This window comes from Lethenteron reissneri, chromosome 21 (assembly GCF_015708825.2).
Source record: "Lethenteron reissneri isolate LAM-NWPU_2019-01 chromosome 21, ASM1570882v1, whole genome shotgun sequence".
NCBI lineage: Eukaryota > Metazoa > Chordata > Hyperoartia > Petromyzontiformes > Petromyzontidae > Lethenteron > Lethenteron reissneri.
Window position 1 is genome coordinate 8,653,987 of NC_083799.1, and position 288,358 is coordinate 8,942,344.

Here is a 288,358-nt window from a genome sequence, read left to right on the forward strand (position 1 = left end):
ACCGCTCTCCAATGCTCTGGCAGCTCGCGGAATGGGGCGTTCGGAAACCCCAACCTCCTCAAACTCGGGGGGCGTGGCTAGGAGGGAGGGGCGTGGCTAGAAGGGAGGGGCGTGGCTAGAATGGAGGGGCGTGGTTAGAAGGGAGGGGCGTGGCTAGAAGGGAGGGGCGTGGCTAGAAGGGAGGGGCGTGGTTAGGAGGGAGGGGCAAACGCTAGGGTGCGTTCGGAAACTACAACCCATCCTACCCCACCCCCCCCCCGGGCAGTTTCAATCATCAGCTGATGGCTCTCCTCGCCCTGCCGCACTTCGGAGTCGTCACCTCGTCACCCACCACCACAGCTCGAGTGGCCGTGTTCTCCGCACTCCACGCAACGGGACGAACCCCCTCTCTCTGCTCGTGTCATCGAGCAGCAGCAACAACAGCAGCAGCAGCGACAGCATCGGCAAGCGACGAGGAGGTAGCAGCAGCAGCAGCAGCAGGCGCCGGGTCGCGGTTTCGGGCGAGCGCGAGTTGTTTTTTTCCTCCCCTTGCGAGGCTTTTTACATTTTATTTATTTTATTTTATTTCCACCTACGTGACTTTACCGAAAGAACCATAGACTATTAAACAAATGTTTACTCTTAATTAAACACGCGAAAAAATCCTCTTTTTCGTGCTACGAGTGCCGTTACACGAGACGAAAAATGTAACTCTCAGTGAAGCCCGTTTCGTGTTCAGAGGGCACCAACAGAGCCACTTCTGAGTTCCCGCGGTGAAGTTGTTCCTCTTTGTGGTCTTCACAGCTGTATTCAGACTGACAGGGCTGTCCTCTGGGGTACCTGTGTCGGCTGTCGTGGCGTTGCTTTTGTTCGGGAGTTGTGTGCATATCTCGCTTCCACGTTCACAACGCGGGCTTCACTGCTTCCAGGCGTGGACTTTGTGTGTACTTTGTGTGAACTTTGTGTACTTTGTGTGTACTCTGTGTAACTCCGTGCTCGTTTAAGGCTGAGTCGACCTGGGGGAGGATTCTAGAGAGAGCCTCGACTGTCGCTGCCTTCAGAGACCACCGCTATCCCAAAGACAAAGATGCCCCGGGTAGCCTCAACAGAGTGTTGGGGCAAGTGCTGTTAGCGAGCAGCAGCAGCACCACCTACGAAGGGCACACGGCTCACGGCTCACGAGGGGGTGGGGGGTGGCCAGTACCACGCCCGACCGCCTTTGTCTCCCCAGCTGCGATGTTTACTACACATCGCACCGGGTACTCATTTGAGGCCGAGTCGATCTAGGGGGTGGGGGGAGGGACCGGTTCAGATGATTCCGTGAGCGGTAATCGAACCCGTGCCTCTAACCCGCTACACCACTACCGCTCCCCACACAGACCACACGTGGCGCTAGGGAGTACCGAATTTTCATATAACCCGCGGGGTATACCACTTTTTACATACAGAACAAGACCCTGCGGGGTATATGGAGGTGCGGGCTATCTGAAATTTGTTTTACACAAAACGCTATTTTTGCGGGGTATATGCATCTGGGGGTTGTATGCGGGTTAAGTGCGAGAAAATTACGGTATTCGGGACTGCGGTGTTTTGGTCTGGGCCGTAAACTCCCTCCGTCTCTCCCTCCCCTCTTCTCCCACAGACCACAGACCCAGCCCTTCTCTCCGGACTCTCCTATTCCCCTCCCCTCTTACCCTCCTGGGCTGCTCCACAATCTGCGGGACGTACACCCGAGTGAATCTCCGCCGCGGACCCGGCGTTTCCCCGTGCGCGGGGCTTTGCGGTGGGTGGTGGATTTGTGGAGGGGGGAAAGACGAAGACGACGAGGAGGTGGAGGGAGGCGAAGGTCGAAGATGAACCGCCTCGGCATGCTGCTCGACGTGCAGACACGCATCCGCAAGGAGCCCTTCGCCAGCTTCTACACCGTGGTGGGCAACGAACTGGGCAGGTTGGTGTACTTGCAACGACGTGGGTGACGAGTGGTGGTGGTGGTGGTGGTGATGTTGATGATTCGTACGGTTGGCTACGTACGGCGCGAAAGAAGTTAAACGTATTTTATTGTCTGCGCTTGCCTACCACCACTGTCATCAACATAATTATCATTGTTGTTGTTAACGTTACGGCGACCACCACAACCGCTATCATCGTAATCGCTACTTTTACATGATCATAATCATCACTACCGCCACCACTTTATAATTACTACCATCATCATTTTCACTACCACCACTATTGTCATCACGATCATTAATTACTATGCTCATCAATAATCTCACCATCATCATAATGACTACCATTACTATACCACCATCATCATCACCACTATCCCCTCCGTCCTACTACTCATCTTCACTTTAGTCTGAACGTTCTATCAGTGTCCATGTGTTTGTACGCTATTGACAAGGTCGACACGCAGCTGCTTCGGATTTCCGTTACGTTATCCACTTTACTCGTTACCCAAAACATACTTGTTTGTTGAGTCTGCGGATGTGTGGGACTCAAATTATTGGGGTTGGTGGTTCAGCAACTCTCCAGGTGTTTGGTGTCACACCTGCAGTGGGATACAGCCACTCACTCCACGCCTCCCTGCGTGTGTTTCTGTCCGACCCACTGTGTTGTCTCGATTACATGTCAAAATAAACTCCCTGGAAAATAAACAGCCTGTCAGACACAGCTATCTATGTAATCGGGTGGCACGTAGCTACTACTGCCAACTTGGGAACTGTCTCTTCCTCACGTGTACCCTCACTTCAATGACTCGTATTTCTGAGTGGAAAATTGAGCAGTCGCTTATTGGCAGCAGTGAGTCAAAAAGTTGTTTATTGCTGTCAGGAGTTCACAAGCTGCTACTGTAACAAAGCTTTAAATGTGGATGCAGGCTCCCACTTTGTAATTTTCTTTTTGAGATCCAGTGGCAAACGTGCATCCCTGTTGCGGCTTGTATTTTTTGACTTCGACATTGCGCTTGAGTACTACTGCGAGTGTGCGTGTGCACACCCAAGCAACATTCTGCAAATCATTACAATCCAGTCACCGTGACACATTCCAACTTTGAATTGAGCTTAAACGTGATGCCTCACACAGCTAATGAAATCACTGTTTTAATGAGTTACCAATTACTAAAATTGAGACGTGCTCACGCATACATAGTAGTGAGTTGTTGCGAGGAAGCAGGAAAATTGTTTTGGTATCCATGCTGCGGGGACTCCCTTCCCCCTCCCTGTTCAAGTCTTCGCTCCGAGCCATTTCTCCTCTCTTCTGCCTCTGACTGACCGATGTAATGTCAAAATGTTAACTCGATCTAGATATCACTCTCCCCGTTTGCTCGTTGGCATTTGAGTGATCGTACGTATATTTACATACAACGGCGTTGCATTAATAATGTCCATATGTGTTTCTTCAGAGGCCCATTTCTAATTGTCATGAAACCTATTATAGTGCATCCCCTCAAGAGTGAACTTTCTTCCATGTCTGCGAGTGGTTTGTTATAACGTGGTATATCGAACGTTGATCGTATTATCCATGTGTTACAGACAGACTGGACACCACTCGCAGTGACTGTAGAGACAGTCGTGTTTGTAAATGACCATTATTAGTAATTAAAAGGGATATTTGTGATACTGTGTGCTACTGCAACTACAACGTTTTTTTTTACTTTACGATTTAATACAAAACTTTGTATCTTCAGTCACTATCCTTGGTGTCACTTGTATGGAAAGTGGTGGCCTCTCCATTTAGCAAGACCTGCTACCACAAGGAAACCGCCTGTGCCTGTAACCCCCACAATGTGGGAGGAACACTCGGATTAGGGCAAGGAAAGTTATTTTACCAGTTTACAACTTTTTACCAGTGAAAAGTGGCTGGGGACTGTTTGAGCAGGCCCCACTTGGGTCCCCTAAAAACCCATCCCCTATTACTTAGCCCATTTCACGAGTTCATAAGAAGGTACTGTGTTAAATGTATAGTTTGTGAGTGCCGTATGTACTGGTTGTATGGGTACATTTTCTACTGATTTTTTACTGCTTTTTGTGTTTAGTTGTCCTCACCCTGCACCTCCGATTAACACGGTTGGCTACATACGGTGTGAAAGAAGTTCAACATACAAATATTTCGCCTTACTCGTTGGAGAGTATCTGGATGAAATAAGAGAAATCGGCTAAAGAAGCGCAATGTCCTCCTTTCAGCGTGAGTAGTGGGTGGCACACATTTTGTTATTGAGGAAAGGGTGAGGTGACAGGCGAACCTGGTATTTTTGGGCCACAGCTCAGCTCCTGGAGCTGTCACGCTCGTGTGTAAAAATATGTGTTTCTTTATCTTCCTGGACAACATTTCTGGAAGCTAATGCACGTTCACTGACCCACAGGACTGCAGCGGAAAAGGTCATTGTTTAAAGAAAAAATAGGAATGGTAGGATTTGCTGAGATGGGGCAGTAGTGATGGCAATGCCATTTTCCGTGTGGTGAGTGTTTGTTGGGGAGCATTGGTGCAATAGTGAATGCACTGCACTACAAACCTATGACCTGAGTTGTTTCCCAACCATGACAAATATCGTGGGCATGTAGTATATGAATTGGTCCTGGGCCACCCTTAGGTCAACTCGGCCTTAAATGGGTACCTGGTGCAGTGCATAACAATCAAAATTGGAGAGACAAAGGTGGCCGGGTCTGGTCCTGACCACACCACTCCTTTCCGTGCCGGCCTTCATAGATATTCTCTAACAGCCTGTGCCCCAACGGCAAGTGAATATTGGCTGTTTGGATGGTTGCAGTTTACTCCTGCTCTTACCTCGGCGCCAGAAACCGGAACACGTGTGCTTCATCTCATGGCACTACCTTTACCGATGCCACACCGGACACAACTCAACATGATTCACGATCCGGGTTGTAAATTTACCTTTTGTGCAGACTGGTTCCTACCCAGTGAATTAATGGCACATGTCCCTCCCTGTATCTGATTTACAGGCTGTAGTGGGTGGCAAACGAAATTAAGTGGATATGGGCATGATTTAAGGCTGTTATGTCAAAAATGGTATGCTGATGCCATGCGATGAACTTGTCACGTAGCTTTCATTGTTTTTCTGGCCATTTTTCTTCAGTGGTTTTGTGTTCTCGTCAAATGAAACTTCTAACTCTTGCTAAGCGGAGATGAAAATAAGATAATTTACTGGCTCTAAAGCAACATAACGATTCATTAACCTTTGCTATTCCCCAGTAGGTGTCCTTGCCTCATTTACAATGTGCATCACAGATGTGGTGGATGTACTCGAGTTATAGAACATAAAGTTGGAGGCAACTTTAAGCAGTTCCATATGGCATCTCCCAGAGGACTATTAATCACCTCGTGACAGCAGCGCAGTTATGTTTGCACGGTGTACATTTATGCCGCAGGCACATAAACCCAGTAAATCTGCAGTTGAGAGTAATCATAGTAAATTTTACCCTTAATGTCAATATTCATCAAGTACAACTGGAGCTTAAAAAAGGCAGGAATTTAAATAAATATGGCATGTGCATGGCATGTGCTCATCTGCGCAATTATTCCTGCAAGTTTGAAAACAACCTAAAACAAAGGTGTTTTTAGAGGGTCTCGGAGACATGAGGTCCCAGGATATAACTCGGGTGTTCCTGCTTCCACCGTGCATCCTGACCCCGACTCACCCCCCTCATCAATCTGTCCCCTGTGACCACGAGCAGCGCAGACAGCCGTGCGGTGCAGCAGCAGTGCCTGTGGAAGTGACGAAAGGGGGGATGGGTGTGCAGTGCCTCTAAATGAGTGCCCCCGCTCGACATTCTGCTCACACCCTCCTGCTCACCCATATGCCCGTCTGGCCAGCTGGCCAGCCAGCCAGCCCGACAATTCCTGCGGCCCTTGAGCCCCCACAGCTCATGACAGGACGTTGAAAACAAAACTGCTCAAATTGGCGGCAGAGGAGGAGTGGTGGCGGCGGCGGCAGCGGTGAGATAATTGCAATAATTGTGCAGGCTCATTGGGCAAAGCAAATTAGAGAGATGCGTGCCTCTGCCCTCTGTGTTTGCGTGCCTCTGCCCTCTGTGTTTGCATGGATCCCGTTGGGGGTGGGGGGGGTTTAGAGTGGACAAGTGCGGGAGTGTGGATATTATTGTCGAGGCGTGTGGCAGCCTGGAAGAGGAGTTGCGGAGCTGGAGGTGCTTTTTTAGTTTCGATGGGGCATGCATACAGGCACAGTCAAGTCGAGGACCTAAGGGAAGTGGGAAAGTAATGAAGCACAGGGGCAATCGGTAACCTGTTGTGTGCAGATATCAAACCCAGGTTGCGTGACTGCATTTGTGGTGGTCCACCGTGTCACTCTGCTGATAAAAGTATCAATGGAGGCGATTGATGGTGCAAAGCCTGGCTCTGTTGACACTATGCGGGCTATGAACCTAGAGGGTAAATGTAGACTTTTCTAGTCCTTTAAAGTACATTCCAAGCTCGGGTCACTTAGAATACACACTTCAATGTACACTGCCAAAGGACAAATACAGTTAAGCTACAGTTAGATTTATGCTATGTAAACTGATGTTTTGAAAGGCTCCTGGTGAATTTTATACGGAAATATTGTGTGTAGAGAATGCTGGACATTTTTAACACAGTAGAAAATGTAGTCTTTATCGACCAAACACGTACGTTGGATTAGAATGTGCAAATTTGCAATCCTACACTGCTTTCTTATTGTGTTTAGGCAGTGAGTTGCTCTTTTTTGTGAAGTTACATCCAGATGCAAATTCGACGATCGCAAGTTTTCGAGGTGCATTATAAGTGTATCAGAAATTATTTTAGAACTGGTGGTGCTGCGGATTTCTGGAATGTCTGCTGCCCACGATACCCACACAAATATGCAGTTAGCGCCTGTAAATGGTGTAATTAGCCATGCTCCTCGGCTGGCCCTCTCCCTCCTATAATCGCTTAATGATGCCACTCATCACATGATGTCATCCTGACATTTGCATGGCTGGGAATGGATTGTTCGGATCTCAGGTGCACGCTGAAACATTGCCTCCTAGCGCAAGTAATAATGATGAATAATAACAATTTATAGCCCTTTGTCAGTAAACTGTTAGATGAAAGCTGCCTCATGTCTGTGTCAGTTGTGGGGGTTGCTTGACCACACGGAGCGGTTTGGTGAAGTGATGGTGGAGTGGGGGGGGGGAGTTGCAGAACCAGTCAAGATGTCACTCATTGACCGGGAATATATAGCACACCAGCGCACGACGCCTCGCATCAGTGGTTCCACGGAAATAAAACACGACAAATGACGCAACACGCCGATGGATGAGTGGCATGTGACGGACATGCAATGCATACTGCCACGGACACCGTGCGTACCATTCACTGTACTCGTATACGCACACCATGTATTGTATGTGTAATGACAGAGTGACACCTGCTGGCCAGGAAAGGAAATCACGGGTACGAGCACGGTTAAATCAACAACTAATCGTAAAAGGAGAGGTATCTGGGGCAAGGGTAACAGGTGGGGTTAGCCGAGATACTCCAGGAACTTGCTCGAAGGCTCTACGAGAAGGGCGTGGCTGGAGGCGGGGCCTAGCCACGGGACCGAGTCACGCCTGGGGGGATATAAGGGGGAGCGGACTCGGGGCTCGGGGTTCGTGTGTGGGTTCTTGGGTCCTGGCTGCGTCGCTGCTCGCCGACATCTCTCTGTCGTCCGGCCACGTGGAAGATCTCCTGCGGGGTTTCCATCGCCATCATTGTCACGTCGCGAGCCAGCGGCGTAGCCGAGTGAGGGCGGTGGGACCACGCCGAGTGATTGGCTGTGTGTAGCCAATAGAGACGTTAATATCTAATTGTTGTACTCAGAGTGAGAAGAATAAGTGTTGGCCTGTGTTGTGCCCAGTGTGGGAAATAAAAAGTAGTACCCTCTACACGACATGTCACGGAAGTCGGTCATTACATTATGCACACCGTGGATTGCTTTTTAGTCTGCTTGTCCTAGACAGGCTTCCTTCAGATTCATCCGCCAAGAGGCATTTAGCCCCAGCAAGCATGTACAGTGCAATAGAAACTGCCCGTTGTCTGAACACTTAACATATATTTGTCTGTGCACCATGAAAGTGTGGTTAAAACAGTTCCAGAACAACGTATTTGGGTGCTGCGGTGGCGAGATGTTTACTACCTCGCCTGGTATGCAAGGAAGTCGCGGGTTCAATCCTGACCCTAATGCCTGTAAATTTGGAGTTTACATGTTCTCCCTGTGGTCACTAGCAGAGCCAGTGGGGGGGGGGGGGGGGGGGTGGCACATGCCCCCCCAATGATCCGATCGAAATCCTTAATTTCGATCGGATCATTGGGGTTTATTATTAATAAATTGGCATTTTGCAACCCCCACTGCCACTGTGTAGCATATTATTACGTGCCAGGGACTCTATGAGATGATAGGACATAGTCTGAGTCCATAATTGGCAATAAGTAACAGCAAAGCAGTTATAAGTGACTCAGCATTGTGCCCAATTGCGTATACAGTGCACGATTTCCCTGAAGCGAGCGCGATGCCGATCACACACGGTTCGAATTCGACCCTCGATCGATGGCTGCGCCATCGCCGCACACACGTTGGATAAAAAAGCAAGGAACAAGTCCTTATTTACTAACAACTAACATTTTTCATTGCTGAAGGGGTTGCTCCCCCTACCTGAAAATCCTGGCTCCGCCATTGCCTGTGGTTGCGTGGATTTTTCTCCGGATCCTCCGGTTTTCCCCTCCACATTTAGAAACAAGCGTTTAGAGTATTTGGCTAATATTAATTTCCACATGATAAGCCACTTCGTTGAGCTATCATTTGTAACCAGATTGCTTCTGAAAAAACGATTTTGCTTAGTGAGCCTTACCTGGTAAAATAAAAGTGTAATTTAGTACTAACCCCTCTCCCCCTTCGACTTTTAGTGAAACTTGTGACTTTACGCCAATTGTAGGTGCACGTTCCATTGCACGGCTTGCCAAATGTTAAATTTTGTCAAATTTTTTTGGGTGAAAATGTTTCTGTCTCCATCGTAAATGGGACATTGCCTGGGTGAGGTATTTCGTCTGTTTTTACCAGATGGCGAATGCAGCTCCTAACATTATTTGATACACTAGATAAACATTGATTCCTGGGGGATACAGTTTAACAAGTTCTGTAAAACGTGCAGTTGGACTCCTTTCTCCGATGCGCGAGCAGCATGCAGCGTTTGGCCATTTACATTTCTAAATGGTCCCCAAAGCAGAGCTCTGCTACATTTAGAACTTATAAGTCCCAACACATTATTAATGTGTTGCACATGTGTGGACATTGCCACTTTTGAAAAGCTAACAATGAGATTTCGCCTGTTGGCAAATTGTCCGTCTTGGCTGACTCAGGATTTTTTTTTGTTGTTACCACGGCTTCCCTCTCCACCCCCAGCTGGGGGATAGGTCAATTGTGTCTCAGAAATTGTACTTGCGCATCGCCCTTCCTGTCTTAGTATGCGTAGGCTTCCTCTGAGCATTCGTGTTTCAAAACATAACAACAAAAAAGAGTCAATAAATGAATTGTCCAAACCTCACAAAGTACAACCCCCCTCAAGACGTCTCTTGAAGACTTGAGGCTTTTTCAGAAAAATTACGCTGATTATTTATTATTATTATTTCACAATACGTTTATTGCCCCCTAGGAGTTGAATTGGCAATCATTGAAAATGGATGCTATTTTAATTCAATGCATAATACATGTATTGAATAGTGTGTAACAATCAATAATAATTTATTTATGTCATGAATCCACTTCACCCTTGCAGCCATTAGAGGTGTACCATTCACCACGGTGTACAAATATGATGACCGAATCAAACCAAAACCATAAATTGCCACAATTCATCGAACCGCCAATAATTTGTTGCAGTTGTGAAGAAATCCCCCACTACTGCCCTGTGTGACCCCGGCATTGTGCGTGTGCGGTGTTTGCCCTTCTCCCCAGGGGCAAATTCGCGGTGGTGCGGCGCTGCGTCGAAGTGGCCACGGGAATCGAGTTTGCCGCCAAGTTCCTCCGCAAGCGGCGCAAGGGGCAGGACTGCCGGGCCGACGTGACCCATGAGATGGCGATACTGGAGGCGGCGCGCAGCTGCCCACACATCATCGACCTGCACGATGCCTTCGAGACCCCCACTGAGATCATCCTCGTCCTCGAGTAGTGAGTCGCTCATCCACTGACCGCCAGCTACCGGAGCCCGTGTCCAAGCGTGGGGGCATTTGCCCATATTTCAACAGGCGTCGGCCATGCCCGCTTTGCACAAGTCTTACGGGATGTCCCAACTCTTGGGAGATCTTGGCATAGGTTCTCACATTTTTGTGGGAAATTAAGAGGTGTTCTTTAGGAATACTTTGTACAGTATTTGTTTCCTTCAAATAAGTTACATTCTTTGGGAAACTCTTTGGGTCTTTCGGTAAAGTCATGTAGATAGAAAAATAATACAATTTTAAATAATCACGACGTTTCGATTGCAACACGAGCAATCGTCTTCAGGTGGAAAAATACAGCTGGCGGACTGCTGAGGGAGGAAGAAATATAGCGAGAGAGCTACTGCAGCCAAAGGTTATATAGGTTTAAGATGGGTACAATCCAAGGGTAAGTGAGCGGGGCTAGAGATGGAATTTGCAAGGAAATGTAAGATCGCAGAGCTAGGTATACCTCGGCCATTGTATTACTAGAGATTAGCATGTCAATCTGTTAATGTAACCCCACGGTTACGGTGCTGAAGAAGCCATTGTATTGCTCGAGATTAGAGATTAGCATGTCAATGTGAGACGGTTCCTGCAGCAGCGGCTGTGTTAATGAGACACATTCAGCCTATTATACAACGAGCGCCACCACCGCATCGAGGAAAAAGGAGCAGCAGCTTTGTTAGTGAGACATGTAGCCTGTTAATGTAAAGACATTTCACAAGGTAATGTAACTCAGAGAGTCGGAAATAACTGCTAATATAGGCAGGTAGGATGGAAGCATCACAGCCAGTTTTGACTTTACCTGGTTAATAACGTCCTTCCAATGATTGCTCCGTTTGTTTCCATCTTCTCAGTTGAAATTGTGTCTGTGTCTATATATCTGGATGGCTTCATGAACAAATATTTTTGTTGATAGCCAGTGGGTTTGCATAGTACCTTCGTCTTGGAGAAATCTATTTCATGTGTGCCCACAGCATTAAAACAATGATCAGCCACGGCAGAGGTGTTGGTCCTACCATGTTTCCGAACCGCCTTGTGTTCGCGAACACGGTCTGAGACATGTCTCTTAGTTTCCCCAATGTAGCTACTGCCGCAGACACAGCTTAGTTTGTAGACGTCGGGGTATTGCATGTCAGGGATCACATCCTTCACATACGGGATCAGATCACGAATTTTATGTACTGTTTTGAAACGGACCGGAATCTTGTGTTTGCTCATGATTTTGGAAATATTTTTGGTGACCCCTGCTATGTATGGCAAGGTGATGGTTTTGATTGGGTCCTCAGGTGGTTCTCTCCCAACGGTTGGGGTGACAGCTTTACGGATTGTGCAATCCGAATATCCATTCATCTTGAGGGCTTGGTGTACGTGCTCCAGTTCACTGGCTAGGTGGTGATAGTCAGAAATGCAACGAACCCTATGGTGTAGAGTTTTGTTGAGGGAATTTTTCTGGGCTGGATGGTGGTGGGAGTCATGTTTTAGATAGGCATCCGTGTGGGTGGCTTTCCTGTAGACAGTGTCCCAATGAGCCATCTGGTCTTTTTTCGATTAAAACATCCAAGAATACTTGCCATGCTTTTTCACCTCCATGGTGAATTTGATGGCTGGATGTATGGAATTGAAGTGGTTGAAGAATTGGTTCAGAGATGGCAGGCCATGTGGCCAGATGACGAACGTGTCATCTACGTTTCTCTTCCATAAGGAAGGACGTAGGATGGCATTTGTCTCAAATTTTCCCATGAAAACATTGGCTACCACTGGAGATAAGGGAGAACCCATTGGGGTACCTTCAACTTGTATTATTTTTCTATCTACGTGACTTTACTGAAAGACCCAAAGAGTATGAATTCCTGCAGTCACAAAAGCTTTAAGTCAGTATTCTTTGGTATTTTACAGGCTTTCCGCAGGCTCACTGCATGTGGCACAGGCATATTTGGTGTGTGGTTCCAACCACTTTTTCTGAACTACTTAACAGTCCAAGTTTCATAGGAAATAAAATGAAATGTGTTCCGTAATGAAATCTGGGTGAATTTTGTAGGCATTTAATTGGCGTCTTCCAGACCGCTCGCAAAGGCCGAGTTGGATTACACCATATGCTCGGCTCCTTAAGTATATTGTATTGAGCGGGTAAAATAGTGGCACACAGATGGCAAGTGCAGTTGGCAGGCTCGTGGCTGAAATGGTCTTAAGACGTGGAAGGATTTTTTCGTTGTCCTTTTATGATTTATCAAAGCCACGTGCTGAAAAGCGGCGTGCGCACTTCTGTTTCCTTGGCTTTGGGTCTGCTGCCTACTTCAAAAATGTTTTAAAATTAAACGAGCGCACATTATATATACGTACTGCCACGGCATAAAGTCGCAAAAACGTATTTTCCTCCAATTTGACCATAATTCAATGGCAACTGAGAAAACTCATTATATTGGCTCATGGGCACATTAAATCTCACTGGGCATGAATCAATCGAGATATTGTGGCCTCTGAGGGATTGATGGCTGTAAATGTGGTATATATTTTTATGTGCTCATCCATCTTCTGGGAAGAGGGAGTTATTATAGTGTACCTGTGCGGAACCTTCACACAGCTCATGTGGAAAATTTTGAAGTAATATAAAACGCAGCAACAAACACACAGGAGCTTCGAATGTCAGTTGGTGCTGTTGTTAGTGCTGTTTTTTCATTACTACTACCTTCTGGCGGAACGATGATTAGCCAATACACTGAGCTACGATCCTTGCAACCAACATTTTGGCCATTCATATCTGTAACAAATAGTATCTGATAATTTACACTTATAAAGCACCTTTCACCCAGAGGTTGCAAGGCGCTGCAGAGAGCTAAAAGCAAGTAAATAAATAACTCGCGCAATTCTAAAACCTAATAAAAGCACGCAGGCTCATGATTTAACCACAGATACAAATACCCCCCCTCTCCCACACTCCCGAAACACATAACCAAATTAATCAGGAGAAAGGGCCTTTAAGAAAAAAAAAATGTCTTAAGGCGAGATTTAAATAATCCGAGGGACTCAGTAGATCGAATATTCGATGGAAGTGAATTCCACATCTTGGGGGCAACATGGGAAAAGGCCCCCCGGGTCACCAATTGAACGGAGGTGCGACCTCGGCACACACGATAACCGAAACTCGGACGACCGAAGAACTTGCGTTGGAATAAAATGAATATCTGGGTGCAGAGTGTCACAATCAGCAATAAAGGTGGTTAGGGGCATGCATGTTACTGGTCACTAAAATGCCTTATATGGGGTCTGCTGACCTCAAAAGGTGCTCTCTAACAGCACTAGTTCCCGCCGGAATCTATTGGATTAAACGGATAATTTTGGTCATTATTCCGCACTCGTCCATCATCACCAAACATTTGCTGGCCAAAGTCCCAAAACGCTCGCATTCGAAAGCACGCAGCTTCGCCTATGTCTCTGCCAATCGTAACAATGGGTGTCGGCGGGAGCCGACGCTGTCTGCGTTGGCGGGGTCACCCTCTCTCTCGCTCGTGAGGCGAGGCTCGTAAAGCGATCGCTAACAGCAGCAGACCCCGGCGGTGGCCCTGCTCCAGGAAGGCTTCCACGGCTGCAGGACGACCTTTCGTTTTTCCTTATAACGCTGGCCTGTGTTGTTATCTTACTCGTCTTTATTGTGAATATTATTATTAACTTGGCAGCGGACAGACGTGGATAAACTTTTCTTTGTGCACTGTGCGTGGGTGGGCACGACGCACAAAGATAACTAACTGGCTGCCTTCAGGAAGAATGCTATTTTATACAGTCAAGTGGAAAGTGATTTGGTGCTAAAATGGGCATTGAGGTGCTGCTCATCTTCCATTTCAGCCATGAGCCAGTGGTGTAAATTCAATGTTCCCATGGCAGGGGGGATACGCTACAAAGGATAAACATTGTTACATTTCCCATAAAGTAGTACTCATATTGTCAACCCCAAAGGGATGATGAGCCGAGTCCATCACAATCAGGGTTTGAATTCACAGCCTTCCAATTGAGGCACCTGGCCATTTTACAGTACATATTTCTAATACACTATATACAGTGTATACGTGTGTATAACATGCACACATTGCAATATATTATGCTATTTTTGCAAGATTATTAAATTAAAATACTTGCACATGCCTTTCCTCTCTTTAGAATAATTTACATGCTATTTGACATTAAGAAAATAATGTATTTATGATAATCAAATAATCTATATTTGTATTTACTGCACGTGCACACAAGGATGTGTGCCACACAACTTAATGACTGCACACATTTAGAGTGCACGTACTATTTTGCTATGTCTATATACTTGAATTAATCACTTTTTTGGGGTCTTTATCAAGTGATCTAAATTTTGCTGTCAGAATCACGGCACGGGATGAAGAATCCATGTGGAAATCTCAGAGCAGCGGTGCCCCATTTGTCAAAGAACGGTGTATGGAACGATCCTTCAATTGTCCTTTTTACCCTTTACATACTCCGCACACCCACAAAACACAGGGTGTGCTTTGAGATGTGTTTGTTGCATGGCAGAGCTGACATTTTGCCAAAGAGAATGCAAAACTACAATTAATATTCTTGACATTTGTGCAGTCATTGGTCACATGGCTGAGACGATCAAACTGGCCACACTTAAAGCTCTGTTTAATCAGATTTGAACCCACAATGTCAGCGGTGGTGGCTCGGCACTCTGTCCTCTGGGGCGACCCTGGCCACCGCGTGTACCCATCTATTTAGAGAATGCACTGTGAGGCGCATGCCCTGCTGTACTACGTGAATGTGAATGAAGAGCAACACCCTTCATGCTCCAGGTTGTCCGTAGGATGCATTTCAGTATTCGCGTAGATTTTTGTTCCTGATGCCCCGTCGGGTCGTTCAAATAAACACGGGCAGGAGTGATAATCCTAAGTGCCGAATCACGCAATGGCAGGAATTCTGGTCATAGGCAAGTGTATATTGCGTGCCCTGTGCATTTATATATGTACGTTGAACTTCTTTCGCACTGTATGTAGCCAACCATGCTAATCGGAGGTGCATGAATGTTCTCCGTATGTTTTTCTTACTATTTCTGATTAATTCAATTTGCTCAAGAGTTTCCAAGTTCAGCAAACTGAGCTGCATGCCATAGTCCATAAATGTAGTAGTAATTTTTTATTCACTTAAGTCAAGGGCTATATATCTCGAGTTTCTTAGGTTTATCTAAAAATGGCAATGTCAGACTGAGCAGTACGAGTCAAAGACCCAAAGCAGTGCTCAGTATAACATCTGAATGTTTAACTTTTCATAAAATGACAAAAAAAAAACTATTTTTTTAAAAAATAAATTGAATAATTATTTAAATAATAAGGCTGTGACAATGGCGTTCAGAATTGTATAATGCAAATATAATTTCCAGCATGCTCAAGCGGTCACTGCTGAGATGATCAGGGCTTGGGTGCCTTGAGTGGCTCAGTCATTCTCCCAAGAGCCTCATGACCACTATGCTGAGAAGATGGTTTGCCTTTGCAAAATTTTTCCAGAGACTTGACAACGGGACACAAACAGTGAGTAGGGCCACAGGTAGGGCTGGGCTCACAAGTGGCGTCTGGACCACGGCAGCGACAATGGCAGGAAAAAATCCATTGAGTGCGAGAGAAAAGCTGGCGGCAGACTTCTGTCTGCTTTCTGTTCCAGTTTTTCATTTTTGTTTTCTTCTAGTCAGAGGCCACCTGCCCCCAGCTCAACTTGTTTTGCTTCCCTCTCCCACCTGCAGCGCCGTGTTTGTGCGATTGTCTTGGCTCTGTCTCCCTGTTTACCGAGTGCGTGCAACCCTCCTATTGCCAGTGAGGAATTTTGACTGACCTCTGTGTATTCCAGCTGGTTTTGTTTTGTGTTTCTTTGTTACTTTTAATCCATGATTATTTTATGTTGTACAATAGAGTTCTTGAATTGTGCCTATGCCATCCAAGGAGTGCTCCTACCAATTAATAAGAATGCAAAATGACAAAAATGTGGCAGTCTTACTGTTGGCGGTAGCCACGAGTCATTCTTGTGAAAGGATAAATGTTTTCGTGCTCTCTAAGCTCTAAATGAATAGCTGTAAATTTATGACAGACTTTTGAAGTTTAACTCATGGTAACATAATACAAAGCAGCACTTCAGGTCCCAGGCAAGGAAAACCATACAATATATCCTCAACGTTTGCAGCAACATAAAAAAACTACTCAAAAATATTTCCTCTTCCCACATTCTGTTTACAAGTTCTGCATTGTTCTTGTTGGAACTGAGGGTCTAGAGTAAATCCTCGCTAAGTGGTGTACATTTTTTTTATAATGGAATGCACAAAACAAAAACAATGTTCATCTGCAGATGAGGCTGCATTGTTCAGCGAAGGACCTTTAAGTGTACCCATGGGGACGTTTTATGTTCGTGGTAAATTTGGCCAAAATGTCAGCACATTCCTGCATAGCTCTGAGAATATTTTTTTACAAAAAGCACTACGCATATCCTGCTCTCTTTTACGATATTATTGATTTTGCAAATATGTCTGTAAAGTGCTCAGATTTGTTGTTGGGTTGTTACTACGTGTTGTTCAGAGCTAAGTCTGACATTTCACGCAAATTCTTGGAAAAGCTCCCAGCCCATGGAGCGAAACGTCGGCCATCGAGCCCAAGTACCCGCAGGGACAAACTGACGACAACCACGGCAGTCGGTGGGGCCGTACAGCACAACTACGAAAACATTTTTCCGAAGTAATATCGCCGTAAGATTCATGAAATCGGCAAAGTCCAATAAGACATCTGATCCGAGGAGTGAACTGCTCATTAGAATCCTACATATTTAAGACACCGCCTCATAGTCCATTGGGGGCGAGGGTCTCCGTGCCGAGCGTGATGTTTAAACAGCCTCCATGTGCGTGCTGTGCCTGCCACGGTTCCAGTGCGGTTGGGGGCGAGATCTTCAACCAGTGCGTGGCCGAGGGCGAGGACGCCTTCACGGAGGGCGACGTGCGGCGCCTCATGAGGCAGATCCTGGAGGGCGTAGCCTTCCTGCACCGCAACGACGTTGTACACCTCGATCTCAAGGTGCCCCCCCCGCCTCATCCGGCCCCCCGTCCTACTCAGCGGCGGGCCTGCCTTGTCCACAAAGAGACGCTTGTCAGTAGGGGAACGACAGCGTCGAGGTTCCGAACGATTTCCAAAATTTCACCCGGGCTGGAAATGTATGCATACAAAGAATATATAATGAAAGATTTCAACATCTCATATTCACGTCGTCTACCATGAGGACATAGTTGGAAATTAGTAGACGTGATGACACCTTTTTTTATTTGTAAAACTAGCCGGGCGGGACTGGCTCGAACGCACAGCTCATGATCTTAAGAGCAGGAGTTCAAATCTCTCTATTTACTATACTATAATGAGCCAAGAATGTCTGTGTGTCCCGCGCATGTCGTCACTCCACGTCGACCAGCCCCCCTCATTAATAATCATGAACAGGTTACGTCCTCCACATGGACCCCCCTCCATTAATAATAATTAGCGGGTGACGTCACTCCACATGGGGGGGCGAGGTGCCTCATCCCCCCTCCTCAGCGTCAACTTACAACCCTCACTACAAAGGCAGAACCCTCGCCTCACGCGATCTCCGTAACGCTATTGAGACATAGAAGTAAAAAGGACGTCATGATGAACAAGGGATTATAACCTTTAAACGAAATAAGTCTGTCACCGCGGCCTTACGAATGCAATACACCCGTCCTTGGACGGGCAAAAGGCTAGTTATCAAGAAAATGACAAGTCAACCGTGATTTTTCTGTAGAGTGGCTGGCATTCGCCATTGGTGATTTTTTTTTTTTACCACCGACTCAATTTCCACTAATAGAGACGAGCACCGCAGCATGCTCGTTAGTGGGATATACATTGGTAATTATTGTAATGATTATCTTCCCTTCCATTCAGTCGCACATTTTACTCGCACTCACCTCTGCATTTCCCCACCACGCCTCACTGATCGACATCTATGCCCAATGCCTCTCGTTGTCGCGACAGCCTCAGAATATCCTGCTGACCAGCGCATCCCCACTGGGCGACATCAAGATCGTGGACTTCGGGCTGTCGCGGCGCGTGAACTCCGCGGAGGAGCTGCGCGAGATCATGGGAACTCCAGAATATGTTGGTACGGGCACGTGGGATCTCCCCCGCTTGCGTGCAGCATGCATGATGCGAGGCTTTACCATGGTAGCTGACCAGATGTTCGTGACAGGATTGGAGATGAACGGGTGTTAACTTATTCTGTTTCTCTCTGTATTTCAGCTCCCGAAGTGCTGAACTACGAGCCCATCAGCAAGGCTACGGATATGTGGTGAGCAGTGCTGCTGGCTTATTACTGACATTTCCATAACTGCTTATTTCAAACTTCTGATGAATGACATAGCCATGACACAAGCACCTAGAAATGTGTGCAAGCACCAATCGAAATAGGTGCTTGCGAAGAGCCGGGTCTTCCGGTTCTCCAGTTTTTCCCTCCACATTGAGAATTGACATGTGTTTAGATTATTGTCATTATTTTGCTGCTATGAATTTTTATGTGCAGCATGGACGAGTACGGCAACACACCCTATAAAGAGACTCTCTCTCAAGGCTGCCTCTCGTGGAGTCCCCTTCTGTCAGCAGCGTGCGTGAGCAGGCCATTGCAGGGCTGCACATTCACGCGTCGTGCGTGGTCCGCTCGTTCACAGGAGTGTCGGCGTGCTGGCATACGTCATGCTGACGGGGGAGTCGCCCTTCCTGGGCGAGGACAAGCAGGAGACTTTCCTCAACGTCTCCCAGCTTAACGTGAGCTACGAGCCGGAGGTGTTTGAGGGCGTCTCCGTGCAGGCAGTCGCCTTCATCCAGCAGCTGCTTGTCAAGGCACCCCAGTGAGTGGCACGCATCATGGGGGGGGTGGTGGGCGGTGGAGTTGGGGGGCAGTGGAGGGGGGGGCAGAACTGGGGAGGAGCTGTCACCTGAAACACCCCCCTAGCCCCGAGGTGGCAACACTCACTTTCACCGCAAAGCTGGTGGTAGGAAAAGGAATGCGTCGGTGTGCGTTTAATTTACCAGATTTTTATTTATTAAACCAAATGCTATTTTAGGCCAGACGCTTGTTCCCCACAATTAAGTTCCGGTCGGTGGTCGACTCGGCCCGTCTTCCCTCTACGGTTATCAGAACAAGAACCGCTTTTGGAGAATATAAAAGTGGTTGCTTCTGATTAGACTGGCCCCCATAATTGGAATGTAGTGTTTCCAAACACGAATTCTGGGCTCCCAACTGGGATGAGCACTGCTTCAAGCTTGTTATAAGCATGAAGTCAATTTGAAATACATTTTTATTTAGATGATAAAAAATATAGATAGGCAATGTCTCCGTCATATATCTGTTTCTCAACATAAAGTATAGTATTTATTACACGAGCCATCAGCCCCAGGGCCTTCGAGGAGTGTACAATTGCAGTGTCTCACCAGGAGAGATATATATATGCAAAGACATTGTCTGCTTAACAATTTTTATATTTATATTCTCCACGACGACCCCAATGGTTATTTTGAATTATGAGATAGCATTTTTTTATCTGCGGTATATGTTTATGGGGTGGCGTGAAGAACCCGGTGAACCGAGTTAGATTCCCAGCCACAGCGAACATCCGTGGCAAGTGACAGCAGAACTGGTCTTGGCCCCCCACCCCCCTTTCACCAGGCTGACTGGCCTGGTGAAATATGCTCAAATAAACCCGACCACAGATACGGCGTGGGGGGGGGGGGCGGCCCTTCACCAACAGTGCATTGGCAAAGGGCAGTAAATAATTGTATTCATAACGTACAATTACGCTGCTGGAGACACTCTTGACATTTTTTACTTTGGCGCTCACAGTCGACGAGCCACGGCGGATCACTGCCTGAGACACCCGTGGCTGAGTGCGCCGGCGCCGGTGGGGACCTGCCTCGACGGAACCCCGTCGCGGCCCCGCGAGGACGACTCGTCCTACCTCCTCGCTGAGCCCAAGGCCGACGAGGTGGAGGACAGCGCCATCGGCTTTGATGCCGACGAGGCCATCGGCAGCGGTGTGAGCGGCGGCAGCACACCGGAGCCTCACGAGGTGCGCGTCGCCCACCACCACGACAACGACCACCGCGACCCCGGTGTTGTCCCGTGCTGCGCCTCCCCCTCGGAGCAGGAGCAGGACTCTGCGTGCGACACGGCCGCGTCCGACGCGGAAGATGACTCGGAGCTGCCGTGCGCACACGGGGTCTTGCCCGGCTGGATGGAAAATCTGGTGGATGGCGCCGGGCGAATGGAGGAGCTTGAGCAAGCGCGGGAGCAGCGGGGACACGGGCGGGACTTGGCCTGCGTTGCGGCATCCTGGGATCTGGCGTTGTCGCCACGGCCGACGTCGCCGTCAGCCGCTGGAGAGTGCAGCGTGCTCGTGCCGCCGTTCCCGTTGGGCCAGTGCCGGCAGGTGGACGTGGAGTTTGCTAAAAAGGCGACAGATGCTGTGGCCGCCACGAACTGCTTTCAAGCCGAGGAGGCATACGCCATCATCCCGGAGATGCAGAAGAAGCTGGTGTGCTGATGGTGGCCCCGTGACATTTGGTCTGTAATTCAAACTGCAGGATCGTTTGGTAGATTCTCGCGTCCCAGCTGTGTTCCAGGTGTATGCGTTTCTGAGGCAATGACAGCAGTGCTTTAGGTTTTTATTTTACATTTGTTTTTGGCTTTGGAGGCCCAAGACAAAGGAAATGTAAACACCCCAATAGACAGACGGGAATTTACCAGCAGCTTTTCCTCCTTGCATGCAATGCTTTTGTGTTTTTTTCCACTCCATTGTGTTCCCAGACATCTGGGAGCCGGCATAAAGTTGAGGCATGCAACACAGACAGGGCTTTGCCTGCACAATCAGCCCTCAGATTCCACGGTTTTTGGCACCTCTATACGAGGTGGGGGCTTGTCCAAATTGAGACCCCGACACAGCGCTTAGCATTGAGCATTCGGTGGAGGAGTGCAGTGTGGAAAGTCGCAACGCCAGTGCTCACTCGATCGCCACCGAGATGTTAACACTGGCTTCGACAAGTGAAGCGCAGGAATGTGCACCGTATGAGGTTATAGGAATAATGGATGTTATTGAGGCTGCCCAGGGTGGGGGGTCGACGTTATAGCATTACAAAACCCCCTTCGTGTAAAATGGAACATTCTGCATCCAATTTACTACTTATGTATAAATCTACTTTTGAGTATTCTATTTTAATCGTAGAGGTGTTTTGTATTAATCCCCTGCCTCTCCTCCCACCTTGGATGTAGTCCTGTGAAATGTTAACATCCGTTGGCTTATGGCGCATACATTTGTATTTTGTGTGTTTTCGCGTGTGGGTGCTGGAGCTTGTGTGTGTGTGCGTGCGTGCGTGTGCATAAATAGAATGGTGTAAACTTTATTCCCAGAGATTGCTTATAGATGGTCAACTTTGTATATAGTTACATATGCACTATATAAACCAATGTTTTTATCCTGTGTTGTGTAATCACACTTATTTAAACACTGATGGTAAGGCTTCATTGTGTGCGCGTGTGTGTGTGCGTGCAGGTGAGTGTAAATGATGTCTTGCTGCTGATTAGTTGCGATGTATAAAGCTGGACTGAGGTCTGTTTCCATTTTTAGGCCATTATTGACATGCCGGTATAATCTCAGTGAAAGAGACTTTCAAACCAGGCTCTTTGTCAATAGAAACACATGGGTCGAGATGGGCAGGCCAGGTGTGTTATTTAATTTAGAGTAGGCAAATTTCAAATGATCAGTGGATTTAAAAACAACGATACCTCTTTGAAATAACTCCTCCAAAATCAGAATAACTTATATTTAAAAAATGCTTTTTATAATTTTACTATGACTTGTATCGTCTTGAATAAAACCTGTTAACAGTCACATTTATATTTTCCCCAAAGAGAGCTGATGTTTAGTGAACTCGTACATTTATTTCGTGCAATGTTAGAGCATTTGATGCATAAAGACAGCATTCATTTTTTTATATTCTGTGCCTTCGAATACAAATACAGTAATTTATTCCTTATAACAAATTCGTGGTTTATGAAGTGATTGCTCTGTAAAAACATGTCAATTTGAAAATCAGACAAATACTGACAAACTATTTTTGGTGCCTTATATTTAAAAAAGTGTATGAATGTACTTGGCTGAACACCTTCCCAATCACATAAGAATCTGATTGTCGCGTGTGATGAAGCTTTTGTATTCTGAGATTGGCTGTTACAGAGGTGGCTGCAATGATTCAGCGGACCTGCGTTTTATCAATCCGTTATGACGTAACAGCCACATTTCACATCGCGAGCTCCAATGACCCCAAGGGTTTGAGAAAACCTGCCGCGAGTCACGGACCCAAATTCCACTGAGCTGTCCACTTCATTTATCAAGATTTTACGTTTATTTTGCTACGTCAGGATTATTTGTGTCGTTTCATGTTACTAATAAAAGCTTAAACTTCTCTTTTATGATATTCATCCCCTTGGATCCTGAATTTATTGTGAGCTTGATGATAATGTTGATGGCAAACAAGACTTCAGATGGGTTGCAATTATTTTATACCATATGGGGCATGTACTATTTACTGTAAAAATGAATTGTCAGAACATAAAATAAATCATCAGCTTACCGGTTTATATTATGCAGTAAGTTTGTATGTTAAACTTTTTTTCGCACCGTACGTAGCCAACCGTGCTAATCTGAGGTGCGGGAGAAGGAAAGAGTACATGCCTTGTTAGATGGACAATAATTTTTATTGGATCACTGGTTCAGTACAGTATTTAAATGCCTAAAGCATTTAGCCATGGTTTGGGGTGGGGGGTCTTCATCCACTAGTGGATTGATAATGGCTGATGATGATTTTGAAAAATGTAAGCTAAAGATGAATTGTCCTGATGGGAAAAACAATTAAGACCCAGACTCTCAAATGTAATTTAATTTCAATGGATAAGTTATTGGGGTCATTTCTTGCCATTGCAAGTACCGTAGATGAATTGCTGTTCGTGGTGACATTGACGAGTAGAATGGCAGCAATCCAGCATTCTTTACATTATAGCTCTTTTAATTCCAGTAATTATTGTCCAGGTCATCTGTATGGGATGGGAGCCAGTATGCACAAACCTGGCTGACATAGTGGAAATATTTTTAGAGTAATGTTCTGGAAACTGGCTCCCAACTGATAATCCCCCTGCAGAACAAACAACAGGTGAACACTCACAAAGTCACATGGAGCTCTCGATGAAACAATTCAGGATGAATTACATCTGCAAGTGAGAATCAAGCCATATCGTGAACCAAGGTTATTGACATAGATGGAGAACAGCAAGGGACCAATGGCAAAAATATCCTCGAGGAACCCCCTTTAGTAACACGAGTGAAAGGGGAGATGTTGCCGCTGTGTCACGATGTCTGTGTTCTATTAATACGATTTGAACCTTGGAATGTTGTGAGGAGAGAGATATTTAAGAGTTATAGTGTGATCCACAGTTGACTGCTTGGGAAAGGTCCAGGAAAACGGTCCCACAAAGCATATTTTTAATTCAAGAGCTGAGTTGAAGTAATCGATTGGTGTTAGTAATGGCAGCATCATGACCTAAACCACGATTGGTTGTAGTTCAAAATGTTATCGGCATCGATGAAGGAGAGTCGTTGATTTTTACCAACTTTTTTTGTACTCTACAGTATTCTTGAAAGAAGAAGGGGGTTTTGGAGGATATAGGTCTGAGGTCAGTGGGATCGTAGGTGAACTAATTATCATGACAAATAAAATATAACTATTTCTATTGGCTGCGTTTCGTCACCCAACACGCGGCGACGACGACGGAGCGTGACCTTTGGCCAGACAATGACCTTCGGACACCGACCCCCGTCGCCGTCGGGAACACGCGAAACACGCACGCCGCTAATCACCCAGCGCTGCCATAAAGATCTCTCAATCTCTCTCGAGAAATGGGGTATAAAAGCCGGTGGCGTTGAGCTTCACGACGCGACGCCCTCCCCCGTGGCGGTCGAGTCCCTTCCTTGCAGCGTTAAACAAGGAGTCGCGTGGAAGAGTAGACCAAATACAACTTAGAGCAGCTATCTAGAAGCCTTCCCCACCCGTGGAGGCACGCCGGTGATGTCTTCTGGGCAATCCCACCGCGCACTCTTCATCCTCCTCCTCGTGACCGCTGCGCTCTTCGCCTTGGGACGAGGAGCTGCTCCAGACGGAGCGGCAGGTCGAGGAGGAGACGATGTAGGAGGAGATGATGTAGGAGGAGACGATGTAGGAGGAGACGATGTCGGAGGGCCCCGAGGTGCCCGTGGGTCGTGGTTTCGCGCGGCCGTGTCGGAATTCGTGAGCGTGGCCAGCCCCTCTCCCACGGAGCCACGGAGTCGCCGGGAGGCCCTCGTCCACATGGGGATGAACGTGGCCGCGATGGGCCGGCAGGCGAAACTCGCACGGGACAAGGTGACGGTGCCCGGGGCACGGAAGGTGGTGGTGGGGGTGGTGGTGGTGGGAGACAAGCTAAAACCGCTTCGCGAACCGACCACTTTTGTGTGCTTTGAAGAAACTCAGAATCGGTGGACAATGACAAGCACCGGCGGTGGCTCGTTCGCCACTCGTTGTTGCAGAGGTTCGGGGTTCGATTCGGACAGGCCGCTCGGTTTATTACTTCGGGCGTATTAACCGTAACGAAAGAGAAGATTCAGGCCATTGTGTTCCGGTGTCATCGTGCAACGATGCTTAATTGTGAAGCACGGCAATTTGTCGCCCTCTATTGAGAAAACTTGGCAGGACGCGCCTGCAAAATAGTTGAGAACACTGCAGTAAAAAAAAACATTTTGTTCATGGGTAGTAAGTGTTATTTCCTAATTGCTTACGCCTCAGAAGTACAGAAAATGGCTATTGTTCCACACAAACTTTGCTTTTGTAACCAAGACAGTCATATTTTGAAAATTTCCTATTTTTTTTATGAGAAAACGTGTGCATTTGTATCTTTCGTTCACATAAAGTCCTGGTCACAAAAGCAAAGTTTGTGGGGAATAATAGCCATTGTCTATACTTTTTAGGCATAAGCATTTAAAAAAATAACACTTAATACCCAGGAACAAAAATTGTGTTTCATAGTGGAATCAGCCAGGCTTTCGTTAATCTAGCATAGTAATAATAAATTGTGTTTTTAACCTTGTGAAAATAATTCAATAGATACTAATCGTCTTTTGCGCATTTTGTATTAGTATGGAGCTGTGGTTAGAGCGCTTGGCGAACAATCATAATACAGTAAAAAAAAGTCACAATATTGGGTGAGATATAACAGCCCATCATAACCATCATCTTCCAGAATTATTAAAATGAGTACTATTTTGTGAAAAGCCAACAGCGGGTCACCCTGCAGATGGAGTGGCCCACACCATGGGAATGTGACATTTCCACCATGTGTTTGGCTACCAGCGGAGATGTCCTTGACCCATTTGCTTGTCTGAACAATGAGGAAACGTTGACGTGAGCCTACATTCCATATTTTCTATTTCATTACGATAAAAACAAAACATGTTACAAAAGAATATAACAAGATGCAATTCCTATTTTGTGGATATTTTTTTAAACTCAACATCATCGAATAGCGCTAGACTTAGCCGTTAGGTTGACCCAAAGTAAGAGTTGGGGGTAGGTTCATATTTTCTTCATTATGAAATACAATTATCATATTATGAAGCATTTTTCCTGTGTTGAGTTTTCAGCAAATTATGATTAAATAGTTTTTTTTTTCCCTTCTGGATACATTGAACATTCTTTAGATATAAACTCTCAAAAATGCTAAAATGTGTTCAATTTCGTATTTTAAATGTTTGAGGGGAATGTAACTGATTTAAAACATTTCATTTAGAATGCAAAAAAACGTAATACAACTTTCAAAACATTTTATCCAAAAGTAACATAAATCTGTTTATCAGCAACACCAGTTAAATTGAAATTATTTTTAAAAATGTGCAGTATGTTTGAGCTTTTGCACTTGTCAAACTTTGTAAAATGTCATAGCGTGGTTGAGATGAGCTCTGGTGCAAGGAACGAAATTTGGCCTCCTGTCCAATGCACCCTCCTCTTTGTAGCCTGGAGCCTTGGCCCCTCCGGCTCTTGGGCCCCGGATTCTATTGCACCGCCTGCACCCCTCGACAGCTACGCCACCGCCTCTGTGGCAGCCCAACCACCCGGCAGGAGTTGTCTGTCTGACATTCACTGCTCTCGACAGGGAGCCCAAATCATCGTCTTCCCAGAATATGGACTCTTCGGGTTTGGCTTCACGAGGGATTCCATCCTGCCTTACCTGGAGCACGTGCCGGACCCCGCTGCCATAATCTGGAACCCCTGCCTCGAACCGGACCGATTCCCCAACACCGAGGTGATCTTATTAACATCGTACATTGCTATTACTATTTGGATATATAGAGAATCAACATGTTGCCCCTGCTCTCAAAATGCTGTACAGAAAGAGTGGGCCATATTTATTTTTAAGAAAGAGGCAATCATAGGTAGAGAGAAAGATTAAAAAAAGAATATCTTGAACCTGGATTCAACAGAGAAAGGGAGTCGACAGCACTGACAGCTGAGAGAAGGGAGTTCCAGACGACTGGGGCAGCAAAGGAGATGAGAGGGGCAAGTCAATGGAGGATCTTGAAGATGTTGAGTGTGTGAAATTGATCTGGGACTGGAGTATTGGGGTGGTGTGGTGTCATTTATGGGTGTGGACGAGATGCATTTCTGCTTTGGCCACTTTTACCTTACAAGACCGAGCGTGCATGTAAATAGGAGCGTCTCGTGGCTCCAGGTTTGTTGGGTCACAAAATGCCAAACTCACGCGGATGGTTTGAGTTCATCATTGTCATCTGCTGGCAGTGACCTCATGAATTAATATGCTAGACCAGGGGTCGGCAACCTACGGCTCCGGAGCCGCATGCGGCTCTTTACGGGCTGCTTCTTGACGATATGTACGTATGTACAGTATGTACTCAGATGCATTGCGGCTCTTGAAATACTGAATTTTGTACGAATTGGAAAGAAATGGCTCTTCTTGTTATTTTGGTTGCCGACCCGTGCTAGACGGACACATGAAATGTATTCGGCAGCTCACGGGAACCTGAGTTTGCGCGTGGTTCAGCAATGGCTCATGCTGTTCTCGTTCTCATTACATGCATTTTCATTAACCTGCATGTGCCATCTGCAGGTGAAAACCCAGAGACGGTTAACTTTATCATCAGCGATTGTTTTTCCATTGCTGGATGATGGCTCACCACGTCGTTGCTATCCCTCATGGTCCCATGCAGCTGCATCAATCTCACTCCTGCACATTAAATGATCTCATTACTCCATCTCCACGGTTGTTGTCCTGTTCTTGGGTCTTTCTGTAAAGTCACATAGATAGGTTCAAAGAAAATAACAAAAAACTACGACGTTTCAATTACAACACAAGCCATCGTCAAGGTTGTTCTCCTGTTGGATGCGTTTTCCCTAGCTGCATTTTTGCACCTCCATCATCCTGTCCCAGTGTTATGTCCTTCCAAATCCCATTTACTTGTCTCAGTTCTCAAAACGACCTTCTCTACTGTGCGTGCATTTTTTAAAAAGGTGTCATACAAATGGTCTTCGCTACGACAATTCCACGTAGAAAAATGCGCTGTCACACCTCTGTTGCGGTCTGGCGGTGCCGATGCACGTGCGGTGTGGCCAGGTCCTTCGCAACCTGAGCTGCATCGCTCGGGATGAGGGCCTCTACGTGGTGGCCAACATGGGCGACGTGCTGCCCTGCTCGCTGGACCACAACACGGGGTGCCCGCCGGACGGTCGCTTCCAGTTCAACACCAACGTGGCGTTCAGCAGCGAAGGCACCCTGGTGGCGCGATATCGCAAGAACAATCTGTACTTCGAGCAAGCCTTCGATTTCCCACCCACGGTCAGCGGGGCTGGGAGAGGGAGTGGTACAATCAGTAAGAATGCTGCTGTCGCTTGGTTTAGAGATTATTTATAAGAGCGTACGCATTGCGTATAGCAGTTGTTTATAGAGGGTATGCGTGTAGCATCGGTGTAAGGCACTACCACTAGAATATAAGGTACGCCTATCCATAATACAACATTTTTGTACCCTATATTCCGATAGTCCTCTGAACAGGTCTATAACAATAATGTAACCAAAAAAGCTGAGATGGATGTGATGTGCCAAAATAAATCTTCTAGCCATTTGTCGATGAAAGCTATAAACATTGTTTCATTTTAGCCAGAACAGTCCAGTCCTGTGTTCAATCGCAACACTGCATGTCAAAACACTTCTCTTTGTGATTATTTCTTACTGCTGCTCAACTTTGCTCAATTGAAGAAACAAACTAACTCTTATCCATTACATCAGTAGCACTGTTGTCAGATTAACACGTAGGCTTTCGCGACCGATGTTATCCATGAATTTTTTTGGGTTAGATTGCGTAAATTTGTCGCTAAACCCACCACAGCCGATTAGGAAGGTTTGTCACGTAAGAAAAACGTGCAAATGAGAAATGAGTTACTAGTTCAGCACACTGGTGTGTTGGAGAGTAAGCCCACAACATTTACAATTCGAGTACGACGTTTTGCCAGTATTTACAACCAGCCTCATTAGGCAACAGCCAGAATTGTGGAGAAATCCTCCTGTTTCGGTCTTAAATAGAGGGATAATAAATTTGATGTCGTCCCTTGTGAGCCAACAAGGTGCAAAGCCTAGAGGGAGGGGGGTCAATGGAGTCATATAAATTACAATGGATCTCTATTATTAGTTGGGTTATTACAGTTAATCCACATACATAATGTACTTTATGTATGTACATTACCGACTTTGTTGCTTACCCGCTTTGCACTTTTGGCCTCTCAGGGTGTGCACAACAGTTGTGATTTAAAAAACAACAACCCCATCACCGTTTGCTAGTTCCTTCTCGCCACACAGAAAGCGTGGGTGCCCATCGCTCGACTTTGATGCCACCCCCATCCAGGTCGAGTACTCGATCTTCGACACGCCCTTCGCCGGGCGCATCGGCCTCATCACCTGCTTCGACATCCTCTTCTACGAGCCGGCCGTGGCGCTGGTGGAAAAGCATGGCGTCCGGCACATCGCCTTCCCCACGGCGTGGATCGACCAGCTGCCCCTGCTCACGTCCGTGCAGATACAGAGGGCCTTCGCTTATGGCCTCAACGTCACCCTAATGGCCTCCAACCAGCACCATCCAGAGAAGGGCATGGTGGGCAGCGGTGTGTATGGCCCCGACGTGACGGTGTACAGCTACGACGCAGAGAGCAATGAGGGCCGTCTGCTCGTGGCCGACTTGCCCGTGCTCTCCAACGTCCTGACCGATGCCCAATCAGGAAAAGACGACAGTTTGGCGATGCGCGGTGGAGCTTTGCAAGGAAGCAAGGCGGATGAAGTTGCGTGCGAGATGAAGAATTCTGCATCAAGAAACGTCGTGGGTGAAAGACCGGACACGCTTAACGGCAAGCCCCCACAGGGTCGACAAAAAAAAGACCGGGCCTGTGATGATGAGAGCACACCAGTGCCACTCGTGGGAGCTGACAACCACGGGGCGTTCGTAAAGAAGGAAGGGCAGTCTGGTGGCAGCCGCATGGCCGACGAGTTTTACGCGAGCATGATGTACGACAACTACACGTTCAAGGCACTGCAGGGGCCGGCAGGCGAGGTGCAGGTTTGCCACGGTGAACTCTGCTGCTGGCTGACTTTTCGCTGCTCGGGCGATGCCCGGGAGCTGTACGCGCTCGGCGCCTTCGACGGCTTGCACACCGTCAACGGCCGGTACTACACGCAGGTGTGCGCACTGGTGAGGTGCTCGGGCGAGGAGCGGGCGAGCTGTGGCCAGCCCGTGACGCAGGCCAGCACGCTGGTGGACTTCACACTGCGCGGAAACTTCAGGTATGTTCTGGGGCCTCTTTAAAAATTGGTGCCCCAAATACCAGTGCTTAATTTCCCACTTCATAGTTTCTGGGAAATTTTTTTTACTGGAGTCGGCACCTGATTAAATCCAGATGAAATTAAACCTTGCCTAATGTCCAAAAGAAGACTGGGAGTGAATACAAATCTCACGTTATGGTAGGGTACAAAAAATATCAAATTATTTGGTGCATGATTCAAATTAAGGGTGTTTTTGTAATCACTAAATTAAATAGCATTGCTACGTGCGTTCAGGCTTGCATTATAAAATATACAGCAATATAGGCTATCAAAAGGTCACGTATAATGCACAATCTCAAACTTAAATGAGTACCTATGGTTTAATAAACATCAGCGTTGGGAACATGGTAATGGCCACACAACCCCACTATAGCCCTAACAGGTGCTCACAAGTGCACTTGCCCCGACAGTCTGTTAAAGTGTACACAGGGAATGTGTGTGTGCGCCTCGTGTGCTGTTCTGGCCTTAATAGGTGCTCGCTAACAGAACTTGCCCCAAGTCTGTTAAGGCTATACAGGGGATCTTTGTCTTGTCAGCACGCAGCACGTATACCCCTGCATTCTGGGGAGCGGAATGCGGCTCGAGGCGCCGGACTCGTTCAGACGGGACGCTGGAGGAGAACGATTCCTGACGGCGACAGCCACAGAGCACGGACTCATCACGGCTGAGATGTACGGACGCGACTACGAGCGTGACTCAACGAGTGCGGAGCCTCACTGACGCACCAGAGCCGCCTCCAACAAGCACGCACGCATACACGCTCGCTCGCTCGCATGCACGTCAATTACGGTTGCCATCTCATTATATCCCATTATATCAGAAGAGGGAGATCCACATTTAAATGCATTGTTTTGATCTTGTATTATTAAACTGACAAAAACCTGGACTTTTATTGTCCTCGGAACAACAGGTGGCAACTCTATGCACAGGTCTAAAACATAAAACTTATATTTTTTAAAATCTCAGTTGTGTCTGGTGTAATTAATCATATTTGCACAAATTCAACCCTTAAATAATTTTCCAATCACTTCAACCACAGAACGTACGTCGCGTACATTACTTGCGCGCCTTTCACATCTGCGTAATCCAATCCAAAATGCAAAGTAACATTTTACAAAATATTTTAATGAATGTGTGTGTTCATACAAACGTGTCACACGTACTTGATTTTACGCACGAATTTTTTTACGTCTGCAAATAATTAAAATCAACTTATATCATCGGCATCCTCTTTCTCTCTTCTTCAGCAATCGTTTTTTTGCACTCGACCAAAACACCCATGGCACGAGTCACGCCGGTGTTCAATGCTCAAGGGCAATCGCGCAGAAAACAGGACCGGCGCACACCTTTCATTGCACATAACAATCGCGCGCACGCACAGCATTTGGTAAACATGCAAACAGTGCTAGGACCACGGAAATGCTGAGCACTGGGACTATGACCAAAGATGCAGTCACGAACTACGCAAACAGAGATCGTCACGATGACATTCAATTACCATCAATAAAAGGAATACAGTGCAAAATAAAAAAAAACATTTCAGTAACATTAATTTATGTGGCTTAAATCTCTTGTTTGTTCTTGGGGCGAGATTCCACCGTGGTTCCTTCCGACTTATGTATATATATACACACAGCATTGAGGTGGAGCTCATCTCTTGGTTACAGTCCTGAGCCAGTGGTTTAAATTTCCACGTTCCTATGGTGGGGATGAGTATCCATAGGACAACCACTGTTGATGGGCTGAGTCAACCCCACCAATTGGGATATGATCTCGCAACCTTCTGATTGCAAGCTGTTCACTCTACCTCTAAATGCTACCTGGATGTCTAAGTGTACCATTACACATCCAAATACTGAAACTGAAAAAAATGGACACACACATGTAGCTGCCTCCACACAGATAACTGTACAGAACATGAATGTGCAGCCTGAGCTCGTCAATTGAGTTGGCCCAGTGCTAAATACAAAATAATAATTGAAGAACGAACTTTTTGTGCTTTGCCAGCAGTGTCAAAGTCCACTGCCTATAACAACTGTTGACAATCAGCCATCTACAGTATGTGTGTAACAATGCATCGATTGTGATACAATAAAACATACTAATTTAACGCAATAGCATAACATTTTGTACTTTACAAAATACAGTTGTGCGTTGTGATTTTTTTAAATTTGTATATATCGTATGCAATTGGTTTGTGTAAACCCTTACAGCTAGTAAATAACTCACTCTGGAATAAAATTATGGCACTGCATCTCAACACTTAAGATGCTTGGAGGGATGGACAGATATCGTTCGTTTGCTGTTTTGAAGTGAGGCCTCTACTGCTGTACGAAATTAAATCGCAGGCTCTGCGACTTGAAGTCATGGGCCATAGGTTCCCCACCCCTGACATACACACGCACGCACGTACACCTACACGTGGGTACACGACGCTGCCTGTGTCAGTAGAAGGAGCAGGCGGCAGTGAGGAGGAGCGATGCGGCGATAAAGCCTGGTAGGCGGTGCATGTGCGCCATAGCAAACGCTGCAGCACCGATCGCCAGGGGGTGATGCAGTCGTGCCACCACCCGCAGCATCTTGCTGAAATGACAAAGATAAATACCCCCCCGTGTAGCTTACACATTGTTGGGGCAAGTATTGTTGGTGAACACCTATTAAGGCCGACGCGGCACACGTAGGCTGGAGTGGCTAGCACCATGGCTCCCGCTTTTGTCTCCAAAGTGCCAGCTACTAATATGATGCTGAGTGGACCTAGGGGAGGCCCAGCACCGTCCAGATATCACTCACCACTGATGTTAGTCTTTGTGGAATCAAACGAGATTTATAGGACACAATAGTTCATTCTTAATTCCAGGTAAATCGATGAAGGCTCAAATGACAGGAGGTGGTGGTGCTAGAGCAGGGTCGGGAATCTTTTCTTTCCTTACAGCTATATAGGACTTTTAATATCTTTGGTGGGCAACCACACGGTACACACCTCAGTCACTTCTGTCACCGCAGCAGGCCCCTGCAGTGACTCAAATGACCGAGCAAGATAAAATCTGAAACCTTTTCTAATTTTCTAAAATTAGCAAATTGCAAAGTCTAAAATATTCCCCATTCACTAACTGATGTGTGCAGCTAAGACGTTCGCAGTGACGGATGTTGTGGGCTATATCTGGCCCGCAGGCTGTGGGTTCCCCCCGACTTGTGTGCTATGGGTTTGCAGTTCGTTAATTTCCCCACCTCTCTCGGAATGCCGTTGCCCGGGATTCCATGAGCAGCACGAGCACAAGGCTGATGACGGCGGAAACGGCTCGGAATGGATCCGGCTGCAGCTTCCTGTCGACGCTGTTGGCACCAAAGAGGTCATCTCAGTCAATGGCATTGGTGCCACCTCCGATGAGCACGGTTGGTTACGTACGGCGCGATAGAAGATTAATATAGATAAACCCCATCTCGTCGTCACGTTTCTTCACGCTTTCCAACTACGGTTGGTTATTTTATTTGTACACTTGTTTGCAATTGTATTTTTTTTTTGCTTAATTAGACCTGCTTTTATTATCCAGATCTCCCTTGAAAAAGACTCGCAGTCTCAATAGGCTGACCTGGTTATAAAGATGATTAATTTAGCATTTCACAGTATCGGCTTTGACAAATGGCTATGCGTTTCATGTAAACAACCGTAGAACCAGGTAATAAGCAAAAACAAAAAATTCTGCGTATTAATACACTGGAAAATGTTACGGTAATCAGTCCCTTTCTTGAGACAGCAAGTGGGCAAAGTGGTGGATGCTGACTCACCGTAACTGCTTCAACCAAAAGACGAGGGAGGGTGCGGTGAGCGCTAGCGCGCACACTACCAAGGACAGCGCTGTCATCTGCAGGTGGAGCCGGTCAGAAGCCACGCGCACCAGTCTCTCCGCCAGGGAGCTCCCCCTCGATAGCCCGTCCTCATTCCCGGCTTCACCCGCATCGGCTGCGTTATCCTTACTCCTGGGGCGCTCACGACCGCCGGGGGAAGAAGCCTCGGCTTTGCTCTCGGCGCGATCTCCCGCCGACCCGGCACCCGGCCTTTTCCGCGGTCCATCGGCCGAGTTGCCAAAAGGCTTTTCTTCTTTCTCGCTCGATTCTGCACCCTGGTCCTGCTGATCGTCCTTGCTGGGGCGGGTCTCTCCGGCACATGACGCAGGCGTCTGAGGGTGGAAAATTGCACAGCAGCGGCCGTGATGGGAAAGACTCGCTCATGGGCGAGGTTTCAAAACAAACTATTTGTGTTGATGAGTTCGATCAAGGATTCATTTCAGCTAGACCTATCAGGGCTGGTGAGCAGGAAAATATATCCGACACGACATCCTCTCGTTATCACTATGGGTACCAGTCACGTTTCTCCGCCAGTCTACCAGCAACCCAGACAATATTCAGTGGGAATTTAAGCCCCGAGTTCTAGCAAATAATATGATTGTTAAATGAATCAATATCGTTGGGAAATTTATACGCAATCAGCAATTGTTAAATTTAACAAACATTTGTAAACTCAATGCGAGCACATGTCAAGACACTGCATACATGGGGGCATGCACAGAAATGCGGTGCAATTTGAATACGAGGAATTTATGGTTGCTGCATTTGCCCGCTTATAATGGGACATGTCGGGAATCCAAGCCTTGTTCAAGACAAAATGTATCCCATAGTGAAACAGGATTTCAGCATTTATGCTACCGATTCAGTGACAGCAATGTATCACAAGTGATACATTGTAGAAAAAAAGGGTACACGTACACACACACACACAGGTACGGTATTCTTACCAGGTTGAGGGCAGAGCGCATGGCTGCCACTTTTGCGTGCAGTCTGATGACCTGCGAGAGGCCAACGCAACGCACACCAATGATTCACGAGTTTCAAAATGCATATGTATATATAAGACTGTCAAATGATTACGAGTTATCAGCAGCAATTAAATGTGCCCTGCAAGTAAACGTGTTCCCCAATTGCAACCAGCAAACTCTGAAATGCACGGTGGAATTGCAGTGCCTTTACCACCTGCACTGGTAGGCAGTGCAGGTGGTAAAGGCACTGAGCAGTGGGGTGCAAACTTCTTTGAGCGTGCGGCCAATTTGGGCATCTCCGAACTTCCCATGGGGCTGAGAGGGTCAAGTGGACATTTTGCCACTGTGACGTTTGCGTACTTGTAGATGACGTCACGGTGGCCTGTTCGCGGCCAACAGCCCGTCAAGTTGTTTTAGATGTGCTTCTGCGGCTGTCTGGAACACTCTTTCTTCTGATATTAGGAAGTCACCGGGAGCCATGCATTTTTAAATCGAGATTGAAAACTCATTTCTTTAGAACTGCTTTTTGTGTTTGGTTTGCCGTCCTTCCCCCCGCACCTTCGATGAACATGGTTGGCTACGTACGGTGCAAAAGAAGTTCAACATACATACATACACTGCACAGCACCCCTCAGACCCAGGGTTCCGGGTTCCCACAGACAATTGCAACGACATCGCCGCACGTCTCCACAGGTGAGCAAGCCCACCTTGGCCAAGCACAGGAGGACGGTAACAGAAAGGGCGAGAGCTCCGCAGAACAACCACGCCACCCCGAGCACCATGGCCATCACGGGCACGCAGCGCGATGACAGCAGCCCCCCCGGAATCACGTCCGCGTTTGGCCTGCAGCAACAATAACCGTGATTACGGGGTGAGGAAGGTTGAGGGTGGAGCTTGAGCGAGCAGGGTGCGTGGGAGGGGCAAGAGGTCACGCATACCACAAAATGTTATGCATCCCATCTGCGTGGTACATTACAGTTGCAAATCTCAGAGTGGCGACATTGGTAGAAGCACAACCCAGATATTGTATTTTTCCTGCTACTGCTGGTAGGACCTCCATTAGAGGGAGCTCTACGAAGTCCTTCTAGAGGGTATTTTTGGCCTACGCTTCCACACTGGCCAGATATCGTAGAAAGAGAGTACCCAAACTTTACCCCACCACATACGACCGGCCGATGGACTGTGGCATGCCCATTTACAACTGTTGGGTGGACATTGAAGATGGCGATGCGAAGCGTCGTCACCGTTACTCTTAAAGCAGCCCATACCGCTTCACCCTGACGAGCGCGGCGGCAGAGAGTCGCACGACGCAGGAGCCCAGGAGGGCGGCGGCGCGCACAGCCGCGCCGGCGAGCAGGAACATGAAGAGCGGTAGGAGGTTGTGCCACACGGCACGGCGCTCCAGGAGCACGGCGTCCGGCTCGGGGAGAAGCAGGGCGGCCCACGCGGCATGGAACCACTCCCAGCTGCACCGCACGTCGCCAACCACGCGGCACACGCCAGGACAATTTTATTTTAAACATTTTAAATAAATAAATGGAATCTTTATTTAGACTGGAGGAATCCGATGAGCTATGAAGGTCTTTTTAAAAGATATCCAATAGGGGCAGGTCAACACCACCAACACGACAACACAACAGCAGCGATAAAAATACCGGATTCTTTGCTGGGAACATCCGTCGTGTTTACCATGCAGTTTAATTCGCACTGGTTTGCTTTACATGTATGGCACCTGTTTTATGGCGACATGTAAATAAGTATGGCGAAGTGGTGGTGCAGTGGTTTGTATACTGTCCTCTTAACCCAGTAACCCAAAGTTTGATTCCTGGTCATGGCTATCATCAAGGATAGATGCTCTCAAAATGCTGCATTGAGTGGTGTGTGTGAAGATAGATTATTGCCGATTTGTGCAAATTATATGGAAACATGGTAATGTGACATTTAGGCTGTGGGGAACAACTTTATGAATGCGACTTTATAAAGTAAAAAGTTACACGATACAAAAATGAATCACTAATCATGAAAATGCATCAAATTACTGAGGAAGGTGAATCATGACAAGCCTATAAATGACTAATATGTGACAGAGTGCGACAGATTGGAGAGACCTTCATCCAGCAGTGTCTAGATCATGGCACATGAGGACTAAGAAAGCATGATAATATATTAACTCTAAAACAGTGAAAACCAAAAGATGTTCATTTACCCCATAAACAACTTTAAGAGGTTGACGAAGGGCTGTATGTGGAAAGGCTTGGCGGCCACTTCAATGGCAGCTTGGAATGGGGGGCACGGCTCTGAGAAGACAAAGGGGGCACAGGGGTTGAGGCTTGCGCAACATGGGCAGGCTGAGGGGTCACGGCAGGTCACGAGGAGAGCAGCTCAGAGCCCTCTGTTGTAAACCACATAGATTGAAACAAACAATTTATCACCAAATATGTCACATAGCGGCAAGTGCCAAGATCGAAAGATTCTAAAAACACTTGGCATAGAAAGCGCAACATTGCAACCTTTCATATGAACCTTATGGCGGGACCCCGGGGTCCCAAATAAACGGAAGTCAAAATCGTAATAAATGTATTTATTATTGGCGACTCCGTCGCACCGCGCACATAAACGCCGCGACCCACCAGAAATCAATCCTCTCGTTCTTGACCAAGCACCTGTCGTTGTCAAAATCGCCGTAGTCATAAACAAAACTTGGAAACTTTGATTAGAGCATCGTGTAGAGCTCGTCGAGAGGAATAGATTGGCGTATCGTTCGCCTTCAACAAGACATAAAATGACGTCGTAACGTAGTTCGTGCGAGAGCCGGGGGCTTTTGGGACCCCGGGTTCCTGCCATAAGGTTCATTTATCCTTTATGTGACTTCATGAAACAAAGCTCTCAGCTCAGATCGGCTCCTCTAAAATAGACATTAGCCTGAAATACCGATTATCTTAATAACTAGCTTGATGTAAATTAACGTTTTATTGCGTGATTGTTAATTTTATGAGGAAATGTAGCACATAAAGATATTTTTCTTAATTTATTAAATGAAATTAAGGACTTTGGAAGATTTCTCAGTATACGATATCTTGTGTGAATCTCTTATCACTGTTCAAAATGTTTCCCTGCAGTTGGCTATCCTTGATGAACACTTTGATCCGCTGAGGATATTTAGATCTAGACAGAGCCACGGACAACTGGCCATGGGAAAAAAACGGGTTCATTGAGATAAATACCCAAATTTTCTAAAGTCTGACCCTGCAACTTGTTGATTGTCATCGCATACGCAGGAATTATCGGAATTTGTCATCGTTTCAGTACGAAAGGAAGAGTGACGTCACTTGTAGCTAAGTCGATTCTCGTGATGAAGACGATTTCGCCTCGGTTGCATTCTGATACAATCTCTGCGGTGATTAAGTTATTTTGTAATGATTTGACCATCAACATGCGTTCCATTGCAAAGGCCATTCTTCGGGTTAAGATGTCGCAGAAGCATGATGATAACGCCTGTCTTCAGTGCCAATGTGTATGGCGGCATTCCTGAAGGCGTTTGATCGTGCAAGAAATTCTGGAGGGTGATTCAATGTGTCCGCAGGTTCTTACGACACGATCGAGACAGAGCTGTAATAATTTTGGATATCTCCGGACAGCTTTGTGATGATGTCGGTGGCTCTGGCGAGCTCTCCATCTCTGCTGTCTTTCTCTTTGCAAACAGCGTTTCTTAGCTGCAGTATCTTCGTCCTCTTTGTTTGACGTATTTAGATCTTACGACACGTAACGTGCTCCAGCAGCTGGAACACTGCGAAAAAGGTTGCCTCACACTTTTTAGACACTGTATAGGAGCGGGGTGATCTGCAGAGGGGCCAAATCTAGCTAGTTTCGAGGCAAAAAGCATTCAAATTGGTTAATTTTTTGACCAGGGATTCTTCGGTATCTTACACAATAGGCAAAGGCAATCACTGTGGCTGTATAATTTAAAAACGCCTAACTTCACTTTAGCACTGTTTTCAAATCACCTGAAGCTGTTAACTGACAAATGTATTTTCACCGATGGACGCTTGATAGCGAAAAGTGAAGAAAGTAGAGTGCTGATACTGTCTGAAGTAACTTAGCAAATAACGAAGACCAAAGGGGAGAAGCATTAGAGTTATGAATAAATTGATCAAAGTATAATTGTATCTTGTCTAAATGTAATAGCAGGGAATATTGAAAAAAAGAATGTAATCAAACACTTCACTGCATTTCACCGTAGCACTGTAATAATGGCAGTGAATGTTGCATGCAAACTATGTCATAAAACACCTGATGTAATGTCACAGTAGCACTGTATTTAACGGACGTTCAATTACTTGCAATTCACTGCTCTGCTACTTACTTATCTTCCGCTTTCGCTCGCTGGGGTTGGAAACAATTGGAATTCGATACAATGTCTGCAAAGTAGCAGAGAAATGTTTATTGTAGCATAATTTGGAAGCGTAAAGTAGACTTACCTTTCGTTGGACGTGCCGAAGAAATTAATAAAGGCACCAAATGCACTGTGATGCGACGTATAATTATTTATTGCCTTCACTTTCTATAAAGATACGTAAAATCGAAAGCGAATTTGCGTAATTTTTTTTATCATAGCCGCTCGACCTTCTGCGTTAGTCAAAAAATCCAGGCACACATTAATAATAAGGGGGGGGGGGGGTGCATGTGGAGTGACGTCACGCGCGGGACACACACTGCCTTGTATGGCTCGTTATATTAGTTGCTGCGTTGATTTATTAGCTTTGAATTCCATAAAGAAAGGTCAAAATGAAAGCTATTTTGCGTAAACAAATTTTCGTTTCTACTCCACCGTCTTCATGCGGAGTGACGTCACCCGTTCATGATTATTAATGACGGGGGTCCATGTGGAGGACCCTTCCTGTTCATGATTATTAAAGAGGGGACGGGTCCATGTGCAGCACGTAACATGTTCATGATTATTAATGAGGGGGGCTGGTTGACGTGGAGTGACGTCACGCGCGTTACACACTGACATTCTTGGGTAAATATAGGTGTCAATAATGCTGCAGCCAAAAAGTAGCTACATGCCTATCCCTAACCCCAACCCTTACCCTATCTGTACTCTTTTGCCATTCATGGTTTTGTTTTATCCATTAACACGTCCATTATCGATCTCCAAACCCAATTCTGCAGAAATATTATTCGTAGCAGCAGTTATTTTATTCCTTCAGTTCCCTCATCTCTTCTGAGATTTTGGGCCCCAATTTATGACCCATTGAACTATGACTACAGCCATTCGACCAGGAATTATGTTACGTGTTGCCCCCACCACCTTTCATTTACACCTCACCTTTGCTCTGCTTGATCTAAGAGCTGCTTGCCAAACACGAGCAGGATGTTCGCCACAAAGTACGCGGGGAAGCACTCGGCGTGGAAACGCACGAACTGCGGGCAAATTCACGAGGTGGAAACACACGAGGTGGAAACATGTGATAAAAATGTACCTTTAAAAGCTTGTCAACACGGTTACAAACTGTGTTTATAGGCATCGATGGAAATGTAAAGTTAAGATGTATTTCCTGAATGTAGTTTTTAATTTAATTATGGAGCCTCACCTGTCCCATCACTTCTAAAAACGACGTCTTGATGGTGACCTATAAAAGCAGGATAAAGTAAATCACTCGAATGCTCCGTTGCATTTTCATAACTGCATTAACATTTTTCTAAGTGCATATTTCTGTTGCTTCTCAATTGGTTGAAGAATTTTGCCTTTTTCCCCAAATAATTTTCCAATCGTGCGATATCGCCATCATTTCACGAGACGACACATTTCATTTACAACTCTCGCAATTAGGAACGCACCACAAACTCGTACTGAAATCACTTAAATCGGCATTTCATTCCTTACACCAGGGCCCCACGCCAACCACACTACACAACTACGGTTCGTCCTCATGCCCGCGGCGCGTGTGCCGTAATGCGATGCACAGGGCACGCGCCTCGTAACGGCAATCAGCGTGGCCGTGCAGCTGGAGGCTGGGCATCGCCTCGTTTCCCAGTGGCCGGCCCGTGTGCAGCTTCACAGACAGCGCTGTCACATCCGAGGCACTATAACGGACACACGTGTACGCACGCACGCACACACACACACACCAGGCAACGGCACGAACGTAATTGGTGGAGGAGTTTGAGGATCAGACAATATGCCTCTGTGCTCGGTGGGATCTTCAGAGTGCTTTTATAAATGACAGCCCGTTTTGAATCCACTGCTGGATAAAGGTCTCCCAATGCAGTGTCAGTCATAGTCGTTGTTTGACCATGCTGGTCAGTTTGGGTTGCTGAAGAGGAGGGGATGACCTAAGCTGTCGATTCTTCTAACTTCACTTGCATTAGCATTTCACAGGTATCCTTACATATGAGGACAAGTCGCCTTATATCTGTTTAACGTTTCTTTGACTTGCGACTTCCTATTAGCATGGCTGGCTATGTACGGTACAAAAGACGTTCAGCATAGGTACAACTTAATTTATTATTGTGCTGTGATCAGTCAAGAAAATCTGACCAAACCGACTTATGGTATGATAAATGTATTATGCTCAGATTTCATTTCTGTACGTGACTTTACTTGTTTTTTGTCATTTCGGTGACCCAGGTCACACTTCTAAAGGAGACTCGACCCCTGGTCTTTTGCATACTCATCCTGGTTAAACAAAATACACTCTCAACTGTGCTATCTTGGACGCGAAGCCCTCTACAACCGGTGCCAGTGGACAAATAACGTAGGAGTGCAAGCGGAACAAGAAATAAGTTTCAACCACCACGATGAGCCATAGCATTTGCAAAATGCATTTGAACAAAACACTCACTTCACAGTGGTAAAGGAGTCTTCCTTGAACCAGGGCACAGTCAACCGTACCAGATGGGATGCTGCGGAAACAAGAGACATGGTCACGTGACTGGTGACGCTCCGGTGTGGCCAGAGTTTACAAATCTGTCTATTGTCTCGGATAACTAGCACTAACTGCATCGATCAACTCTTACCTGATGTGATCTCACAGGTGGGCTTGATATAAACAGTGAATGCCTGGTACACCTGCAAAGACAACAGCATGTATTAGGTGAGAATGTATTGCTTCAAATGTTAGTAGCAAGGCAATTAACACCGTGAGGTGTAAATCCAAACAATTTATACTTTTACAAATGTGGTTATGTTTCTGCAGATATTCAGCTGAAAAGTAGTTTAACCAATACATGACTTGGGCCCAAAGTTATATCTGACTGTATATTAAGCATATCCTTTGCAATAGTGGGACAGTGTTTTGAGCAAATTACTCATTTGGGATTGCAGCCACATCGCCCCCTGCCTGTGACAACTTAAGAGGAAGATCCCAAAAAAAGCCTTAAGAGGCTTTCTTGCAAAACAAAACAAACTTCATTACGAAAAAAAATTGCCTGTTTTAAGATTTCGGAATAATATTTCCACTTGCCTGTACGAAATCTGTGAGGTTAACAATATGCAGAAGTCCAGCAGAAGGTATGGACAGTGAATTGGAGGTCAGTCCTTTTGAACAAAATGTAAAAACACAAAACATTACAACGACATTACAGCATAGTTATTCCTATCATTTCTAATCTATAAATGTAATTACTATCATTGTCAAACAATATTATAATTATAAAGGAATGTTGCATTTCCACCACTGGATACAGGCGTTGAGGACTGCCTGAATGCTCATTTAAACAGGAAATCACAATGACAATTTTTATAATAATCACTATAATTTACTTTAAACAAGTTATGCAAACTCACACTTGAACTTTAAGCTAGAGCAATGACGTGCAATCATCTTCCAGCGCAGGTCGCGTTCAAAATCTCAAGGCTGGCTCTCTCTGTGGGCCACGTGGTAACTTGGTGAACTTGAGGTGACATTAGCGATAGTGACGCCCGTTAGCAAGAATGGTATCATGTAGCCTGTTCACAGCAAACAGTCCCCCCCCCCCCCCGAGTTGTTTGCCCAGTGTTTGGCGTACCGCAGCGGTCGGCAACCTGCGGCTCCAGAGCTTCACGCGGCTCTTTAAGGTCTATTTCATGACGTTATTTATTAAGGACCGCTGTCTTGTATTCATGTGAATTGCGGGTATTCAAATATTACGGGGTTTTTTTACCAAAAAAACCCCAAAAATAGCTCTTATTGTTATTTTGGTTGCCGATCCCTGGCGTACCGGGCCAGTCAAAACTATGCCACAGGCCATTTCCAGCCTCTTGGACCTTAACTTGCAAACAACTGTCATAAAAAATGCCATTTTTTGGTTCTCTATAACTGCATGAAGTACTCATGACTGAGCGCTGTGTTGGTGTGTACCTAGTGAGAGAGCGTTGGTTACAGGCAATGCGCTGCTCCGATTGTTCCAGGCGATGAGCTCACACGCCAGGCTGCCCTGTCAACAGAACAAGGCCAGCGCAGGCTCGAAACGAGCACACACATGGACGATGCAGGAGTAGTGCAGCGGCTAGCATGCTGCGCTGTGAGCCCGGTGACCCGAGTTCGACTCCCGCTCATGGCCACCACTAGGTCGACTCAACCTCAAATGAGTACCTGGTGTAGTGTGTAAACATTGCCGCTGGGGAGACAAAGGCGGTTGGGCATGGTGTTGGCCACCCAACCCCTCGTGTACCGTGCTGGCCTTCATAGGCACTGCTCACTAACAGCACTTGTTCCAAAAGTTTGTTAAGGCTACAAGGGGGATCTTTATTGTTGTGCGTGTGTACTTACATCCAGAGCAGTGCTGCGTGCAAGGATGGCCACATGCGTCAGTGCTGGAAGATCCTCCAGCTTCAGCAAAACAGTCTGCAGGTGAAACAAAGTGTTGTTGCCAGGTTCAAAATTTTCCCCTTTCTAGATCCCAATTAATGCAGCTTCAATGCCCGCAGTAATCGATAAATATCGGGCTAAATTTCGATGTAAAGCTTTCGTGACTGCAGGGATTCATATTCTTGGTTCTTTCGGTAAAGTAACGTGACTTTACCGAAAGAATCCAGAATATAAATATCGTGCTGTTTCAAAGGAGTAGGCCTCATGTGGCCGTGGGGCGGTATTAAAGTAGCGTCCTATATCCCAGCCCACGGGTGTGAGGTTCCTCACCCTTGCTTTGGGGTTTCTGCAAACATGCAAACGAGACAAAAATGTTTCCTGTGAAAAAATGTTTCTTGCCTTAAGCGAGGGCAGCAGCTCTGCCTCCCAGGACAGGTCCACACCCTCCGTGCTGCAAACACAATGACACTGACGATAAGTCCTGGCCAGCACGGCCTCACACCACCAGTGCCCCAAACCCCAGCAGTATCCCCTGTACGCGATGTTCGTCAGTGTTGCCAACTCCTTAAATTGGAAAGTCCCCCACAAACGAACCTCACCAAGGCACTGGACATCACTACATAGACCTTCTGAAGTAATCCATTATGTCACGAGACAATGCATAAAGTATTACGCATTGTAAACAATACAGGATTGCGAATAGAGACCTGGAATCACTTCTAAGTCTTCATATTTAATTGCGAGGAAAACCCAGCGATAAAACCGCGACGTTGGCGACACAGATGTTCAAAATTTGGGAAATTACTTTTTTAAATATGTGGATCAGTGGTTTTGCTCTATTCGCAAAAACTGTATGTAATAACAATATATATACTTAGCCATTGTCTATCACCATCATTCATTTATCCACGGAAGCATCAATGATTCTCAAAACTTTTTCAAAAGGGTCCTGTGCTTTGGGACGTTTGGCCAATTCCTTTTGATAGGAGTTTATCGCAAGTGGGAGGAAACCGGGGTAAGAACATCCAGGCGTAAGAGGAGATAGCATTCAATATTCTTTAGAGATGCTTTCAAGAACCCACTTGCTGCGCTGCCATCGCTTGGCCATCTCACAGCTCGGCAGGTCTGGCTCAACAGCCCTCGCGTTCAAAGTAATGGATCACTTGTGTGCCACAATCTGTTCAGATTTCACTCCTTTCACCGATGTCTTACCAGGACGTCTCGTTGTGCACTGTGCATCCGAATAGCCAGCTGGTAGAGTCCTGCAGAAGGAAAAAAAACATCGTTCTTTGTATTATTCCATGTAGCTAAGCATCTCCATCGGCCAAAGTCTATTCACTGCTGGATAAAGGCCTCCCCACGCCATCACCATTCGCTCGCAGTCCTGCGACGGTCCAATTCATCTCACTCCTGCACGTGAACCGATCTCATCGCCCCACTTCACTCATACTCGTATCAGTGAAAGAAGTTCAACGTACATTTTTCCGTAAATGTTGTTCATAACAAAACCACAATACTTACCAAGTTGTGACTTCGACAGTAAAGATGGCTGTAAACATCTGACAGCCTGGGGAAAGCGAAATATGTTGTTTTATAGCCCTAAGAGGATGGAACACAGAGCGCATTAGCACAGACAAATGTGATCGACAAAACAACATACAGCACTACTCTAGCCATATATTCAAGCAACATTATTTATGCATTATATACATTTTTGCCTTAAAGCCCATCGGTTAACAATAAAATGTGCTGTTTTATGCAGGTAAATGTGTCGTTTAAAAGAAGCCTCATTAATGACTTACAGTGTCAGAGCACCTACTTGTGGAGCTAAGCTTTTAAAAGCCGACATGGCAAGCATCTTTGGCAGTGACAAAGGATGAGCTGTATATGTTTTACAATTTGCAACATGATTCATTTCTGACTGCCCCTTGCATTACCTTGGTTTTTTGTAAAGTCCAGTGTGGCTCCTGCACAAAAACCCATGAGGCCCTGGCTGAAAGGAAATAAAAACACATATACAATTATATAAACGACGATCAATCATGCATATGCATGGATCCTGTGATGCTTTCCAACGTGCGTTTGTCCAATATGGAAGTCAATGGGGTAGCTGTTTGGGCCAATGCATTTGCATATTTGCTAATAGTTATGTTTGCATGCTTTATATTCAACTTTTGGGAAACCCTTTGATAAATGTTTCTTATTTTCAAGTCCCTAATAGCACCACAACCTTACAGTAAAGTTTAATTCATGTTCGATCAATGTCACGAGTGGATTACGTGGACTAAGTGAGTGAATTATTATATTAATTGTGCAGCCATGCAATTGTATGTATGTTGAACTTCTTTTGCACCGTACGTAGCCAACCTTGCTAATCGGAGGTGCGGGGAAAGGACAAATTATTAGGTGTGGGGAAGGTCAATTAAAACTTACCGACGTGGATTAAATTATCAAACATTTCAATCTCACCAGGATAGGTTACTTCAAATAAATAAAAACGTGGATTTTCGAGTTCTTTCAGGACACCCTCCCCACCCAAATGTCAATCGTAAGCCGCCCACGCACCTTGAAAAGATGCCGCGGGCCGTCGCTCGTGGGAGAAGCCGAGTCCGGGGTGCTGCACAAAGTGATGCCTCAGTATGGCCAACCTCTTCTCAGCATCATCTGTAATCTGGAGAAGGTTGTCACGGCAATGAGTGAGAACAACAACAAGGAGCACAACCGGTCCATTGGGTAAAAGCGCAGCTCGTGAATTCAGTGGCAGACGCAGAATTCAGGAGTCAACACACAAAGAATAAGCTGCTGCGAAGAAACATTCGGATAAGGTTCTGCGCTTAAGATAGAAAAAAGGAGTTTAACCAAGAATATGGTGCTCCACCAAAGTTATCTTACTAATATACGTAAACATTAATTCAAATGTACGTTTTTTGTTATTTTATAACATGCAAAAGGAATGTCAACCGATTGGACGACAACACTTCTTGCCCATTGTTCTCTGCTTATGAGATGATAGCGAGTTTAACCAGGGATTACATTTGCAGGATAAATATCTGACTCATTTATGCATGCATTCAGCAAATTATATATGTATTTACTCACTGTATAACAAGCACAGGCAGTGTCAACCAAGCAGACCACAATGTGTCTTCCATTGTACGTGAGTCCACGTTTGACCAAAGGTACTTACTTGCCTGGTTTTGGAATCCACCATGTCAAAAAGAGCCCGTACTGTGGCCAGAACCAGCTCCTTACACCTGCGAAGACATTACTTTTACCTAGAGCACTGGAAAGGTGTACCCCAAGTGTGCATAAAGAGGCTTATTTTAGCCACTTTAAATGTACGTCTGTGACGTCATCTTCTGGGGCCGTTCTTCCAGAAACTGCAGAGTTCCAAATAAATGTTTCTGTCTCATTACAGGATGCCAATAGAACAGATGGAATATAAACAGGGTGTAAAAAAAAGCTATAGTGAAGGTCTTTTAATCGACCAATATTGCCATTTATATTTTGCAAGTTTCCAAAAAAGCAAATAACAGAAAAAAATCAGTTGCAATGTGGTCCCAAGGACAACTCAGATAACTCTGTGCCCACCACAAGTTGAATAATCCTGCAAACAGTAACCCCTGTTAATTATTGATGTGGCCAAAACCATACTTACCAAACGATGGCTTGGTGATCTGTGCTAATCCATGTCTTTGGTACCGCCATGGCCTAGGGGTACATGGGTGTAATTCAAATGCAGAACATGTTTATGAAAAACAAGCTCTTTAGATTTTAATAATAATCATAATTTGCAGCCCTTTGTCAATCAGCTAGTGAATGAATGCCTTCCCATGTCGTGTTGGTTATGGCAATTTTTTTTGTGTGGGTTGAAGAGAGGGCCCAGGAAAGGTTCAAATATCACTCAGGTAGCCAGGTTCACAGTGCAGTGCATGAACCACATCACCACAGCTCCACCCCTTTGATCTACTTATCGCTTTAGAAAACCAACAAAACCTCAAATAACAAAACTTATCTCTTTGCACATGGTAGAAAATGTGGTGACATGGCCCAGCAGTCGGCTTGCGGTTTAAATCCGACAGGCTACTCTGGTTATTACCGCAGGTGTATTAACCATAAATGATGTACCGTCCTCTTCAAGCGCACACTAAAGATCCCGTGACATTATTAGAAATGAGTGTGCCTGCATCATGGTCCACAATTGGAAAATTTGAAAAATTACCTGCAAATTACTCAATTAGGATAAGACATTGCTCCATCGCCCCCTACTCTGAAACTACTACAGACTAGGTATGTGAAACTGCACCTTCGTAATATTTTTTATGCAATAATAATGGCACCAAAAACAAATGTAGTAAATTATTATTTTCATCGGTGCATTCATTTGTCGAATTAATAGCGATTTCTGCGCTCAAACATACAAGCGTCGAATTGTGTATGTGAACATCAATTATTTACAATGTATGCAACTTATATTAAGTTTGGTAACAGGCATACAGCTAATCTTTAATTTGGATGGAGTGAAAAACTTTGTATTGAGACAATATTTTTAAGAAAATAATGAGATAAGTAAAATCGACTCAAATTGAATCATGATCCCAAACTATGATCATTCATCGCATTGCTCGCGTACCGTGACGGAGATGGTGTTGTGTTCGTCGGCCAGGCCGCTCAGGGAGGTGAGGCCGGCGCGGACCTGGGGGTCTCGGTGGGCACCCCCCACCGACAGCACCGCCACGTGGCCAAGGTCGTGGGCCCGCTCCGCCCAGCGTGTGTTCACCTGCTTGTGGAAGTCTGCGGGAAAGTGTGGCGATGGATCAAACAAAGATTGTGTCGGCTGAGCACGGGGAACATGTTGCGTGGAAGGTTTGTGATGACCATATGCCAAATCTCTTCATACACGAAACTCACAGGATAAAGCCCACAACTACAGCTCTCCAGTGTATTTGGACAATATCACTTGTTGTCTGACGGTCAGGGAGCTTTTCACAATCTTCAGTTCCAGTTACCAGACAGCAGGGATGGGGAACCTTTTCCTTGCTAAGGACTGAATAGGATTTTAAAATATTTTTTCCAGGCCACCAATTAGTTAACACTTGACACTAATCTCTGATCACACTAGATTTGTATGGATTATTTGCATGATCAGAACTACTTAAAAAAAACAGGTGACGTGCATACAACCATGCTAATCGCACCTCCGAATAGCATGGTTGGCTACGTACGGTGCAAAATAAGTTCAACATAAATACAGAAGTGACCAATTTGATTTGTAGAGTCGTTAAAAGTGGTAAGTCTCATGTGGCTAGAATTAAATGAAGACGCAGGCTGTAACCGGCCCGTAGGTATAGAGAGACCTTGCCTTTTTATTATGATAGGCAGGGTGTTAATTGGTGTATGTGGGCACGTAGTAGCCGCGGCACCTGTGAGCAACGGGTCCAGCGAGAGCACAGGGGCGACGTGCGGCGTGGCCTGCGTAATGAGCACCGTCACGAGCGACGCATCGAACGCCGGGTCGGCCAGCACGGCGCGAGCCACCACACCGCCCATCGAGTGGCCCACCAGCACCACACTGCGTGGCCGGCCCTCCCCCTGGTGCTGGGGGCACGGCGCAGCGGTATAAGAATGAGCGTTTATGGCTTCGGTGCTAAAAACGGGCATCCCTCGTTGTACGGAACAGATACGTTCCTGAAAAGTTGTCCATGAAGCAAAATTCTGTATTTCAAACCCAACTTTCCCAATGACTTCTATTATATAAAATTGGATGTGTGCTCCTACATGAAAAAAATTGTCTCAAGATGTAATAAATTACACTAAAGAATGCAGCAAACATTTTTAAAGCACATATTTAATGAAAAATCGAAAATTTTACAATTACATATTATTAACAATGCTCAAAATAAGTCACAAGATAAATGCGTATAGAACCAGAAACTGTGGTGAAATGTACGCAAGCGACAAATGACAGACCATCCATTGTTCTATTTTACCCGTCAAAAACCACAAGATCAGAGCGAGAGATCACAAGATCAAGGCGATGACTCGTGGCTCACCTTGTAGAGGGAGAGAACGGCGTGGACGCAGCGCGTGGCAAAGTGCACCTGCCGCTCCAGTACGCCTCCGTACAGCGCCGCCAGCTCCTCGTTGTAGCTCACCGAGTACACGTCCAGGTGGAAGCGCACGCCGCGCAGATCCTCCGCCTTCCGCAGCGCCACCGACGCCAGCGACCGCACTGCAAACAAAGCACAGCGTAAGTGCTCCAAAAAAAAAAAATCGCCGAATGGAATTCACCTGTTTGGCGAAATATCCTTGTTGGAAATATCTTGGGCAAAAATGTGCTGATGTCTACATGACCATCGCTCGCTTTCAGATGCGCTTCTGCGGCCATCTGGAAATTTCTGATATTAGGAAGCCACTGGACCTATGCACTTTGAAATCTAAGTTGAAAACTAATTTCTTTAGAAATGCTTTTTATGTTTAGTGTGTTGCCCTTCCCACGCTCCGCCGCTTAGCACAGTTGGCTACGTACGGTGCAAAAGAAGTTCAACGTACATACCAGCGACGATGGGTTTCAGCAGTTTTGTCAAGATACAAATCTGGCCCGATAGGTTTACAAGAGTGGAACAAGAGGCACAGGGCACATCTCCTACATTTGTAATGTGAGCAAGGATTGAGGGGGGGCGGAGTCTGGGTCACGTGGGGAGAGGGAGGAGTCAGGATCACGTGGGAGAGAGGATTTAGGGAGAGAACCGGAAGGGGAACAGGGAGTGGAGACGGAGTGAAACGGGAGGAGGCCACGCTGGGCAGTACGGGGAGAGTGGCGCGGTTGCCACGCGGTGAGAGACGTCGACATCGTCAGCCATCGGTGTCAGACGCAGAGAGCTAGCGGGCTGTGGGAGGCTAGCTGTGTACGGGGCAGCAGTGAAGCTGGAGAGCGGAGCAGCGGTGTGGCTGCAAGGCGGAGCAGCAGGGAGACTGCATATCGGAGCAGCAGGGAGACTGCATATCGGAGCAGCAGAGTGGCTGTGGAGTGATCGTCGGGAGAGACGCGGCCCTGAGCGAGGACGCCGTGGTAACGAGATTCTACGAACCCAATAAAGGACAACGGAGATCGACATATGAGAAAGAGTCTTTTATTACACATTGGAAAAAATACAGGCGGCCTCAAGGGCCTCCTCGTCAAAAAAGTACTGCATAATGCTCTGGGCTATATTTGAATTAGGTTCAAAACATGGCAGAGCTGTTCCCAAAATGAAAAAGCAGTTAAATGTATCTCAGCTCAAGCAACCATTGAGCAGTCCTCATTTCCACTATGGACCCTGAAGTAGTCATGAAAATTTCATACAACTATGGTGATGGCCAGTCTCTCCCTAGGTTATTAAAATTGTTCCCCATATAATACAAATGGCCAAGTTGACCCCTGGCTGGGAATTTAACCTGAAATCTTCTTATTGGGAGTTGAGTGCTCTGACCACAGCACCACCCAGCAGTATTCCCAATGACAGCCCCGAAATGTAATAGCCTGGAAGAATAACCACACTCATTGGAAAGTTACTTCAACATCATAGTTCAAACCTTCAACAGCCAGGGCCAAAGCATGTTCCATATGAAACAGCAGCCACCACATGTTCAACAGAAGACAGTTACCCACACTGTCATCACATATAGGAGCACCACCGCTGTCCGACAGCGCTTGTAGAGGTGACGAGGGGATGAATGTGCAGCACCCACCCTGGCGATGGCTGCCAGCGTTGCCGGGGAGGAAGAGCACGGGAATGCCATCGGGCCGCAGGCTCTGAAGGGCTTCAGCATACGGGCCCTCTCCGTACACAAAGAGATCGTACCCAGAGCGCCTGTGCGGCAGTGGAGGCCGCACAGCTGGCTTCTATACAAGGTGGATACAGCACACATCATGGCACAGCGCACAACACTATCGTCTGTACTTATTTTCCATTTTTTATAAATTTAATTTTAATGCGAATGTACTATCGGTGTTAAATAATCAAAGTATCCATTGAGATTTCTTTCATAGGAGTGCAACACTTTGTGTTAAAGAACAGCCCACGGAAGCAGATATCAAAGAGCTACCTCTGAGATCACTTCAAGTGAACTTCTATTCCACAAAATAGGGGGGCAGCACTTTCCCAACCAACTCTGCCACCGAGTAATATTTGTCTCATAATTGGACTTTAGCCACATTGAATAATACGGTAATCGCATTTAACGTGGTATATATTTTGGTGACATTACCGTCACCAGTCTCCCCGAAAGAATGACTACGATTGACTTCAGTGCCCATCTTTTCGACCCCGAACGGATGATGAATCCGCAAAATTTCCGAAGCAGTACCTAATGGCCGGAGAGCGCAGGGACACAATGATCAAAACAACAATGAATGTGAACATGCGTACAATAGCGTACGTAAAAAGACTATTTTTTTTTGGAAACGGGACACTTACATAAATTAATTGGACATTTAGAGGTTGCAATTCCTACACGGCTTGTACATCATATATGATCGTGTTGTGCTGCTGCCTTTGTCAATTCACCGCTTGACAAAGGACCTCCCAACGACTTGCAGGCCCTGGAGGTTATTTGACCACACTTCACCACGCTGGTGAGTTTAAAACGCTGAAGTACAGAAGAGATTTTTCCTTCACTGCTCTCTACTGCCCACAACGTAGCCTCGCGGCAGCCTATGGCACCTGCTATGCACGGTCATGATGGCGACACGATGTCTGGGCTCTGTTTTTTTTCCAGTTTCATTTATTTGGTGTAGCCCTGTGAGCCATTCGGCTCTTGAATCGGGTGCAACCGCAACAAAAAACATGAACAAGAAAACATCTTGAAGTGACTACGCGCAAACAGAAAAATCCAGGAAAAACTCAAAATCTGCTTCTCGCTTTCGGGATCCGTCCCATTCCGGGTGATTCTGATCAAATGCGTACAGGACAGCAATAGAATCACTTGAATTCCTGCGAGAGAAGACACACGAGACAAACAAGGAGAGGAGAGATCCATGTGTCACTCACCACGTCAATATACTCCGGGTACTGGAACATGTAGGTCATTGTGCATTCGTTCTCCTGGAATCCGAGCAGCACATCCCAAATGCCCAGAGCCAGCAGCAGCAGGAAGCTCGCCTGCAGTAGCACGGGACCCCACGACATCCCAACACAACAACACACCGTTAATATCTCAAATAACAACAACAACACCACCTGCCTACACGATCGTGTTACCGCCGCTGTTAAGGCGTCCAACTCGTGCGACGTTTTCCCCCAACGGTTTTCCGGGTGCGAATCGATTCGGCGATTCTTGCACGTGGTGTTGTATATTGCGCTAATCGATAATCGATTCCTGCAAAGTCACTCAGGTTAACAGGAGGGGCAGTGGGCTGGGTGGCAGCGAAATTCGAAGGCCCTCATGTGGCCGAAACGTTGGACTGTGTGGTGGGCGGTAAAGCCATGTTTTGGCCCTGCACTATGGTTCTTTATTACACTATGTAACACGATTTTTGTTCCTGGGTAGTAAGTGTTCTTTTCTTATTGCTTATGCTTCAAAAGTATATAACATGGCTATTATTCCCCACAAGCTTTGCTTTTGTGACCAGGACTTTGCGTGAAGGAATGACACAAATGCACCGGTTTTCTCATTGAAATTAGGTAAATTTCTAAATATCACTGTCCTGATCACAAAGGCAAAGTTTGTGGGGAATAATGGTAATTGTATGTACTTTTGAGGCATAAGCAATTGGAAAATAACACTTACTACCCAGGAACATTTTTTTTAAATAACACAGTGTTATCATTGCATCTGTGAAAAAGAGCTGTGTAACTTCATCGGATTCCTCCGGTATAAATATACCTATTGTGATGTTGTTAAACTCCAGGAAAACATCATTGAGTCTCATGACACTTTTGTCAGGAGGGTCCTGCCAAGTGTTCGTAGTGGGACTGTCATCCCATTTGAGTGATGTGCAGGTAATGTGTCAGCCACAGTACAGGTTTTTGGGGGTTAGATCGCGTATATTCATGCAATATTCTGATTAATATTACGCCATCAAACCCTAAAAACCGATATTCTGGATGATATTGGTCGCGAAAGCCTACGTGTTCAACTAATGTGGCAACATTGGCAAATTTGACCGATATCAGTGACACGTTATTTCATTCTTAGTTCTGGAGGAAACCTGAGAACACGTATAAAAGCCTTTCTCGAATAGGGGGAGAACAAAGCTTTCGTGACTGCAGGGATTCATCTTCTTGGTTCTTTCGGTAAAGTCACGTAGAAGAATTAAACATAATAAAATTATTCTCACGACGTTTCGGCCACAACGCAAGCAGCCGTCCTCAGGTCGCCTCGACAGACCTGGTCTTCACCTGAGGACGGCTGCTTGCGTTGTGGCCGAAACGTCGTGAGAATCATTTTATTATGTTTAATTTTTATTATTGTATTACTTCCCTTCTACGTGACTTTACCGACAGAACCAAGAAGAGGGGGAGAACATACAGTACAAACTCGACACGTATATCGACACTCACTCTGCAGGACAGGGGGGGGAGGGCATTTAAACTTCTCAGAGAAAGGAGACACACGAGTCAGGAGTCGAACCCAGGAGTTTCTTGCTGTGAGTTGCAAGTGCCAACACTGCGCCACAATGTCACCAACATTTAAATTGAATTGAATGCAAAAATACAAACAATTGGTTGTTATTATTATCTATACCCAGAAATGCCTCAATGATTCTCGTTGCTTTTTCAGAATGATTCCGCAAAGCTTTTTGCAGTAGGGGCGATGATTAATATGTAAACTATAGCTTATTATTTAAAATTGGCGGCCAATTTTCAAATTTGGACCATGACAATATCCTATATCTACACGGGAAAGGATTACAAGAGGCTTATACATTTGAGTGTTGAGCAATTCCATAAATGCGTTTTTGGCTCTCAAATGTAAAAAAACTCAAACTACTGTGAAAAGAACTACAAAGACCGTGAGTGGAGACTGCAAATGGAAGTAGATGGTGATTAAATGTGAATCTGCTTTGAGATTAGAGTACAAATGGAATATGCTGTGGGGTGGGGGACACCGCATACGCAACGAAAACCTAGAGGTTATTACCTATTATAAGTAAATGTATTTCTCCTCTGATCTGGCACCGCTATCTATAACCACGCCCACAAAACGCGTCACCGCTGCCTATATAAACGCCGCGTCGCCTTCCCACAATCCCTTTCGTTTGGTCGCTGTCGTCGCCAGGTTCGTGGAAACGCTGTGGAGCGGCTACGCAATCCGCATCCATCCATCCTTAAATCCTTGTGCGAATGTCGCGAAAGTTTTAAATCCTGCTTCACAAACACTAATTCTCTCCTCGTTTGCGTTCGCAGGACCAACTTGGCAAGATGCGGGCCAAGGTAAACGTGGAACGCATTCGTGCGTCGCTCGTCTTAGACGGCGCCTACCCAGCAAGGCCACAGTGTGCCGACAGTCTTATTTTTTATTGTTGCAATCTAGAACATTGTATTTGTGTGGGTAAATTGTGCCGTATCGTTGTGGACAACTTTTAAACGTATTGGTAGCGGCGGTCGTATTTTTAATTGCGCATAAATCCTGCTCGCGTCTACGACGCAGTGGAAGGTTAACGCTGGGCCTTAAAATAACGATTGCTGATTGGCTCTGGAACAGACCACGTGTGCGGAGCGGACCAATTGGCAGCCGTGTCTGGTCAACACGCTTGTCTGGGCAGGGAGGGCTTCATTGTTAACACGGACTTTTACGTCTTTTAATGGGATTGTCTTCAATTGTGTTTTTGTGTGTACGGGAGCCTCCCAAAGTTGTGTTGTGGCCGGTAACGTTTGAAGCGCCCAGACTAAAGGAATACAATACCTCTTAGACATGCGCGAGTTACAGTAGCAGAATAGGAGGATGGTACGCTGGGTAATGATTGTTACATGATAGGCTTTTAATGTGCGTAATGTTCGTTCAATAGTTGTGCGGATGCGTGTTGCATATGTATCGCTGTGTACGCCAGTCGCAAGTTAATTGTATGTACTGTATATCCCAATTGCAAACGCAAAGTCCAATGTTGACGTTAACAATGCTGTCCCGGTAATGGCTGTTGACATGGGGCATTCACAAGCTTAATGACCGGTATACAAAACATATTTATCCGTGTTAACAATATTTTCTCTTTGCAGTGGCGAAAGAAGCGCATGCGCAGGTGAGAATGTTTTTCAAACTCCGCATTGCGTTGTAGACGAGTGGCTTTGGCCACGCTCGATATTTCACCGACCCAAAAATACAAAATTTAACCAGCTTGGATCCATAAATTATGACGTGAACGTTGAAAGAAATTACTGAATAAAATGAAAGTGTGAGATTGAGCATTTGTGAAAAATGCTGTTCGTGATTTGTGTTATGGAAGATTTGCCCTCAGAAGTGGTAACGCAGTTTGCATACGTTACAGTAACGTTTCCTGTGATCGAGAAAAACGAAAATTATATTGAGAGCGTGAATTAAACTGCTATGCTGTTGACACATTTTGGTCCTCGTCTCCTGGTGACAACAGGCTGAAGCGTAAAAGGAGGAAGATGAGGCAGAGGTCCAAGTAACCTGCCAATTCTTCGCCACACGCTGTCCGACCACGGAGCCCAAGGCTTGGGGCGGCGCTGGGCGTGATGAGCCGAGGATGAGCCAAGCTGCCCGAGGTCTTCCCACTGCCAAGGGCTGCCCAAGCGCTCGCCGTGTGGGGCTCTGTCCATCGTCCTCTGAGCATCAGTGGAGGACGTCCACCATTCTGCTTGATGTTTCAGAGCAACAATCCCAACACTCCCGGGCAACACCCCACCCTCCCTTTGCCTTGGACTATCCATGTTATGACTCCTGTGTGATATATAGTTGCCAATAAAAGCTGGTCAACTGTTTTTCTGGATTAACTTTATCTTGTGATGGAAGCATTACACGAACAATGCACTGCAATTCCACAATTTAGTCGGTTACGGTTGGATAAGCTTTACAAACGTTTTCAAAAGCATAAAAAATGGATTTAACGTTTAGATTGTACAACCCACTCTCGACTGCATGATGTGAAGACCAGTGTACCTGTTTTCAAGGATGTCTCAATGATTTTTTGGAATGTTTTTTACTGCAGTGACGAACCTAGATATTCCACTTTGGTCTTCAATAGTAAGGTTATTGCAGTCACGTGGTGCAACGTGTCGCCTGCATATTTCAACTGATGGACCTTTAAATGGTTTTTATAGGCTGATGCATGTGTTAAAGTGCTTTCAGTACGTTTGCAAGGGCATTTAAAGATGGGCTAAGAAATCTGCATTTGGGTATAAAATATTGATGAAAAACACCAAAAACCGTTATTCATTTTTGAAACCGACTTTTTCCAAACCAATTTTAAACTGCAAATGCTTCGTTTCAAACGACATGCATAGTTTGACATGGAGGCTGTTGTCCATAAGCAGATTGAGGAAGGGTTGATGAAAAAGTTTTTTTTAAATGTTACAAATTCAGGAGTTGCATTGGAGATTAGGGTAATTGAAAGTTATGCAGTTCTAATGGGGTACACTGGGCTATAATAATGGAGGGTAATATCCAGAGTTAGTGCATTGGCGTTTCGACCTTTGAATGTTAAGGTCCGTTCACTTGGACTAATGCCAAAAAGCCACTATAAAAAACAGGACATCCCTTCTGCCCCATCTCATCTGCTATTGGTGCTTACAACTCCCTGTCTAGTCCGATGCCAGCCAAATACACGTTGCACTTTTGCACAGTGTCTTTAAATGCGCCTGCATTTAGATTATATAAATCAAATCTTGGATTGCACCCAACGTGGGCATTGGTGGGATCAGTTACTCTTCAAATATTTAAACGTGAAGGCCAAACCATACCGTACTTGTACATCTTCTGGGCAAGTGTGGCTACAGCCCAAGTTAAAAATCATTCCATCAGCAATTAACCGCCACCATCAGTGCCAACATCACGACCAATACTGCAGCAGAGGCACGTCATTGATTGTATGAGCCCAATGACGACAGTGCCCAACACGATCCTCATGCCATTTGAATTGCCAATGGTAGGAATACTCTACTAGTATTAAAATATAAACTCATCAATGGAAAATGATAGATCCACTTGATTATACACATACAGACTCAACAATTGTAATAAACTGTTATCGATTAATCCTTGCAACCCAAACCCAGCAATCACATAGTATGCGGACATTGTATGTACGGTATTATACAGGGACTCATCTACTTACGAACCAAACCGAAAGTTGTAATTTCAACCACCGCGCAATAGAAGGCGGTGGTGGCATCTACATCTGCAAAACGTGAACAGCCAGTGGCAGCTACATGAGACTATAACTTTTAAGTCGTCGCCCGTCTTTAGTGTACATGCCGTACCAATGCGTTTGGAATCGACAGGAGTAAAGTTGAACTTACGAACAAATCGACTTACGAACAGACCTCTGGAACCGAACTCGTTCGTAAGTAGGGGAGTCTTGCATGACCATCAGGGGGCGGGGTTTGTGCGGGTTACCAGGAGGAGACCCCGCCTACCAGGGGGGAGGGGGCGGGGTTTGTGCGGTGTACCAGGAGGAGACCCCGCCTACCACGGGGGGAGGGGGCGGGGTTTGTGCGGGTTACCTGGAGGAGACCCCGCCTACCAGGGGGGAGGGGGCGGGGTTTGTGCGGGTTACCAGGAGGAGGCCCCGCCTACCATGGGGGGAGGGGCGGGGTTTGTGCGGGGTACCAGGAGGAGGCCCCGCCTACCACGGGGGGAGGGGGCGGGGTTTGTGCGGGGTACCAGGAGGAGGCCCCGCCTACCACGGGGGGAGGGGGCGGGGCTCGTGACATCACCGTCGCCTCGGTCACGTGATCGCCACTTCCGCTACTCCCTCGTTGCGCATCGTGTTCGTCCCTCGAGGTGGGTCCCCGTTCCGCTCTCGTGTGCGGAGTGCACCTCAATCCACTTCCATCCGCCGCTATTAACGCGATTTAAAACCGTGAATTGTATACTACCGACGTCTAATCCGTTCTCTCTTGTCGGCCGCGTGTTTTTTTTGTGCGTGCGCAGGAGCGGCTTGACGGCATGAGGGCCAAGGTACCGTGTGGTGTCTGCGAGCGTTCGTGTATCGTGGGTGCCATGCCCCTCGTGTCGCAGCGACACCGCCGCTGTTTCTCTTTTCACGTTATGGTTTTGTTAAACATATGCTTATGCAACTATATCCACGCGAAGTGGGTTAATTCACGAATGCTCCGGTAATGCTCTCTTAAAAAAAAAAGGATTATTTGGGGTGTGTCCGGATAACAAAGTGATGAGCTACACAATTTTAATGATTGTACATGGGATTTAATAGCAATAGTTATGCACCGTCTTGAGTGGCTGGTTTACATTTCGCTTTAGTAGGTGGCTTGCATTTTATTGGGTGGATTATGTGAACGGGCGACGTTTTTTAAATAAAGTATTTTATATTTGTATTATTTTATTATTTCCCTTCTACGTGACTTTACCGAAAGAACCAAGAAGATGAATCCCTGCAGTCACGAAAGCTTTAAATCGAAAGCTAAGCAGGTTTATATTTTTTGGAGCCTGGATTGTGTTGGCATGGATGGGCGACCATTGCGTGAAACTCGTGTTTTGTAGCCTTCTGCAAAGCCACGTTATGATGGGCAGCAGAGGGCATTGTCTAGCATGTGCCCACGGGAGGGGTTCGTTGACCATCCAGTATCCAGGATTAGCATGGCGTGGGGAGATGATCATCATCCAGCAGTGGATTTGTAACGGGGCTGTACGTGTTTACATTACGTGTGGGATATCACGTTTTATCCAGGGCACAATTTTTTGCACGTTTTGAACCAACCCATGAGTCTAATCGATTGTTGTTTTTCCAGCAGAAGTTACTTGTGCGTACCCTGTTGAGCGAATGCGACTTTGCTTGCCTGTTATAGGGACTATATACTCTTAGGTTTTTTCGGTAAAGTCACGGAGGTAAAAAAAATAATAGAAATAAAAGAATTATTAGTTTGTTATTATTAGTTTGTGTGGTATGGCTTATGGTGCAGGGTAAATTATTTTATTTCTATTTTTATTATTTATTTCTTTACCTACGTGACTTTACCGAAAAAACCTAAGCGTATGAATCCTTGCAGTCACGAAAGTTTCAAATCTAGAATGTTATGGGGACTGTTGTGTGCTTATGTTAACTCGGGCTGGTTTGGGGAGGGAAGATGGCTTTTACAGCTTTAAAGTTGAAAATAAACTTGATGTTTAAATGTCTGCCCAATCGTTAATCACGTGGCGTGTTGTCTCCCCAACAGTGGCGTAAGAAGCGTATGCGCAGGTGAGACCGTGACTGCATTGCACTTGCTACCATCACCCTATTGTGAACAACATGCAGTCTGCTAAACAACTCGTTTGTACAAATTAGTATATTATGCACACATGTAATATGTATATGAAAACAATAACTTATACGTGTGTATGATGCTTTTGGAATATGCCCTTTAAGAATAATTAACACATGCCTGGGTTGGCTATGCTGTACAGTATTTTACATTGAAATGCTGTGCAGTTGTATGTTCATGAGAGCGTTTGAGGTGTTGCAGTGTTTGTGTGGGGTATGGCTTATGTTGCTGGGTTAAATGTGCCTGTTATTCATCCATGGTCTGGCCCCACACGCTTGGTTTAGGCTGAAGCGAAAGAGGAGGAAGATGCGTCAGAGGTCCAAGTGAGCGGGCCTCTGCTGTCCGTGAGACGGGGCCATCTCCTGTCCCCTGCGGACGTCGCTCATCTCAGCCCTGCCGCACGTTCTGCCACCAGGACACCAACCAGAAGCGGCCACTACACTCGACATCGTCTTTGGAGCCGTGCTATCCACATTTCGTTGTTTTTACCTTCTGTGTTAATAAATGCTGATCCTAAAACACAATGATGACTGAATTGTGATTTTTCAAGTTTGGGTTTTGGAAATTAAACGAACACCAATTGTACTATAGGTACTAAAACGTTACATAGCTGCGCAAAGCCATCCATTACATATCTATCTTGGTACCCAGTTGGTCAGTTAATTGCATGTTCAAATTTTGAACATGCTCTTTGATGCTCAAATGTCCAATGGTGAAAAATGGACGAGCAGTAACCAAAGGTGAAAACTGGATAAACAAGCCACAGCATCTTAACTCCAATTAATGTACAGTTTAACCTGACATTCTGCAAACATCCCTTTGTGGTGTCCACATTTTCTGGTAGAATAAATGCTTTTGTAAAAATGTTCTATCGTTGACCACACGCTCAGCTTGTAATACTGGGATTTTAGAGAACCTTATTTAACCCAGATTGCCTTGCCAACCATTTGGTACAATCTAGTAAAGTCGGATCACTATAAAGTCAATGTTTATTCAAATGTGAACTACAAGTATTGATGGGTAAATGAGTGTTAAAGGAATACAGTATAGAGAATGTTGCTCCAAATATATTTCATGCTAGTCACATTCATAAACGTGTAGAATAACATTTTAACACATTATTTGCATTTAATGCATAAATCATTTGCATAATGTTGACTCTACCCAAAAAGTTACTTAATGATATAAAAACAATGTTAGCTCCCTTTAGGTATAGTAATATATGTATAGAATACTGTAAAGAATGCATAAACAAGTCGAATGTTCGACTATATCCCGCAGCTTTAACTTCAAACAATGTTACATTGCTGTATTAAAAAGCGGGTGAAATCCAGTACAGTATGGTAAATTTTAATTCCCAAAGGGTTGTAAATTAAAACTAAATTGTGGAGTAGAACGTGGTATCAAATTGTTATTGCTCCGGTAGCAATGTTCTTAAATTAAAACCCTGGGTAACGTTTACGTTCTCGCCAGTGAACCAATGACCTACCCAATCCAAAGTCTTGACATTGTTATTGCACTTGTAAAACCAATAGGTTCACAATCACCACTGGGTGGCGCTAAGCACAAGCAAACAAAAAAGGTATAACCCCAAAAAGCTCAAGGGGACCCACAATTCATGAAAAATTATGGGTGAACCGAATGTCGACGAGTTATATCCTTGTATTTTATCTCGTATTGCGCCATATTTGTCTCGTAATCATTTATCCAGGAGAGCCTGAGTCCTAAGATTTATCAGATGTCCTGCATTAGCTTTTTATTTTAAGATATCGTCACCCAATTCGTGAGTGTTTTTACGTGTGGGGGGAAACCGAAGCACCCGAATAAAAACCAAGCACGCGAGTGGGCAACACCGATCTCCTTACAGATGTAGTGACTCAGCGCTGACTGTTGTACAGCAGCTGCAACTGCAGGTTGTCAGCTCACACGCCGTTGAGCATACACACGTGGTGTGTGTCGGCAGGGCGGAGGAACTGGGTCAAGGGTCACGGTAGACCTCGTGGGGAGGCCCCTGGAACCCTCTGGTGGGTTCGAGAAGGGAGGCGTGGCTAGGGCGGAGCCAAGCCGCGCCGAGGGGAATAAAAGCAGCGGAGAGTGAGAGCCCTGGGCTGTTGGTTCTGGAAGTGGACTCGTCTCTTCGTTGCTGTCGTCACCGCCTTCGCACGATGATTGCGTGACCGGACAGTCGTTGGATGTCTCGGTCAACGCCGTCGGTGCAACGCGGACAGGGTCATCTCTGGGCCGGGTTGTATGGCAGCGTGGTCGTGAGAGAGGGGGCCGAAGTTGGTGGCGTAAACACAATAAAAGGGAAGGACGGTGCCTCCTGTGACTACCTCGTCTCCGACTGAGTGTGTGCGCGATACACGCCACACACACACAAGCCTCTAGAAGAAGAGACCTACGACACTACACAGATGGAGGTTAGACCACTTGTTGTACGGCCTTCTGCTGGCAAGCCAGGGTTTTGGCACCTCAACGCCTATGGGGAGTTTCACAACATTTGTGTGTGATCCATCAACCTTTGCCTCCACTGCGGGATTACAATCCTGTAGAGCCACCACCACCTGGCGTTTGGACATATCTCATTTCACTGCATTGGTCTCATCTATTTTTCTTCTGAGACGTATTTTTGTCCACAATTATCTAATTTCACTACATCTATAACTCCTGTCTATATCTCTTATGTCATCCCACGAACTTTATAAATCTAAAGTGGGGGAGGGGAAACGTTCTGATTTCGGCCCCCAATGGATCAGCACCACCATTGCACAGCACTATACCCTTGTGGGCAATGCAGATTTAGCGTACGTTTTTAACTCCACTTGATAAGTCACAGAAGTTTGGTAATGCCCAGCATGAACCTGGTACTGGTGTTTGCAAACTGCCAGTGTCAAGTCCTACCATTAGTCTATTTTCACATGTCCATGTTGGTACAAATGCATTTTGTCCGAAAAAATGTTTTAAGCTGTGGTTAACAAAGACTTGATCTGTGTAATTAAGAACTTCACTGTTAATAAAAAAAATATGTTCTGCTAGAATGGTATTATTTTAATGTTAATGTTTTCCAACCACTTTTTTTCTAAAGGCATCTGTGAGGAATTTCCTGTTGTACAGATAATTGTATTTATGCTTTTTATGTCAAGACGAAATGCGTCAACCCTTTGGAAACCGTAAATGATGATCCTGTATCAACATCCGGGTTTGTGAAGGGGTTACGTGTATTCTAAGGGCTGGGCCAACAAGACAAACTGAACTCGTCCATCCAGATTCACCCACAGTGTTGGCCAAATGAGCTTCGAGGCGGTACGAGCCGCCAAGCAACAACACCCCACAGAAATCGCGAGCTATATAGCATTCTTACTAAACATTCTGACAGCGCATACCAGACGAGTCTTACAATGATAATGTATAAGTACAGCGTTCCACGTACAAAGCAGAACAGATAATGCTTCGTCTTCATACGCAACAGGCCTTCCTCGTGTTCTCCCCCTCTGGAGGGTGGTCGATGCAAATGGTCTCGGCTCGCGCTTCCACTGGCCGTCCCCTCGCTGTTCTCCGCCAGCTTCTTGGCTACGGGAGAAAATAAAGAATGCGAGCTCACAAGACACCAAGCGTGTCAATAAAGTGAGTTGCTCTCACACTGCTGCTCATCCTCACTCAAAATACAGACACTCCTCTTATTGTCAAATCCAATGTCTCAGATTCACATCTTCACAAGCATTGCACTGCTGTCAACAGGTAAATTACACGGGTACATTGAGAGTTGGTCCAGCTGGGACCGAGACGACAATTGGCACCAACAATTGTGTTTGGTTGCAAGCCAGCCGAATGGCGGGTAGCTGCAAGACCGACATCCTCCACAGAATCACCCTGTCTGCATCCATCACGTAGTCTTTACACAACACATGGCCTCAACATCGTCTCAGCAGATCTACCGATTTCACAGACATTGAATGAAACAAACACAAACTAATACCATGAAGCCATAGCCAGTTTGTGGCACGTCAGCTCCAAGTACTCACCTAAAGTAAGGAAGACCTCCTCTACGTTGTTTCCTGTCTTGGCTGACGTCTCAAAAAACATGAGTCTGTTCTCTTTCGCGTAAGTCTTGGCGTCCTGAGAGGGGCGACACGACGGGCAATGGATGAGGCAGCCAGGCGACCAGCAGAACAATAGGCAAAGAGAGCTCATCAGTTTACTCCAGTCTAAAGATTCTGAATCTGCTATTGTGCCTCCACACTTGGCAAGACGAGAAGTTAGGGAAGGGGGCAATGCGCGTGATTCCACACCCCATCTCCATTATAAAGGAGGATGAAGCACATTGACTTACTCCTTGGTTTTATTCGGTAAAGTCACGTAGGTAAAAATCTAAATGAAAAAACAACTAAATTAAATCACGACGTTTCGGGCGCAACACAAGCGTCCGTCATCAGGTGGGGACAAACACAGCGAATTCTAGATTTGAAGCTTTCGTGACTGCAAGGATTCATACTCTTAGGTTTTTTTACGTGACTTTACCGAAAAACCTAAGAGTCTGAATCCTTGCAGTCACGAAAGCTTCAAATCTAGAATTCGCTGTGTTTGTCCCCACCTGATAAACACAGCGAAGACTGTTGCTGAAATAAAAACCAAGGAGTATGGATTCTTGCAGTCACGAAAACTTCAAATCTAGAATACATTGACTTAATTTAAACAATAAAAATATACATTATTAAAATTACATCTATTGTTAAAGCATACGCCATAATACGGTACATGAAAAGTGTACTATCGATACAAAAAAGCCCAGTGTTTGTCCATTCACTGCCGGATGAAGGCCTCCCCACAACGTGTCAGTCAATGGGGGCTGTTTGACCATACTTCACCACGCTGGTTAGTGTGGGTTGGTGAAGGGCGGGCCCAAGACTGATTCAGGTATAACTCATCATAACACATGAAATAATGTACTATAGTTTACGTAGGTTGAAAACAGTGTTACTAAAAAAAACACTTGTGATACGAACCAAGGAATTGAGCCCACGCCCTTAACACGTCAACAGAGCTGCATTGTGTCCTTTCCCTTCGACTTTGGTTCATCCACATCGTGGGTACGGTGCTTATTTTCCCTATAAAATGTGCAGTGTCAACTTTGCCTCATTCCTGGCTATACCCCCACATTTATCCCCCACCCGCCCCCCATAAAGCTCCCTTTCCCCCGGTCATCTGTGCTGTTCACTACCTGCCCCTGTTCAAGTGTAGACTCAAGACTTTCCTTTGTTGCTCTGGCTATGACTGACTATATTACTTTGTAACTGTATAAGAAGTAAACATGCCCACTGTTTTGTGTACAGTGACTTTATTTGCGGTTGCATTTCGTCACTATGTAAATCCGCATTGCATTGCATATCCCCATCCTTTTCCTACCATGCTTCCCCTCCCCCCCCCAATTATGTTGGAGAGTCAGTCAGCCCACGGCACCACCGCCTTCCACACAAATAGAACCCACCTCACACGGCACTCGCCTCTGCAGATGCAGGTCGGTCTTGTTCCCGGTCAGAGCAATCACCACCGCCGTGTTCACCTGCTTCTTGAGCTCCGTCACCCACACCTTGGCCCTCGAGAAAGATTCCTGCAGCATCGGCAACATGCGCGGAGCCATACTTCCACCGACCCTGCCCCTCCCCCCCGAATCCACTACTAGATGAGGGCTCCCTACGCTATGCTGGTCGTCAGAGGTTATTTGAACATACTTCACCACACTGGTCAGTGATGGCCGGTAAAGATAGGGAGCATAGATGTGGGAGCATCAAAGTACGGTGCAACAATGGATGTTGCTACATAGGCCTGCAAGCTATATTTACAAACTATGTATGGTGGTTACTCATTCAGGCACTATCCAGGCTCGACTTGGTCAAGTCCAAAGTATTCGCGAGCTGCGAGCATACATTTTCATAAAAATAAGCGTTTTTCATTCCAATACATAAACACAGCATGAGCCAAGAAGTCGAAGCATCATTATTGGTGCAGCAGTACGATGCCCATTGAAGAGGAGAGTTGGTTCAGAGAAGTGAGGCGTTGGGATGATACACGGTGGGGTATAAGGGAGGAGAGAGGGTGGAGTGAGAGGTGCAAGGAGGGGGAGGATGATAAAGTGATACGTGAGTTTGATAGTTCAAGTATGGATATTAAAATGGGTACAATAGAAGTCTACCTTGACATTTATCCTCATCAAAATGGTAGCATCTTTGAAGAACCACCTACCGGATGTATTGGAGAACTCATTTTACACATTTCTCAGTGGCGTAATTGATCTTGGTGTAGTAATTGACCCCGGGGTAAGGAATAACGTTTTCCCATACCTCTGATTATCACGGTTGGCGATGCACGGTGCTAAAGAAGTTCAACAAACATACATACAAGTGGGGCCTCCTCGTCCAATTTCCCCTTTCGTCGTAGCCCCGTGCATGGGCCTCTCTGGCCCACCCGTGGGCTTCGGTGCAGTTGTACTGCCTGTACGCTCAATAACTACACCATTGGGCACTCTACCATCTGAATAATCCAAATTATTAATGATTAAAAACACATTTTGTCAGTTCCACTCCTTTTTTTATCTCCTCCATAACTCATGAAAATGTAACTTTAACATTCCCCTTTCACATTAGTCTTTTAATGAGCACGATCTGATATCGCTGGTCCATGACGTTCACCAGTTTGCGTCAGCCTGCCACGTGCTCTCCTGCTGGTGACCTTGTGCTGTCTCACCAAGTCTGGCCTCCAGAGGTTTTGCAGTATTGGCTGTGTTTGAATGCAACAATATTAATAGATTCGATGGGGTTAAGCCCTGTTGTCACTGGCCACCCGTCGCCCATAATTATAATTAAACAGAATGGGTATCGATCTGATCTGCTATTGTCTTATTATGTATTCTGCTCTGTCCCTCGCCTCCTCTGTACATGAGGAAAGGCTGAAGAAAAAAAAACTACTGCTGGTGTTCAACATTGCACCGAAATTGTCTTTGACTTCGAATTTAGACGGGAGAATTGAGCCTTGAAGCAGGGGCGGCTGACCCCTCCGCCCACCCAGGCAGGCTGTGACAACCATCACACAAGCGCCCGGCATCACCACGATGATAGCTATGCCCCCCAGAGGCGGACACTCACCTCGTCCGTGATGTCGTAGACAATGATGGCTGCCTGCGCACCGCGGTAGTACATGGGCGTCAGGCAAGTGGTACTTCTCCTGCCCGGCGGTGTCCCAGATCTCGAACTTCACGAGGGCTGAGTCCAGACACACCGTCTGGCTCTGGAAGGCAGGCTGCCATGCCGCGTACGAGAGGACACAACCACTGACAACGTTTGTATTTTTCTATTTATAAACATAAAACAATTAATGGCATTTATAATTTGTTGTGCCACGACCGCAGAGCAACTCCGCAAGCGCTGCGACTCCCTCTCGGCCCCCGCACTTAACACATACCCGCACGCAGCGCACCCACGTAGTGTCCTGGCGGGGGTTGCCTGGCACATCAGGTTTTAATCCGAAGGGTCCCTAGGGGGAGAGTCCCACGGTTTCCCGGTGCCAGGAGATTTGCCGACCCCCACAGGACAGGTTACATTGCGGTGCCCCTAAATTGGCTTAAAATTGTACGGGCGCAAAAAGAAAAGGTTCCCTGGGCCAAACGCAATGAGTTACGCACAGCATTGGGGGGAGGATGGAGGGTGGAATATTAGGCATCAAGAGCAGACCCTAAGACGCGAACTACTGGGCACGGGAGAACAATGTGTGGGAGGCAAAGAGAGCGGACCCGAAGGCTAGAAATAAAGAGCAAGACCGAAAGCTAGGATGACTGGGCACGGGAAAACAACGGGTGGGCGGAGCGGCCGAGAGAGTATAAAGGTCGGAGCCCCGGGACGATTGGGGCAGTTGTCTAAAACCTCCGGGCCGTCACGACTTACTCCTTGCCTGCCATCCTGCCTCTTCAAGCCGCTCACAGCATCCATGTGATTCCAGCGAGTGCTCCTGCGAGACAGTGATTGGGCAAGTCTTCTCTCTCCGACTCTCTCAGCGTCCGTGGGACGCCGCAAGTCTAGCTTCAAGGTACGTGGTAGGACGTTTGAGTAGCTGGGTTCATGGGCAGAGTGACGCGAGGCTCTCCTCGCGAAATATTCCTCCTCCGGGTAATGCGTATTGGCGCCATTAATAAACTCTAGTACAGAATATCGGTGTAGCGTGATTTCTGTGTGTGTGGGGCAGAACCTCGGCGTAGCGTCTGTGATCTGTGTGTGGCGCGTCTGAGTGAAGAGACGGTGTGCCCGGCGTGAGCGTGAGCGCAGGGCTGCAGCGTGGGGTGGTGTGACTGATTTGAGCGTGCGCGTGTCACCTCTTGTCTCCCCAACTGATGTTTAAGCACTGAATCAGTCACTTATCAAAGGCTAACTCAGCCTTGGGGAATCCCCAGGACCAGTTCAGATAATCACAACTGATCTTAGCCTTGGGAGTCTGGTTTGGCTGGCACCTTCAAGTCCTGCTTAACATCATTCAGCTTTCAGGAAGCCACTTCTCCCCCTCACCCCCATTGTCATTGATGTAAAACACCTTCATATTTTATGATGAAAATCTCTACTATACATGCTGTTATTCTTCTTCCTCTCCTTGTCATTGGCCGGAAACAAATTCGGGTTGCTGAATTCATCATGCAGTGCAATAACTGTTATGGTATTGCTCAACATAAAATGTGGATTCGGTGGGATACAAAGACAAATATCCCCCATATAGGCTTGACAGACTGTTGAGGCAAGTGGGGTTAGCAAGCACCTATGAAGGCTGGCATTGCACATGAGGGGTGGGTACCCAGCACCACACCCAACTGCCTTTGTCTCTACAGTGGCAATGTTTACACATTGCACCAGGTACTCATTTGAGGCCCAGTGGATTTAGATGAGGCCCAGGACCGATTCAGATAATCGCCATAAGCGGGAATATAACTTGGGTTGCCGGTTTCCTAGCGCAATGCGCTAATCATTACACTACCGCTCCCACAACACAACAACAACCGCCATTCGCCACTAAGTGGCGGTGACATCACCAAGATGCTTGTGCCAGGCTATGTGCACCTTGAGGCCATGTGAAGTGTCGAACGCCCGCTGGCAGGAGGTCACGGGGCAGACCCAGATGGTGCCACTTGTCGACTGACTGAGATGACTGGCTGATGCACCACCTGTGCCCCTACTGTGCCAACTTGCTGTGCGTTAGCCACCCGGCGTTCTGCTCAGTTGTTGTGGGCGTCGCTTCACTGTCCCTCCATTGTTGTTGGAGGGCGACTGCCTCCAACTGCCCAGTAGCGTCCTTCACGAGCCTCCTCCACAGAGGCCTATCTTGACACCGCTGGTACCAGTCATCGGCAAGTCCACTCAGCTCCACATCCTCCTGTACCACATCACTCCATCTCTTCTCTAGCTCGTACCGTGCCCGTTTAGCCCCCTCGATCCGGCCAAACAAAAGCTGTTTAGGCATGCGGTGACTTGGCATGCGGGCTACATGGCCCAGCTAACGCAGCCTTGCCTGCCGGAGGTGCTCACTGATGGGACTTTGTCCAGATCTTTCAAGAATTTGTGAGCTCCTCACACAATCCAGCCTGGTTAAACCCAGGATGGATTGTAGGCAGGCCAGCCTAAATGTTTCTAACCAGCGAAGATGTACCATTAGGGAGGTCCACGTTTCGCAAGCGTAGAGAAGGGAGGGAATGACTGTGGTCGAGAAGACCTGAAGCTTTGTGCGGAGCGACATACCAGGTAGCTTCCACACAGCGTTAGGCAACCGATGAAAAGATAATGCCGCTCGAATGATTCAGAGTGAGACCTCTGCTGTTAAACCGGAGCCGGTCATAAGCACATTGCCCAGATATGGGCAACTCTAAACTCTCTCCACAACTGCGCCATCACCAATTGGGAGTTGTGGGGGTGGAGTGTCCGATGGTACAAAATACCCTGGCAGGTGTTTAGTTTTGGTGGGGCTGATGGTAAGGCCCCACCTCTTAGTGGTAAGCTCCAGGTTTAGCAGCAGCGCCTCCAATACATAACATGGTTGAGCAATAGGGAGCCATCCCTTGATCGCACTCAGGCATCGCTCAGCCTCCCATTATATCTGTACCAGATGGAAATTCCTCCGGTACAGCTATTGAATGTCTCACAAACTACGTGGTCAAAATAGATGTTAAATAATGTGGTAACCAGAGGATATCCCTGTCGCACCCCAAGCTGTACAGCGAATAGCTCCGACTCCCGGCCACGTAGTTTTACCTGGGCCCGCTCACCATCATGAAGGTCCTTAATGATTATGAGCAGAGGGTCAAGGACTCCGAAAGCATGAAGAACAACCCAGAGCCCAGGCCTACTGATGGTGTCATAGACCTTGACCAGGTCAATAGAACAGAGATGTAGGTCTAGTTGGAATTCCTTATACCTCTGCTGTAGCAGACGGACAGAAAATATGGCATCCGTGCAGGACCGCCCTTTCCTGAAACCACATTGAGGCTCCGCAAGCCTCTCCTCAGCGTGCCTAGCATGGCGATGTTGAATAATTCTTGCCAGGACCTTTCCCAGCACACTGAGGAGTGAGATGCCCCTGTAGTTGTTACAGTATGTGCGGTCCCCCTTCTTAAAGAGGGGGACCACCAGGGCATCCTTCCAGTCCTACGGAACTCGTCCAGACTGTTGTTATGATGTCATGTAGGGCAGTCTGTGCACAAACGACACCCTCCCTCAGTATTTCGCTTGGGAGATCATCTCTGCCTGGTGCCTTTCTTGGTCTCAGACTCTGGATCGCCTTCAGTACTTCCTCAACAGATGGCACCTCAACCAGTCACTCACAGGGGGTGACTTCTTCAAATATTTGGGGCACCGCAGCCTCCGCAGGATCATCCCCACTTTGTCCCACGATGTTTCCCATGTCGAGGGATTTCCCCTCCCCCAGGACTTCACAGAAATACTCAGCAAATCTGCAAACCTGTTCCTGGGGGTCGGAGATTGGATCACCGTTTTTTACCCTAATGATGGTAATAGGTGTGGTGCTGCAGGTTACTTTTTTGATGGAGTTAAATAGGGATTTGTGATCGCGGGCCATTGAGGCAGACTCCATCTCCACAGCAACCTCACACGGCCGGCACTCACCACCGATGGTGCTCTGGAGATTGTCGGTGAACTGATCCAGGACGTAGCGCACCACCAGGCTCGACTTGCCCACCTGCTCGCGCCCCAGCAGAACCAGCTTGAACTGCAGGGCCCTTCTGGTCGAGGCTGGTTGGGGGGTCAGCTGGCGACCCCGAAGGCTCGAGGACATCTGGTGCCTCAACGAGACGTTGGTCCTCTTCTGGCCCATGGCTTCAGCGAGTGGGAGCTTCTACCTGCAACAAACGCGTTAAAGTCTCCTTACATAATTAGCCAAGAATGAGCAAGAGAGGGTTAATGCTGAATTTAATTATTAAAGCGATAGCTGAAATAGAGAAATAACTACGTGTTTGTGACCTAGTTCACAGTGTAGCTGGCCATATACAGCATTTAAATTGTGAAATAAAATAAATCTGGCGAAGAGTGGCATTACAATACATAATATAGGTTTTTTGGGTTAGATCGCATCAATAAAAATGTGTCGTTAAACCCGCCACCACCTGACACACCCAATTAGTAAGGGTTGTCACGTAAACAGAATATGCCAATTCCTTATTAGTACAGCACAACGGTATGTTGGATAGCAAATCCACAACGTTTACAATCTGAGTACGACTTTTCGCCAGTAATAACAACCGAAGTGGGAGGAGGGGAGGGAGTAATAAATGCATGAACATGACTATGGGTTATCCATTGCCGTTTTGGCTTATGGAAATGGTAATAAACGTACATTATGCATGCACATTGTTCTTGCACCCCTTGTCATTTACCTGCACTAAAATCACAGCGCCTGTTATTGTCTGTTCACAGGTAATCCCCATTGACGTATAGGCATTCATTTAAACAATACTGTGAAACGTCGTACTCGTAAACGTTGTGGATTCGCTCTCCAACACACCGGTGTGCTGTACTAGTACCGAATTGGCATGTTCTGTTTACGTGACAAATCCCTTGATAATTGGCTGTGTCGGGTGGTGGCGTGTTTAACGACATATTTATATTTACGCGATCTAACCCAAAAAAAAATCTGTATTTTGGATGATATTTGTCGCGAAAGCCTTCGTGTTAAACTGACATTATAATAGTGGGGTAATTCCACACAAGGATTCCATCAAACAGACTTTTGATAGCTCTGTGATGAATTTGAACCGTGTGTTCGGTAGGGAGTCCGATGTTTTCACTTCACGTGTTGGGAGATTGTTCATTTCTTAAAGAAGCTCCCAGCATGTGTCGCGAAACATCGGACATCATTTTTAACATCGCACGGTACAACAAGAGAGAGCTGCGATGCAGCACAACGGCGAAATCCTATGCAGTTGACATTTAACAGACTTTCACCAAAAGCAATGACGATAGTTAAAGGCTACAAATGCAAAGGATGCCTACTGAAAATGTGTGGACTGAATATGGATTTAAGGTTGCTAGACTGAAGATTTTTGAGTAAATTGGAAAGAAAATACTGCAACGAACGCAATACCAACTTCTCGTACGGGACAGCATTAGACGGAGGTTGTGGCCAATGGACCAAGCGGCCTCCGTTCACAGCTGCAAGGGAGAAGAGAAAAAGAGAATTGCACACTTTTCAACATTTCTCTGGAAACGCAAATGTTCCCCAATTACACAGAAACACAACGTGTACATGACATGACCGCACGCTAAGTCAAACTGTCAATATAAAATTCCCAAACATTGGCACACCTTAAAATAGTCCAAAGCAGTTTGTACAGCAGGTCGCGTACAGTCACAACACCATTACACAATTCACTTGGCCCTGGACACCATCCATGGCCAATTAATTACTTGAGCAGAAATTAAACGCCCAAACAATTACATGGAGACGATGTCTTTTTTGACGCACGAAAGTTGCTGGTTAGTCGAAACGAAGTTACTTAAATACGTTGTTTCAAAACTTATATTTAAAACAGACAGGAACTGAGAACTTCCTTGTTTGAGTGCCTGCCCAGCGCAGCCCTGCACGGCATTAATAACCCGGTGCCACGGCACGGCAGAGGGTGACTCGCACGCTCCAGCGCACACGAGCAGCTGGGTGAAGAAAGGGCACCGGCTCCTGCCCAGCCAACACGGGGGTCCACGGCGAGCAAAAGAGACAGGCACAAAACACAGCTCACGTGGGAAGGGTCTCCAAGAAGGGTTGATCGAGAAGAGAAACACGAGCGGAAAATAATAAAACACGAGCATGCACCACATATACACCGCTGGCTCTGTTGGGCTGGTCCCTGCGTGGTTTCCGAGAATGGCTTCCTTATACCGAATAGCGAGCGGCGTTGCACTTTGAACGGTGAGGTCACAGTGTATTGTAAAAGCACAAATAGGACTTTTGCACATTGCGCATCACAGGCACACCCACGCCAGACGGCTTGACGTGGGCAAGACCGACGGTTACACAACAGCGAGAGCACAGTCCTTTTAATGTTTCAAGCAATTTATTTATTTTTTTTACTCGCCACGGTCAACGCAACAATTGATGCCCGCACACGTAAGCCACATACACACTGTACAACGTCGCTCACAAAAAACTTTACAGATTCATACGCGTTGCATTGCAGATGCTCTGCTAAAATTGTTTCGAAAAGCAATATTTATCAAAACATTTTTTTAAAATGTAATGTTGATTTAGAAAATCCACAGTCCGTCAATTGTAATGTTGGCCATACTTAAATTTGTTTTTAAAAAAATGTGCACGTTTGTGTTGTTTGATGCTCTCTACGTGAATTAGAGTCAACAGCAAGGACTACTCTCTGGCTCGGCTGCCGATTCCACCGTTTGCTCTAAACGGATAGCGTTGTTCGACTGGAGTCTCTGCGAGTCTTCTTGAGAGCTCCTGGGCAGTTTGCTGGCTGTGGGTGCGAGAGGAAGAAAACACCATCAAATGTACAGGGTGGTGCAGATGTCTTGTGACCCCTAATTAATTATCTAAAACTTCATAAAAAAAATAAAGTACAGTTTATTCAAAACAGAAATGAATATGCCAAGGAAAATAATGTTAGGGTCAATTAATTGGGGGGTCACACAACATCTGGATCACCCTCTGCACGTACCTATGTCACTTTGTTTTAAATTACATAGTCCATGGGCCAGAGAAGACTTTGGTATCATCTATTAGCACAATATTATCGGGACATAATTAATGAGATGGCAAATGTGAGCGAATTAGTTGATAACCCACTTATTTCAAATGGTTATCACGCAAATCACTTTTATTGGCCACATAAAGACATTGGGACTGCTAAAATGAAGACAGTTGGGGAGGTACCGACAAATGAAATATCTCGTCTGGGCTCATGGACTAACATGCTTGAAGGAAAGAAGAATGAAGAAAATAAAGAAGAAATAAAAAACAAGTTTTTAAAAAGTCTAAATTGTAGTTATGAGATGAATAATATAAAAAGCTAAAGGTGCAACCCTCCAATTCTTTGCTCTTGTCATTACTCGTAGAAAGGCCTCCACAAATCAATCATTGCCCCCGACTGGCAGTCTTATGCCCCATACTGGCAAACATGCATGGATCTTGTATTGGTTATGAAAACCCCCGTTTAACGTTCGATTCCATGTCCTTTTTCAAGCTAAGGTGCTAAGTCATCTATTGCCCAGATCAACAGCCGCCCCTGGGGGTGGTCTACCCCTGCATTCTCCTGGATGAGCAGAGGCAGGGGAATTTATGAAACTTTCTCAATCTTTGAATGGATAAGGCAACATGCGGATTGCATGTCTAGCATGCTGACCATTAAGCCGTGGTAGCATCAAAATGAGTTCAATATTTTTTATTTTGTTAGTTCTAATGTAAAACAGGGCTTGCTCTTCAAATTACAATATCATACTCTTATATAAGCGCACACAACTTTATCTGTGATGAACGCTGCACTTTCCGTCGTTTTCATGCAGGGGGCGCTGCAAACCTACGCGCCCATATAATTGTATGATGTCAGGTCATGCACAGCCCCAAACCCAGCACGAACTCTCTCCAGAAGTCGTGGCTAGCAGACCTTGACATTATCATTAAAGCTCATGAACATATCGCCTTTGCGCAAGAGATAGAATGTACAACCGATTGTCAGTCCACTGCTGGATAAGCCCCACCCCCCCCCCATGTTACGTTGGTCGTGGGGACAGTTTAAGTCTCCTCACCCATGCTTGTCAGTGTGGGTTGGAGAAAGGGTGGGGGGGGGGGGGAAGTGAGGGAGGGGGGGTAAGGACCGGTTCACGTAATTTATAGTTTCCATATATGGAAGCACCAGAAAGTTCTGAATGGGAAATTCATCTTGTTGACGTCAATCTGTTAGCACAATTCGAATATATATAGAAGCAACAGAAATAAAACACAAGGGAAATCAACCGGTGTAGAGAATGACGTGTGAAATGGGTTAATAACTCTACCCTGCTCTCTTCATACAGTTTATCTCTTCGTCAATAGCTGTCCGAGGTATGCATTACAGTGTGACAAAAGATAATCCGTTTACATTACACTCTGTTATTTACACGTGGACCAGAAACAAGGACACTAACAAAGGAAGAGGAACAAAACTTTTTCTTTCAAGTCAAAGAAACACGAGAGATTATTGTAATTATGCTGAGAAACATTGGGAGGGACACATGGGTTAGAACATGTATGCAAGTTAATGACATAATACTAACTATATTCTTTGGGTCTTTCGGTAAAGACACGTAGATATATAAAAAAATAACAATATCACGATGTTTCGATCGCAACACAAGCAATTGTCACCTGATGAGAGGAATCTATTTTGGCGATGGACCGATGAAATCAGCTCATGTGCAGGCGCTAGATGGATTGTTACATCATAAAACCGTGAGAGAAAGTGATGTATTGGGGAAGAATTAATGCAGCAGTGGATAAATCGCGGCCACTGCTATTGCTGCTTCGGATGATGATGATGATGATGAATAGGCAGTGGCAGCACTGACCCAGGGCATGGAAAACATCCTGCACGTTCATGGCAGTGAGGGCCGAAGTCTCCATGAAGAGGAGTCCCAGGTCCTCTGCATACTGCTTGCCAGCCTGCATTGCGCACGTACGCAGAAGCATTGGGTACAATTTGGTGCGGGACGTCTGGTCACTTTGAGCTTTAATGTACACAGCCCTTTGTCCATCCACTGCTGGAAGGCCTCCTTATTGCCTTGTGCCGGCAGTCAAATGCCGTGTCGGCAGTCAACTGCACCTGTAAATGTGCGCGTCATATTGCAATGGGGGATGTCAAATCTTAGAACAAGCTCATGTAATAGGTCATACAGTGTGTACCACCCTCACGTATATATATCATAATAATAACTTACATTCCTTTGTCAAGTCACTGCTGGATGAAAAGTCTCCCTGCGTCATGAGTCATGGGGGTTGTGTGACCATAATTTACCACGCTGGTAAACGTGGGTAGATGAAAGAGGGTCCCAGAACTGGTTTAGACATCACTTGCCACTGACGTCAGTGGTGGCTGGGAATCAAATGTATGTAGCCTCACCACTCTGCCACCGTTCCACCCTGGAGTTTTAATCTTGTTCACATATATCTTCGATTCATGGGGACACATACACAATGCTGGAGAGGAGGATGACGTGTGGAGACACTTGTGCAGTACCGAAGCAATCGAGGGAAATGGAGTGTGCAGGCGGTGCAACTGCACCATGACTCACGAGCCAGAGGGGCCCAGGCGTCAGGCTACGAAGAGGTGGGGGGGAGGGGTATTGGAAAGGGGGCCCCATGTCGTTCCTTGCCCCACAGCCGATGCCAACAACGCTACGCCACTGTGCATCGGCTCGATTAAAACAGTGTATTACTGGTAGGAACCTCTTGGTTACACCAACCCACAGGGGATTATTCTGTCCATCTCTCCGTCGTGCATCCAAAAATGGGAGGAGTGGGGCTGGGTGGAGAAGGGAGGGTGGGGAGGGGCTGGGTGGGAAGGGTGGGGAGGGGCTGGGTGGGGAGGGTGGGGCTGGGTGGGGGGTGAGAGGGGTGGGGCTGGGTGGGGAGGAGCTGGTCACCCCGTGGTGCCCTTGTCAACGTTTAACCTACTCAGGCCGGCTTGTGCCCGCCCTCACAGTCGGCCATATTTGCGGATTACACCACGCCGCCGTTGACCCTGGCCATTGACCGAGCAACCCAACGTTCCTACCAGCTCCCTCCGCAGGAATGTGTTAAGAGCTGTGCCAGGTGTGGTTATGACAGTATAATATTACATTTATTATTGACGAGGATATCTGACAGCAAATGCCCTCTTTTTTACGTCCGTAAATAATTTGGGGGATGTGTGGCAAACACATTTTTTTCTTTTCAAATGACATAATTTGCAATCCTTTAGATTCTATATGTATGAAACCTGGCCAAACCAATAGAAGGGGTGTCAAAAACATGGAAGCACAAATATGAAAATGAACGTTGCCCTGATAACTACCCATCAGATTCCGTACTGCTACTAAAATATTTCCAGGGACAAACACATTTTCCAAAGCTTTATATAATCCATGTTCATGCATGGTTTGTCTTCCTTGATTTGCAACCTTTCTGAGTTCAATATCCCTCGACAAGTCCGCAGGCTACCGCACCGTGCTGAAGCCGCTTTCATCTCACCTCGGTTTCCAGGTCCCTCTTAGCTTCCAGGTCTGCCTTGTTACCAGCGAGCGCAATTACGATGCGTGGAGGACCCCTCCTCTGCAGCTCTTTCACCCACTCCTGAGCTCTTACAAACGTATCCTGCATACCCAGATAAACGGTGGAGCGGCGGCAGAGTGGTTGGCACACTTCACCGGCGTCTTGTCAATTTCTGGCTAACGACTAACATCAGTAGGCAGGCCCGGACTGCCCTATGGCCAGTCCGGGCAAATGCCCGATGAGCCGGTCCATTCCAAGGGCCAGTGGGCTGGTCTGTGTTGGGAAAATTGCAAATATGCTCAGAGTAAAACAAATGCATAATATGTTTTTGTTAAAATATTTTATAACCTCTAATGTGTACACTTCATTGCTTATGTATTGCTCGCAGTGCACATTAAGTCCCATATTCGGCAGCCCCAAAGATTCTTCCTAAAGGGGTCCCATTTGTTTTGTGGACCCAGCCAAAATGGGCCAATGAGATCGCACCGCGAAATAACACGAATATGTCACATCACAAATCTAGCTCCTATGCACATTGTCGCACAGCCCATAAATTAAAAAAATATATTGCCCATAGCAAGAATTTGGGCAGGTGTGTTTACAAATGCCTGGGATGATTTTTTTTTATCTGAGCTCATTTTGCCTCTGAACCCCTTGAGCAACCCACACTCGCCAGCGTGGTGAAGTATGGTTCAAATAACCTTCACTCCTGACATTGAAAAACAGCTGCAAGTTAAGTGTTCTAATAACACTGCAAAAAAAACAGACACCCATCATAATTGTTATAATCATCGTCATCATTGTCATCTCATATAGGACAGTTCCATTAGGTTACCAGCAACTCATTTGAAATGAGTTAACGTATTATACAGCTTTGGAAAAATGGTCAATTTGATCAACATCGTTATGACACTGGTACAAAGTATCTTATTCTTACAAATACGACCATGGCATTGCTCAGCAGATTGGGCACACTTCACAAGAATATCTTGCTTGCATCTTAACAATAATACCCAAACACATGCCAACTAGGGATAAAAAGGGCGCTTAAACCCTCCACTTAAAGAACAACACCTGTAGCTATTTAAACTTCAGCTCTTTTTAACAAAGAAGGAAAGGTGTGCCTTATGAGCAATGCATTAGCTGTTGCACTTGAAAATAATTGAGGCAGTGGAGGTGAAATGTCATGAATTCAAAAACGATGGGATTATATAATGGAAGGCAGCGATAGCTAGGTGTGGTGGCACTCAACGGCGCTCGTCCTGACAACGTATTGACCTTGAACTTGTTCAGACGTGCACCACACTGGTCGGGTTTGATCCACCGTCAAGCAACCAGAAGTGGCTCTTTGTCAACGGAACTCTCTTGGAAATCTATCCTCACGGGGGCATCCCATCGTCACTTCATTTTCTACATAATTTTACCCTAACTTTACCCTCATTTTACTATAGGGCATCATGCCATGAGATGAAGCATACATTTCCATCCCTCACAGGGCAGTGCAACTTATCTGTGTGAAGAGAATAGTCGACGGAAGCAGACATCTGAGATCCATTCCATTTCAATGTTGAATGTTAATGTGCAATTTTATTGCGGGACTCTGTTGTCTTGGGTGTGGTTTGGGACTGTACTTGCTGTTGTTTTGCTACCTTGCCCAAGCTTAGGAATTGGTGTACAGTACTTATGTATTGTGAACTTGTATACTTAATCTATCTTATGTAATTATGTTTGGTGATTTGTTTTCCTTTTCTACACTTTGCACTCCGCTCGTTTTTGTTGTTGTAACTTTCTGACCCCATGCCCCTATTGGACATCTGTGAAAAAAAGCTTCATTAGCTTTTCGGATTTCTCCAGATTGTGATTCTGACCTCTGGTTCACACAGTTAGGGGGTGGGGGGGGGGGCCCTTTCCAACTCTCTTCCAGGGACAGTAATGTTTGTCACGTGACAGCGAAGCTGATCGTTTTCTCAGAGGTCTAACTCCTGAGCCACGCAGCCACCTCGCCTTCCTACAGCCAATCAGCAGCAGCAGCAGCAGCAGTTCTTGCTCACCTTCCTGGTGATGTCGTAGACGACAATGGCAGCCTGTGCCCCGCGGTAGTACATGGGCGCCAGGCTGTGGTAGCGCTCCTGCCCGGCAGTGTCCCATATCTCAAACTTCACCGCCGTGTCGTCCAAGTGCACCACATGGCTTGTGTAGGCCGCTAGACCGGTCAACAGACAGAAGTTTATCATTATCATCATCGATCATCATCGCTGAATGTTGATACAGCACCTCCCACGCGGTACATCTCAAGTTGTCCTGCGGCAGGGGACCCCTAGCGACAGCTGTCCCATGCATTGAGGCAGAAGTTGAATGTAGCACCGGCCAGAATGTGGGCATTGGAGTGCTGGTAGGAGGTGATGTGTGCTATGTGTTATCCAAATTACGTCATTTTAAAGTACAGTAATGTAAAACATTCGGAAAATGTTGGACCATTTTGGAGGCACACACGGCATACATTTTAATTATTTAACGTAATGGGATTGTTTAAGTCCACCGTGAAGTGAACGGTGCATAATGTTGCGGTTAATACGCCAATAGTATTAACATGGGTGGCTGCTGGGAACAAACCACAAATCTCTGCAGCAAGGGGCAATTGTGCTCCGACTGGGCTATGATCATTATCACTATCAGTCCCTTAGCTGTTGAGATCATGAGGGCGTCAGTGATTAGTTGACAATAAGCCGTCTCTACATCATGTGGTCTTTTGCGAGCTTCACAACGTTTGTCCCTTGATCTCGCAGAAGTTAGATGTCGGAGTAGAGGGTGCGCAGGTAGGGTCGCCACCTCTAAGGGACAGAAAACGGGACACATCATGGGAGGAAGAATATCTCACCGTAATAGGGGAGTACTACAACTGACAAAAATCAGGAATCTTAAAATAGGATGTCCTGGGAAAATCAGAAAAGGTAGCAACCATCTGCACACGTCATACTACGTGACTCAATTTTTATTCTTTAAATGGTGTCAGTTTTGTTGCCAGATAAAAGGGTAAAAGAGCAATTATCATATTTTGCTATTGGCAAAGGAGGTTACAATGGTGTCACAATGATATGTAAAGTGAACAATGCAGAACAATGATGAACGGGATGGTAATGTATTGTATCGTGTATACAATCATTACCTGTTAGTCTGGTTTGCTTTGCCAACCTTCTCATATATTGGGCAATGAACTATGGTGTCTACGCAGAATTTCAAATCAACAGCTAAATAACAATTTTCTCCTTACATGAGCTACAATTATTTTTGAAAGAAAAATAAGTCGCTATGTAAAATGGTGGTTTAAAAACGGAGTAGGATAAATATTTGTACAGCCACTGGCCTTGCTGTACTACCGTTTATATGACATGGATCAACAACGTCGACATTGACCAAGACAATGGAACAGTAAAACTGGCAGATGGAAAGAGGGACACGTGGTTCAGAGAACACATGCAAGGTAGATGCATTGTATCAACTGTTAAGAAACGTAGGTGAGCTGTGACAGGGGATGATGACCGGTGGTCGATAAAAATGGCATTTTCAGCCATTTAGGGAACGCATCCGAGATGACGTCCATTGCGGAGATGGAGGGACGACGTTACATCGTGTGCAGGAACTAGATGAATCGTCGCATCGCGAGACTGTGAGAGATGGTGACGGCACAGGGAGGCCTTCAGGGGCGCCACAGTGGCGAGATATTAACTCCCTCGCCTGATATGCAGGAGGTGATGGGTTTGATCCCGACCCTGACGCCTGTATATTTTGAGTTTGCATGTTCTCCCTGTGGTCGTGTGGATTTCTTTTTCCGGGTCCTCGCATTTTTAGAAACATGCGTTTAGAGCATTTGACTGTTATGAAATGTCTACGTGATAAGCCACATCGTTGAGCTAGCATTTGTGGCCAGGTCGCTTCTGAAAAAGAACTACAAAGCTCAGTGGGCCTTACCTGGTGAAATAAAAAATAGTTATCCAGCAATGGATAGGTAATAGCCGAGGACGACAACGATGGACTTCTATCCTGAGGCCCACATTTGACATGTGCTTGCCTCCCACAGTGGGCTCCTCGAACGGCTGGAAGGTGTTGGTGGCGAGACGGTGCAGCAGGCTGGTCTTCCCCACGTTCTGCTCTCCCAGCAGCACGAGCTTGGCGTGCTCCATCGCTCCCCTCCTCGCCCGCCCTCCTCTTCGTTGTCCCTTCTCCCGTCTGCGTGCTGACCTTCAAGAGGCATTCACTCATGTCATCAGTATTTGGCTGCTACACATTTCCACGTGAGAATCCACTTTGTAGATAACTTACATTAGGCTTCACATCCCTCCAGTCAGACAAGTCATGGTATCGATTGGCGGGCACCTCCGATTGGCACGGTTGGCTACGTACGGTGTGAAAGAAGTTTAACATACTGTACATACATGCTTCATAACCAGGTGAGAGCCAAATTGAGACCGGCTACCATTCAATAGGCAACACAGCAAACATTACGTGGGTGGAACGATGCGTCGCTTAATGTCGATTATTAAGCTGGCAATGTACACCGTGTGGGTCACGCGTCGTGGTGGGTAATATGACCATACTTCACCAAGTTGGTCAGTGTGGGTTTGAAGGTGGGGAGTGTAAAAGTTGACCCCTACAGCAAAACATTGGATGTTGATGCACTGTCCTCTGTTGCCCACCACGTCCCCCCGGAAGCAGCCGAAATCAACCGGTTTGTGTCGTGTCGGTGGTTACCCATTTTTCTTCTTTCACCAGGTAAGGCCCACTTAGCTATATAGCTCTAGTCCAGAAGTGGCCTAGCCACAAACGATAGCTCAACAAAGTGGCCTATCACGTGGAAATTTACGGCAGTCAAATACTCTAAACGCATTTTTGAAATGTCGAGGGAAAAACCTGGAGGAAAATCCACGCGACTACGGCGAGAGAGAGACATGCAACCTTCAAATATACAGCAGGCGTCAGTCGGGATTGAACCCTCGATCTCCTGTATACCAGGCGAGGTAGTTAACATCTCGTCACCAGAGCGCGGTGATGATGATGGTAGGTGGTCGAATCTAATGACGGAATGTCAGCAAGTCTGTGAACACCGTGCGTTAATTAGAAAGGGTGAGGTGGGAGGACTCCAGTACTGTAGTTTAATGACAGGTAAAGCAAGTTCAATGTTCAGGCAGCTTAAAAGCAGCTTCCCACATTTATGACCCACGATGCTCGGTATATGTAGTTTGCATGACGGTAAATCGCTTACGATGAACATGTGGGGGAATTCAGCATGCCTCCATGCCAGCTCCGGCACCACACGCCAACTCGAATTATAAAGTATGAACCAACACTCACGAACATAACATAGAGGTCGTGCGCCCCAATTCCTTACTACACTCAAAAGCACGTTCAAATAAGTATTTAATTTAAAAGTAAACACACGAGTCATTGTATTCGCATGCAGTATTTGGGAACTGTATTTTTCGCTTACGCAAATATATACACCGTTACAAAATCCCTCTGCAAACCACTACCTTATAATGGACAGGTAATTTTTTTTGAAGAACGTGACCTTTATTGGGAAACTGGGTTCTTCAGTTAAGAACAAAGTACAGTAGCACAACTACATGTGGCATAGAGCATCGCATCAGTTCCCTTTGAATGTTAACATCCGCAAGTGCTATAGCAAGGACGACGGCGTCACGTAGGTATAAAATAAAACAGTCTGCCTCAACAGCAGATCATGCTTTCCCACCTGATGACGGACGCTTGTGTTGCGCCCAAAACGTCGTGATCTATTTAATTTTATACCTACGTGACTTTACCGAATAAACCAAAGAGTATGGATTCCTGCAGTGACGAAAGCTTCAAATCAGGATTGTCACTAAATTGTTTTACAATGAGAAGACTTCCAACAGCCCCGTATCATACCGTGTCAACTCATACGGGTTAGTGGTTACCCTGTATTCCTGTAGATGAAAATTTAATCGGCAGGTCCATACGGCGTACAACCGTTTCAATACGGTTAACAAAAATGCGCGTCCATTTGTTTGCGTTTCTCCCTTGTGATGGGACTTTGTCGGACGAACGTCGAGACTTATATGGGCACGAGGTGACCAATAAGGTCTGAATTGGTCTGTAATAAGATAGAGCACTGACAAGGGGTTGACAGGTGTGTCGTATGATAACACCACCACGCCAGGCGCAATGGAGATGTTGTTACCAATTCGGAGGGCAGCATTATAATCACACACACTCGTGACACCTACAATCTGCCTGCGTTCACATTCCTGTAGGGTACAGTGTGGGTGACAACTCAGCCGCGCGGCCAGAGCCAGTGCCTGGAGGCGTTTAGAAAACAAAAGTCAACACGAGCGTCCGAAACAAGCACAAAAAACAAGTCCTGCTTTGACACACATCGCTTCACTCGTCACGACCGCCACCTGGTCTACGACTATACGACATACACGCGCAGTTAAAAAAAAAGTTTGATCTGAACAAAGACATTCAATTGTATTCGTTGTAAAATTGTTCGACGCGAGATTTTAAAAAAGAGACGACCTCCCAAATCGACTACAAGCTTGACCAGAAGACTCACCGCCGCGTGTTAGTTCTCCATCGGTAAGCGTCGCTGCGTGACACCTGGCAGATCCCACGCAGTGGCCGCCCTCTCCCCTCTGCCCCGGTGGCGGTGACAGCTCCACCCAGCACCTCCTCCCAGCCACCCGCCGCAACCAACCGAGCAGCGCACGTCTCACCTGGCCACCAAATCTGATCTCTCTCTCCCCCCCACCACACAAACCCTCTGTGAAACCACCGATCTTGCGGTAAACACGACCGACAAAAAAAACTCGCTTCACGTGCATCTCGGTGTTTTTTTTCTTTTTTCTCTACAACAAAGTTACCGGACAGCACAAATGTGCATGGGTGGGAGTGGTGGAGAAGTGGTTAGCATACTGCGATGTGAAACCCGGCATTGAGTTGTTGGATTCCTGGGCGTGAATAATTATGTCTATCCATTGTCGATCCACTGCTGGAAGAATGCCCTCCCTCCCCACCGCCCATCCCTCTTCGTTCAGTGCCGCTACCGTCCATCTCGCTCCTACACATGAACTGATCCCATCGCCCCTACTCCCGAGGTGGTCGTCCTCATTACGTTCACACATTTGGCTGCCATTCCGTTATCAGTCTCGGCCCTCGACCATTATCCCGTCTAGATATATGTCCGGCCAAAACCCAAATCATTTTTTTGTTACTATAGATGTCTCAGACTTGTGTTTGTTCCAGATTCGTGTTCCCCTTTTTCTCAGCGTAAATCCAAGCATGCATCTCATTCTTCTTTGTACACTTGGACGTGGTTAACATTGTGCGATATTCATCAGTCATGCATCCCACCACTTCCTTCAACCTGTGCTGACCAAAGTGGTGACATCAAATCCCATGACCAACACGGTTGAGGCCTTCGATCAACACTAAATTGAGAAAGGGACGTTAATAATTACCACCAAACCACAGCCACACTCGTTCCTCAAAACCAACCCCGAACGCGCGTTTCACAGCCCCCTTTAAACCCTCCATCTCCGCCCTCCTTCCGAATCCACGTGTCTCGCGTGCCGCGTGCATGTGACGTCAGTGCCCTTTAATCCCTTGACCCCCCGTCTTGTGTATTCCCGTGCGTGCATGTGACGTCAGTGCCCTTTAATCCCTTGACCCCCCGTCTCGTGTATTCCCGTGCGATACTCTTAGGTTTTTTCGGTAAAGTCACGTAGGTAAAAAATTTCAATTAATAAAAGTAAAATAAAACAAATTAAAAAATTCACGTTTCGAAAGCAACACAAGCTTCCGTCTTCAGGTGGAACCGTCACAGCCACGACAGCTGTATCAAGTTAATTTGTTTTATTTACTTTTATTAATTAAAATGTTTTACCTACGTGACTTTACCGAAAAAACCTAAGAGTATGAATCCTTGCAGTCACGAAAGCTTCAAGTCTAGAATTCCCGTGGGATGTTGAGTGCAGGGAGATTGTGTCTGTGTGGTGCGAGTGTGTGAGGGTGGCTGGGACATCCCCTCCACCACGGTGCATGCATTTAATGCTCAAACATATATATGGGCAAATGTTACATGCAAGGTTGTTTTGAAATTGAGTGTTTGGTAAAGCTTTCCTGGATAAACCGTAGCCTATGAGATGTAACCCACGGTGTTCGCATTGATTTTGGTGCTCCCGTGATGGTTGTAATATTTGCACTCAACCATCTAAATGCATGGTTGCTGCGAATAGGAAAATGCCCTGAAATTTGGAAGGCAAGATGTTTGTATTAGTTTAATTATAGTTTCTATGTACACAGCCAACATGTTAGTCGCAGCCTATATGAACAATAATTACTATATGATCGATCCACGATTGAAGGCTCCTCTAAGAATCAACCATGTCGAACTTGAGACAGAATTGACATTAACAATGCACAAATGACACAAGCAAATCTACTTAAAAGATATTGACTTTTGTAGCTTTCCCTTCATGTATACCGTCGGAAATGCACATCGTATACGGTTTGTATATATATACTTACCTGCAGTTGCGGGCACAGGCCCATAGGGGGTGCCACCCTGAGCTGGGGAAAGTCAGAGAGAGAGCTGGACCATTGAGGGGCCGGGTTCTCCTCCCCAGACCCCAGGTGAGGGGTTGGGGGGTTCTTCCAGAGCCCCCTGGAAGGTTCCAGAAAAGGGGCGGTACCGGGGGCAGGGAGTCCCCGAGAGGAGTATACGAGGGGCACCTCTGTGACAGCTCGGGGCAGTGTTCCGAAGACGAAGAGGAGACCAGCCTAGCTAGGACCCTGGGACCCGACGTCCTTGTCAGGGCCAGGGCCAGGCCGAGCTCGGGACCAGTGGTCAGGACCCGTACCTTGGCTGGGTCGGGTCAGTTAGCCTCCCCTAGGGCACAGTTAGCCGGAGGGCTGAGAGCCAGGGTTACTAAGTGTGAGGGCACGCTAGTCCGGAGGCTGTACCTCCCGAGATAGGAGTTAAGGGGAGTTCTATTATAGTTATAAATAAACCGTGTTGCCTCTAAAGATAACGTCTCCAGTCTCCGTGGAACCCACTACACATGTACATATATAAGTGTTGTAGTAAATGCAATCAAAATCGATGTATTCAGTAATCTTTATTACTATTTTTGTTGTATAATACAGTAACCGAATTTGACAAGGCAGAAGTGAAAAGTATGACAATGAAATCACCGAATATCCCCTTACTATACCCCATTAAGTTGTGATCTGCAGCAATTATTAGTCAGCTCTGTTTAAACATCTAAATGATCGTTTTGTAGTACTGCACACCAACACGTGGAAATTTTATTGGCAATACAGCACTTTTTTGGAAGCGTTTGGAAACCACCATCCTTACCAAAGTTCCTCCATATACGAAAATGCACAAGTGTTGGTTATTTTGTAATCAAATGAAAACAAGGACGCAAATATGCTTTACGTACACGACAAACTCCCCCTACTGGGAAAAATGTCATTGCACTCGGAATATGTTGCTGCTGGGTTTGTGAAATGTCATAATTATGGCTGCATATGCTGTTGATTTCAAGGGTTTGCAGCTGATTTTTAAGAATGCTGCAAGATCTGCAAAACAGTATCTCAAATTAAGCCAAAGCTGCCCTGCAAACGGTATCTTTAAAACATACAAAACATTGCTTTATTCCTTAATTTTTTGTTCAGTTGTAACCAGCTCTTAATGATCACAATTAATTGATCACATTTAAGGTGTCCTGCCAGATGCGAGGTGACCTGGATACATAAACCTTCTCGGATAGCAATCAACCCTAGACATCTACCGAATCCAGGCTTGTAGCAGATTACAACTTTCGCAAAGAAAAAATACCCACAAGTATTAAATAAGCATTTTCTCAGATCACTTAATCAGTTATCCACTGAATACAATTCTCTGCACACTCATTCAGGACCGGGATTCTTCAAACCCAGGATAAACAGCATGTAATGTGCAAGGTTAGATCCCAAAGGCAACTAAGATATTATGCAGAATCATAGTTTGAACAATAGGGATAAAACATTTTAAATGCTATAAATATTTGTCATTTAAAATGCACCAATTTCCAATCACAGGGATTTCAATAAAAATTTTGGACATAAGAGCTCATGCATATATGCGAGATGCCACAATTAGTTCACTGAACACATCAAAATATCCTCGGTGAACACATTTTCATAAAACCTCAAACCAAATGTAGTAAACTAAAGCCTATGTATTCAGTAATAAAGCAGGAAAAAAAACATGAATGCTAAAAAACACTCTCAGCTCTACAGCCCATCTGGGAACAATAAGAATAGAGGCAAAACTGTGTTGATGAAAATTAACAAATGACAACCTTGCAGTATGGGATTCCAAAGAATGTCAGTTGTCTTTTTAATGACGTACATAATTTGAGCCAAGTAACATTTCTCAACATAAAGTGTCAAAAGCGCAAAATGTTAACAGCACATCGTCATTTCCATAAAATGAAAAATGTACACATGTATAATAAACGCGGCAGCTGATCTGTTTTTACCCCCAAGTGTATATTGCCTTATCAAAAGCATCACAAATTTCTCAACATTTGGGTCCTGTTCTTCACCACAAGCACAGGTGTGCACATTACCCTGCAGGCCTTAATCACACAACCATGTCATACTATCCTATTTACACATTACCCAAGACTTCCACGAGAAAAAGAGACTTGTGAATGCAAACAGAAAATAAGGGAAACAAACCTCACCATTAAATGTTATACCAAAATCAAAAGAAAATACATCTGTCAATGACAACAGCCCTGTTCAATATTTTATGTGCTTGATCTGCTTAAAAGAAATACGTAGCAAAAATATAAATGGTTAATAATGGTTAGTGTGCGCATGCATTCTTATCAGGGTTAGAATGAGTGGGCTGGCATGGGTTCCAATGGGCTAGCCTATGTTAAAGCATCACATAAACAGGTGTGATCTGATGTCAAACCTGGCATGCAGTTTCGTTTATCAACGCCAATGGAGGAGTATACAAGGTTAGCACTGACAGCTAAAGCAATGTGTATATCACAATGCAAGAAAGTTAGCAAGACGAGTGATAATACAGATTATACAGTGATGTTATAACAGAAAAAAGCTATTTAACACCAAGCACTTCTCGATCCATGTAATGTGGTGAAATGTTTCATAGTAAGGTTCTTAGTGCCTTTAAAACTATGCTAATTAGCAGCATACACATATAGGTCTATTTGGGCAAATTAAAACTGTTGTTAAAATTAACATTTGCATATTTTGCAGCTACAGATCATGCTGCATTTGGCCTTCAACAAAGTATGCAGATATTTCCCTATGTTGGACATACACCATCAGCACACAAAAACATCATAAAGCGAATTACATCTTCACTGCTGTCAATAAAAAAAACACTTGACAATATTTATGGACCAAGAAAAGATATTATTGTCAAGTTGATTAATACCATAACTTTCAATGCTTTAAACCCAAGAAGGCCGGCTATGATTCTAATGTGAACTAAGTGCCATATTTAAACAGGAGTTTCATTAAGAGCCAGGCCGGCCTAAAACCGTTTTGAATATAACACTACATTTTCTGTCACGCGTTCCCAAATATAATCCACAGAAAGAATACAACAGAAAACAAACGTTACCACACTGGAGAGGGGCTTGCGAAAAACAGTGTGTGCAAAATGTTATGGAAGTGTTTACAACCGAAGGAACAGCCAGCCATAAATGTACAGCAAATACAAATCCAGGAGAGACCCATCAGTTAGTTGCAGCAGCTACTGCTTGTTTGAGGTGTGGGTTCGATAGATATAGTGTTCCTGCCGGCTGGATTCTGCTGCTCATTCTTTGGAAGCTTCTTGGCTAAAATGCATGAAAAGGGGAAAACAGCAACCAGAAGAAACATTTTACAAGGCAATTAGATTATTAGTGACAGGAGATAATTCTAGATAGAAACAAACAGTATAGGTTGTGGCTAGCATTTTTAAAATGGGGAAGACTACGAGATAATTAAAATGGTGAGAGAGCAGCAAATCATTCCTATGAACAAACAGGAGGGGTGGTGGTGCTCACCGATAGCAAGGAACACTTCATTCACATTCATGGCCGTCTTGGCTGATGTCTCCATGAACAACAGTCCATTTTCCTCTGCATAGCCCTGGGCCTCCTGCAAACAGAAATGAACATCCATTCATACAAAATAGTTAAAGTATTTCTGATGAAATGCCACAAATGTAACTGAACCAGTGGCATCAAGTCCAAGCTTTTCCATTGCAGCCCTCACCTCCCCAGACCCACATCTACTGAGGTTCTTCACTCCATATTGGTGAATTGTTTAGTACCATTACTTCTTACTGCAGTGTCGCAAGTGGAGATGTGTTTTGTTAACTTCTTCGATTTCAATATATGTAAGGTACATTTACAACATGTGGTGTCCTGCTTGTGTCAGATGCATCACTTCACCTCAAACTCCACGATCCTTTGGCTGGCAAGGTCAGCTTTGTTTCCTGAAAGAGCGATCACAATGGTGGGGTTCGCCTGTCGCTGCAGCTCCTTTACCCAGGTCTTGGCTCTGGCGAATGAGTCCTACAAATCCATAGTCATTGGGACAGCGGCTTGATAAGAACTTTGTTGAGAAAGCAACAATTAAGTAACGTCCTTCCTTAACTAGGTAAAGTCATAACTGGCTGCGATGCTTCCATCCTACCTGCCTATGTTAGCAGTTATTTCCGACTCTATGAGTTACATTACCTTGTCAAATGTCTTTACATTAACAAGCTACATGTCTCTCTAACAAAGCTGCCGCTCCCTTTTCCTCGATGCGGCGGTGGTGCTCGTTGTATAATAGGCTGAATATCTCTCATTAACACAGCCGCTGCTGCAGGAGCCGTCTCACATTGACATGCTAATCTCTAATCTCGAGCAATACAATGGCTTCTTCAGCACCGTAACCGTGGGGTTACATTAACAGATTAATATGCTAATCTCTAGCAACACAATGGCCGAGGTATACCTAGCTCTGCGATCTTACATTTCCTTGCAAATTCCATCTCTAGCCCCGCCCACTTACCCTTGGGTTATACCCATCTTAAACCTATATAACCTTTGGCTGCAGAAGCTCTACGCTTTCGTTCTTTCGGTAAAGTCACGTAGGTAGAAATAAAATAAATCACGACGTTTCGATCGGAACACAAGCAATCTTCATCAGGTGGAACAACCACAGCAAGAAAATACTGAAGTAGGCGAGATAGCTGCCGTGACAAGAGGTTATATAGGTAAGAAAGGGGGGAGGCAATGGGGGAGAGAGAGAGGGGGGGGCTGCTTGAGCACTAGGGGAAGAGGATGTGAGGCTGGGGGGGGAAGTGGGGGGGCTGCAAGTGGGAAGCTGAGTGTGGGACACGGGGGGGGGGAATAAAAATGTACTAGTAAACGGCAGGTAGGATGGAAACAACCACAACCAGTTAAGGCATTACCCTGGTTAATAACACCCTTCCAATGATTGTTCAATTTGTATCCATCTTCTTGGTTGAAGTTATGTCTATGTTTATATATGTCTGGATGGCTTCATGAACAAACCTTTGATAGTAGCCCGAAGGTTTGCAGAGTTCCTTGGTCTCGGAAAAAAGACAATATCATGCGAGCCCACAGCGTTATAACAATGGTCAGCTACGGCAGAGGTATTGGTTCTGCCGTGTTTCAGATCTGCCTTGTGTTCGTGTGCAGTAGCTCTCTCGCGATATTTCTGCCTGCCTCAGCAGTCTGCCTGCTGTATTTTTCACCTGAAGACGATTGCTTGTACTGCCACCAAAACGTTGTGATTTTCAAATTATTTTATTATTTTTCTATCTACGTGACTTTACCGAAAGACCCAAGACCCAAAGAGTATTAAGTGGATAGTTTAGCATTTAAGGGTATTTCCTAACGAGAAAGATCAGTTTAAGTGCACAATTTGAGTCCAGCACCTATTTTTTTTTTACCATGAGAACTATATTTACAGCAGGGCTAGTGGTAATTAGGTTCCTCAGCGGTTGAAGCTTTGAGTTGGCACGACCGAGATCCTAAGTCCGAATCTGGGTAGCCACGTACGATTAAAATGGGTTCTCAAATCTAGTATGGTTTCTACCGGGTCACAATAACGGCACCAAAAAACCAGTCGTTAAATTTGTTTATCTTTTTCCACTAAACGTGGTAAAATTTGAGCTTTGAAAATGAAGACAAATGGTTTGATGGACAATCAATGTAGGTATCTCTGTAGAAGGGCACATGAGAATATGTAGTGCTCTCTCAAGCGGATAAAAAGGTAATATAAAAGGATCGCAAAAGTACATCCGTAATATCTTCTTCCACAAGCTATTCTCTAACACAGGGTGATGTGCTGCTTTGCAAGTTTGCTATTAACTCTTTTGTCTCATGACATGACAAGAGCACAACTGGAATAAAACTGGGGGAGAGGTGAATTCCTGATGTGCATACAGCAGAAGCAGCAATTGAGTGTACGTAGGACCTGGTTGGTGATGTCGTAGACAACGATTGCGGCCTGTGCCCCACGGTAGTACATGGGCGCCAGGCTGTGGTAGCGCTCCTGCCCGGCCGTGTCCCAGATCTCAAACTTCACAGTCGTATCATCGAGGGACACAGTCTGCGTCAGGAATGCCGCTGCGGTCAAAGAGAGAATGGAGTCTTACCAGCAGCTAAACATTTTATGGCCATCATGCAAAACCAAAACAAAGCTCAAGCATCACCAGTGTAAATACTACAATCACTTAAAACATATTTTTTTGTAAATATTAATTATGTTTGTAAATATTTATGGAAACCTTACATAATCATTATCATCAGACGAGGTCTATGTACTTTGGATGGACTCCGCAGGCAATTGCTATCTCAGTCTTGTGATACAACAACATAATGTTGTTCTAAGACACAAGCAATTTAATTGCTCCATCTGCCCAGTGCCACCTACCCGGGTGTGTTCCCACCTGCCATCATTACAACCCTACCTCTAACCCTAGAAGTGTGTCCTGTCAAAGACCACTTAACTCTTCTTTGTGTACTTTTCAGCTTGGAATCCTGGAGTGCTTTTGGAATTTTTTTTATTGGAAAGAAACATATCAATGTGGCTATAGAATAGTTTTAATCACTATATATGCATCACATACGTGGAAATGCATTAATAAAATGCTAAAAAGTAGAAAATGCACAAAACCTCATATTTCGCAATCATTTCAAACACCACCTTTGCTGTTGAAAAAGTACAGGTTTGTCAATTAAATGGTTTACATTGGTGCACGTGTAGAGGTGTTATTCTGCACTCCCCATATTGTCAGCGGGTAGCATCACTATTGGGGCAACAGGGGGCGGAAGAGTGACTACGCCAATGTTAAAGGACTATGGCAAAAGGGGCCAACGGCAGAGGTCGCAAACGGGTTTTGATTCCTTACCCGTACCCATACCCGGCCGCACCAGGGTCGCAAACGGGTACCCGTACCCGGCCATACCCATACCCTACCCGTACCCGGCAGGGTAGGGTACGGGTATCGGGTACCTGATTGCGACCTCTGGGATGAAGCCATGTTGCAGGCGCGGGTGGGTTGATTCTAGGAACTTGAATTGTGAGAAGAGACAAGACGTTGGGAAATGAGTGACAAACAGTTACTCATCAGTGACTCACGGTCTACCCGTACCCGGCCGCACCAGGGTCGCAAACGGGTACCCGTACCCAGTCGGGTACGGGTAGCCGGGTATCAGGTAGGGTACGGGTATCGGGTACCCGGTTGCGACCTCTGGCCAATGGTGATCCTTGGGATAACGGATCCTGGGACACAATCCCCAAACCCCAGGAGGGGGGACTGGGGGATGATGTCACCCTTCCAGGACCTGGTGGAAGGTTCTGGAAGGAAGGCGTGGCCGGGGCGGAGCAAGCCCTGGACCTGTATATAAGTCGGACCTCTGAACGATCGAGTCAGTCACTTCCAAGCTGAAGACTGAAGACCTGGGCTGAGGATAGGACCCTGGACCCCAAGCTCCGCCGTCCTTCTAAGGGCTGGAGCTGAGTGAGGCCAGTGGTCAGGACCCGAAGACCCTGGCACGGTCGAGTCAGCGTAGCCTCCCCTAGGGTCCCTAGCCGTAGGGCTGGGAATTAGCGTGGTCCCAGTATTATGGCCCGTGTAGTCCAGAGGCTATACCTCCCCAGGTATCGGGTGAAAGAAAGGGGCCACTACCCCTTTGTGTTAGGGACCCTGTAAGAAGTATAGTGTTAAATAAACTAAACTGTTGCCTAAACTGGTGTCTCCTCTAGTTTCTGACCCACTACACACACACCACAAGAGGGTATAGCAATCAATGTATGTACTGTATGTATGTAGAACTTCTTTTACACCGAATGTAGCCAAACATGCTAATCGGAAGTACGAGGGAAGGGCAAAAAAATAAACACAAAAAGCAGTTTGAAAGAAATTCGTTTTCAATCTAGATTTAAAAGTGTATAGCTCCATTTGCTTCCTAATATCGGAAGAGCATTCCAGACAGCCGCAGAAGCGCATCTGAATGCGCGTGATGCAGTGACCGTCTTTGTTCAATGGTTGGAAAGAAGCCACTGTGAGGAAGAATGGAGTTCGCGAGATGGTTAATGCTCCTTGACGAGATCAGCAATTTCGTGGTTCATTTGCGATTAAGCACTTTGTGTGTCACGAGTTCAAACTTCTTTCGCATCGTATGTAGCCAGTCATGCTAATCGGAGGTGATAAATACAGGAAATTAAAGGGAAAGTACTGAAGATGACAATAAAACAGACATATCATATTTATAAAATTGTTACATTGTATGCCTCAGTGACATATGGCTTTGACGTCAATTGATAGGTTAATTACTGTTTAATTCAACAATTATTTCATACATTTAAATTGGCGACATATATTTGGTCATGATAAAATTAAAAGGTATTGTACTTGTGCCTTGCATTAATTTATCATCACAGAATTTTCCACATTACAACTGAAGACTGAATTGTAAGCCAGGGACACTAAATCAAACCATAAATAGCCTGATGCTAATTAATGCACACCTTTACATGTGTAATGCGCGATTTCCGCAACACGTCGTGTAGAGGGTACTTCTTTTATTACTCACACTGAGCACAACACAGGCCAACACTTATTATTCTTCCTCACACTGAGTACAACACTCGATATTAACGTCTCTACTGGCTACACACAGCCGATCACTCGGCGTGGTACCCTCGCCCTTACTCGGCCACGCCGCTGTCTGGCGGCGTGACGATGACGGCGATGGAAACCAGGCAGATCTTCCATGTGGCCGGATGACGGAGAGAGATGTCGGTGAACAGCGACACAGCCAGGACCCAGGACCCTTGCCCACGAGCCCCAAACTCCGGGTCCGCTCCCCCTTATATGCACCCAGCCATGGCTAGGCCCCACCCTCTCGTGGAACCTTCGAGCAGGTTCCCAGAGTATCTCGGCTAACCCCACCTGTTACCTTTACCCCAGATACACCTTCTTCCCCGATTGGTTGTTACTTCTGTGCCCGTACCCGTGAATCCCTTCCCAGGCCAGCAGGTGTCACCCCCACCTCATTAAAAAAATGGCCGTCCCAGCTAATACTAACGAAATTACAGGTAAGAACACCCCTGTACAACACTAAAGTACAGTTTCTTGGCGTTCTCTGGTCTGACACTGGTGAGACTAGGCCCTAAAGAAGGCTATATCTGGTGTAGGCCAATCAGTTTCAAATACATTGCAAATAATATTATCAGAGCATGTTTGTTTGCATGTTCACCACAAGTCCGTGTGGTTAATGCAGACTTGATTCCTTGCAAAAGGTTGCTATTCGGTCTTAGTTTTTCATACTTTGATACTGGCAGAAAGGTCCCATTTTGATCATTATTTCATTATAGTGATGGAATTTTTATTTTGGAAATTATATTGACCAATAAACCAGATACACATATCTGTATTTAGAATAAAATTATGTTTCTTTAGGTCATCCAAGTGCCAGCTGTGCACATTATTAGATGTGAACGGCAGGCAAGCGTTATACAATAATAACCCTCATCCAGTGAACAGAAATGTGGTGCACGCATGTCTCACCACCGATGGTGCTCTCCTGGAACTCGTGGAACTGTCCCTTGACAAAGCGCAACACCAGGCTGGACTTCCCCACGGCAGACTCGCCTAGCAGCACCAGCTTGAACTGGCACATCTTGTTGGTGGCCGACTGGCAATTGGGCCGGCTGGCCGACCCACGGTTTGCCATGGTGTTGCTGCTACTGTGTGGCACTGCAGGGAGGGTGCGCCCAGATTTATCCGAGGCCTCGGTGGCAGAGATGGTATGGGAAGGGGTTGATTCAATACTGCACACGGACAAAGCAAACATAAGTAATAAGAATCGACTGTCATCTTAAACCAGTGTACCAGAGATGCAACTTCTCATCAACATAACTTTTTTTCCATCACAGCAATAGGAAGTACATTTCAAGGACTAGAAAACAGGAACCAAAACGAATTATTTAAAAGTAAGCACATGTAAAACCCCAGGAGAAGCAAAAACGAATTCGATAATGCTGTACAGGAGGGTACTGTCTCAAGCCACACTGTTAAACATTACTTAATCAGTAGCGTTAATCTGCTCACGACACATTGGAAAATTAAACGACCTAAATTGTTTCAACACTGAAGCACAAGTAGTGTTGAAGCAAATACCATTATATGTAATAATCTATGGGTGGCATTTAACTTGTACAAAAGCAGTAACTTACCAAGATGAATTACTGGTAGTTTTTACGTAAAAATGTAATTGATGATGTCACCATGATAATGTTACATCGTACTTTGTTCAGGACGACTTTTTTGCAAAGTATATAAGGATTCAAGCCACCTCTTGTAATCCTGACTCGTTTCCATTACAGCTTACAATTATACTCTGAAAATAATGACCACATCTGGCACTGCGTCCACAGCGTAGTGTTCATTTAACAATTAGAAGTATTTTTCATTCGTAAAGGGCGGCACCGTATAACCGGGTGACATCATCATTATCATCATCCGGCTCCAATTGACTGTGTGCACAGACCTCAACATTAACAAACAGTAACAAGGACAGGAACACAACCAAGGAGAAAAGCTGACACCCACGAGGCACTTGTAAACAGCAGTACATTACATATGTATCAAGCAACATTGTCGCTACTGAAGGAGGGGAACAGGCGCCAGCCACCACCTTCCCGACTTCTAGATCTCAGACACGGGAGACAGGATAAACGCGTGAGAGGGTTCGTCGTGTCGCCTGAGATTGACGAGTGCCGGCGTGAAATCACGAGGAGGAGGAGGAGGCTAATGGGACACGACATGCTTCTCTGTTGTGCGCCTAAATGGTGGCAGCGTTTGCACGAGAGAGCCGTCGACTTCTCACGCCGACGACAGCAGCAGCAGCAGCGAGGTCACCTTCTGGCCGCGTCGTCCACCGCGTTGATGTGAACGAGCAGGCCGACGAGGTCAACTACGACCCACGCCGACCACCCCGTGGGGTCCAAGGCCTCCTGCCAAGTGACGTCACCCGGGAATGCGCAGCTCGGGCTGAAGCAGCCCAGGCCGCAGCCACAACAAAGCAGACAGGGGACAGCTACCCCCCAACATCGCGACCACCCCCCCCCCTATCGATAACACAAAGTTGTTAAAATCGTAACCAACCCAATCGCAACCAACCCAAAGCAGGGCCACACAATGCCAGCCCCACCGCGCCGCCATCTTCTTGGTTCCCCAACTGCCGCCGCCGCCTCAGCCTCGGACTCTCTCGCGCCGCGTACCAGCAGGTGTCAGGCTCGGGGTGGGGGTTCACTTGGAGATGCACCGCTGCTGTTGTTGTTGAGCTGTTGTTGTAGCTGCTGTTGTTGTTGTAGCTGCTGTTGTTGTTGTTGTTCTCGGATACGCGGCTGATCGCGTCTCTCGCCGCCGATGAGGTGAGGTCGGGCTTTGGGAACCGGATCCGGGGCGAGGCAACGCAGAACCGGTTCTCCGTAAGGATCCGGTTCGGGTGGCGGTTGCCACGGGGAACGCAAAAACCACGGGAGCCCCGGGGTCCATCCCCTTGGTAACAGGCCCCGCCCCCTACCAACGGTTGCCGTGGCAACCAGATCAGAGCCGGGGGAGAAGTGGATGCTGGTTAAATTGTGACGTAAAATTTTGACTGCAGGAATTCGTATTCTCTGGTTCTTTCGGTAAAGTCACGTAGATAGAAAAATAATAATAAATAAAGTGAATACAAACAAATGCGAAAAACAAAAAAGCAAAAGAAAACCCATTAATGTAGACTGTAGCCTGGTTCTTAAGCCGGTGAGTGTATTGGCAGTCTAATGTAGACTGTAGCAATAGTTCCGATTTAAAGCTTCCGTGACTACAGGGATTCATCTTCTTGGTTCTTACGGTAAAGTGACGTAGAAGGAAAATAATAAAATAATAAAACATAATAAAATAACCAATAAGATGTAGCAATAGTTATTAAACCGAGTGAACGCACTGGCAGTTTATAATGTCGACTGTAGCCTGGTTCTTAAACAAACGTAATAACCAGGCTACAGTCTATATTATAGATTGCCAGTGCACTCACTCCGATTAAGAACCAGGATACAGTCTACATTAGTGTTTTTATACTAAAAACATATTTTTTTTATTCACATTTTTTGTTTACGTGACTTTACCAAAAGAACCAAGGAATATGGATGCTGGTTACCAAGGAAACCAGGGTCCAAACACTGAACCGGATCTGAGAATTATAAAATCCTCGATTAACTTAACATGCCCGGTTATTTTGGAAAATAATTATATTGACCAATAAACCAGATACACATCTGTCTTTAAAATAAAATAGTTGTATTTAGGTCATACAAGTGCCAGCTGTGCACATTATTAAATGTGAACGGCAGGCGTTAAACAATAACCCTCACCCAGTAAACAGCAATGTAGTGCCCACGTGTTTCACAATGGTACCCCCTCCTGGAACGGTCACCCCCCCCCCCCCCCCATAGTATAGGAACAGGGCCTCTGGTTACTTTGGGGGAAAATATCGATGGAGGGGGATTCTCAATCACAGTCATCGCCTAAAAGGTAACGTCGTGAAATAAGGTGGATTGCCGGGTGAGGCTCGGGACGACTGTTGCCCCCCCCCCCCTCTTCCACAGACTAAAATCGGGACATTTCTCAGTCTTGGTCCATCAAGACCATGCTAAATACAGGACTGTAATACAGTTCAAACACCAGCGGTACCAGATCTCGCTACAAATAAATTCCTGGCACCCGAACACCGATGCCAATTGTCGTTAAAGTTGCCACCTACCCGAAAACAAGGGAGGTGGCAGCTCTGTCCATGAAGCAATTAGTGTAAGTCTAGGCAACACTGGTTAGATGGGGTCGAGACGCTCCAGACCAGTCTCTTTATGGATATACTAGCGGGAAGTACCCGGCGTTGCTCGGATCTTATTTTTTTTTCAAAACTATTCTTAAAAATCTAACAGCAGTGCATCCTGACTGTGGTGGTACCTGCTATGATTACAGCAGTGCATCCTGTGGTGGTACCTGCTATGATTACAGCAGTGCATCCCGACTGTGGTGGTACCTGCTATGATTACATCAGTGCATACCTACTGGTGGTACCTGCTATCACTCCAGTAGTACATGCTGACCATATCAGTATTTAGCGACTATCGCAAAGTACTCAGCTGACAGTGGCGTACTGAGGCCTAGTCTCGTGCAAAGCCTCCGGCATCGCCTAGATTGTCTACCCGGCCGAGGTGGCACCTTAACAGGCTGGGGCGCTACCCCCGACCCCCACCCCCCCAGCCACGATCTCCCCGGCCGCTCTGCAATAATATCTATGGCCCATCTCGTGACTGTATAATAATAACTACAAACATCGGGGTGGGGGTGGGACATCGGTGAAGAATTCACGTCAGCGTTGGGTTTTTTAATAGCATTAACGTGAAAATGTCCCCCTCACTCCCACAGAAGGCGTGCGACTTAGCATGGGCAGTCGCCCCCCCCCCCCCACCAAAGGCGCGTGAGTTGGTATGGTCGTGCACGCGTCATAAATAAATAAGCGCACAGAAATCGCACAAAATCGCTAATTAAACGAATTTAAAGTTGACTGATGTGAAAAAGGAATAGTGCTTGCTCACGGCGTGGTACCTGGATATATATATATTTTAAAACGGAAACGCCACCCGTTGGAGAGGCAAATCGTTCGCAAGCGCGCAAACACACAAACCCAGACCATTGACTTTTTTTTATATATATAAAGATAAGATATAGAAGAAAGATTTTACAGACCTAGATACCAGTTTTTGGTTAGATCTTCTGACAAACCAACAAACTGGACTTTGAAATGTTGGCAATAAGCTGGCACTCATTTTGGGTCTTTTGGCAACACTTAAAACCAATTCTAGATTTGAAGCTTTCGTGACTGCAAGGATTCACTCTTTGGTTTTCGGTAAAGTCACGTAGGAAAAAAAAAGAAATCAATTAAATCACGACGTTTCGGAGGCAACACAAGCTTCCATCTTCAGGTGGAACCATTACAGCCAGTCACTTACTACACTTAAGTGACTTTGGCTTTAACGGTTCCACCTGAAGACGCAAGCTTTTGTTGCCTCCGAAACGTGGTGATTTAATAGTTGTTTTCAATTTATACCTACGTGACTTTACCGAAAAAAACAAAGAGTAACACTGAAAACTGTTCGTCTTTACACAACTCAGATCAGTCTCTAATCTGGTCTTCAGATACCAGTTTCTGATAGTAACTATACAAAGTAATCCATCAATGGTCTCCGAAGGGCTCGTTAAGCAATAAACCAATGGGATTTTTAGATAATTAATTAACAAACTAGTGATGGAGGCCCTCTAGACAAACTGACAATTAGTCTCGAATTTAACAAACGGCTAAGTAATTGGTCTCAAACAAAAACATGCCGACTTGCCCTCTGTGAAAGTGCACAGCAACTTTTTAAATGCGCAAATAAGTAGATGCATCTCCTCTGCTCAAGTAAGCAATGGGGAGGTGCTCACCTGTTGGCTGCCGCGAATGAAGTGTTGGCCATTGTACTTTTTAAAATCTTAAAAGTGGCAAAACAGTGCTGATAGTGTAATGAATGTGTTTAATAATTTAAATGAAATCCGAGTCAATCCGCTCTACTGTCACTCCACATTAAATCATAATCAATTGATGCAGATTTGTATTTATTGGATTGACGTGTACCAGTTTATTAGTAATTATGAGTGTGCAACTGTTATCCTGAGACATGTATGCTGCTTTCACAACAAAAATTATCAATGCATTACAGATGTACAAATAGATAAAGCCTGCGAGCAATGGTCGTTTGTTTTCATATTTGTTTAACGTGTACAGATGCATGGATAATTTTCCAACAATACCATTTATGGAAATTATAAAAACGAATATGCCCATGTGCCTTAAGTTACAGCATGGGAAAGCAAAAATAAGTTAAATTAAATAATGCACCGACCTGCAAAATAGCACTGAAGTGGAAATATCCAGACATCTGCTGCCGTCTATAGCATAGGTCTGGATAAAACACAATGCTCTGTAACCGTTAACGTTAAAAGTGACCTTGGTGGTATAGGAATAAATTGATTAAGTTTACTTTTGCTACTCTAAGAATATTCCAGGATACCACATTACCATGCATAAACATCACATGTACCCGTTTACCATAAACTATGCCATTGGCTGAAATGACTGTCAGTAAGTCGGTTGTCCCCCCAAAATCGTTTTTTAGTAAATGAGTACTATGGAATCCACGGTCCTTCTGTTACCACGGCTTTATAAGAATAACAGTTAAAAGCAGTCGCAAGATTGGCATTTAGCAGTGTTGATTATCCAAGTGGACAGAGTAATGACAAAGTCATTAACCATCGTACGTCTGCACAGCTTTACAAAATGCAAAACAATTTGCTTAGGTAAAATTGATTTTTTTTTACAAATGAAACTGTAATGAATAAAGACAATGTTTATTGCAAAGGCTTTGGATATTTCAGTGTTCTATTGTAAGACTAATACAGAGGTGCCTGCATAAAGTTAAGGCATAACTGTGTAAATTATACACCGTTAAGTTGCATACATAACATTAGTCACGTGGGGTTTCACTGTTTTAATAATAATGCAGCATGTTAGATAAAATCGCACATTTTAGGACAAGCCCAGAGAAACATTTAGGTAAAAGTAAAAAAGGTACATTACACTTCATTGGAATACTTACTGAATATATGAAAACAATATGCAGTGCGATAAAAAAATTGCAGCATGCTCATCTCTTCAGGTCAAGTGCTGTTAATATCTGGGTCTTTGGTCATTATAAACACCGAGGGAAAGCATTGGTAAATCACACTTCTTAAACCCCCCTCCCCCCCCGCAAGATAAAAACACGAACTAAAAAAAATGACCAAAAACGGCCAGCCATAGATCTGTAAAGTCAATGTGAAATCACAGTTTTCAATATTCAATACACCTATAAGTGCTGTTGTATTATGCAAGGATAATTTAAAATCTCACGGACTGTACCGTATTTATATTCAAAGCATTTTAAGTCACTTGCTAAAAAAATGAAGACAGTATATAAAAGGAAAAAAAGCTACTGCCAACATTAAAATTTCAATTTTAATTAATCGTGCTCAATTATACCAACATAATTTAAGGGTTATCGCAAAGTACTGGTCCACAGGCAAAATATTAAATGCACACAAAGCACAATTTGCAGCAGTGTTAAAGTGTCTCAATGAAAGTGTAATTTAAAATAGAAGCACAAAATAAAACACCTGTTAATGCCACAAAAGAGCTAGCCAAAGTAACAGTAATAACACAGTTCAGTAATCAATACCTAAACCTAGTCCTGTCCAGTGGTCAGGGACCTTGAGAAAGTACTTGTCCATGGCTTCACAGAAACGGGCTCGGTATAGCTCGGGTGACACCACCGTTGGCATTTTGCCTGCAGGGGGGGGGGGGGGGGAAGACAATGCAAATACAAATAAGTATAACCCGTAAAAACAAAGTTTTTCACTCTAAATCCTTTATATGCGTGACGGCTAGAGTCCTCTCGTCCTCTGGCTTGAGATGGCTGCCACCTATGGGTCAGATGATTGTCTGCCAGTATTAAACAATTGAATTTTTTTTCACGAACATTAATTGCCTCGCACAACGAGTCTGTGCAAAATGTCAGCTCGATTGGATCACGGGGAGTGGGTTAAAAGACGACCAAAAGATTTGCACGGTCGTAAGCAAGCAAGCAAGCGAACTTAATATAAAGGATTTAAAAAAAAAGCATGACCAGACAAACCCCTTAGGTGATGCCATGGGAATGAATGTCATGTGGACTAGGTCAAGGGTGACTAAGTGTCATTGCTATTATGTACCAGGATGCAAGGGCAGGAGAAGCCCATGTATAATTTGACATTGTATGGAGCCAACCATCCTAAAATCACCAGGTGTGGGGGGACAATATGCTACACCACTCGTGACTGTGCAGAAAGGGAAGGTGCAGTAAGGAGGGACTAGTAACCTTTTTTTTCCATCGAGAACCACTTCGGAATATTTGACAATGCAAAAAAGTGCTTAAACGTTAACATCCATGTACCTTGGCCACCAAGGATGCCTGCAGATTTTACCACCATCTCAAGTTTCTTGTCCCAGGTGAAGGTTCGTATGTAATCTAGGAGACCATAAAAACGGATTTAATCATGGATTTATTGACGTGCAAGTATATACACACACATCCATGACCTATAAGAGATTGGGTGCAGCAGCAGAAGTGTAAAAGTATTCGTTAAAGCCAAATACCATTAAACCATAAGCAAGAAAAACTTGATTTGGAGCTTTCGTGACTGCAGGAATTACTTTTTGGTTCTTTCGATAAAGTCATGTAGAAAGAAAATAAATTAAATATTATTTAAAGCTCAAATCAAGTTGACCTCTATGGGGAGGATTTAAGTTTGTTTTCTCTCTTTCTGTGTTGGTGTGTTGTCTCTCTGCTTGTGTGTATGTCTGTGTCTCCGTGTCTGTGTTTCGTCTCTCTCAAATTTAGCAATCTTCGGAAGAACGTAATCAACCAGGTAGGGTGTTGACTGTTAGTCGACTGTTGTATTGCATTATATTTCTAAGTTTACGAGGTTTGTTTTCTCATTCATTAGTACCCGATGGTTGCTTGTTGCAATCGAAACATCGTATTCTATTATTTAATTTATTTTCTTTCTACGTGACTTTACCAAAAGAACCAAAGAGCATAAGCAAGAAATTTGTTTCACAGGAGAAATTTAAACCAATTCAGGAACATTAGTTTACCATACAGGGCAATTCTAAACATGCAATGACAAAGCAAAACTACAAATCTACGAATAAAACATATTACATTAAATAAAAAAGCGACACAAAAGTGTTTATATTGTAGTGCTGCCTGACAAGTTCGAACCTTTGAAAATGTGAAAAAGACTGGTCAGGTGATCCGTCAAAGCACACCAGTGACAAACGTACTGGTTTTGTAGTACAATGTTAGTGACATCACTGACTGCAAACCTCAGAGTATTTTTTCTCAACGAACGTTTAAATTCACGTCAGAAAGTTGAAGGCATACATCACAAGAAATTTAATTCATGACCTCTGAAGAGTGAATTGGTAATGGTAGCAGACTCACACCAGCAGGTAATAAGTCAATCGTAAGCCATGAGATAACAGGGTTTGGGATCTTCGATTTAGCAATGGGTTCTCAAAATTACCATTTTTCCAGAGGTTAAGTCACCAATTGCACTCAGATTTACACAAAAATTTGGCTCAATTGGATAATTTATGATTTTCCATGCCCCACCTGTTATAAACAGAACACACATATTTTCAGCCTAAATTGCAAAGCACTACAAAGGGCAGGACTGACCTATAATGCCGAGTACAAGTTGCCCCGTTCCTTCTTCCCAGCCAACAAGGAGAGAGTAGTCAATGATGAGGTGGCTGGAGAGGAAGTGGGCATCCCTGAGGATGGCGGCAGTGAGCGCCGCCTTGCAATGCGGGCGCACGTAGAGTGGGTCGTCTCGCACCACCCGCAGCAGGTTCTCATCCAGCAGCACGAGCTCGCATGGCCCCTCCTTGCTCACCTCTGCCTTCACGTTGCGGTTCCTCAGCGAGCCCTTCAGGTCAAACACCTGCTCGTATCCCCAGGCAAGAGCTCCGATTAGCACGGGTGGCTACGTACGGTGCAAAAAGAGGTTCAATGTACATGCAACACAAGAGAAGAGCGGTACATGGACGACACCTGCCAGAACCCGGAAATCTTCGTCTGGTCACTTGAGTTTGATGCCCACGGGCTGGTACCAGTCTTAACATACTCTTAGTTTTGTCGGTAAAGTCACGTAGGTAAAAAAATGAAATTAAAATTAATAAAAATAAAATAATAAAAATCACTTACCTACATGACTTTACCGAAAAAACTAAGAGTATGAATCCTTGCAGTCACGAAAGCTTCAAATCTAGAACCAGTCTTAACCTTCCTCCCCTCAAGCACATCTAACCTGAAGCCCAAGTCACCTTGTAAATCTTACATTTCACACTAACATTCTTAAACCATAGCTAGGGAAGGACTGCACACCACATCCACGAAAGAAATGCAGAAATTAAATCAGCTCATTTGGGGGAGCGAGATGGATTGTTGAATTTCAAACCGTAGGAAATGGCTTAGCAGGCACCTTCATTTCAGCAGTGGATATGTAATGCGAGCAAGGAAAGAGGGGGTGGAGTCTGGGTCACGTGAGAGAGAGGATTTAGGGGGAGAACCGGAAGCAATCTGGGAGTTGGGAAGGAGTGGAAACAGGGGGAGGCCACGCTGGGCAGTGGCGAGAGGGTGGCGCCATTTGCCACGTGGTGGGAGGCCACGGCACCGTCGGCCAGCGGTGCACGTGGGGCACAGCAGAGCTAGTGGAATAGTGTTAGTGGAGTCGAGCTAGTGGAGGAGAGCTAGTGGAGTGTGGGAAGCTAGCCGGGTGTGAAGAGCTCGCAGAGTGTGCGGGGCACACGGAGCAGCAGTGTGGCTGCAGAGCAGAGCAGTGGTGTGGCTGCAGAGCAGTGGTGTGGCTGCGGAGTGCACGGTGGAGGAGGTGCGGGTCTGAGTGAGGACACCGCAGAGGTGAGAGAGACAAGAACCCGAATAAAGGACAACGGAGACCTACACCGTCTGAAGAGTCCTTTATTACAGATATGGCTGATGATAAACTAGCGAGGGAATAGTTAGGGAGGTTTGTTGGTACCTGTGTTTTTCAGACGATACCATCGCCAATGCAGTGGACATCATACCCAGGACATTCATGAATTAAGACCTCGCCCTCACCGTGCCAGCATGGTGGATGTTTTAACCATACATCACACTCATCAGTCCAGGCTGGTGGGGGGGATACCCAGGGCTGGTTCGAATATAATTATCCACTGATGTTAGCTGTGGCTAGGAATAAAGCTCAAATTGCTGATTTCAAAGCATGGTGGGACAGGTAATACACATTTTCCATCTCCCTGCCCCTTAACTGCAGATGCATGAGGCTTGAGTCTACTACTTGGAGTTGAATACAGCGAGACATTTACTTCTAATGATGTTACTGTTGAATCTTAATTTGAGCTTTCGTGACTGCAGGAATTATTCTTTGGTTCTTTCGGTAAAGTCACGTATAAAGATAAAATAATAAATTAAATAATAGCATACTACGACATTTCGATTGCAACACAAGTAATCATCATCAGGTATAAAATAGCAACAAAAATCTAACCAGAAAACTATAGACAGACATAAGCCGATACGTGTTCTCTCTCTGTGTATCTTTATGATGTCTGTCTGCTTGCTTATATGCCTGTCTATAGTTTTCTGGTTAGATTTTTGTTGCCATTTCTTTTATACCTGATGATGATTGCTTGTGTTGCAATCGAAACGTCGTAGTATGCTATTATTTAATTTATTATTTTATCTTTATACGTGACTTTACCGAAAGAACCAAAGAATGTTACAGTTGCTTTCAACTTGAATTCAAGCTCAATTCTATTACCAATAATTCCAATGGTTTGCACAACTGCCAATGAGGCTTCAAGGGCTCAAGTTTGTCTGATTGAAATCAAGTATATTTAAATGAAAACCTTAGATCAATAACAGTTTGACAGCTCATGGGGCCAAACTCAATTGTGGCACAGGAGAATTTACACTTGGCTAATCATTTCCCCATAACCACAAAAGTTAATGTAGCATTTGTAACGTGATAAAAATGAACAGCATTCAGAGGGCATGAACTCCCAGATCCTATGTCAGCTGTCTGCACTGTATACATCCTGGCTCGAAGATTGCAGTGTCACGTTATCGCAGCACCAAATACCATTTTGTCAAGGCAACTGGCAGGGACATCCTCATTGAAGTTGTCATTTAAGACAAAGATTAAATAATGGAATGAGACACCACATGGTATGGGGCAGATGATATCTGAACACATTTGCTTTTGTATTTCACACATTGTGGTTTGTTGGACCATATTTCAAACTGGTCGGTGTGGATTGAAGAAGGTGCGAGATGCATAGATGTGGAAACAGAATAGTACAAGGGATGTTTGTGCACCATCTTCTATTGAACACTATTTTAGCAGAACCCATAGCAGTGCATTGACAAAGGTTTGTACATTTAAACAATTTCACACAATGTTGGTGTGAAGTAACTGCCGGGCATCGAACACCTTGCGAGCCAGCACTAAACCATTACAGCCAAAGTGTAGACTGTAAACGGAAACTTGCCTGGGTCATTTTCCTGCCATAGAAGAGGTTCTCCATTACCAGGAGATCTTGTTTCTTCTCCGTGTTGGTTTGCGAGTTTTTAAATCCGATTCTGTACACACCAAGGATCTTGGCGAGAGCCGTTGGACGCTGATAAAGGATCAACACCAGCAGCAGCATCATCAGTACAAGCATTAGCAACAGCACCACACCACTGTTTTACTTTCTTCTGGATAGGTTTTCATCTAATGTTGTACACTTTTAAACCAACTAATGCATGCACAATCCTATTGCTCCACCATGACCTTAACCGCAGTTTCATCGGTAAACATTCATCAGTTGCTGCCTAAAGCAACAAGGTCTGCCAAGTAAACTAGTTGCCAACAGACTGCTATTTTTAAATTCAATAATTTATATTTACCTTTCACATTTTAGCTGCAATGAACATATGATACGACCAGTAGACAAGTTCAATGACACTGAAACACAATTCAATATTTGTAACAAATTTAAATGATTGGTTGAACAAGGCTGGCTACAAATACCAAACACCATCCATGGGTATGAAATGTAAGTCTATTGGGCTCACCACATTGGCAGAAATGGACCTCACAGAAGTTAATTACAGTAGTGATGAATTACACACTTTATTACCAGTGATATCACTGCAATTGAGGTTGAGCAGAGAGAATGTAGCCATTGTCAGCTATGAACAAAAACAGCCCTCAATCACCATCTCTCTCATGGTTCAGTGATGCAATTATCCATTTTGCTCCTCCACAGGAGCTAATTGCATTCATCCCATTACCTTGCCAGTCTTCCTCTTCGGTATGATACCTTCTTTGGCTGCCATACCATCACTATTCTTGACCATTGGCCATAATCCCTTTATAAAATGGCGTTCTACCCACTTTTCTTCAAGTGAAAGTGATGTCTCTAACTTGCATGTGTTCTCTTTTCCACAATTTACTTATATTTTGTGACTATCCATGCTACCAATCTATATCACAATAGGTAAAATGACCAAGTGAAATTTTATTCTTTAGGTATATTAGCACGTTGATTTTCAGTATCAAAATTACAAAAGATGATGCGGTACTTAATAATATTGGAAGGACAGTACGGGGCCTAGTGGCCATAAATAATTATTGCAGCGATGACAGGCAAGGTCGAGTGATGTAACTGGGTGAGGAGTCAACGCGGGGGTAGAGATGGAACCCCCCGGGGTGTTATAGTGAGGCAAAGGAGAGAGTTTGGGGGAAAGGGGCGTGGCAGAGCCGAGGGGAAATAAAAGGCAGCGCAGGGCGGGGCTTCTGTGGGGATTAGGGGGTCCAGACTGTCGCTGTCATCAGGGTGGATCGCCCACATCGTCTTGGAAATAAGTTAGACATCTTTATCGCAGATACTGCATCAACGGCTCCTATATAGTCAGTCAGCTATTTCGTGAACGTCACGTAGCAGATACATAGAGTCACCCCCAGTTGTTTCTAGTCAACCTGATATCATGTCAGTCGGGTGGACTGTAATATAATAAATATATATAACTTAAGCAAGACAGCATCTCCGAGTGCTACATTACAATATTGTTATGAACATAATTGCAACTCAAGACCATTTTATGTCGATGAGAGGACAAAAGCCAAGTGGATCTTACCTTTTGTGTCACAGCGTTGGTGATGTAGTGGAAGTAGTGTGGCGCAAACTCCAAGAAGGACTGCACCTCCAGACGAGACATTTGCTTCAGAATGAAGCGCTCATCTGCAGCAGTGAGACGGCAGAAGAGCTATTGCATTAGGTTAGCAGAAAAGCCAGAGCAGGGAATTTGCACTCCCACAGTTCATTACTGAACCACTTTACTCAAACATGTTTTATTTACCACAGAAATCCAACTAGATTAACCGTGTGCAGATTGTCCAGATTGCATATAAATTAACTCTACCGCGTGACAAAGAGGGTTGGGAAATTGGTATTTCACTTAATTTGTGCGCTTTACTCGGGTAAATGGTTGTATTAGCTTTTCACGCTTGACCATTCAACGTCTGCACCCTATTCTGTTGATAAACAACGCTTTTAGATCTTCTCCTAAGCGATCTTTGTCCACGTTTTGTTGGCCAGGCCACACTGTCTGTCCCAGAAAGCCTCACCCTGCGTCTCATAGAAAGCGGAGCCAGATTTTCCTCCGCGAGCTTGCCACGGCATGCAGTGGGAGAGCGAGTGGATGAAGTCTTCCTCACTGCTGCTCAAGATCACCTCACGCAGCTTGCGGAACTCCTCCCCGTAGTACACGCGACAGTAAAACCGGCAACTCGAGTCGGAGAACTCTGCTCGGTCAGCAAAAACAGACAGCAAAAAGCTGGGTCGGCTGGGTTTTTCTGACAAAAACGTCCTAAAATATATGCGGTATTATTATTAGGGTGGCCACCCCATCCTGGTTTTCCCAGGATCGTCCACTTTTTGCAATAGCAGACCTGGGAAACCTGCAAGTATTTCCAGAACATTAAAAGTCCAATTTTTTTTTTCACTTATGCAATAACACAATTCAAGACAACGCGTTTCCATGTAGTTGTCTCCTATTCCGGTATTGTGTAGTGGCGCAAGAGCAAAAATAAACACCAAAGCATTTGGCAATAAGACGTTTGAGGATGGCCCTTCTTCAAAGCACAAATCACTCGTGCAACGAAGGGCCCACTGCCCAAAACCTTCCCTATTTATATATGTGCTTTCTAAAAAGGTCGTGTTAGCTACGTATTATACAGTTTACAATTTTCAACTACAAATGTATGTTTGGGTCTGCTTTTCCAAACTTTGCAATACAGGCCTGAATCTGGGTTCTCCATTAATCTTGTTCACAAATAAGACGACAAACATACCGTTAACCTTTCTATTGCCAAAGAGGATTACCTAGGCAGTATTTAATGCACTCCAAATATGTGTCTGTGGATTTTTTGAATTTCTCCAACTCACGGATTTCAATGTGGGGGTGTACGGATTGCTTCTTTTGTTTGTCAGAGCCATCAGGTTCATCTGTAGGAAACATTAAAATGTCAACAAAACTGAGGGGAGTTGTGAAGCCATCCTCACACAAATAGTGGTTTGGAAGGTCACAAAAGATAATACAAATCTAAGGAAGTTTTTTGTGAAGCCCCTTATTTATGTATTCAAGAAAATAAAACGCAATGTTGGAAGCAGATCTATTGAAAAGCATAAGAGTAATTGCATCTACTGTATATCCTGTTCTTAAAAACATTTTAATTGTATTAACAATTGAAGGACAATGGCTATAATATATGTAAAAAAATACTGTACAGAAATTAGATCACCACACATGTAGACACTTGCCAAAAAACAATGGCTTCGGTTAAGTCATTAAATTTTGTTAAGCTTCCATCCAATGATGCACAAATCTATTTTAAATAATGCCACCAACCAAACAGGTATTGCTAGCCAAACAGGTTAAACCGGATAAAAAATAGAACAGGGTGCGTGCCGTTTGTGTTGGCCATAACCACGCAACTTGATTTGGATGCTAATGACAAATGGAGACAAAGTAGGAGCAGAAAACTATACGTTGACAAAGATGACAAATCTGTGGAATATGCCTCAACTGCTTTAGATTACGAGGTCATCATAGCTATTGTGGTTGCCACAACTTTCCATTGCAGTTGTTGCAGTCGACACCTGACCTCCAAAGCCTGCTTTTAGTGTCCTGCCATCTGGCTGTGGGGGTCTTCTTCCCCTTGTTTAGGACCTCGGGATGCCAACTTTAGCAAAAGTTTATTTTGTGGGTCGGCAATGAGGCTCTCTTTTCAAATCAAAGTTAGCTAAATTAAAATAATGGTAAGCCAACAGCTGGACATTGCAAAAGCATGCAAATTGTTTGAATTTTTTCATATATACAGCATATACGTCAAATGCTATCAATTTACATAAATGATTGTGACCGCTGTTAAATGTAAATGCCGAAAACAGCCAATGCAGTCATTACTTTCTTCTTAAAATAACAATTGAATACAGAAGTGTACAAGGGGCATCATTGGTTGACCACAGTACCATGCAGTTTTGTCAAAATATAAAAGAGGGACGCGCAGAGTACATCCCCCACAAAACTGTAACACGAAGCCCCACATGCATGGGTGGTAGGCACGTAACGATTTGCCCACTCGTGATCAATTGTCATAATTGAGGGTCTCAATTCATCACAATAAATCGCCTGTGGGGAACGTAGCACCTCCTAGTGGCTTACAGCAGTCACGTGCACAGATTCAGACAGGACATAAGCATAGCAAAGTCAATTGTTACCACAAACTATTCAATGGTACGCAATCGTCAGCATAAAAATGGTAAACATTTATATAGCGATTCTTATGGTAAGTACACATTTGATAAGCAGTCTGCAAAAGAGTGTGGTCTGAAAGTAGCTTTGCAGCTGTGTAACAGGAAAAAAAAACAAAAAACAAACCCTGGCCCTGGGCATCAGGTACATCCTTGGACCCCTGCCCAACTGTGCACTGGACTGATTCCGCTCCCCGCAGGGTCTCGGCCTTCTTCCTCTCTCCAGCCTCGACAGGCGGCTTGGTCACCGTGCCCCGGAAAAAGGAGAGCATCCCTCCGCCTGAGATCTTCCTCCCTGTGCCACACATGGTCACAAAACAAAGTCCCCCTCCATCCATATTTAAACTGATAAGGCAAGGGGCTGTCAGAGTGCACCTGTAAAGACGACTTGACACTTTTCTTGAGATGCCTCCTTTATTGAAGACACGTTCATTTCACACAGGCTGCAACAGCGCCAAGTCTCCTGCACATCTCCCTTGCATACGGACCGAGGTCATGCCCCCCTTGCCGAACCTTCTCGCCGACGACTCTGGACGCTCGCTCAACCAGCAGATTCTACAGTCCTCTTCCGTCACCTGACCGCACGCTCCTTTCGATTATTCCCGTAGCCACTAGTCCCTTTGCACTCACAGCTAACGCCTGTTAATTACGTCCCGTGGCCACTTGTCCCTTCACGCCGCATGTAGACTCCACTATCATTACACACCTATGAAGCCCACTGTAGTGCACATCAGGGTGGGTGTAAAGCTAAGTATTCATTCAAAATTGTACAGATTCAACCTCATACAATTTCATGCAACCTCTCTGGTCTATGTGCTGTCAAGGCCATTGTCCAAAACATCACCTATGTTTTTAAGGCAGTGCTATTGATGAATTTATTGGTTTTGTTATTTGTGCACCACTGCCAGTGCAGCATCACCAAATAATGAATACAATTAAAAAGGAACTACAAAACTGCAATTAGATAGAATCCCAGGTTTAGGCCACGATATACAACTAATGCCACCTTAGTGCAAGGCAAACTGCTTTGAATTATAAAAATCATCTGGTAATTATGCCGTTGCAATTCAAATCGAGTTTCACAATTTACATTAAGAGCCCACCTCGTGAATAATTATAAATGATGGAACTTTTTTAACCCAGGAAAGCCTCAGTCTCATGACTGCTACATCCTCCATTGGGATGTTTAAAAATAATTAATTTAAACGAATGTCCTACCTGTAGAAAAAAGTACCTGGAAAACACTCCAGGGTCTGCACAGATAATGGCTAACTTTCTTATATCCATCTGCCAACCCAGCAATATAAACAGGGTACACCAGTCACAGTAGGCAGTGTGGGTAAAGTGTGGGTACTCCCACCCCCCCCCCCACCTCTTCCAAGACATTTGGTCAGGGAAGAGGAGGCCACCCCTTTTAGGAGGGGCTCTCTTTAGAGCTCTTCATGGAGGTCCTTCTGCAGCAGTGTAGCTGAGCATGGAATTTCAGGTAAAAACTTTTACAACACCCAGGGGGCCAAAATCATGCGAGTGTGAGATAGCCCTAGCTTGCATGCATAGGTAATTGCAGTCAAACACCACTCAAACCATTAGTTTTGTACCAGTCTCTGGCTCAGAGGAGCGACCGCCGGACGACAAGATGGTCTCGGGACTCTTGCCCGGGCTGACGACGTTCTCCTTTTTCTCCACACCACTGTGACGAGAGAGTTAATGGTCAGATGCATACTGTCCACGAGGGAGCCACACAGATCACCCCCCCCCCCCCTCTAACATGTCAAGAGTAATTGCTGTCAGCAAGCACAAATTGAGGTACGTGTTAAGATGGGTGGTGTGGTTAGAACCACTCCCAGATATTCTGTTACACTGGGTATTAATCGAAGGCTGAGCCAAATCTAACAGAGGTCCAGGATCAGTTCGGCTATGGTTCACCACCTATATTAAGCTGTGGCCGAGAATCACTCAAGTTTTGCAGCAGAGCATGCTGACCAGTGCCAAAGACAAATATTCCCTGTGTAGCCTTTGACTGTTGGGGCACGTGCAGATCACGAGCATCTGATGAAGGCAGGTATGGCAGACAAGGGTATGGTTGGCCAGGACAAAGCCCGGCCACCTTTGTCTCCCTAGTGGTGATGTTTACACATCACATCAGGTATTAATTTGAGGCAAAGTCGACCAAAGAATGGTTCGGATAATCTCTACCTAGTAATGGCTGCGAGTGGGAAGCGGTTTAGTAGCGTAGTGCACTCACCACTATACTGCAGCTTACTCACACCACCCACACCCCAATTGTATCAACCACACATCCGCAGGTGGTGGTAAAACAGGATACAAATCTATGCTCATTATCATATTGTCCAGGCCAACGGTTAGTATATGCTCAGATTTGAAAACTTGAGATGAAGGAATTTCTGAAAAAGGATTTTGGGAAAGAGGCCTACAGCTAAAAAAAGACACTGCTTGACAACTTGATCGAGGGGCGGTAAAGTGGTACGAGGAGACATCTCAAGAGGATAGGATGGAGGGTGTTTGAGCCAAGGACCTGCCATTGGGCAGAGGAATAAATCAAAGTATTGGTGTTAACGGTTTGTCACAAGTATTGGTATGCTGGAAAGTACCCCACGCTGCCTGTAGACTTTTCACTTCCCGTTCTTCCCAGGACTCGAACAATTTCCTCCAGTGCAGCCTTGTGCTCTTTGCAGCTGGTAATCAAAACATACATATTGCCAGTCAAACCTCAAAACTAGAAATAGTTTGGAGTACCTTAACAAAATTAAATCTAAAAAACAATACAACTCTCAAGTAACAGATAATGTGAATTGGTGTGGTGTGATTTACATTAAGAATTTTGAGCAGAAGGGGACAGTAACAAGATTAAAAGAAACATCAAATCAAGTTTTATTTTTGTCACCATCTTTAAAGCCTTTTCATCTTTGATATATTTTTATTCATTGATAGGCACCTAAATACAAAAGTTTAAATACATATGTAAATTACACATTTGACCCTTTACTTTAATAAGTTACTGCTATCTTCTTGGTTCTTTCGGTAGTCACGTAGAAGGGAAATAATAAAATAATAAAATACAATAAAATACAATTCTCAGAAAGACAGCATCAGACGCTGTCTTTCCGACAGACCTGTTCTTCACCCGAGGACGGCTGCTTGCGTTCTGGCCAAAACGTCGTGAGAATTGTATTTTATTATGTGTTATTTTTATTATTTTATTATGTCCCTTCTACGCGAGTTTACCGAAAGAACCAAGAATATGAATCCCTGCAGTCATGAAAGCTTTAAATCGAAAAGTTACTGCTATTATACAAAGCATATAAAATAACAACATTCGTTTATATTTCAAAATAAATTGGTTTCAGGGTGAACAGCACGGTAGCAGTTAACACACTGCACTATATAAACTTGGCGACCCGAGTTCCATTGGCAGTCACAGCTGATAGTGGCAAGTGCCATCTAAACAGAGCCCTTGGGCCCATCCCATTGGCAATCTGCACGGACCAGCAGCATTAGTGAAGTTTGGTCAAACAACCCAGATGACTGAAATGGCATGGGGGAGGCTAAAACCAGCAATAGACTAAATGGGCTTGCACATGATTATTATAATTATACAAATTGGATGAAGATAAACATTAACGTAGGAAGAACAATATTAAAGGGCTCGCATAATGCGTGTTGGCTCATTAATCCCCCCCCCCCCCCCCCCCACTTTGCACAAGGAGCGCAGAAGTGTGGTCACCACATCTACGCCTCTATAAAGGAACGAAACAGGTGGACTTCTCCACAAATCTGGCTGTCGCCTGATGAAGCTAGTTGTAATTACTGGTGAAATGTCATACTCAGTTTGTAAATATGGGATGGTATACCTGAGTGCAAACGCAATGATTGTGCTGGGTTCCTTCTCACACACCACAATGGGCACTCGCTCGAACTCAAATACGTAATGATCGTCCGGCTCACTGCAGCACAGCATCAAGAAAAGAAAGCAAAAACCACCTTTGAAATGTAACAATGCTGAAACGCATGTCACTAATGCATCATCGGTAAGCATTTCATATATTATTTCATCAACAAGTACAAAGTAACATTATTTCAGGTGTGTCACGGAAATTAATTGCTGGAGGACTCTGCATATACCACAATCTGGTGCAGTAACAAGGTCAATAAAATACTTTCTATACCCTCTGTCACCAAGTTTTCACTGCATTAAAAAGGAGTTCAATGGTTGTCTATACTATGGACTCCTATAACTAGGCATTTGGTAATTGACCATCCTTTCAGCGCATTTGTAGTGGGTTCAACTTGAACAAGCGACAAAGATGGTGTAGTCGAGGCACACTATTTATTATAACTCACAGGGTAACAATGGAAGGGGTAATGACTCCGTCACCCGTACTGGACTGGGATACACCCCTAGGCTGCCTAACTGTTATGCTCCCAGGTCCTCCGCTAAGGGCGCTAGGAGAGGCTATCTGACCTGGCCCTGGTCAAGGCACAGGTCACAACACCCAGCCAGACAGACCCGGCTCTTAGAAGAACATCGGCTCTGGGGCCACGCCACTGGCTTGCTCTGCCCGGTTCCTGAAAAGGAAAGCGGGTCAGAGAAGTTCCAGGGCCTATTTTCCCAGTCTTCACTGGCTCTTTCGCTCCCCAACACTCCTCTCGAGCTCTCTGGCCCCGCCTTTAATACCAACTTGCCACCGAGGGGTGGGGCTGTGTGGGATCACAGCATCCTCCCACAGCCCCCCAGGGTGGTAACAGTTTGCGGACGTGGATGTGGACACCCCTGTGTACCCGTCCGTTTCCCTCCCGTAACACCCCTACACATTCATTGAGGTCGAGAGTAAATCCCAAGAAAGGATTCGACATATGTAAACAGAACACATTGTGTATTTACGAATCAAAATGGGTCCTTAACGTTAGCGACCACAAGTGAATTCAAAAGAGGCAATGTTAAAAACGCACAACCCACAACTTTCAAAGTGCCACAATAGGTCTGTAATAGGAAGAGCTTACAAAGGCAGAGGAATGGGGTTGTAGCTGATGCCAGGCAGGAGTGTGGCTATGATGGCTTTCATTGTTGACTTCTCCTTAAACTGGGCCTCCTGGGAGGTGCCAAAGAATCCATCCACCACATCTGAAAAATATTTAGGGCAGATGAATCCGTAAGGCAGTCAAACACAATAGATTAGTTTTACACGTCGGCACAAAACTGTCTGTCGCCTGATGAAGCAAGTTGTAATTACTGGCAAAACGTCGTACTGTTTGTAAATGTTGTGGCTTGGCTCTCCAACACACCGGTGTGCTGTACTAGTGACGAATTGGCATGTTCTGTTTCCGTGGCAACCCTTACTAGTTGGCTGTGTCAGGTGGTAATGGGTTTTAACGACACATTTACACGATCCAACCCAAAAACCTCTATTATGGACGATAGATTAAACTGACCAGGCATAATGTGATACAGCATCCGTGCATTAAAAAAACATGAGTAAAACTATTCTATTCGTACTTAAGATTTTATCAAAAATTTAAATGTAAATGTTAAAACAAACACAAGGTTGCACCATAAGCAGTGAGATCAAGAATTATGTGCAGGAGGATGGTAAGGCGTTTGAGTAAATTCAATTATTTCCCAATTATGGTTCATGCCACTGGAAATAATTGTTTTGGCTTGCGCACACCACGTGGCGACCCAAGGTGTAGGCGAGTGGGAACACACCCAAAAGTATTACTGGACATCTGTAAAAAAAGAGCTTCATAACCTCAGGTCAATTCCTCCAGTCTAGATAAAGATTTGTATTCTGACACAAACTGTCGAATTGGTGTCATGAAATCGGCTTGTGCCAAGTGGATTGCAGAACCAAGTGAGATAGCGATGGCTTGGAGAGGGCTTTATCCAGCAGTGGATTGCTCATGGATGACGATGGCGTTTCAGTGGGTTGAGGGCTCTGGGTGCCTGGCGAGTGGGGTTGGAGCGTGCCCCACAGCTTACCCTCCTGCGATTGCTCAGGCTCTGTGTTGTAGGTGGGTGCCTCATAGGGCGACGGTGGCTGCAGGTGTGTGGCACTGGTGCCCGGAGGACCCAGCGAGCTGCCTTGTTCCTCTGTACCACCAACCCACCAGACATTACAACAGCAGTTTGGCGATGCAATTAACTAAAATAAAAAAAACATCTTACGACAGTTATTCATTTGAATCATGGGTGGGGAAAACATCTGGCTGGAAACTTCATTTCATACAGCTCGTGGTCACGGGGCCTACCACTTTGAGATGGCCTGCGAACAACATTTACATGTCACTGTAAGCATCTTATCTGCAATAAAATCGGGTATTAAAAGTAAAAATTGACCTGGCAACCCTAATTTTGCATGCTCACACACCTGTCCAGCCAAGGACCTCTTTCTTGCCTTATAAAAGTCAGACACGTGTATATTTTAAAATCCTATTCAGTCATTAGTAACATAAGGTCCCCTTGCCCATGATTTAGGCAATCACACAATAATACTGCAACGTCTAATAAATTATATTTTTCTTTTTGTGTATTTAAAGCAGTGTACTTTGGGGAAGCATACCCTTATCGTTGCTGGTTGACACCACCCTTGGAGAGGTATCGTGGGCACTGCTCTGTAACCAAATGACGCACAAACAGGGAAAATTATATGGTGCGCAATGAGCAGTTGTTTGCCCATAACAATCAGCCAGGCATTCTATACTGGTGCATTGGTAAATTGTGGACGTGGGCCCCACCCTGTCATCAGAATGCCGGTGGCGTCCAGGGCTCGGTGGCACCGTCTGTCGCTTCTTCCCCTTCTCCTGATGAAACATGTCCTGAAGCCTGCCAAATGCACATGCCATGAGCACACAGGCAGAGATTTTCCAATGGGCACACAGGCAGAGATTCTCCAATAGTTACTCAAGGTCACATACACCAGGTCCTTCAAATAAAAGCCCAATTCAGGGGTGCGATGCCCTGGTTTATACATTCTATTTACAAAGCCTGGTTATTTTCACAGACCAAATTTAGCCCACTTGAAACTTATAATTGTATTTATTTAGCTTTCTATGTTATACAAATGATAAAAGATGTAAAAGTAAAAAACATCCGAAAACACCGAAAATGACAGGCACAAACAAATGCTACAATAGTTACTGCAGTTCTGAACCAGGACTCTGGTGCGCGACATTTCTGCGCTGCATGAAAATGCAGCACACAGCATTGCTTTGCACATTGTTTATTCTTTTGAGCGTTGCGAGTACAGTGTGACATGGTCCAGCAGTAGCAGTCCCTGCCTGTTGGAGGTTCAGTTCCAATCCAGTGGCCGCCCTAATTATTATTGCAGGTGGAATAATATGTGCAATCTACTTCACATTCGAAGATGAAAGATCCACCTCATGTCACTCAAGACTAGGCCCATTTGATTGTTGCAGTCAGGGTCCAAATTTGCTAAATTCTAAAATTACCTGCAAAATTACTCAAAAAGGAGTTACACCTGAATAATCACTCCCCTACAGGCAGCCATATGCCTGTTTGCAGGCCAGGTGCCATGTGACCTTGTGTCCACGGGGACTGCAGCCACAAGGGGTGCCCTTTTCAATGGTTGGAGATGATGAAACGAGACACCCAAGCATGTAAGGCACTATGCAAAATACATCATGATCATTAGTGATTTTCAAAAGTCTCAATTACTATCGATGTTTAAAAAGTTCCTCCAAATTACCACATTATATGTAAGACTTAGTATATGCACTTAGGGTACTCTGAGGACACTATAAATGATACAATCTAACAAGGAATAAATAATTCTAAAAACGGCACCTCGCAGTGCGACTTACCGGTTGTTCCAGACGTGGACCATCTCGCATAGCTTCTGCTTCTGTCCAATCAGCACATCGGAGAACAGACGAGGCTGGTGGGAGGCATCCCCTGCGCTGGTCAACAAGCGAGCCTGTATCTTCTCCAGCCATTCTTTGAATTCACTCTCCTCCATCTGTTCGCAAAGACAATGCACATTAGCGGGAGCCATGTAAGCAACACCCTATGGCCACAGTACCCAGAATTGGTCCGATCGTCAGGTCTCGGAAGCAATGCAGGTTTTGTCCTGGACAGTGCTTGGATGTGTGGCCTCTATGCATAAAGCACGGGTTTGTAGGTTGCTGCAGGACTATGTCTTCAGGAGGGCAGTGCAGTAAAAATCCATTGTTGTATAGTACTATGCTCCGATATCTATGCTTCTCACCTTCAACCCACACACTGATCAGTGATGATGTATGATCAAAACAACCCCCACAATCGACATGGTGTGGGAATGCCCTCATCCAACAGTGAATTAACAAAATGGCTGTACAAGTGAGAAATAAATGTAGATTGACTACAAGAATGTATCATTCCATCCAACTAGTTTCACGATGGGGGGGGGGGGGGGGGGTGTGCCACCCACTGTCAGTCAAGGCAACTGCTACGCAATACGATACCGCACCTCTTTCTGAGCAAACATGTCTTCCACCTTCTCCTCCCGGCTTTTGTTGAAGGTCTCCGTTTTGAGGGAGCTCAGCCTTTCATCGACAGCCTGGTAAACCTGCTGCACACTGGATCCAAAGGGGCAAAACAGCTGTGCACCTTTGTAGAACAAGGCAACGTGCACAAACGCAGTTCACCTAAAAGTTTACAGACCGCCACGTTGCAACTGTGACAACGTGCTACGTACTGTGTGGTGAAGTCTTTAAGGTCAGCAAGCCGGGTGGCCAGGGGCAGGTGGTGTGGCCGAATGCACACCACCAAGGGAGGCAGGCAGATCAGGCGCAGGCGGATGGAAGAGTGGCTGTGGAAATACAAGACAGTGACAGCAAAGGTTCATAACTCTCTCCACCACGACAGACACTGCATTCCACTGGGGAGGTAAAACAGTTAGTTTAAAAGACGATTCTGTAAATTCGCATCGCATTTGTTACACATTCTGAAATTGATAAAGGTAGAGATAAATTCGAACTGCAGAAAGGCACATACATTAAAACATGACACTCAAATGCCCATAAAGATCATTACACTCAAAAAGGGAGAAAATAAATCTCCCTAGGTCAGTGGCATGGCCAGCACAATGCCCAGGCGCCTTTGCTTCCCCAGTACTGCCAGATTCGTAGCACTGAACAACCATCCCTAGCCCACCCCCAGAGGAACACTTGTGTTTAGCAGCAATAATCACCTGAAAGACGCAACCATCTGGTTATGGGAGAAGTACTGGTGGTAGTCCTGGTGGATGGAATGGCCACAAGGCTCGGCGCTGGCTCTCCGCGTATACCGCTGCCCGTAGAAGCGAAGCTCCAGATACTTGGCAAACGACATGGCCCACGAGTCGGCCGAGAGAGGCACCACTGGTGTCGCCTGTTCCCAGGAAGCACAGGGAAAGTATACCAGGGACTGTTCTAGTTACGAACATTCGACTTCCAAACTTTCAGGAGATACAAACAAACAAACCTGTCCATATGTCCAGTTGCCTGTTTGGACTAAGTCGCAAGTTCAACCACCACACAATAGATGGCGGTGGAGAGATGAGGTCACTGAGGAAGAACAGGAGGTTGAGCAACCCAAAGAGGTTCAACACCAAGCAGCTGGCTGAAGGTGTCGGCACAATTAATAAGGAATTGGATTGTTTTGAGTTTCAGGACCCAAACACTGAAAGATTTGCCAAGGTGTTTGGAACTGTTCACGATGCAAATCGTCTGTTACACGTTGATTTATGAAGAGAGCAACTGTGCAGACATCTCGGTCCTTGTGTTTCCTCTCTACTCTTAAAAAACTGACCAAGGGAATTAGCATCCACATCTGCAGAACAAAGAACCAGTGGCATCTACATCTGCAGAACACAAAGAACCAGTGGCATCTACATCTACAGGAGCTAATACAACATTTAAAGCCATTCTCCACGTTTAGTGTACATGTTGTACAACATGTTTGGAAGCGACAGGAGCAAAGTTGGACTTGAGAACAAATTTCTGGAACCCAACTCGTTAGTTAGTAGTCCTTGTATTCATGAGCACACTTCAATATTAGCATGCACGTTATGTAAACTCAAATTTTTATGTCCAGATGCACACATCTTCAGCAAATGGCCAAAACACAACTATGGCAATTTGAGCTGTTGGGAGGCGTTGGCAAGATTCCCTAAAAATTAGACAATGGGGAACACTTAGCAACGACAGTCTAGCTCCTGAACAAACTAAAAAAACCGGGTGACAAACTACGACCAGAAATAAATTACAATTTCACATTCTATAAACCCTAGATGAGACTTAACACCACAAACATGCCGAGCAAATCACGGATCTGTGTGTGCAAACACACCTGCTGGCAAAGGCAGCACCAGGACCAGGTGAGGATGCTGTGCTGGTATCCGGGCACGGGCGACTGCAGCTCCTTAAGCAGGATTTGCACGCAGCCATTTCCGTGCACAAACCGGCGGGCATGCTGCACCATGGGGGTATCGCAGTACATGCTCGGACAGTTGTACGACGGCCTGCACACAAATGGCAAGCGATGCCGTCATTCGCTGGGTTGCTGTGTCCATGCTGGTCAGTGGTGTAGCTATTATAGGTCCATGAGTGCAGATGCCTTCCGAGAGTGTCCAGCATGCATTGGTGTCTCAAGCACAAATTCCGCATTGAGTGTGTTGTGTCTCCAGTATATGCCCCACGTGTGCATCTCCAGTTCACCATTGTTATTGTTTAGGCAGTTCAGCTCGGATAAGACGGACTCCCCGCCCCCCCCCCCCTCGCCACGAATTTAATTCCTTGTACCAGAGCCCATGCCATTCTATAAGACCTCTGGTCACATTTCCTCAGGCGAGCTCTTTCTCACAACTGAATACCGTTTGGTCCGCCAGCAGTGTTTATGTTCAGGTAGTCATGTTTGTTCATACACCGCTGGGCAAAGGCGCTCATGCCGCACTGTTTGACCGTAGTTTACTACTGGTCAGCTTGGGTTGGTAAGTAGGACGTACCACGCATTGGAGTAAACAGGTACAGCAAATATTGTTGCTCTGCTTTCTGCTGACAGACCCACAGCATCAACCTACACCACTTGTTTTGTGAAGGTCAGCGCTACATGCACTACTCAAGCTCAACCCTGCTTGGTATCCGAGATTTGACAGGATTGGGTGCACTTTGCAAGTGATTGGGTCAGAGGCTGTGTTTTTATGTTCACAGCACAATTGTGCAATATTGCTCAGCAAAATCTGAACGTGGAAAAACATGGGGAATAAGTGTGTCTACGAACAGGATAGTCCATGTGGAAGCTTGGTCATGGAGGAACCCATGTCAATGTATTGTATGAGTGCCAGCGTGGTTGTTAAGTAGATTAAATGACGTACCTGAAACAGTACCGCTCCAGAAAAAGCCCAAGTGTGATATCGTTTTTTCCGTAAAACTCCATTGTCACCAACCTGTATGCCCAAACTCAGCCATTAATATTAAATAACGTTGGGTACTATATTATCAGCATGACTTAGCATTATATTGTTATTAATGTGTTCATCCTTATGGATAGATTAGTGTAATCACAGAATTTGTAATGAAGTGGAAGTTCTACACGTGTGCAGGATAAACATTTTAAATTGACTCATAAAATTAAAAGTGTTACATGTGTGCATACTGTGCAGAGTCAAACAACTCACCACGGGCTTACACAAGGGTTGGGAGCATTGCTTGAATACAGGGAGAAGCTGCTGAACAGCACGCAGAGCTTCTGATGGTGCAGGGGGTTCAAGCTGTCAATCTGACCAAAACAAAGCGGTCGCAGCTCACCTTCACTTTATAAAATCACAACCACACACCGTTAGCAAATGTGCAAACCAAAGGTTATTTCAGTTCTTAGAAAAGGAGAGCTAATGATACACATTTTCTTTATTACACTGCAGAGAAATGGAACTGGCCAACTACTCTGATGCATTAAGCTCCTGAAAAGAGCATCGATTGCCCAGTGAGGCTCTCATAAAAACAATATTTTACAATTATTTTTAATGGAATTATATTTTATTATGGGTATAATTCAGCATGAATTTAAAGTCACAGCAATAATTGTCAATTAAAAATACTCCAAAAAGGGAATTACACGAGATGCATTTTAAATGTGAAAAAACTGGAGTACGCAAAGAAAACCGATGTATACGACAGCACAATTCAAACGTCTGCAGAGATGGGTTCTCAAGCACACTTGCTGTCCCGTACTCTCCTTGAATGGAAACCTTTAAACCCAACAAGTTTGGGAGTTACACAAACATGCGACCCAGTAACCCTCCAATTCCAAAGTGCTGGATTACAAGAATGCACCACCACAAGGTCGGAATGTATGCGCGAGTTTTTTCAGAATACTGCCCAACTACCTTTCTTTGCCAAGGGTCTTGCTGCTTCGATTCCTCGGCACAGTCCAAGGATGCCCAGGAAGACTCTCTTTCACGGCAAACTTGCTCTGGATCGTGGTCCTGGTCATTCCAATCCGTGCCAGGTCTCAAGATGTGCCGGCTTTGTAGCCGCAGGCTGCCCCCCTGCGCCCGGTAGTCAGCCAGGAGTCGGGCGAGCTCCATGTTCTTGGCCAAGGGCTCCGTGAGTTTGGCTGAAAGCAGCTTGTGGTTGGGCATCTCGACGACAACGCTTGATGGGAAAACGGGAAATGAAACTTGCATTAAAAAGCAGCCAACAATATTCCAAGTTACGGTTTAACTTTACTTAATAGTTATCGCTACTCTTAACAAAATCGTTGGGTTTTAATCCGTCTAAGGGCACAGGACACGAATGTAGTAAGGACAACTGCACGTAACAACGTTTGAGCCTTACAAGGGTCTGTGAGAAGAGACAGCGCCGTTGGGGACAAGATGCGCGGTGGTCATATCCCGTAGCAGCTGCTTCTTGCGACGGTCTTCCATGTCCTTGGCTTCCTTGTGGCACAGTGCCGACCAGAAAATCTCATCGGAAAAGTAGCAGCGGCAAGGGCTGCGTGAACCAGCATCGGTTAGTACAAATGGCTCCGGAAACGTCATGTACGGAGACACCGAAAGGATGACGTCCCTCATCTCAGTCACGAACGTGCGGGTGATTTTTCTCAGCCGCTCCTCGTGGCTCTCCTCCTCAGAGCATGCAGAGTGTCCCATGTCGTATCGCAGTGGGTCGTGGAACTGAGACTCATCATCCATCCTCGTCTTGACAGCTGCTTCACACCTGGCACGTAGGGGGTCGGAGTGGTCTGGAAATGGCTGAGCGTATGTTGTTTTAGTCAAACGGCTAATGCTGCTTCCATCTGCCATATCTGCTGCCCCTTTACTTAGAGTAGGTTTAGATGCATCTTCATTTTCAAGGGACAATGATTTCATTGTGTCTCTGCTGCCATAATAAATACCTGATGCTTTAGTAATAGCATGATCCTCCTTGCTATGGACAGCAAGCATCGCTGGAACATGTACTTCAATGTCAGTCTTAACTTTTTGACCTTCATGAATGGCAGTCTCCAACGCATTAACCATATCCAGCCCAAATGGGGAATCGTTAAGAGTCAGAGACTCAGAGCCATCATTCTTGACATTAGTGATTGAATGCTCGCCAACCAAAACCTTTGTACAATCTAGACAGTCTGGTCTAAAGTGACCAGTTGGATCATCTTCAATCACTCCATCTGCACTTAAATTGGAATTCAGGTCTCCACTCGTTAACGTGCCAACACTCAGATTGTCCGCTTCATGGGCATCGTCCAAAGAGTCGTGTGCTTGGTCTGTGATGCTGCTCCGAAGACCATCGCTACTCTTGGAAGCAGGGTCTTCCATGTGTGCGATGGCCCTCATTTTATTGCCAACCTCAGAGCCGATGCTGTGCAGGGATTCAGCTCTGGAGAGCGAGGGTGGCCAGGCAAACTCATCCATGAGAAAGGAAATCTCCAGCCGAGAGTGGTACACCATGTAGACCATGAACAGGATGATCTCCTTAACGCGGGCCAGCTCATACGCCCCGCTTCCCCGCAGTAGCACCGTGCAGCCCAGATGCTGTGCACAGCCCTCAAAGAACATCAGCGTCTTGGACTTCCCTAAACAAAACAAACAGCACAGCCCACACAGATGAGATGACAATAGTACAAAAAGGCCATGGAGTATTTGATTTGTTTTATTACCAACATAAATATATAGGTAGTGTTTCTTTAGAGCCAAGCCACAGTACATTTACAAGCAGATGGTACTACTATGTTAGCAGTGCATGTGCAATTCATGCTATTGTTTAACATTTTTAAAATGCAAATTCCAAAGTAGGACACTGGAAATGCTGTGTCACTCCCAAAAACGTATAATAATGCCAATTAAAATCTAGGAATGCTTTACCCAGTGTCAATACCCTTATTCAGGAAGGTCCTGCATCGAGATGTTTGGCCAATTCCATTACATTTATTCCATGTGGGAGGAAATCAGAATACTAAGAAACCCACATTGAGGGGGCGACACTCAGCACTGCAAATTGCCTGGGTATGTGTTTCGGTCCTATAACTACACGTTGTAACAAGTCACCTGCTTACAATTTATGCACCTATTCTTGCACCAGTTGTATGCACACCTATAACTAACTGTACGGCCACGTATACTCAACTTCTCCCCGTTCCTATCTATTCTGCATCTTGCTTATCCTGCACTCAGCAGCTTCGCATCTCCACCGCTGCCCTCACCTATGCTCCCTCAGACACGCTCACCCGTCTGTCCCGGGCGGGGGGATCAGCCAACACCCCGCCCGGCGACGTGCGAATGTTGAGGTCCCGATGACGGCTGGAGCGGCAGCGGCGAGATGTTGTCCCTGGCAACAGCTCTCGTCTCTCACACCCTCTCCCGCTTATAACCCCCTGGCTCATAACAAGCCCTCACCATTCCTCTGCCAGTTGCCCCATTAATCTCTTATCACCACCCGTCATCTCCTGTCTCCTAGGCGCCAACCGCTGGTCACAGCTTAGCACCTGTTCCATCTCGGTTGCACCCGCTTCGCAACTAAATTATTGGCGGTTTGTCTGTGCAAACATGTTGCAACACGCACTTCTGTTCGACCCCAGTTGCACCGCTTAACTGTACGCACCGCGCATTTCTCCTCTCTTACACATCTGACAGGCCATGGTAAGCCACCCAAGTAAACAATAATCAGTGCTCAGCCCTGCACAGCTTCTGAATAATGATGAGATGCAGGCATACGAAAATTAATTTCGTCATAGTAAAAATATCAGAAATGCTTAAATCAAATAGTGGGTGCAAAATCCACCAACATTACTACTATGAGCCAAGAATGTCTGTGTAATGCGCATTATGTCACTCCACATGCTGCACACCCCCCCCCCATCATTAATATTCATGAGCAGGTGGATGTTTATACTCACGCAAAAGGTCGAGCAGAAATACATTTTTATTGCAAATTCACTTTTAGTTTGACGTTTCTTTAAAGTGAATCTAATAAATAATTATACGCAGCAACAAAGTGGATTAGGCGTTTATTTCTTCAGCACTTGAAAAGGCAAGTCTAATTTAAAGCTTCTACATAAATGGTAAAATACATTTCTCGGTGATTTTACAGATATTGTATCGAATTCCAATTTAATTCAACCCCAACGACTGAAAGCAGAAGAGACTAAAGTATCAGAGCAGTGAATTTGAAATTGAAGGTCAGTTATATACAGTGCTAGTGACATGGAGGGAGGTGTTTTGACAGTTTTGTGCCAGATTCACTGCCATTAATACAGTGCCACAGTGAACTGTTTGACATACTTAAGTGCAAGATTCACTGCCATTAAAATTTACACAAGATACAATTATATGCCGCTCAATTTTTTCGGAAATATTACAGCTTCCATCCTAGGATGGGCAAACAAGATGGTTACATATGACATTCTTACCATTAGGTAGCTGAAACGCCTTAACGTAGAACTTGTGGCAGGAGCCAAGCCGGGGTTTGGTCACCAACTGGTCTATGGAATGTACCAGGTCGCCTTGAGTCATGCGGCTCACCATCTCCATCACTTTCTGCATTAGTGTAAACATTAAAAGTAAATTATTACACATTCTAAAATCAAACCCGATTGCATGGTCTTGCAACGCATATTTCTCAAAAGAAAAATATACAATGTATTAAAGTACAGTGCAAAGTTGGATAAAGGACATGAGTGATGATTTACTTAAATTCAGAAGCTATACAAGGTAGCCAAATTGCTCAAGCACACTAATTCGAGAAGGGAGAACACCAAGGGTATGTATGCAGAGATCCCCCATTTAGCAAAGTGCTGTTAACAAATACCTATTAAAGCTGGCACAGAGGCAATTTTAGTCAGTGCCAAGCCAAGCCACCTTTGTCTCCCCAGCACCAATTCTTCACACTCCAAATATACGTTTAATGTCCAGTCGACCGAGGACAAGTTGTAATACCACTTTCCACAGCTTCAAATTAACTCGGGCTGCTGGGTTCACAAGTAGTGTGTCAACTACTGCACGAGCACTCTTTTGCCATAACTGTGTATTCACAAATACAAAGATCCCCCATATAGCATGAACAGACTGTTGGGGCAAGTGCTGTTTGCGAGCACCTATGAAGGTCGGCACGGCACACGAGGGGGTGGGTGGCCAGCACTATGCCCGGCCGCCTTCGTCTCCCTAGTTTCAATGTTCACACATCACACCAGGTACTCATTTTAGGCAGAGTCGACCTAAGGGAGGCCCAGGACCAGTTCAGAAAAGTCACTGGTGTTCACAGTAAGCAGGAATCGAACTCTGGTTGCCTGGTTCGTAACATAGCGCGCTAACCACTACACTACTGCTCCCCCAGGTATTTCACAAGTGTGCACACCCACCCGTTTGACGTTGGTGACCAGTGCAATGCCATTCTCCAGAAGCATGTCTTGAGCAATCCGAGATACTGTTTTTTCCACCAGCATCAGGTGTGGCTTCATGTCCACAATGCGAGCAATGAAATTCTTCAGAAATTCCCGCTCCTTCACAAACAATTAACATTCATAACCAATAGAGACAACATTCTTGTATAGTTCAAGGAATGATGAGAGTAATCCGTCCTTAAATGCAGACCTAAAAGCCAAGCTCGCAAAATCATTCATGGGAGTAACAACCGCTAAAAGTAATTTGCACAATTACAAAATATACCACTGCAAACCATTCACAGCATCTACTACAAATGTTATGTAAGAAAAGCTCGCAGTGATGGCACAAGAAGTGAGCTTTGGCGACACTGGGTTGGCAGATTTATCACTGACAAGAGAATGGACTAAATATGCAGAAAATGGGTTTAGAGACAAGCCAAGAAAATGCATGTAAAATAGCATTTAGAATGACTATATGCACATTGAGAGATGAAGTCCTCGACAGTCAGTAATGTGTAATTGGATGAAAGGGCAATGCTGAAAAATGGAATGTGGCAATGACCTGCAGGACGATTGGACAAATGGAGGAAAACTTGGTCTCTTCTCTGTACAGGTATTCAATGGAGCAGGTGAGAAGCAGAATCTTGGGATTTCTGATGCAGCTGTTCATCTGGAAAACCACCAAAAAGAGAGGAGCTGCAGATTCTTTTACAATATTACGATGCGCCAATGTAACATTTTAAAGTGGACTTTGTGTGCAAAGATTTTAAATTTGATCATACACAATCCTCCATAAAAACACATACCTTTTTGTGTACCACATTCTTGCTGAAGACATATCCATTCAAGACTACAGAGTCAAATTTCTTCCCACCTGGAATCTATGAAATAAAGTGAGCATAACAAGTTAAAGCACACAATGCATGGTAAATAAACTTGACTTTTGGCTTTGAAAGTAAACCAGGGATAAATAAGGTACCTCGCGTGCTTTTTTAGATCAACCTTTAACCCAGCACCAGTTGGCCTATGACCGAATAACCGGGAATGCACCCAATCTCAGTTCTGAAGCGACGCAGGTTTCGATTTGGATTGTACTTGGATAAGTGACCGCCATGCTCTAACAGGTCAGAGCTGCAGGGTTACAAGGTGGGCAAAGTACAGCAAAATCCGTTGAAGTATTGTACTTATATGCTCCCAGTATTCACCAACCCAGTAACAAGCACTTGGAAGTACCAATTTGTCACGATCCGCATGGCACGAGGCCCTCATCCAGCATTGGTTTAGACAAAGGCTTTTAAAATGTACGCATATTAATCAATTGTTCTATTACAGCTTAGGCACCATTCCCAAGGAGATATGAGAACCCGGTATTGGATACAGAATCCATGGCGCTGCATCACTGCCCACGCACACGTTGCGGGCGCACCTTTTTGATGTGCACATACTGGCGGATGTCCATGTCGTCGTCGTCATTCTTGACGTCTGGCCGGACACAGCGCACGGCCTGGTCCACGATAGGCAGCACCCCATCGCACCAAGCCAGCGGGAGGCACTGCATGCACAGCAGTTGCTGCAGCAAGGCCGTGGCGTGGGTGTGGCTCGCTGACCTGTGGTGGACAACCGGAAGCAACGCAGCTCACGATGTAAATTTTTTTTCACGCTTCAAGGCTGAAAATGTATGCATTAGCTCTGTCTGTCTCACAAATGGGAGGGGGCACAATAACTCCTATAAACATGATATAAGGAATGAAAATGTGATATTAAGTTATCACTATAAAGGGGCTTACCCGAAATAAAAATTGGCCAAATTCAGTCTCCCAAAAATGTGGAGAAACAAGAGCAAAGGGACTGCTTGCAAATGTGTAGTGACTGAATCGGAGACACGAAGATTTGGAGGCACCGTTTATTAACGCGCACCCAGGTCAGGACAGTTGGTAAAGCTGCCTGACAGGCGACACCGAGATTGTGAAGACGGAGACGACAGTGAAGACTCCAGCAGCATGACGGGGATTCAACTCCAAACGACAGGCCCTCTCTTGGGGCCCCCTCTTATACTGTCAGTGTGGCCTGGCTCCGCTCCTGGCCATGCCCCCTTTCTAGAACCTACCCGTGGGGCTCTTGGTGTGTCCCTTCCATGACCTTTCCCCAAGATCCCCCTCTGGTGTATCATCTAGCCTGCTGTTGTCTCAGGGCTGCTGGAAGCTGCAGATCCCCTTCCCCACTGGCGCTATGCTACTGCATAGCTAATTCTATGTCCCTACATATGCAAACGCATTTTGCACAGAACTGTCTTTGAACTGCTAATTAAACACTTGAGGACAAAACCCATGTTCGAAAGACTTACTTAATCCACGAGCATACATTAACTCCCCCCCCCCCCCCCCCCCGACTTGTTTTGAATACGAAATATGTCACAAGGGGGCTTCCCCCCCCAAATAGTGTGCCACGCTTACAGTAACATTTCCATGGCCGGTCTCTCGCCGTTCTCCTCGCGAAGGTTCTCCAGGGCGCTGTGGTGCCAGCCCAGCGGGGTGAGCAGCAGGTCCTTGTTTGGCTTCTCAACACCACGGGTGTACAATGACTCTGCCAGAAAGGCAACATTAATTAAACAAGTTTTTTTCTTCATGTTAATCCATTGTAAATGTACAGGACTACATGAACGTCCCCCCACCCTGGTCGTCACACTTCATAGGCTCAGTGATGACATCACCGAGAAGGTTAACGACACTTACATGCGATCAAACCCAAAAAATACCCCTTTATTATGGATATTGGTCGCGAAAGTTTATTGATGTTCAATATGTAGGCCAATTGTAAGGTTACAAGTTGCTTTTAATTTAATCATAAATTCCATTATTTTCAGTTAAGCAATTATGTACACAAAACCAAAAGGCAATTACTTTATCTTTTCTGAAATTATCATAAGAATTTAGTGGAACATAGCATACCTCTAATAAAGTCGTCACTTATATGGATGCTTTGATGTTCATCCTGGGACTGCTGTCCTGCCAGAACATGAGCTGCGTAAACATTCATGAACAAAAACACATTAGATGCAAAACAACCGCATTTAAAATATTGCAAATGTAATTCTAAATTTACATAAATACTTTATGGACAGCCGTACAAGTCCATAAAGATTGTGTGTTTACACAGTCAAGGATAACGAAGGAGTTAGAATGGTACTGTTAAATTCTGAACAAATTCCAAATGGCATCCATTTATGTGCACGTTTCCTCACTGTGGGTACACGAAGGTCATGCAAGCTATGTAGACAGCCATACGGACACGGCAAAAGCAGACCTCTCTGTTCGGTGTAGTACGGAGGCACATGTGGCTGGCTCGAATGCCTCTTGACGTGGAAGTTGACATTGTCCAGATCGCTGCTGAGGCTGACGGAAGCAGCTGAATCTGTGCTTGCCACAGAATGGAAGCTGCTCACCGACGCCCGCTTCTCTGGGCTGCTTCGTCCTAAAGCACCCAGGAGACAAGCGTCATTAAAAAAAACCGCATGCCCTTCACCGAAGAGCAACCTGTACAAAACAATCACTTTTGAAAAGCGGTAATGAAGCCCGATGGCATTCCAAGTTACTTTTCCTCACACACGTGTAAAATTACACAAGTTTTCCAGAGTACACCAGTCTTCGGTTGCGTGCGCATATCACACCACTGCGTAAACAGCTTCCAAGTTAGCGCTATTCACTGCGTTCCAAGAGATGAAAGTATTTGGTGTGGTGCTAACATTGTGGTGCCTCAGCTGAAGTGTCCACTCCAAAGTAGACTGGCCTGCTAATATTTGTTTGCAAAAAGTAATTGAAATTAAAATTTGCTTTTGCCCACAAAGCATGATGGAAAAAAGGTGGTATGGTGAATGCAAGTGCTATCTCTCAGTAAAAATGGGGTTACATAATAAATAGAATCCCTCGGTGTTCGACAAAGGAATAATCACGGAAGTGTTTGCTGTCAGTCTTAAAATATGCAAAAACCTTGTTAAAAACGTCTATGTAGGAGGCAGTAGATGTACAAGCCAATACCTTTTAGAAGGCTGTTTATACGCTCATTCCCTGGCGATCCCTCCGAGTCGCTGTCTTCGTACTTAATGTCCTTGAACCACGTGGGCTCTGATGGGCCCTCCACAGAGTCCAGTGAAGCCGTGTCAGGGGAAGCTGGCTCCGACGACACCATTTTCTAGCGAACAGGATGGACGATTAAATGGACTTTTCAATAAGCACCGCAAAATGCTGCTGTGGTGTCAAGGTTATCCACACACTGGGCATGCAATTTATAGGTTTCCATTTTTATCTCCTAGTATTTGTAGTTGAGATAGAGTTTCCAAAATTCCACCTCAGTCCACTCCGCAGCATAGAGTACACACACCAGTTCATGGATCCACAAACGTTACATGCGGTGGGATAAAGTGTGGGTACTCCCCCCCCCCCCCCCCCCCTTTCCAAACACTCTAGAAACTCTAGTGCTCCATCTAGTGGAAGCCCGTCTGCCAGCAGTGGCACAAACAAGAAATTACAGGAATGCACCTTTCACTTTTAGTGCACAATCCTGCAATTTGTTTGGCAAGGGCATGGCATTCATCTACAAAGTTAACATGAAGGTCTGTTAAAAAAGGCATTAATTTCTTCATACATTTGCCACATCTGTTATTTTCAATTGGGAATATTAAGAGCTACACCTAAAGTGTAATTTACCTTCAGAGGTCGATACAGTGCATATTCGTCTCGGAATATTTGATCGAGGTGGGTGACACAATCCAGCCAGTGACCATCAACCAATGCTTGCCCTATCCCAAGACCCTGCTCCCTGAAAATGCACCATTCACAATACACAGTAAACAGTTAGTTAAATACTAAAATCTGTTGAAAAACTGGTGTATGGGAATGGCATGAATTCCTTTGTAGTAGATAAATTTATTACACATACCATATTTGGCAGGTGCGATTTAATAAAATTGAAATCCACAATCTAAGCATTGTACTTTCCCGCACACCTTGCTACAGAGAAATGTTTATCCTATGATGAACTAACATTTTCCATTCGAGGAAAACAATATGAAGAGCTGTAGCTTATACAAATTAAGTCACAACACATTTTACTCAAAGGGGTTTTTTTACACAGAAATTGGTAAGGGTAACACCATCACTAGACTATTTAAATTATGAGTGGCTGCCCAATAATAGAATCCAGCCCAGTGCTTTTGGACCCAGGAGCAAACATGGCCATACAACAATAAAAATAAAATATTGAAATTATCAACTTTGCTATTTAAAAAATGCACGCTTAAAAAGCTATTTGCTCAATTCCCAACAAATGACCAATGGTGGTTGTGACTGGGCAGCAAGTCACCTGGTAGACACGTGCCCATTTAAAGTGAGCCAGTCTACGAGCTCCTTGCCCACTATGGTGTTGGGGTGGTTGCGCAGGCGGTAACGGTGGTCGCGGAACTCCATGCCAGTGCTCGAATGGCAGACCCTCCGCCACAGCTCCTTCAGCTGCACCGAGTCCTGGCATAACAAAAGGTATCCTGAACATGCGCATTTCGAATTGCAACCCAAGAAGGCTGGTAACAATGCTTCCAATGTAGCATTTAATTCTGGCTCGTCACAGCTAGGTAGTCTGTTAAATCCACAACAGGCAAGTACATAGGCACTGGGGTGATTCAGCCAGATGAACTTGCAACATGACAAGTAACGTATACATTTTAACAAGCAATAACAAAACATAACTACAAGATCAGACATGTCTGCTTATGCAACACCTGCGAAATAAATGCAGCTATTCCCAGTATCAACCGATACCGGTTTACCCGTATTCTTAGGCAGGGAAATTGAGTTCAGGTCCATACGGCGTACAGCCGTTTAAATGCGGGCAATTTTTTGGTCCGTTTCCCCCTTGTGGTGGGACTTGATGAATGTTGAGATTCATAAGGGGCACGCGGTGACTAATAAGGCCTGAATTGGTCTGTAATAAGGTAGGCACTGATAAGGGTTTGACAGGTATGTAACGTTCTCCCACTACTCTTGAAAGGTTGATTTAGTTTGTGGGAGAACTTAAAAAGCAATAAAATAAGTTAAAAATAAAATCAAATCACGACGTTTCGATTGCAACAAGCAATCATCAGGTGGGAAAACCACAGCAAGAATTTTTTTTTTTGCTGAAGTGGGAGAATTTTTTTTCTCTTGCTGTGGTTTTCCCACCCGATGATTGCTTCTTGCCATCGAAACGTCGCGATTTAATTTATTTTATACCTACGTGACTTTACCTAAAGAACCAAAGAGTATGGATCCCTGCAGTCACAAAAACTTCAAATCTAGATTCAATAAAATAACATTAGGTTTTACCTTGACAATGAAACAGGTGTTAAGATATTCAAACACCAAATGGATACATTTTTCAAGGCATCAAGTGTGCATTAACCACACGTACTTGTGGAAAAACATGTTTGAACATCTTAACACCTGTTTTATTGCCAGACAGGGTAAAACCCATCCTTATTTTCTCATCATTTTCATACTGGCAAAAAAGGTCCCATAGTTAAAAAGCAAGCTTACCAATAATAACTTTCGCTCTTCATCGGTCATATCCAACTTGTAACTCCGGCCAACTTGGGGACTTGCAGCACTGAAACCGAGCAGAAACAGAGCTCAGCAAGAAATAAAAATGAACACCGTGCGTCGCATGATTCAAACAGTTTACTGATGAGACCGAAAGCTTTTTAAATGGAATCCAAATTTGAAAATTAATACATTTAAATATTGCCATTAAGATAGAGAACAAAGGATGCATTTGGCCACCTCTTATGAGATGGCGAGAGAGTGATTTCCTCCGGCACAGAGCTCAGGCGGGAGAGAGTGGCTCGAGCACTGCTTTGCGGCTCCTGCACCAGTCGGCTACAAAAACACCACCCACCACGAGGTTCATAAGTCAAGTCCGCTCATGGCTGTAAACACAAGAATTCATCAACCAAAACTTAATGACGTTAAGTTGCAATTGTAACAGTTTAAAGAGTTTTATACATCATGGTCAGCTAAGATTGCTATAATAGGTCACGAGTGGGGGGAAAAAAAACGTCGGAAGGTCATGAACATGGAAGCACCAGGGCAGATATTGAGGTAGGCCAAGACAGACGGTGGTATGAAGTGGTGAACCAGGATGGTGTGGATGTAGACACAGCTGATAAGAATGTGGAGAAATGGGACCAGAAAGAGACCTCCACAAATAAGCATGGGGGGAAAAAAATGCCAGAAGACAACATTCACAATTGTATTCATAACCCAAAATAGCGAGACACCGACACACCCTACATGAAGGTGACCGAGACAAACCGCACCTGCCCCAAGTGACTTGTTCCTCCAAGAAACCAACGCGGCTGGGTTTCCGCGACCCGATCGGTGTGCGAGGTTCGCTGTGGCTTTGTTCTAGGGCAGCCGTGATACTCCCACCGGCAGCCCCAGTACCATTCCCACCACACGCCTGGTCGGCCAGCACGGAAAGGTCCTCTCCCAGGGAGCCTCCATCTGCCGAGGCCGTGTAGCTCATAGCCACCTTATTACAGTAGTTGCACACCCGTAGATCTCCTGGAACAGAAAAAGAATATTGCTTCATGTACCAAATATATATAATAACTAAATACTTTTGACAATGATCATATTACCCAACATGTGGTCGATTCTCAGAAGATAAATACGGTTCAGCCTATTGCTTGGATGGGTGACCACGATGCACGCCGGGTTATTGGAATGATACATAGTGGGCATCAGAGATCGGTACAGGAAACCCAATACAGGTAGTCCCCCGGGTCCATGCTTTCAATACAATGTGTTCCTGGAAAAAGTCGTAAATCATACAGAAACAGTAGAAACATCCCTTGCCAATTTGTTTCCTTTTAGCAGCCATATTTCAGGGTTTCATAGGTGAAAACCCACAAACACTTGAAGATGACATGAGCTCCACACCAAGTAGAGTCAGAAACCAGGCTGAATGTTCAAACGTGCTCGAAGCCATGTCAGAATGTGTCACAAATAAAGTTTGTGCATCACAAAATCGATGCATGGTGGCATTACATAAATGTTGTAAAATGCCTATCACCGTAAATCTGACTGTTGTAAACTGGAAACCGCCTGTATTATACGGTACTCTCTCTTACATATGCTCCCCACTTTCACACATTAGATTTGTCAAATCCCGCAATGATCTGCACACCATGGGGAGGGGCCCTCATCCAAGTGGAGTAACAAAATAGCTTCACGTACACGTATTGCATATCACAGCCTGCACAGGCAACATGTGCAAATCATTAAAAACCACTGAGTGAGCAGCTGGATTACATACACTTTAGACACATACCTGTGTATCCCATAAACTTTCCAGAGATCTCCTGGTTGCAGCAACGGCTGCAGAAGATTTGGCCACAAAGCCTGCAGTGGTGGCGGCGGCGGAAGGTGGTGAACTTTTCCCCACAATCATAGCACTCCTTGCACTGACTGTCTGGCATCCAATACTGTTTGAGGTCCGTGTCCTGGGATGCAAGTGATAACATGATTATTTACCACTTTCTATTTCCATAACCGATATACAGAAATCAGTGGACACCTCAAAAATTTGGTTTTGTTTGGGCAATTGGCAATACATGTTTTGTAATTTTAACTCACCTGACTTTTGCCATCCATGATTTCCTTCAACCTCTTCACCACTGTACCCAGACTTCTGAGCTGCACTGCTGAGCGTGGGTCTATTGGCCCTTCTTCCTTCCTTTGTGATGGATCTGGAAAATCCAGTCTTTTTTTTAAAATCGGGAAAACATACCATTTTATATGTCTAAGAATTCATGGCCATAACTGAGTAAACCACCAGACATGTGACCCTCTTCCTCCAATTTAGGAATTACACCTTGTATGTCGTTCCTTTTGTGAAAGTGTGTTTGCTAATGATGACTATGAGAAGCGATGCAAGTCAATTCCTGTAGCATTACTGCAAAAGCACTGCCTTATTTATCCTAAAAATAAAACATTGTCTCTACCATAATTTACTCTGCTGCCCCCGTAGCCTCGAATTCACTTCTCCCAGCCATCGATGCCGTCAACTCCCTGTCCAAGTCTATGCTTAAGACCTTTCTATTGTCAGACTTTCTTAAAAAAATAAGTCCGTTTTCCTCAGGATGCCCATATCCCAATATTTAGTGCAATGTCTTAAGATGTAGTTGCATTTAGGTACTGTATAAATCCCAACTGTATTGCATTTTAAAACCATTCGCTATAACAAATACACCACCTTCGCGTAGAGGTGATCTCCTTTTAACGAGTTTTGTATCCCCAGAAGTGTTGTTTTATAGAAAACAAACATTAATAAGTATAATATTAGTTAAGTGTGTTTAAGATGACCCTATCCCTTTTCACTGTTAACGTTGGAGGCTTCACTTGGGCCAGAGTCCATGGGTATCATCTCCCACGTACCCTGGAGGGGCTGCCCAGATGAGCGCACAGTGCGGCTTCTGTGCTCACGGGTGCCCTGTCTGGTGTCGGAGCTGGATTCCTGGCGAGGGTCATGCCACGAATCCGTCTGAGACTCCCTCCGTGGCGTGAAATGGGAATCCATGCTCCCTTCAACTTGTACCTGCGGCTCACCCTTGTGCACGACTGGATCACTCCCTGAAATACAGAATTAAGGTACAATAATCATGCTTCATACATCTACAATGGACTAAGATGCTCCCTTCTTTTACTTTTATCACCATATAGTCACCTTGTATTACATGTTTTGGAACATTGGTTGCATTGCAACCAATGTTGAAAGTGTCAATTGCATTAGCTGTTTGTACATTCAATCATAATGGGGAGTACTCTAATTTTAATAAAGAGGATTCATAGGAACAAAACTTTGTATAATGGTGTTACTGTAAGGACTTAATCAATTGATTAAACGTTTCTCCAATTTTTTAAGACAAAACACGATCAAAGAGCAATGTTTTAAAATAAGCACACAGGTACCTGTCTGCTAACAAACTGCTAATACTCCCAACAAAAACGTTATATGACATTAATTTATCCATGGGTATGCATGCATGATTTGTCACTACTTAATGCATTCATTAACTAAATTAAAAGACAAACTTGGGCTCAAAAATATTAACCGAAACAAAACGCTAAAAGGAATAAAAAGAGCAGGACAACCAAAAGCAAGTCTTTTTTTTATGGGACAGTGCACCTTTGAAGCGAAAGAGGTTGATGATGGAGCTATAGGCAGAGCGGAGAGGTGGCAGGTCCTCCTCATGCGGGGACAGCGGTTTGAAGCTGGTGAGATGTGGCACGGTGCTTCTCACAGGTTCAGGATCCAGCACTTCGTAACGGTTGGGGCTCCCCTCCGACGCCATGCCACGCCTCCACAAAGCAAGGAGGGAAGAGATTCGCAAAAAAGTGAGCAAGCAATCACTGGGCAAAGCAAGACGCAACAGCAGCAGTTTCATGACATTCATGTTCCACTGCACATGCACTGGATGTGTACATGCAGTCAGTGTGCACACACGTCATTTTTGAAAATGGCAACTTGTACTGCAATGGCACTTTTGCCAGTTTCAACCCTTACCTCATAGGATATGTCATCATACAATGCAAAGAGTTTATTTCACACTTGTAATCAGCATAAAGTGATTTTGGTTACACGTTTGATTTGTAAACGCACACAAATGTGTTTAACGCGGCTATGGAATGTGTATGCTCTTGCATGGCTTTTGTCTTAATCCCACCAACAATTACAGTAGCAACAACAGTCAATTGATTGTTCAATTTCACAAAACCCGACTTAACAAGTGCATTCACCCATGCAAGTACAAGGTGAAGGTAATGATTGATAGTGCCCGGTGCAACTTCAATCAATGCATGAGCCAGTTTGAACGTGGTGACTGGGAGCTGTGAAGGACGACTGGCTCCAGAGGTAGATAATGCCTTTTAAATTATAGTTCAGGGATCTCTGCTTTTGATATTTTACCGACAAGGTCAAAGTTATGTTGTTAATCTATAGCCAGCTACGCTTACGAGCAATGCAATTTTGGATTACTTTCCCAGATAATGTAACATGTAAAAAACACTTACATTTGTTTTATACTGCCCAAAAATAAAGTATATATTCGGAAGTTTAACATTGTGGCCTATTCCTGCACCTTAGACCATAAATATGCTATAGAAATAGAAAGATTACCAAAAATTGGGAAGAAAGCATTACCTACTAGTTTCAGTCATGTTAATATTTGCCGATTCATATTTTGTGAAGGGCTACCAACCGAATGCCGATCACTTTCAATGTAGTCCCTTATTTGCTCGGTTTCGATGTTGGAGACTTCCTCAAATGTGCCGACACCTCGAGTCGCCTTGTTGTTGCCGGTTGCATCCATGTAGCAAACCAAACCCTGAACGTCGTATGTATAACCAATTTCAAATGGAATTAACACTCGCTTTTTCTACTTAAACCACAGCTATTTTACACTTACAGCGTTTTGTGCAACGGACCGGAGGTCAATTAAACAAGCGAACTTAAGCACGTCAGCCCATCAAGAGTTCCACAGGGTCAAGAAAATCATCCTTACTTTTTGCAGTTAGCGGTTGTTCTTCTACACCGTTTCCTCATTGGGGCCCAATTCGATTTCAAATAGCTTTTGTGGGCCACACACCTCAAGTCACTTCTGCCACTGCAAGTGACATGTGACTTGAGTGCACTACAATATAACACGGCTATATTATTGAGTCTTTCGGTAAAGTCACGTGGATAGGTTCAAAGAAAATAATTAAAATAACAGAAAACTACGACGTTTCGATCGCAACGCAAGTAATGCTTTCTTCCCAACATCGTAGTTCTGTTATTTTTGATTATTTTCTTTGAACCCATCTACGCGACTTTACGGAAAGACCCACGAATATGAATTCCTGCGGTTGTCAAGTTAAAAACATCCCCCTCTAGTTCCACATTTGTACGGCTAAAATACTTGGAGTGACAAATAAACATCGTTTACGTAGCCGCTCATTCATAATTCATAACATAAATCATGGGTCACTGCCAGCGGTCTGCAAGTTTTCCAAAACCCTGTTCTAAATGGTGAGACTGGACTCGTATTAATGAACGTGGAATTTCCACCACTGCTGCCAGCAAACACACGAGCAATGCATCGCGCTCATTTGAACTACACTTATTCCACTCACCAGCCATGGACTTTAATCGGACAACGCGATGCAAAATCAATTATTTCTCATCGGTCCTACATACTTACGCTGTGCAACCAGGATGTCCGGCATGTAATCGAACCGTCCTTAAGGAGGGAAAAGTGAACTATGAATGCCAAGGCCTAACGCGCCAACATACCGTTAGGACACCACTCGAATGGCAATTTAAAATGCAAACCACATCACTAGATTGCTGTAATTACGGAATTTGGAAGAGAGACCGTAACTTCTAAGCATTGCTTTTCCCATAAACCAAGCTCCAACCCCGTGTGGAAAAATGCCTCGCCTCAACCCGAAAAAACGTATCTACCCAATTGCTGCACCTACCTTTCACACCTAACAGTTTAACGAAATCACATACGCGCACATGTAATTGAACCAGCTTCGAGACGAGGCAGCGTATCCCAGACCTCACCCGCAGAGCCGGCCGCGCCCCTCGCGGGCAGCCCGACCTAGGCAAAGCCTAAGGCCCCGTAGAGGACTAGGCCTCAAACCGGGTTGAGGAGGGAGCGGCGGGGGGGCAATGGGAATTCCGCTCTCTGTGCCAGGCGGTCACAATGTCGAGGCTGGGCTCCTTTTACCTTGCACAACCAGCCACCGATCGGCTGCGGTTGTCGTCGTGCGACGTGGTCGGAGCGCGGCTGAATTCCTCGCTACGATCCCAGGCACCCGGTCTCGCTGCGATGTTGAATCTTCGGCGCGGTCACGTGACGCGGGTCATGTGAGCGCGAGAGCACGCGCGGATCACGTGACGCGCGGCGTCATGGGGGGTGTGGGGTGATTCGGCGCACGTGGTGGATTATTTCATTGAATCCGTTCATGGGAATGCTGAGCAGGTTATGTTAGGCCTGCCTAGGTAATGTGATTGGATAATGCTTTGGACGAGCACAGGCAGATTTGTCATAAACGTCTGCGTGGCTGTTGCTATACTTGGTTGGGCAGCAAGAGGGTAGTATAGCCAAAGCAATGAATCCTGTGCTAGAAACGTGAATCTGCTTAGTACAACAGTCTCACATGATCTGCACTGTGCTGCTAATGTGGCTGACGATGTGTCATATAAGCTTGGCTTTATTTTCTGTATAAAGCCTTCTTTGACGCCAAAGTACTGTTAAACAATGCACACATTCGGCCTGGATCGTAACTCCAGAGTAAAACAGGCTGGATGATGGTCCAGCACTCACCGATTAACTCAAGTCACCGGCGAACAGTCGCCTCGTTACCACTCTCTATCGCTACCACCATGGTGATTATTGTTGACATGAATTTCACTCATGGATTCATCCAGCCATGTTGAGAACTCTGGTCAACGAAATAGTTTCTTATCCCTACCATTTTCAACTAGCACACTTGCAGGTCACAATACGAACTCTTTCTGCCTCTTAGCTCACTCACACTGCTCCACTTTGGAAATCCCCACCCCATCGTCTCTTTTCAAAAATTCGTCTAATAACCTTGCTCAATTGAAGAAACGCATATTACACTTTAAATAGTGCTGTTTGTTGCTGGCTCCTTGGCGTTTGGGGGCATTTGCGCCTGTGCTCAGCAATCACGATTTTCAAAATTGTTTTACCGTACTTCGTGGCTCCTGCGGCTATAATCCCCACCTTCAACCGTTGTATCATGCAGAGGTGGGACAAAGTCATTGTTATGCAAGTCCAAGTCGAGTCTGAAGTCATCAAATTCATGACTCGAGTCTGACTCGAGTCCAAGTCACATGACTCGAGTCCACACCTCAGAGGTGGGACAAAGTCATTGTTATGCAAGTCCAAGTCGAGTCTGAAGTCATCAAATTCATGACTCGAGTCTGACTCGAGTCCAAGTCACATGACTCGAGTCCACACCTCTGGTATCATGAACCATGCTTGACTATTTAAGTACAAGCTACGGATCCCATTCCATAGAAGACAATAATACCTTCATTTAAAAAAAATATATACTGCGTGGGCAGTAGTGCAACAAGCATAAATAACACATTTGTCACTAACACTGCCTCAGAGAGGAAATGTGGACGGTACTAAAAGTATTCGGTGATGACACTGGTGCACAAGCACAATTAACAAAACAACTCAACACATTCATCAATAACACTGTAGCCTTAAAAGGAAGTGTATGTCATAGGCGACGTTTCGGGCAATGGACCTTTATAGCATATACTGTAGAGTGGATAATCCACGATATCTCTCTCTGACCTGTGATCTAAAAGTTCCGATTGCTCAGCAATTACGTATTTATTATAAACGCAGCACAGTACATGAGGTAAGTGGCGAGAGGGCACATGCTCCACATTAATTGAACATTGAACGGACATACTGAGCGCTCTGCATATTTGCATTACAAACACTTAATTGCAGGGATTCACACGTTTTTTAAATTTAGGGATGACATCAGCATCCCTGACTTGCTGCGGCAGCTAAATTGGGCGATGAGTTGCCGGTGCAAATATATCACAATTCACCACACCCTTTCCTATATACCCCACTGCACGACACGTTTTGCTATGCTGGGGCAATATTTATTTTAACATTTGATTACATGTTTCCCACAGCTCTTGGTTTGACAAAAAAAAACACGCATGATATAGAAAATAGGGTGGGGGTGGCATACATCTCAAAGCACAGTGGTCAGGATTAGGGCATGTTGATTGGCTTGGTTCACATATATATCTGAGTCGGCTATTCATGATTTGTTTCTGTGAATAAGTAAATAGTGCATTCCAATGTACTACGCTTGTCTGCTGTACAGGTATTGCCCAGCCCTTTCGTCAATTCACTGCTGGATGAGGGGCCTATATCTTAGCCTCGCAGTGCGGGTCTTCGTCGTTATTTAACCACACGTAATACTTAATCACGCTGGTGAAGCTGGTAAAGGTTGGGGAAATCGTTAAGCGTACAATGGAACAATGGATTGTGCTTCACTGCCACCCCGCTGAGCGCAGGCAATTATTTGTACTGTAAAATAGTACATTAAGTATTGAGCTCAAAATGACTGCGCTTGTCCGCTTGTAAGAGGATACTTTCCGTAAAAAAATACTGTACCCTGTAGAGTTATGTTAAACGTTCTCATATCCTATACAGGACCTGTTTCATACACCGCTGTGTTGATGTCATTTGTTTTGTATGCGGGTGTCTCATTACTTTTCACATTGCATAACAGATTATTTTAAAAAAACCCATACATATCTCACACCCAAGAGGCACATACTGGCGTAGTGTGGCTGACATTAGTCCTAGTGCAAGTAATGAAATGGGCACCCCCTCTTGTATGTACAGTATGTTGAACCTCTTTCGCATCGTACGTAACGAACCGTGCTAATCGGAGGTGCAATTTCAGCCCTATTCGAAGCCAGGTACCCGGGCCTCTCCAGCCAGTGGATGGGGCCCGTGTGCAATCAAACCCATGCACACTTGATAGCTACGTCACACACGTACAACATAGGACATATGCGTGCTTTACATTGTGGGCAGCAGAGGGCAGTGGTTCAAAATCAATCGTACGGCACCTCTACGCTGCCCATTTTCACCAAACCGTACTGACCAGCGTGGCGAATTCTGGTCAATAATCATCAAGACCTGCAAGATGTGGGGAGGCCCTATCTCGCAGTGCATTGAGTTAATGTGAACACACATGTCCATGCTGGAATAGGCGCACGTACATGAGAAACCTGTGTTGGAGACGCATGTTTGGAGCGATGACATCAGCTTCTATTCAGGTGCTCGGCGTATATTTAACTACATCCCTGGATGTAGTTAAATATACGCGGCTTAAGGAGGCCTTCATCCAGAGGTGGATTAACTGCGGTTGATGATGACGATGACGGTGTAGGCTTAATATCGGGTAGAAATGATCAATTCAATTCACAATAACTTGAAGTGAGTATTGAGTGTCGCGCGTGCTCACGAGATATGGCGCAGGGCTGTAGGGTGGTGGCAGTGTGTGAGATCGGATTGTGTTTACCCGTTGTCGCTTGTGAAGCTTGTAACGAGATGATGGGAAATCATTGACAGGATGTGGCATTTCCACAAGCGATGCTACGGCTAAATGTTCAGCATTTGTGGTGACATTGTCATTGTTGTTCGCTTTTATGATATTCCGACACCTATAATAATAATAAAGTTTACTGTACTCGGTTGAGTGTGTACAGTCATTTTATGTCGACAACTGATCCTTCATTGTTGAACCAAGTGAGAACAACGAGACTACGGAGTCTTTGTTTCAAGAGACTGAACACAGGAGCCAACATTGGACGAAACTTGTACATGGGAATGGAGTGGTGGTTACATTGTGTAACACGTTTTTTTTGTTTTGTTCCTGGGTAGTAAGTGTTATTTCCTAATTGCTTATGCCTCAAAAGTACAAAACATGGCTATTATTCCCCTTAAACTTAGCTTTTGTGACCAGGACAGTGATATTTAGAAATTTATCTATTTTCCAGAACATTACAGATAGATTCAGTGCTGAGTAAACTTGGAGTAACTTCTAGAACATTCTTGAACTTTCCAGTAATATATAAATAGTAGTTTAAATACAGGGGCCTTAAGCCCACCAGTTCAGTTTAGTTCCAGCTGCCTAAGTGGATACATATCTGCATTTTTCTGAGATGGCATCAAGAGGCTGCAAGCATCCGGCAGACGCATTTTGCTATGTCTGCGGCCAATTTATCAAGACAAGAGCGAAAAAATACTCTGTGGAAGCATCTGCTAAGATGTGTGAGGTCTACAAGGCATATTTTGGCATGCCTGTCGGGGATCAAGACAAACCCTGGGCACCTCATTTCACCTGCGAGCAATGCAAAACAACTCTGGAAGGTAGGTAAGATGGACATAAAATGTGTTAACATTTTTAAAATTGTAAAAGTTTTAAAATATAAAATGTGTTACAATTTTCAATGTTATTGAAAAAATATATCACGTATGAAAATGTTGCGAGAATCTCTTACACATTAGTCATGGGTGAAATAAATGTATTTTTGTAGGATGGTACAGAGGGGAAAAGAGAGCCATGAAGTTCGCTATCCCAATAATTTGGCGGGAACCCACTGACCACTCAAGCAACCGCTTCTTCTACATGGTGGACCCTTCCAAACATCAGACTGGCAAGAATACACCTGCTATCACGTATCCGGACTTTCCTTCATCCATCGCCCCGGTGCCACACTGCCATGAGCTCCCCGTACCCACTCCTCCAGAGAGAGAACAACCCTCTTTAGAAGAGAGCAGCAAATCAGAGAGCGAGGAAGACATTGTAGATCAAGATGACAATTTCAGAGGTGGAGCTGAGGAGAGAAACCATACTACCCCAACCAAAAAGACCTCACCAACTTGATCAGAGATCTTGGTCTCACCAATTTCAATGCCGAACTTTTGACGTCTCGGCTCAAGCAGTGGAACTTGTTGGATGAAAGTGTGCAAGTCGCAGATCAGAGGAAGCTTCACCAACATTTTTGCAGCTTTTTCACCCGTCAAGATGGGCTCTGCTTCTGCCACAATGTGACCAGTCTGTTCGAGGCAATCGGAATCGCCTGTAAACCAAAATGAGTTGTGCCTCTTCATTGACAGCTCATACAGGAGCCTCAAAGCCGTGCTGCTCCATAATGGTAACAAGTACCCGTCTCTTCCCCTGGCTCACACAGTGCACCTCAAAGATGATTACAACAGCATCAAGTCCTTTCCAGACGCCTTGAAGTATGATGAGTACGGCTGGGAAGTCATCAGAGACTTCAAAATAGTGGCATTCCTGATGGGTCTCCAGGGCAGTTTTACCAAATTTCCCTGCTATCTTTGCCTTTGGGATAGCAGGGACACCAAGGCGCACTACCACAGGTGGGACTGGCCACAGCGGACCGAGTTCTCTGTGGGGAGGAAAAACGTCAAGTGGGAGCCACTGGTGGATCCACGGAAGGTGCTGATGCCACCACTGCACATAAAATTGGGCCTTATGAAACAATTTGTCAGAGCTGTAGATAAGGAGTCGGCAGCCTTCAAGTACCTTCAAAACTTATTCCCTAAGCTGTCTGAGGCAAAGGTCAAAGCTGGTGTCTTCGTCGGACCACAGATAAAGAAGATCCTGCAGTGCAATTAATACCCCAATAAGCTCACTAGTAAGGAGAAAGCGGCTTGGAACAGCTTTGTCGCAGTGGTTCGTGGTTTCCTGGGCAATCACAAAGTCGAAAATTATGTGGAGCTGGTTGAGACTTTGGTGAAGAACTACGGCACAATGGGCTGTTGGATGTCCCTCAAAGTCCATATTCTTGATGCTCATCTTGATAAATTTAAGGAGAACATGGGAGCGTACTCAGAAGAGCAAGGCGAGCGCTTCCACCAGGATATACTGGACTTTGAACGCCGCTATCAGGACAGTATAACGAGAACATGATGGGAGACTACATTTGGGGGCTGATTTGTGAAGGTGATTTACACTATAATCGTAAATCTCGAAAAACTACTCACTTCTAAATCTTTTGTAGTCATTTTTGTCTTGCTTTAGTATAAATACAAGTTAATTTTGATTCATATGTTGTTTTTTCTGATTTTATGTGAACGAAAAGACACAAATTCGCCCGTTTTCTTATTGAAAATAGGTAAATTTCTAAATATCACTGTCCTAGTCACAAAAGAAAAGTTTGTGGGGAATAGCCATTTTCTATACTTTCTAGGCATAAGCAATTACGAAATAACACTTACTACCCTGGAACAAAAATTGTGTTACATAGTGTTATCAACAATGCGATATGAACCCGACGACCTGAGTTCGATCCCAGCCAAGGCTAACATCAGTGGCGGGCGATATCTAAACCGGTCTTGGGCGATGAAGTATGGCAAATGAAGGAGGCCTTCATTTTTCAGTGGCTTGAAAAATGGCCGTGAATTATCAATACAGTGCAGTATAATTGTACTCATAAGATGTACAATACAGTTCAATTGGGATCATATAGAGACGATGCCAACGCAATTCATGACAATCTTCTTGCCACAGAATTTCAAATTATCACATAAGTTATTGTTGCTGTCGAGATGATGCATCAAATGATGTAGGAGTGGTTTCTTCTCTTTAACGCTTGACCTCATCAGCTGACAATATAATCTCTACATTAAGAGTTATTTATGAATCGGCTGTGTTGGCTATAATGAGGACATTGGGCAGCACTAATTATTGTGGTCAGCAGCGGAACTTCCACATGTCCATGGCGAGTACTATTGTATATTTGAGAAACATTATTGGCTCCCCAAAACATGGTACACATTTAATCGACCTCGGAGAGTCCAACCCGACTGTTACGGAAGTCACATTACGTCAATGTATTTTGCATCTTGAACACCGCCCTTGACTTAAAGGCAGTAAAATATATATAGCGCAGGGTGTCACAATTCATATTTGCGGAAGTTACTACGTCAATCCGACATCACCAACGTCGAATAGCAGAGCTCAGCATGGTTTTGAAAATGACCTTTCAACATTGACAATGTACTTTCAATAGGTCATATTTTTTTACTGAAGTTCGTTCATCGCATGCGGCTGACGCGCGGCGTTTGATTCGAGCGACCCTGGGGCTTCAAATGGGAGTTTTGATTTCTTCAGTCGTGGGTGTGGCTGGCACCTCTTTTGTGAAAAAGATTTAAGCAAACTGGACTTGGACACATGTCTTAAAATGTCCCACCTCCTCTGTGCACCCAGCATGTGTATTGTACGTGTAGTGACATTGGGGATGTCACTGTATGGTGCCGGCCCGAAAGGGCCGTGCCATTCGATGTTCCTACATCGTAGACAGCACCGTGTGGGTGGCTGTGGGTAATACCAGACCTAGCGGGGCTTGGTGAGCACTGGGATAGTGCGGGCACCAGGCACAGTGTGTGGTGGGGGCTCCCACGAGGGGGAGTGGGTGAGCGTCAGCCCAGGGGCAGGGTTGCGCTGGGCAATGGCACTCTGGTTGACCCCGTAGACACGTGATCCGGAGAGTCCATATGTTGTGTAGTGAAGATGGACGCGAAGACAGAACTTCATGTAGGGGCTTACGCCAATTTATTATGACAGGGGAAAGTACACTTATAACAGAGGTAGGTGTCTGCTACACTGGGTCCTTCGTGTGAACCCCAGGCTCCACTCTATCCCCTTGGGTTCTCTCACTCGAGTCGGGACGGGGGTTCAGCCAACACCGCCCGACCGAGGAGAGCAACCCCCCTAACTCTTAGCCGGCTCTCACAGATTCTTAGAGCCCTGCCCTCGGCTATCTCTTCGGCTCTCCCACTCGTCGAACCCGGATGGAGGTTCAGCCAACACTGTCCGGTCACGAGCGGGAGAGACCTCCTTTAGCCGCTCTCGGTCCTGGGCCCCCACAATGACCCCGCTTTCGTCACGGGGTCCCCCTTAAGTATCCCGCATGACATGACGTCCTCGCGCCTCACAGCGCTCATGACATCACGTCCTCACACTACTCCTCTACACATACAAGGGGCCTCAGGTGGGGGGGGCTAGTGGGTAATCACGTGTCCGGGGAGAGCTCTTGAGAAGGATCGAGAGAGAATGAGAATGTTCGAGAAGGCGGGCGGGGCCGAGGGCAGAACAGCCCCGGCCATAGGGGGATATAAGACGGGTCCCTGAGAGGGACCGGGGTCGCTGCATTCGACAAGCTGGAAGCTCAACATCTGGAAGCGGAAAGCTCTACGTCTCAAGCTGAAGCTCTTCGTCTTACGAGGCAACCACGTGGTCGGAGACCCGAGTGAGTGTCCGACCCTTGGTAGCAGTAACTCCTCTGTATAGGGTAGTTAGCTGGGTGGCCACCACCCTAAGATGTATCTGGTAAAGGGGCAGTTACCCCTTTGTGTTTCGGTGTTACAATAAAAGTGTTGCCTCTAAAAGGAACAATGTCTGCGACTCAGTTGGACTCACTACATACGTATAAATGGGTACACAACAGTTAGTTGGTCGATTGGCAGATCGCGTCTGGTGGGGTGAAGTGTAGGTACCCCACCTCTTCCAAGATGTCTGGCTGGTGGAACTGTTTGTTGATAATTTGGTGTTTAGTTTGTTGTCCTTCCACCGCACCTCCGATTATCACGGTTGGCTACGTACGGTGGCAAAGAAGTTCAACATACACATAGTATTGAAGAGTAGACCAAACACCTTCTATAGGTTCTCTCTAGAGATCCTAGCGATTGAAGGCCCTTTCGCGAAGCAGCAATGCAGGTTTGAGGCGCTGCTCGAGCGGATCAGAGACCCAATGCCGATGTTGTCTCCTGCACACACACGACAATTTACTTATAAATAATGCAAAGTGGTCGCTTTGAAACTCATAACGAAAACCATATAGTTATTAAAGCTTGCTCGTCTTTTGGTTACATCATTCATTTATTGTATCAGGTTACTATGTTGAATAAAACAACTCGATATATTCGTCAATAACATTGTTGTTGCCTTAAAAGGAAATAAAATAGGCTACGTTTCAGGCAATGGCCCATCTTTACCAACTGCCAACGTAGTAACATTATCACCACCACATAATGTTATGTTTAATACAGTACAGTGCTTTATCATTTGTGGAGTGGATTTTTAGACTTCCCTTGCCGAATTTACAATGTAACGAGTTTTTTTTTCTACACGCTCGGTGACTTGTTTGTCGCAGCATGCTTGATGCGAGGAATCGGATAGCATCACAAACAGCGCACTTAAAATCGTGGTCCAGATGTCAAGTGACCCCCCCCCCCCCAATTAATTGACCCCTCGTATGTTTTTCCCCGTTTCATAATAATTTATCTTTTTTATGTTAAGGTTTAGAGAATTAAATGGGGGTCACAAGACATCTGGACCACCCTATACACACCATATACTGTATACAAACACATATTATGTGGCAATGCTGCGTTGGCAGTGGTGCACAAGCACAGTTAACACATAACTCAACACATTTGTCAATAACACTGTGGTCTTATGGGAAAAATACATAATATGCGACTTGTCGGGCTATGGCCTCTTGTTCGTAGCACATCAATTATATTGTGTAAAGTATATAATATTTGGACTTTGTGGACAGTGTGTAAAGTATAAGGCGAATGACGCCACCGCGATAAACCCTAACCCAACTTTAACCCTGCTGGTGGTGGCATGATGAAACCCGCGACTTGAAGTTCGATTCCCCACCACGGCTAAAATCAGTGGCTGGTAATATCCAAACCGTTTCGCTCAGACTTTACAGCATGGCGAAGTATGGTCAAACAACCCCCATGATCAACCACGCCATGGTCAGGTCTACATTCAGCAGTGGATTTATTATTATTGACCGTGACTGATGAAGATGCGCGGAAACATTGTTCCGGACGGCTGATAGGCCGATGGACTCAAGCTCTCTGTTGTTTTAGATCAGTGGTTCTTAACCTGGGGTGCACCCACCCCCGGAGGTGCGAGATGCCCTTTTTAGGGGTGCGAGACATGGCCAGATTTTTTTCTAGAAGCTAAATAATCCAAACACAAATGAAGCACAGGCAACGTAAGTACAACTACTTTGTTTCATAAAACCTCTATATTTACTAACATGAAAAAGATCGAGAACCAAAGGGATGCAAGGCTGCAGTAAAGGTTTAAGATCCACTGTTTTTTTTAGATCAACGTAAAGAGAGTGTCTTCGTTCGTTGACTGATGGTGCTCGAGTAAGCACCACGTGTATAATCTGTGTTTTGATTTAGTGCGCTGATCTTAAAGGTGCATTTAAAAATGTTGATACTCTGACTGATGCTCCTACTGTTGTGGAGTGACTCATGCAGCCAGCTATGGCTGCAGAGTTTGGTAGTAGATGTTGTTTGCGTCGTTTATTGTGAAAATTCGGTCACAGTTCCTATGACCACTGTTTCATTGCTTTTATGGCTTTATTTTGGTGATTTTCGAAAAGTTTTTTGGTTTGGCCATGTTTGTTTGTTGTAGTACAGAGTTAGACTGATGGCCTTAATCTAAGTTGTCTTGTGGTTTGTGTTGTTGTTTGACTTGCAACCCACTGGGATATTTGCACAGGCTTGGTGTACGGTGATTTTTTCTGCAATATTTTGCTGTCTTTTCTTGGATTTTCTGTTTGCACATAGTCACTTTAAGATGTTTTCTTGTTCATGTTTTTGTTTTTGTTTGTTGCGGTTGCACCCGATTCAAGAGCCGAATGGCTCACAGGGCTATACCTAATAAATTAACTTTGAACTTTTTAACTTTGAACGTGCCCGGGGTGGTCTGTTCAAATCAACGTTGCCGTCACCCACCGTGCACTGGGGGAGGGAGGGGTCTTGGTGCACTGCTGTGACGTCACCGCCATAGAGGAAACAATAACTAAACATCCCCCCCCACCCACCAACCAACCCCACCCCCACACCAACCCCCTCCCCCACCATTGAGCGCCCTACTGTGGGCGGGGCCTGCGCTGTGTGAATGAGTGCGCGCTGCAGGCAAAGCCACTCGCCTCTTCGTCCACGGCGGTCGAATATTGTCCGCAGTAGCAGCGACTGCCGGCTTCTGCGTAGCCCGTCGATCCACCCGTCCATGATTTCATAAAATCATTCGGCCATCCGTCAAATTGGGCGATCCCATTCATCCATTCATTAACCCACACACCCACCGACCCCCCTATCAATCCATTCAGCCATCATTTTACTTACTCATCACTCCCGTCAATTCGTCCGGTCCACCCAGCGATAGGAACTACCTCTTACCCAGCGGTGGGACCGACGGACACGGCGAGGATATAGTCGGCGGCGGTGGTGGTGGTGGCGACGGTGAATGAGGATCGTCGTCTTCCCAACAAGTCTCTGCGGACACGCAGCGAGTCGAGAACTTGAACACCCGCGACTCCTCCCGAGTAAGTGGCCCCGTCAATGGCTCGCACACATTACACGAGACAAAGATGCCCTGTCTATTATAGCCTGAATACACTTTGGGGTGTAAGTGCTATTAGCGAGCACCTATGGCACACGACGGGGTGGGTAGCCAGCTCCTCAATAAGGCATGTTTACTACACACCGCACCAGGTACTCATTTGAGGCTGAGTCGACCTAGGGGAGGCCCAGGACCGGTTCAGATAATCGCCACTGATTTTGGCCGTGAATCGAACTCGGATCGCCAGGTTCGTAGCGCTAAGCGCTCCACCACCGCTCCCCACAAACACACAGCACACTCATAACCCACACGCTCATTAAACTGAAGAAGGTCGTGTTTGTTTAAGCCTATGAGCCATAGGCGGGCTTGTTTATACGTTTTTTTGTGTGTGTGCCAGGCAACCATCTGTGTACATGTGCGTTGTAGCAGCCAAGCCGTGGGGGGGGGGGGGGGGTACCTACGACTATTTAAACGAGCATTGCCTTACGTGACCGGCGAGGTCTCCACGTGTTGTTTGTTGGTGTCCGCTACGCCGAGACGCGGCGTTTTCGCTTCCCCCCTCGTCACGCGAAGTCTGCCACTTCAAAACGGCCCGCAGAACTTTATATTATAAAGTCCGTCGCTTATCAACCATTGTAGCCGCCCCCCGTGTCTTCGGGTCCTCTCGAGCGGGGCGATATTTACGAGCTTGCCCAACACTTTATCCTAACGTTTAGGAGGATAAAGTGTCGTGGTAGATTATATAAAGGTAGTGTTTGAAAAGCATTGACAGCCAATGGCGGAGAGGTATCCGTTAAGTGAAGCGAAGAAAAACCATCCCGTGGTGCAGATGCTCTGTGGATTGTTGCATCGCAGGACCGTGAGAGATGCGACCGCCAGCGGCGAGGTCTTCATCCAATTGTGGATTGGGCATGGCTGATGATTAATCGAAGTGTGTAGGTTTTGGTGGTTGTGCCGAAACAGCTCTCCGATGTGTTATCGCGTTGTACCTACCGTGTGTTGGTTGGCATGATGTCCGACGTTTCGCTCCACGTACTGTGTAAGCGTCTTCCGGAACAAACGATTCGGTCTTGGGTAAGGGAAATATTCTCCACCCCTCTGCTCTATAAACACGGTTGCCCATGAGCCAATGGCGTGATTGTTACCACCGGGGTGGCAACATGCATCGACAGTAGCAGCTAATATATCTACATCAAGGTCGTAGTAGCCTTAGAGTGAACATTAGGGGGAACCAAATCTTCCAGGGAGTCTAGGGGTCCCCCCCCCAGAAAAAAAATCTAAATTTGAAAACTAATTTCCTGCCTAAAATATTGAAAAAGTCACTAAAACATGGGATGGACTTTTTAGTTATTTTTTTACAATAATGTCTAATAGTGTATTGTATTACATTGCTCTGTTTTTACTTTTTAACCTTTTCTTGTTTCATTGTATGTAATGGCGGATATTATGGATTAATAAAGTACAACCAAAACCACAATCATGTAAACAGAAATCTATGCATTGTTATATGAAGACAAGTCCAGATATTGTGGCCAAGGTTTAGCAAATCGTTGTTTTAATTTACATATTTACAAGTAAACTTGGATGGGCAGCATGGGGCGTTTGCTCTGCTCTCCTCTCTTTTCCTCTCCAGCCCTCTCTCCTCATCTCCTATGGTCCTATATTCTTCTTCGGTCATCTCTTTTCCTTTCCCCTTCTCTGCAGTAATTTCTGCTCCTTTCCTCTGCTCTTCTCTCCTATCCTCTCATCTCCTTTCCAGGCAATGACAAGTGTTTTGACTTGCCATTCTTCATGTGACTTTACCGAAAGAACCAAAGAGTAATTCCTGCAGTTACGAACGCTTCAAATCAAGTTTGGACATCTGAGCTGGTTTGAGATGTGTAATTGGCCTCAAACATGGCCAGTTGCACCTGCAGTAGTCTTGAATTCAATTCAGGATACTCATCTACCACCTTGTCCATGTCTTCGCGTAGCAGCACATTCTCCAGCTTCTGCAGCTTGTGGAATCCAGCTTGATCAAACCTCTCTATGAATTGAGTATTCACTGTGTCCAAGGCGTTGTAGAATTGGGCTCTGTACAACGACTGGGCATCCGGATGGATATGGGCTGCAGCCTGACTGGCGTAACGCTTTGTAGGTTTGCAGATATGAGGCATCTGAATAGGTTGTAGGTCCAACTTTGTTGCCATAGCAGTTGCTTTTGTGAACAAGACATTGCAGTGCTCCTCCGTTTGCTTGTCCTGCATGCTTGTTTTGACTTTGTCCACAGCCTCCACCCCGCCTGAAACAGTCTGTTTCCTAAGCTGCAGGGAGGTGTTCAGGCACTCCAAATCCCCCATCAGGTCTTCAACCATTACAAGGCCGAGCACAGTGTTCCCTTTTAGAAATGTTCCTTGAAGACCATTAGCCTTAGTTGAAGTGTCAGATGAGTTGCATGATGCCATTTCTTCAAGGGCTGTCAGCACTGACTCATACTGGCTGAGAACTGAGCGGATGGCAAGGGTGCGAACAGTTCACCTGGTGGGACAGAGAGGTTTCAACGAGGTGAAACCATGCTCTGATTTTGCAGTTTCCTGGAAAATCACCTTTAACTTGCTAGATTAATTAAAGAAGCCCCCCCAATTCATGCACCATACCCATTGATTCTCTTACTAGTGGAGAGGCTACACAGGCAGGCTGCGTAACTAAGTTCACGCAGTGTGGACCACAGTGACAATAAATAACCAGCGGTTATTTCCTTAAAATGGCTTGCACTCCCTGCAATCGTCCAGCCATATTTGCGGCACTGTCATAGGTTTGTCCTCGAAGTTTGGACAGAGGAAGTCCTAGATGCATCATCACATCACATGCCATCTTGGCTATGTTTTGCCCTGTCGTTGATGACACTTCATAGAGTCCCAGGAATGATTCCTTTGGTTGTAGATCTGCATCTACAAAGCGCAAACACATTAACTCCTGCTCAACTCCTGAAATATCCTGGGTGCCATCAATGATAAGTGTGAACTGGACCACTGGCATTGATATTATTTCCGACACAATTTAACGATTGTATTGCACACCAGCTTCAAAATTTCGTTTTGCATTTGGGGACTGGTAAAATCGGTGGCCTTTCAGCCAGGTGGTTAGCTCTGATTTGCCCTCTGCCTTGTACTTTAGTAGCAGGCTGAAATTCCCACTATCAATGCCTCGAAAAACCAGACCTTGCCGTGCCAAGTACTTCACACCCCCAACAATCTTCATAATATTTCTCCTCCCTTGTTGCTGCTGTCTTTCAAGCTCATGTGAAAGTTGTACATTAACAGGTTTTGGCTCCTAAATCCGAGTCATCGCAGCTAATTTGTGACACAGGCTGTGTCTTTATGCCTTCTTCCAATTTTGAAAGCCAGTCTTGACAAAAGCTGAATATGCTTTTGATGCAAACTTAGACTTTTGTGTTGCAAAGTATTTAGCACAATAGAAACCGAGGATCCGCTTTAAGAGGGTCTGTAATGGAGTCAAGTATATTCTTTAAACCATTTCTCCTGAAAGTAGAATGTCCTAATTGATAGGGGTTGACTAGGTAAGACATTAACATTTGGCTGATTTGGGCGAGGTCTAAGCTCCTCCCCTCCCTCTCGTGCACCTTAATCTTCGTTTGCCTGTCTGCTCTCTCTCTGTCATTGTCTCAAACTCACTGCTTGATTGTATTATCTAAAATACACATGAGAAGCCATACTTAGAGGAATATCTCAGCTTAAATTAACATTAGGATTAGACTGTTGTGATGTCATTATTCGGTCTTAACCATCAATATTTGCTCCTTTTCTCACTCATCTCCATGCCACCTGCTCTCCTTGCCCTGTCGGCATCCTCATGGCCTCTCTCTCCCTCTCTCGCTTTACTCTGAATTCACCAGGGTGAACATGAAAGAAATATTATCAGTAAACAAGTGGTGTTCTTTCCATGATGTTCAGGGATGGATTAATAACCATTTCTGATCTGAATGTCAATTATTATATCGAGAAACATTGAGTCATCTCTTGTACTACTGTATACGTCTATCATCTGACTGGTGCTCATTTTCTCACTGCTCTCAACTTTTCTTTTCTGAGGCTGCCCAAAAAACGGAATGTCACTGCCACCCTTCCTCTTGCTCATGACACTCACTGAATGAAAGCTGACTGTAATAAAACTACTTGCACTTTAATCAAAGAAACACTAATAATGCTATTTATCATAAGCAAGTACAACTATACACTATACTATAGGAATATGCACTAAATGAAAGCCACAACTGTCTACACATTACACATGCAGTGCAACATAAATGATTGACACTTTACTCAGACTTCACGTGGGCTTTCTGACAAATATCACGTAATAAAGACATTAGCGTTCGTTGAATACGCCCGTGAGCCCCATTGTTGGTCGCTGGGTGAATGTGTGGCTAATTAACTTTCAAAGTAACTTACTTAGTCTTGATTTGAAGCTTTCGTGACTGCAGGAATCCATACTCTTTGGTTATTTCGGTAAAGTCACGTAGTATAAAAAATAATAGATCACGACGTTTCGATCGCAGCACTAGCATCCGTCATCAGGTGTGAAACAAACACAGCAGGGGGGAGGATTGCTGACGTAGGAGAAAGAGCTGCGGCAACAAGAGTTTATATAGGATTTTGGTGGGCCCAACCTAAGGGTAAGTGGGCGGAGCTAGAGAAGGAATTTGTACGTAAATCTTGATTTGAAGCTGTAAATGTGAGAGATTGGCATATCAATGTGAGACGGCCTAGCCACCGGAGGCGTGCCAATGAGAAGATTGGCATGTCAATGTCAGAGAGCCGGGCAACAGGAACAAAAAAACCCTAAGAGAAAGAGGTACACATAATGAGAGGGAGACACAGAGAGAGACACACAGAGAGTCCTTCTTCTGTCGGCGTGGCTGGGTGTGGGGGTGGAATGTAAAAAAGGAACAGATGGAACCGCTCACCAAAGGCTCTTTCGTAATTGCCAGGTATCACCTGCGCGCAGATTGGCATGCCGCCAGAGGAGTTCTGTTGATTGAGGTTAAACAAGGGGGTTAAATGAACCAACAAATGTTTTGGGACGGAAGTTTACCGTTTGTGTAACTGCTCCACAAACAAAAGCTCACCACATGAGTCATTAGCAATGCCGTACAATATAACGAAATAGAAATGTACGGAAATATAATCCTAATGAACAGCTATTATCTATCCACTGCTGGAAGAAGCCCTACCCCCACCTGAGCCCTTGTCATCTCTCAACGTCTTGCAGTGTCCGAACCCATCTCGTTCGTGCACACGAGTTTATTTAATCGCTCCATCTCCGAGGTGGACGTAATCATGTGGCATGTTCCCTTCTTTGGCACAAATTGGTTTGTTTAACACGTAGGCTTTCGCGACCAATATTATTCATAATAAAGGTTTTTGGGTTAGACCGCATAAGTGTAAATGTGTTGAAACCCTCCACCACCCTACACAGCCAGTCAGTAAGGGATTTGTCACGTAAACAAAACGCCAAATATTTACTACTTCAGCCCACCGGTTTTTGGGTTAGATCGCGTAAGTAAATTTACAATCTGTGGATTCACTTTCCAACACACCGGCGGGCTGAAGTATTAACTATTTGGCTGTTTACCTGACACATACCTTACTGATTGGCTGTGGGGGGGGGGGGGAGAGTTTCGACACATACGCGATCTAACCCAAAAACCTTTATGGACAAATTGCTTTCTTGGTTGGCTGCTAGGGTTTTAAGTTCAGGATAACTGCCTGTTGATACGTTGAGTGAAGTCGCAATTTATTCTTGAACAATGGAACGGTAATGTGAATTTTTACGAAAATAATCTGCATATCCTTAATGTCCTGTTGTCAATTCGAAATTGTGCAAGCTACCACTCTGAGGTGTGTTGTGGAACGATAAACCAATCTGTCTGCCCTACTATATAATGTACAAAAATGTGCATGCAGTGCTCAACTGAAAAGAAAAATCTTTTCACTGTGACCATCATACAATCTTCTACAGCTGCTAGGATTATTTGAGTTCATGATGTAAATAGTGCTAATTAGTGGGCAGGTGATGTCCTCTGCTTTGCCGATATATGGCCGTTTTTTTTCCAATCAATGACACGGAGAAAGCCCATATCCTAATTATGCGTTCTTTATAATATCCTTTCGGGAAACAAATAATTACATTATTTATAACAAACATTTCAGCGGGTGGCATTTGCACAATGTGCGGCTCAGGTATTTTCAAGATAGTATATTTAGCGCACACATCGTATCTGAATGTTGTGCATTCCATAATCGTTTAGATTTTGGGTTGGTTCCAGAGCTGTTCTCCAAGCAACGATCAACTTACAGAATGAATAATGGAGACTCGTGAACATGCAGGGTGGAGCGGCGGTGGCGTAGTGGTCAGACCACAGTCCTGTGAACTTGGAAACCTGACTTCGATTCCCAGCCATGGCTAACGTCGGTAGCGAGTGATTTCTGAACGGGAACGGAGCCATCCCCTCCACCGACCCCCCCCCCCCCCTTATTGTGAACATGCATATAGCATTGGGGCACACTGTGTGACCCATTATGAACAGGCTCTCGGACTTGACGCTCCGCCATTACGGCAACAACAAAACCTTTACATATGCTATGCACCTAGCCTTAACATGTGTGCATCTACATGTACGCCGTGGTGTCGAGATGTTATCTCTCTCACCTGGTATGCAAGGAGGTCGTGGGTTCGATCGTTACCCTGACACCTGTATATTTGGAGCTTGCATGTTCTCTCTCGCCGTTGTTTCATTCGGCTTTTTTCTTCAAGTCTTCCAAGTTTTCCCTCCACATTTACATTATTTAGCTACTGTAAATTCCCACGTGAAGATAAGCCACTTCGATGAGCTCAGTTGGCTTTACCTGGTAAATACAATGTTTTACTTTTAGTTTTGTAAAATCGCTGCTGGATGAGGATACCTCCCTGCGCCGTGTGGATCATGGAGGTAATTTGACCATACCTCACCCTGGCCGGTGCAGGTTATTGAATGTTGGCATCGCATAGTAGACATGGGGCATAAAAGTACAGTAGGATATGTATTTTATACTCTACTGCACAGAAAAAACATGTACCCTTATATCAAATAAAAGTTGCACTTTGATCCAACACACCACAGCAGCCGTACGTCCTAAAACTTTTGCGGGTTCTTTTTAAAGTGAACCCTTGGGCTACAATAAAACACCACAAGCAGCCGGCGACTCTTATAACAGTCGAGGGAGAGCGTGGGTCGCTCAATTCCGTTCCCGAATAAGCTCCCAGAAGGTGGAGCGAAAAGTCAGACATCACGCCGAACAATGCACGGTACAAACCGAAAATCCACATCGGAGAGTTGGAGGCATCTGTTGGGCGTGGGAAAAGGGGCATCGATCACACTTCAGCACGAAGGCGAAAGTCGAGAGTCTGTTGATATCTCCGAGCTAACGAGCTCACAAGCACATTGCGCGATCCTTTGGGCATGGACCCATTAAACGAACGACCGTACACAGCAGTGGATTGTGGAATTTCAGGTCCGGCAAAAGGAGGGCAGAGGAATGCAAAAGCCTGTCGTGCAAGAGCGCGCGTCGACCGCCCATGAGAAGGTGTCACATTTCTATGCCCCCCCCCCCCCAGGGTCAGTTTGCACAACCGACCTCGAAGCAAATCCCGCTTCTCAGCTGTGCACATGCAGAGCAATGATAACAACAATAATATATATATAAACAAACGTAATATACAGCCCCGGTTGTCCATACAGTGCTGGATGAAGGACCTCATGGCGGTTGATTGACCATACTTCACCATGCTGGTCAATGCAGTTTGAGCCCAGGACTGTTTCGGATATCACTCAACCGCTGATGTTAGCCATGGCTGGAATTTTAACTCTGGTTGTCAGGTTCACAGGGTAGTACACAAACGACTGACGCCACATCTTTGCACAGGCAATTATTATATTAATAATAATGCCCTTTCATTTCCCGAGTAAGCCTCTCAAATTCTCTACTCTAAACCAGAAGGGTACTACGTTGGGATGTTTGGCCAATTTCCATTTATGAATGATTAACATTTGGGAAGTAACTAGAGTATGTGGAGAAACAGATATATGACCGAGGCGGATAACATTCAAAGCTCCAGACAGATGGATTCAATCCACAGGTATATCTAATACATTGAATCATTTAGGGACTGACCCCATTGCTTTGTTTCCATCTCCTGGCCACCTCGCAGTCAGTCCCACGACTACCATCTCCTGGCGGTCACCTATCCAAATACAAACCAGCCTCAAACCTGTTTAGTGCATTCGGGGTCATTCGGTTTGCAAGCAGGGACTGCTTTGAGTCGGTCAAGTACAAATTTACTTTGCGTCACACCTGACTATATGCAAAAGGCAAAGCAATATGTTTAGTGGCCAAAATTGCATCGCCTGAACTTTGAATCCATCGGTTATCTTCATGCGGCAGGTTCTGGAATTTCAGAAATTTATGAAATGTACATGTGTTTTTCTTAGCTGTGACGAATGCAGTCTGCTATACTTTTAAAAGAAAGCAGGTGTCTGGTGCCAGGCATGCTTGACTGCGTATCTTTAGAACTGTTCCACATCCTCGATCATGCTCGGAGATGTTTTGTTGAACGTCCATTTTCGGCTACATTAATCATTGTGCACGAGGCGGTTGCACTGTTCCACAATGAGCGATTTTAGGGCACAGTTTACCGCGGACTGTGCAGTTACCGAGCGGCATAAGAGCACCAGATTCACGTTCTGGGTTACGTAAAATTTGGCTCTCCAGTGTGTTTTTAGATAGTGCCGCATGTTGTTTTGACACAATGTGTGGGAGCTTTTTCAGGAACCCTTTTCAGTTTCTGAAAAAGCTCTCGGTACGTCGAGCGAAACGTCGGGACGCTGTGCCAAACGACACGCGGTACAACGCGAAAATGCAACGCAGCGCTAGCTATACTGTACAACTGTGACAGTGACAAACCTAGGCAGTAGCACCATCACAGCGAAGCTCAGCAGTTGCGCCCATTTGCTTTAGGCTGGTGTCAGATGGAAATTCAAGTTGAATAACATTGCCAAATGTTGCCACAAGCATTGTTGGTGGGCGTTAAGCCTGCTGTTGCACACATACGTCATCTTGATCCCGGCTCTGTGAAGGTATTTGACTGACCTGGCCGATTGCCCAACATTATATAGAACATGGAGGCCTCGCATGGAGTATAAGGCCATTTGTATTTGTTTAAAATGTAATCGCAAGTATCTCATGGATGGTGGAGGAGTAGCACACGTTGTTATTACAATGCACTATGATCTCGGCGCAGTGAGTTAACGTTATAGGGGAGTGATTATATGAACCAGAAGCAGAATATTTATTTATACTGGAGGAATTTGACGAGTTATAAAGTTATTTTTCACAGATATCCAGTCGGTGCGGGTCAGAACGTTACAACAACAAACAATATGAAAACCGGATAGTGCAAAGTATAGGAAAGGTAAACAAATTACTTCAAAAAATACAAATAAAACTCGACTATTTAAATGTTTACTTATTTGTCAGAAGTGACCTGGCCAAAAATAATATCTCAACAAAGTGGCTTATGTGGAAATTTACAGCAGCATGGTGTTGGGAGGAACGTCATCCACCAGTAGATTGATCAGCAATCTGTAAGTTGTAATTAATATCATTGTTTAATTAGTCTAGAAGACCAACTGAGAGCGATCTGTCACAAAATGTAAAAGAGACACAAATTTGTTCCAGATTTCTTATCTGGAAAAATGGTGTGCATCTTTATCTCACAGATCAGACTGCTGACAAAGTGACCTTGACTATAGAAGAGACCGGGCGCACATCTGACATCAAAATGCTCTTTCCTGACTTTTTCAGACACAGTGCTGGAGAAAATTCCACCTGCACGCCCACCATCACCACTCCACCAACTCTCGGCATTTTAAATCCCCGCAAAGGAAACAAAAGCGAGTAGTGGAGGCGAGCGCATGCACGCGCGAGATGGGCGGGTCGCACTCCAGCCGTAACTCCCCGCTGGCCAAGCTGGCGACGCTGCGCTCGCTGCACATCGTCATGCTGGGCCTGGACTCGGCCGGCAAGACAACGGTGCTCTACCGCCTCAAGTTCAACGAGTTCGTCAACACGGTGCCCACCATCGGCTTCAACATGGAGAAGGTGCGGCCCGGGGCGGGCGGCGCCCGCGGCGTCAGCTTCCAGTTCTGGGACGTGGGCGGCCAGGAGCGCCTGCGCCCGTTGTGGCGCTCGTACACGCGCCGCACCGACGGCGTGGTGTTCGTCGTGGACTCGGTGGATGCCGAGCGCCTGGAGGAGGCGCGGACGGAGCTGCACCGCGTGGCGCGCACCCCCGAGTGCCAGGGCGTGCCCGTGCTCGTCGTGGCCAACAAGCAGGACCTGCCGGCGGCGTTGGCGCCCGCCGAGGTGGAGCGGCTGCTGGCGCTCGCCGAGCTGGGGCCCGCGGCGCTGTGGCACCTGCAGCCGGCGTGCGCCATCATCGGCGAGGGCCTCTCCGAGGGGCTGGACAAGCTGTACGAGATGATTTTGCGCAGGCGCAAGATGCTCAAGCAGCAGAAGAAGAAGAGATGAGCGCCCGAGTGGGGCTGCTCCGTCGGTTGATTGCTTTGTTCGTTTGTTCGTGTGGACTTGTGCCGGACAAACTCGGGGTGGTATCTGTAAAACCACGAAGGACTTGAGGAAGTACCGTTGTTGGTCGTCACTTTCTCAGCGTGTTTACATGGACGTGCTTTAACACGCGTACCGAAGCGACCTTAGAAGTGTTACTGTTTGTTGCATACACTGGATTGCGGCATCACGTATCGTCACTGAAGTGCTGGTTATAAGAAATATCATGTATGTGGACACTGGATTTATACAATACTTCTGCTGATCAGGTTTACAAGGCTGTGGCTTCTTTTGACTGCATCCAGATGCTTGAGCAATTGAATAAAAAATATCGTCGCTATATTGGTAAGTAGAAACTTGTAAAATAAGTTACCATACAATTGAAGGATTATTTCCTGCAACAAAGGTCAACACTGTAAATATATCGGTGCAATGAAGTTACAAAGTCCAACGGTTGTATTGTGTTGCCCGAGTGCCAATGAAAGTTAGTATAAACTATGGGCTGTTTGTCTTATACAGGGAGCGAGAAAAATGCTCGCTTGAACAAAATGCCTATCCAGCACAGCGCCACGTAAACCAATGAAATCAACATAATATAAGCCAGCTTATTTAAGAATGTGTTAATGAACGACGACTGCTGGATGAAGTTTTTCTCATACACCTTTCAGACTGTGATGGCTATTTGACCATACTTCACCACGCTAGTCAATGTGGGTTGGTGAAGATGGGGAGGGGGGGGGGATACACGATGTATTTTGCTGCACTACCCACAACGACTGCTACACCTGTTTTTTGTTGTTGCTCATGGTATGGTCACCCATCCAAGCAACATCGAGGGCTTAAGCTTTGTTTCTTGACGCCTGACGGGATCGGGCGCAATTCCAGGTGACTTGCTGAATGGTTTAGTTGTATATTTGGAAGCTTATACTTTGAATGAGTGCGAACACTTCCCTCCCTGCCACCGCACCTAACGATAAAGGACATGTTTTGCTGAAGGATTTTAAATATTATGACGTGGGAAAAACGGTCGGGCTTCGGACCAAGAGAATGCTTTGAGTGCAAGTCTGCCTTTTGTGTGGTGTGTAACGAGAGGTCGTCTTGAGCTGAGGTATGCCAGTGTCATCTTGCACGGGCTCGTTTTGGGGCGATCTTTCCACCCGCTATGGTGGATTTAAAGTTTTTTTTTTGGTAGTGCGGCATCGTTCGTTCAGGGTTGGGGCCCCTCGGCGCTAATGAGGCGCCGTGCCTGACAGGCCAGAGTCTGTGAAAGTTTTGAAGGCGCGCACCGCTGAATGACACGGCCGGGCGGGATTTCGGAGGGCATGCAATCCGAGAGGGAGACGACGGGAGGAGGAGGGGCACAGAGCACTTTGTTGAGGCGCCCCCTTTGCTTTCATTCTGATGCACGGTGCCTGGGCTTAGTGCCCACTTAGCTCTGACGGACTCCACACAAGAGGAAAGTTGTGGGCGGTAGCATAGTGGTCGGTGCACACTGCACTCTGAACCTGGTGGACATTTGAATCCCGGCCACTGCTAACATCGGTGGTGATTATCTGAACCGGTCTTGGGCCTCCCCGAGGCTGACTCTGCCTTAAATGCGTACCTGGTGTGGAAACATCAGTGCTGGGGAGACAAAGGCAGCCAGGCGTGGTGCTGGCCACCCCCTCGTGCACCGTGCTGGTCATCATAGGTGCTCGCTCACAGCACTTGCCCCAACAGCCAGTTATAGGCCTTGTGGGGTGGAGGGAGCTTGTGCGAGTGATTATAATATTTTTGTTTATCTTGTACCTTACCAGTCTAATGAAGGTGTGAAGGGGTTTTGCATCGGACGGTGATACCTCCATCGAGTATATGGTACAATAAGGATTCAGCATTAGAGGAGATGAAAGATTAACTGAGATATTTGGAACGATCTTTGTTTTTAAGAACCGCCACTCGATAGTGTTAACTTGCGAGGCCAGAGTTTCCCTATTGTAATATCGCTTCCATCCTTGGTACTTTAAAAGAGTGGACGCGAGAATGGCGGTCTGACCAAAAGTTACATTTATATTCACGTAAGGGATTTGTTTGTGGAGTATGCTGAGTGTGTCAAAGAGTTTACATTAAACTGTGTGCACTGATACACGTGAGGTGGGGGGGGGGTTGACATTGTTGTGCGAGACCAATGAAGCTTCTGGATGTTTGTATAGGACACCTGTAATTAAAGACGATTTTTGCTCAGTGTAACCCCTATGCAAAAATTCAAAATAATAAAAACGTGTTTGACTTTGGTGCAATTTCAGCAGCTGTGTATATTATTCTACAGAGATGAAGCAAACTTAATAGGCTTTGGTTTTAAACCTTACACTGCTAAACCCCAATTACATTCAGGCAGATTATCCGCTGTGCTGTTGATGGCTCTGTCGTGAAATGTATTTCGTAACTTTGGAAATCCCAGTGTGAATGGAGCTGTGGGCTCCCTTTGGAAGACAAGTGGCTGTGGGCCATTGCCACCGAAACTAGCTGGGTAACTGGCTAAACGGGATTTTCCGTGTAATGAATAAACATTGAATTGAAACGGCGGAAGAAGCTCCTTAAGGCATAGTAGTTAACGACACCAAAGAGGTGGGAGTAGTGGATCCAAAAGACCGATATGGTTCATTTTAAAATTGCTTTAACTTTTCAATTTGCGATCCAATTTGTGTAATTATTTTGGCATAATATTCGTATTAAAAAAACACTGCATATTTTCTTGGCATTTTAGTCGGTTAAAACGCAGATGACTTTTTCGTGCCCTCTGAGTGCTGGACTGTGAAAGGAGAAGAGAACTCGTTAGTCTGCAACAATTATTTACAGCCCTTCGTCAATTTCTGGATGGAAGGCCTTGCTATTAGGTAGCGGTCATGGATGTTGCTCGACTTAATCAGCCCAGACGGGGCCTAGAACTGGTTCGAATATTACTCCCCACTAATATCAGCTGTGGCTCGAGATTGTATTCAGGTCCACTGGGTTCACAGCCGCAAAGTGCTAACCCCCCCACTGCCCCAGTCAAATCCTAAAACACATTAATTTCCTCTGGAATAAATGGGAATTAATGGTAATTTGGCTTAAATAGCATTGTTAAACAGATAAATACAACCCAACAAACAACGGGCGCAACGAGAAATATTTAGTGTTTGCAAAACACGCTGCAGCGTGTTGCCTCCAAAAAAGTGTGAAATGTAAGAAACTAAATCTTTGATATTTTAAAATGTCACCGCAGGCCTCATTTGCAAGCAACGAACGATGGCATGTTTAAAAGGAAATATTTTTTTTTAATATTTCTCTATGATATCAGTGCCTTTTTTGTAAATGGCATGGCGTACGATTGTAAAGCGTGAAACTGGATCTCCCAATGGGATCGAAGCCTGCATCACTTTCGGAATTATTTCATAATGATACAAAGCGAATGGTGCAACCCTGCAATTGCATGTTCATGCTGCTGCCAACGAAGTGAGGGCTCTATACATCCCCCTTTATACCTATAGAGTAATGATAATACATTTTTATACAGCGTCATTCATGATAATTGCATCCCACAACGCTGTACATTAATAATTATGAGGGCTAACACCTATATATTGTATATAGCTACTACCAAGCAAGTTAAAACCCCCAAACACAAATAGATCAACAAAGACATTGCACCAAAAAAAAAAGCACAAGCAACCAAAAAGTTGTCACAAAGAAGACATTGGAGTACCCACACTTTACCCCACTATAGGTAACGTGCCGATCAACTAAATCCTAACTGTATCCATTCTAAACTAAACTCAAGCTAAACGACTGAGTGGTATTGCTATTTTTTAAGAAGTGATTTGGCCACAAATGATAGCTCAACGAAGTGGCTTATGTCGAAATTTATCGCATCCAAATACTCTATGCGCATGTTGATTCTAAATTGTGAAATAAAAACCGGGAGGACCCAGATAATATTCCACGTGACCACGGGGATAGAGACGTGTAAACTCCACATATATGGGGTGTCAGGGTCGGGATTGAACTCACGGCCTCCTGTATACCAGGCGAGGGAATCAACATCTCTCCAACGCGGGGTGGAAAGAGGTGGGGGAGATTTAGTTCAAGTTAATTTATTTGGTATAACCCTGTGAACCATTCGGCTCTTGAACCGGATGCAACCGCAACAAACAAAAACATGAACAAGAAACCATCTTAAAGTAACTGCAAACAGAAAATTCAAAAAAAGACAGCAAAATATTGCAGAAAAGGCACCGTACACCAACGCTGTGTGCAAAAAACCCAGTGGTATGCAAGTCAAACAACAACAACCACAAGACAACTTAGATTAAGGCCATCAGTCTAACTCCGTACTACAACAAACAAACATGGCCAAACCAAAAAACTTTTCGAAATCACCAAAGTAAAGCCATAAAAGCAATGAAACAGTGATCATAGGAACTGTGACCGAATTTTCACAATAAACGACATAACAACATGTACTACCAAACCCTGCAGCCATAGCTGGCTGCATGAGTCACTCCACAACATCAGGAGCATTAGTCAGAGTATCAAATTTTCAATGCACCTTTAAGATCAGCACACTAAATCAAAACACAGATCATACTTTGCAGCGATCATGATGTCCTGTTTTTTTGTAACCCCGCAGTGGCAACTCTATTCAAGTCCTCACTGCCTCCTTGCTACACTCCCTCCTTGTTACACTCCCTCCCCAATGCCTCCCACAGCTGCAATCACACCCATGAGTACCTTTGGACTGGACACGTGCGTTTGTGTGTGGAATTGTCATTTATGCCTCTGATATTCTGGACTAAAGGTTGAGCGCCTCTCAAATCATGCACACAGCCGATGGGAAGAGCAGTGCTTCTCAGCGTCGATCCACGCCTTCCCACAATTGTCCAGTCAATTAAAGTAATTTTGTGCTATAAAAAAACATGTTTCGTGAATAGTGACCTCTGCGTAATGGCCTCAATCACAGTCATGAAAGGAAGAACGAGTTAAAGCTTGTAATTTGATATAACAAAAAATGTAGGCATCAACCAAATTAAATTTCTCACAGTGCAAAATTAGCACCTAGATGTTGATTGTCCGCCTAATGCCACCGATTTGTGGCTACTCCAAGTGTAGCTGTGAATATGCGTGTTCAAACATGTCCATTGTGAATCGTAAATATTATTTAATTTCTTTCAACGCGTACACTTTCGGAGGAGCAGTAATATCACATGAGCGAACACGCTTGCTCCCACGTCCTGCCACCGCAGTCATGGGTTTCCAAAAGTGGGCACGTGCCACGGCCCGGGTCTCTAAGCCATCGCGAGCTCATCCACAGTGCACGGCTCCTTCCAGGTGGCAACGGAGCGATGCGTGCTCCATGGTCAGCGTTTCACTCGTTGTAGGTGTTCAGCAAGATTCATGAACTCAGCAAGAAACTGAAAGGGAGCAACGAGGGCGAACGCCCCTGCTTTGGCCCCCACTGCGCCATGAACCTGATGACCTGAATTCAATTACCCGCCACAGCTGACATCACTGACAGGTGGTATCCGAATCAATATTGGGTTCTCACCTTCGGCTTCACTCTTGCTAGGGTCGGTCCTGCACAGTGCTTCCTTTGCCATGAAATATTATCGTCCTTGTTTCTTTTTTTACCCAATTATATTCCACTTGTCGTATCGGTGTCATGACGAGATAAATACATTTACGTCTGGAACTCCATCAATGCATCACTGCATATAAGAGAATGACCCAGATGATGGCATTACAGAACTACTTGCTTCTGAAATTACTACAATAGGTATCTGAATCCATACTAGATTAACACAATTTACATACCCCGCAAAGAATGTTCAGCGTGTGTCCAATCTAAATGTTTGATTCTTACAGCTGAAGTAAGCTAAAATTAGTATTTAACAAAAATCCAATTTCACATGACTGGGTTTTTTGTGAAGCCAATTGTGAGTGGATTGATATCATTAACTGGATACACTGGAGAACCCGCTTTCATCACAACTTTACCCATGTTGACTGTATTCGGTCTCTATCCCAGTATATGGGTCTCTCTGCGAGCGATTTGTAAACTGGGCTGAGAACAGAAACTCGCTGCACCTGAAATCCCGGTAAAATCACAGGTGGCGAAAACCCGGTGGCGGCTCACAGCTGACACGTCTATTATGAACCTCCTCATGAGCCACCTGGCTCTCTGTGAATGGGAGCCTTATAATTATCGACAACAAAGCAGCCGTCATCCTTCCGGCTGGAAGGATCCTTAATATCAACCTCTTCCCCACACGTCGCACCAAAACCATCTGTCTCCACGCGCAGCAACGAATTCCTGCACTCTGTGCGTGAACGCGAAGTGCTTTTTACAAGCCCCTGAAATATGTTTCGTTTTCAATTGCGGACTCGCATTCTGCATGATAAGAGAACGAGCACACGGATGTGCATTTTGCATGGCGCGCTGATAAAAAAACAACAACAACAACAACCAAGACGGTAGCCACAGTGGTGTGGTTGGGATGGGCCCTGGTGTAAGAAATGAAATGGAGTCCCCTATCTGTCTGCCTTCATGCATTCTTCATCGCCCTGGTGCCCCCGCCCCCCATAGCTCGTGAGCCCTGGTGCATTGCCTGCACTTTCGATAAGCTACGCCCCTGCGCTGCCACGAATGTACGCTCATTTTGGCAATTGATGGAGAAGCTGGTACTATTGTTGCGTCATTGCCTTAAAAATACCACTGCGGGACATTTATGGCTTTTGGGTGGAGTCGGTGACGCAGCTACAGAAACGCAAATTACCAACCGTATTTTTGGTCCCAGCCTTGCAGCAAAAGTTACCTATTAACCTGCCCCAAGGTCGCGTGTGTGTGCTGGGTACTAATGTCGTCCGTAAAGTGTAACGAAGATGTTTTGAGCAATTAGGTAATATAACTCGGCAGGTGCACGGAGATTAATGATTGACTTCAGTTCGCTACGACGGAAGTGTGAATTCCAGAAATGTAAGTTTAGTGGGTGATGTTTATTTCATCTACGATCGCTTGAGATAAGAGATGTATTTGTGTTGAGCATCATCCACCTGTGGGCACAACATAGAGGTGATTGTCCGGTGCAAGGCGCTCGATCATACCATCGGTTTGCGGATGGTAGGGGGAGGTTCGCACCTTCTGCGTACCCAGAAGGTCGCAGACCTCCCGCAGAAGGGTTGATGAGAAGTTCTTTCCCTGGTCGGTCAGCAGTCGTTCCAGGGCGCCCTTATCCAGGACATAGCCCTGGAGAAATGCCTCCGCAACGGCTGCTGCCGACTGGTTGGGGAGGGGCCAGGCCATGGGCCAGTGGGTAAAATACTCGACCCCAACCAGTAGGTACTTATTACCCTGGACGGTGACCGGGAAGGGACCCAGAATGTCCAGAGCCACCAGCTTGTTGACGCGGGACACCTGAATTGACTGAAGGGGTGGCCAGGCCGGCCTAGCCGGGTGCTTCCGCCGCGCACACTGTGTGCAGCTGTTTAACAAATCGGCGACATCGCGCTGCCATCCCTGGCCAAAAGAAATCGAATTGCAGCGTGGCGAGCGTTTTATGAATACCCAAGTGCAAGAGTCGTTCGTGCGCGGCCCACATGGCCCTGCCTCGCAGAGTGGTAGGAGCGACGATTTTGTAATGGCGAGAGCTGGCATCCCAGGACATGAGGAGACCATCACGCATAACGATAGCCCCAATACTCTCCCGGCAATCGCCAGCTCAAGCAGCGAGTCACGAGCGATCAAATCATGCTAGTCGGCAGTGGAGACAGGCGCTGCGTCGGCAACCCCTGCCGCCGCCGCAATGGGAGAAGTAGGTGCAGCCACAGTGGGCGACTTGCACCTCCCAGAGCCCGTAAAGCATGCACAGCCCTCCCCCAGGGGAAGGCGCGATAGGCCATCAGCGTTTGAATGCCGCGTGCCCTTCCGGTAGATAACCGTGAACGCATAGTCCTGTAGGACTTCTAGCCATCGTGACAACTGGCCAGATGGCTGGTCTATTTTTAGCGCGTACTGCAGTGCCGCATGATCGGAGCGAACTGTAAAATGCCTGTCGTACAGGTACGGTCGATACTGTTGTACAAAGAACACAATAGCGAGCAGTTCAGCGGCAGGTAACGCAATAGCGCTGTTCTGCTGGCGACAGCACCCTACTGCCGTAGGCGACGACGCATTCGACGCCATCAACTGACTTACGAGAGCACTGCGCCAATGTCTGTATTACTGGCATCAGTGTCTCAGGATGAAGGGCAAGGTGAAGTCAGGGTAGCACAAGAGAGGGGCGCCGACAAGGGCGTCGTGAAGCGCCTTGAATGCCCCGTCCTCGGCATCCCTCCAGTGGAATTTAGCACCTTTAGCCATTAAAGCATGAAGAGGCTTCGCTATCGACGCAAAGCCCTCAACGAACCGGTGGTAATAGGACGCGAACTCTATGAAGCTGCAGGACCTCACCGACAGACGTAGGCGTCGGCCATGTCCTCACACAATCAGTCTTTGCGGGGTTGGTGGCGATGCCCGTATGGCTGACAATGTGCCCAAGATACCGCACCGATTCCCGTAAGAGGAAACACTTTGGGGCTTGAATTTAAGGTTAGTGGTCCGCATCCTGACAAACACAGCCCACGTTCGAGGAACGTGCGACTGAAAACAATTACATCATCTAGATAGATAAGACACGAGTCCCACTGCAGCCCAGCAAGGACCAGCTCCATTAGCCGCTAGAACATCGCTGGGGCTGAGTGCAGACCCATGGGCAACCGATTGAATTCAAAAAGGCCCTGCGGCGTGCGAAACACGGTCTTCGGTTTAGATGCCTCGTCCAAGGGCAGTTGCCAAAATCTAGACAAAAGGTCCAAGGTGGAAAAGTACCGCGCCCCCGCCAAGGCATCCAGTGACTCTCCATGCGAGGAAGCGGATACGCGTCTGCCAGCTAAATTTTGTTGAGTTTCCGAAAATCCACGCAAAATCGCAAACTGTCATCATGTTTCTTGACGAGTACAATCGGTGCACCCCATGGGCTGGTGGATGGAGCCATGATGTCCGCGGTCAGCATATCATTTACAGCCAACCGGACATGTTCTTTCTCTGCCGGGCTCAGCCGAAACGGATTCTGCTGAATGGGAGCGAAATTGCCCATATCAATGTGATGGTTCAATAGATTAGTGCACCCGATATCAAATTTGTGCTTGCTAAAAACATCGGCGAATTCACGAAGTAACCGATTGAACAGAGGGAATCCAACCAACCGTCGTCGGGGTCAGAATGTGCTTCGGACCGAGGCGTACCATCTACATGGTGTGGAGTGGCAGTGATGCGTGAGCAATCACTGCCCCCTGGGGCACGACCTTTGTCGGCAACCCCGCATTCAGCACTTGAATGAAAGGTTGGCCCTCACCAGGCATAAGCGTCTGTGCCCCCATCAGCTCTAATCCCCGTACGGCCGTGTTGGATGGAGCCAGCAAAATACCCGATGCCGTCCCTGACCCGAGCGGTTTCCGCAACCGAAGCGGAATCAACATTTGCGCGCCCGGCGGAATCCGAACTGTCTGGGACGCCATCGCTTGAACGGTTGCGCAAGCCGTGCGTAGCCAGGTGGGTGAGGGCAGGAACGATAGACGGCGGCCCGAAGGGAGCTCAATGCAGCCTTTGTCGATCATGATTTTAATGGGCTTTTTGCCGAGGAAATCCGTACCCTGCAAACAGGGGACGACAAGGGTCTCGGAAACCAAAATGGGACCCGTTAATTTAATATCGCCAATACAAATCTGGGCCTTTATTTGGCCAATTATTCCCAGGGAACCTCCATTTGCTGCGAAGCAAGGGACCAAAACCGGGGTGAGCGACTGACACCTTTGGGGCAGCACGTTGTAAATGAGGCCCGAAATGATGGTTGCCGAAGCGCCCGTATCGACCAGTAGCCGAAATTCAACCCCTTCAATGGTGCCGATGATATCGGAGGACCGCTGAACTGGTCGGAGTGGCTGCCGAAAATCAACCCTATCCCAGCCCTGACCCCTCGACACAACGCGACGGAGCGGCACATCGGAATGAGGAGTGTGAGATGAGGGCAGGGGCCGAATGCTGTGAGGTGTCGTGACTTGCCTGCGGCTCCTGTGAAGCAGCAGGCGTGCGGAGAGACGACAGCGGGCGACCCAGAGCGCGGCAGTCGATCAGCTGGGCAGCCCGACGACAGATGTCCTTATTGCCCGCAGTTGTAGCACGTGACGCGGGCCCATGCCAGCGGGGAACTGTGTCTCCCCCGCCGAGGCTCGCCCTGGCGAGGCCAGTCAGTCGTCCTCCAGCTCGCGGCGTGATGTGATGCGAAGGCCTGGTTATCCAGGGCCTCGTTCTCTGAATGCGGCAACGTGCAGTGGCACACGTCGCCACCTGCCCGTCGCGCTAGAGTAGCAGCTCCATGTGCAGGTAGTGTGCAGTGCTCAGTGAGGAGAGATTTGCCTCATCCTTGACGTGAATGGCGATGCGCAACTCACGAGCCAGCAGCAACATTATCTCAAGCACGACGGTGTCGATGCCCACGTCGTCCATACGAGGGTAGTCCGCTTGGGCCAATGCCATCAGTGCACTTCGGTAGGCGAGGGGGGTCTCGTCAGCCTCCCTCTTCCGGCTTCTGAAGCGATGCCTGGTTTCTGACGGGGGCCCATACACCAAAGCCATCTGGCCGAGTGCTTCATTGCAGCGATCCTTCCGCGGAATGATGAGGAATGTAGCTAGGGCAGTGTCGTCCAGCGCGGAAGGCAAAGCCCGAAGAGCAACTGTCCGCAGTCCACCCCGCCGTCTCAGAGTTTTCCACGAATTGACGGGCAATAGCTGCCCAGTCTCCGCCTCTAGCCGTGAAGACTTTAAGAGACGGCAAGCGCTGTTGCAGGGCAGGAATGTAGTTCCCCGCCGAGTCAAGACGCGTACCAGGTGTGGCGTTTGCAGGGCCGTCGGACGCAAGAATGTCCACCAGAAGCGGCGGTCACATATCCGATGACGCGGCAGCGTCGGGTTGGAGGGCGTCGAGGGCGGAAGTGACGCACGCCCCCTGGCGCACGTGACTTCCGGGGCGGATGACGCCATTTCCGGAGGAAGTGACGAAACCCCCGGCGGAAGTGACGTCATACCCGATAGTGTTTTCAAAATTTAGCACGGGAATCCCTCGCGTAATGGCGGGAATGGCACCCGCCCGCCGGCCTGGCTCCCCAACCCTCAGCAGTCGACCCACCGAGCGTGAGCTCATCGAGGATGGCGGCGGCGGCATGTAGAAGATCGGCCAGATGAGTGTGCGCCGACTGGATCGCCCATCCCGACGGTGGCGAGTTCCCTGACAGGGCCCGGAGGTTGCGGACTTCTCTAGCCCTCCGGCTGGCTAGACCTAGGGGAGGCTGACCCACCGCTGGTCCTGGTGGGACCCTGACCACTGGCCTGTCCGGACCTGGCCCTTAGAAGGACATCAGGCCGAGGGAACCTCAGGGTCCTAGCCTCTCGACCACTGGCACCGCACTGAGCCCCGGCCCTTAAAAGGACGTCGGTGGCTTGGGGTCCAGGGTCTTCTCTTCAGGCGGGCTTCTGGCTCCGGCTTGAGGCGAACTGCCCAGCGCTCTCCAGAACCCGCTTTATATACTGTTTCCCTCTGAGGGGCGGGGCTCTGTGGGATCGTAGCATCCCCCAGCCCCCTCCCCTCAGAGGGGTTCTAACCACCGTTGGCCCAACCGGTCCGGACTGGTTTCTACCCCTCCCCACCGAGGGGCAGGGGGTTCTGTGGGATCGCAGACACTGCCCATAGCCCCTTCCCCCCGGCAGGGTCCTGGCCAGGAGTACACAACATCCCCATTCCGGTAAGCACCCTGGTTCTGGCGCGCGTGTGTGTCAACATGACCATCACATATGTATGTTGAACTTCTTTCATACCGTACGTAGCCAACCTTACTAATCCCACTCACCTACCCACTCAGAGACAAAGTTCCCCCAGTATAGCCTGGACACAGTGTTGGGGCAAGTGTTGTTAGCGAGCACCTATCAAGGCCAGGCACGGCACACAAGAGGGTGAGTGGCCAGCACCACGCCCGGCCGCCTTTGTCTCCCCAGTGGCGATATTTTTACACACCGCAACAAGCACTCATTTGAGGCTGAGTCGACCTAGGAGAGGCCCATGACCGGTTAAGATAATCGTCATCAAGTGAATGGGAATCGAACCCGGGTCGCCGGGTTCATAGCGCAGCGCGCTAACCGCTAAACTACCGCTCCCCAACCTACAAACTCACCCACTTACGTGTGTAGTGACATACGACGTCACTACTGTGTCAGGACTGTACGAGCGTAGGGAAATATGACGTCACTACTGTGTTGGCTCGGTATGGGGGCTGTAGGCGGGTGTCACGGGGGTCGTGTCAGGCCGTGACACTCTGCTTGAACCCAACAGCACACGTGACCCGATAAAGGGGGGCTAGGGGCCCCAGGGGGAAGCTTGGGGGTCACGTGGTTTGGGGACCCGGACTTTCTTGAAGGATCGAGAAGGGGGGCGTGGCCTGGGGCGGATCCGGCCACGCCACGGGAGTGACAAGCGGGGTGTGAACAGAGAGCTGGGCTGTTCAACCTTGGGATGACGACGCCATCAGCGGTCCTCGAGTCTCCGATCGTCGTTCGTGACCAGGCAGCCCGTCACCTGCCCTGGTCACGCTGTGTAGTACTCCCCAAGTGTTAGTGAGATTAGGAACGGTGGTCACCACCCTGTATATAATGTTCACGTTGGTTGTTATGCGTTAATAAATCGTGTCGCCTCCAAGTTGAGTGTGCGCCTCAATTGAGCCCACTACACCTGCAATACAGTGTCTATCCACAAAAAAAAATACTTTTTACCCAACCCCACGACCTTCTAAGAGTATATCATTTATATTATGCTGATATATTGCATATCTTTGTTGTTATATATATGGTATTACCACTGTCCAGAATGCAGCCTTTTGTTGAATTAGTCGGTGGATTAAGTAAAAAAAAGCTGTTCATTAAGTCAATTGCCTCAATTGTGAGGCCATCTGCGGGGAGACAATACAACCATTCAGCAATCAAGTGAAGCGAGCATGAGTAACCATTACAATGTTGGCGTGGCTTATCAACTTTGTCCAGTATAGCCCTCGTTTTTTTGTATAAGGCAATGGCAATGAATAACGTGGGGATTTATTTATTTAGTGAGTTAGTTTAGGCTATAAACATTACTCACTCGCGGTGTGTGTCGCAATACTTTCCGAATATGTAAACACGCTCCTTACATGTGGTGGGTGCTGTGATCGGGGGGCAGTGGTGGTGGTGGTGTTGGGGGCAGGGTAGGGTAGGGCTGGAGTCGGTGAGCTAACCTGAAACTTCAGAGCCGCTGATAATTGATCCCCGATGCAAATCCATGAGCTCCCGCGTAACTGGTTGGATAAAATCCGATTTCTTACTTTCCGGTAATTATGTCAGAGGCCAGATCTTGGCTAACGCAGCAGCACTCACAACCCTCATTGAATCGCAAAGTTGTGCTGCGTTCGCGCCGACGGAGCCAGATTTTCTACGCACTGCGTGATTTCGATCCACGCGACGAAATGCGCTACGAGTTAGTAGTGGATTGACGTCATTGGGGTTGGGGCACGTAACAAGGATGGAGGCCACTACGTTACCAACAATGGCCCTGTACTGTCACGTGGAAGGAGTATGGGGGGGGGGTAGAAAAGAGACCGAGCGTAAAAAAAGATGGATAGACAACGTAGCAAGGGAAACTCAAGCAGACAAAATCGATACTTGCAGGAAGTGATTGCCGTGTCCGTCGAACGGAAATGAGAGGAGATGTTCAATCCAGACATATTGTCGGCCGCCCGTTTGACGGCTGACGCAAGAGAGAAAATACGGAGCCATAGAGTGGGGGAAGAGCGGTGGTGCAATGATTGGCTGACGCACCGCTCTATGAACCGGGCAACGTGATGAGTTCGAGTGCCGGCCACAGTTCACGTCAGCAGCGAGCAGTGGCGCAGCTACGGTGGGTGACCGCATATGCACGAGAGAAACCACAATCATTTGAACAAAAAAATATATATATTTTTGAGGTCAGTATATTTCTCCCTTCAACAAAGACGACATGAATGCCCAATTGTGCTGATGACGGAACCTATACAGACAGGCACACATACAGCAGCAAAAAAGTCTGAGAGCTCAGTTACCTAGTCAGAAGGACGATTTCTCCAGGGTAAATGCACATTATTGGTTCTTTCGGTAAAGTCACGTAGAAGGGAAATAATAAAATAATAAAAATAAAACAATAAAATAAAATTCTCACGACGTTTCGGCCACAACGCAAGCAGCCGTCCTCAGGTTACTTTACCGAAAGAACCAAGAATATGAATCCCTGCAGTCACGAAAGCTTTAAATCTAAATTTAAATGCGCATTGTGATTCTGCGTAGTTACGTAGTAGATTCAGTTGTTCTCAAACTTTGCTATCGCGTACCACTCCAATGCCGGTGACGCGCGGCGTGTTCTTTGAACGGTGGGAGGAGGCGATGTCGAGCCCTCTGCACCAGTGAAAACGTAATTCTGCATTTCCAATTTACAACGAGCTTATTCGTCGAGCTTCGCTTGCGTAACGATGTGCTGTGTGTGTTGCGCGTGGCGCGTGTAGCGCCACGTGCCCGCGGGTTGTGTTTTTTTGTGTGACGTGATGCTGTGTATTCGATGTGATTTGTATCGAAATCGGCACCAGTGCTTTTGCTGCTGGCAGCAATAAAAGTGGTTTAAAAGTCAAAGTCTCTGTTCATACTTCTGCTTGCGCTCAATACGCGCTTTCGCTCTTTTTATACGCTTTTATTTAACTCATTCGGTCTGTTGTCGTATCCTCAAATCTTGTAACTCAAATTCAACCGTCTTCCCAATGTCGCATCGACTGCAAACTTGGTATAGGTATGTGATACTGATGACAATACTATATTCTATCATTGAAAATAAATTAATTTTTATTTTTAAACGATCTTTTTCACGGCTCTAATTGTCCACGGTCAACTGACGTTGGCTGTAATTGACCACGGCCCCTTACGTTATGGCAAGCCTCGGGGCCACTTCCTGGAGTCGTTGAGTTCTGCCATTACGAGTCCATTTCATTAAAGCGTATTTTAAAACAAGTTTTTTTAAAAATATTACTTATTCTCTTCTTGCTCCCATGCACTGGAACAATCTTCCCCCTCCACATTAAACAGTCACCTTCGTTCACTAGTTCCCGCTCCTCACTCAAAACTCACTTCTTGTTACCCTAGCTCAACCCACGACTCCTTAACCCCCCCCCCCTCATAACCGCCACCGTTACCTTTCCCTCTTCACATTCTCATTACATGGCTTCCAATCATTACCCATTAATTCAATCCATTCATCATTTACTGTCATCAATTCTGCTTTCACAAAAATTCACGTAGCACAGATTTGCCACCCATTGCTTCATCTCATCTATTTCATTCATCTCATCTCCACCATTACAATCATATGTACCATTGTTAATACTGTGTAAAGCGTCTTAGATAAGGCTCTTTACATGAAGCTCTATATAAATTATTTGAATATAAGATAATTTCCCAACGGCAGAACAGCTCTCCTCCATCACGACAGGGATAGGTGGAGGGGGAAAACTTTGCGTATCCGCATGTAACAAAAATAGTTTTAACCCTTTCTGGAAATAAAACAGGTGTTAAGATCATCTTCTTGGTTCTTTCGGTAAAGTCATGTAGAAGGGAAATAATAAATAATAATAAAAACATAATAAAATACAATTCTCACGACGTTTCGGCCACAACACAAGCAGTCGTCCTCAAGTGAAAGCAGAGCTGTCTGAAAGACAGCGCTCCAATGATCACTGCTAAGCTTGGCAGCATATTTTAAGCTGGGTAGGAGGAGAAGAGCGCCTTGACAAAGGAGTTTACATATCAAGTGTTAACATGTCCAAACACTAAATAGATACACTTTGGAAGGAATCAAGTCTGCATTAACCACATGTACTTGTGGTGAACATGCAAACATGTTCTGATAATAATATATGCCATTGTTATTATTGGTTTTTCGGTAAAGTCACGTAGAAGGGAAATAATAAAATGAAAAATATATGTAATGTTTTATTTTTATTATTTAATTCTTTCACTTCTACGTGCCTTTACCGAAAGAACCAAGAATATGAATCCCTGCAGTCAGGAAAGCTTTAAATCGAAAAATATGCCATTGCCTTTGAAACTGATTGGTCCACAGCAGAGACAACCTCATTTAGGGCCCAGTCTCACCACCAGTGTCAGACCAGAGAACGCCAATAGGAGAACAGTATAAAGACAACGCATTTATAGCTCGGGTTGAGCAGTTATATCTATGGAACCTTTTTGCCAGTACAGTATGAAAATCTAAAAAACAAGAATAGGTTTTACCCTTTCTGCCAATAAAATAGGTATTAAGATGTTTCTGATCTGTAATTTAACCAAGGAGCCGTCCATAAATGACGTCACGCGATTTTGGACGATGTTTTACCTCCCCCCCCCCCCATCGTCAGACGGCGTCACGAAAAGTCTGACCCCCTCAAATATGACGTCACAAAACATGCTTAAAATCGCTTTAAACTATTGTCATTGTAGTGCGTATTTAATGTGCCGCTGCACTCTGATGTTGTAGGAGAAACATGTATTAAAAAGTCTATTTAACGTGTTGTCTATATTTAAAGTTGCACATTTTGATGTGACGTCTGACCCCCTCCCCCCCCCTAGGTGCGTGACGTCATTTATGGACGGTCCCCAAAATCCATCGGGAACCATGCTCTAATAGGAGACACCCCCCGCTCCCGGAATTGAACTTACCGTTTCATCCTCCAACTTGGAGGCGGCCGTTCCAAAACAATGGCCGGGCCGCGTGAATTCGCTTTTGTAACTCGACATAGGCCGCCGTATTCACTCGGTAAGGTCGGCAGGTATCGTACACTGATCGTGAAGTCTCTCTCTCGCTCGCTGTCGTTGGCTCGACTCCACCGTGAAGTCGGGGCGCCACGGTGGCGAGATGTTAACTACCTCGCCTGGTATACAGGAGGTCGTGGCTTCGATCCCGACGACTCTGACGCTTGGTGTATATTTGGAGTTTGCGTGTCTCCCTCCCCGTGGTCGCGTGCTTTTCCCACCGGGGGTTTCCCTCCACATTTAGAATCAACATGCGTTTAGAGTATTTGGCTGCTGTAAATCGACGCATGATACACCACTTCTTTGAGATTTTATTTATGGCCAGGTCGCTTCTGAAAAAGTGCTGTGTAGCTAAGTGGGCCTTACCTGGTAAAATAAAAAATAGTTTTATAGTTTAAGTCCGCATTTCACTACAGCACAGCAGTTGGCACGATCATGAGAAAAATGACATCTGTTAAGTACATTAAGTCATGTTGTTTTACTTTTGTTTACTTAACATTGCTTTTCACTAATGTCCGTTGCATTTTCCAAGTCTGGATTTAGTTTTCAATCTTTTTCAATAACTTTCTTAATAGTTGTATCTGTGTATACATCACTCATTGCTTTTTCAATAGTTGTTTTCTCATTGTTGCTTTCATTAACATAATCATGAGAATAGGTTTTCCCCTTTTTTATGGCGACATTCTGACCACAAGTATCGTGGTTAATGCAGACATGATTCCTTGTAAAAGGTTTCAGTTTGGTGTTTTAACATTTTAACACCTATTTTGTTGCCAGAAAAAAGGGGAAAACCTATTCTCATATTTTGGTACTGGCAATGGAGGTCCCATGATGTAACATAATCATGACTATAATCATGGTTATTTAATAACTCTCCACTTGCGTCTTTTGATTTAGGATCGTTCATCCTCATACGTTTCCTCATGATCGGCCATGATCTATCCACTGCTAAATGAAGGCCTCCCCGAGCAGGCGCCATCTTTCACGATTTTGCGATGTAATAGTCCACCGAGCGTCTGCCCCATGAGCTGATTCATTGCTCCATCTCCTCGGTGAACGTAATTATTCTTGACCGTCGGTCATCATCCCGTATGCAGACGTATCCTGTCTGTCCTTAACCTTAGCGTGCTCTTTAAGCCACGTATTCCTCTTTATGTTTCTGAATGTAACTCAAAATATGCATCTCTCTATTAACACATTCTGCGGAGGCAGCTGGTAGGAACGTTGGGTTGCTCAGTCAATGGCCAGGGTCAACGGCGGCGTGGTGTATTCCGCAAATATGCCCGACTGTGAGGGCGGGCACAAGCCGGCGTGAGTAGGTTAAACGTTGAGTTTTATAAGGGCACCACGGGGTGACCAGCCCCTCCCCACCCAGCCCCACCCCTCCCACCCCCCACCCAGCCCCACCCTCCCCACCCAGCCCCTCCCCACCCAGCCCCTCCCCACCCAGCCCCCCCCTCTCCACCCAGCCCCACCCCTCCCATTTTTGGATGCACGACGGACGGACGGATACAATAATCCCCTGTGGGCTGGTGTAACCAGGAGGTTCCTACCAGTACAGTATTAGTATTGTAGTGGTGTTAACTACTCGCTGTTCGCAAACTGTGAGAGAGCGGATCGTAAACAAGGGTTTCCCGCTCAATCAAACGGTCAGGGTCAAATGGGGTGAGGTAGGATCCAAACGCCAGATTGGGAAGGACCAATCAGAGGGTCCCACAAGGTGGCCGGGGATTGGACAACCCGGCCACGAACAGGTATAAAAGCCAGAGCGCTGAGAGCTTTGGAGGAGTTCTGCTACACGAAGACCCAAGTCGGCCGAAGACATCTAGGACCCTGGACCAAGCCCTCCAGCCCTTATCAGGGCTAGGGCTCAGAGTAACCAGTGGTCGGGGAGAGATCCCCTAGGTCCAGCCAGAGGACGCTGGGAGAGCGGGTGAGGGGACCATATACCCCTTAGTGTGATAGCGACTGTATATTAAGATAATAAACAGTGTGTGCCATAAAGAAGTTTAGAAGTCCGTCCTTTACAACACTACAGTATTATGCATCACTTCACGTATGAAAAAATTAACCCGTAAAAACAAAGTTTTTCACTATAAATCCTTTATATGCGTGGCGGCTAGAGTCCTGTCGTCCTCTGGCTTGAGATGGCTGCCACCTATGGGTCAGATGATTGCCTGCCACCATTAAGCAATTGGTAATTAAATATAATTTATTTTTTCCTAAAAAGTGTAAAATTTAGGAATTTTTTTTCACGAAAATAAATTGTCACGCACAACGAGTCTGTGTGCAAAATGTCAGCTCGATTGGATCACGGGAAGTGGGTTAAAAAACGACCGAAAGATTTACACGGTCGTAAGCGCGCAAGCAAGCAAGTAAACTTAATATAAAGGATTTAATAAAAATTAACCCGTAAAAACAAAGTTTTTCACTATAAATCCTTTATATGCGTGGCATCGGTTTTATTTTATTATTCATTTCTGTTTTTCTTGAGTAAGAGTTTCATTTTTATCACATTGGTATTTTAAATTAAATATAAGGAAAGTCGTATATAAGGACATTGGTCTTTGAAACGGGCGGCTAGAGTCCTCTCGTCCTCTGGCTTGAGATGGACTGCCACCTATGGGTCAGATGATTGCCTGCCACCATTAAGCAATTGGTAATTAAATATAAAAAAAAATTCCTAAAAAGTGTAAAATTTTGGAATGTTTTTTCTCTCACGAAAATCAATTGTCACGCACAACGAGTCTGTGTGCAAAATGTCAGTTCGATTGGATCACGGGAAGTAGGTTAAAAAACGACCGAAAATTTTGCACGGTCGTAAGCGCGCAAGCAAGTGAACTTAATATAAAGGATTTAAAAATGGCTTAATCTTTGCAGTGGACGCCTTCTTGACGGGTGTTTTTCTTTCATTTGGCTGCCACTCCTGAGTTAGCCTTGACCACCAGCCATCGCTCTTTCTCAGTTTGGTAATAACATAGAATATAGATTTTTAAATGTAACCAACTGCAAATATTTCCTCATTGTTGCCCAAATGTACCTGTGTAGCACCTGGTGTATCACTGTGGGCATTGTGTGCAGAGCTCTCTTGTTTTTGGTTACCAAGTAAATTGAAAAAGCACTTTTGTGGGTAAATGAACACCTCTTTTTGAGGATGTGCACTGAGTCGTGAAGTCACGTGGCTCTGTTTTTTTTGTGGGGATAACAGAAAGGGGCTCTTTGTTGGGAGGTTGTTTTGGATGAGGACGATTTGGTCGGCACTGTTCTTGCGAGCTGATGTTACTCTTATCACAGTCCCGGACTGTGTATACACCGCCCGCATTTTCCTACGTTATTCTCAAACTCAAATAACACGAACAGGAAAAATAAAACATCGTAAATGTTAACAATAGAAATTTACAACATTGTGTCAGTCCCAAGACTGGATGAAAGCCTCCCCAAGCCATTCCCGGTAATGGACCTTTGTCTTGACCATACTTCACCACGTTGGTCAGTGTGCGTTGCTAAAAAGATTGGGTTGCGCCAGGACCGGTTCAGTCAGAGATAAGTCGCCACTGATGTTATCCGTGGCAGGGAATCTAACTCTGGTAGACTGAGGACGAGCAATGCTCTCACTTGACTAACTTTACTCGTTCACTGACCGTCAAACCGATTCAACAGCTGAATCGGCAGGATTGCCCATCCGCGTTGTGCAGAAGAAAGCGACGTCGCTGAGAGAGGGGACGAGCGGTGGTGGGCATAGGAGGAGGTTGGCCCAAGCGGTCGCTTGCATGTACATGCAGTGCCGGGTTAAGCTAGTGCATGCGGGACCTGTAGCATATGCTATAAAGGGGCCCTAAATATAAAAACACAAATATTAAAACACAATTTTTTGACTTGCATAGTAAAGTAATTGTATTTTTTCATTTGCTATACAGCCAGATAATACGACAAATCGCTAACCTTAAACATCCAGTCGTTCATAAAAGTCGAAGGCGGTACAGTACTATAGTAATAGAGCAAGTGCAGAATCACTGAACCGGAATCGAAAGCGTTAAAGTATTTCGCGCGGGGCCCTTGAAAGTGCGGGGCCCGCAGCATATGTAGCTACTTTTGCTACTCAGATAATCCGGCGCTGTGCACATGTACGTTGAACTTCTTTCGCACCGCACGTAGCCAGCCGTGCTAACGGGAGGTGCGGGGGAAGGGCAGCAGACGAAATGCAGATGAGAGCGGGCGGTGTTCAGAGTGGGAGGAGCCACACAGGAGGCACGTGGTTTACGGGAGGCCGTCAGCTGGCTCCCAGAGGCGTTTCAGGTACTCGTTGCTGTGCTCACGCCCCACGGATCTCCCTTGTAAAAAATAAATACATTTAATAGCCGGGCAACTGGTTAAACGGGATGAACCGTGGTTAAACGGGATGAACAAGATATCAACTTGTATAAAGGTGTCAATTTTGTACCAGTTTAAAGGGTAAACCCCTACTACTATATTTTGCCACTGGTAAAGGAGGTCTCATAGTGTAAATGCTTACCCCGAGCTCTCAATACTCTGATCGTGCGCTGTCTTTGAGTTGTACGCCTTTTGGCGTCATCTGGTCCAACACCAATGGAGACTAGGCTCTAAGGAAAGCTGTCTCGGGTGTGGACCAATCAACTTCAAGGACAGTGCATATCATTACCATTATCTTTGAGTACAATCAACTTAAAATAAACGTAAGTTTTATCGCACGGAGTGTTAGTTTGACAGCATAATCAGGGACAGCTCGTGGTCTACGCGACTTGGGGTTTAATTTTTTTACAATTCTCCATTTCAAATGGGCAACGGACGAACGCGACTTTAGCCTTCACGGCCCCATACTTCGTACCGCTGGTCTGTGTGTGTGTGTTGGTAAAGGCGGGGTAGCGTAGACGTTACAGGATAATAGAGTACAAGGATGTATTTTACGGTACCCCCCTCTGCTGTCCACAACGTATCCCCGCAGTAGCATATAGCACCTGTTAAACATTGTGGTCGTCCATCGAAGCACAATCCAGGCTCCACTCTGCTTAGCTTCCGAGATCTGACGAGATCAGCCACATTTTGGGTGATTTAAAAAAAAATCATAGGCTGTAAGGGTGCTTAGGGGCCGTCCATAAATGACGTCACGCACCTAGGGGGGGTCAGACATTTGTGACGATGTGTGATGATGGGGGGGTGAGAAATGTGACGTCACATCATAATGCGCAACTTTAAATAAATATAGACAACACGTTCTACTGAATTAAATAGACTTTTTAATAAATGTTTTCTCCTACAACATCAGAGTGCAGCGGTACATTAAATACGCACTACGATGAATATAATTTGAAGCGATTTGAAGCATGTTCAATTTTATTGGAGGGGGGGGGGCTTTGTGACGTCATATTTGAGGAGGGGGGGTCTGACTTTTTGTGAAGCCGTGTGACGATGGGGGGGGGGGGGGGGTACAAAATCGTCCAAAATCGCGTGACGTCATTTATGGCCGGCTCCTCGATACAGAGCAGAGGTCACTTCTACGTGAAGGTGACAGGGAAGTCTATGAACCTGGACTTGAACAGGGGGAGGCGAGGTGCGGAGGGTGGGATCAAGAGTAAACGACACGTGACCCCCACTTCACACTCCTAGAGGAAGTTTAATTAAACCTACATTTAGTTTACGAACAGAAATTAAACGACCGAGAAATGACCGTGTTCGATGCACCGGTTGCAGATCAATAACGCAAGGACACACACACAACACAACATTTGTACCAAAAACTACATCGGGGAAAATAAAAATCAATAGCTACAACAAATCGAATTATTCACCCGCAGTGCCACATCCCTGGCTCTTTGACGAGCAAAGAGCCTCGGGCAAGCCCGTCCCGCGCGTTCGGTTTGAACAAAATAATAATAATAATCCTAAACGTGCACCGACTCGTTTTCAATCAGACTGACGCATCCTTGGAAGAGAATGGCAATTCTTCTTACCGGTGTCTTGGGATTTTTGTGTCGATGAGAAAGTGAGAAAAAAATAAACCCACTATGTGCCAGTCGAAACACAATCGCCTAATAATAGCCGTACATGTACACACCGGTTCAATGCCATTTACAAAGCGTGGTAATGTATTCTGAAAAGAGTGCGGCTTATCCCATGCACCGTTGATCGTCTGGTTCATGAGGCGCGTCCATACACTGGGTCTGTCCGCCGCCCCACCCCTTCCTAACAATGGGGGGGGGGTGGGGGGGCATTCCTGTAGATTCCTGCAGAGCGCCATTTGAATGATAAAGAAGGGGGGGGGGGGCAGGAGTGTGCTAAGTCGGCCGCAGATGGTTTCAGACAAACCCCCTTTTCAGAGAATCGATTTAAATTCAAATGTGTTGCCAGATGCCCGAGGATGGAACGGCATTGCAGTGGGCATGAGTGGTAATCCACCCGTCGGTCCCTCTCTTTATAACGCGTCGCTTTGCCAACAAATCCATACAATCACGTTTAGTATTACGCGCACCGTCTCCACCGCTCGGAAATTCCTTTCTACCATTTTTATGAACAACGCTGGCCGGAGCGGTAAGCGCAGTGGTTAGGACGCTGCACTCTGAATCTGGTGACCTAAGCTCGATTCCAGACCACGGCTAATATCAGTGGCGAATGATATCTGAAAGGATTCTAATATATGGTCTAACCCCTCCCCCCCACCTCCCACCCTCCCTCCCCACCTCCCACCCTTCACCCCACCCCCTTCGCCGACCCGTACTGGTCGACGTGGTGAAGTATGGTCTACCGACTCGCATGGCCGACATGTCACAGGGAGGCCTTCCTTTTGCAGTGGAAGAAGAAGAAGCAGTGGATGGACAAAGGGGATGTAGACGAATAATAATAATACATGGTGAATTATCTCGATAATTATCTCCATAATTCACACGGATTGAGTTTAAAAACACCCATAACATTTACCATTAAAGCAAATATTACCAAATAAAATCTTGACTTAAAGCTTTTGTGACTGCTGGAATTCATATTCTTTGGGTCTTTCGGTAAAATCACGTAGTAGATAGGTTCAAAGAAAATAGTAGTGTTTTGTTATTTGTTGTTATTTTCGTTGAACCTATCTACGTGACTTTACCGAAAGACCCAAAGAATATGACAAATTCACTTTTATTTTCTCAAAGTTGAAGTACAGTCCACATTGGTCGAGAGGAAGAAAAAAAACAATAATTCCAAATTATAGATTGCAATCTAAAGCGTTCATTCAGCTCGTTTCTTTGAAAATAATACAAATCCCTTATTTTATGGTGAAACTCAACGTTCGCGTCTCTTCCAGACAGTGAATATTTAGCGTTTGAAAAAAAAACCATCCGAAAAAGCTCCATTGTTTCGTAGGCTGCTGGAAAGTCGGATATTCTTCCTCACATGCAAATTAGGCCTGGCCTCTTTTTACTTATGTGTGTCCAGACGAAGTACAATTGCTGCACCCGTTTTTGTGTGTGTGTGTGTGTGTACAAAACCTCATTACAAAAGATTTATGTCACAGGAAACTTGCGGTGCAAACTCGGATTCTGCATTAAATAGGTTGACGTCGAGCAATCCTTCACGGTTTCTTTTTGGGTTTGTTACGATTACCCATGGCGTTATACGGTATGCATTTCCCCCTTCAGTGTACAGCTTCCATATATCAACATCTATGCTCGCCTCCTTCACCAACCCGCAGTGACCAGAGTGGTGAAGTATGGTCCAAACCTCCCCCAAATTCAAACGTCATGGGGAGGACCTCATCGTCAACTAATGACAAAGCGCTGTACATACACAGTCCGTGTGTAATGTTTATGAGCAGGTAAGTACCTGGCGTTGCCCGTGCGAAAAAGGCAGACACACACATGAACTTACACACAGACATCGACCCACACATAGAAACACATGGACTTACACGCACACACACACACACATATGGACTCACACACACAGACATCGACTTCAGACACACACAAGTAGTTACACACACAAGTAGTTACACGCACAAATCGACTCACACACATAAATCGACTGACACACACATATCGATTCACACATACATAGACTTAACAACAACAACCGCCATGAGCAATGTTAAGTTTATCTGATATTTGATGAACCCCGCTTTGTGTTTCTTGAATCTAGGACTCCTTGAGCACCTTTGGATTCTTAGCATTTGCTTAATTCCCCTATGCTGAGCGCTACCACAGTCCCGTTCTACCACCACATCTCAACATGAGTGGGCCGTCCAGTGCTCACCGAGTTGTATTGGCTTCTGTTTGCCGAACGAATTCGTTTTAAGGTCACACTCATTACACACAAAGTGCTTGCCACAAATGAACCGCAATACCTTGCTGATCTCGTCAAGGAGTATAACTCATCATGCGAACTCCGGTCATCATCATCATCATCGCAGTAGAGGCTTTTAGCTAACCATCGAACAAAAGACGGTCACTGCATCGTGCACTTTCAGATGCGCTTCTGAAGCCGTCTGGAATGCTCTTCCTTCCGACATTTGGACGCTGCTGGAGCTATGTCATTTTAAATATTCTATATTGAAACCTAATTTCTTTAAAACTGCTTTTTGTGTTTAGTTTGTTGTCCTTCCCCCACACCTCCGATTAGCACAGTGGGTTATGTACGGTACGAAAGAAGTTAAACATATAACAGCCACTCTGATCCAGCCACGAGGTTTTTGGCCGACCTCTTGGGCCTCCTCTTCCACCCACATCACACACTCGCATTACAGGTATACTCCATTGCTTTGGAATTCTCGATGAATGCTGTGCGACAGCTGGCATGTCCTTAGCTGTCCTGCAGAAATCGCGTCATTTAAGGTTAATACATTATCTAGTTCTAGGACACACTGTTTGGATCTAAGCCGTAAATGGATAGGCAGGGCCAAGCGTGTTTGTGCACGCATGCCAATTTCAAGGGCTTTCGCATCTGCACCTTGTCAGCTTAACCTGGCCTCTCGGAAAGGCCCCCAGCTGTTCAGAGTGGCCACCCAGGACTCGCAGTCTGAAGTCCAATGCCTCGTTTCCAGTGGCGGCTCCTGCAAAATCTCTCAGGGGGGGCAAATGTCTAGATGATTGATAAGGATAAGGTCCACCCATGCAATGAATAAATTAACAGCTTAAGCATGTAAAGGCAACTTCACTTCTTTAATATTAATGAAAAATAAAGTGACTCTTACAATACATCTTGTTTGTTGATATACTCACTATTAAAACAAACCACTCAAGTTTATTTTATTAAAGATTCCACTAGGTGGCGATAAATTATATTGTTGGATGAAACGTGCTTACGTATGATGACGTTAGCACGTATGATGACGTAAGCACGTTAGGGCTTGCCCTCCCGGAAGCCATAGAGAATGCATTGGAGCGCCCCCGTTCGAAAAAAAACATCTTTGAATGTAAGTCTATGGGGCCACTCGGGGCGATTCTCAGCCGTAGTGAAATCGCCCCAAAAGAGGCGGTACTCCACAGAACGTGACATGACGCTGATTGGACTATATCCAGAGGCTGACAGTGACGGCTAGCGTGACTGTGGTTGAATGACATTGGTGGTGCATCGCCCAATCGCCCTAATGAAGAAACCACCCCTGCTCGTTTCCCTAAGCAAGAGAGAGTGGGCTCTGTCAGGCCAGGAACGACCCAGCTCTGGGCCCTCGCCCACTGCACCCTGCGACCACAAGTGAGGCTCGGGAGGCACCCTTTAGAAAGCTATACTCAAGCAAGATTTACCGTGGAGATGGAGCGATAAAATCACTTTTGTGCAAGAGCTAGGTGGATGTTGCATTGTGCGATTGGAGAGGTTTGGCGGTGGCTTGGGGAGGCATTCATCCTACAGTGGAGAGATCACGGCTGATCTTGACGAAGTTGATGACAGAGTTCTCACAAATAAAACCTCGCGCTCCGAGTCCTCGCTTTAGTTGGCAGGGAATCAGAGCCAGTGGATGATACATAGACATGACAGAATACAAAAAATGTAAAGGGGAACTCAAATTTTCGTGAAATTAAATCGAGGAATTGCTGACATTCACTGCGACATATCAGACTCCTGCATGTTTACATGGGCAATGTGACTCCACCGACATTATTGAGAGCATAATAATGACATAAAGTAGTTCAAGTTAGAGCTTTCAATCTCACATTGATGAGATTCCATTCCTTATTGTGCAGGAGCAGTTAATTTAAACTGTCCCGCAGTCTGTCGTGTTATAGCTATTAATTCGGTAAAAAAACAGGGCCTTTTATGAATGACGATGACAAATAGGACTTGGAAGACTTTCAGCATGCATATTGACTGTTTGCCATAAATATTTACCTCATGGTTGTAACCAGAAACAAAACCCCCCAACAACGTGTTGGCTATTTAGTTAGAGTTAGTGGTAGGGTATTGCTTGTGGGTGGATGGCTAATAGTTTACGGTTAGGGGTAGGGTTAGTAGTTGATTAGTAGCTAGAGCTAGGTGGAGTTAGTAACTACGTGCCCCTTATTAGTAATTAAACACACGCAAAAGATAATTTAAGGATTGCAGCAGCAGCAAGATCATTACTCCCATCATGCATTGCGTGTCACGTAACATCACCACACTGCGTGTGTAGTAAGTTGCAAGAGGCTTGGACGACGGGGTCGGCGGCACACGTATTTATTAACACCAACTTGTGCACAGTAACGGGTACACACAGCACTTAAAGGGGTATCGTCCCCTTCACTCGTCTAACAGGGAGACACAACGTCTAACCCCGCTAACCTACGCCCGAGTCCTCCACTACGGAGCTAGGGGAGGCTACCTATCCCAGCCCTGGTCAAGCTGGGATCCCGGCACCCTGAGTCTCCAGACCGGCTCTTATAAGAACGTCAGTCTGGGCTCTCGGGGCCATGCCACCGGCTTGCCCTGGTCGGCCCTGACAAGGACAGCGAGCCAGGGGAGCTCCGGGGCCTATTCTAGCTGGTCTTCACTCTTCGCTGGTTAAAGCTAATACTCGACCTCGAGCCCTCCGGCTCACCACCTTTTATAGCACTCGGCCCCCGGGAGGGGCCCGTGGGGGATGCAGGTGCGGACGTCGGTGTGAGTACCTCCTCTGTGTACGGCCCTAACCACGCCCCTTGTGTTTGTTAGCCATCCGTGCCCATACACAATTACACCTCTACACGTGTATGACGCATGCCTTCTGCTAGGCCATGAACTCGAAAGAACCAAAACTGACCATATCATTTTCGACAACAGTGGGACAACGCGTGGACCTTTGAGTACGTTATTCGGCAATCTTAATTGCTCCATAAGAGTTTTTTTGGGTTAGATCGCGTAAATTTATAAATGTGTCGTTAAAACCCGCCACAACCCGACACAGCCAACTAGTAAGGGTTATCACGTAAACAAAACATGCCAATTCGTCACTAGTACAGCACACCAGTGTGTTGGAGAGCCAAGCCACAACATTTACAAACTGAGTATGACGTTTCGCCAGTAATTACAACTAGCTTCATGAAGCCGGTTGTAGCCAATATTTTCATGGAAAAATTTGAGACGGACGCCATCCAGGCATCCACTCTATGCCCGTCCTTCTGGAAGAGATGCGTGGATGACACATTTGTCATCTGGCCACATGGCCGACCGGCACTGAACCAATTCCTCAATCACAGCAATTCTTTCTTGGATGTCCTAATCAAAGAAAGAGACCTGATGGCTCAATGAGCCATTCTGTCTATAGGAAAGTAACCCATATTGACGCCGACCTAAAACCCTGATTCCCACCACCACCCATCCCTTATCAAAACGTTACACCATAGAGCTCAATGTATCTCCGACCAGTTACACCTAACCAGTGAACTCAAATGCGTACACCAAGCTCTCAAGGCAAATGGATACTCTGACTACACGATCCGCAAAGCCATCACCTCAACCGTGATAAAGGAGCCATCTGAGGATCCATTCAAAACCATCACCTTGCCATACATAGCAGGGGTAACCAAAAATATTTTTAAAATCATGAACAAACATAAGATCCAGGTCTCATTTAACACGGTACATAAAATTCGTGATCTGATCCCTATCTGTGAAGGACAAGATTCCTGACATGCAATATCCCGGCGTCTACAAACTAAGCTGTATCTGCGGCAGCAGCTACATTGGGGAAACTAAGCGACATGTCTCGGACTGTGTTCTTGAGCATAAGGCAGATTTGAAAGACTGTAGGACCAATACTTCTTCCGTGGCTGATCATTATTTTAATGCAGCTGGCTGACACGAAATTGATTTCTCTAAGACGAATGGTACTTTGCAAGCCTACTGACTATCAACAAAGATGCAGTTCATGAAGCCATCCATATTTAAAGAGAGGACACAATTTCAACCGAGAGGATGGTTATAAGCTCAGCAATCATTTTAAAGATGTCATCAGCCACTTTGGGTCATGACTTGATTTGTGTTTTCTTGTCAACCTCCACCGTCAGCAGTGTGGGTGTGTGGAGCGAGGTGCAATGCTTTAATTGGTGTAGACCTAATGCCGGGGTCGGAGCCCTCTCCTACATTAACATTAGCTGCCCCGCCTATCTCTAAACCTTTATAAGCAGCTTGCCCTCAGAGGCTAACCTCCATGTTCCTGATGACGACCGCTTGTGTTGTGATCGAAACGTCGTGATATTTGTAATCACTTAATTTATATTTTTATTATAATTTTTCTATCTAGGTGACTTTATCGAAATAACCATAGAATACAGAGGACTGTGCCTTATTGCCTTTTTAAGTGAGTCACTGCAATAATTATTTAAAATATTTAAAATAAATGTGTTTTATTCGACAATGATATCCCCATCGTGCTCTCAGCATCATGTCGTGAGACAAAGATTCAGTGAAGGCACTCTCACGGAGTACTGTATATCGGGAAACACCCTGTGTTGGAGAACAGTCCGTGGAAGTAGAGATCACAGAACTACTACGGAATATCTTGGAGTTGCGTCATATCCACACTTAGTTACAGAGACATTGACAAATAAAGTGACACATAACATGGAACTCGCGCTGAAAAGGAGATGCAAATTCGAGATCACAATGAGAGATCGAAAGAGGGACACGTGAATGAGAGAACATACACGCGCTACATACACCATTGCAGGGTACGCCACTTGCAGGGACGACGGCCGGTGGTCGAGACTAAGGACGGAGTGACAGCCAAAGGTGTGAAACACGCCCGAGAGGACGTTCGGCAGAATTGGAGCGACGAAATCAGCTGGTGAGCAGGTGCTAGTCGACGGATGGACGACTTTGGTGGGGGGAGGAGAGGGCTTTGATCCAGCAATGTATGGGTCATGACTGATCTCGGCGAGTCAGAGTTTATTGCATCATGACAGTAGCCTCCCACTCCACTCACAACTCACTCTCGCCTGCTTCCCTTGCCGTCCACCCCCCTCCCACGCACTCCCTCCTCGTGCTCGCAGTCAGAAAACGGCGGCAAGTCAAGAAAAAATGTGGCCATTTGCCATCTTCGACTGCGGCGTGCTCACGGCCACTGGGAAATGAGCCGAAGCCAGAGCCGCGTTCCGTGGGCGCGTGGTTCTTGCAAAGCTCAAGGCTGGGTTATTTTACAAAAAAACAATGACATTATCTCAATGGCCTCTCTCACCTAATTTAGATAACGGTTTGTCTCTCGTAAGGTTGATTTGCCAATTTGTGGTGAGTGATACTGTGATATGCTTCGCATGTGTGGGGAGCGGTGGCGCAGTAGTCAGCACGCTGCGTTACAAACCCGGCGACCCAAGTTCGATTCCCGCTCACGGGAATACCCAATAACATTGGCGAATATTTGAATCGGTCCTGGGCCTCACCTAGGTCTACTCAGCCTCAAATGAGTAGCTGGTGCAGTGCGTAAACATTACAACGAGTGAGACAAAGGCGACCGGGCGTGGTGCTGGCCACACACCCCCTCGTGTACCGTGAGGCCTTTACAGGTGCTTACTAACACCACTTGCCCAAACAGTCTGTTAAAACTATACGGGGAATATTTGTCTTTGTTTGCATTGCTCCAACAGTCTGTTATGGCTGTACTTGAGGTGTTTGTCTCATGCGCATGCATCTGTGTGGGGGGGGGGGGGGGGGGGGGGGGTGCGCTCCTGCCTGTGTCCTTGATTCCATCAGCCTTCACCGGGGTAACGGGACTCTTGAGGAGGAGGAGGATGTGTGGACTTGTTCAATTTCTACAAACAAAGCCCACAGAGAGTTAGTGCAGAGAATGCAAAACAAAACTATTTTAATTCAACTGGGACTACAGGATGTACATCTGCGACACTGCAACCTAACACTCAGTTGTATGTATGTAGAACTTATTTCGCACCAACCATGCTAATCGGAGGTGCCGGCGAAGGACAACAAACTAAACACACAAAAGCAGTTCTAAAGAAATTAATTTTCAATTTAAATTTAGAAATGCATAGATTTACACGTCTGGAAGATATGGATGACGCCGCCGAAAAGAGAAGAGGCCACTTACAGCAGCGGTTCCCAAACTATGGGGGGAGGTGGGGGGGTGGGTAGTGACCCACACCTCGAATTAGCACGTTAGGTTACGTGCGGTGCGAAAGAAGTTCAACATACATAAACATGTAGCCACAGCTGCAGTGTTTAAGTTATTTAACGCAAATTCCGAAACTCAAAGTCGGTAAATTGCAGACGGCAAAGTGATGTTCATGAGGAACGCTTCTCCACGCGCTCGGTCTCGGCAGCAGGAAACATCTGGGAAGCGTGGCTCCAACCCAGCCGCGCATTACGCGCGACGCAGGCACGGACGCACGGACGCACGAACTCTTCCTGCGCGAGTAACAACGACCGCGAGCGCGCGCGGGTCGACAACAACCGCCCCGAGGAAGAGCGCCGTGCCCGGGGGCTGCTGGCTCCCACTTGGGAGACAGACACGTGCGGGGCAACAGCACGCCCACGTCACACGGCCACTAAACCAGAGCCATTCGGATCATCGATTCTGCCAGTCACTGCAAGGGCACTCCTTTTGACCTTTACAGCCAACTTTAAGTGAATGCACAATGGGGCGCTGTGGATTGAAGGCAGGGATTGCACATCGCGCTCGCAGCTAAATGGCAAATATGCCTCTTTGGGTGAGGCCAACTCGATAACTAAACAAAAAGTACGGGAGTTGTCAATAACTCTCGTGGCCAGGAAAAGAGCCAGGAAACGGCGCGGTCGATCTCCTTTGCGGTACAGACCCGAGAGCGCGCATTACAAAACACGCCACCTGAATATGAAATAAACGTGGCGCTCTGGAAACTCGAATGCAAGCTGATATACCGCCGGTGGGGGAACCATACAGCCCACGACTTAATTCGTATCAGAGGACCCGCGGCACGCATGAGACCTACCACTAGGTACAAAAAAAGACTCGGATGTATCGTGGGAAGAAGAGCATCTTGCCATACCGGAAGAGGGGGGAACTACATGGACATGCGTTGTCTTGAGGAGTAGAGTATCACTGCAAACGGACAGACACTGGGATATTGTCATGTCCCTCGAAGTCTTAGACATTTCCCAGAAGAGCTGCCTCAAAAAGAGGGCAATCCTGGAGAAACCGGGACACGTGGCAACCTTATTCATTGCAAGCACCTTAGCCGCACTAATCGGGCACTCGAGAGGGAACAGCTGTTTTTAACTTCAGCGCGCCCAGCCACGTCTGCCGCAGCAAGCGCCTCTTGCAGTGACGGATGAGGCTGCGGTGAGTTGAGGTTAGCTACGCTGCGCTACGAACCCGGTGACCCGAGTTCGATTCCGCTCACGGTCAACACCGGTGACGGTTGTTTGAACCGGTCATGGGCCTCCCCTAAGGCAACTCAGCCTCAAATGAGGACCTGGTGCGGTGTGTAAATATCGCCAGGAGGGAGACAAAGGCGGCTGGGCATGGTGCAAGCCACCCGCCCCCTAGTATGTGCCGTTCTGGCCTTCAGTAAGTGCTCGCCAACATTACTTGCTCACAACAGTCTGTTGAGGCTATACGGGGGGCTCAAAGAATGCGTGTGACCCCGCCAAATGTACGGTATTTGACGTGTTCTTTGAAGCCCTCGGTAAGGCTCCCCTCCTCCCCTGTACGAAAAAACTCCGCACAACGGACCGGACGCACAACCGTTGCCGTCCTTACGCACGGCGGAGGGGGGGGGGGATGAAACTGTGTTTAATGTATAACCTGTGGGAAGCTGTTGGCCGTGACCAGCAGCAGCAGCCGTTATCTGATCGGACGCGACTGGGCGACGAGACACAACATCCGACCAGGAATGCGGTCGGTGCGGTCGCCTCATATTTTTCGGCAGGTGTCCGTGCGTGAGATTCCGAGCGGTAGTGCAGCATTGAGCGCGCTGCTCGACGAGCCGCCAACACCATCGACGATGATCTGAACCGGTCCTGGACCTCCTCTACGTCGACTCAGCCTCAAATTAGTACCTGGTGCAATGTCTATAAAACACCAGCGCTGGGTAGACGAAGGCGGCCGGGCGTGGTGGAGGCCACACCACCCCCCCGAATGTGCCGTGTCGGCCTTCATAGGTTCTCGGTAAGGGGATGTCCATAAATGACGTCACGCGATTTTGGACGCTTTTTGACCCCCCCCCCTCGTCACACGGCGTCACAAAAAGTCAGAGCCCCCCCTCAAATATGACGTCACAAAGCTCTGCCCCCCCCCAAAACCATATTTCCATTTTGAAAATATAACATGCTTCAAATCGCTTTAAACTATTGTGATTGTAGTATGTATGTAATGTGGCGCTACACTCTGATGTTGTAGGAGGAAACATGTATTAAAAAAGTATATTAAATTAAGCAGAACGTGTTGTTTATATTTATTTAAAGTTGCACATTTTGATGTGACGTCACATTTCTCACCCCCCCCCCCCACTCTCTCGTCACACATCGTCACAAATGTCTGACCCACCCCCCCTAGGTGCGTGACGTCATTTATGGACGGCCTCTAACAGCACCTTCCCCAATAATCTGTCAAGGCTATACGGGGGATCTTTGTCTTCGTAGTGGTTAGCGCACTGCCGTGATTGTGAAACCGGCGAAAAATGAGTTTGCTTCCCACTCATCAACCGGTTCTGGGCCTCCCCCACGGTTGACTGATGAGAGTGCGAGATGTAGTGCCAGAGGTGGGACAAAGTCATTGTTATGCAAGTCCAAGTCGAGTCTGAAGTCATCAAATTCATGACTCGAGTCTGACTCGAGTCCAAGTCACATGACTCGAGTCCACACCTCAGAGGTGGAACAAAGTCATTGTTATGCAAGTCCAAGTCGAGTCTGAAGTCATCAAATTCATGACTCGAGTCTGACTCGAGTCCAAGTCACATGACTCGAGTCCACACCTCAGAGGTGGGACAAAGTCATTGTTATGCAAGTCCAAGTCGAGTCTGAAGTCATCAAATTCATGACTCGAGTCCACACCTCTGTGTAGTGCTGCCCCCCCCCACCCGCCTCTTGTGTCGTGCTGTCATTCACGAAGTGTTCGCGAACAGCACGCGCCCAAAACAGTCTGTTTAAGGCTATAGCTTTGGAGATCTGTTGTGTCTGTGTGCGTGCGGCGACGTGTTTTGTTTTGTGTGTTTGCAAGCATCTGGGAAGGACCGTGCCCCCCCCATGCGAGTCTTTTTTTTTCGTGCAGCGAAAACAAAAAAAACGTGCAGTGTGTGTGTGTGCTCTCCGCGCCGAACGTGTTCCTTGTTCGTTGTTATTGCAAAGCGTGCGCGCACGGCTGTCCTGTTTGTGTGATTCTTTGGCCGGGGTCCAGGTTGTTGCCTGCGTTGCGGAAAAACACTCAGCAGAACCTCAAATACCCTCAAGTAGCATTGGGGGGTGCTTCTTTTGTTAAGATCCACAGATCACAGTGGACAAAAATATGCTTTCTTCATTAATTTACCACTTGTTTTTTTATTGGCTTAAAGCATTGAACTCTATCAGCCTGCTGATAGAGACAAACCCACCTCACACATTTAATGTACTTTTTTTGTCGTTAGAAGAAAGACGAAACTAAATGTATCTAAAAGTGATTGTTTTAACACATTTAACATATACGTATTGTTTCAGTGACACATTTAATATTGTTGCCTCAACAGATGTTGCTGTGAGTTAATAAACAAAATATCATATTTTTTTTATAATGGTGTAGAGGAGTAGTAGGGGGACGTGACGTCATACGCGCTGTATGGTGCGATTACGTCATGTCCCCTCAGGGGTACTTAAGGGGGGCCCGTAACGAAAGCCGGGGTCGTTGTGGGAGCCGGGGATGGAGAGCGGTTGAAGAGACAGTCAGGAGTAGAGCTCTGGGAGTCTGGAGAGAAGCCGGCGGTAGTTGTGGAAGGTGCTGCTCTCCTCGGTCGGTCGGTGCTTGGCTGAACCCCCGATCCGACTCGAGAGAGAGAGCCCAAGAGATAGCCGAGCTCGGGACAGGCAGAGCCGAGGGTCCACGTGAAGGACCCAGTGTAGGGCACCTACCTCTGGTGAAAGCTGTCACAACCCTTGTTAATAAACCGGCGAAAGCCCTTACATGAAGACCTGCCCCCACGTCGTCATTAAGCACACAACAATGGTATAAAGCACCTGAAAAAAAAAACAAGTTGGGATTTAAAACACAGCCCCCCGTATTTTTAACCTACATTGCACACTTCCGCGATGTAATCCTCCAAATAATAACCGATCATTACAGCCCTCTGTTAATTCACTGCTGGATGAAGGTCTCCGCACGCTACCGTGCCAGTCAGAAGGCAGAGCCAGTTCAGATATCGCTTTCCCATTGATGTTAATCATGGCTTGGATTCAAACCGTGGCCACTGGATTGACAGTGCAGTGGGGTGCTAACTGTTGCACCACTGCCTCCACACGCTACCAAACACATCTGCCGGATCAAATAGAATCGATGAACTCAGTATTCTTCTGAATGCAAACCTTTACACAAGGATAAATTATGCATGTTTTCCTCGCTTTCTGCGGTAGTAGATGCGTTCCGAAAAAAGGTCTCACAAAGCGAAAGCGCTCGAGACAGCTGCCTGCCGAGTGGCGCACACAATACATACACAGTACACAAACAGTACGCACACACACACAGTGTACACACACACAGTACACACACACAGTACACACACAGCACACACACACAGCACACACACACACAGCACGTACACATTACACACAGTACACACACAGTACACACACGCAGTGTTGGCCCACGTCCGACCGCATAGCCAAATTTTGAGCGAATTCAAACCGCATATCGGGAATTTTGGGTAGAAATTGGTTAGCCGCGTAAAAGAAAAATCGCACAAACGGAACCCGAATAAAGCGAGGGAAACCTCTATGAGCAAGCCACAAATTACAAACACGAGAAAAAAACCTGTTCGGTACGAAAGAGTTTAATTTAAATAAATGCTACGTGACACGAACTCCAAACGGTTTAAATGTAAAGTCAATGTCATGGGTTTTAGTGTCGGTTGGATAGGGCACGCGAGTAAATTTTATCACCTTTCTAAATACATGAGTGACTTTGAATGCATAGTTCCATTATTGCGGTGCAGTGTTTCACTTCTGTGTAAGCATCTAGTGAACAAGTCCGCTGAGCACGTTCCGATAGTTAAATTTGTCACGTTTCGGTCATGACGTCGACAGTGGTAGCATCTGGCCCTGGGGGGTGGGGGGGGTCACCCTTTCTCATACCGCAGAGGTTATAGTTGACTCCTTCAACTGTGACATACTGGAGCTTCCTCCTCTTCTCATCTGAGAGTCGGTATGATTCCTGAGCTATATGCATTTTTTCCTTCACTGTAGAGATCCGTATGAAATTCCTTCAGAGAGGTTTAGGGGCCATCCATTTAGTACGTACGCATGGAGGAAGAGAGGGGTTAATCCAAATGCGTACTCCTGCATATGGGGGGTCTACTGACAATGTACGTACGCATAGGAAATGGGGGGGGGGGGGGGTGAGGCCTCGATAATGATAATGCAGCCGGCGGTGGACTATCTGTTTTCTTAAACACGTTAATATTATTAATCCTAAGCGTACGTACGCAGGTGGGGGGGGGGGGGTGTAAAAAGTACGCGTGCGTACAGGGAGGGAGGGAGAGGTCAAATTTTGACATATTTTTTATCGTACGTACTAAATGGATGGCCCCTTAAATGACGACGACGATGTGCGTGGTGATGTATTCGTTAACCGCTAACGATAACTGCCAGAGCAGACGAAGGCTCATTAAAGTAACACGCATCTACATATATAGTTGGGATGAGTTTCAGATAACAAAAAAAACAACATTATTTCTTATTGTTCCGGACATTTTCAGATCCTTTTCAGATTTCAAACAATTGTCATTATCTACTCATGTGAACTCTAATGTATCTAACAATAGCGACATCACCTGATACCACCACATACATGGCATCCCTTTTGATGGGACAATAATAATGATGAACAATTAAAAACTCGTGCATATTTCGCGATTCGGACGCATTGTTCTATTGAAAACATGGAGGCACAGACCTCAAGCTCAAAGTTCCTCGTACGCCAGCACGAACAGATGAGGCGCCTTGAGCTGCTGCAGTGAATGTGTGGTGGGAGAGAGAGAGAGAGAGTTCCAGACGGCTGCTGGTGCTGGGTACGATTGATTCCAGTCGTATTTATGCCTGATATTTGGATTTCTCATATTTATCTGAATATTGAAATTACACCCGTAATTTCCACCTTTTGCAAGGGAGTCCTTGGGAACTCTAGTAATAGTGTTCGAGACAAGATGCACAATGCATGCGCGTAAAAAAACTCCACTTGTAAATTCAGCAGTCATGCGTCTCCACTGTAAAGTCCCGCAGTCCAGATGGGCCGTGAACGCAATGCATTTGCATCTCAGGGGAAAATATATCAGCTGTAACGAATTCACGTTCACGCAGCTCACTCTTCTGTTCAATGTAAACCGTGACAGGCATGGAGGGGGGGGGGGGGGGCTCCATCGGTCACGTCTGTCTTTTTTTTCAGAATTCATGAGCCCTTATCAGCAACGTAGAGCTTCATGCCTATAAAGTAACTCAATAGAACAACTAATATAACAAGCAGTCGTCGGTCCTACGCGTAGCCAGGCAATCAGTCGAAGGGGCTTATTTTTGGAGCGAGTAAACGATCCAGCGATTTCCCAATGACAAATCAGCGCCATTTGACACAGCACAGGGCCAATGAAAGCAAGTGATCTGAAGAAAACCGTTATTATCGTGAGGATTTTTGTTGTTTTTTGAGTTAAACCTACAATGTGATTTTGCCATCGCTCGTCGAGACAATGGTGTTTATATGCGGAACTCTAGCAGGGAGCAGTGCACCCACCTGCGACACAGACCAGCCCTACTGGATGGAGTAAAACATACTTCTGAGCTCCCGTTTCTTGGTGGTGCACCTTTGTGGTTTACAGGGTATTTCAAAAAGATGGACCCAATTTCAAAGCAGTACTCTTTGGGTCTGCTTTGAAATCGGTTCCATCTTTTTAAAACACACTGTATATATATTTTTAACGCAGCCAATAGTTAGCGAGCTCGTGCCATTAAACTCGGTAAGCGTGATAAACCATTCTAAAACACACGTGGCTGATATTTAGATTCAAACTCAGGAACTCTGCGATCGGCATTAGCCGTGACGAGCCCAGTGAGCCGTTAAGAACTTTACTTTTTGCCAGAACTGTCGTCACACAACGACTGTTGCCAAGGCGACATTGTGTTGACCGTCTAATCCTGATAAGAGTGTGTGTCCTATGAAAGTGTGAATTTTAGAGGACAACAATTCAAGCGCGATTCCATAGCACCAACACCACTCCGCTGGAAGTCTTCACAAGTAATTCAGGAACTGGCAAAGATACATTTGTACCAATTTCATCGCGTAATTCAGTGGCTCTTTAGTTTGAGTATGTGGAGGCTCGTGGGTAAATATATTGGTGGGGCACGGAAGCCCGCGGGGGTCTGAGGGGTGAGTGAGGAGGGGGCATGCGGTTACAATCTCCAAGTACTGTGTTGTAAGAGGGGGTGGGGGGGGTCACTGGTGGAGCCGGGTCGCACCGGCCCCTAACGACGACGTCGGCTACTGCTGAAGGGCTCCGATGCACGCACCGAGTTTCGCCCTGAGCGACTCGGCTCTTCAGAGTTCGCTCACCCCCCCCCTCTCCAGCTCACACCCCCCCCTCTCCAGCTCACACCCCCCCTCTCCAGCTCACACCCCCTCCCTCTCCAGCTCACACCACCTCCCCCCCTCTCCAGCTCACACCCCCCCCTCTCCAGCTCACACCCCCTCCCTCTCCAGCTCACACCCGCTCACACACCCCCCTCTCCAGCTCACACCCCCCCCCTCTCCAGCAACCCTCCCTCCAGCTCACACCCGCTCACACACCCCCCCCTCTCCAGCTCACACCCCCCCCCTCTCCAGCTCACACCCGCTCACACACCCCCCCCCTCCAGCTCACACCCCCCCCTCTCCAGCTCACACCCCCCCCCTCTCCAGCTCACACCCCCCCCTCTCCAGCTCACACCCCCCCCCTCTCCAGCTCACACCCGCTCACACACCCCCCCCCTCCAGCTCACACCCCCCCCTCTCCAGCTCACACCCCCCCCCTCTCCAGCTCACACCCGCTCACACACCCCCCCCCTCCAGCTCACACCCCCCCCTCTCCAGCTCACACCCCCCCCCTCTCCAGCTCACACCACCTCCCCCCCTCTCCAGCTCACACCCGCTCACACACCCCCCCCCTCCAGCTCACACCCCCCCCTCTCCAGCTCACACCCCCCCCCTCTCCAGCTCACACCACCTCCCCCCCTCTCCAGCTCACACCCGCTCACACACCCCCCCCCTCCAGCTCACACCCCCCCCCCCTCCAGCTCACATCCACCTCCCCCCCTCTCCAGCTCACACCACCTCCCCCCCTCTCCAGCTCACACCCCCCCCCTCCAGCTCACATCCACCCCGCTCTCCACCTCCCCCCCCTCTCCAGCTCACACCCCCCCCTCTCCAGCTCACACCACCTCCCCCCCTCTCCAGCTCACACCCCCCCCCGCTCCAGCTCACACCCCCCCCCCCGCTCTATACCTCCCCCCCCTCCAGCTCACACCCCCCCCCAGCTCGCACCCCCCCCCGCTCCAGCTCACACCCCCCCCCTCTCCAGCTCACACCTCCCCCCCCTCTCCAGCTCACACCACCTCCCCCCCTCTCCAGCTCACACCCGCTCACACACCCCCCCCTCCAGCTCACACCCCCCCCCTCCAGCTCACATCCACCCCGCTCTCCACCTCCCCCCCCTCTCCAGCTCACACCCCCCCCTCTCCAGCTCACACCACCTCCCCCCCTCTCCAGCTCACACCCCCCCCCCCCTCCAGCTCACATCCCCCATCTCTGGCTCACACCTTCCCGACCCCCCCCCTCTCTCCGGAACGAGTGTCTGCAGCAACAGGAAAAAAAGAAAAACTCGGTCCCTAGTTGGTGCAACCGGGGCGAGCGCGTGGCCCGGTCGCTTTCCTCCGGAAACCTCGCACTTTATCAGGCGGCGGCAGCTTGCAATCGCGTGGGGCGGCGACTCGAGGGAAAACGGAGGCGCTGCCGCTTTGAGCGCCTCGACACGGCCGAGTCAAAGACCACGGCGGGTTCGGCTCGGACGTGGAACCGTGGAGTCTGAGACGGAGAGGGCGAAGTGGTCAGGGTGGTTCAGAGGTCAGAGCGGTCGGCACAGCAGAGATCCTAGGTTCAAGTCGAGGCAGCTGCCTGTGTGATTGAACCGCGTTCTCAACTGTCGCGAATTTCAGGGATGAGCCCAGTCACTGTACAAAAGGAACACTTGATTTTGCTAATGTCCAGCTCCGAGAATGAACATATCGGTTTGACTGTCATGCGACGGACATTACTCTGATATGACAGCGCGCATGGTAAAGCGTGGACTAGTTTACTTGAAGGGTGATCTCAGGAGGTAGCTCTTTGACATCTGCTTCTGTAGACCATTGTCTGACTCGATAGACTTTACTTCCTCTGTGCGTAATTTGAATCGATATTTTGTCTCGTGACGTGACGCTGATGGCACAATGAAGATAACCTTAACAGGGGGTGCAGAAGGGACCTGATTACATTCTACCCGTCACCGTTCTCAGCAGCTGAGCAGCATATGTTATACACAGAAGGCAACAGGCAGTGAAAATAATTGAGGTTGGTAAAATGCACGGAATGTTAATTGAATATATCCAGTGACATATGTTTCTTAATTACCTATGACACACACATTGTTCTGAATATTACAGTGATAAATATATCCTCTTGGAAAAAGAGTTGTAGTTTCATCGACTCATTGTTCACACTTGGGCCAAGAATGAAATGCAAAGCATTTCCCTGCTCAAGCGAGTAATGGGGAGGCCCTCATCTTCATTGAGGTCCCTTGAGCCAACGGTGGACATTCCGCAAGGGTGCCGTGGTTGCGAGATGTGAACTACCTCGCCTGGTATATAGGAGGGTGTGGGTTCAATCCCGAAGCTGACGCCTGTATATTTGGAATTTTTTATGTTTTCCCCGTGGTCGCGTGGATTTTTCTCCAGGTCCTACGGTTTTCCCCTCCACTTTTATAAACACACGTTGAGAGTATTTGACTGCTATACATTTCAACATGATAAGCCGCATCATTGGGCCTATAATTTGTGGCCAGATCGCTTCTGAAAAGGAGCTATATAGCTCAGTGGGCCTTACCTGGTAAAATTAAGATTGAGAACTAGTTATTTAATACAATCCTATACCAGAGGCCATTCTCTTCATAGGCAGACCACTGTCCACTTGTCAAACAGTGGTCGTAATGACTGTATCGACCTCAAAAGGAACATGGGCTGAGTGAGAATTCCAATTGGGATTTGAACCTGTGACCGAATTGATTGCCAATTGAGTGCTCTAACCACATCAGCACCCAGATGGATATTTGCTCGACACGACCAAGTTCTGGCAGGTTAAGTGGCCATGAGCTATGAAATTGGTGAATGTGCAGTGTCTTGTAAAATCACTCAGTCGGACACGTTGTAACAAGTCATCTGCTTACACTTTATTACCCTATTCTTGCACCAGTTGTAGGCACTCGTGTCTCTGTCTATATGATCACTTTTGTTAACCAACTTCCCCTATCTACTTTACACCTCGCTGACCTGCCTGCGGCAGCTCTTCCTCTTAGCAGCTCCGCACTCACAGCTCTGCACACAGACAGCAGCTCACACAGGGCTTGCACGCAGCTGCGCTCACACAGAAGCTTGCACCTAGCTTCGCTCACACAGAGGCTTCGCTCACACAGAGGACTTCGCTCACACAGAACTTGTACGAAGCTGCACTCCCTCCATGCCGCTGCCCTCGCCCACGTTCCCTCAGACCCACTCACTCGTCTGATCTGGGCAGGAGGATCAACCATCACCCGCCCGTCGACTTGTGAGAGTTGAGGTCCGTCCCTGGCTTGAGCGGCAGCGGCGAGATGTCTTCACCTTGGTCCCAGCAACCCGAACTCCCGCTCCGCTCTCACGCACCCCCTTATATCCTCCTCCCAATTATCCAGCTCCCCCCTTGTGTCTCTTTAGGGCCAGACAGGCTGGCGCCTGTCAGGCCATCAATCACTCCTTATCGCACTTCTCCAAGGCGACACCTCTGGTGCCAGCGTAGAACCCCGGGCCGACCCCATCTGCAACAGATTATCCCGTTAATGAGGTGGAGGTTTGCTCGTGCAACCTTACGTTGCACACGCGCACCTGCCTGCCCTCAGTTGCCCTCGGCCAGCAGTGCGCTCCGTGTATTTTACCACACTACAAATGTATTGACAAGGCATATATCACTCTCCACATTGGTAAATATATCTCCAATCTCTAAAATTCCATCTGAATGGCATACACATTCCGATAGTCTTTTGCTAATATATTTATTATCACAACACTGCACAGCATGGTGAAGTATGGTCAAACAACCCCCATGACTGACCCAGCTTGGGCACGACTTCATCCACCAGTGAACTGATAAAGGACTGTGCATTATTATTCGTTGATGGTAACAATACTTTATAGATTATTTTTTAATTCAACCGCATGTGTGTAGTGACTGTAGTTGTCACTGTGTGGTGCTGGGACTTGCGAAGTCACGGCCGGTAATGTTATCATTGCGGGCAGCCCAGGTTGTGGGCTGCAGTACCAGCACTAGCGGTGGTTGGGTGAGCGCTGGTTAGCGTGGAGGCACCGCGAGCAGTGTGCGGTGCCAGCTCCCAGTGAGGGAACGAGAGCGAGCGTCAGCCAGCCAGGGTTACTCTGGGGCATGATACACTGGCTGACCTATTTTCACGTGACCGGACGATACTGGAGGGGGGCCACCGGTGGACGGGGTCTGAGGGGCGGTCACGTGGTCCCGGAGAGCTCTCGGGAACATTCGAGAAGGAGCTCGAGAAGCCTGGAAGGTGGGCGGGGCAAGGGGCGGAGCCAGCCCTCGCCCAGGAGCATATAACGAGGGCTCCGTGAGGACCTCGGGGTTCTTCGTGTGTTGGTGTTCGAAGATCCACGTCGGGGAGAAGAAGCCTCCAGCCACGCGGTCCGGGACCCAGCTTGTGGTCCGGACCGGGATAGCGAACCGTGTCTATTTCTGCCGTAGCGTGGTTAGATGGGCATTCGAGACCCGAGCGTAGGTTGTGTTATGTTACGTATTGTTACGTGAATAAATAGTGTTGCTCCCAAGATAACGTCTGCGACTCAGTTGGACTCACTACAACTGGTGTCAGAAGTGGCCAACTTGCTAGGCTATAGCTAGCGGTAGACGGAAGATGTCTACACGTCGCGGAGTTCATGTGCGAGCGTCGGACGACGAAGATGACGACGAGCTGATTCCGCCCACAGCCCTTTGATGCACTACAGACAATCCTCGGCTGACGAATGCCCGACTTACGAACACCGGCACTATTATTTTACATCGACTTAAAACGCGAACTCTCACTTGCACATTGAACGGCGACACTATTTTGTTAAACTGAGCGATCCTCCGCGAGATGTAATGAGTCAGCCTCGTGCCGGGAGTGAGTGTGTGGGCATTTAAATATAGTAGATTAGTGTTCCGACTTACGAACCGTTCGATTTACGAAAGGGCCTCAGTAACTAATTGTGTTTGTGAGTCGAGGACTGCCCGTATCAGGTTGTCCCCGCCGTGTTGTCCGGCACGGTGGGCGACGTTTCGCCCAATGTACTGGGGAGATTCTTTACAAAACACGTCAGAGATCGACGCAGTGGTACGAAGGCAACGGTTACACCGTCAACACACGAGCCGTGCTTTTTTACAGAGAGAGAGACACAACACAGGGGAGCCGTCTTTGTTGAGGATTCCGCTGCTCCGGGCAGCCTCGCTCAAAGCGTCGTAGTCGAGGCCGCTCGTCCAAGCAACTAATTCACACCCGCATGTGAGGCGCCGGTACCCTCGGTGAGACTCGCAATGGGGGACAGCGGCGAGGCGAGAGCGACGTTAAGGATAGAGACGGAAACGCCGTATTCTTTTAAACATGCGAGGCACTGTTTGTGCTTGGGCCGCCTGCCAACCGTGAGCCCGTCCTGCCGTCAGCTTGCTCTCGAGATATTTGCTCGACGCAATATTTGCCTTGTGAATGCAAACACGAGTCATCCAAGGCCCTGTTGGAAAAAAAGACCCCCCCCCCCCCCTCCGTGCACTGCTCCCAACTGTGCACTAATTACGATGTGCAATGTAGACACAGTTATCGTCACCAGCACAGTCAGTGTCCATCCGCTGCTGGATGAAGGTCTCCCCACACTGTCGCTATCCCTTCACAGTCCTGCGACGGCTACATCCTATGTCACGCCTGCACATACAATTGACAGCTTTGTGTCATTCCACCGCTCGATGAAGGCCTGCCCGTGCCATGTCCGTCATGGGGACTGTTTGACCATAGTTCATCGCACGGCAGGTTGGTGAAGAGGGGAAACCCAGGGTCGATTTATGTGTCACTTTGCCACCGATGTTAGCCGGGGTCAGGACTCGAGCCCTCTAACCTCTAGGGGTTGGCACAGCACGCGGAGTGCTGCATCCACGATGCAGGGCTGTCAGTGATGTGAACGCTGTGTGTCGTGCCTCACACCGACCGGCTTCACATAATCATGCAGTGACACCCTACGATGCCAATACATATATATAAATGAAACTCTATTTCCACTACTGAAACAATCCCGTTTCATCTCTGCTACTTTACACAACAAACACTGGGTTTGTCTGAGGCAGCGTCGGTCCACATTTCTCACGAGTCGCTACAAAAGCCTCCCCCTGAGCAGGGTTTTGCCTAGAAGGCAGAGAAGACCATGAGTTTTGAGCACGAGGCTGGCTGGACAAGGGACAGGCGAATGGGAGATGGGCCCCCGACTCCGCAGGGGCTTTTACGGCATCTGTTGGAAGCTGGGTCAGTACATTCTGTGAGTAGCCATCCGGTTGCTTAAAGCAGACTTTGTCAGAATTCGAATATTATTCATAGTAGAGGAATCCGATGAGCTATAAAGCGTTTGTTTCACAGATGTCCAGTAGGGGCGGGTCAGAACGTCACAACAAACGATACAAAAACACGGTAGGAGTGCAAAGTATAGGAAAGGTAAACAAATAACTTAAAATATATATATACAAATAAAACTCAACTATTTTAATTTTACTCGGTAAAGCCCACTGAGCGATTTACTTATTTTTAAGAAGCGAACTGGCCACAGATGATAGCCCAACAAAGTGGTTTATCATGTGGAAATGTATAGCAGCAAAATAATCGAAATAATTTAAATGCACGTTTCTAAATGTGGAGGGAAAAACCGGAGCACTGAAGCTCTTTGCCAATCCACCCCAGCGCACATGATCCGATATCATCACTCCATCTCCACGGTGGACTGTGGGGGATGTCAACAGCTTGGGGAGGCCTGAATCGAGCAGCAGTGGATCGATCATGGCCGATGATGATCGCGATGATGAAGTTCTGTACGTAAAGCAAACACGCTATGCTTCAAAGTCAGCGCACACGGAAATATTTCATGGGCAATACAATCGCATCCCAAATGTAGAGCTTCATTTTCATCCATATTTGATTAAACACGTGGGGGGGGGGGGGGTTGCGGTTTATCAGAATTCGATATTCCTTGTCGTACACAGCTGCTAATGGACGCTGAATTTAAATCCGCTCCCATTTGTTTCGTGGTTGACGAATGGAAAGAGAGCAATGCGTTTTCTCCTCTGCGGACGTACAACACGGTGGGGTGGGGGGTGAGGACTCTGCATGGAGATTCCCAATTCCTCAATAGCTGGCAGTGTGCGCGGGGTCAGGGCCTCAATCATGGGACCATCTGCCTCGGCACGCCAGAACAAACACCTCTGAGCTCGTGGAGGGGGGTTAGAGGTGACGTACTGTACGTGTCACAATGCCCGGGGTTTCTGCGTGGCACCGCCGGATAATAGTCGCTCGTTGTCTGAATACTTTAAAAATACGATCGTAAAATACAAAAAAACTAGAACAAATACGTACGTGTTTTCGAAATGATTTGTGTAGTGTAGACACGTGTATTAGTGATGAGGATGTTTTTTTCAATGAACTGAATAGCAGTTCGAAGGAGAATAAATAAAAGGTGAAAGACAACTTTAACTTTCAGTTAAAATACAAGAGACACCGTTGCTGCTTTCTTGTTTTTTCATAGTTATTGGCACTGATGACTGTTCAATTGAAACGTGCACTATCATCATTAGTCTTGATTTTTACATTTAAAAACGCATATTTCCATAGTGGCTTCCTTCACTAGAACCACATCATCGTCAATATTCCATCCCCATTTGCAGGTCCATCAAACAGGAGGATTTCTGCACAATTATGACTGTCTCCTGATGATGCTAGCTGTAATTACTGGCGAAACGTCGTACTCGAATTGTAAATATTGTGGGTTTACTCTCCAACACATCGGTCTGCTGAACAAGTAGCTAATTGGCATTTTTTGTTCCGTGACAAACCTTACTAATTGGCTGTGTCGAGCGGTGGCGGGTTTAACAACGCATTTATATTTACGCGATCTAACCCCAAAAACACGCCTTATTGACAATGTACCCATATTGTTGGAAGTGTTAACATTTGCTTCATTATGTACTTGTTAACCCATTTCACCGAATTCCCGGTCCAAGTCCACTTTCTGACATAGTTAGACTCCACATTAAAGAGACTTTCCAGCAATAACACACCAGCATTGACTCCAAATGAGATCCCATATGTGAAATAAATGTACCATACCGTGTATGATACAGTACTAAACATGAAAGGCGCCAGTTATATGTATTTATGGACGTGGCTTTAAGCCAGTGTGGTTCTCCACCATGTATAAAGTAAAGTGGTCCATTTGCAGCATATCTGGAAATAACACAGACGATATTAGTGAAGTGTCAAGCCCCACAGAATAAAGTGTGGCCACCAACAATGAAATCTGCCCTCTGTCTCTCTGCTCTGAAGTAAAGCTATTACCTGAAATGCGAGCCTGCTCTTATTTGTTTTGCGATGTACTTACACAGCACCTTAGTCCAATCCACTGCTGGATGAGGGCTTACCCACCCCATGCGGTTGAGGTTGAATGGTGTTTGAATGAGCGACCACCGTGCATAACAGGTGCAATAGGCTGCGTCGACAGCAGACGGCAGTGCGGTGACATTCATCGTTGTACTGTACTTCTAGTCACGTTACTCACGTCTCCCGCTCCCCCACCGTCACCAAACCGCACTCACCGACGTGGTGAAGTATGGTCGACCCCCCCCCCCCCCACCATGACCCGTACTCGGTGGGAAGGAGCTCATCCAGCAGTTGATATACAAAAAAACGGGCCTTAGATGTTTACATGCCATTCTTATTTTGTGAATCACGTCCTGAAATTATACTGGTGCGTCATCGAGAGTACTATTATCTGCAGAATCCACGAGGGACAAAGCTCGGCATGAGCTCAAAATTCCCTCGGCCCCAACTGCTGCATTGAGGGCCATCGGTCGTGAATGATCACTGTCATTACGCGCCCCCCGAGGTGGTGTGCGTTTACACCTCACGCCGCGTTGACTCAATCAGCAGAGCCTCAAAACGATGGGGAGAAAAGAAAAACCCTGACACTTTCCGCGATAAGGCTATTTGCAGAGAAGCCATGTTAATAGAGAGCATGTTTATATTCTTTGGGTCTTTCGGTAAAGTCACGTAGATAGGTTCAAAGAAAATAAAAAAAACTAAAATAGTCGTTTTTTGTTATTATCTCTGAACCTATTTATGTGACCTTTACCGAAAGACCCCCAAAAATATGAATTCCTGCAGTCACAAAAGGTTTAAGTCAAAATGGAGCATGTTTTTTTTTTTAAGATAAACCTTGAATTGGTTATTATGCCATAACAACTGATTTCACGTAAAACCGCGGTGAGTAGTAGTGTCAATCTGTTGGCCGTCGAAAATCATTGAGCGCATGCTAAATACGCCGATGTTATTGCGTATTATTATCATTTCGTTTACAGGCTCTTTGTCAATACACTGCTGGACGAAGGCCTCCAAATTCACGGCGATGGTGGGGGGTGGAGGAAATTGCTCGACCACACTTTCGTCAAAATTACTTTCGCCTCTGGTAGCACGGCCGGTAATAATCAAATTTGCAATGCAGTGCGCTAACCAGGGCGCCATTGCCTGGTTATAAACAAAGGACCTGCTGGTGGAATTTCTCGGGAGAAATTCGTTTGGGAATTCCTAATTACGTGCCAATGTATTTGAACAGTAGTTATGCCACTACAGTGCATCTGGCTGGCATAGCAGTGGTAGAGTGCACGGCTCACAATCGGAAGGCTAAGAAAGAGCTAGAATCACAATTAGCGTTCGACTCATTCCTCTGAGATCGATAAAACGAGTAAAACGTTGAGGTTATCCACCCTGGTTATCCTATGGACAGGCTCACCTCCGTCATTAGGAATGTGGAATTTCCATCATTGGCTGAGGTGCGTAAACGAAATTTGAGTGACACTTCGCCGAGCCGAAAACCGCTCGACACATCAACGTGTCGATTATCAGTATTCTGACATTGAAACACGTTGCAGTGGATTGTAACATTCAGAATTCCACATTCATCCTTGGATATGTCTGACGTGCGATGGTGAGCGCAATGGACTTGCAACCCAGAGGCTGCTGGTTCAATCTCCCGGCGTGGCAAGTCAAAATATGGGCAGGATTCTTAAACCTCCCCCCCCACCACTCCCCCACCACTTTCCACCCAGCAGTGGACAGTTGAAGCGCGTGGCGGGACACAGAGTGGGTACTCCCACATATCCAAGACGTCTGACCAGCATGAAAGAGTAGGCCAAAGTACCTTCCAAAAAGGGACACTCTCAAGAGCTTCCTCTAGCAGAGGCCCTTCCGGCAGCAGTGGCACCAGCAAGCAATTGTTGGGCTGCACCTCTACCTTGTTTGCATTCGAACGTGGATATAATGAAGTGTATTCGCATTGGGTTGTTCACGCGGGGAGTACGGGATGTCCCTCTAGCGTGTTTGCTTGTTGTTATGGTTAGGGGAGGAAGGGGGCGCGGGTTGAGAACGGAGTGTAAGAAACACGGACACGGTGATTCATCACAAGGGCGCTGCGCAGCGGTCACTGCCGCACTCCCCGTTGATTTGTTTTCAAAACAAACATCGACCGACCCAGCGGTGGCGGGCGGTGCCAGTCACCCCGCCACATTAGATCAGTGGCGGCTCCTGCAAAATCTCTCAGGGGGGGCAAATGTCTGGATGATTGATAAGGATAAGGTCCACCCATGCAATGGATAAATTAACAGCTTAAGCATGTAAAGGCAACTTCACTTCTTTAATATTAATGAAAAATAAAGTGACTCTTACAATACATCTTGTTTGTTTCTATACTCACTATTAAAACAAACCACTCAAGTTTATTTTATTAAAGATTCCACTAGGTGGCGACAAATTATATTGTTGGATGAAACGTGCTTACGTATGATGACGTAAGCACGTTAGTGCGAGCCCTCCCGGAAGCCATAGAGAATGCATTGCAGCGCCCCCGTTCGAAAAAAAACATCTTTGAATGTAAGTCTACGGGAACACTCTGGGCGATTCTCAGCTGGAGGGAAATCGCCCAAAAAGAGGCGGTACTCCACAGAACGTAGCATGACGCTGATTGGACTATATCCAGAGGCACAGTGACGGCTAGCGTGACTGTGGTTGAATGACATTGGTGGTGCGTCGCCCAATCGCCCTAATGAAGAAACCGCCCCTGCATTAGATGCCTCTAAACGTTGTGCTAGATAAGCTACATGAAACACGATCATTAAAAAAGTCACAGTTGTGTGAACTATTTAAGGTGACAAACGAAAGTTTTAATTATATTAATTGCTGATTTTAGAATTAGGCGCTTTTTAAATTTGTATATATATATTTCGATTTAAAGCTTTCGTGACTGCAGGGATTCATCTTCTTGGTTCTTTCGGTAAAGTCACGTAGAAGGGAAGTAATAAAATAATAAAAATAAAAATAATAAAATAATTCTCACGACGTTTCGGCCACAACGCAAGCAGCCGTCCTCAGGTGAAAACCAGGTCTGTCAGGGAGACGGCGTCTGAATGAAACAGCACACGAGCTTGGAGCATATATATAAGCTGGGCGCATTGACAAAGGAATTTGCATATCAAAAGGAATTTAGCATATTTATGGGAAATGCAGGAATGTGAATAGTACTAATTATGCCCGTGCATTATGCAGGATTAGCAGCATCAAAGGGAGGGGTAGCATTAATAAAGGGAATGAGTGTTAATAGTATGTAGCTGCAGTAACTAAAAGTAACACGTAAACAACTAAAGTATAAACTACATAGTATCATCAGTATACTAACTATACTCTACAATAAGCTGAGTTACTAACAGTAAGTAATACATTACAATTCTACGTCGTAAAAATTATATAATATGCTTCCATTTAAACTTTATTCTCTTACATTACACGAGTCTACACCGTACTATATACTACCATAGACAAACCCAACATTAAATTATATACTGTATTGCTATAAACCACCTTCAGAAATAGAACTGTTACTGCGATTAATTACGACTTTGTTTACATCTACCTTTTCAATGTGTGGGTCCGGGTTCTTGTTTGAGAGGCGGTTGAATATAAACTGGCTCGTTTTTTGTCTGAAATCCTATGGCCTTTCACTGGAAAAAACACCTCTGCGGTACTAAACTCTACTGACCTGGCATCGACAATCAAGGGGATTGCCCTGTCCCCAGACGACCTGCTTGTCAGTTTTGATGTGGTTTCCTTATTCACCAAGGTTCCTGTACCTGACACCATCGCAATCATTGAAGACTTGGTTCATCAAGGACTGAATGCTGGGGTACCCCCCCTGGTGAAACACTGCTTAACCAATACATACTTCACCTGGAATGGAACTTTCTACAGGCAAACTGAGGGCACCCCAATGGGCGCCCCCCTATCTCCGGTTGTAGCGAACGTCTTCATGGAGAAATTTGAGACTGGCGCCATCCAGACTGCCACTCTATGCCCGACCTTGTGGAAGAGGTACGTAGATGACACTTTTGCCATCTGGCCACATGGCCGGCCTGCTCTAGACCAATTTCTCGACCACATCAATTCCATACATCCAGCCATCAGATTCACCATGGAAGTCGAAAAAGATGGCAAGCTACCCTTTTTGGATGTCCTAATTAAAAGGAGACCTGATGGTTCAATGAGCTACTCTGTCTACAGGAAAGCCACCCATACGGATGCTTACCTGAAACCGGATTCCCACCACCATCCATCCCAGAAGAATTCCCTCATCAAGACTCTATAGTCTATACCAGGGGTCGGCAACCAAAATAACAAGAAGAGCCATTTCTTTCCAATTCGGTAGAAAATTCAGTATTTCAAGAGCCGCAATGCATCTGAGTACATACTGTACATACGTACTCATCGTCAAGAAGCAGCCCGTAAAGAGCCGCATGCGGCTCCGGAGCCGTAGGTTGCCGACCCCTGGTCTATACCATAGAGCCCAATGCATTTCCGACCAGGAACACATTGCCAGTGAACTCAAACACGTATGCCAAGCTCTTAAGGCTAATGGTTACTCCGACTACACAATCCGCAAGGCCATCACTCCAACCATCAAGAAGGATCCTGTTGAGGAGCATTTCAAGACCATCACCTTACCCTACATTGCTGGGGTCACAAAAAAGATCTCCAAAATCCTGATTAAACACAAGATCCAGGTCCGATTCAACACAGTACATAAAATCCGTGATCTGGTCCCGTCTGTAAAAGATGTGGTTCCAGACATACAGTACCCTGGCGTCTACAAACTAAGTTGCCTCTGTGGTAGCAGTTACATTGGAGAAACCAAACGACATGTCTCGGACCGCATCCGTGAACATAAAGCAGACGTGAAACACGGTAGGACAAACACCTCAGCCGTGGCAGATCACTGTTACAATTCAGTGGGCTCACATGACATTGACTTCTCCAAGACAGAGGTTCTCTGCAAGCCATCTGGCTACCATGAGAGATTCGTTCATGAGGCGATCCACATATACAAAAAGGCGCTGGCTATAGACGCAGCCGATTGGTGAACGAGAGGCCAGGTCATAGGCCAACGGGTCAGATATTCAACCCCAACGAGGAGGTACTTGTGTCCTCTCTGGGAAACCAGGAAGGGTCCCAAAATGTCAAGGGCTACCAATTAATTAACCCCTAAAACAACAATGGATGGTAACGGGATCTGCGGACGCAGGGCAGGAGATTTCCGACGCGCACAATCAGCACAACATTTAATCAGAAGGAGTACGTAATTTTCCATGCCCGGCCAGTAAAAGTCCTTTTTCAGCGTTGCCAACGTCTTAGATGCATCAATTTCTCGTGAACGGCTTTAGTAAGTTTTTCCCTGAGGACTGAAGGCACGACCAAGGAATAACGCTGGGACTCCCCTTCCCACCGCATGAGGAGGCCCTCGCGTAACACAATGGATGGGTGACCCGCGGGGCCCGGACCCTGAGAAGTGCAACGGCACAGCGTCAAAAGTGGGGCACCATCAATCTGCAGCTTAGCCTATGCATCATGGTCAAGATTCAAAACAGAATCCCGCGGCAGCTGAGCACCTTCCTCCGGCGATGTCCCAGCTGCCACCAGCACCACGGGCGCATCCTCATGCGATGGCTTACATCGTCACGCCCCCGAGGCACACGTGCACGCGACACGGGGTGGCAAGTGGGACAAGGCAACAGTGTTGATGTGCTGGGTGCCTTTCCTGTGCACCACTTTAAATGAGAAACCCTGGAGGATTTCGAGGCATCGGGACAACTGCCCGGACGGCTGGTCGATGCGCAGGGAGTACTGGAGGGCCGCATGGTCCGTGTGGACAACAAAGTCCCGTCCGTACAAATATGGACGATAGAGCTGGATGAAATGGACCATGATCAGTAACTCCCTGCACGTGATGCAATCGTGCTGTTCAGCAGGAGACAGGACTCGACTGCCGTAAGCAACTACCCTCTCTGTGCCCTCGACAAGCTGGGAAAGGACTGTCCCGATGCCCGTATCGCTGGCGTCCATGTCCAATATGAAGGGCCTCGCAAAATCGATATTGTTATTATTATTTTTATTATTTGTTCTATCTACGTGGCTTTACCGAAAGACCCAAAGAACATTAATTCCTGCAGTCACGAAAGCTTTAAGTCAAGATTAAAAAAATGCATATTTGTATATATATTTTAACATTAGATATTAAATAAATTATCAGAGCACATACATTTATCAGATAGCTCAGGCTCTGTCTTTAAAAAAATAATTAACCACAGCTGGACCCGTTTTTCACTTTTCTTCCAGCAAGATCAAGATGTCTCTCGTCATGGCCAATGCCATTGATGTCCTTGTGGCCAAAGCCGTTTCAGCAGCGCGAGGCGTTTTGCGTCTTCTCCTCCTCGCTCACACCACCACGGCTCGCAGTCTGCCGCGTCCAACTCAAAAACACACGCGATCCTTGCAAGGCGTTCAAGGCCCGCACATAAACGTTTCGTGAAACGCATTAATTTCGCGATTGCTGTACTTTACTGCATCCAATACAATCTTCTTCCAGTGCCGAACGAAGCTCGCCAATAGTGAGGACGGGCAACGCCTTGGTGCCACACAGCCATGCTCACAAAATCCCCAAAGCGGGAATTCTCGTTTTAATTTCCACGTCTAAGGAACCGGCACATTTACAGCCTTCTCATGTTGTGATCCGTTAGAGAATGAGCGCTGTACGCCTGCATGTTGAACTTCTTTCGCACAGTACGCAGCCACCAAACCGTGATAATCGCAGGTGCGAAACAAGTGGGGCAGATAATTCCACCTGCCTCTCGACCAACTCTCGTTGTCATCGTTCTTGACTGGTAAGTCCTCGCGTGGATCGGTATTTTACACCGAATTGCTGTCCATCACTTTCAACACTTCATATGCGTTACGATTTCTGACGAGTCCGTACCAGATGTATTTTTTGTTGTTGTTTAGTTTTGATACGCTCCGTCTTATTCTTCCTGACTCCCCCCCCCCCCAACCTCACTTGATGTCCCACTTGCATGGTCCACTTTCACCACTCAATTCAATTCCGGGCCATCTTCCTGCCGAGCCCACAGTTCTCCATACCCTGGCTCGCCCACTGCGAGACGCCTCTTTGTAGATCTGCCTCTTCATCCCATATATACTGTATTTTCTTGAAGTAAATATGTAACTACATAAGCCAGTGAAATGTGCAAATGAAACAATAATCAGCACTCTTTTTTACAATAGCATGGCATTATCACAGAAACGTGTACGCATGTGTACACATGAGGCTTGCTTTGCACACTGAGCCGAGTTTGATGGCTAACATCAGTTGGCGAGTGATATCTGAACTGGATTTTCCTCTCTCTTTCTCTCTCTCTCTCTCCTCTTCCCTTCACCAACCTGCATCGCTCAGCGTGGTGAAGTATGGCGAGGCAATCCCCATCACAGGCACAATGCGGGGAGGCAGCATTCACTGGCAGCAGTGGATTGGTAAACTGGGCTGTAAACCATTGTGTGCGAAGGCTCGTTTCCAGTCCAGACTGCGATGCATGTTTCTTATAGTCACAGGGCTGTGTGCGTGGCGAACAGTGGTGACATTTGTGTTGATTTGTGCGTGTGCACGCACTGCTTACAACTGTAGTCCCCCTTACCATTTCTGTCAGTGTGAAACAATGGACCCCCCATTCCCTTCCACCCAAGCACCGTGGGTCATTTCAGATGTTGAGAAAGTGCAACACGCAACAGAGAAGCAGCTACCAAATGAAATACACACACGTTTGGAAGTTACACAGCGTCTGAATCCGATGGCATCTAAAAAAGGCTCTGCACGGAAAGTGAGCATATTTATTCATCGAGAGAAAGTGTCAGTCATACGTACTACAGCAGTATAACGTAGGTCACCTTGCAGGTCCGCCGCTGGATGAACGCCTCTCCAGCGCCGTGTCGGTCGCGGGGGGAGGGGGAGGTTTGAGCATACTTCACCATGCTCGACGTCTCAGATGTCACTCGCCACTCATGTAAGCAGGTCAGCTACTGTATAGGGCGGCGGTGGAGAAAAAAAGGAAGGTCTTGAAACAGGGGTATGGAGTCAGCAGCACGGATGGCTGAGGGAAGGAAGTTCCAGACCCTGGGGGTAACAGAGGAGAATAAGTGACCTCCAACCGAGTGGAGATTGTGGGGCTTTGATAGAGAAAGCTTCGGTTGCTGGAGTGGAGCAGAGTGCGACGAGAGGGGGAAGAGATAGACAGGGTGCGAGTGTATAGGGGAAGCTGAAGACGTTGAGCGTGATCTTGCAAAAGATTCTGGATTGGATTTGGAGCCAGTGGAGGGATTTCAACATTGGAGTGACGGAGTCTCGTTTACAGGTGTGTGCGAGCGGTCCGGCACGGGGGGGGGGGGGGGCCAGGGAGTCGACAGCATGGATTGCTGGGGGAGGAGTGGCGGGGGGGGGAAAGACTTCCAGACTTTGGTGGGGGGGCAGTAGTAGGGGCAGAATGTGCGAGCTACTAAAGTAGAATACGACGATGAAGGATGGTCAAGGAGCCCTCAACGGCACGGGGAGGCAGAGCGTGCGCGCGAGGTCGACACGGGTCACGCTCCGAGGCGGCGGTAGCAGCTGCTGGGCCGCTCCGCGATGCGAAGCGCAGGGGGCAAATCCCTGGCGGCCGCTCGTTTGCCGCTGAAGCACGATCATCGAGCGAGTTACCGACGATAAACTCATTACGGTTCACTGGAATGAGATGCGTTAAATTACGACGGGCTACAGATGCGTCCATGGAAGCCAGTGGTTTTGCCAAACTCCAGTGCTCGCGACCCACCACCACGCTCCGTCTTTTCCGCTTTGAACAATTTACTCCTCTCAATTTTATTACAAATTAACTCGTTCCACGCCGCACCGCGCCCGATAATTGTTAAACATCTCTCACGTGCCGCGCTAAACAATTAACATTGTCTGCGTTCATGCAACTGATCAAAATTAAGATGGAAATCTAAATGTGCAGTAAGTGCGCGCATGTGTGTGTGTGCATTGGGGGGGGGGGTACCAAATCTTCGAGGGGGTCTCCCCCAGAATTTTTTTTTTATTTGAAAACTCATTTCCTGCCTAACATTTAAAAATTCACTAACACATGGGATGGGCTTTTTATTTATTTTTTACAATAATGTCTAATAGTGTATTGTATTACATTGCTCTGTTTTTCTTTTTTACCTTTTCTTGTTTCATTGTATGTAATGGCAGAGATTAGGGATTAATCAAGTATAACTGTAATAGGTTCCGGAGACACTTGTAGAGGTAACTTCTTTATTACAATATAACACTCCAACAGTCCTGATACTCTGTTACAGCCTAGGTACACAGCCTAGGTACACAGCCTAGATACACTACTCTGGCTACGCTCTGGGGTCCTCCGGCTACAATTACCCTAGGGGAGGCTAATCTGACCTGACCCAGCCAAAGTGCGGGTCTGCACTCTGGCTTCCTCGGAACTCGCCCTTACAAGGATGTAGAGCCGGGAGTCCCAGAGTCCCACCACTGGCCCTCACAGCGTCCCGGCCCTTACAAGGACAAGCGGGACGAGGGGGTCCAGGGTCTTAAGCTGGCTGGTCTTGGGTCTTGAGCTACGACTGGCCCCGATTGGCCAGGGAGCTGCCCTTTTATGCCTCGTCCCCAACGAGGGGTGGGGTTGTGTGCGCCCCCAGATATCCCACAGAGCACACACAGCCCCCCCGTTGGTGGCGCCAAGGGGCTTAAGCGTCTGGGTTGCCTGGGATCCCAGCGCCTGGCGCCGATGGATTATCTGCCTAGGATCCCAGAGCCCCCAGCAGCCCCTCCCCTCTTATGGCACTACACAACCATAACTACAATCATATACACGGAAATCAATGCATTGTTATATGAAGACAAGTCCAGAAATTGTGGCCAAGGTTTAGCAAATTGTTGTTTTAATTTACATATGTACCAGCTTACTGAAAAATATAACGTAATGAAGACATTAACGTTAGTTGAATACGCCCGTGAGCCCCATTGTTGGTCGCTGGGTGAATGTGTGGCAAATTAACTTTCCAGGTAACTTACTTAGCTATGATAGCTAACGTTAGCAATGGTTGATTGATTAGCAATCGCAAATCGACCCGTTTTCGCCAAAGACGTTTGTTTCCACTCGACAGTGATATAGCCTGCGCGCCAATCATACGTAATGCGAGCGTAATCAGGGTTTCGCTGCTCGGCTCTGGGCCAATCATACGGCCCAGGGTATTGGGGGGCGGGGCCCAGTATGGGGATGTATGTGAAGGTCCGCCGCTCACCTCCTGTCCAATCGGATGCGAGGTGAGCAGGGGCGGAACCTAAGGGCGGAGCCAGCAAGGCGCTATGTGGAGGCCGGATCTGGAAGGTTCGGTGAAGGGCGTGGTGAGAGGGAGGAGACAGGATCACGTGGTGAAGGGAGTATAGATGGGATCCCGGAAGGGCTCCGGGTCAGTTGGTAGAGTCACGAAGCTGGACCACGTTGGGTGGCCGGAGGGGATCCGCGCCATCAGCCACGTGGCTGGAGGAGCTTCGAGCACACCGTTGGCCAGCGGTGTGCGGGAGCGGGGGAGTGGAGCGACTGACGGAAGAGCACATGCGGGGCGCGCGCGAGGAGCAGCTGGTCCGCTGTCAGGACCAGCGGAGTGCGAGCGTCAACGGGATTAAGAGTGACGGAGACCAAGCAGTGTGTCGGCGAAGTCCTTTATTACACATATTACATTCTAGTTTTCCACTTTCCAATACATTTAATAGGAATTAAATGGAGAGACAGTACAGTGTTTGAAATTGATGGTACCTACCCACAGGAGTCGAGCAACGGCTTCTGCTGGGGTACGGCAACACAACTTGGACAAACCACACGCAGAACTGCAGTACACCGTAATACTAGAACTGGTAGTAATAATAATGGCAATTTGTTGAGTTTAGTTATGATTATGATTCCCGCTCACGGCCAACACCGGTGACGATTATCTGAAGCGGTCCTGGGCCTCCCCGAGGTCGACTCAGCCTCAAATGATTACTTGGTGCGATGTGTAAACAGCACCACTAGGGAGACAAAGGCGGCCGGGCGTGGTGTTGGCTACCCACCCCATCGTGTGCCCGTGTCGGCCTTCATATGTGCTCGCTAACAGAACTTGCCCCAACAGCCTGTTTAGGTTACACGGGGGATCTTTTTGTCTTTGTGTGCGGCACTCGACAGGCAGCTCTCTCGTGCGGTTTCGCTTTGTGCGCCCTTTTCTCGGAACGCATCCACGACTGCACGAACCGTGCTAAGGGGCCGTCCATAAATGACGTCACGCGATTTTGGACGATTTTTTACACCCCCCCCCCCCTTCGTCACACGGCGTCACAAAAAGTCAGACCCCCCCTCAAATATGACGTCACAAAGCTGTGCCCCCCCCCCCAAAAAAAACCATGCTTCAAATCGCTTTAAACTATTGTCATTGTAGTGTGTATTTAATCTGGCGCTGCACTCTGATGTTGTAGGAGAAAACATTTATAAAAAATATATTTAATTAAGTAGAACGTGTTGTCTATATTTATTTAAAGTTGCGCATTTTGATGCGACGTCACATTTCTCAACCCCCCCCCCCTTGTCACACATCGTTACAGATGTCTGACCCCCACCCTTGGTGCGTGACGTCATTTATGGACGGCCCCTAACCTCCAATCAGAACGGTTGACTACGTACGGTGCGAAAGAAGTTCAATACTGTCTATAATATAAACAGATGTACACCTTATTTTGTTCAGGGCATTCACAATTTTGTCTCCCAGTTTGCAATACACACAAAAAAAACAAGAAGAGACGTAAAACCACAGCGTCAAGTTGACTTCTGGAAGAAGATGTCGGGCACAATTCTCACGACATTCGTCTGCAGCCGCGTCGGAATTTCTGTGAATCGATCCTAAATTAGAATTATGGCTCGGGTCAGAGGAAGGTGGTGGGGGGGGGGGCGTGGAGCTACGCTATTGGCGGGTTCTTAAGCTGTCACCACATGGGGAATGTAATAGCATGCAGCTGCGGAGATTAATGCGAACGAATAGTGTACGTGGAACCTTCAAATATCAACGTGGGGGGGGGGGGATTACGTGGATTAATTTTTATTTTATTTTAAACCTCTTGAGTTGGTTGCCACCGACCTTGTTTTGTTTCCCCAGCCGTACTCTTTTTGTGAGTCACCGTTCCGATAACTCTATTCAGTCTTCCCGGTACACGACAAGTCCTGATTTCCTTTTGTCCGTTGCGTAAACAATGGGCCGCTCGTGACGATGCATTCGCATGTAGTTCTCCCGTCTTGCCCTTGTCAGAGATATTCTCCAACCCGCTGTCTCAGTTTCTGGTACCTCAGGAGGTGGAAACCCGAGTGCGTGCGTGTGAGTGGGAGCCCTCCCCCATGACTCAACGCGCATCTTGGTCTCATCAACTTTTGTGGGGCTTTGTTGTCGTTGTTGAGAAGTGGAAACTCGTGTGGGGGCGAGTTTGGCTCGCCACGGGTGCGTTGCGAGGTGACTGGAAATCGCTCGCACGCCGTGCGTAAGAGGAGGAAGTCCAAGGAGGTTGTTTTTTTTTGCTTAACCCCCCCAACCCCTTTTTATTCGATATACGTGGCCGCGTAGAGAGCCCTAAGCTGGCCTAGAGCAGTCGCTAGCGGCCCCCTGGTTGGGGATACGAACGTTTGGCCACGCGGGCCGCGCCCATCCCTTCGTCTCATGGGGTCCGCAGACGCACTCCCGTGTTGGAATGGCCCGCACAAGATGTGCGTGTCACTCACTGCAGGCATCTTGGCCACACTTATCAGGTACTCGAGGGGTGGTGGGAGGGAGGAAGTTTCGACCTGGCAACAACAACAACGCTGATTCGAAGTGTAGCGCTCTCAAGTCACTTCGCTTCAGTCACTGCAAGGGCCTCTTGCAGTGACTGAAGACGTAAATGAGACGTGCCAGCTCAAGATATTTTGAGGGTGCTATTCGGCCTCAGGCAGGATTCCCTTAACCTGTCTCACACACACAACTGCTTCGTATCTCTGTGTGTGAAGGGCCACAACTGTTACGGGGACTTTTTTTCGCGTGAGTGATGTCGTTACGTTTTGCTTTCTTAACGCAGATAGACCCCGGAGGGTGCCCGGCTGGGAGTTGACTTGGCCCATCATCCACAGAGGGTCGATAAAACAAGTATTACGTTGTGGGAAATCACAACAGTGTGCATCCTTTAATGAAAACACTCCAGCCCAACAACATGGGAATGTGAAATATGGGCCAACTGCCTCAAGACTTAGTGATGTGGACCATCCAGCGCTCAATTGGTCAGGGAGACAATTCAAATGCTGACAACATTTAACCACTATGGGGACCTCATTTGCCAGTAAAAATATGATAATTGGTTCTTTACCCTTCTATCTGGTGTCAGTTTTGTTGCCAGATAGAAGGGTAAAGAACCAATTATAACATTTAACCACTTTGAATGCATTGAGAGCAGCTCCGTCGTGTTGACGGTGGGATGTGGGGCCGCACCCTCCCCTCCCACCGACCACTACAAAGCTCTCAGACCCCCATTCAGTGTTTCTTCAACGTTCCACGTATGCACATGGAATGAGCTAGGGCAGAATTCACGAAAGACAAAAAAAAGCAGATTATATTGTTTCTCGTTCCGATGAGAGTTTAACATTGCTTTAAAGCGTGTTTAATTAATATTGACATCGTGTGTGCCCCCCCACCCGCCAGTTTGAACAAAGCCACGCTACAAGGTCGAGTGAAAGTGGATCATATACAACAACAAAAACAGCGTGAGCCATGCCGTGTCGTTGTGAGCTCTGAACCCCGGCATGAACTTAGCGGCCGCTGTGTTGTGGTCACCGGATTGCCGGGTGCGGTGTCTCGTGGAGGGGAAGATAACAGCGTTGTGAGCAGCGTCAGTTGCGAGTGGCGAAAGCGGAGAGTGCGTGACTGCCTCAATCGCAGGAAGTTGGCCCACTCCGTCTGTCAGCGTCGCAAAAAGCAACACCGCATTTAATGTGCATAGGCCACTGCAACTGCAGAGATATACCCATAATGGACAGTTCCACAAATAAAGCCAAACTAAAAGCGAAAAGTTTAACATCATCCTTGAAATGATAATTATCTATTGTTTGGAAAAAAAAATCTGGCTTATCTCCGGAATGAGTCAATGGTTTGGACTCGTACACGAAACTAAATCCACCGCCGCCTTCACCCCAGCACGGATGAAAGAGCCAGTACGTCCCACGCTACACTCATTGACGCTTTTCTGCTTTGTCAAGAAAGGTGGACAGTATTAATCCGATCCAAATCGCAGTCCTGATGGGTAGCCACATAATGGCCCGAGTGAAAAGCCACTTCGCGACCACCCTAATTAATCAACCAACATATTTAGAGTGTCCGACATTTTCATTCAAATTCCAGGAACAATGAAACACCACCAAGCTTAGAGCGTATATATATCCAACCCAGCTTAAATATACGCTCCAAGCTTGGTGGTGTTTCATTCTTCACCTGAGGACGGCTGCTTGCGTTGTGGCCGAAACGTCGTGAGAATTATTTTATTATGTTTTATTTTTTATTATTTTATTTCTTCCCTTCTACGTGACTTTACCGAAAGAACCAAGAAGATGAACGTGTTTGTAGTTTACGCGCGCCACCTCGCTCACAACGACACGTTCAATTGAGTAATGGCCAAAACCTGGCCTGGACATCGCATTTTAATGAAAATAATTATCAGTATTCAATAGATATAGCAGCGTCGTTCATACAGATGGCATCTCACAATGCGGCACAATTCATGATACACGCCGGTGGATATAAATTTAGATACTTTCAGCCGATTAATTATGAGTATACAGTACACGCGGGAGGTGACCCTCATACGGGCGATGGGGCATACGCGATCCCATACTGATTGACCAGATGGAGATTAGACCACACTTTCTGGACCGTCTACCTAAATGGTCCTCGAAACACATTGGAAGGCAGTTTCGCAAAACATTCACATGATCCACCAACCCTGGCCAGTAAACAAGATTATAGGCGTGCGCCACCACCACTATCCGTGTGTGTGATACAAAAAAACACGCGAATGAGTGAATAAATAAAATAACTTAACATATTAATCATTAACACTAATTAAGAGGAAACATAATAGGCGTCGATTTGGGCAATGGTCCTTCTTCACAGCAGATCTCTCTCAAACCACTAAAAAGGCTTTCTTTAATTATCGTTGGCAAATTGCTACATGTTAAAGCCAAGGATCGTCTCCTTAAGATATTGACTTTTTAAGATATGGGTTTTAGAGTGACGCACGGCCCAGTGACTGCTTGTGCAATGCGAGTGTGACTCAGTCAGCTCGTTCAGGGGCTGTGGTTGAACAAACAACGGCCGCTCCTCGCTCAATCCTATTGATGTAGTCGACCACAGCCAAAATTCATAGTAAAATAATGCCTCCCCTTAGCGGCGGGCAGTGGCTAGGTCATCCAAACAACGGCACGTGTTCTCTTTTTCTGAACAGCACTCATCAATTACTGTATAATACTAGATTCGAAGCTTTCGTGACTGGTTCTTTCGGTAAAGCCACGTATAAAGAAAATAAATTAAATAATAATAGAATACGACGTTTCGATTGCACACAAGCAACCGTCATCAACACAGTACACAAAATCCCTTCCCACCACATCACAGTTTCGCACCAATTCTCCCATCGACGTGACGCGGGATTCGGGCGCCATTTTGCCCTTGGGTGCCATTTTGCATGTGACACGGGAAGCGGGCGACATTTTAGATGCGACTCAGCAACTGGGCGCCCCGGCTCCAGCGGCGCCGCTATGCGCGGCTAAAGGAATGTTCGAGAAGAGAGCGTGGTTAGGTGATGGAAGAGGATGGTAGAGTCTTGTCGGTAGAGGGAGTGTCCAGAGTCAGCGAGAATAATCGAGAAGGGGGGCGTGGCCTCGTGTTAATATATAAGGGAGATGCGCAGGAGACTCGGGGCTGTTGCAGGGGGATCTCCGCTTGATGTCAAGTGAACGTGTCTTAAATAAAGTGCCATCTCAAGCGAAGTGTGTCAAGTCGTCATTACAAAGATATTGGCTCCAATGTTGAGCTGCGTAGAATTACCGTTTAGTTTATTGTCCTTCCCCCGCACCTCTGATGAGCACGGTTGGCTAGGTACGGTGCAAAAGAAGTTCAACATACATACATTACATACTGCTGGGATAAAGGAGTGGCGCATCTATCAACTGGTCCGAATTTTAAATAACAACGGTAATATTTTCTTTGGCAGAAACTAATTCTGAAGGAAGGACTGTTTGAAGGTCACGGCACAAAATGATTCACACCCCCCCCCCTCTTACATTTCTCCACCGAGGCTTTTCACACTGCAATCGCATAACGGGATTAGTGGTCGAGATGACTGGAAATTCCACGTCTTTTTATACGCTGGTTTATTATGTGTTTAATACCGCAAGTGTTCAGAGAGCCTCAGCTGACCGATCCAATTGCAATGCAAACTCTCATGTTGGATGGATGCTTTTTCTACTACGAGCAAGACTGAAGAGCTGATTGCTACGCTCACAATGTTTTGAACCTCAAAGCTCGAACTTACTCCTCGCGGTATCGCAAAGCCAAAACCGCTCGCAGCGCACTGCACAGAATCAAGCGGCATTGGCACAAGTAACTTGTCCACCACGCAAACTAAACTAAAAAAATAAGTGACTTTAACACACCAACTGCACGAGCTGCAGATGTGACTTTAACGCACCACCTGCACTCGCCGGAGATGGGAATTTAACAAATGGACTGCCCAACTAGTTCGAGATGCGATTTTAACATTCTGGCGATAACTTTCGAAGCTGCATGACAACTCGGGGAATACTCGAGAGAATTCTTCAGAGACGACTGCAGAGTTACTGAGTTTGCGTTGAGAATTTTAACGAACAACATCCACCACTCCAGCGCGCGCGTGATGCGTTTGTGATTTTCCGCGAGAAAAAAACCTCTCCTCTCATCTGCAATATGTTGGTCTTCAAAGACTTCGCGTACGCGCTCAGTCCATTTGTCATTCCACTGCTGAGTGAGGGTCTACCCATGGTCGTGCGGGTCGTTGGGGTTTTCTCCAGCAATGGCTTGACAAAGGTTGGACATTTGTTTTATGTTAAATAGTCGTCACCTTGACGTGTCTAATGTATATGCTCTATGTATGTCACCTATTAAGACATATTCTGCACTATTAACTTGAATTGAGTTTTGTCCGCTTTCTTTAGACTTCAATGGGAGGTGAATTACTTTTTACGGTATCTTGAAACGTTAGCACGAGGCTTAAAACAACTGAAAACTCTAAGCCTGATCCTGCCCCATGAGTGAAACCGGTCAACCTCTGGATATGCCAAGACTTAGCTATATTTGTGGAAAACGTAATTTTTCTATATCCTTCTGGACCGGTTGGCTATGTACGGTGCGAAAGAAGTTGATGTCACCTGCAGAGAGGTCACTGACATGACGTTAAGTCCACGCTATTCTTGCCAACGTGGTATTGGGTGACGTCACTTTTGTTAGTACGTGAACATGTTTCATTATCATTTAATGTAAATGGTCAAACAAAAAAAAGAATCCAAACATTTTCTTTAAATTCCGATATACTTAATCTTGAAATCTGAAACTAATCCCTAAAAAAAAATCACACACGACGAATAATGTGAACCCTTAAGTGCTGCTTGCAAAAGCCACTCACATGTAGTGTTTGCGATGGCGAGCTCAGTTTTACTGGACTCCTGACCGCACCTTGAGCGCACCACCACCTTGGCCCTAACAGCTTGACAGGTCCTGGCTCGCAGCCAAGCAGTGGCCCAGATTCTGCTCACAGATCTGTTAAGCGCTCCCAGGAGCGTGCATTGCCGAGCAGCGGTTTGCAGTGAAGGATTGCTTGTGCGCATCGGCCGTACGTGTGCGGGGCAGGAATGAGCATCGGAGCAGCCAACGGGAAATTTCAGCTCGCCCTCGCTGGTGCATGCGCGGGCGGAATGGGATGGGGAGTGATGGGGTGTGCGGAACGCCCATGAGTGGGGGGCGTGCGTGCGCGCGCGCGCGCGCGCGTATGTGGCGGATACGCTGTAAATCACAGGGATAAGCTGAGTGCCCATGGTCAGTATAGCACTCGGCGCCTGCAAGGAAGGGGGCCGATGGCTGAGCTCGTAAAATTTGTGGCTGTGCTGTCACGGGGGCTGCGAGATCCTTTAAAAAAATCTGACTAAATTCGCCTGCTGAGCAGCCAAAATATCGTTTTAATATCCTTGTGAGTCATAAGAAAATGCAACTGTTTACATTTTATTCACATTGTGCTATCGGTATCATCTCACTAAATAAAGATTTGAATCCGTGTATTGCAACGCAACCCTTTATGTTAGAGAATGACCCACGGAAGCAGATATCACAAAACTACTCGTGAGATCTATTCAAGTGACTTCTGGTCAACACAGTCTAGGGCAGCACTTTTCCATCCTCCCTGATACACAGAGTAATTCTAAACACATATTTGTAATTCTCAGAGCTGGAATTTAGCCATATTAAGAACAGAACCAATTTTTATATGATGTTTTTTTTTTGCGTGCGGTCACTGGTGACCACGCTGAGACCTTCAACTCACAAGACTTAAATCACGTGCGACTGCCTCGATTTGAACCCAGGGTCTCAGCGGTGCCAGATCAACAGCTCTGACCTCCTGGGCCACTCAGCCCAAAAGAGAACCTTTCACCCAACGTCAAAGTGTCTCTGAGCAGTGGATGGCTCATGGCCGATGATGCCTCTTCGCAATGCACCGATTTGCTTAAATACGCATTGTCAGCCACAATTGCAGCGTCAACAAATTGCACGCGAATGATCCGAGCGAGTCGCGCTATTGCGAAGCACGTAGTTCATGCGTGTGTGTGCGCGTTAGCACTTGCCCCAACAGTCGTTTAAGGCCACACGGGGGATCTTTATCTTTGTTCGGAATTATGTGGGGAGCGGTAGCGTAGCAGTTGGTACGCCGCACTAGGAACTCGGCAACCCAAGTTCGATTCTCGCTCACAGTCAACAACGATGACGGTTATCTGAACCAGTCATGGGCTTCCCCTAGGTCGACTCAGCCTCAAATTAGTGCCTGGTGTAATGTGTAAACATCGTCACTAAGGAAACAAAGGCGATCGGGCGTAGTGCTGGCAATCCACCCCCTCGTGTGCCGTATCGGTGCTCTAGGGGGATCTTTGTCTTTGCCGGGGATTAAGGGAAGTGGTAATGTACTGGTTGGTACACTGCACTTAGAACCCTGCGACGGCCCAAATTCGCTTCCTACTCAATATCAGTGGTAAAATATTTGAACCCGTCCTTGGCCTCCCTAGGTCGACTCGGCGTGAGACGACGAAGAAGTGTGCATGACTCGCAAGGCTATCGGCTCTGGGAGTGGGTGGACGCTGTGTAACGAACGGAGCAACCAAAGTGGCCACGCGCTGAGTGAAGCCCGCCAGGGAGCAGCGATGCTCGCGTAGCGCTCGCACGGACGCGCAAGACGCGAGCGGTGACTCCACAAGCGCTCTCGGGGCAAGCGCTCGAGCACGTCAACGACGGTCTCATCGATGCAACAAACCCATTTATCTCCTGCACACGAGCCGATTTCATCGCTCCGTCTCCACGGTACACGTGCTCTCGTGCATGCTCCTTCCGACCTAACAAGTTATGCCTCTGCACGGGCCTCTTTCAAAGGCCGAGGTGCTGTTGATGTGTGGATGCCTGCTCAAGGTGCTTCGAAAATCCGATTTGGTCCTCGGTAAGGAAATGGTTACTGCCCTCTGCTTGTAGGCCATTGCCTTTCCAGTGACAGGGTCAGTAGGTCATCACGGCCAACGTCATCCGTACCTCCACACCTCGCCGTTGCTCCCACACTGCTCCGAGGTCCCTTACCCGGCACACGGTTTTGGCGCCCATCATCCAAGCGCCGCTCCCACGGTCTTCCCCCACCTGGCTCTCTCTATACAGTGAGGGAAAAAAGTATTTGATCCCCTGCTGATTTTGTACGTTTGCCCACTGACAAATAAATTATCAGTCTATAATTTTAATGGTAGGTTTATTTGAACAGTGAGAGACAGAATGACAACACAACAATCCAGAAAAACGCATGTCAAAAATGTTATAAATTGATTTGAATTTTAATGAGGGAAATAAGTATTTGACCCCTCTGCAAAACATGACTTAGTACTTGTTGGCAAAACCCTTGTTGGCAATCACAGAGGTCAGACGTTTCTTGTAGTTGGCCACCAGGTTTGTCCACATCTCAGGAGGGATTTTGTCCCACTCCTCTTTGCAGATCTTCTCCAAGTCATTAAGGTTTCGAGGCTGACGTTTGGCAACTCGAACCTTCAGCTGCCTCCACAGATTTTTCTATGGGATTAAGGTCTGGAGACTGGCTAGGCCACTCCAGGACCTTAATGTCCTTCTTCTTGAGCCACTCCTTAGTTGCTTTGGCCGTGTATTTTTGGTCATTGTCATGCTGGAATACCCATCCACGACCCATTTTCAATGCCCTGGCTGAGGGAAGGAGGTTCTCACCCAAGATTTGACGGTACATGGCCCCGTCCATCGTCCCTTTGATGCGGTGAAGTTGTCCTGTCCCCTTAGCAGAAAAACACCCCCAAAGCATAATGTTTCCATCTCCACGTTTGACGGTGGGGATGGTGTTCTTGGGGTCATAGGCAGCATTCCTCCTCCTCCAAACATGGCGAGTTGAGTTGATGCCAAACAGCTCTATTTTGATATCATCTGACCACAACACTTTCACCCAGTTGTCCTCTGAATCATTCAGATGTTCATTGGCAAACTTCAGACAGGCATGTATATGTGCTTTCTGGAGCAGGGAGACCTTTTGGGCGCTGCAGGATTTCAGTCCTTCACGGCGTAGTGTGTTACCAACTGTTTTCTTGGTGACTATGGTCCCAGCTGCCTTGAGATCATTGACAAGATCCTCCCGTGTAGTTCTGGGCTGATTCCTCACCGTTCTCATGATCAATGCAACTCCACGAGGTGAGATCTTGCATGGAGCCCCAGGCCGAGGGAGATTGACAGTTCTTTTGTGTTTCTACTATTTGCGAATAACTGTTGCTACCTTCTCACCAAGCTGCTTGGCGATGGTCTTGTAGCCCATTCCAGCCTTGTGTAGGTCTACAATCTTGTCTCTGACATCCTTGGATAGCTCTTTGGTCTTGGCCATGGTGGAGAGTTTGGAATCTGATTGATTGCTTCCGTGAACAGGTGTCTTTTATCCAGGTAACAAGCTGAGATTAGGAGCACTCCCTTTAAGAGTGTGCTCCTAATATCAGCTCGTTACCTGTATAAAAGACACCTGGGAGCCAGAAAACTTTTTGATTGAGAGGGGGTCAAATACTTATTTCCCTCATTAAAATGCAAATCAATTTATAACATTTTTGACATGCGTTTTTATGGATTTTGTTGTTGTTATTCTGTCTCTCACTGTTCACATAAACCTACCATTAAAATTATAGTCCGATCATTTCTTTGTCAGTGAGCAAACGTACAAAATCAGCAGGGGATCAAATACCTTTTTCCCTCACTGTATATGTGTGCCCTTGGTCACCAACCTGCGGGTAAAAATGTATCGCTTATGCCAGTAATTTTCCCTCTTGTGCATGTTGTCCTCCAATTTTGCACACCTTTCCCACAGGGCGAGAGATAACATTTACGTCAACCATTACAAACGGTAACCGCCCATGCATTCCCATTTGTATAATGTGTAATGTGAGGTTGCTGATGGATCACACCTCGTTACGATGATTGGCTCTACCGGTCCTGGCCCATAGCCAATGGGGGAAAGTCTAGGGGCGTGGCCCTGACGTAATGGGAAGGTGACATCTGTAAGTAGAGGATTGGATCTGCTGGCTTTAGCCACAGCCAATGGGGGGACGAGTCAGGGGCGCGGTCCTGGGAACGTACGATGGAGTCTTGAAGATTCCATAGAGGTTAACCAGGATTGGTGGAAAGGTATCACGTGACCCGGGTATTAAAAGGGGTGGAGACGGACAACACGTGGTCAGATCTGGAACGAATGGAGGGTGAGGCCACGCTGGAGCTGGGTCCAGGCTGCCACGTGGCCGCGCGTGTCTCTCTCTCACGCTGTCAGCAGCGTGAAGGAGTAAGATAGGAGTGTTGTGAACGAAAGACAAATAAAGACCGCATTCCAGAAGTCGCTTCCACGACCTTTATTACAAATGCACAGCGGTGGTTTAGGTGGCTGCCTAGTCCGGTGGTTTAGTGCCACTGGAACAGTTTACATGAAGCTGACTGTTCTGTTACTCCAGCCGCGGGGTAATTTATGTAAGGAATAAACAAAGCTGACTCACGCTGCAAATTAGATGTTAAAGACCCAGTGACATACTTTACATTGGATTGGGTATGTATGCAATCCACTGCTGGATGAGGGTATCCTCACACCACGTTGTTCATGGAGGTTGTTTCACCATACTTCACGCTGGTCAGTGTGGGTTGGTAAAATGGGGGAGACCCAGGACCGGTTTAAATATTACTTTCCACTGGTGTTAGACATGGTTGGGAATATAACTCATATTAACGTGTTCAGAGCGTAATGGCTAACCACTGCACCACCACTCCACCCCTTGAGTTGATATAAAATACACATCCAAAATGTTCTAAATATTTCCCAACTCATGTACACAAAATGAATACCAAAACAATACTGTTTGAGGTTGATAAAGTAATCTTTGCTACACAATACAATGAATCTCATGGGCTCTCACTTGCTTTAAAATATAAAACAAACTGAACTGTATTGAAACTTGCATATAAACGTCTGAAGTTTTCACTGCAACGATTTACCCCAAAGTCGGTCATTCACGGCGGCAATCAGGTCGTGACTGTTCGGAGAAATCCATAATCTGGCTCTAGAGGCCAGGGACAAAATTTAGAGGTGGGCTCTGAAGACTCCCCATCACAACCACCGACAATTAGAAGGATTTTAAGGATATTTTACAAAGACTATGAAGCAAGCAATGAAGATACGCTGAGAATAAATGTCAAATGCTAAAGTAGACTATTAGAAACAACCGAGGATGGACCGGTAAGAAGGATGAGTGGCGACAGGCTACCATTATACACGGGGGCTGGAAAGATCAAGAGAGGGCTCGAGAGGGCTCAAGAGGACGGAGCAGATCCACACCTCAGCTGAGCAAGCCCAAACAAAGAGGGGAGCGAGGAGGAGCGGAGACAGATCAGGAGAGAAGAAAAACTGGCGCAGAACTGAACTTGGGAGGTAGTGATGCATCGAGGCAGCAAGAGCAGATGAGCCCCAATAAGTCGTGAAGACCAGGAGATTGGAGGAAGACTTACATTGCATATGGAAGAGGAAGACGTACATTGCATATGGACTAACATTACCCCGAGACTAGCACTGCCCATTGCAAATCATCACAACCTCCACTCCACCACCCCGGTGCATTTACCCGAGCTTGAGTCTCTGCGACAACTCTCAGGATTGCTCCCTTTCTCCTCCCACCTCTCCTTTGATGACCCCCCCCATCCCCCAGCGCCATTCTTGTCTCTTGGAGCAGCTGCACGGAGCGTGCGATGCAGGGCCGCCCTCCCCGGGGCTTTGTGCCAAGAGGCGATGGTCAGTCACGGGTGACGCACCGCCGCCACTACGCCGCGTGTCTGCCCGACGTCACCACGTGCTCGTGCACAGCAGCTCTTTGTCGAGCGGCACTGCGGTGCGCGCGCGTGCCTGCGTCTTGGGGAGGGGGGGGGGCGGGTGATCGTGAGCGGTGATGTAGCGGTTAGCGCGCGCTGCGTTAAGAATCCGGCGTCGCCGAGTTCGATTCCCGCTCACGATCAATGACAGTGACGAATATTTGAATCGGTTCTGGGCCTCCCCTAGGTCGACTCAGCCTCAAATGTGTACCCGGTGCAATGTATAAACATCGTCACTAGGGCGACAAAGGCGGCCGGGCGTGGTGGTGGCCAACCACCCACTCGTGTGCCGTGCCGGCTTTGCATGTACATGTTTTACTTCTACGTAGCCAACCGTGCTATTCGGACGTGCTTTCATTGGTTCTCGCTAACAACACTTGCCCCAACAGTCTCTTAAGGCTATACGGGGGATCTTTGCCTTTGCCTTTTAAGCTTCATGAATGTACCCGTATCTGTATGTATCGTAGCAATCGGAACCACTTCTGACCTAATCGGCGAGGCTCGGAAGTTGATGGAAAATACCAAATACCTCCTCCATTCCTTTCCCAACACGAAACATTGGTCACCTGCAAAACCGCATGGTGGTTTCCTCGAACATTTAAAATTAGAAAAGGAAATTACAACAACGCACGTGGAATAAATGCGCCGCTCCCTCCCTCCCGGCCCCCGCTCGCATTACAATCATCATTAACCGTGTAAATGTGTAATGGAGCACTCAGAGACGCTTGCTTAAGTTATATATATATTTTTATTACATATTACAGTCCATCCGACTCGACGTCATGTTATCAGGTGGACGCAGGTTGACTAGAAACAACTCGAGGTGACTCTATGTAGCTGCTACGCGACGCTCACTACATAGCTGACTGACTATATAGTAGCCGTCAATGTAGTATCTACGGTAAAGATGTATAACTTCTTTCCCAGCCTTCCAAGACGGTTCACAGTGATGACAGCGACGACGGTCCGGACCCCCTAATCCCCACAGCAGCCCCGAGCTCCGCTCTGCGCTGCCTTTTATATTCCCTCGGCTCTGCCTCGCCCCTTTTTCCGAACTCCCTCCTTTGCCTCACTATAACACCCCGGGGGGTTCCATCTCTACCCCCGCGTTGACGCCTCACCCAGTTACCTCACTCGACCCTGCCCGTCCTCATCGCTGCAATCATTATTTATGGCCACTAGGCCCCATACTGTCCTTACAAATGCTTTGCATGGGCGTTGCATTGGTAATTACCGTGGTTAAACAGCGGCCGTGTCCACTAATTGGCATTCGGAATGCAAAGTCGACGCATGACGTTTGTGGTTCACACTCTAACATGGAATTCAGACGTTGGTAATTTATTTTCCCCTTTCACATAATTTCCATTGGATTGGGCATGTATGCACGTATGCACGTACAGCCCTTTGTCAATCCACTGCTGAATTAAGGCTCATAGCGAAATGCTCTGATTACGTCCCCTCCGCCCGCCCGCCCACCACTTACTAGGGCTGAACGATTAATCGATTTCAAATCTAAATCACAATTTGAAACAATGCGATTAGAAAATCGCAAAGGCTGCAATTTTAAAAGTACTATGACTTTCTTAATGGAATTGTTTTATTATTTTATTATTATAACTTCATTTATTTAACTTAACAATGGTTCTAGGTTTGATTGTTCTATTTAAATTAAAACATTTTAGTAAATACATGTTGGAAGCAATTCACATTTTTTAAGTTCTCATCCTTGCATTAGAATATATAGAGCGGTTCATATTTTGATGGTATCATGTGGTAATGCTCTATCACATATTTTAAATCTATTACACAGTGAATATTGAACTGAAGCTTGACTCAAAAAAATGTAATCGCAAATCAAACTGCAATCGCAATATCTGTCAGAAAAATCGAAATTAGATATTTTCCCCAAATCGTTCAGCTCTATCACTTACCCCCCTAAAATGTTCCGCTTCCACAACACCAGCTGCATCGTCGTACGCGAGCCGTGTCCTTGTCGTGGCACGGGATCGCGTGTGAGGATGACTTGAGGACCGTGCAGGTGTAAACACACACAGGAGGAGGAGGAGGGAGGGAGGAGAGAAGTGAGTTGTGCAAACACTCGGTTCGGCCGTTGGTGGAGTGGCTCGACCCGCTGTCACCACCGATTTACAGCGACACAAAAAAATGGCCCGGAGAGGTACAAGTTACAAAGACTGGGGGCGCCTCTGCCAAAAAAGAGTTTCGCGTGCTGGCACGCAAATGTGTTTATGTGTGTTTGTGACCCTACAATTGTGTGTGTGTATTTGTGACCCTACAGTTATGCGTGTTTATCACCCCCTTGAGGAGCGGTAGGGTAAGTGGTGAGCGCACTTCGCTACGTAACCGGTCACCCCAGTTGGATTCCCGCTCACGGTCAACATTGATGACGAATATCTGAACCGCTTCTGGGCCTCCCCAAAGTCGTCTCAGCCTCAAACGAGTGCTCGGCGCGATGTGTAAACATGTGTAAACATCGCCCTTAACAGACTGTTGGGGCAAGTGCTGTTAGCGAGCACCTATGAAGGCCGGCACGGCACACGAGGGGGTGGGTGAGCAGCACCACGCCCGGCCGCCTTTGTCTTCCTAGTTGCGATGATTACACATCGCACCAGGTACTTATTTGAGGCTGAGGCCCAAGACCGGTTCTGATAATTGTCACTGGTGTTGGCCGTGAGTGGAAATCGAACTCAGATCACTGGGTTCATAGTGCAGCGCGCTAACTGCCACATTACCGCTCCCCACATGGCTATACAGGGGATCTTTGACTGACATCGACTCAGACAAGCGTCTCTAGAGCCGGGTTACCACTGGCGTGTGAGTTTCGACATGAAATCTGGTTTCATGATGTTTGACAAAGACTTTTGAAAAGAGCGGCGGGGTTGCCAAGGGGTCTTTGTCCATGCCAGCGCTGGGTCCAAGTGACGCTTTTAGCGGAACAAGAAGAAGAAGAAAAATACTTTCTGAAAACAAAACAACGTTGTCGAGGAAGATTGACATCAAACAATAATGTGCGTCATAGAAAAGGAAACGCCACTTTAACACGTAGGCCTTCGCGACCAATATTATCCATAGAGGTCTTTTTTTGGGTTAGATCGCGTAAATATGAATGTCGCTAAAACCGCCACCACGCGACACAGCTAATTAGTAAGGTTTGAACAAAACATACCAATTCGTTACTAGTGTAGTGGCATAGTGCTGGCTGCTGGCGAAAAAGGGTAACTGCGGTGTATGGCAGTACCCACGTCAGCAGGCCACGATAGACAAGAGAGGGGGACATCGAGGGGATCGGTCACAGAGGGGGTGGCCCATTGGGAAGCCTCAGGAACCCGCTAGTAGGTTCCAGAGAGGGGGCGTGGCTGGGGCAGAAAGGGGGCGTGGCCGGGACAGAGCGAGGCCACGCTGAGAGTATAAGAAAGGCCCCTGTGAGGGACCTCGTGGCTGTTGCTGGAATGTGGATCTCCGTTGTGCTGTTCAAGATAGTCGTCGTAACCATCTTGCTGTCGCCATCATCGCTGTTGTCTCGTTGCCATCGTTGCTGCTGTCTTGACTAGATATTGTACTGCTAGAGAGTTGTTGGCTGTCTCCGTCTCATCGCCGTCAGTGTTAGATGGTTAGTGTTTTGTATAGGCTAGCAACACCCACGTAGGGTGTGTATTATCCCGATGGTGCTCGTTAAATAAAAGTGCCTCCAAGTATTACTATCTCTGAGTTAGTCACTACATTTGGCATCAGAAGTGCTAAGAAAAAGAAAATCTGTCATGTCAAAAGCAGCGAAGAGGAAGAACCCACCGGTAGTGTCCTCGGAGGACGAGGACGACGGAGACATCATCCCCTCAACAGCCCTGGGATCCGGGACCCCGGTCGTCTGTCCCGAGGCTGCGGCACCTGCGGAGCAGTGGGAGCATGATGCTGGCCCCTCGCAGCCATCGGCCAAGGAGGGGTGACACCACCTCACCGGGCGCCTCGCACACCTGCTCTCCTCTGCTGCGCAGCTGGTTGTCCAACTTGGGTTAGCTGCGTCCGCCGGAGGAGCTGCAGCGCAGGGGCTGCAGGCAGACGGTTCACCTTCCACCGCCGTGCCAGCACAGGAACCAGCGAGTTTTTCAACAGTGCAAGCGGCCGCCATTTCGCCCGCTGCAGGAGCCGCAGCGCAGGGGCTCCAGGCGGACAGCTCACCTTCCACTGCCCCGCCAGCGCGGGAACCGGCAGGTTTCTCGTCTGCGCAAGCGGCCACCATTTTTCTCGCTGTGGGCGCGGCGCAGCAAGTGGGCGCCATTTTGTCAACGGAGCGGGAGCTGGTTCTCGCCAAATTCGAGTTGCCATCAGTGGCTTCCGTGGGGGCGCCATTTCAACAAAGGCGCTTGCCTCCCGTCCGCAAGTTCGTGGCAGCGGGAGGCGAGGGAATGGCATTTCAACGCCGCTTCAAAGGAGCCTGCACTTTGGTCGGGTGGTCCGACGTGGAGGCTCTGCCGACGGCTTTGGATGACGACTCCCTTGCGGCATTAGAGGCCATCTCGGAGGCGGATCGAGTGACTTTGCCTTGGGCCGTCAGATGGCCGCCATTTTCGACCCACCATCCAACGCACACCAAAGGTTTGTGCTGCGGAGGCGGGGGAGGCCGAGATGCCTCTCGCCTTCCGCAGCGTGCTGTTGGCCTTGGGCCACACAGAGTATCCGCGCAGGAGTTAGGCGTCGCTCTCCCCCCTAAGGGTGGCCCTGCTGCATCCAAGCACACGTTAACATACAGTGGTGGCCCGGGATGGCTGCCTGTGCAAGGGTACTGGAAGATTCGGAGGAGCCAGCTTGTTACCTGTATACAAGATACATGGGAGCCAGACATCTTTCTGATTGAGAGGGGGTCAAATACTTATTTCCCTCATTAAAATGCAAATCAATTTATATAATTTTTGACATGCGTTTTTCTGGATTTTGTTGTTGTTATTCTGTATCTCACTGTTCAAATAAACCTACCATTAAAATTATTGACTGATAATTTCTTTGTCAGTGGGAAAACGTACAAAATCAGCAGGGGATCAAATTCTTTTTTCCCTCACTGTATATATTTTAAATTTCAATGATAGAATATAGTATTGCCATCAGTATGACATACCTATACCAAGTTTGCAGTTGATACGCCATTGGGAATACGGTTGAAATTGAGTTGCAAGATTTTTGGATACGACAACGCATACAGTAAGTTAAATAAAAGCGTGTAAAAAGTTTTAAAGTATATGTTTTGGATGTTTTATGATAGAATATTGTGTCGTCATCAGTATGACTTACCTATACGAAGTTTGCAGTTGATAGCACATTGGGAAGTGTGTAAAAATCGAGTTACATTATTTTTTTTTGAGGATACAACAGACGAAGTGAGTTAAATAAAAAAAGGCAGTTTGTCGCGAATAAACATTTTCCACTGGCGTATGTAAAGCGCCGGTTTAATTTGGATAAATGACAGCTCAACATGCAGCTGGTTGGGTCATCGTGTTCAGCTGTTAGATGACCGACGTGCACATTGATTCATCAACTTGAAGCGCCGGCTCAGTGGTCCCCGAGTGTTTTGTGACCGCTTGACCCCCCAGCCCTGCAATGAATATTCTTCATCTGGGCATTTCTCCCCTTGGAGCATCGCTCTCGCCTCCGGCAAGAGTTGATGGGTCACGGACGAGGGCGTTACAAGGGGAAGTGTCCGGGAATTACTTGAACCACCTTCGAGGTTGTTCGAGTTATGCCGTGGTGAAGAATTTAACTCAGTTCATCATCCAAATGTGCAAAGCGTGGCGCCAACACTCTCCCAATTAATTATATGGCCTACAATACATCTGACCAGCGTGGTGACGAATTATGAAACAAACGATCACGTCCGGATATAACGTGAGATTGAAAAAGCAGTAGATTGACAAAGGGCTGTACATGATTATTATTATTTTCAAACTCTTCTCAGCCCTGTAGATTTCCTCCAACTCACTGTCCACATGTCCGATATTTGGATGACATCTTGATTACATCTTGAGAGGTTGGCGGCTCGATTCCAGAAAGCCACCCTGGTTAACATTGCAGGCGTGTTTACAATAAGGTTCGCGATGTCTGCTTCACAATGGACTTCAAATATCCTGTGATGTTATTTGGAGTATAGTAGGCCTCTGTTCGCCAGCGTCATAGCTCAAATTTGAAGAAAGAAATGATCACAGGCGATCGTTTTCTCCTATTGTGGAAATTTTGCAGGAACCTCCTGAAAAAAGTCTCTTGAGGCTTATTGAGAGGCTTCGCTGGCCAAACTATTGTCAGCATGTGCTGTGTTGTGTTGCGTGATGCTGAACGTTACACAGAGTAATCCAGGACCGCGTTTTCGTGTCCAGGGAAATGATTGCTGATTGAGGCTCCTCTGATTGAATTTGGGACTCCCGCGATTCAACACAGAGCACCTCCGATTGGCACGGTTGGCTACGTACAGTGCCTAAAAAGTTCCACATACATTTCATTGTTGATAGCTGCCCTTTCCGACGCAGTCACGGTCAACACTGCCACTGCCACGCATCAGCGGAGGCGCGCACATGCACGCGCTCGCTGACTTACACATAGCCAACAAGCTTCACACGCTGTTGACCTCCCATTAATAGCGTTTTTGTGGCGGGCATTTAAGCATACTTCAGCACGCTGGTCAGTGCGTGTTGGTGAATGTCGAAGCGTGGGCGTAAAGGCATAGAAGTAGATTACAACAATGGCTTTCACAGAGCGATGCGTCATCCACACCTTTCATGTGCCCTGCAAAGAGTATAATAATAATAATAATTTACAGCCATTATTAAATACAGTACTGGATGAAAGTCTCCCTATGTCGTGCCAGTCTTAGTTTTTTTTTTACCATACTTCATTGGTCATCACGGTGTGGTGAAGGCAGCGTTCAGGATTAGTTCAGGTCTGAAATCGAATTCAGGTGGGAGAGTGAAAAGCGCAAACCACTACACCAGCATTCCACCCCTTGAGTGGATATCAAATACACAAATACAAGATGTTTAAACAAATGATTAGGCTGATGAAAATGTTTTTGCAACAAATTAAATTAAACTCATGGGCTCTAACCACCGTTCTATGTTACTAAATTTGTTTGTGCCTACGGGTTAATCCCGGCAAGTAACGGCCAATACGGCATTCTGGATCCAATGCACATTATCGTTGCATCAAAAAGAATACTATATAAAATATAAAACATCCAGTGTCATTCTTCTTGAATGTCAGCATATATAATAGGATTCCATTACGTTGAGTAGAACAGCACATGTATGATTGACTCTGTGGCATTTATTCACGTGACCATTATAAATGATCCAACAGGTTGATCTTCTGCTAAGGTAAGCCCCATGATCGCATGGGGTCGGCAGCACGGATTTTCTTTCTCCGTGTACTTCTACTCTGCACCTCTACTCTAGTCATATCCACCGTCCTCATATCTCGCTCCACCTCGTCCTTCCATTTCAGCCTCGGTCTCCCTCTACTCATTCTGGCCTGCACCGGTGGCATCTCCAGAGCCCTTCTAAATGCATCTTTTTTGTCTCGACTCAACATACCCAATCCTACCAAGTCCAGCCTTCGTTGCCTTCTTGGAAATAGAATTGGGCGGGCATGTATTTTGCCTTAGCTGTGTCCCCTGCACGCCCCGGGTACTGAAAGTGACTCAGACGGACCACTCGATGAAGGAGGCAGACGATTTTAATGGGGGCGGGGACACGGGAATGTTGGCTCAGCGATGCAGTGGACCGCGCACCGCCGTGTCCCTTAGCTCATTTTTATGGCCACGTCCATTCGAAATGTCACGCAGAGCCCACGCCAGGGGGCATTGCGTACACCGAACAGGCGCGTGATGGATGTCGAGACCGGAGGCATGTCCCCGGCATCAATTCAACGCTGGCTCATCATTGTCGGCGCGCGGCTTCATGAATCAGGGCTCAATTTATGTTTCGCAACGAGCGAGAACAAAATGCGAGTACCACGTTTGTCTTGTCGCTGTTCAGATCGTGTGCATCCGTGGGTTCATCTGGGACAAATAATTCAGCACACTTCGTTTTATAGACATCAGGTGGCAGCCCAATGGCATTACAGCGCCGCATAGTGAAGGAGACTTGGTACTCGAATGGGGTGAATCCGGAGAGAATTTGACGTGTGCAGATAGAGTTGTGGAGACCAGATGTGTATGACAATAGACATGAGGATGACTTTGGAGGCAGTCCAGCAGAAGCAGAGAACAACATTACTTTACCACCAAATTCATTGATACTGTGCTCGTAAATATGTAGGCTATGGACCTGTGTCCATGTGTTTCGACAATGCTTCTGTTCATGCGATTATCAGCAAAAACGAACCGATGCCCCCTTTACAACCAATACTGTTCCCAATTAGTTTATTTTAAAACGTAATTCAGTTTTTATTTATTATACAGTCACCTTGTCTAGAGGTTTTCTAGACAATGGGGCAGCAGAGACGGACTAACGACCTCCCACTGAGCGAACGTTGACTGGAGGATTTCATTGAAGCCTTGGTGGCTTGAGCGGAGAGTGCATGGAGAGAAGCAAAGTGAGATAATAGGAGAGAGTTGTTCTTCCCCACACCTCCGATTTGCACGGTTGGCTACGTGCGGTGCGAAAGAAGTTCAACATACTGTGCATACATACGAGAGGTATGTAGAGTGAGAGTCCATAGAGGATCTTGAAGATCGAGAGTTCGACCTTGAATTTTATCCAAAATTGGATTGGAAGCCAGTGGAAGGATTGGAGTATTGGGTGATGTTTTTTTACGGGTGGCGTTAGAAGTAGTGGAATCTTAGTTTTTCTGGAGTTTGGAAATTAGGAAATCAGAAAGGTCAGAGAAGAAAGTTGAAATAATAATAGAATTTGGATGTGATGAAGGCAGTCTTATACTTGCACACTCAACACACTTGTGCTCATTATTCAACATGCTGAGCTAGATTCATATCAGGACAAATAGCTGAAACACATTTGCTTGGCAATTTATGCCATTGCTGGTAAAGATGCCGGCATTAGTTTGGGGCTTGGAGCCACACAGGCTTTTCAGCTCAGCTTTGAAAATCTAATTTTCACCGATTCCTGAGAATCACAATAATTGGCACATTTTCCTCCAAAAATAAAAAAATAAACGATCGCTAACACTTAATGATTGTCAATGTACCATTAACAACAACGCATTGCATGTGAAGATGTACCACTACGCTCATTCCCTTCGTGTCCTTGCAATCAGTGCTCGTAGCGATCTTGATGGCATGCGCGCAAGGAAAATGCATCACGATACAAACTTCAAAACTGCAATCGCTGCATTAACCCACACGCCCACGCTCCCTCTAAACTTGGCATGCCCCGAATCGTGCAAGGGCTGTCGCAGAAGGGGCACATAACAAATGCACGTGATACGCGGCCAAAATGATCGGCAGGCCAGCAAATGAAAAAAAGTAATGGTATTGAATTCGCCATTTAATTACGTTAAGTGTCGTGAATTAAATTAACGTAATTTCACCCCCCTCCCCCCCCCATATCTACGACTTTCGTCGTGCTCTCTCTGGCCACGTTGCAGACGGCAGCGTTATTCTGGATTTGGGGACGGTTTTTGTCGCAGTTTTTTTCACTCTCTCTCCAGTTTGACGGTTTTTGTTTCGATGGCAGTGTTCGGTCGACTTGTTTGTTTTAATATCACTGACACAGTGATTTTTTTTTATCAAGACAGATTATAAAATGTGTTGTGAGCTAACTTCCAGTGAGAGACGTGGACAATTTGTTGTCATACTTCGTTCCACAGTTCTGGTCATACAAATAATTAATAATGCAACGTGTGAGACATTAAAAAAAGAAAACAATCAGGTTATATATAAGAATACGTTTTTCCCCTTTTATCTGGCAACAAAACAGGTGTTAAGTTGTTAAAACGCCAAACTGAAACCTTTTACAAGGAATCATGTCTGCATTAACCACAATACTTGTGGTCAAAATGCAAACAAAAAACATACTCTGATAATATATGCATTGTCCTGTAGACGGAATGTCCCAAAGAGCCATTGGACCTTCTCTCAAACAGAACATCCAAGAATGGTAGCTTGCCATCCTTCTCCACTTCCATGGTGAATTTGATGGATGGGTGTATGGAGTTAATGTGGTCGAGAAATTGGTTCAATGCTGGTAGGCTATGTGGCCAAATGACAAAAGTATCATCCACATATCTCTTCCACAGGGTAGGTCGCAGGGTGGATGTCTGGATGGCGTTTGTCTCAAATTTCTCAATGAAAATATTGGCTATCACTGGTGACAAGGGGGAACCCATAGGGGTACCATCATTTTGTTTCTAGAAGGTACCATTCCAGGTGAAGTACGTGTTGGTTAGGCAGTGCCTAATCAGCGCAGGGACATCAGAGTTTAGTCCATGTTGGACTAAGTCTTCAACTATTGTTATGGTGTCTGGCACTGGAACCTTGGTGAATAGAGAGACCACATCAAAACTGACGAGGACATCATCAGGGGACAGTGAAATGTCCTTGACTATAGAGACCAAGTGAGTTGATTTCAGTACTGCTGAATTGGTTTTGCCAGTAAAGGGAAGCAGATTATCCGATAGAAAACGGGCTAGTTTGTAGGTCGGTGAGTTGATCGCCCTCCGTTGTTGTTGAAGGGCGACTGCCTCCAACTGTCTAGTAGCGTCCTTCACGAGCCTCCTCCACTGAGGCCGATTTTGACACAGCTGGTACCAGTCATCGGCAAGTCCACTCAGCTCCACGTCCTCCTGTACCACATCAATCCATCTCTTCTCTAGCCTGTGCCGCGCCCATTTAGCCCCCTCGATCCGGCCGAACAAAAGCTGTTTGGGCATGCGGTGATTGGGCATGTGGGCTACATGGCCCAGCCAACGCAGCCTTGCCTGCCAGAGGAGCTCACCGATGGGACTTTGTCCAGAACTGTCGAGGATTTGTGAGCTCACACAATCCAGCCTGGTTAATCCCAGGATTGATCATAGGCAGGCCAGCCTAAATGTTTCTAACCGGCAAAGATGTTCCATTAGGGGGGTCAACGTTTTGCAAGCTTAGAGAAGGGAGGGAATGACTGTGGTCGAGAAGACCCGAAGCTTCATGCGGAGCGACAGACCAGGAAGTTTCCACACAGCGTTACGCAACTGATGAAAGGATAATGCCGCTCGAAATGAATTCAGAGTGAGACGTTTGCTGTTAAACCGGAGCCGGTCATGAGCACACTGCCCAGGTATGGGCAACTCTCCAATCTCTCCACAACTGCCCCATTACCGATTGGGAGTTGTGGAGGTGGACTGCCCGATGGTACAAAATACCCAGGCAGGTGCTTCGTTTTGGTGGGGCTGATGGTAATGCCCCACCTCTTAGTGGCACACTCCAGTTTTAGCAGCAGCGCCTCCAACTCCTCCTTTGAGTGAGCCGCAATTACCAGGTCATCAGCATACATAACGTGGTCGACCAATAGGGAGCCATCCCTTGACCATACCCGGGCATCGATCAGCCTCCCATTGTATCTATACCAGATGGAAATTCCTCCGATAGAGCTACTGAAGGCTTCATGAACTACGTGGTCGAAATAGATGTTAAGTTGGAGCTAGAGGACATCCCTGTCGCACCGAAAGGTGAACAGGGAATGGCTCCGACTCTCGGCCACGTAGTTTTACCTGGGCCCGCTCACCATCATGAAGGTCCTTAATGATCGTGAGCAGCGGGTCAGGGACTCCGAAAGCACGAAGAACAACCCAGAGCCCAGGCCTACTGATGGTATCATAGGCCTTGACCAGGTCAATAAAGCAGAGATGTCGGTCTTGTTGAAATTCCCTACACCTCTGCTGTAGCAAACGGACAGAAAATATGGCATCTGTGCAGGACCGCCCTTTCCTGAAACCGTTTTGGGGCTCCGTAAGCCTCTCCTCAGCGTGCCTGGCAAGACAGTGTTGAATAATCGTTCCCAGGACCTTTCCTGGCACACTGAAGGGTGAGATGAACCTTTAGTTGTTACAGTCTGTGCTGTCTCCCTTCTTAAAGATGGGGACCACCAGGGCATCCTTCCAGTCCTGCGGAACCCGTCCAGTGGTCCAGACTGTTGATATGATGTCATGTAGGGCAGTGTGTGCACAAACGCCACCCTCCCTCAGCATTTCGCTTGGGAGATCATCTCTGCCCGGTGCCTTTCCTGGTCTCAGAATCTGGATAGCCTTCAGTACTTCCTCAAAAGATGGCACCTCCGCCAGCCACTCACAGGGGGTGACTTCCTCTTCCAATATTTGAGGAACCGCAGCCTCAGCAGGGTCTTCCCCACTTTGTCCCACGATGCCTTCCATGTGGAGGGATTTCCCCTCCCCCAGGACTTCACAGAAATGCTCAGCAAATCTGCAAACCTGTTCCTGGGGGTCGGAGATTATATCACCGTTTTTCCCCATAATGATGGTAATAGGTGTGGTGCTGCAGGTTACTTTTTTTGATGGAATTAAATAGGGATTTGGGATCGCCCATCCTTGCAGCGCCTCATGGCTCTTCGAACCTCCAAGCGAAGGCTGCTGTAAGCCACCTTATTCTCCGACGTGGGATGCTGTAGCCGATGAGAGTGGGCCTGTCGCTTTTTTTCATCCAGCTTGAACACCTCCTCTGTCAGCCAAGGTCTCTGGGGAGGTCTGGACCACGTACCCAAAGCAGCCATTGCAGCTGCCTGAGTCACAGTCCTAAACCTCACCCATTTATTCTCAACATCTGGAGAAGTGGGGGACGATGGCAACCCCAGCTGCAAGCGATGATGAAATTGTCGCTTGCAACTTTCATCAGCTAGCTAAGACCAGGTCACCTTAGGTTTGAATGGGGTCCTGGGTGTACACCCACCACCGGAGTGGAAGAATGGCAGGCGCATCTTACAGATGACTAGTCGATAGTCAGAGGGTTGATCAGCTCCACGGTAGGTCCTGGTGTCAAGGACATGGGCCCGCATCCGCTGGTCCGTCACTATGTAGTCCAGCAGATGTTCTTGCTTGGACCCAGGATGCATCCATGATGTTTGGATGTGCTGATGCCAGAACAGCGTGTTGGTAATTACAAGCCCATGGGCTGCACACAAATCTAGCAGCCTCCTACCGTTGTTATTGAGCTGATCTGGCCCACACCTTCCAAACACTCTATACCAGATGCCAGCATCATGACCAACTCGGGCATTAAAGTCACCCAACAAAGATGACTCTATCCCGAGGGGCCACTTTAGCTAGCACCTGTGACAGGAGGTCATAGAAGGCATCTGACTCATCAGCCTTGCCTGCATCCCTCCACGGATGTTCGTCTTCAGTGGGGGCATAAGTAACCACGACCACCACTCCTCGCCTCCGGTTGATGGGAAGGCGAGCCCAAAGTAGCCTGGGGCTTACAGCTTTCCACACCTCACCACCATGGTCCCATGACCCATGCATTCTTTTGTTCAGAAGAAGAGCCACTTCCTGTTGTTTGGCAGTCTCCTGCCCCGAATATAGGACTGTCCACCCCTCATGGTGGCAGGAGCCAGAGCCGGTCCACCAGACCTTCTGAATACCACAGAGATCCAGGCGGTACTGGTCCAGCTCCCTCCAGAGGAGTGGCAGCCTCTCCTCCACAGTAAGCGTTCGAACATTCCACGTGGCCATCCATAGTGGCTTTTTGTTGTTTCTGGAGGAGCCCAGAGGGTAAAGATTAAATGTCCTGGTTCTGCCAAATGGGGTTTTCCAGGAGACGACATAGACGCCTGTCCCCCGGGGGCCTCCGGCACAAGCTTATTAATTAGATATTTTAAATGTGGTTTAGTGGTAATTAATTGAATGTGGTAGGTTGACCAGCTCCTCGCACCCGTCCAGAGACCCCATTTAGCCGTTGTCATGGGACGAAAAGCCAATCGGAATTCCCCTCCCCCCACGGCACTGCCCACGGCAGCGTTGCCTGTCCGGCACCACGAGGAGGTAGGGGGTTGTTTTGCCGACCGACACACACATCGACTCACACACACACACATTGACTTACACACACACATTGACTTACACACACACATCGACTAACACACAGACACTACTCAACTCACACACACACAAATCGACTCTAGCACACACACACGTGGACTTACACACACAATTGTGAAGATCACACATTTATTTATTGCTTTTTATTTTTTCTTCTTGTTTCTTTCGGTAAAGTCACGTAGAAGGGAGATAATAAAATAATAAAAATAAAACATAATAAAATAATACAATTCTCACGACGTTTCGGCCACAACGCAAGCAGCCGTCCTCAGGTGAAGAACATGTCTGTCGGAAAGACAGCATCTGAATGAACACCACCAAGCTTGGCAGCGTATATTTAAGCTGGGTTAGGGGAGGAAGAGCGCCTTGACAAAGGAATTTGCATATCAACAGAGGGATTTTGCATATTTATGGAAAATGCAGATATGGGATTAGTCACTACTTGTGGAATGCGTAGGAGGGGGGGGGGGGGTCTCAAAGTCATATTATGCCCGTGCATTATGTAGGATTAGCAGCAACAAAGGGAGGAGGTAGGGTTAGCAGTAATAAAGGGAAGGCATTTTAATAGTAAGGAGCTGTAGCAGCCAAACCACCACGTAAAAAACTAAAATATAAACTACATCAATATCATCAATATACTAAATATACTCTCCAATAAGCTGAGCTACTAACAGTAAGTCAGACATTACAATTCTATGTCGCAAAAAATATAATATGCCTCCAGCTAAACTTTTTCCTTACATCACACGGATCTACCCCTGCCATAGACAAATCCAACATTAAATTATATACTGCATTACTATACACCACCTTAGACTATACATTGTAATATTTCAATATGTATTATTCTACCCACCCTACTGTATACAACACTGCTGTATATTCACTATACAATTACGAAACTATATATTACCTTATACATTATATTAAACATTACACTTTTATACTATTTATTATTATACAATCTGCTATACACTATACCATTGACCGTCGCGTGAAAGGTACTAAGAGGAAGCAACGAAATATGTCAATGGGAGAGTGGTGGAGAAGACTTGCAGCAGAGCAAAGACTCCATTCCCTGCGGAGAATACAAAAGATATATAGTCAATGCCAGTGAGTGGACTGTGGTCTGAAAGTCACCGTAAACGTGAACACAATCAGTTATTTATTCAGGAAAACCTCACCGAGTCTTCTCAGAAGTGTCCAGCATGAGTATTTTGGGAAAGACCTACTACGGGTATATGGCTTCATTGGGAAAAAGCCTGAGTACCTGGAGAATATCCACCACACATACAGGTGGTAAAAATGAACAACGAATAACAATGAAAGCTCTACTCTATGTGTTAGCACTAAGACGTGTTGATCCTTCAGTCACAGCTCCTGCAGTAACACTGCCAGGCTCAAGCAGGTACCCAACGTTGGGTCAACATTGGCATGTGTATATGTTGACCTTCTTTCGCACCGTATATAGCCAACCGTGTTGACCTCCAATGAGGTTGGACCGACTGGACCAATGTTGGCCCGACGTTGACCCACCACTGGTCCGATGAGCCATGTTACTGGGCTAAAGATGAAAGGTTATCAGGCTATTTCTGCATTCTGAGTGTCGTCTTGGGGGTTTGGGGGCAGGCGGAGTATCAGCGGGCGCGGGTTGAGGTGCGTGCCGAAGGCGAAGCAGTTCCCGCCGCCTCCCACAATGAAGATGTGGCTCTCATGGTCCTTTCCGTCACCACCACCACAACCACAGCCGCCACCGCTATCCCACCGCTCCACAGCACTGTGTCCGTGCAGTAGCGCGGGCTCTCCACGCCGAAATGCAGTCGCAGGAATGGCATTTTAACGGGTGCCACCCCCGAAAAGAAACGGAAAAAGCTAAGTGATTGACGTAAAAAATATTTTTTTTTGCCAATTTAATTTGTAATTGTGATTTCATCACCCCCCCCCCCCCCATGTGAAAGAACGGCCTGCAGAAACGGATGTCACAACACTACCATTGAGATCCCTAGATTTGACCTCGTGCCATGCTATAGCGGCGCAACACACACACACACACCTGTTGTACATCTTGACAAAAGAGTTCATCACATTTAAACACCAAGTTTTTAGGTACGAGCTGGATGAAAGCAAAGAATGCGAAGTTTATTGAGAACGCCTTCATCCAGCGGTGGATAGATCAAGGATAATTGATGCTGATTTTCTGCGTAAAAAAAGTCTCAAATCAAAGTGCCTCTCCTCTTGAACAAGAAATGGAATGACGCGTATCTTTGATGATAGCTCTCAGCCAGCATTAGACATTTCAAATTGGCACTGCATCATTCTCCCCACAGGGATAATGCTCTAACTATATATTTTTACTAGCTGGAAGTACCCGGCGTTGCCCGGGCGAAAAATATACTTTAGAACTCCTCTTAAAAACTTAACATATACATAAGGAAATACAAAAAAGTGTAATGTATGTAAAAAGTATTTGCGTATAAATTTTATGTGTTTAGGAGAAAACAACAGTGTAACAATTATTTTTTGCGAGTCCCCGCTGGCGATGTTTACTACACATCGCAGCAGTTTCTCATTTGAAGCTGATTCGATGTAGGGGAGGCTCAGGACCAGTTCAGATAATAGTCACCGGTGTCGGCCATGAGTGGAAATCGAACTCGGGTCGCCGGGTTCCTGGTGCAGCATGCTTACCGCTACACCAGCGTCACCCACACACATCAACTTACACACAACAACAACAACAACCGCCATTCGCCACTAAGTGGCGGTGACGTCACCACGATGCTTGTGCCAGGCCAAGTGCACCTTGAGGCCACGTGAAGTGTCGAAAGCCCGCTGGCAGGAGGTCACGGGGCAGACCCAGCAGGTGCCACGGGTCGACTGACCGAGATGACCGAGATGACTGGCTGATGCACCACCTGTGCCCCCTACTGTGCCAACTTGCTGTGCTTTAGCCACCCGGCGCTCCGCTCGTTGTTGTGAGCGTCGCTCCTCCGCCCTCCGTTGTTGTTGGAGGGCGACTGCCTCCAACTGCCCAGTAGTGTCCTTCACGAGCCTCCTCCACTGAGGCCGATCTTGACACCGCTGGTACCAGTCATCGGCAAGTCCACTCAGCTCCACGTCCTCCTGTACCACATCACTCCATCTCTTCTCCAGCCCGTGCCGCGCCCGTCTAGCCCCCTCGATCCGGCCGAACAAAAGCTGTTTAGGCATGCGGTGGCTGGGCATGCGGGCTACATGACCCAGCCAACGCAGCCTTGCCTGCCGGAGGAGCTCACCGATGGGACTTTGCCCAGATCTTTCAAGGATTTGTGAGCTCCTCACACAATCCAGCCTGGTTAAACCCAGGATGGATCGTAGGCAGGCCAGCCTAAATGTTTCCAACCGGCGAAGATGCTCCACCAGGGGGGTCCACGTCTCGCAAGCGTAGAGAAGGGAGGGAATGACCGTGGCCGAGAAGACCTGAAGCTTCGTGCGGAGCGACAGACCAGGTAGCTTCCACACAGCGTTACGCAACCGATGAAAAGATATTGCCGCTCGACTGATTCGGAGTGAGACCTCTGCTGATAGACTGGAGCCGGTCATAAGCACACTGCCCAGGTATGGGAAACTCTCCACTCTCTCCACAACTGCCCCATCACCAATTGGGAGTTGTGGGGGTGGAGTGTCCGATGGTACAAAATACCCAGGCAGGTGCTTAGTTTTGATGGTAAGGCCCCACCTCTTAGTGGCACGCTCCAGTCTCAGCAGCAGCGTTTCCAACTCCTCTTCTGAATGAGCAGCTATTACCACATCATCGGCATACATAACGTGGTTGACCAATAGGGAGCCATCCCTTGATCGCACCCGGCCGTCGATCAGCCTCCCATTATATCTGTACCAAATTGAAATTCCCCCGGTACAGCTATTGAAGGCTTCACGAACTACGTGGTCAAAATAGATGTTAAATAATGTGAGAGCCAGAGGACATCCCTATCGCACCCCAAGGTGTACAGGGAAAGGCTCTGACTCCCGGCCACGTAGTTTTACCCGGGCCCGCTCACCATCATGAATGTCCTTAATGATCGTGAGCAGAGGGTCAGGGACTCCAAAAGCACGAAGAACAGCCCAGAGCCCAGGCCTACTGATGGTATCATAGGCCTTGACCAGGTCAATAAAGCAGAGATGTAGGTCTTGTTGGAATTCCCTACACCTCTGCTGTAGCAGACGGACAGAAAATATGGCATCTGTGCAGGACCGCCCTTTCCTGAAACCGCATTGGGGCTCCGCACGCCTCTCCTCAGCGTGCCTAGCAAGGCGATGTTGAATAATCCTTGCCAGGACCTTTCCCGGCACACTGAGGAGTGAGATGCCCCTGTAGTTGTTACAGTCTGTGCGGTCCCCCTTCTTAAAGAGGGGGACCACCAGGGCATCCTTCCAATCCTGCGTAACCTGTCCAGTGGTCCAGACTGTTGTTATCATGTCATATAGGGCAGTCTGTGCACAAACGCCACCCTCCCTCAGCATTTCGCTTGGGACATCATCTCTGCCCGGTGCCTTTCCTGGTCTCAGACTCTGGATCGCCTTCAGTACTTCCTCAAAAGATGGTACCTCAGCCAGCCACTCACAGGGGGTGACCTCTTCCAATATTTGAGGCACCGCAGCCTCAGAAGGGTTATCCCCACTTTGTACCATGATGTTTTCCTGGCTGAGAGATTTCCCCTCCCCCAGGACCTCACAGAAATGCTCAGCAAATATGCAAACCTGTTCCTGGGGGTCGGAGATTGGATTACTGTTTTTCCCCTAATGATGGTAATAGGTGTGGCGCTGCAGGTTACTTTGTTGATGGAGTTATAAAGTGATTTGTGATCGCGGGCCACTGAGGCAGACTCTATCTCCTCAGCAACCCGCGACCATCATCCACCCTTGCAGCGCCTTACGGCTCTCCGAACCTCCGAGCGAAGGCTGCGGCAAACCTCCTCATTCTCTGACGTAGGATGCTGTAGCCGATGAGAGTGGGCCTGTCGCTTTTTCTCAACTAACCTGAACACCTCCTCTGTCAGCCAGGGTCTCTGGGGAGGTCTGGACCGCGTACCCAAAGCAGCCATTGCAGCTGCATGAGTCACAGTCCTAAACCTCGCCCATTTACCCTCGACATCAGGAGGAGTGGGGGACGATGCCAACCCCAGTGGCAAGCGATGATGAAATTCTCGCTTGCAACTTTCATCAGCTAACTGAGACCAGGCCACTTTTGGTTGGAATGGGGTCCTGGGTGTACACCCACCACCGGAGTGGAAGAATGGCAGGCGCATCTTACAGATGACTAGTCGATGGTCAGAGGGCAGATCAGCTTCACGGTAGGTCCTGGTGTCAAGGACATGGGCTCGCATCCGCTGGTCCGTCACTATGTAGTCCAACAGATGTTCTTGCTTGGACCCGGCATGCATCCATGATGTTGTGTGGATGCGCCGATGCCGGAAGAGCGTGTTGATAATTACAAGCCCATGGGCTGCACAAAAATCTAGCAGCCTCCTACCGTTGTTTTTGAGCTGATCTGGCCCATACCTTCCAATCACTCCAGACCAGATTCCAGCATCATGACCAACTCGGGCATTGAAGTCACCCAACAAGATGACTCTGTCCCGAGTGGCCACTTTAACCAGCACCTGTGACAGGAGGTCATAGAAGGCATCTGACTCATCGGCTTTGCCTTAATCCCTCCACGGATGTTCATCTTCGGTGGGGGCATAAGTAACCTCGACCACCACTCCTCGCCTCCAGTTGATGGGAAGGCGAGCCCAAAGTATCCTGGGGCTTACAGCTTCCCACACCTAATCGCCACGCTCCCACGCCCCCTTCATTCTTTTGTTCAGAAGAAGAGCCACACCCTGCTGTTTGGCAGTCTCCTGTCCCGAGTGGAAGGACTGTCCACCCCTCATGGTGGCAGGAGCCAGAACCTGTCCAGCAGACCTCCTGAATGCCACAGAGATCCAGGCGGTACCGGTCCAGCTCCCGAGAAAGGAGTGACAGCCTCTCCACCGCAGTGAGCGTTCGAACATTCCACGTGGCCATCCGCAAAGGTTTTTCGTTGTTTCTGGAGGAGCCCCGAGGGTGAAGATTCAATCTCCTAGCTCCGCCAATTGGGGTTTGGCAAGGAGACGTCATAGACGCCTGTTCCCCCGGGGCCTTCCGGCACAAGCTTATTAGTTACATATTTATGTTAAAGTCGTGGTTTCATGGTAATGAATTGAATGTGGAGGGGTTACCAGCCCCTCGCACCCGTCCAGAGCCCCCGTTTAGCCACTGTGGCGGTCACAGACGCCATTAGGGGAGAGGCCAATAGGCATTGGCCCTCCCCCATAGCAACGTCCACGACAGTGTTGCCCGTCCGGCACCGCGAGGAGGTAGGGGGTTGTTTTGCCACACCTCACACACACACACATCGACTCTCACACACACACATCGACTCACACACACATACATTGACTCACACACACATCGACTCACACATATATCGACCGACACACATCGACTCACACACACACATCGACTTACACACACACATCGACTAACACACATACATACATCGACACACACACTTCGACTTACACAGGCACAAATCGACTCACACACACAGACACATCGACTCTAACACACACACGTGGACTTACACACAATTGTGAAGATCACACGTTAATTTATTTAGTGATTTTTATTCATTCAGGAAAACCTCACCGAGACTTCTCAGAAGTGTCCAGCATGAGTATTTTGGGAAAGACTTACTACGGGTATATGGCTTCATTGGGAAAAAACTAACCCGTAAAAACAAAGTTTTTCACTATAAATCCTTTATATGCGTGGCGGCTAGCGTCCTCTCGTCCTCTGGCTTGTGATGGCTGCCACCCATGGGTCAGATGATTGCCTGCCACCATTAAGCAATTGGTAATTAAATATTATTTTTTTTCCCTAAAAAGTGTAAAATAAAAAAAATTTCACGAAAATTAGTTGTCACGCACAATGAGTCTGTGTGGAAAATGTCAGCTCGATTGGATCACGGGAAGTGGGTTAAAAAACGACCGAAAGATTTGCACGGTCGTAAGCGTGCAAGCAAGCACGCAAGTGAACTTAATATAAAGGATTTAAAAAGCCCGAGTACCTGGAGAATATCCACCACACATACAAGGGGTAAACATTTACAACGAATAACAATGAAAGCTCTACTGTACGTGTTAGCAATAATATGTGTTCATCCTTCAGTCACAGCTCCTATAGCAACACTGCCAGGCTCAAGCAGGTACCCAACGTTGGGTCAACATTGGCATGTGTATATGTTGACCTTCTTTCGCACCGTACATAGCCAATCGTGTTGACCTCCAATGAGATTGCACCCACTGGACCAATGTTGGCCCGACGTTGACCCACCACTGGTCCAATGATCCATGTTTACTGGGCTTAAAGATGAAAGGTGATCAGGCTATCTCTGTGAAGTATGGGAATTGACGGCAGGAACTTCTTGACGGGAACACACTTTTATTAAATCTTTACGTATCAAAATACAACGTGTAGTCTCCTTTCTTCCGACTTCACACTCCACTACTCTCGTGTAAACTCTAGGCCTCTGGCTACACACGATACCCTTCACTCGTGTAGACCCTACGCCTCTGGCTACACAATACACTCGACTCGTGTAGACCCTATGTCCCTGGCTACACAATACACTCGACTCGTGTAGACCCTATGTCCCTGGCTACACAATACACTGCATTCGGCTCGTGTAGACCTTACGCCTATGGCTACACACACTACACTCGCCTCTGGGTTACACAGAGTCCCGGTCCCGTTAGGACAGCGGGACTAGGTACCGCAGGGCCCTAGGTCTTCATCCCCGTCTTCATTCTTCGCTGGTTACACCTCCCCTCACGCCTGTGTGCATCCCCTTTTATAGCCCCTGCTCACGAGAGGCGGAGCTGATGCGTACTTCAACGTGAGCATCGCTCCTTAATGAACCAATCACGACGCACTCTCTCTACGATCCGTTTTCCCCAGCGCGTGTTAACACTCCTCCACCAATCACACCGCGCTGCCACCCGATCACTCCCTCTCAGCACGTCACCCGTCCACAGCCAATCAGTACCCCGTAACCCACGACCCCGCGCTGACCCCTGATCCTCCACCGTCAGCGCACGTCACCACCTACACAGCCAATCATTACGCGCTGGCATACGATCTCTAATCCCAGCGCGTATCACCTCTACATCACCCCCTCCCACATAGCTTGCAGCCGGCCCGGCTGTTAACCAACAACACAACCTAACGTCAATGCAGTAACAAAGAAACTCCACCTCTTAGTGTGCCCCGTAACGCAACAACAACAACACAACACAACACTTAAATATGAAGCAATATACAGCCCGACGAACAACACAATAAAAGCGAACACCGGAAAACGAACACAATAAAAGCGAACACCGGAAACCGAACGCGCCAAGTGTCTCTGTGACTAAACGCAGTGCCGAGGCGCTCCGGCTGCCTCGACTCCTCACGTGGCAGGTCACACAAAGTAGCGCGACCTAGCGCGAGTCCGTCTGGCCGGTCCGTCGTATGGGACGGGACGTTGGCGACCGTCCGGTGGCTCCGGCCGCTCAAGATCCGGCCGCCGGTGGTCGGCAGCTGTCAGTTCCGAGACACCTGGGAGCGGATCAGGCGGAGACATGTGAGGAGCAGGCAAAGACAATTCCCCCTCAGGGTCGCTGGTCACGTCACATGCTCGGCCCTCATGACACAAGGGGAGGCCATACGGAGGCGAGAACGGTTTCAGTCGGGAGGGGTGGACGTACCAACGGCGTTTTCCCCATTTTATCTGAACGCACTGGGGGCGTGCAACCCGCACGACCTCCACGGGTCCCCGCCACGGCTTCAACAATTTAGGCGACGTAGCCAAAGGTGCCTGCGGGCAATGCAGCCAGGCCCTGTCACCTGGTTCCCAATTGTGCACGGACACCTAAGCCGTGCGGCCTCCCTTGCCTCTGTCAGCTTATGAATATTAAATTTAATATGCTCTGCCAATTTCGAATTTGCTCGTGGTGCGGACAGACCCAGCTGCGTTTCCATGGGCGGGTCGGCTTCCCGACCGTACATCAGATAAAACGGGGAAAATCCCGTAGCTGCATGGGGGGCCATTCTATACGCGGCGAGGACCCCAGGGACCTGCAGGTCCCAATCAACATGCGCCTCACACACCTGCTGGCACAACATAGAAGTCAATGTCCTGTTAAGCCTCTCCACCATCCCGTCCGTCTGCGGGTGGTACGGGGAGGTACGCACCTTCTTGGTACCCAACAGGTCGCCCACCTCTTGCAGTAATTTACTCGAAAAATTCTTCCCTTGGTCAGTCAGCAAGCGTTCGGGAGCCCCCTTGTCCAGGACGTAGCCCTGGACAAAGGCGTCCGTCACAGCCGCCGCCGACTGGTTGGCGAGTGGCCACGCCATAGGCCACCGGGTAAAATATTCGACCCCCACCAACAGGTACTTATTACCCCTAGGCGTGACCGGAAAAGGCCCCAGAATGTCGAGTGCAACGAGCTCGTTAGTGCGCGAGACCTGGATGGATTGCAGCGGTGGATTAGCTGGCACAGGCGGTGGTTTCCGTCTGGCGCACTCAACACAACCCTTCAGAATGTTCACCACGTCACCCCCCATTCCCGGCCAATAATAGTCACGCTGAAGCAGGGCAAGCGTTTTGTTAACTCCCAAATGCAAGAGGCGTTCGTGTGCGGCCAAGACAACCTTCCCCCTCACAGCAGCAGGCACCACAATCGCATGCCGCCGGGACAAACTGTCCCATCTCATCAATAGGCCTTGCTTAAGCTCGTAGGAGCCAGTTCGGTCGTGGTTACCTTCGGAACCCCCCGTCTTGCGGCGCAATGCCAGCAGGGAGCTGTCCGCCATTTGGAGACGGCCCCACTCAATCAATGACATTGAGAGCAGCGAGTCCTGACCCCCAGGGGTAGCGGGACCATCCCCAATTGGTGTGCTCGCGGCCGCAATCAACGCCTCCCTACCTTCCGTAACCGGCGGTTTACAGCGCGCCGATCCCGATAAGCACGCACATTTGTGACAAGGCAACAACCGCGACAGGGCATCGGCATTTGTGTGTCGCAAGCCTTTACGGTACGTAGTCGTGAACTGATAGTCCTGGAGGACTTCCAACCACCGCGACAATTGGCCCGAGGGCTGGGCGACCCGCAATGAATACTGGAGCGCCGCGTGGTCCGTCCGGACCGTGAAATGACGACCATAGAGATATGGCCTGAATTGTTGTACAAAAAAAACAATGGCAAGCAGTTCGCGACGGGTGACGCAGTAGCGCTGCTCTGCCGGCGACAACACCCTGCTACCATAGGCGACCACTCGTTCGACCCCTCCAACGACTTGGGACAGCACTCCCCCAATGCCCGTGTTGCTAGCGTCCGTGTCTAGCAAGAAGGGACTCGCGAAGTCCGGATAGCGCAAGGGTGGGGCCCTAACCAAGGCGTCCCGGAGGGAGCAGAATGCAGCCTCCTCCTCCGGTCCCCATCGGAACTTCACTCCTTTCGCCGTTAGAGCGTGCAAGGGTTTTGCAATGGTGGCAAAGTGCTCAACGAATCGGCGATAATACGAAGCAAAACCGATGAAACTGCGTACGTCTGACACTGACGTGGGCGTTGGCCACGAACTGACACAGTCCGTCTTCGCAGGATCGGTAGAAATCCCCGAAGAGTCGACAATGTGACCCAAGTACCTCACGGATTTACGAAAAAGGTGGCATTTGGCCGGTTTAAACTTTAATTTAGCCGATCGCATTCGCAAGAACACCCCCCTCAATCGCTGGAGGTGTTCTTCAAACGTTTTACCGAAAACAATGACATCGTCAAGGTAAATGAGGCACGTATCCCACTGCAAGCCCGACAAAACCAATTCCATAAGACGCTGAAACGTCGCCGGAGAGGAGTGAAGTCCCATGGGTAACCGGTTAAACTGAAACAGGCCCCCTGGAGTCCGAAATGCGGTCTTAGGCTTAGACTCTTCGTCGAGTGGCAACTGCCAGAATCCGGATAATAAATCAAGAGTCGAAAAGTATCGCGCACCAGACAATGCGTCGAGAGACTCGTCCATCCTGGGGAGCGGATACGCGTCGGCCACAGAGATCTTATTCAGGCGACGGAAATCGACGCAAAATCGCAGGGACCCGTCCTGCTTTTTAACGAGCACAATAGGCGCTCCCCAAGTACTGGAGGAAGGCGAAATAATGTCGGCTTCTAGCATATCGTTAACTGCCGACTGAACATGTTCCTTTTCAGCAGGACTCAGTCGGAAGGGATTTTGCCTGACCGGTGCCGCATCGCCCGTTTCAATGTGGTGGCGTAGCAGGTCCGTGCACCCAATGTCATACTTATGTTTACTGAAGACATCCGAAAATTCAATGAGCAACCCGCGCAGCGCACCCAACTGTACCGCTGATAAATCGTCAGAGTCCGCGCACAGCGAATCAACCCAATCGAGGTCCTCCTTCAATGTAACGTTTTTCGTGGGACTCGGATCCGCCTGCGCAACCAGCCTCTCCTCCGCAGGGACCCGCGCCGCGTGAGCTAGCACGGTGCCCTGCTGAATGACGGCCGGCCGCGCCCCAGCGTTTAAAACCATCACAAACGGATCCCTGTCAGCCCCCACCAAAGTGTGAGCCACCGACAAATCGAGACCTCCAAAAGCCCTATTAGAAGGACCCAAAAGCATGCCCTGTTCCGAGGCCTCCTTCACCCATGGCTTCCGCAACCGGAGGGGAATTAACATTTGTGAACCCGGGGGCACGTGCACGGTCTGTGTCGCTAACGCCTGTATGGTAGCGCACGCCGTCCGAATTTCATTAGGGCTCGTCAAAAATGAAATACGGCGACCCGATGGTAGTTCAATGCAACGCTGATCAATGAGAATTTTGATGGGCATTTTTGCCAAAAAATCAGTGCCCAATAGACAAGGGACCGCCAGGGAGGACGAAACAAAAACGGGTCCCGACAATTTGATATCACCAATGCAAATGGATGCCCTAATCTGACCGATAATGCCCAACGATCCCCCGTTAGCGGCGTAAAATGGCACATCCACCGGAAGAAGCGGACGACATTGTACAGGGAGAATATTATAAATGAGATCCGATATAATAGTCGCCGATGCCCCCGTGTCCACTAACACCCTGACCTCGACCCCATCAATAGATCCGGTAACTACGGATGAACCCGCTGAGGCAGCCACTATTCTGTGCCCCAACTCCGACCATTTAATGTCTCCCCGGTCCCGGCCGAATCGCCCTCTCTGAACCGAATCCCCGAACTCTACTCGGCTCTCCCCCGCCGCAACGCGACGACCCATATGTGCCGAGTATACGGGCCGAGCATGTGAGATGCCGCGACTTGCCGGGGTTTGCAGGGACGACTTGGGGCCTTGGTCGTCGTCCAGCCGAGGTCCCATGGCGCGCTGACGTGGGGCGCGGCAACCGGAGGCCACGTGGCCCCGGAGGCCGCAGTTATAGCAGGTGATGACAGTCGTCGGAGATCTCGGTTGCTCCAGCTTGCGGGCCGCTCGCAGAGGCGAACGACCCCCCGATCTCCAGTCCCCCGGTCGTCCCGCGATGAACGCCTCCTCTCGTGGGCTGACGACTTGGGGCACGGTGACAACTGGGCCCGGAGTTGAGGCCACGGCAGCGTTGCAGACGACTCCCTGTTTACGTTGAAGGACCTCGTGCGCTTGTATGCTTGTGGCGACCCGTAAGGATGAAATATCGGTCTCATCGGCCGTGTTGATGGGGACCCCCAGGTCCTGCGCCAACTTGAGCAGCTGCTCCAAAACCATGGCATCTTGGCCCTCCTCGTCCATACGAGGGAACGCGGCGTCGGCGAGAGCAAGCAACGCCGTGCGGTAGGCGAGCACGGTCTCCGTGTCCGCCTTCCGTCTTGCATAAAAATGATGGCGGCACGCGGAGGGAGGACCATAGACCTTGGCCATGAGAGCCAGCGCATCTTTGAGCGTGGAGCGGTCCGACCTGCGTGCGGACGTGAAGGCCGCGAGCGCGTTGTCATCCAGCATGGCAGGCAGTGCCCGCAGTGCCGTAGCGTCGGACCAGGCGGACATCTCCTGATGCGCCAAAAATCTGCGCTGAAATTGGCTCCAATCCCCGCCTTCCGCCTTGAAGGCTGACAACGTGGGAAGGCGCTGCTGAAAAATGAAGTCGTCCTCCTCCTCGTGCTTCCTCTCTGCCGCCCCGCCGGTGTGTAAGATGGCGGCCCCATCGGCGGGTGTGTGATGGCGGTCCGCCGCGCGCGTTGGTGACGTCAGCGGGCGCGCATGGAGAACCGCTGCCACGTGGTGATGGCCGTTCCCGCCAAAAGTCGGTGCAGATGAAATGGCGGCCATCGCCAAATCGTTTTGGCGGGAATCTGCAGGGCGACCCTGCAGAACGTCGGCCGCCGTTCCCGCTCCTCCCGACGAGCTGATCTCCGCCAAGATGGACGCGGCGGCGAGCAGCAGCTCCGCCAGACGGGAGTGCGCTTCGCGAAGCACGGCGTCAGTCCCCCGTGGCTCGTCCGGCGCCGTCGGCGGATCCTGCCCCGTGGGCAACTCCTCTTCCTCACCCCCCGATGCCAGTTGACCCGCGTCGTCGAGGTTGTCCCCGTGGTCAATCCCGTGGGTCCGACGGTTCCTCCTTGTACCCATGCTTGGAAGACCGTTTCACTTCTGACGCCAGTTGAAGTATGGGAATTGACGGCAGGAACTTCTTGACGGGAACACACTTTTATTAAATCTTTACGTATCAAAATACAACGTGTAGTCTCCTTTCTTCCGACTTCACACTCCACTACTCTCGTGTAAACGCTAGGCCTCTGGCTACACACGATACCCTTCACTCGTGTAGACCCTACGCCTCTGGCTACACAATACACTCGACTCGTGTAGACCCTATGTCCCTGGCTACACAATACACTCGACTCGTGTAGACCCTATGTCCCTGGCTACACAATACACTGCATTCGGCTCGTGTAGACCTTACGCCTATGGCTACACACACTACACTCGCCTCTGGGTTACACAGAGTCCCGGTCCCGTTAGGACAGCGGGACTAGGTACCGCAGGGCCCTAGGTCTTCATCCCCGTCTTCATTCTTCGCTGGTTACACCTCCCCTCACGCCTGTGTGCATCCCCTTTTATAGCCCCTGCTCACGAGAGGCGGAGCTGATGCGTACTTCAACGTGAGCATCGCTCCTTAATGAACCAATCACGACGCACTCTCTCTACGATCCGTTTTCCCCAGCGCGTGTTAACACTCCTCCACCAATCACACCGCGCTGCCACCCGATCACTCCCTCTCAGCACGTCACCCGTCCACAGCCAATCAGTACCCCGTAACCCACGACCCCGCGCTGACCCCTGATCCTCCACCGTCAGCGCACGTCACCACCTACACAGCCAATCATTACGCGCTGGCATACGATCTCTAATCCCAGCGCGTATCACCTCTACATCTGCATCCTGAGTGTCGTCTTGGGGGTTTGGGGGTAGGCGGAGTATCAGCGGGCGTGGGTTGAGGTGCGTGCAGAAGAAGAAGCAGTTCCCGCCGCCTCCCACAATGAAGATGTGGCTCTCATGGTCCTTTCCGTCACCACCACCACAACCACAGCCGCCACCGCTCCACAGCGCTGTGTCCGTGCATCAGCGCGGGGCTCTCCACGCCGAAATGCAGTCGCAGGAATGGCATTTTAACGGGTGCCACCCCCGAAAAGAAACGGAATAAGCTTAGTGTTTGACATAAAAAAAAATGTTTTGCCAATTTTATTTTTTATTGTAATTTCATCACCCCCCCCATGTGAAAGAATGGCCTGCAGAAACAGATATCACAGAACTACCATTGAGATCCCTAGATTTGACCTCGTGCCATGCTATAGCGGCGCAACACACACATACCTGTTGTACACCTTGACAAAAGAGTTCATCACATTTCAACACCAAGTTTTTACATACGAGCTGGATGAAAGCAAATAATGCGAAGTTTATTGAGAACGCCTTCATCCAGCGGTGGATAGATCAAGGATAATTGATGCTGATTTTGTGCCCAAAGTCTCAAATCAAATTTCCTCTCCTCTTGAACAAGAAATGGAATGACGCGAATCTTTGATGATAGCTGTCAGCCAGCAATAGACATTTCAAATTGGCACTGCATCATTCTCCCCACATGGATAATGTTTTAACTCAGGGGTGAGGAACTTTTTTTCTGCCAAGGGCAATTTGGACATTTATAACATCATTAGCGGTAAGTACCCGGCGTTGCCCGGGCGAAAAAGGCAGACACACACATGTAGTTACACACACAAATCGACTGACCCACACACATATAGTTACACACTCATATCGACTCACATATACATATGTAGTGACATAAAACGGTCGCTACTATGTCGGCCCGTACGAGGGCTGGGGGCCCCAAGGGGGTGCCTGGGGGGTCACGTGGTGGAGGGATCCGGACTTTCCCAGAGGTGGGGGAAGTGAGGCGTGGCCTGGGAAGGGAGGCGTGGCCTGGACAGAGCCAGCAACGCCTGGGCGGAGCCAGCCACGCCAAAGCAGATATAAGCGTGGTGTGAACGGAGAGCGAGGCTGTTGTACTGTACTCCGAAGTGAAGACATCATCGGTCGTCAAGTCCCGAGTCGTCGTCCTGGGCCAGGCAGGCCGTTGCCTGCCTGGTCCAGTCTGTGTCGCGTTCCAGAGTGTTAGTGAGTTGAGGAAGGTGGTCACCACCTCATGTACAGTGTTATATTACTTACCGTTTAATAAATAGTGTTGCCTCCAAGCTGCGTGTGTGTGCACCTAATTCAAATCCACTACATTTGGCGTCAGAAGTTGTGGAAATATAAATATTGCTAGGTGTTATCCTAGGGAAGTAAAATGGGCACACGAAAAACAAATACAAAACTCATCTGGAAGCCTTCGTACGACGGGGATGGTGTGACGACCATCCTTCGGACAGCCCCGGAGATGGCAGCCTCGGTGACAGAGAGAGAGATGGCGCTGCACGCGGAGCGGTGGGACTGACATCTGACCGCTGCTTCGCCGCCATCGGGAACGGAGCGATGGAGCCGTGGGGAGAGGACACCGTCGTCTCTGCGGGGGCTGGCAAGGTGAGAGGGGCTGGCAAGGTGAGTGGGGCTGGCAAGGTGAGAGGGGCTGGCAAGGTGAGTGGGGCTGGCAAGTTGAGAGGGGCTGGCAAGGTGAGTGGGGCTGGCAAGGTGAGAGGGGCTGGCAAGGTGAGAGGGGCTGGCAAGGTGAGAGGGGCTGGCAAGGTGAGTGGGGCTGGCAAGGTGAGAGGGGCTGGCAAGGTGAGTGGGGCTGGCAAGGTGAGAGGGGCTGGCAAGGTGAGTGGGGCTGGCAAGGTGAGTGGGGCTGGCAAGGTGAGTGGGGCTGGCAAGGTGAGAGGGGCTGGCAAGGTGAGTGGGGCTGGCAAGGTGAGAGGGGCTGGCAAGGTGAGAGGGGCTGGCAAGGTGAGAGGGGCTGGCAAGGTGAGTGGGGCTGGCAAGTTGAGAGGGGCTGGCAAGGTGAGAGGGGCTGGCAAGGTGAGAGGGGCTGGCAAGGTGAGAGGGGCTGGCAAGGTGAGTGGGGCTGGCAAGGTGAGTGGGGTTGGCAAGGTGAGTGGGGCTGGCAAGGTGAGTGGGGCTGGCAAGGTGAGAGGGACTGGCAAGGTGAGAGGGGCTGGCAAGGTGAGTGGGGCTGGCAAGGTGAGTGGGGCTGGCAAGGTGAGTGGGGCTGGCAAGGTGAGTGGGGCTGGCAAGGTGAGTGGGGCTGGCAAGGTGAGAGGGGCTGGCAAGGTGAGAGGGGCTGGCAAGGTGAGAGGGACTGGCAAGGTGAGAGGGGCTGGCAAGGTGAGAGGGGCTGGCAAGGTGAGGGGGCTGGCAAGGTGAGTGGGGCTGGCAAGGTGAGAGGGGCTGGCAAGGTGAGAGGGGCTGGCAAGGTGAGAGGGACTGGCAAGGTGAGAGGGGCTGGCAAGGTGAGAGGGGCTGCAAGGTGAGAGGGGCTGGCAAGGTGAGAGGGGCTGGCAAGGTGAGAGGGGCTGGCAAGGGTGAATAGGGGCTGGCAAGGTGAGTGGGGCTGGCAAGGTGAGAGGGGCTGGCAAGGTGAGTGGGGCTGGCAAGGTGAGTGGAGCTTGGCAAGGTGAGTGGGGCTGGCAAGGTTGAGAGGGGCTGGCAAGGTGAGAGGGGCTGGCAAGGGTGAGATGGGGCTGGCAAGGTGAGTGGGGCTGGCAAGGTGAGTGGGGCTGGCAAGGTGAGTGGGGCTGGCAAGGTGAGTGGGGCTGGCAAGGTGAGTGGAGTTGGCAAGGTGAGTGGGGCTGGCAAGGTGAGTGGGGCTGGCAAGGTGAGTGGGGCTGGCAAGGTGAGTGGGGCTGGCAAGGTGAGTGGGGCTGGCAAGGTGAGAGGGGCTGGCAAGGTGAGTGGGGCTGGCAAGGTGAGTGGGGCTGGCAAGGTGAGTGGGGCTGGCAAGGTGAGTGGGGCTGGCAAGGTGAGTGGAGTTGGCAAGGTGAGTGGGGCTGGCAAGGTGAGTGGGGCTGGCAAGGTGAGTGGGGCTGGCAAGGTGAGTGGGGCTGGCAAGGTGAGTGGGGCTGGCAAGGTGAGAGGGGCTGGCAAGGTGAGAGGGGCTGGCAAGGTGAGTGGGGCTGGCAAGGTGAGAGGGGCTGGCAAGGTGAGAGGGGCTGGCAAGGTGAGTGGGGCTGGCAAGGTGAGTGGGGCTGGCAAGGTGAGTGGGGCTGGCAAGGTGAGAGGGGCTGGCAAGGTGAGAGGGACTGGCAAGGTGAGAGGGGCTGGCAAGGTGAGAGGGGCTGGCAAGGTGAGAGGGACTGGCAAGGTGAGAGGGGCTGGCAAGGTGAGTGGGGCTGGCAAGGTGAGTGGGGCTGGCAAGGTGAGTGGGGCTGGCAAGGTGAGTGGAGTTGGCAAGGTGAGTGGGGCTGGCAAGGTGAGAGGGGCTGGCAAGGTGAGAGGGGCTGGCAAGGTGAGTGGGGCTGGCAAGGTGAGTGGGGCTGGCAAGGTGAGTGGGGCTGGCAAGGTGAGTGGGGCTGGCAAGGTGAGTGGAGTTGGCAAGGTGAGTGGGGCTGGCAAGGTGAGTGGGGCTGGCAAGGTGAGTGGGGCTGGCAAGGTGAGTGGGGCTGGCAAGGTGAGTGGGGCTGGCAAGGTGAGTGGGGCTGGCAAGGTGAGTGGAGCTGGCAAGGTGAGTGGGGCTGGCAAGGTGAGTGGGGCTGGCAAGGCGAGTGGGGCTGGTAAAGTCAGTGGAGCTGGCAAGGTGAGTGGGGCTGGCAAGGTGAGTGGGGCTGGTAAAGTCAGTGGAGCTGGCAAGGTGAGCGGGACTGGCAAGGTGAGTGGGGTTGGCAAGGTGAGTGGGGCTGGCAAGGTGAGAGGGGCTGGCAAGGTGAGTGGGGCTGGCAAGGTGAGTGGGGCTGGCAAGGTGAGTGGGGCTGGCAAGGTGAGTGGGGCTGGCAAGGTGAGTGGGGCTGGCAAGGTGAGAGGGGCTGGCAAGGTGAGTGGGGCTGGCAAGGTGAGTGGGGCTGGCAAGGTGAGTGGGGCTGGCAAGGTGAGTGGGGCTGGCAAGGTGAGTGGAGTTGGCAAGGTGAGTGGGCTGGCAAGGTGAGTGGGGCTGGCAAGGTGAGTGGGGCTGGCAAGGTGAGTGGGGCTGGCAAGGTGAGAGGGGCTGGCAAGGTGAGAGGGGCTGGCAAGGTGAGTGGGCTGGCAAGGTGAGAGGGGCTGGCAAGGTGAGGGGGGGCTGGCAAGGTGAGTGGGGCTGGCAAGGTGAGTGGGGCTGGCAAGGTGAGTGGGGCTGGCAAGGTGAGTGGGGCTGGCAAGGTGAGTGGGGCTGGCAAGGTGAGAGGGACTGGCAAGGTGAGAGGGGCTGGCAAGGTGAGAGGGGCTGGCAAGGTGAGAGGGACTGGCAAGGTGAGAGGGGCTGGCAAGGTGAGAGGGGCTGGCAAGGTGAGAGGGGCTGGCAAGGTGAGTGGGGCTGGCAAGGTGAGAGGGGCTGGCAAGGTGAGAGGGGCTGGCAAGGTGAGAGGGACTGGCAAGGTGAGAGGGGCTGGCAAGGTGAGAGGGGCTGGCAAGGTGAGAGGGACTGGCAAGGTGAGAGGGGCTGGCAAGGTGAGAGGGGCTGGCAAGGTGAGTGGGGCTGGCAAGGTGAGTGGGGCTGGCAAGGTGAGTGGGGCTGGCAAGGTGAGTGGGGTTGGCAAGGTGAGTGGAGTTGGCAAGGTGAGTGGGGCTGGCAAGGTGAGAGGGGCTGGCAAGGTGAGTGGGGCTGGCAAGGTGAGTGGGGCTGGCAAGGTGAGTGGGACTGGCAAGGTGAGAGGGGCTGGCAAGGTGAGTGGGGTTGGCAAGGTGAGTGGGGCTGGCAAGGTGAGTGGGGCTGGCAAGGTGAGTGGGGCTGGCAAGGTGAGTGGGGCTGGCAAGGTGAGTGGGGCTGGCAAGGTGAGAGGGGCTGGCAAGGTGAGTGGAGCTGGCAAGGTGAGTGGAGCTGGCAAGGTGAGTGGGGCTGGCAAGGTGAGTGGAGCTGGCAAGGTGAGTGGGGCTGGCAAGGTGAGTGGGGCTGGCAAGGTGAGTGGGGCTGGCAAGGTGAGTGGGGCTGGCAAGGTGAGTGGAGCTGGCAAGGTGAGAGGGGCTGGCAAGGTGAGAGGGACTGGCAAGGTGAGAGGGACTGGCAAGGTGAGAGGGACTGGCAAGGTGAGAGGGACTGGCAAGGTGAGCGGGACTGGCAAGGTGAGAGGGACTGGCAAGGTGAGAGGGACTGGCAAGGTGAGAGGGACTGGCAAGGTGAGCGGGACTGGCAAGGTGAGAGGGGCTGGCAAGGTGAGAGGGGCTGGCAAGGTGAGTGGGGTTGGCAAGGTGAGTGGAGTTGGCAAGGTGAGTGGGGCTGGCAAGGTGAGAGGGGCTGGCAAGGTGAGTGGGGCTGGCAAGGTGAGTGGGGCTGGCAAGGTGAGTGGGGCTGGCAAGGTGAGTGGGGCTGGCAAGGTGAGTGGGGCTGGCAAGGTGAGAGGGGCTGGCAAGGTGAGTGGGGCTGGCAAGGTGAGTGGGGCTGGCAAGGTGAGTGGGGCTGGCAAGGTGAGTGGGGCTGGCAAGGTGAGTGGAGTTGGCAAGGTGAGTGGGGCTGGCAAGGTGAGTGGGGCTGGCAAGGTGAGTGGGGCTGGCAAGGTGAGTGGGGCTGGCAAGGTGAGTGGGGCTGGCAAGGTGAGTGGGGCTGGCAAGGTGAGTGGAGCTGGCAAGGTGAGTGGGGCTGGCAAGGTGAGTGGGGCTGGCAAGGCGAGTGGGGCTGGTAAAGTCAGTGGAGCTGGCAAGGTGAGTGGGGCTGGCAAGGTGAGTGGGGCTGGTAAAGTCAGTGGAGCTGGCAAGGTGAGCGGGACTGGCAAGGTGAGTGGGGTTGGCAAGGTGAGTGGGGCTGGCAAGGTGAGAGGGGCTGGCAAGGTGAGTGGGGCTGGCAAGGTGAGTGGGGCTGGCAAGGTGAGTGGGGCTGGCAAGGTAAGTGGGGCTGGCAAGGTGAGTGGGGCTGGCAAGGTGAGTGGGGCTGGCAGGAGGGGCTGGCAAGGTGAGTGGGGCTGGCAAGGTGAGTGGGGCTGGCAAGGTGAGTGGGGCTGGCAAGGTGAGTGGGGCTGGCAAGGTGAGTGGAGTTGGCAAGGTGAGTGGGGCTGGCAAGGTGAGTGGGGCTGGCAAGGTGAGTTGGGCTGGCAAGGTGAGTGGGGCTGGCAAGGTGAGTGGGGCTGGCAAGGTGAGTGGGGCTGGCAAGGTGAGTGGAGCTGGCAAGGTGAGTGGGGCTGGCAAGGTGAGTGGGGCTGGCAAGGTGAGTGGGGCTGGTAAAGTCAGTGGAGCTGGCAAGGTGAGTGGGGCTGGCAAGGTGAGTGGGGCTGGTAAAGTCAGTGGAGCTGGCAAGGTGAGTGGGGCTGGCAAGGTGAGTGGGGCTGGCAAGGTGAGTGGGGCTGGCAAGGTGAGTGGGGCTGGCAAGGTGAGTGGGGCTGGCAAGGTGAGTGGGGCTGGCAAGGTGAGTGGGGCTGGCAAGGTGAGTGGGGCTGGCAAGGTGAGTGGGGCTGGCAAGGTGAGTGGGGCTGGCAAGGTGAGTGGGGCTGGCAAGGTGAGTGGGGCTGGCAAGGTGAGTGGAGCTGGCAAGGTGAGTGGGGCTGGCAAGGTGAGTGGGGCTGGCAAGGTGAGTGGGGCTGGTAAAGTCAGTGGAGCTGGCAAGGTGAGTGGGGCTGGCAAGGTGAGTGGGGCTGGTAAAGTCAGTGGAGCTGGCAAGGTGAGCGGGACTGGCAAGGTGAGTGGGGTTGGCAAGGTGAGTGGGGCTGGCAAGGTGAGAGGGGCTGGCAAGGTGAGAGGGACTGGCAAGGTAAGAGGGGTTGGCAAGGTGAGATGGACTGGCAAGGTGAGTGGGGCTGGCAAGGTGAGTGGGGCTGGCAAGGTGAGTGGGGCTGGCAAGGTGAGTGGGGCTGGCAAGGTGAGTGGGGCTGGCAAGGTGAGTGGGGCTGGCAAGGTGAGTGGGGCTGGCAAGGTGAGTGGGGCTGGCAAGGTGAGTGGGGCTGGCAAGGTGAGTGGGGCTGGCAAGGTGAGTGGGGCTGGCAAGGTGAGTGGGGCTGGCAAGGTGAGTGGGGCTGGCAAGGTGAGTGGGGCTGGCAAGGTGAGTGGGGCTGGCTGGGCGAATGGGGACCCCCACCTATTGATGAGAGGGGATCGCCGCCACTGCGGCTGGGCTTCGCAGGTGAAGTGTGCGAGGAGCTGGTCCTGCACGTATCCAGCCGTCGCCATGGACACCTTGCTGAGGATGCTGCCTGTCGTTGGTGCCTTGCACTTGCGCATGCGGAAAGATCCGCATCGCCGCCGAGTGGCGGTTGAGTCATCACGAGTTGAACCCGTGGGTCAATTCTAAATTTGAAGCTTTCGTGACTGCAAGGATTCATACTCCTAGGTTTTTCGGTAAAGTCACGTAGGTAAAAAATAATATAAAATAATATAAAAATAATATAATATAAAAACATAATAGAAATAAAATATTATTTTATTTTAATACAATATTATTTTATTTCTATTATTTCTATATTAATAAAATACTATTTTATTTAAAAAAATATTTTATTTCTATTATTTAATATTCTATGATTATTTGTATTATTTAATATTTCATAAAAATAAAATAATATTTTATTTCTATTATTTTGTATATTATTTTTTACCTACGTGCCTTTACCGTGGGTGAATATTGGTTGGCTTCATCATTATCGCGTTCGCTCACTCGGGCTGGGTTACATCGTCTCGCTCTGCTCTTGCTTGGGGACACTTTGCGCAATGGGTCTTTGGTGACGATAAAAAAAAACGTGCCGACGATCGCGACCAACTGACGACGCTGCTTGCAAAAACCCGAGAAACTGACGACGTTGCTGACGATCGCAACTAAGTTGATCACCAGTCGACCGCGTGACACGGACCAGCAACTGAGTAAAAGGATGCGCACGACGCGTCGTCCGCCGTCGACCATACCGAGGCGCGCTCGTGCCGCATGGTGGACCCCAAAGGGGCGGCCGACACGCGGCGTTAACGATCGAGGGGGGTGGTCGATTAAACGCAAACTCTTCCTCCCTTCTTTTATCTTCATTAGTAAAGGAGCGGCGAGCCGGGAGGCGGAGAGTAGGGTGGGTGTCCAAGTGGAGTGAACCCGTCCGGTTCAGAGGTTGTCATCACGCCGGCCTCGGGGGCAGCAACAGCAGCAGCAGCAAGCCGAGCTTCTCTGATGTCCATGGGTGATGATGATGATGGAAGTCTTCTCCGGCAGGGGGCAGCCTAGACCGGGAGAACGGCGGAAACTTGGACACGGCCCTCGACTGCGTTGCCCGTGGGCAGGAAATCTGCGTTCATTTGGCTTCAGTTTCCCGAGGATTCTTGCTCGTGGCGATATGTTGCAGCCAAATGTCAAGGTCTGCTAGCCACGGCGACGGGGCTTTCAGGAGATGGTGGAATTCTACTCAGCAGCCTCCGTCGATGGAGCGCAGATGACAGTCTGGTTTGGGTTGGCACGGCCACAAGCGCGCCAATGTGGCTTGCCTTGAATGCACTGTCGCAGGGTTTGTTATACGGTCCATAGTTTGGGTTGCATGGCAACAAATGGCATTGGCGTGGCTCGTCTTCGTTTCAAGTTAAGAATTCTAAGAATGTGCACGCATCGGCCTCTTGATGTTCGGATGCGATTGCTGGTTACACAACTATCAGTGCCGACGAGGAGAAATTTCAAGGCGAGTAGGTGCGATGATGAATGGGTCTCGAACCAGGCGTCTAATTCTGCACTCCCGCGGTGTTCCACTGTTCGCCAGCGTTCCTCCGGATCTGAGTGATATCCGATGATGATTACTCACCGCATGCAGTTTATAACACACAGATAGGTATGGGCTCTGTGGTGGTGGAGCATTATGTGTAATATGCAACTTACTCTTTGGTTATTTCGGTAAAGTCACGTAGAAAGAAAATAAATTAATATAGTACGACGTTTCGATTGCAACACAAGAGGTCGTCATCAGGTAGAACAAAATTTGAGAGAGAGACAAAACACAGACACGGAGACACACGGACAGTGTTGTGTGTCTCTCTCTGTGTGTCTGTGTTGTCTCTCTCTGCTTGTGTCTGTCTGTGTGTCTATGTTGTCTCTCTCTCTGTGTTGTTTCTCTCTCCGCTTGTGTCTGTGTGTCTATGTTGTATGTCTCTCTCTGTGTGTCTCTGTGTTGTCTCTGCTTGTGTCTGTCTGTGTGTCTATGTTGTGTGTCTCTCTCTGTATTGTCTCTCTCTACTTGTGTCTGTCTGTGTGCGTCTCCGTGTCTGTGTTTTGTTCTCTCTCTCAAATTTAGTTCGACCTGATGACGATTGCTTGTGTTGCAATCGAAACGTCGTATTCTATTATTTAATTTATTTTCTTTCTACGTGACTTTACCGAAAGAACCAAAAAGTAAGTCCTGCAGTCACGAAAGCTTCAAATCAAGTTTTACTATACAACTTGTTCGCCCTTTTTTCAATCGACCGCTGGATAAGCTCCTTTGCGTGCCTGTTTATAGGGTCGTGAATGTCATTTCACTACACTTCACCAACGCTGGGCAGTGCACGTTGATGAAGCCGCGTAGCAAAGGCGTCAGATTATACAAGTACTGTGCAGTACAACATTTTAATTTTACCGCGCTGCCCTCGGCTGTCCGCAACGTGACCCAAAAAGCCCTGTGACAACATGTTTGTGCATGCCCAGTAAACCACGTTGGCCCAACAGCGTGAAAGATTGGGTCCAAATAACCTGAAGAGCTCCCTCCAAGTGAAGGCCCTTCTGCCATGCAGCAGCGCCGTGTGCGCGAGCAATTGCAGGGGCTGCCCCTTTATATTTATATTTGCAATGGGCGAGCGTGAACGATGCGAAAAAAATCCACCCCGGCCACTGCTTGGTGTAAGAGAGCACTCACCAGCCGCTGCCGAATCCAATCACTCCGTTAGACAACTCAATCCGCCCAGTCGATTAATATGTCATGCCCCCGCTACTATGAGACTTTCAGAGAGATACGTTAACCCGCATTTCAGCGCGAGTCGCTCGCGTGCGGCGCTCTGTTTATTTTAGCAATTAGCGATTACGTTACACGCTGCTTTGTGTAATTGCTCTTTTGTAATTTTAATAACGCGCAATCCCCTCGTTGTGTGGCGCCGAATTACAAAGCAGCGCCACTTCGAGTGGTGCGCGGCACGAGCGGAACTCGTTGCTCTGAAGGACACGAAGGCAATCCGCGATGCTGCGGTGTTGCTTGGATGAACTCGGCGTCCGTACATCAACGCGAGAGTGAAACCAGATGCAGCCCTGCCCGTTCTCTTCTGCTAGTCCTCCTCTGCCCCAATGACAGACCCTTGGTTCAGTCCCCCTCCGTGTGTGAACACATAATTAGAACGCATTCTAAAATGATAATTGTTTTTTTACCCTTTTATCTGGCAACAAAACTGACACCTTTTTTTACGAGGAGTCATGTTTGAATAGACCACAATACCTGTAGTCATAATGCAAACAAAAAACATAACTCTGATAAATGTATGCACTGTCCTTGAAGTTGATTGGTCCACACCCGAGACAGCTTTCCTTAGAGCCTAGTCTCACATGGGTTGGACCAGATGACGCCAAAAGGCGCACAACTCAAAGACAATGCACCATCAGAGTATGAGAGCTCGGGGTGTCAGTTTTGTTGCCAGATAAAAAGGGTAAAAAAACAATTATCATATTTTTACTGGAAAATGAGGTACCAATGGCGCATTCTGAAATGTTTCGCACATACTGGTCTATTCTTGCGCATGGCAGCAGTGGGTTCAGGAGGTAAATGCCAATGTCGTGGTCTGATACCCACGGAGAGGGCTTCAGAAGAGAATCCGTACAGTGTTGCTATTGGTCCTCGGTTGAGACATGCATCAGAGTACGTGGAGGCTGGGAACGAATATCAAAAAACCGTATCTTGAACCTTATTCTCTTTTCATCGTTTGTCTCCAGTTTCCTTTAAATCGTCAAACGGCATCTCTCTTAAATTTCGATTTAAAGCTTTCGTGACTGCAGGGATTCGTCTTCTTGGTTCTTTCGGTAAAGTCACGTAGAAGGGAAATAATAAAGTAATAAAAAGAAAACATAATATTTGTTTTTATATAATATGATTATTATGTTAAATTTGTATTATTTTATTATTTCCCTTCTACGTGACTTTACCGAAAGAACCAAGAAGAGGCATCTCTCTTGTTGTGCCTCTGGAGTCTCTTTCTCAACGTACTTCTCTCCAGAACTTCCTTCAACAAGCTATGACCGAGGAGACTTTTCTCAATCCATGTATTTAGCATTGTATGGATTCCTCTGATCAAAATCATTTCCTCCTGAACTTGCGATTGAAATTACTCATTCGCACCCACGTGTTCAACTCTCAAAATAGCTGTCAACTTTACAAATCTTTGGTCTCAGGCCCAGGCTTTATGTTTGGGCGACCTCATGGCAACTGCCCAGGCGGCAAAGCTGCGAAGGGCGCCGAAAATGTATGCAGATTATACAGAATGCCTCATAATTATTCTCCAATTGTATGGATGGGTCATAAAGCGTACATATGATGGGTAGTATACATGAGTCACATGAAAGACACGCATTGTCAAAAAGCGACAGGGTTATTATCGCAGGATTACGTTCAAAAGGTGCTATTGTGTTCCTTTATGTTAAGAGAGGTTCAAATCACAACCACTTTATTATGAGCCGTCTCCGACTGCCTTCTCTGCTACCGCTACTGTCAGTCTCGTTGTTCGAGACACCATGAGGACAGACGAATTTTGATTATGTGATTTAAACAAATCTGAGAAATATAGTTATGTGTACACGAGGAAAGGCTGTACCAAGATTTGTTTTATTCTGACATAAACATTTAGATTGGAACTGAGCCTTAAGTGGGAAGTGGGAGGGGGGTTATCTATCTACAGCCCCCCCCCTATCCCCCGATGCTACCGGGCTAATGTGATGTCACAAAATATGCTGAGATGTCACAGTGCAGCGAGCATGTGATATAACCATGCACAGAGCGTGAAATGGTGTCACAATGCAGAACACTGTGATGTGACAGTGTACCGAGCACGCTGTGATGTCAGAGGGCACAGAGACAATGTAAATATTGTATCAACATTTTTTACTTGCCAATAAGAATTGAGAAAGGGTGGCTGAACCTTCATCGGGAGGGGGGTGGGGTCAGAGGGGGGGGGGGGTGCTAAGATACCCCCCCTCCTGACGTTTCGGGGCTGCTCAGCCCACCACCAATGACGAGTGTGCACATATATACATTTGTTTCTAGACCTTATGGCCTGTGGATTGCTGATGCTGGTTAATGGAATTTTACGCTGAGTATTGACCAAGCGTCGGCCCGTTGTGCTGTAGGCTCTGCTATATCCTGGCGAAAAAAATGCATTACATTGATTCATCACAGCCGGATTGCAGAATGCATTAAGCATTCCCATTAATAACGCACGCGAGGAACGTTTAAGGCGCGGTCCATTACGTAATGCGATAATATCGAAAGAATATAATTAATACGGCACTAACGAAATATAAAATTTAAAGAGGGAAACAAGCCAATGGTTTGGAGTAGGTGGACCGCTTCAGCTAGCTAAGGTTCACTTTAGAAAATAAAATAATAACAAGAATGTTGGTGATAAGGATGACCAGTGTGTTCGATATTGATCATTCAGGATGTCTCTCGGCGCAACTGACGTCCATTAACACCTACTTTAAATACAGGATATTGAAGCTGAGAATTCCAAGTCAGCATGTCTGATATCCTGGGATCAAGCCTCCAATTACTACTTACTCAAGAAAATGCGTTCCCATGCGCAGCGTTCGTGGTCTATACTCCATCTAACAATGATTGCAGCACTCACGCACACACGTATAAATACAAAGACACTCTCACACACACGCACGCACACACTCTCTCTCTCACACAAAGACATAGACCCCCCCGTGTAGCCTTAACAATATATAGGAGCAAGTGCTGTTAGCGGGCGCCTATGAAGGCCGGCACGGCACACAACGATGGCCAGCACTACGCCCGGCCTCCTTTGTCTCCCCAGTGGTGATGTTGACACACCGCACCAGGTACCCATTTGAGGCTTAGTCGACCAAGGCACGTTGCACACACGAAGTGGCGTCGCATGGTAGGCATGGCCCCCTCGTGCAAGGAATTAAATGGGAGCCACCGTCCAATGTTCACCTCCTGTTCGTAGTCTGGCGCCTGGGCCCCTCTGGCCTGTGGGCCCCTGTGCAGTTGCACCGCCTGCACACGCGATAGCCACCGCGAACACGCAGCGGTGACGCGGCCCAGGAGTAGCACGTTCGCCGCTTATTGCAGAGGTTCACGGTTCATATTCAGGAAAGTATGGTCAGCACGGCATGGGGTTTGACAAATCACTTTCAATTATAAACTACGCTATTAATGTAATTAGTATCTATAATTATAATTAAAAAAAACATGCAATACTCACCCGCTTTTGTCTGCATTATCCTGCCTACGGGCATTTGTTAACAGCGACACACTCTCATGCGCAAATATAGTTCATTTATATAAAAGGTGTTTGTTTTTTCTTCCAAAAAAGCATTTGTATCATTGCGGTGGCTGGGGAGTGTGAGATTGTTGGAAGTTCAGTTCCGACAATGAGAGAACCAGGGGGGGAGGGGGGGAAAGAAGTCAGCTGGGATTGGAGAGGACGATGCTGTAATCATCTTGACGATATTATAATTCATGATGATATTATGATTAATTATATCACGATTAATGGTTTTATTGAAAGTCAAAGATTTATTAAGTCTGCGGCTGGGGAGGCGCAAAACGAAGGTTTGGTGGAAGTGCTCGGGGACAGGGAGGAGGAGGGACGACAGTTTGGAATTGGATGGACGAGGCCCTCTGTGAGCAATAAAAATATTAATCGAATAAACAGTGAATGTGTGACCTGGAGCAGCACATTATGTGGGAATAAGGCAATGGTCAGCGGGAACACTAATAGGTTATTCTTGGTGAGTTGGTTAAGGTCAGTGGAAGGGCTCGTAATAGGATCGTGTTGGGTAAGATTAAGGCTATGATAAATAACAATTGCTGCTTTGGCTTTGGTGGTCGGGATTCGTGGCAGGCCTGGGTTTTGGTTGGCGAGTCTGCTGCATTCCCAAACCGCTTGGCCCTCATCCCCTCATGCATCTCATGCCCTTTGGCCAGTTTTAATTTCTGATGCTGCCAGCACTTACCCTGACTAAATGATTCATCTTAAAACGAGGTCAGTTCTAGGCAGGCACACAACCAGCCAGGAACTTGTGTCTGTATAAAGTAATAGTCGGCGTAATGTACTTTTATTTTTCTAGTTTACCAGCGATGCAATTTCTCAATTATCATGATTGATACCACAAATAAGCAGACATGAATCCCAGGTGCACCATTTAGTTTACAAACCAAAACTACTACAGTTATTGGATTTCATTTTAAACGATGTCTACTTACTCTTTGGTTCTTTCGGTAAAGTCACGTAGGTAGAAAATAATAGATCACGACGTTTCAATCGCAACACAAGCAACCGTCATCAAGTGAGACAATCACAGCAGGGGAACTGCAGCACGATCCTATTAGCAGCAGTTCCCCTGCGGTGTTGATATCACCTGATGACGGTTGCTTGTGTTGCGATCGAAACGTCGTGATCTATTATTTTCTACCTACGTGACTTTACCGAAAGAACCAAAGAGTGTGGATTCCTGCAGTCACGAAAGCTTCAAATCCAGATTAACGATGTCTACAGTTGTAAAAAGAAAGGGGGTCTTAGTTTACAAAATATACAAGTGTTTACCCGTTTTACAGATGATGGCTTCAAATGACGGTAATTGCATTTTGTAAGTCACAGGATGTTCTCCAGCTGCCTACACAGTGAATTAAATTCCTGCTCTACGTCCTACTCGTCTGGAACTTGACATTATTCAATGCGTCACCATTCTCCACGAATGACTGATCATGCTTTTTTTGCCGTTCGCTTCTTCACAGTAGCCGTTAATAAAATCCCGTGCACATTATTTGCACTTTGAAGATCGCGTGATGTCATTTACAAGAGTAGACTGTTTGCGTGGCAGCGACATGGTCCAATTTTGGAAAATTATCTATAATATCACTCCTTTAGGATAATAGCGATCAATCGTTGTGCCGCTACTGCTGATTCTTGGTAGGACTCTCTTGAAAAAGAGTCGTGACTCGCTGAGGCTTTCATGGATAAACAAGCGGAATACAAAACATAATTGCTGCAAAAAAAGTATGGCCCGCCGGCTGGACACATCCCGCGACTTCGTTTAGTACGAACCAAGGTCACGTGAGGTAAATCTATTCACAATGACGAGTCTGGCTGGCTCGCGTGACCCGTCAACTCTTCAGCAATGCTAAAAGGACCGCATGTATTACCACCATTGGAAACTGACTCCTTGTAAAAAAGGTTTCAGTTTTGTTGCCAGATAAAAGGGTAAAAAAACAATTATCATATTTTTTTACTGGAAAATGAGGTTCCAATGGTGTAAATGCTTACCCTGAGCTCTCATACTCTGATGGTGCATTGTCTTTGAGTTGTGCGCCTTTTGGCGTCATCTGGTCCAACACCATGTGAGACTAGGCTCTAAGGAAAGCTGTCTCGGGTGTGGACCAATCAACTTCAAGGACAGTGCATACATTATCAGAGTTATGTTTTTTGTTTGCATTATGACTGCAGGTATTGTGGTCTATGCAAACATGACTCCTTGTAAAAAAGGCGTCAGTTTTGTTGCCAGATAAAATGGTAAAAAAACAATTATCGACCGGATATATTGTTAACGATTTAGTGTCGAATAAGTGCCGTTTATTTGAATGACCGGAGTTTGTGTCATTGATAGACTGAATAAATATGTATACGTCTTTCCAAAAGGGTGTCCTCCTCGTCAAAAAACACAAGTGTATGTGTGTTTGTTGAAGAAAGTAAACCAGATGAATACTAATGTGTTTTGAGTCGAAATAAGCCTCACATGGAAAATTCAACCTCATCGCAGTCGGATGGCTCACACTGGGAAAACAATCACAGCACATGACCCCAGTAGTGGTCCGTAAAAAGTTGATCAATTTTAATTGGGAAATAAGTAAGGGACTCAAAGTCACGTAGGTGAAATAAACCAACCTAAATTAAATCACGACGTTTCGGAGGCAACACAAGCTTCCGTCATCAGGTGGGACAACCACAGGAAAAAAAAACAATAGAATTACTCTAGTGGGCTGTGGTTGTCCCACCTGATGACGGAAGCTTGTGTTGCCTCCGAAACGTCGTGATTTAATTTAGTTTGTTTTCACCTACGTGACTTGCAGTCACGAAAACTTAAAATCTAGAATTAAGGGACTCAACTTACAGGAATAATAACAACACTATAATTTGCTTTCAATAATTTGACATTGCTCATACGTCTTAATGGCCACCCATTAAATATCGACGTCGTGATGAATGCCATTAGTTTACGTCACGTAGCATCTGACCCCCCACTACCGCCCACCCCCACATAACTTCGTCACCACGTGTCCAACTCAGGCCCGCCGTTCCCATAACACTCCCCCCCCCTGTAGCTCAACTCCCCAACCCGTGTCATCATATTTGGTGCCCCGTAGGGGCGCATAGAGATGCGTTTTTACCGATTGCAGTCATTAGCGACACAATTTCCACGCGAATGCCGCACTAATGCCCCGCCTGAGATAAGAGCTCCGTTTGGGGGACGCTTACAAAGGAGACCCGCTGTTCCCGCCAGCTGCCCCTGCAGTAATTGGCTGTTTTAGCAACACGGGGGGCGCAACTGATTTTCAAGCGATTTCGCCTTGACACGAGCTCTCCCACACCTTTTCATCCTCCACCAGCCAGACCCCTCCCCTGCTCCGTCGGAACCCCGGCCCCTCCTCCTGGGTCCCCTGCTCCCACAAGAGGCGAAAACCAACACTGTTTCAAAATTTCAATTTCTCCTGTTTTTATACAGGAGATGTTTTTTTCCCCCCACTTGTACCATGCACAGGTACAACCCGAAAAAGAGGCTATACAGCACAAAACCATGCAATAGGTTGTGTTTTATTCCTTTTTGTTTAATATTTCTTATTCTGAATTGAACGTGGAATTTAAACTGCTTCTATAGGATTGTTGGTGCTTTGTTTTACCACTATGGTTTGCAGTGTAACTTGCAAATTAACCTTGAACAGACACAAGTAAGGCCATTACACTCACGTTGTCCGAACCGGTCGATTTCTATTTTCAGGTTAATTGTGAGGTCACCACCACCACTACTACAACAGCAACAACGCGCCTCGGAAAATGTGGTAGCCAGGTGGCTCATAGCAGCCACCCGGCAATGCAGACCATTGCCCGACATGCCATCCTCTGCCACACGCGTCTGTTCTATTAAAGTGTTAATGGAGAAAGTGGAGTGTTTATATTAGTTTTTTACATAAATTCGTGCTTGTGCACCAGCGCCAACGCAGTCACTTGAGTTTTGGTAAAATGTTGAGCTACATAACACAGCTGAGATTCAGGGTTTGAATCTCAGCTGTAGATATGAAACTAAGTTCTCCAGTGTGGAGAGTTGATAATGGTCTCTACCATGACCGTTATAACAGATGTAGGATATTACCTTAATTCGAATTAATCGACCGAGGACTACATAGAATCGGTGTGAATGCCAGGAATATAAAAATAACGCTAGGGCGGGTGAGAATGTGGCGGCAGAATTTCGCCTGCGATGTCATCTACCAGAAGCCGTACTCTTAACACGGACAAATGTTACAGAGCTTTCTATGAGAGTTCCACATCCACATCTATTAATCGTATGACATAATGTCGACAGTATACTTGGAGACTCAGTCAGTGTTCTATATTTTACCAGGAGATTAAATAAACCCATTGAGACGCATGAAACAAAAATGCTTCATTTGCAAGGCCGACCTGGGTTACATCGAGACTCAGGCTTTCCTTACCTACCTGTATTATAGGTTACCCGATCAGTGTTATCCAAGGCCGGCTTTAATGGTTAGTGACAACCAAAGTGATCGGTGCTTGCCCATTTCGGTCAGTGTTACATTTACAAACGCTCAATAATAACATATGAATGATCGCTGTTGCTCTGTGCCCTGTAACAACTATGCTGTACACTCACACGTGCATGACACAACCCAATGGTCAGTGATAAGATGTCGTTAAAATAGGGCCCTGGGACTGTTATCTCTGGCGAAGCGAGCCTGTGAAACTGACGGTGGCGCCACACGTGATGACACCTTTGCGCTGTGAGCGGCCGTGTCACTGCCTCAACATGGCCATGTGGAATGGCATACCTCGTACAATTATCTGTATGTTTGTAGCCAGGCGCCTGGGAACCCTTCCGTCCCGTGGCCACCGGTGAAGTTGCACCGCCTGCACACTAATGAGTTTAGCCACTTACACGGACACTTTTCTCCACGAGCTTCCCTTTTTTGTGGCGTGACAGCTGCAAGCAATAACCTCTGCAAAGGCGATGTCGTTCATAACCTTTCCAGGTCTTCCTTGCAAAAGCAAGGCAGACCTTGCCGCTACCTCGTCTGGTATGCGAGAGGTCGTGGGTTCGATCCCGACCCTGACGCCTGCTGTATATTTGGAGTTTGGTTGTTCTCCCCGTGGTCGCGTGAATTTTTCTCCGGATCCTCATAGTTTCTCGCCATATTGAGAAGCATGCTTTTAGAGTATTTGGCTGCGATACATTTCCATATAAGCCACTTCGTTGAGCTCATATTTGTGGCCAGGTCGCTTCTGAAAAATAGCTATATCGGCTCAGTGGGCCTCAATTGGTAAAATAAAAAGTTTAGTTTTAGTTTAAAAGCGGAATTGTTGTTTTAATCATGTCCCTATGGGGTTATGTAACCTCCTCGTTAAATAAAGGATACATGCGTACATACGATGTGCCTAACCATGGAGGTAAGTAGGTCACTGTTAACGTGTGCGTGATTTATTTGGATGTATTGTTAATGAATGTTTTCCGTCATGAAAAATATTATTTTAAAAATTCTTATTTTATTAATTTGCGGATTAGTGTTTTGAGAGTAGGTTAACAGCCTTTGTTTATCCTGTCTTCCTTGATGCTTTACCAGTGCATCTTCGTTTGCTGGTGACGGTGGAGAAACACGTGTTCGCCAAAAACAGGAGCGGTGATGCAGCGGTTAACGCACTACACTGCGAACCCGACGGGCCTGATTTGGATTCACAGCTGACGCTTCGGTGGTGAACGCAACCTGAACGGTTCCGAGAGGCGGGTCCAGGCCACTCTCGAAATCGTCGCGCAACTTAACCACCTGCTAGTGTGTGGACATCACTGCTCCCAGAGACTCCAAATTAGAGCGAATGCTACTACTTCTGGCCACCATGGCACCCACGGTGGCGAAATGTTAACTACCTCGCCAGGTACACAGGTGGTCGTGAGTTCGATCCGGACCCTGACGCCTGGATCTTTCTCCGGGTCCTCCGTTTTTTCCCCCTTCACATTTAGAAACACTCGTTGAGAGTATTTGGTTGCTCTCGATGTCAACCGATAAGCCACTTCGTTGAGCTGCTGTCATTTGTTGCCATCTCGCTTCTGGAAAAGAGCTGTATAGCTGAGTGAGCCTTCTTACCTGGTAAAATAGAAAGTATTTGTATTAGATTTTTTAACCAATGAAATATCTCCCCCCCCCCTCCATTGCCGCTGTCCCCATTAACCATACCCTCCGGACCCGTCATCAAGTTGTTACCGTTCCCATAACGTAGCCCTTTAAGAGCCTGCTTTCGAGCTCTCGCCATCTCCGAGTGGCAACAATGGACGCATCTTCCCGGCGCATCACGAAAGAGTCACGTCCAGTTCAATGGCCACTGTATACCACTGTAGGGGTACCGTGTAAACAGCAGTAGCATCTCTGCCTTTTACAGCCATGAGCCAACTGGTGGATATTTCACAATCGTTATGCCGTGGGCCACGATTTCCCATAGTATGTTCGACATTCATGATAACTTGGGGAGCACTAATTTGCAGGACCTTACATTTTTGACTCCAACATTGTCGCGATTCGGCACTAAATTCACGTAATACGTAAATTAATAATACGCTCTTTACAGTGTTTATGCTAGGGGACGCCGCTACTGACAGACTGTCCCTGTAAACGGTCCAAAATATTGAACTCTAAATTAATCATACTATGTCAGCCCTCTGTCAATATACTGCTTCATGAATGCCTCCCCACGCCGTGTCAATCGTGGGGGGTTTTGTGACCATACTTCACCACTCAGGGTCAGCGTGGATCGATTAAGCAGTCGGTAAGGGGAGCTCATCCCAAGAGTTGGATTTCCAATATCACTCACTCACCCCAGTTATGTTTGCCGTGGTGTGGTGGCCGGGCATGGAACTCAGATCGCCGGGATCACCACAGTTCACGCAAATCCTTAAGCCCCGCGCACCACCACTTCATCTCCGATTAGCACACGCACACACACAACCTGGCACGATATGGAAATCCTCGCTCGCGATCAGATGCGAGGCCCCTTGCCAGCTGACTTTCCCACACCATTGACTCTCGTCTCCACGGCAACCCCAGTGTCGTTATTGGACAATCGCCGCCGCTGTAATGCATCCCCACGCACTCACGCGGTTTCGAGTACATGGCCCTGGGTTTAAAGGGCTGCTGCGATGTTACATAGACACGGCGGACTGTGCGGGTGTGTGCTGTCGAGATTACTGGGGCGGCAGCGACGTCGCCTCAGTCTCTTTCTGTACACACGGAAATAAACCCGTCGTGAGCGGTGGCGATTCGGGGTTCGAGGGGGGCACGCGTTAATTAGGGGGCAATATAGGGGGGCCACCACCTGCGGCGGGGGCGTTCGTAAGCCACACGTTGCTGTCTGTGAGTGGTAGCGCCACTAGTGGCTGCTAAAACAAAGTAACGTTAACCCTTAACAAATACGAATCGACGCGATCCCATGGATGTATCTTGAGCTTCAGTGTCGATATGTTAATACTGGTAGGAACCTCCTGGTTACACTAGCCCACAGGGGATTATTGTGTCCGTCCGTCCGTCGTGCATCCAAAAATGGGAGGGGCTGGGTGGGGAGAGTGGGGAGGGGCTGGGTGGAGAGGGGCTGGGTGGGGAGGGGAGGGTGGGGAGGGGCTGGGTGGGGAGGGTGGGGCTGGGTGGGGGGGTGTGGGGCTGGGTGGGGAGGGGCTGGTCACCCCGTGGTGCCCTTACAACGTTTAACCTACTCACGCCGGCTTGTGCCCGCCCTCACAGTCGGGCATATTTGCGGAATACACCACGCCGCCGTTGACCCTGGCCATTGACCGAGCCACCCAACGTTCCTACCAGCTTCCTCCGCAGGAATGTGTTTGAGGAATACATTCGTTGTTCCACCCGTTATTTACAAGTAGAGAGACGAGAATTACATTGTAGGTCCATCGGCCAACACAGCCAGGCTCGCTTGCAAACAGCGAGCCTTGCTTCAAGTCAAACGGCCCTATGTCCGCTCGTCTCTCCGCATGAAAAATGCAACGTGTTTAGCCCATGAGCGCAAGGGCTTTGCAGACCAGCCTTATACAGCAAAAAAACTCTGGTTCGGTCTCGATAGCCATGATAATTATGACCCCCTTTAGCCAGTAAAAAGCCTCAATGAGTGTCTTTTTCAAGAGTGTACTGACTTCAACCGTCAAGTATATATATAAAACGTGTGTTTTGTCGCCAGATTGAGTGGTGGATATATACAGTTATTTAGTAAATCCATTGCTGGACTAGGGCCTCCCCACGCTCTGCGGGTCGACAGGTTATTTGATCATACTTCACTCTGCTTGTTGGTGAAGAGGGTGGGGGGGCATAGACACGGAAGCATAGAAAGTACAGCACAACAATTGATGAAGTTGCGAGTTATTTTTCAAATATTGCCTCATTTTGGAGCCGTGACGCCGGCAAACAGTGGCCGGCTCGCGACGTCACGGGATTACCGACGTCCAACTGCGAAGCAACCGACGCGTGTATTTGTTTTTTTGTTGCGGTGAATTTCAACCACGCCGCAGTGTTGATCGGGGGCGGACGCTGGACACGAACCGTGAACCTCCGCAATACAACGAGCGGCTAACGCGCAGGGTGTACACGCCCCCCCCATGGCATCATCTCACGCCGGTGGCACCTGCCGTCGTATTTAATTAAAGCGACGCGATATTCAAGCGTATGCTCCTGTAATCGTGAGATTATTCGCAGCGTTTAAATCCGACTCCGGGGCAGGGTTATGGGTTGTGTGCGTGAGCGTGTGTGTGCATATATGTTCAGTGCTCGCTAACAGCACTTGCCCCAACGGTCTGATAATGTAATACGGGGGATCGTTGTCTTTATTGGGAGCGGCAGTGTACTCGAATTCGAGTGCCACTGACGGCCAACACCAGTGACGATTATTATCTGAACCAGTACTGGGCCTCCCCTAGGTCGATTCCGCCTCAAATGAGTACCTGGTGACGTGTGGTATTCACCACCCGCCTCCTCGTGTTCCTTGCCGCCCTTCATAGGTGCTTGCTGACAGCACTTGCCCTAGCAGTCTGTTTAGGCTATATGGGGAAGGGGCGGGTCTTTGTCTTTGTGTGTGTTAGTTCACCCTATATTACCTGGGTCTGTCGGTTTACATCAAGGCCGTAAATATAATATATATTGTGGGGGGACACATCCTCCCCAATATTCAAATATGCTCAAAATGTCCCCCCCAATATATTGCTACTAGATTGACTACCCGGCTTCGCCCGGGTCTTGGATCCACGACGCCCGGCCGCCTTTGTCTCCCCAGTGACGATGTTCACGCACGACAGCAGTTACGCGTTTGAGGCTGAGTCTACCTAGGGGAGGCCCAGGTCCGGTTCAAATAATCGTCAGCGGTGCTGGGCGTCAGTGGGAATCGAACTGGGGTCGCTCAACCAGCTTAATGACTATTTGTCCAAAGAACATTTAAATAATCGATTATAATAAGCAGGCTACAGTCTACATTATAGACTGCCAGTACACCCACGCAGCTGAATAAGCAGGCAACAGTCTACATAATAGACTGCCAGTAGACTCAGGCAATTTAATAAGCAGGCTACAGTATACATTATAGACTGTCAGTACGCTCACCCAGCTTAATGAGTATTTGTACAGTCACCATTTAAAGAATAGATTATTGGCGCGTAGGGTTTGAAAGTAATATAAATTGCACACATTGTGTTGGGGGGGGGGGCAGTGAAGAGTACGTGAAACTTTGATGAATTTACCTCAGACTCGCGTGGTGGGTGTCGAGGCCTAGTAGCGTGCAGAGCCTCCGGCCTCGCCTAAATTTCCCACCCGGCAGAGGCAGGGTACGGGTGGCGTTCCCCCCCCCCCCCCGCGCTACAATAATAGTGTCTAATCGCTGTTACTTAATTATCTACGGAGCCTATAACAGTAATAGAACACATTCGGGTGGGAGGAGACTGAAGAGGACGTGAAACTGTGATGAATTAACGTCAGAGTCGTGTGTTAATGTGTGCGCCTATTTTTAACGGGAATTAAAAATGGCGAATGCGTCGCTAGCCGTTGCCAGGGGCAACCGCCGGACCAATCGTGTGTCGCAATGCAGGGGCAACCGCCGGACCAATGGTGTGTCGCAAATCCCTGACATTTCGTCCAATGAAAGTGCGTATGGTCCGGCGACACACACACACACAGACAGACAGATTCGCGATTTTATATATATAGATAAAATAGATTTCTGTTTATATGATTGTGGTTATGGTTTTACTTTATTAATCCTTAATCTCTGCCATTACATACAATGAAACAAAAAAGGTAAAAAAGAAAAAAACTGAGTAATGTAATAAATACAATACACTATTAGACATTATTGTTAAAAATAATTAAAATGTCAATCCTATGTGTTAGTGAATTTTTTTATATTTTAGGCAGGAAATTCGTTTTCAAATTTAGATTTTTTTATGGGGGGGGGGACCCCCAGACCCCCTGGAAAATTTGGTCCCCCCCAATGTTGACTCCATGGCTACGGCCTTGGTTTACATGCCAGCGGACCATCGACACTGAATGCGACCTTAAGCCTGGTACAAGAGCTGCATGAATGCTGCAATAGCTGTGTGCGAATGTTCCGGTGAATGTCATCGTCAGTCGAGTGATCTCCCTGCTCACGTGAGCATCGAAACGGTTGCTCATCTCCTGATCACAGCCCCTGTGCCGGTGGTGAGGACGAGGCCCTCTCCATAGGACAACCACAATTGACTCCCTCGTCAAGTGCTGATGGGCTGAGTCAGCCACAAAGCAGGATTCGAATTGGTAACCTTCAGACTGGGAACCGCTCACTCGAACGCTAAGTCACCTGGCCGGTTTATGGCATTAAGCCGATGGCTGACGTTCCCTGGAGGGGACAGCTGGGGTTGGTGGCGTGGGGTCACGAATGTTATGTGCGTATATACATACACACAGGCACGTGTGTGAATGAGCCGGCAAACCGGGGATCTCTACCAGCACGATTGCTCGTGGCGGTGGAAACGCGACAGCGAGCCCACACAGCTTCGTGTGCCGCGCCCGCCGTGCGCTCGTGGCGGCCCGCGTCGATGCTAACCGCGTTACGCTCAAATTAAGCTCGTTCCGTGTCAGA

The 288,358-nt window shown here is 47.2% G+C and overlaps 7 protein-coding genes, 2 long non-coding RNA genes and 1 pseudogene across 11 annotated transcripts; 5 read left to right on the forward strand and 5 right to left on the reverse strand.

Annotated features, from left to right (window-relative positions):
• Window positions 1-272: 272 nt before the first annotated feature.
• Window positions 273-22,715, forward strand: LOC133345177 (serine/threonine-protein kinase 17B-like). The gene is made up of 8 exons (XM_061555722.1): window positions 273-458; window positions 1,622-1,927; window positions 9,947-10,159; window positions 17,114-17,258; window positions 18,225-18,351; window positions 18,489-18,537; window positions 18,914-19,093; window positions 20,086-22,715. The coding sequence occupies exons 2-8, from the start codon at window positions 1,833-1,835 to the stop codon at window positions 20,783-20,785; spliced, it is 1,509 nt and encodes a 502-aa protein (XP_061411706.1). The 5' UTR covers window positions 273-458; window positions 1,622-1,832; the 3' UTR covers window positions 20,786-22,715.
• Window positions 22,716-24,106: 1,391 nt separating this feature from the next.
• BTD (biotinidase) lies at window positions 24,107-31,884 on the forward strand. 2 transcript variants are annotated; one of them, XM_061555721.1, is made up of 6 exons: window positions 24,107-24,692; window positions 26,476-26,625; window positions 27,952-28,173; window positions 29,237-29,951; window positions 30,062-30,165; window positions 30,741-31,884. In XM_061555721.1, the coding sequence occupies exons 1-6, from the start codon at window positions 24,360-24,362 to the stop codon at window positions 30,870-30,872; spliced, it is 1,656 nt and encodes a 551-aa protein (XP_061411705.1). In that variant the 5' UTR covers window positions 24,107-24,359; the 3' UTR covers window positions 30,873-31,884. The 2 variants fall into 2 exon arrangements, with proteins under 2 accessions (XP_061411705.1, XP_061411703.1); XM_061555719.1 differs by having other exon boundaries at window positions 29,237-30,165.
• Window positions 31,309-53,097, reverse strand: PGAP1 (post-GPI attachment to proteins inositol deacylase 1). Its single transcript, XM_061555723.1, is given in 27 exon segments — window positions 31,309-32,787; window positions 33,433-33,537; window positions 33,991-34,382; window positions 34,998-35,048; window positions 35,726-35,861; window positions 36,287-36,484; window positions 37,225-37,315; window positions 40,343-40,442; window positions 40,613-40,651; window positions 40,997-41,105; window positions 41,864-41,924; window positions 42,039-42,090; window positions 42,485-42,558; window positions 43,361-43,436; window positions 43,772-43,852; window positions 44,216-44,261; window positions 45,023-45,072; window positions 45,332-45,409; window positions 45,748-45,803; window positions 46,376-46,481; window positions 46,998-47,064; window positions 47,469-47,521; window positions 48,444-48,604; window positions 49,234-49,408; window positions 49,864-50,042; window positions 51,542-51,695; window positions 52,843-53,097. Coding segments are annotated over 27 exon segments (2,967 nt in total). The 5' UTR covers window positions 52,981-53,097; the 3' UTR covers window positions 31,309-32,648.
• A 1,879-nt stretch (window positions 53,098-54,976) lies between these two features.
• LOC133345179 (uncharacterized) lies at window positions 54,977-56,736 on the forward strand. Its single transcript, XR_009755417.1, has 4 exons — window positions 54,977-55,072; window positions 55,201-55,227; window positions 56,011-56,033; window positions 56,382-56,736. It is a non-coding gene; the product is annotated as an uncharacterized LOC133345179 (long non-coding RNA).
• Window positions 56,737-58,649: 1,913 nt separating this feature from the next.
• On the forward strand, window positions 58,650-60,761 carry LOC133345182 (uncharacterized). Its single transcript, XR_009755418.1, has 4 exons — window positions 58,650-58,756; window positions 58,907-58,933; window positions 60,151-60,173; window positions 60,522-60,761. It is a non-coding gene; the product is annotated as an uncharacterized LOC133345182 (long non-coding RNA).
• A 2,750-nt stretch (window positions 60,762-63,511) lies between these two features.
• LOC133345180 (ras-related protein Rab-5C-like) lies at window positions 63,512-73,680 on the reverse strand (annotated as a pseudogene).
• A 126-nt stretch (window positions 73,681-73,806) lies between these two features.
• On the reverse strand, window positions 73,807-84,730 carry LOC133345181 (ras-related protein Rab-5C-like). Of its 2 annotated transcripts, XM_061555724.1 has the most exons (6): window positions 84,599-84,729; window positions 82,076-82,245; window positions 80,058-80,209; window positions 77,986-78,108; window positions 76,326-76,419; window positions 73,807-74,239 (listed from the first exon to the last, which is right to left on the reverse strand). In XM_061555724.1, the coding sequence occupies exons 2-6, from the start codon at window positions 82,185-82,187 to the stop codon at window positions 74,121-74,123; spliced, it is 600 nt and encodes a 199-aa protein (XP_061411708.1). In that variant the 5' UTR covers window positions 82,188-82,245; window positions 84,599-84,729; the 3' UTR covers window positions 73,807-74,120. The 2 variants fall into 2 exon arrangements, with proteins under 2 accessions (XP_061411708.1, XP_061411709.1); XM_061555725.1 differs by lacking the exon at window positions 76,326-76,419 and having other exon boundaries at window positions 84,599-84,730.
• A 2,416-nt stretch (window positions 84,731-87,146) lies between these two features.
• Window positions 87,147-98,117, reverse strand: LOC133345184 (ras-related protein Rab-5A-like). The gene is made up of 6 exons (XM_061555726.1): window positions 97,867-98,117; window positions 96,152-96,414; window positions 92,551-92,702; window positions 90,510-90,632; window positions 90,120-90,213; window positions 87,147-89,909 (listed from the first exon to the last, which is right to left on the reverse strand). Exons 2-6 carry the CDS (start codon window positions 96,315-96,317, stop codon window positions 89,812-89,814), a joined length of 633 nt encoding a protein of 210 aa, XP_061411710.1. The 5' UTR covers window positions 96,318-96,414; window positions 97,867-98,117; the 3' UTR covers window positions 87,147-89,811.
• Window positions 98,118-102,063: 3,946 nt separating this feature from the next.
• PIKFYVE (phosphoinositide kinase, FYVE-type zinc finger containing) lies at window positions 102,064-141,982 on the reverse strand. The gene is made up of 43 exons (XM_061555727.1): window positions 141,851-141,982; window positions 139,264-139,436; window positions 138,513-138,707; window positions 137,712-137,824; window positions 137,407-137,578; window positions 136,391-136,637; window positions 135,855-135,950; window positions 135,612-135,681; window positions 134,407-134,564; window positions 133,752-133,863; window positions 133,083-133,236; window positions 132,352-132,519; window positions 131,997-132,068; window positions 131,502-131,631; window positions 130,475-130,655; window positions 129,855-129,929; window positions 129,611-129,718; window positions 129,025-129,165; window positions 128,077-128,203; window positions 125,007-126,243; window positions 124,556-124,823; window positions 123,848-123,948; window positions 123,545-123,616; window positions 122,521-122,692; window positions 121,382-121,560; window positions 120,887-121,000; window positions 120,659-120,767; window positions 120,015-120,169; window positions 118,929-119,016; window positions 118,754-118,805; window positions 118,174-118,284; window positions 117,198-117,318; window positions 116,048-116,140; window positions 114,788-114,871; window positions 113,774-113,865; window positions 112,303-112,470; window positions 110,808-110,867; window positions 109,988-110,164; window positions 109,498-109,601; window positions 107,865-107,993; window positions 104,989-105,253; window positions 103,699-103,773; window positions 102,064-103,053 (listed from the first exon to the last, which is right to left on the reverse strand). The coding sequence occupies exons 2-43, from the start codon at window positions 139,427-139,429 to the stop codon at window positions 102,932-102,934; spliced, it is 6,633 nt and encodes a 2,210-aa protein (XP_061411711.1). The 5' UTR covers window positions 139,430-139,436; window positions 141,851-141,982; the 3' UTR covers window positions 102,064-102,931.
• A 10,975-nt stretch (window positions 141,983-152,957) lies between these two features.
• On the forward strand, window positions 152,958-170,080 carry LOC133345186 (ADP-ribosylation factor-like protein 4C). Its single transcript, XM_061555728.1, has 2 exons — window positions 152,958-153,093; window positions 163,013-170,080. The coding sequence occupies exon 2, from the start codon at window positions 163,136-163,138 to the stop codon at window positions 163,736-163,738; it is 603 nt and encodes a 200-aa protein (XP_061411712.1). The 5' UTR covers window positions 152,958-153,093; window positions 163,013-163,135; the 3' UTR covers window positions 163,739-170,080.
• The last annotated feature ends 118,278 nt before the right edge of the window (window positions 170,081-288,358 follow it).

Excerpts from the sequence above, each read along its gene's own strand:
- LOC133345186 (XM_061555728.1), top strand. The coding sequence starts at position 163,136 with ATGGGCGGGTCGCACTCCAGCCGTAACTCCCCGCTGGCCAAGCTGGCG.
- LOC133345184 (XM_061555726.1), bottom strand. The coding sequence starts at position 96,317 with ATGGCAAACCGTGGGTCGGCCAGCCGGCCCAATTGCCAGTCGGCCACC. Across the intron at positions 90,633-92,550 it reads TCTACGACATCACCAACCAG|GACTCATTCGCCAGAGCCAA; the intron begins GTCCTACGTACA and ends ATGGATTTGTAG. Across the intron at positions 90,214-90,509 it reads AAAGGATCGTGGAGTTTGAG|GAGGCCCAGGGCTATGCAGA; the intron begins GTGAAGTGATGC and ends TTCTGTTTGCAG.
- LOC133345181 (XM_061555724.1), bottom strand. The coding sequence starts at position 82,187 with ATGGAGCACGCCAAGCTCGTGCTGCTGGGAGAGCAGAACGTGGGGAAG. Across the intron at positions 76,420-77,985 it reads AGAGGGACCTGGAAACCGAG|GCTGGCAAGCAGTATGCAGA; the intron begins GTGAGATGAAAG and ends TGCGCAATGCAG. Across the intron at positions 74,240-76,325 it reads GGATGTTTTCCATGCCCTGG|CCAGCAAACTGCCCAGGAGC; the intron begins GTCAGTGCTGCC and ends TCGCACCCACAG.
- LOC133345177 (XM_061555722.1), top strand. The coding sequence starts at position 1,833 with ATGAACCGCCTCGGCATGCTGCTCGACGTGCAGACACGCATCCGCAAG. Across the intron at positions 18,538-18,913 it reads AGCAAGGCTACGGATATGTG|GAGTGTCGGCGTGCTGGCAT; the intron begins GTGAGCAGTGCT and ends GCTCGTTCACAG. Across the intron at positions 19,094-20,085 it reads CTGCTTGTCAAGGCACCCCA|TCGACGAGCCACGGCGGATC; the intron begins GTGAGTGGCACG and ends TGGCGCTCACAG.
- PIKFYVE (XM_061555727.1), bottom strand. The coding sequence starts at position 139,429 with ATGGCGTCGGAGGGGAGCCCCAACCGTTACGAAGTGCTGGATCCTGAA. Across the intron at positions 122,693-123,544 it reads CTGGAGCGGTACTGTTTCAG|GCCGTCGTACAACTGTCCGA; the intron begins GTACGTCATTTA and ends ATTTGTGTGCAG. Across the intron at positions 110,868-112,302 it reads ACCTGATGCCCAGGGCCAGG|ATGAACCTGATGGCTCTGAC; the intron begins GTTTGTTTTTTG and ends TGTTTCCTACAG.
- BTD (XM_061555719.1), top strand. The coding sequence starts at position 24,360 with ATGTCTTCTGGGCAATCCCACCGCGCACTCTTCATCCTCCTCCTCGTG. Across the intron at positions 26,626-27,951 it reads ACCGATTCCCCAACACCGAG|GTCCTTCGCAACCTGAGCTG; the intron begins GTGATCTTATTA and ends CGGTGTGGCCAG. Across the intron at positions 30,166-30,740 it reads ACACTGCGCGGAAACTTCAG|CACGCAGCACGTATACCCCT; the intron begins GTATGTTCTGGG and ends TTGTCTTGTCAG.